Source organism: Sarcophilus harrisii, chromosome 1 (assembly GCF_902635505.1).
Source record: "Sarcophilus harrisii chromosome 1, mSarHar1.11, whole genome shotgun sequence".
Classification (NCBI taxonomy): domain Eukaryota; kingdom Metazoa; phylum Chordata; class Mammalia; order Dasyuromorphia; family Dasyuridae; genus Sarcophilus; species Sarcophilus harrisii.
In genome coordinates this window covers 454,575,186-454,863,543 of record NC_045426.1, presented here as the reverse complement: position 1 = coordinate 454,863,543, position 288,358 = coordinate 454,575,186, and the positions used below count along the sequence as shown (strand labels likewise).

Sequence of the window (288,358 nt, the reverse complement as noted above, 5' to 3'; positions counted from 1 at the left end):
GTTAAGTAATCTCATTCAATTTTAAATTGAATTGAAAATCAGTCTCTCAGAAATTGGCCCCCCTCTCAGGGCCAAAGATCAAAGCAAACCCTAATATATCTAGGGCTACATGCCAGATATCTTTGCAGAAGTCCGAAACAGGATTATGCCCTGCTAAGATTTTTGCCCATCTTTGAATATATTCTCTTCTCAGAGCCCATAAATCCCTTTTGCCACCCAGATTTTGGGTTTGCAAATTCTTTTGCATTGGACCTGCAACTCTGACCAGAGAGTATCTCCTCCCCAATTCTTGCACCTCTTCACTATGACTAACCTCATCATTTGCACCTCATTTGAAGGAAGGAAGGAAGGAAAGTAGGAAGGAAGGAAAGAAGGAAGAAAAGAAGAAAGGAATGAAGATAAAGAGTTATTATGATGCCAGGGATACCCAAGACTCAAAGCCAGGAGAAGAGATAAATTACAAAATATTTGTAAGTAAAGCCTCAAAGAAAATTCCAGCTAGGCTACAAGATCAATTAGAGTTCCTAGAAGAAAGTAAATAGTAATTGTATTTTTTTTTAAGAGTTAAAAATGGAGGCAACAAAGTCATGCAGGAAACAGAGATCATTCCTGAAGAGAGGAAGATTTGTCCTCAGATATTTACTAGTTATATGACCCTGGACAAATCACTTAATCCAAATTGCCTCTAAAAACAAAAAAAGATAAAAATTAAATGAGAATGCTGAAAAGAAAGAATTTGAAAAAGAAATGAGAGCTCAGAGGAAAAAGAATTAGGACAAGAGTCACAAAACCTTGCTTAAGTAAAGAACTCCTTAAAAATTAGAATGGATTGAATTGAAATTAATGACTTCATGAGAAAACAAAAAATATTAAAAATAAAGTCAAAAGATTGAATAAAATAAAGAAAATATAGGATAAGAAGAAAGCTTTAGAAAAACTTCAGTGCTCATATAAATTTATATGAGCTGAGTTGTAATGGGCTAAGGTTTGAGTTGATGCACTGAGGTCCCAAGCACGTGAGGCTAAATAGTAATTGGACTATACTCTATTAATATACATGCTTGGATAAAGAATGGCCCCTGCCCACTCTCTGTGAAAGTCCTGATGTGTTGTATAGGAAATGACAATTTTGGTGGGTGGAGGCAGAGAGACAGGAAGAGAGGCGGGGAGAGATTGGGCCTGGGTTTTATGCTCGTAGCTGCTCGTCCTGTGGATGCTGGTCTAGCTAGCTTCTTGACTCAGCTGCACACATTGCTATTGCCCATTCTCTTCCACCTCCAATCTTTCTTCACTGAGAATAAAGATTGACGATTTTCCCCTAACCTGAATTCCTGACTCCGGCTGATTTTAAAATATGCGGTCATCACACTGAGTGAAGTGAGCAGAACCAGGAGAATGATTTGTACTATGATGTCTATATTTTTAAAATGAACACTTCTGAAAGATTTAAAAACTTTGATCAATACAGTAATCAACCATGATTTCAAAGATTGCTTGATGAAGAATGTTGTCTGTCTTATGACAGAAAAGTGATGGACTAATATGAAGAATGAGAGACACTTTTGGACATGGCCAATGTGAAAATTTGAGGCTAAGTAACTTGTCCATGGTCACATAGCTGGGAAGTGTTAAGTGTCTGAGGCTGGATTTTAACTCAGATACTCCTGACTCCAGGGCTGATGTTTTATCCCCTGAGCCATCTAATTGCCCCTATGCTTATTTCTTATAAGAGTTTTTTTTTTTTTTATTTCTTTCTCTCCTTCCTTTTGTGAGAGGGAGGTAGAAAAAAAGGAAGAAATAAATACTTGATAAGTTAAAAAAAAAAGAAACAGTGATGTAAAAAAGTAGGAAGGAATAAGAAAAAGTAGGAAGGATAAAAGGAAGGAAGGACAAAAAGAAGGAAAAAGAAAAGAAAGAGAAAGAAAGAGAGTAAAAGAAAGAATGAAGTGATTTCTCAAAACCTGGTATAGTGTTTTTAAATTGCTGTCATTTCTTTGTCCTTTACTCTCCTTTTCAACTTGGCTGAGAGCCTGTAAGGCCTTTTTATCCTGAATCAACCAGACAATTACACTCACACACTTGAAATTCACTCACGCGTGCTTCAATAGTTTGTTTTGTTTTTTATGATGGATAACTTACATGTTAGTACTAAGCTTGGTATTCAAGGGCATACAAGGTCACTGACTCAAATTCCAATTACATTCCAAATCCATCAGCAAAACCTTTTGGTGGTACTCACTTACGGTTGTGACGAAGTTAACTTAAATGTCTGTTTGAAAAAATGGCCTTATCTTTGTTCAAAATAGTTCATCCTTTGTAAGATGCATAGTCCTTTCAAGAATATCATTTCTAAACCAAACTTCAACAACAATACTGTATGATGATCAATTCTGAATGACGTGGCCCTCTTCAGCAATGAGATGAACCAAATCAGTTCCAATAGAGCAGTAATGAACTGAACCAGCTACACCCAGGGAAAGAACTCTGGGGAATGAGTGTGAACCTCTACATAGCATTTCCAATCCCTCTGTTTTTGTTTGCTTGCATTTTTGATTTCCTTCATAGGTTAAGTGTACAATATCTCAAAGTCTGATTCTTCTTGTACAGCAAAATAACTATATGGACATGAATACATATATTATATTTAACATATACTTTAAGATATTTAACATGTATCTTTCTATCTGTCATCTGGGGGAGGGAGGAGAAGGAAGGAGGGGAAAAATTGGAACAAAAGGGTTTGCAATTGTCAATGCTGAAAAATTACCCATGCATATATCTTGTAAAGAAAAAGCTATAATAAAAAAAAGGAAAAAAAAGATAAAAAATAAATAAAGTAGTGGTAATCAAAGCCATTTGGTACTGGCTGAGAAACAGAGTAGTTGATTGGTGACATAGGTTCACAAGATACAATAATCAATGACTCTAGTAATCAAGTGTTTGATAAATTCAAAGTTCCCCAGATTCTGATATAAGAACTCAGTATTTGACAAAAGGTGCTGAGAAAATTGGAAAATAGTATGGCAGAAACTAGGTATTGACCCACACCTAATACCCTATACTAAGATTAGGTCAAAATCGGTTCATGATTTAGATATAAAGAATGATGCTATAAGCAAATTAGAAGAACAAAAGATAGTCTGCCTCTCAGATCTGTGGAGAAGGAAAGAATTTGTGGCCAAAGAAGAACTAGAATACATTATGAAATGCATAATGAATTTGCAAAATGCAAATTTAATATAATCAAAATTATCAAATTAAAAAGGTTTTATACAAACAAAATGCAGACAGGATTTAAAGGGAAGCCGTAAACTGTGCAAAATTTTTATGGCCAAGGGTACTGATAAAAGTCTCATTTCTAAAATATATAAAGAGTTGACTCAAATTTATAAGAATACAAGCTATTCTCCAATTGATAAATGATCAAAAGATATGAACAAATAATTTTCAGATGAAGAAATTAAAACCATTTCAAGTCATATGAAAAAAATGCTCTAAATCACTATTGATCAGAGAAATGCAAATTAAGACAACTGTGAGGTACCATTACATAAGACAACTGTGAGGTACCATTACATACTGCTCAGATGGGCCAAGATGACAGGAAAAGATAATGATGAATGTTGGAGGAGTTGTGGGAAAACTGGTACACTAATGCATTGTTGGTGGAGTTGTGAACTGATTCAACCATTCTGCAGAGCAATATAGAACTATGCCCAAAGAACTATCATACTCTTTGATCCAGCAGCATCTCTACTAGGCCTGAATTTCAAAGAAATCATAAAAAAGGGAAAAATTTGTCCAAAAATGTTTGTAGGAGCCCTTTTTGCAGTGGCAAGTAACTAGAGACTAAATAGATGCTCATCAGTTGGAGAATCGTTGAATAAATTATGGTATATGAATGTTCTAGAATATTATTATTCTATAAGAAACAATAAGCAGGATGATTTCAGAGAGACCTGGAGAGACTTATATGAACTGATGCTGAGTGAAATAAGTAGAACCAGGAGAACATCATACACAGCAACATCAAGATTATATGATGATCATTTCTGATGGACTTAGCTGTTTTCAACAGCAAGGTAATTCAGGTCAATTCCAATGGTCTTGTGATGGAAAGAACCATCTGTACTCTGAGAGAGGACTGTGGGAACTGAGTGTGGATCACAACATAGTATTTTCACTTTTTTATTGTTGTTTGCTTGTTTTCTTTCTCATTTTTTCCATTTTTGATCTGATTTTTCTTGTGCAACATGATAATTGTAGAAATATGTATAGAAGAATTGCACATTTAACATATATTAAATTACTTGTTGTCTAGGGAAAAGGGGGAAGGGAGGGAGAAAAAAATGTGGAACACAAGATTTTGCAAGGATCAAGTTGAAAGCTATGCATGTTTTGAAAATAAAAAGCTTAAAAAAGGCCAAACCAACCAAACAAAAACCTCAAAAAACAAACAAAAAAATTTCTCCTTGATCTGGGGATTTTGAAATTTGGCAATAATATTTCTATGTGTTTTCCACAAAGGATCTCTTTGTAGTGATGATCTGTGGGATTTTTTTCTATTCTAATTTCCCCTCATGTTCTATTACTCCAGAACAATTTTCTTGGATTATTTCTTGCATTATTGTGTCAAGATTCTTTTTTTTTTCAGTCACAGCTTTTAGCAGGACAGTTATTCTTATATTTTCTCTTCTTGATCTGTTCTCCAGATCTGTCATTTTTCTTATAAGATGTTTCACATTCTGTTCTATTTTTTCATTCTTTAGAATTTGTTTTGTTATTTCTTGGTCTCTTCACTGGCTTTTACTTGTCTAATTCTAATTTTCAAAGAGTTATTTTCACTTTGAGACTCTATATCCCCTTTTCTAGTTGTTTTAACTTTTTTTTTCATAATGTTGTTTTTCTTGAATGTTTTTTTAAAAATTTTTCCTCAATACCTCTCATTTAATTTTTAAATTCTTTTTTGAGTTCTTCTATACATTCTTTCTGAACAGGGAGCCATTTCACATTACTCTTTGGGGTAGAAGCTCTTTTTACTTCAGTGTCCTTCTCTGAAGATGAACTCTTATCTTCCCTGTTCCCATAATAAGTTTCTGTTGTAAGGTTCTTTCTTCTTTGCTGGTTCATTTTTTTTTAAAAAATAAGAAGTATTATTGTAAGAACCTCTAATCATGGCATGGGGAATGATGCCTCAAGCTTCATTTCATCTCTCCTAGCTGAGACATTCTTAGCCAAATTGTACATTTACAAATTCAGGAAAAATTATCAAATTAATAATGTCCTTCTTCCTTTATGCTACTATTCACCATCCTTGTGATTTCTTAAGTAAAAATACTCGAATGGCCACCATTTTCTTTATCTGTAATCTCCCCCATCAGAAAGTAAAGTCCTTGGAGGTAGTGGTTATCTCATTTCTGTAGTTGACTGGCAAATAGCAAAACACTTAAAAATGATTTTGCTTTCATTCATTCATTCAAGGTGCTTTTTTTTCTCACAATAATTACCCTCTGCTGTAAAGTAGGGAACAGTTAGGTGGATAATGCATCAAGTTTGGAGTCAGGAAGACATCTTTCTGAATTCAAATTGAGTTTCAGACACTTACTATCTGTGTTTTTAAAAAGTTATTTAACCCTATTACCCTCAGTTTCCTCATTTGTAAAATGACCTAGAGAAGGAAATGGCAAACCACTTTAGCATCTTTGCTAGGAAAACCCCAAATAAGGTAAAAAAGAGTCAGCTATGATTGAACAATAACAAGCTGTGAGTAGAGAAAATACTATTATCCCTATTTTATAATTGAGAAAACTGATTCTATACTTGTATATACACTAAAAGATTATGTTCCTCCAGAGGGCAAATGTTAACTCTGGGTACTATGCTACATCTTTAGTGCTATATACAAGGGCATGTTGGAACTAGTTCTAACTATATTGAAAAGCAGAGTATTAAATTTTCAATGTGAGCAGTTACAGCTTGGCAAAATACTATGAATCAGGACTTTATTAATTGTTTTATTGATTGTCTAGATTTAAAACGATGGACCAAATGTTATTGCAGATTATACTTAAAAGTATGTCATACTATTTGGAAGCTAGTTGTTAAACATTTGCCAGTATGTATCCACTGTTTTCATCATATCAAAGCTTATGGGCCCTCATTGTGTGCTTATCATTTTTGGCCAATAGACCAATTAATTTTTAATATTTACTAAGCAGCCCTGAAAGGGCTTTGCAAACTCTCAAAAAAGAAGGACTAATTCTATCTTGATACCCCCAAACCTCCACTTTTGGTATCTACCTGTCATCTAGTTTCAAGAAGCTGGAGCTTGTGCAGCAGACACCTCCAGTGAAACCCTCTCCATAGACAGGCTAACTCCAGTTGAGAGTAACCAAAAAGTCTCAAGCCATTTGTGAATTAGGGGAATGTCTACCTTAAGCATGTGAAAATTTCTCCTGGTAGAACAGGCAGATAAGAACAATTTTTTTCCAATAGCCATGAAGGCTGCTGAAGCAGGAGCTTAGTCAGACATCAAAGATGCTAAAGTCATCCCCTGCATTCTGGGCCATTGCCAGTCATCCTGACTTTTGTCTTGCTATTGGACTTCAATGATTAGAAGAGAGAGTGAGACTGACAACTATGTGCAACTCTGCCTCATTTGAACCCAATTCATGTGCAAGTTAAGACATCACCCAGTGGTGTCATTGGTCCTCATCAAAATGAAGGATAAGTAACAACAGCATTTATTAAAATGGAAAACTAAAAATAGTAGCTAAAAACATTTCCTGCTTCCCCCTAACTTGGGGCACAATTGCTAACGTACACAATATCCATGGGAAGAGTGGTTATATTACGTAGAAGATATGAGTAGTGAGTATATACAGAGGGTATTTATAGAGAGAATAATGGCAATTAAGACTCATGTATAGAAGACACTTTGACCAAGATTTATACGACCTGGAAATTTTTTTTTCTCTTCTTGTGGAATCTTCATGAAGTTTCTTTTTAGGTGTAGAAGCTCTGCTGGAAATGTTACCCACCTGGATTCTCAGGATCTATCTCTCTTCAGTCTTTGAGTCATGATTGCACTCTAATACTCTTTTGAGTAAATAATCAGCTCTCATCTTGCTGCCATTGGCAGCTTGTATTGTATTGTATGGCAATGGCAATAAAAAATAATATAATATATTATTTAATAATAAATAAAAGTAAAAGTTAAATTTTTTTTAAAAAGCTAGGTGACACAGTATGTAGACTTCCAGGTTTGGAGTCAGGAAGACTCATCTTTCTGAGTTAAAACTTGATCTCAGACACTTACTAACTGTGTGACGTTAGGTAAGTCCCTTAACCCTGTTTGCTACCATTTCCTCATGTATATAATGAGCTGGAAAAGGAAATGACAAACTACTCCAGTATCATTGTCAAGGAAATCCCAAATGGGGTCATGAAGATCTCAACATGACTGAAATGATTGGACAACAAAATCTCAACAAGCTCTGATCCATATGGAAACCAATAGAAAACATTTCTTGATTGAAGCATCCAAACATAGGTATTAAAGTAACTTCTGAAAAAAACTTTTTATCAATTTAGATGTCTATGATGACTCTATCATATGCTAAGGATCTGATATAAAACAGCAGACCAGTTTGGAACTTGGAGGCTTTGAGCATTTGGTAGCTTAGTGGTAACCTCCAGCCAAGGTTTTGAGAAAGAATCACTTAGGGAATGGAAAAGAATAGTCATGGTTTTTGCTTCCACAATATCCTTAACTGGAGAAAGATGTTGAAATTTCTAAACGTTCTAGGCTGTAACCTTTGTATTGACCTCTAACTACATTTCCATGACAGCATCAGCATGCAGCAGTGTCTGCACTGGGAACTATAGAATAGACTCATATCTGATAAGGAAAGGATAATTCAGGACTCTACAAGGAGCCTAGAAGAAAAACTATATAGTATGCCTATGATGAATTTCATGAAAGGGAGAAAAGAACCTCTTGCAATCAAGAGTTGTGATTTATCACTTTGTCATGTATGTTTTTTAAGTTTAATCCCACTTTTCCCTAAATCATGTAAGTACCAGTGGAAATGTGTCATGACTTGGTGGTAGTAGAGACAATGTTCTATATTAGTTATACTATCATGGTAATGCCATTTCTAAAAGCTAATTAAAATTAGATGACTAACTGATATCAACTTATAATCATAAGGAAAGCATTTTGTTGGAAGGCTGTGAGCTATAGCATTTGAAAAAAACAACCTCTTCAATTCCTCCTCTTCAAATCCTCTGAGAGGTGAAGAAGCAGTCTTTCTCTGGGAATCTGGGAATCTGACCTAGTCTAAGTGAGGGTTGGGGGAATAAGTCCAGAGACTGTGCTACACTAGAAAAAATGGAAAGGAATTTGGCAGAATTAGATTTATACCAATACCTTTTACCATATGCAACAATAATGAATGAAAAAAGAATTTGCTACATATTGAACAATATGATAAGTATTGTGAATGAAGTATAAAAACAAAGACAGTGCCTGTCCTCAAGGAGCAATACATATAGGGGCAAGTTGTCAAGGGAAAGATATTTTAGTCTGGAAAGTTATAGGGTTGAGGAGTAGAGTCATAGCAGATTAAATTAACATATTTTTTAGGAGCAATGAAAAAGTCGATTTTATTATGGTTCAAAAACTCAAAAAGTATGTGTGTGTGATAAGAGACATGATCTTTATCTTCATAAAAGGTAGTGATGTCCAAAAGAATTAATTGGAATTCCAATTAATTAATTCCATTCTTTGACAAGAGGAAGAATTCTAACTTGCAGAAGTTACAAAAGTGAAGGCAGATTTGAACTGTTAAGAAGAAGACACTATTAAATAATTTGAGCTATCCTAAGGTTATAAGATCCCCATCAAGAGAGCTTTTAAAGCAGAAACTAGTTAACTACTTCCCATCCATAAAATGATTTGCTCTTCATGTAGAAGTTAGCCTACTTTCTTTCCAAATCTAAAATTCTATGAAAATAGAAGTGAGAAGCTCCTTCCTTTAACAGAGGAGAACATATGCTCAGAGAGGTTAAGAATTGCCCAAATTCATAAATAGTACAGCCAGGAAGCAAATCCAATTCTTTTAATTCTACATCTCCTGGTCTTTCCATTATATCCCCATTACTGTTGTTCAAATTACGTAAAATCCCTGAAATATTCACATATAATGCCAAAATTCTACTCCCTGGAAGCAAACTCAGAATAGTATTGTGACCCATTTTATAAAGTCTGACTGATATACTAATAAAAAATGCTGAAATCATGAACCAACCAGTCCGGAAAAACCTTTTATATTGTCACTATTATTGTACTAAAGATAGAGAATGTACATGTGATTTCTTTGGTATATGAAACTCCACTGGAGATTTTCTTATCAGTGATACTGGAGTGCTTTGTCATTTCCTTATCCAGCTCATTTTATAAAGGAGGAAACTGAGGCAAAGAGAATTAAGGGACTTGCCCAGAATCACACATCTAGTAAGTGGCCGAGACCAGATTTGAACTCAGGAAGATGAATCTTCGTGGCTCCAGACCTAGCTCTCTATCCACTGTGCCACCTAAGGATAGTGTTAAACAATTGTTTAGAACACAGGTATTAAACATGCAGGCTACAGGTTGATACTCAAGAGCAGTCACAATACTTCAAAGCATCTGAGCCAAATCAAAATGTAATTGGAAAGTAGTTAACAAAACAAATATAAATGTAAAGGTATTCTAGGTCAATATCCCATCTGTAATGATCTATGTATGGTTTCTATTTGAGTTTGATTCCATTGGCCAAGAGTTTTGAGAAGATAAGTCACATTGCCACTTGAAGACAGTTACCATATCTCATTTCATTCCTTGCAAAAAGGGACTGCTCAATACCTTTTTGTTGAATGAATGTTTGGGGTTTTTTCCTCACAAGTTTTCTAGGGAAGAATTTCTTGGAGGCAAGAACTGTTTCACTGTTACCTTCGGATCCCAAGCTCCTGTTCATTGTGCATTGTAAAATCAAAGCAGGTCTTGGGCTGAGGTTTTCATGGTTTTTGAGGCTGGATCTATAATCATCATACTCTGCTGCCTTTGGATTTTACAAATCCTCATAAAAGTATCTCATATTCAGTGGTCAGCCAAGTAAAACCTGTGTTTAGATGTTTTTGTTTATAAACAACTTTGAAGCATGGCTTAAACATTGGAACTGATCAAAGAAAGAAAAGAGTCATTTTAAAGACTATAAACTAGTTCCATCAAACACAAGAGCTAGTGCTTCTTTTCATCAAGGAAGTCTGTCTCATATGTCATTTTACCTAAATTTTTTTCTATTCTCTAGAAAAGCAAATATATTAAGAGCATACAATCCATTAGGGGGTTATTCTCTGCTTTAGATATAATCCCATCAACAGCAGACTGGAAGAGAAGGCATATAATGTTCTCTTTGAATTATTTTTTTTGCAACCTGAGATTCAAGTTCAAGTTTCTTGGCATACCACTGGGCATTGAATCTGAATTAATTATTGTGTCCAATTTCCTTCATTTGGCCCCTAAGACAGGTACAAGCAAGCCAGCCACGGTTAGTTACTGTAGAGATTGTATCAAGGAAAGTGGAGAAGGCTACAATTTCTAGCTGACCTTAACTTTCTGACCAAAAGACAGAGAAGGGTAGAGACAAGTACACATAAACAGGAAATTGTTAGGCACATTTAATACCATGCTGAAGTTTGGTTGAAGCTTTCTTGGCAAGGATTAAAACATTTCCCAATGAAGTCTACTTTCATGATTGAAAGAACTTTGAATCTCAGTGCAGCAGGAGTTAGGTAGATATGCTTCATAATGGGGAACAGAGGCCCCTCCGTTTATGATGGGGAAGGTAGGCCTCAGGCCAGGTTTTGTGTGTGTGCTCATCAGGTTGCCTCCCGTTCTGCTGTTAAAAAAAAAAAAAAAAAAAAAAAAAAAAAAGGTTCTTTGTGACAGATGTGCGATTCATCACCCACAACAAATGACTCATTGAAACCGGGACTGTATCTGACCTTTCTTTGGCTCCAGATACTTCAGAAACTTAAGGACTTGGATACCATAACCCCAAATATTTGGATTCCTTTATTCATCCCATCCTATGTATTCTGAGAACTTTGAGCTTAATCACAGGTTGGTATTTGTTTCTGTTCTGATTGCACAAAAACTCAATCAAGAAACATTTATTCAGAGTTTATTCAGAGATAGAGTGCAGGGCCTGGAATCAAGAAGATACATCTTCTTGAGTTCAAATCTGATCTCACATACTTAACTAGATGTATGATCCAAAGTACTTACTTAACTCATTTGTAAAATGAGATAGAGAAGAAAATGACAAACCATTCTAATATTTTTGTCAAGAAAACCCAAAGAGGGTCATGAAGAGTTGGACATGACTGAGACAACTGAACAACACGGGCTAGGTACAATGATAGGTATTTGGTATTCAAAAATGATAGTGAAATAATTCTTGCCTATTATCCCATTTGTTTCTGGTGAGAAAAACATGACATATAATACCTGCCCTCAAGGACCTTATAATCTAATGGGATACCTTTACAAATCCCAGCCAGGTTTAGATCCTGTATGCGTTTCCTATCTTGTATTCTAACCTAAACTTTAGTAATGACCTATAACTACTGTTCCAATTAGCTCTGAGGCTGTTCATCAGAATGGTTTACAAGAATGTTAATTAGACATTTTGTATTTCACCCTAGCTCTTCACTATCCAGATAACTTTTGATGCTTCAATTAGTAAAGCCAAGCCTGAATTAATCCTCTTGTCACTATCATTCAGGAAACAGATAAATTCTCTCTTTTCTTTACAAGCTTATTCCCTCAATTTTTTCTTACTTTATTGCTATAATTAACTGCAATGCAGAGTAAAACATGGTGTCATAAGAAGCAAAAGTCAATATCATGAAGATTTGGAGGTGGAAGAGATCATATAAAGTTTAGAGATCACTTTGTTTTATTTTTTAAAACATATTTCCATATTAGTCAAATAAAATCCAATCAAAACAAAAGGGAAAAAACATGAGAAAGAAAAAACAAACCAAAAAATGAATATATTATGCTTCAATCTGCATTCAGTTTCCATAGTTCTTTGTCTGAATGCAGATGGCATTTTCTATCCTAAGTGTATTGGAATTAGTCAGGAAGACCCGAGTTCAAATATAGTCTTGGACATTCACTAACTGTGTGAACTTGGACAAGTCACTTAATCCCAACTGCCTCAAAAGAAAAAAAAAGCTAAGTCTATTGGAACTATCTTGGATCAGTGTATTGTGAGAAGAGCTAAAGTCTGCTATAGTTGGTCACCACACTGGAAAGATCACTTTAAAGACAGACCTCTCTCTCTCTTTTTCAATCTGCTAGTCACGAAGTGGCTCTTCTGCTGACACTTGGAATTTTTGTGAGAAGAAGGAGGTGAACTACACACCTGTCAGACTGGCTAAGATGACAGGAAAAAATTATGATGATTGTTGGAGGGGATGTGGGAAAACTGGGACATTGATTCATTGTTGGTGGAGTTGTGAACGAATCCAACCATTTTGGAGAGTAGTTTGGATCTATGCTCAAAAAGTTATCAAACTGTGCATACCCTTTGATCCAGCAGTGTTACTACTGGGATTATATCCCAAAGAGATTATAAAGAAGGGAAAGGGACCTGTATGTGCACGAATGTTTGTGGCAGCCCTTTTTGTAGTGGCTAGAAACTGGAAACTGAATGGATGTCCATCAGTTGGAGAATGGCTGAATAAATTGTGGTATATGAAAATTATGGAATATTACTGTTCTGTAAGAAATGACCAACAGGATGATTTCAGAAAGGCCTGGAGAGACTTACACGAACTGATGCTGAGTGAAATGAGCAGGACCAGGAGATCATTATATACTTCTACAACAATACTAGATGATGACCAGTTCTGATGGATCAGGCCATCCTCAGCAACGAGATCAACCAAATCATTTCTAATGGAGCAGTAATGAACTGAACTAGCTATACCCAGAAAAAGAACTCTGGGAGATGACTAAAAACCATTACATTGAATTCCCAATCCCTATAGTTATGCACACCTGCATTTTTGATTTCCTTCACAAGCTAATTGTACAATAATTCAGAGTCTGATTCTTTTTGTACAGCAAAATAATGTTTTGGTCATGTATACTTATTGTGTATCTAAGTTATATTTTAATATATTTTAACATCCACTGGTCATCCTGACATTTAGGGGAGGGGGTGGGGGGGTAAGAGGTGAAAAATTGGAACAAGAGGTTTGGCAATTGTTAATGCTGTAAAGTTACCTATGTATATATCCTGTAAATAAAAGGCTATTAAATTAAAAAAAAAAAAAAAAAGAGAAGAAGGAGGTTAACCTATCCCCTAACTCTGATACTAATGGCAACCTCTCAATCATGGTAGTTCCAGCATGTGCTTGTCTTGGTTGAACCTTAATCTGAATCTCAAGGTATGGCATACTTTTTGACTATTTTCTAGGAACTTCTGACCACCTTACAACATCGTAAGTCTGGCTTCAAAACTGGGAAAATCTATTCTGGGGCTGATCTTCAGTCACCTATGCTAAAGGAAAGAAGCATAAATCAAAAGAATCAACTTAGCTGTTTAATATATTCTTTTTTATTAATTGATTGGTAGTTATTGAACCTTTGTTTCTGTATTTGATTCCCTCAGGCATATAAGCAATAGAGGAATAACCTGGTCAAAAGATATGGATAGAGAGGCAGCTAGGTGGTGAAGTAGATAGAGCCAGCCCTAAAGTCAGGAGGACCTGAGTTCAAATCTGACCTCAGACACTTAACACATCCTGGTTGTGTGACCCTGAGCAAGTCACTTAACCCCAAATGCCTCAGCAAAAAGCAAAAAAAAGGATAGTTTAGTTCCTTGCATAATTAAACACAAATACAGAAATTTAGATTGCTTTAAAACTCTACCAACAGTGCATCTATATGTCTTTCTTCCTAGAGACCTTCCAAACTCAAGCTTTCCATCTTTTGTCATCTTTGCAACTGGTTTATTGTGAGGTAAAGTGACTTTAATTTGCATAATTTTGTGCATGTTTTTTGTTTAGCTTGCAAATCTTTTGAAAACATCTTCTATCATTTCGCTGCTTCTCTATTGAAGAATGCCTCCTGATATCTACATAAAACAATTCCTGATTTATTTCAAATATCAGATGCAAGTTGATGTAATTTGATGCTACTATTTCCTCCAAACTTCCATTAAAATAATCATTTATTTGATTTGTGCAAAAGCTTTAAAATTTCATGTAGTTAAACTGAACTTTTATGATCTACATTCCTTATTTACAATAATTTTTACTACACTATTTTCCCCTTGGAATTGGAAGGGGGGAAGAGTGATAGAAGAAGTGAAGGAGAAGCAGTGTAGTATGTAATAGTAGACAGAGACTTGTTCTGGAAAACATTTAGTCTTGGGTTCAAGTTCCACTTCCCACACATATTGCTGTTTGATCCTGGATAAACCACTTAACCTTTAAGCAACTGAGACTCTCAGTGACAGAAAAGATGCTGAATTGCCTTAGAAGGCAGAAGGTCCTAATACCAGAGAAATTATGGATTGTACTCTGCTGCTAGAGAAAGGTGGCAGGTAATAAAAATTTAAAAAGGAAAAGACGCAGAAGAGTGTCAATCAAGCATGAACAATGAATAGAAGAACACAGAAGAAGCTTCAGAAGGAGAAATGAACAAGGAGAAATGAAACTAAAACACTGAATTTATTGAATGCTTTAAGGAAAAAAGGGACAAGCTCAAAGTTGTCATGTCGAATACTCTTTTTCTGTTCTTTGTATGTAGAAATACTCCTGTTTGCTGGTGTTTCTCAAGTTCAGAATATTTTTTTAAAAAAATTTTAAGGAAGAATTCTCCTCCTTCCTCCTCTCATCTTCTAGCTGTTCCTTCAGTTGTCTGTCAGATGCACCAGGAATCCCAAAGATGAAGCCTGCCCTGAATCTGAGTACTTCTGGTGTTGTTTTGACCCCATCCTGATCTAGACCAGACCAGGATAGAAGAACAGCTCCAATCTGTAGTGTAAATCTTTTAGACCAGACATAATATTGAAATTCTTGACTCTCCCCAGTTCTTAAAGATGAATTCTAGTTGAGGGTGAGGAATGGACAGTGTCTGGGCAAAAAATCTTGGAGGCCTAGGGTTATCTAAAGCCAATATGTGATGCTGGGTCATCCACTTTTCCCTTAGACATTGTCCTTATTCCATATATGCTAATTTTTATAATTATTACCTCTACCTCTGCTATTAAAAAAGCTCCTTTTATGGAGAGATTATTTATATTTGTGTCCTCTACCTAATATAGTGCCTAAAATATGGTAGATACTTAAAAATGCTTATGGATTAACTGAACAGATACCAAAGGTCACTCAGAGCTCCATGATTCTATGTGATGTATTTCCTAGGCAGAATCCCATCAAATAAATAGTTTTTCATTATTCTTCATTCTGCAGTCCAATGTGCTATGTAGGGAGCACTAGCAAACTAAGGTGTAGGTGCTATAATGCACAGACACGATGGGAGGGTTCCCTTTTTTGTACTTACCCACATACTTTCACCTGTCATGGCACCTTCTGGACTGGTTTATTCCTTCTAGCCAAACCAAATATATAACTGACACAGACACTCTCACTTGAACACTTCCCTGTGCTGAATCTATTGCAAAAGGCATATTCTCTCGCTTTCTTTTTTTTTTTTTTTTTCATGTTCAAATCACTAATTAATCACCAGTCCTGAATCTACTTCCTGATGGCCTAGTATTCCAGGTGGAATTGCAACCCCTTCCCAATAACAACAGCTGGTGGCAAAAAGAAGTCTGGGACAGCCATATCTCTTTATCTTTCCCCCACTCTAAAGCCACACAATGATTCAAGTTTCTGACAATGTGAATTTTCAGTGTGACATGGCAATCAAAAAAGCTAACAAACTGGAAGTCCCAATATCCAGAATTAGGAAGTGATAGTCCCACTGTTCTCCTCCTGCTCAGAACACAATTGGAATCCTGTATTCTCTTGTGGGCATCACATTTTTAGAAGAGATATCATCAAGTTGGAGTGCATCCAGAGGAAGGAAATCAGGTGAGGGAGAGGACTGAGAGCATGTCCAAAAAGAAAATGATCAATTCGAGGAACTGTGAATTTTTGATCTGAGGAAGTGAAGGTTGGGGGGAGAAAGGATAGGCATGATTACCATGTTCAGATATTTGAAAGAATGAACTTAGAGATTCTGAAGCTGTATATTTAGAAAGATGTCACAGTCAGGCTCTTCTCTAGGGTTAATGGGAATCTGTATGTAGATAAAATGGGAAAAGCAGAATTAGCTTACCAAACAAAGCTTAAATAATTTTGAAATAATAAAGGAAAACAGGATGCTTAGAATTTTGTGTCTGGCTTTATCTCCAGTGTCCTGATCTTCCAAAAAGACATCTTTAGCTTAGCCATGTTGCATTGAGGGAATATGAAGACTAAGAGTTATATTCAGATTAAGTAAGAGTAAGTCTTCCTCTTTTGCTTCTACAGTTAATAGACCTAAATGGCACTTCTTAGCCTTGTGGAAAATAGAGAGAGAGCTCTGGACATTTCTCTGACGCTACTATTTTTGTTGCAACAGTGCATGGGGAAAGGGAAGCAGTGTAGTAATTATCCAAGGAAGTTTTGGGGAATGGTATGATATGGTGGAAAGAGCATTAAACTCTGGGCACAAAGGAACTGGGTTTGAGTTTCTCTTCAGATATTTTCTTCTTGTGTGATGTTGGACTAGTCACTTAATCCTGATATCCCATCACCAGTCTCAGTTTTGTAATTAGTGAAATGACAGGAAAGGGATTTAGAGCTCTGCTCTGTGTATGACCCATTCTTCACTTATCCCCTAATGGATCTTACCTCTTTCTCCTGCCCTCTTCCCTTCCAAGTCTTATGGTCATAAAAAGAGGTTTTTCCACTTATTCATAGTATAAAGTGGAGAATAAAAATCTTTGGCTTCTACAATCATGATCCTAAAAACCTAGCTTTGCAAATTAACTGAGATTAAAACCATGAGAAGATTAAAGCTCAGACAAGTGCTTTCTTTCAAAGAAAACGACAAATTAAAGCTTCATGAAATTGTTAGGAAGAAAAGAGTACCATTTGAAAAGGCAATAAAATCCTCCCCCTGTCCTGGCTGACACCTGGGCTTTGTTGCTGTGGTATGGCCGCCTCAGTGTCTCTGGTTCAGTGTCATTTTATTTTCAGATGGAGAGGTAATTTGCTGGTATTTGGTTGCAGTTAAGGAACAGAAGCAAAACTGCTCACGAAAGAGGCAGGGTGAGGTGGGGTGGGGGAAGAAGGGGGGGGAGCATTGACGCATTTTCTTTTCAAGTTAACCACAAATATCCTTTACTGTACAAAGCCTTCCTGCCTAAAACTCTTTCCCACTGCTTTCAGTTTCTGCTGCTTCTGCTTTGTGAAATAAATCTTAAAGGTCAGTGAGGGATTGTTGGTTTCTCCTCATTTGTGCTTTGGGCCACTGGATTTCGTTCTCCCAAAGCACCTGGAAAGTGGATTTCAGTGAGATGTCAGGAAAAGGGTGTTGGAGTTGTGGTTATTTTGGATTTGGAGGATCTGAATTCAAATTTTTACTCTGATGGTGGCTACAATGTTTTATTTTGTTGAAACTCATTTTTCTTAGCTGCCAAGGGAAGAGATTTGGACCTGATATCTTGGATAACTTATTGAACTTAGAGTTAGAAAGAATCTCAAAAATCACTTCGTTCTTGTTTGCCCAACAGAAGAAAGTGAAACAGGTAGTGAGCAATGACAGCGAAGATAAGAGTTAGGACTCAAAACCAGATCTTCCAACTCCAAGTGCAGCTCCCTCTCTTTCTTTCTTTGTTTCTTCCTTCCCTTTATCCCTTCCTTCTCTCTATCCCTTCCTTCCTTCCTTTCTTTCCTCCTTCCCTCCCTCCTTCCTTCCTTTCTTTCTTCCCTTCCTCTTTCCTTTCTTCCTTTCTTCCCTCCCTCCTTCCTTCCCTCCCTCTTTCCTTCCTTCCTTTTAAATTAAAGCTTTTTATTTTCAAAGCACATGCATCAATAATTTTCAACACTAACCTTTGCAAAACCTTGTGTTCCAAATTGTTTTCCCTCCCTTCTTCCCATCCCCTCACCTATATGGCAAGCAATCCAATATATGTTAATTATGTGCAATTCCTTTATACATATTTTCACAATTATCAATGAAACTTTTTCTACTGCACCAAGATATCCCTCAGGGTTCCTGACAGCACTAGATTCTGATATATGTGTTTCCCATATAATCTTGAGAAACCATTTTAGGGCCAAAGGACATAGGGAACTCTGGTACTCCCTTTTCCCCTTGCTTTGGACTCAATCATGTAGTTGGACCGGGTAGAATCCTGATCCTCTGCTTTAATGAAGGGGGTTACATTGCCTTTTCTTTTGCTAACAGAATGACTTAAACAGAATTCAATAATGATATAATTACTGTTATAATCTGTACTAAGGCTGATGTTAACTATAGCATTTCAGAGCATAAAATAGTTTGCCAGTTAGGTATTTTACATTTTATCCCAATTCTTCATTGTCCAAACAATTTATGGCATATGTCTGATGTAAAATGACTAGGTCTGACATAATCCTCTTGTCAGTGGCCATTCTCCGCAGGGATACTATGAGGTCATTGTTGGGGGATTTCCTTCTCTGCCACCATTCAGTTCTGGCTTCATGAGAGCTATAGATCTCTCCTACTCACAAGGTTAACCAGACCTTTGCAAATAATTCTAACAGTATTTTGCCCACTAAGAAAGCTCTTTTAGTGTAATAAACCCATTTTTTGCCACAAACTGCATCATTTGGGTTTGAGAATTCTTTTGCAAAGCCTGCAACCGTCCAGGGGACCCCATTACTATCAGGGGATCTCTTAACCCTCATTTCTTACATCTCAACAGTAGCACCCACATTTCAATTGCTTTTGTTCCCTACACAGCACATAGAAGTGCAGAGTGAAGAATAATGAAAGGCTATTTGATGGGATTTTGCCTTTTCTGCTTTTTTTTTTCCTAAGTGGGTGATTGAGCATAATCTCGCACAAAGAGTCAGATGTGACTGAAGAGGAACAATAATGTTCGGGGTAAGGATGATATACGTGGGCCTTTTCTTTTCATCAAAAGAAAAAATAGAAAAGGCAGCCATCGACTCAGGAACAAAGTCACCTACTTATTAATTCACTACTCCTGGAATGGTGGTGAGATGGGGAAAGAGCATACATAACCCTCACATGGTCTGGTTTACTAGACACAAGCCCAATTTGCCACACAGTAAAATGAAGAGTTTAAGGTAAAAGATGTCTCTTGGCTTCTGCTGATGTGTATATGGGGGTAGGCAGTGAGGAAAGAGAGAATAAAGGGCTATGGAGTACTTGCTTCATTATACCAAAATAACATCTCCCCAATTAGGGAAATAATCCGACAGCTTTCCAAAGTAAAGGCAACATAATTGTGAAACAGGAACTAGCAACTCACATGAGTAAACCAGGAACAGTACAGTATCCTTCCCTATACCTATGGATCCCCTATCCCAATGAAGGTATTCTTATCTGAATATTGTATTCCTGGGCAATAGCAGCAACTGGTTTTGCAGAATTCAAAGTCTGCTGTGTTATATGCTTGCGGTACATTCAGGTGAGCCCATTTCCTTAGAGAGAGCTAAAAAACAAACAAACAAATGCAACCATTAATAATAATCTAAGGTCAAATCATGAGGAGGCTTAGCTGGGAAACAGGTCATCTACGAATAAGAATGCCCAGTGCTCTCATGTGATGATATGACATCACAGGAAGCAAGAATTAGGATTGGAAGGTAAAGCTTTTGTCAGACCATTGATTACTTCATAAGCATCCCATCTATTATGGCACCAAACCACTAAGCTTGGTGCCTTAAGGGATATAAAACAAACCAAAAAAAAAAAAATAACAAAAAAACAAACCAACAAACTGTAAGATATGGTTCCCTCCCCTGGGAAAGTTTATAACTTGAATATTGAATTAAACATCCACATATAAAAAGATTTATTTAAAAAAATATTTGTTCAGTCATTTCAATTGTGTCCAACTCTTTGTGATCCCATTTGGGATTTTCTTGGCAAAGATACTGTATAGTTTACCATCTCCTTCTCTGGCTCATTTTACTGAGGCAGATAGGAATAAATTATTTGCCCAGGTCACACAGCTAATAAGTGTCTGAGGCCAGATTTGAACTCGGGTTTTCTTGATTTCAGATCCAGTATTCTGACTCTTGCACTCCAGCTGCTCTCAACATGCTGAAGTATCTGGTATATCTAAAGCTGCCAAGGAATACTAGAAAAATTGTCAGTCTCATTTCTCAAGGACAGACTCTAATAAAGAAAATGCACAATATGATACAAAATACTCTAAGGCAATACCAAATGATTAGTACGATTCTGAATTCAGAAGTAGAAAGTACCTTAGGCCAAGACGGTTAGGCAATATTTCAGGAAAGAGCTGAGGCTTGAGCTGGATGTTGATAGATGAATAGTATCTATCAAGACATTCCAGGGGAAGAGCGTTCCAGATGAAGGGAATGGCTTGTGTAAAGGTAGGGGTGTAAAATAGCTGACATATAAGCATGTAAGGTATTTTCAAGGCACAATGAGTAAGTGGGTCAGTTTTGTTGAAACAGGTTTGTGTAGGAGAGCAATGAACAATGATGTTGGAAAAGTGAATTAGGGCAAGATTGACTGCTACATTAAACTTGAATTTTTATTCTGTAACTAATGGGGAAACTGAAGGTCTCAAAATAAGGGATTGCCATCATCAAGTACATGTATTTCAGGCAAAAGTGTGGAAGAATTTTGGTTTGCATTTGTGGATGGAGTAACTACACAGATGAGATTACACATTCATCTAAGTACTTGTGAAAATTGGCAAAAGTGTGCTAGGTGAATTGGAGGGTGGAAAAAGGCAAGAAGACCATGACCATAGTCCAGGCATTTAGTTCAATTCAACAAATATTTGTTAAATGACTATTGTCTGCAAAGCATTTTATTAGTTTCTAAAAGGACACAAGAATTGAATGAACCTTGACCTATTCCCTCATGGAGATTGCAGTATAATCAAAGGTCTGAAAAAGGATACAAAGTAAAGGATAAATTGGAGGGACATTAAGAAAGAAGAATAAATGGGATTTATCAGTTAATTGGATGTGGTGGGGACTGCATGAGTCAAGAATAAGAATTCAGATTTTAAGATTAGGTGGCTTGAAAAAACTAGTTTCTTTCAGGTCAACAAATTAATAACCATCTACTAAGCGCCTAAAATGTTGGGGGTATAAAGAAAAGAGAAAATAGTTACTGCCCTGGAGGGGCTTGCAGTTTAATGGGAATGGGGAATGACATGCAAACAACGAAATACAAACCAGGCTATAAAGGATAAACTGGAGATAATCTCAGAGCAATTGGAGGCAGTAAAATAGGAAGACCAGGAAAGACTTCTTGCAGAAAGTGGGATTTTAGTTGATATTTTAAGGAATCCAGGGAAGTTTAGAGGCTTAGAGGATCAGAAAGAGAAAGATGGTAGTTCAATTTTAGTTAACCTGACTTTGAAGTGATGGTAAAACAGTTATGTTCATCAGGCAGAGCTATTCTATTTATGGAATAGCTACTGGTTCAGGATGCTATGAGTGATTAAAAGGGTCCCATGACCTTTGATGGAGGGAAGGACTCAGAAGGTATTGCTAAAGATGTGGCCATTGATGACCTTGTGATACAGAGTCATTATCATCCAGTCTCTTGGGGTACCCTTTGCCCAAGATCTCGGGCAGCTTGTCTGCACAGATATAAGATGCATAAGATCTTCTCAGGTCAGTAAAATGGCTCCTTGCACATCAGCTCTCCTCTCAGATATCTCTTTAACTGTAACAACTGACTCAGAGATGGTCTTTCTCCACACTGTCATGCTACACTTTGGAGACAATGTAATTCCCATATTCTCTTTGAACCATACATTGTTAGAGGAGCAACCTGCTAGTGGCTGATGGATGTTATGGGAGCCACCTGCCAGCGGCTGCTGGGGATCCAACTCAGACCAGCAGAATGGATCCCTTCCTGTGAGAGGATGATGAGGATGATACAAGGACACTGAAGGCAGTTGCGTTCTCTGACCTCTCTCCTCTTCCCTCTTGCCTCCAATTTATTTTATTCCCAATCCACAAGAAACATCTGTGTCAGTAAAGGCTGATTTGCAATTCCTTTAGGGGTGTTGTGATTCACAGCTGTGGGGGCTTTGGGAGAACAGACCTACCCCATCACACTTATTGTACTTAACTATACACAAGAAAGGAGATTTTGTGATTATATGCTTTGCTGCGGCTCCAGCACTAGACAGACCTTCTCTCTACAATGATCAGAATACCTGCTTTACTTTTGCACCGGTGAGTCTCTTTTTCCCTATTGGCTGCTGTCTGTACCAGAAGACCAGCTGACTTGGTCCTTACAATGGTGATAGAAATCCCATTCAGGCTGGCTCTATGCTAGTTCTTTCTTTTGCCTTTACGCTGCTTCTATTTAGCTGACCTATCCTGTGATCCCAATCCTCTGTGTGGATCTGACTATTTCCATCAGCATTGCCTCTGGTACCCTCCTTCTGCCCCATGGACTTAGGAAAATAAACCCAGCAGAGACTTCAGTGGCCCACACTGGAGAGAAGAGTTACTGGACAAACTCTGGGCTCTCATAATTGTGGGTTCTGTCCTAGGGTGCACTACGTGGGTGGCTTGCACATAATAAACCCTCCCCCAGGCATGTGACATATTGCTCACACAGGAGGAGGTCCAGAGAATCTCGTGGTACTGTGGCCTCTCACTTTCTGCGTTCCCCTGTTCTCACCTTCCCCACATTAGGCCATGTATAACATGCTTGCTAACCACCACCTCGCCACACTCTCAGAATACATAGCAACCTCCAATCTCTCAACACCATACACATCAGTGCTCTGGATACTTCCTGTAATTTTAATTAAATGCCTTTAAATGCCCTTGTGAAATCATAATATTCTCCTTCCATCCCTCCACCCCTTTACAGTGATCCCTATAATGGCCAGAGATGGGGAAGAAGTCCTGTGGAAAGGGAAACACGTAGAAATTGACCTTTCCTAATAATGAGTCATCCAATGCAAGATGACCTCTTCCTCTCTATCCATGATAAAGGCTACCCTTGCAGATCTTTTACAAAAATCCAAAGTAGGAATTGTGAAGACCAGTTAACAACATAGTAGGAAGATCCATCTAATACTCCTGCAGTCTGTTGAACCTCGGTCATGAAATGAGGGAGACTAGGGGACTCTGAGGAAGCTTTCACAGACACCTTCACAGGATAAGCCAAGTGACTACCTCTTACATTCTTTCACTCAGCTCTCCTATAATCCCTAACAATTTATAGAGAATGTGGCAAGGAATTAATGTTACTTCCACTGTCCTACAATTACTTCTTTATGGGGTACTAGCTCATATTTAGAGATTCATCCTCATTTAAGAAACAGATGTGATTATTCTCATTTTGAAGAGAGGAAAACTAAAACTCTGGGAAGTTATGACTTATTGAGAATCTGTCAGTTGGTAAACCTCTGAATTAGGGTTATTAGAATAGATAGAACCATCACTTAGAATTGATGGGGTGATGAAAATGGATAACTGAATGAAGGCAAGAGTACTCATTCCTTATTTTGTTTCTGTTTTCTACACCACGGAGAATAATGTTAGGGTTAAAAAAAAACAGATGAAAATGGTTCAAAAAGTGTTAAAACTCAAGATAAGTAGGAGATAATAAGAAGGCACCCCACTTCCCTTGATCAGTTCAAGCTACCAGGTCAATAAGACCTGTATATCTCAGGATATTGAAAGAATGGTTGTAGATGATTATTGAGTCATTGTTAAATGATCTCTGAAAGATTGTGGAGAATGAAAGAGGTGCTGCTGAAATAGAAAAAGCCAAATATTTTCATTTTTAAGATGGAGAGTTGTGTCTTCAAGCAAAATTTTATAGGCCAGATTGATTTTTATTCTTGGAAAACTTTTAGAATATTTCATTAAAAAGATGATTTGTGAATATCTAGAAAAGGAAGCAGTGATAATATGACTTTGACAAAAACAGGACATAAACAAATCTCATTTCTTTTTTTTTTTTAAAAGGTTACTAGACTGGTTGATTTGTTCTTGTTGTTTAGTCATTTCAATTTCAACCCTTCATGACCTCATTTGAGTTTTTCTTGGCAAAAATATCGGAATGGTTTGCCATTTCTTCCCTTGCTCATTTTACAGATAAAAGAAACTGGGGCAAGTGAATTGCTCAGGATCACACAGCTAGTAAGTGTCTGAAGTCAAATTTGAACTCAGGAAGGTGAATCTTCCTGGCTTCAAGTCTGGTGCTCTATCTACTCTGCCATCTAGCTGCCCTTATCAACTTGAAAGTATGACTCTAGTGAAGTGCTCTAAGGATTTTCTCTAAGGATCTAAGGATCCACATTGTTTAACATTTTAATCAATTCCTTGAATAAAACCATAGATGGCATGCTTATCATATCATTGATGGCAGAAAGGTGGGAGAAAGGCCTGTCATGTTGGATGATATCACTGTACCAAATTTAATAAAACTAAATTTAACATGGGTAATGTAAAGTTTTATACTTGATTTTAAAAGCCAATTTTACAAGTACAAAGTGGAGGTGGACAGAAAGAGATATTTAGTGGTGGTTTGATAGGTATAGTATCTAAAAAGAAACAGTAGCTCTGTTCTACTCTGCTCCGATCAGACAACATCTGAAATATTGTGTTCAATTCTAGCTCCACATTATATAAGGGACAATGTCTGTTAAGATAAAGGGAGTGAAGGGCTCTCAAACATGACATACAAGGATGAGCTGAAAAATTTGTTACTGATTTTTCAGTAGTCAATCATGTCCAACTCTTGTGATTCCATTTGTAGTTTTCTTGCCATTGCCTTCTCCAGCTCATTTTACAGATGAGGGAACTGAAGCAACATAGTAATGACTCCAAAGGTTCCATTAATTTACTTTAGGAACTCCTGAAATAACCATTCTTATTATTGGTTTCTCCAATTACAAAGGATAGAATTATCTTTTTTTTTTCTTTGCTGAGGCAATTAGGGTTAAATGTCCTGCCCAGAGTCATATGGCTAGGGAGTATTAAGTGTCTGGGGCTGAATTTGAACTCAGGTCCAACTGATTTCAGGCCTGGTGCTCTACCCACTGTGCCATCTAAAGGATAGAATTATCAACAACTACCTTGCTTTGTATGGTAAGAGAGAGAGTCAAAAAACAGAGAGACAGAGAGACAAATAGAGAGTCAGAGAGAGAGAGAGAGAGAGAGAGAGAGAGAGAGAGAGAGAGAGAGAGAGAGAGAAAGAAAATGAGTGAGAATGAACTCCAGTAAGTGTCTGGATAACTGGAATCTCTTATCGGTGTCACATCATATTACTGGGCTATGATTAAACTCTGTTCCTTTACTCTTCACCCATATGTTCCTTTTATGCAGGTGATCTATAAAATACTCTGATGATAATATCACTTCTGTTTTTATTTATATTCATCCCGATACTTTTCCCTTCTAATAATATTGACACAAATAATTATCATTTATATAACACCTATTATTTGCCAGGCCCTGTGCTAATAAGTGCCTTACAAATATTATTTCATTTGATGTTCACAACAAATCTATTAGATCAGTTCTATTAATATCGTTACCTTGCCTTTGAGGAAACTGTTTAACTGAGTTGCCCAAAATCACGCAGATAGTAAGTATCTAAGGTAGGATTTAACTCCAGACTTTCATGATTCTAGACCCAGCACTATGGTCAATGGCACCTAGATGCCTCGCATTCCTAAGTTTCCTCACTTGATGATACCTTGATATAATATTACTAGCCATTCTGTCCCTTTTGAATAAGATATACTTTTTCCAGAGCTATATTCCACTTATGGGTCCTATGCCATCAATCCTCTGCAACACCTATGAAGTCAAATTTGCTTTGTGTTAGGATCTGTCAACCAGCAGTTACCGATTAAATGCCTACCGGATGCCAGACACAGTGCTAGGCCCTGGGGCTAAAAGACAGAGAAGAAATAGTTCCTGCCCTTGAGGAGTTTACATTCATTCAATTGGCAAAAGCAAGATGTACATATATAAGTAAACAAGAGATATATATATATATATATATATATATATATATATATATATATATATATTGGATAGAGACATTAACAGAGGAATCATATTTCACATAGAAAGTTGGCACTTAGCTGAATTTTGAGGGAAATTAGGCATTCTAAGAGGTAGAAGTATGAGGGAGCACCTGCCCATTATGGAAGGATAGTCTGAACAAAGGCATATAGATAAAAAATAGAGTATCAGGTATGAAAAACAACAATAAGAAGGTCAGGAAAGTGCAGGAAAGGGAGCAACATATAAATAAGGATGGAAAAATAGATTGGAACCTGGTTGTGAACAGTTTAGAGAGCAAAGTTTTTATTTTAAAGGAATAGGGAAACTGGTTATTTATTGATCACAGGATTCTCATAATTTTTAGAAAATCACTAGTCAACTGTATGGAAAATGGATGTAAAAAGGAAAGGATTTCTGGAAGGGAGACTAATATTAGGAAGTTGTGGAATAATCCAGAGAAGTAATGAAGGCCTGAGTTGGGATAGTGTTTATGTGTGTACAGGGGAGATTGATGCTAGAAATAGTGTGTAAGTAAAATTAATGAGAATTGGCAATTGATTGGGTGGGTTGGGTGAGAGTGACAAGTTGAGGATACCTTTGAGGCTGTGAATCTGGATTGTGGTTATCCTTGACAACAACAAAAAAAGAGATTTCTGATTCACTTTGTTATACTTTTGAGTGCATGAACATCTGAGTTCATAGATTTTATTGCTGGTTCCTGAATTGTATTTTGTTTTCTGAATAGTGCTGATGAGGAGAAGGGAGAGCTCTAGGTTTTCGATTCTTGCCCGTCTCTTCAGTCTTCAAGTTTTTTTGGATCTCTTGGGTTCCTTTGAGCTCCACAGCTGCACTGGGGGCTTCTGGCTTCTAGCTTTGAGAGAGAAGGTGGACAATGTCAACCCCATTTTAGATTTCGAAAATGAGAATAAGATTCCGAGAAGAATGAGCTAGCAGTTTCTATAACGTCCCTATCCTCAGCTTGCTACCCTAGAGAAATTGGGGAGTTTCTCCTTTGGTGAGATCTGAAACTCTTTCTTGACTGAAGCCTTCCCTAACCCCTCTTAATTCCAGTGATCTCCCTCTTTTAATTACTTTCTAATCATCCTATATATAGCTTCTGTTGTTTGCATGTTGTCTACTCCAGTAAATTCTGAGCTCCTGTCTTTTGCTTCTTATATACTCTGAACTTAGTACAATTGGCACATTATGGTGCTTAACAAATGTTTACTGATTGATTACCATTAATGAATTATGATTAGAAATTTAGTTTGAACCTGAAAACCATACATATCCCCTAGATTAGTAATTTTAAGGGAGTAGATGAATATAATTCTAACCCAGTATCCTTCTCTCTCTGATAGGAGATGAACAGTCAAACTTCCAGCCGCAACCTCTTTCACCCCTCTTGGAATGAATTAAAGTCTCCCTTGGAGAAAATTAGGGGGAAAAGCTAGAGATGTTTATTCTGCCTCCCATTCTCATACTACATATGAAGAACAGCCTTGCTATATACACATAAACAATTTTCTTCCTCTTCTTTTTATGTTCAAATCCTTTATGGTTAGATTTAGAAGATTCCAGGAAAATATATTTTTGCCAGTTCTTTAACTGTGTATATCCTTTCAGAAAACTATTGTTCAGTGAGTAACCTGAACAAAAAGACATGGAACAAAGAAATATTTGTAAAAGCATCATTTTATAACTTTGTGCATCTGATTTTTTTCCAGGATGCTCATCACATAAAAGGGCATATTTATAAGCTGTATTGCTAGGATTAATTAATTTTCCTAAATATCAACTACCAATTTTGTCTTACCTTTGGCAGAAAAAGGCTCACTTTGTACTTTTTTCTGACTTATGTTTTTGAACATTCCTTTTATGCTTTAATTTATGGATCCATGAGGACAAAGAAATTAAAAAAATATTACCTATATTTTTTCTATATTACCCCAGGTGTTTGGCATTTAAAGCACTTCACAATCTAACTTCAACTTAATTTTTGCAGATTGATTTCCCATTATTCCCTCTCATGTACTTTGTGTTCCAACTAAACTGATCTACTGAGTGTTCCCACTACCTAATAATCCAGTTTTCATTTATATGGCTTTGAGCAAACTGTCCTTCAGATCTGGAATGCTCTCAATCTATATTTCTGCCTCTTGAAATCTTTAGTTTTTTAAAGGGCTCTACTGAACTGCCATTTCCTATACAATTCTGACTCTCCCAAAAGTTAGTTCTATCCACCTTAAATTATTTCTGTCTTCATTTTGATTTACCTTGCCTGTGTAACACCAGTGGGTGGTTTTAGATCACTGGGAAGGCACTCTATTATAAACTATTTCTTCCCACTGACAAGGGCAAAATAGATTATATCTATCTCTACCTTGCTCCTCTTCTGTTTTTACTTTGGAGGCTGATGATTTTATTAGCCACATCCGGTTACAACAGCTAGCTTATTTTTAGTCTAAGGACAATATAATGACCTTCAACTTCTGAACTCCATTATTTTCTGATTTAGGGATTTACATCAGATGAAAAATTATTAGTACAATCATGATAGCTCTGAGCCCCCAGTAAAAACTAATATTCAGATAGAATTTTGAGTCTTTCTTAATTTAAATTTTTTGTGTATCACACACAACACATCTCTGTGTTGAAACAAAGTCAGGGTAAAGGAAATACATAGATATAAGAAGCAAGCAGAATGAAGTATCTCTTCCTAGATAGGGATGGGATAAGAGAAGATTGAGGAGATGACTAGAGAATGAGCAGGCATTTTTTTTGAGACATCCTTAGTCCTTAAAATCTTTAAGACAGTTAGTTGAAGTGGACAGAGTGCTGGGTCTAGAATCAGGAAGGTTTATTTACCAGCTGTGTAGCTCTAGGCAAGTCATAAAAACAGCTAATAGCAGTCCCTGTCTCTCAGAAGTATTGTGCTGATCAAATGAGATAATTGTAAGGTATCCAGCATATGGCAGGCATTATGCAAATATTAGTTATTTATTTAAAATTAGTCATTTATTTAATATTAGATTATTATTGAAAAAGTGAACGCAATGAGCTGCTTTGATCTCAGTCTTCTGGCTAGAGATGCACCTAAGGACCTAATGGCCATTACCTTTTCTTATCAAAATTCAGCTTCCCTCTCCAATTTCTTTTTATTTGTTGCCACTGGTCTATCATTTCTTCCCAGCTAGTTTATTCTGGCCTGGGGCATCTCCCCACAATCATTGCTGTTGTTGCTGCTGCTGTTCAGCTTTGGTAATCTCCGATAATTTTCTCCGTCTATTCTCTTCTAGACTTTGTGTGTCTGGGGTGGGGGGAGGGATTCATTCATCTGTTTTTCAGTTTAAAGACCTTGATAAGCCAAATTGCTCTCAAGAATATTAAAGAGCTCTTGTTCCTCTTGACTTCAAACCCTAGAATGCCAGTCAGTTTTAAACTCAACTATTAACTGCACTATCCATATTTATGCATATGTGTGTCTGTTACAAGTACAGTATAATTTTTTGAGGGCAGGGACTCTTTACTATTCTTTGTATTTGTATTTTACTCTTTTTTATTCTTGTGTCTAGTATAGTGTCTGGCATGTAGTAAATTCTCAACAAATGTTTGTTAAATGAATGAATAAATATATACATAAGTGTGTTTCTATATACATGTACACACATAAACATATTACCTATTTGTATGCATAATCCATATACATATTGTTATATTCTATGTAACATCCTAAATAATATTGTTTGCAATATCATATAACACATTATAATCAAATTCTGCTGTGATACTATGAATCTCATTGTAAACTGACTAGACGCCCTGACAAAATGGCACTAGAATTAATTTCTGACTCCCTATTCTTGTTTCAATGGCTGCTTCCCCAGTGGTTGTGACGCCATTCTTCATATCTATGCTATTTTGGAACTCACTGCCTAGTAATGTGACATTAAATAAGATTTGCCAAGAATGTAATGAAACTTTAGAGGATAATCGAGTAAACTAAACCACCCTGTTCAATTTGCAGCTGAGCACAATAAGGCCTAAAAAGTGGAAATGGATTACCCACAGCCACATAGGTAGCAGTTATCAAAGCTGAGATTCAAACTTAGCTCTGTTAACTCCAAATTGAGTGAATTTTTTTTTCATATAACTCCCCTATTCGATTTACTAGATTAAAAAAAATTTTCCTTAAAGACAAAAAGAGAAACTGATTCTAGGGAATCATTTTTTTAAATCTATGTGTAACTGGGAATTATTTAATGAAATAAATAAAAATGATTTTTAAAAAAGATAGTCCTTGCTCTCACAAGCAAAAATTTACTTTCAAATAGGGAGTGTGAGTCAGGCTAGATGTGATAAAGTTTCACAGATCAGAAGTAGAGGCTTCCAGAGTTTCAGTCAGATGTCCTATTAAAAGTCTGAACACTTCAAGAGATTAGCATGAAGATGGACAGGAAACAATATGAAGCTTTTGAACCTGAAAATCTTGATCTATTAAATGGAAAGGATAATAGCATTTTCTATGACATAATGAATGGAAAAATACATTACAAGTCTTAATGAGTTCTATAAATGTGAGCTTTATTTTCAAAAATAAAGGAACAAAGAGGCAAATATATACATAGATAAAAATTAAGAATCTATCAAAAAAACTTCCCAAGTTTTTTGGGGAGAAATCTTCATTCAGTCCTATTCTTTGCATCTTCTACATTTAGAGCAATTATATCGTTTTGTTATTTTTCAGTCATTTTTCAATCATGTCTAATTCTTTGTGATCCTATTTGGGACTTTCTTGCAAAGATACTGGAGTAATTTGCCATTTCCTTCTCCAAACTCATTTTATAGACAAGGAAACTCAGGCAAAAAGAATGAAATGACTTGCCTAGGGTCACATAGTTAGTAAGTGGCTGAGGGCAGATTTGAATTTAGATCTTCCTAACTTCAGGCCTGGTGCTTTATCCACTGTGCTACGAAGTTGCCTTTTATGTATTGCTCCAAAATGAAATATAGCAGTACAACTATGATCCTACACAGGAAGAATTTCAGTCTTTTCAAATTCTCTCAGAAAAACATGTCTGTAATAGTATGTGTAGGGGGTTTGATTGTTTTTGTGTCATGAACTCTTTTGGAAGCCTGGTGAAGCCTGTGGAACCCTTCTCAGAATATTTTTAAGTGCATAAAATAAAATACACAGGTTTATAAAGATTATGCTAAAAGTAACCTTTTTTTCCCATTTAAGTTCATACATCCCCTGAAAACTATCCACAGCCCCAAAGTTAAGAATCCTTATTGTATAGACATAAAGGTAGAGATTTAGGCTTGAACTAAATTGCTTTTGTTATTGTTGCTGCTGCTGTTCATATTCTGTGTCTATCACCCAGCTCCTTTCCCTGGGCTCTGTCTGGTTTATTGGATGGGGAACTTGCCTGTCAATGGTATCTACTTTCTCCTTTTCTCTAGTTGATGTCCTTGGACGTGACCTCTTGACTTACCCAATTTTCCTGGTTTTATAGATTTCTCTGAACTTGATCTCGGGGCTACCTTATTTATGTTACCTTCAATTCTTCTCTCTAGTCTCACTATTACTCTGTTCTTCCTCTAGCCCTACCCTGCAATTGTCTGATGCAACAAAATGAGAAATAAAATTGGGAATAGTTAATTTCAGGCCTTGAAAGGCCTTAATCATCAAATTAAGATAAAATTGAGCTAATTTTGCTCCGATTATGAAGACATGAAAATGGCCTAACATTCAACGATTCTTTTTAGTATCTAACACGACGTTTTGTGTTTAGTTGGTTTTCTTTAAATGTTGAATGAGCAAATGAACAAATTCTAATGAGCATTTGCTTACAATTGACCTTAAAACTACTATTGCTATTACTACTATTATTCCCCTTATTCCCCTTCCTTTCTTGATCATCTTCAATTTATCTTTGAAGCTTGTTTGGATTATTTCTTGTCTCCCCTCATTAGAACTTGTGTTTTCAAGGAGCAGGGAATCTTTTTTATCTTTTATTGTAAACTCAGCACTTAGCACAATGTCTGGCACATGTTGAGTCCTGTCCAACACTTTGTGACCCCATTATGGGATTTTCTTGGAAAAGATACTGGAGTGGTTTGCTATTTCCTCCTCTGGTGGATCAAATCAAACAGATGTTAAATAACTTGGCCAATGTCATATTTGAACTCAGTACTTCCTGACTCTCGGCCCAGTGCTCTATCCACTGAGCCACCTAGCTGCCTCCTCTATACTTGGCACATTGTATGTGTTTAATAAATGTTTATTGACTAATTGGTGATAACATCATCATGAGTATTGCCAGTAATAACAATACCTTCATACATTACAAAGTGTTATAAAAATTAATTTTTCACCATTGTTACAATATAAATTGCTTGAAATCAGAAAGTTTCACTTTTACCTTTGAATTCTGAGGGCTCATTTCAGCACCTTAGCTATAGGATCAGGATTTTAGTATAGGGAATTCACAGGTGAGAAAATTCACTCTCTTGCTGTAGAAAAGTTCAATACCTTCCCGGAAATTTAGAAAGTTTGAGTTGTGAATTGTTCAGTATGTGTTAGAGATGAAATTTTGGCATTGAATGTGGTAGGTGATTAATAAATACTTGTTGATTAATTCAATAGATGTCCCCTAAGGTCCCTCTCAGCTCTAGGATTTATGTTCTAAGTCATAGGGGTCTTCAAACTTTTTAAATAGGGGGCCAGTTCACTGTCCCCCAGACTGTTGGAGGGCCGGACTATCTAAAAACAAAAACTTTGTTTTGTGGACCTTTAAATAAAGAAACTTCATAGCCCTGGGTAAGGGGGATAATCATCCTCAGCTGCTGCATCTGGCCCATGGGCTGTAGTTTGAGGACCCCTAAGATATCTATGCACCACAGTGGCATTTTATGGAATGAAAACATATGCATTGTTAAACAACATTATTAAAACACATCCCTCCCTGTGATTTCCAACACATGATATGACCTTGCTTACTCCTCTCAGGCCCAGTTTTGCCAAGTGGTCAGAACATTTATGAATTAATGCCTTGAGAGTCAAGCATTAATTTGTTCATGCGTAATCTTACTGAGGAAAAAATTCCTTCACACCCATATGGCGTAAAGGGAATACTTGTACATTCCAGGTCCCAACCCCTGCCATGTTGTGGAAAAGGTGTTAGTCATTTATCACGTCACATACCAGATCTTAATCACAGCCTTCTATGCTACACCATGGTGCCCTGGTAGTCATTATTAGTGGGCTGATTGGCAAAACGGATTTAAGAAAGACTGTGTTTCCCCTCCCTTCTGCCAAGAAATACAACATTCTGCATACCAGAGCCAGAAAAGCTTGTTTTAAAGGAACAATAAGAAACGTGATATACATATAGTGTCCCAAAAATTGTATGCAGTTTTAACTTTCAATAGTCTAAATATAAATTTGTATTTATTAAATTAATAGATTCAGTAATAATATAATAATAGTTATTATTATTATTAGACACACTTGTTCCAATAAACATACATTCATATTTAAATGCATACATAATATTTATTTATTGGAATAGACCTGTGATTATAAGAGTACAAGGATATCCTAGTGAGGGAACTACCTCTACCAATGCAGATCAGTATCAAATTTTATATTTAGAGTTTTCGAGTTGCCTAGGCCATTGACTTGCTCAGGGCTACAAAATCAGTATATATCAAAGGGTGGACTTGAAGTGAGGTTTTTTGGCAAGACTAGCTCTCTATCCACTTTTTTATGCTGCCTCAGTGTCATGGGTATATGTGTATGTGAGTTCAGTACAGAAAAACTCAGTCCAGGAGAGTAATTTTCAGTCCTTACAGCTATCCAGAATCTTGCCCTTTCAAGGTCAAAGGCAATGCATGGCTGTATTGAGAATGATAAGTGAACACACCAAAGAGATAGCTGAAAGAAGGGTAGATAAAGAGGAAGGAAAGCAAAATGACAAATGGGGTAAGTAGAGAAAAGCATGCATACTGGTGGACGTTTTTGTTAGACCACAGCTTTAAAAATACCTATCTGTAAGGTTGTGAGGGTCAATCAGCCTCTGAAAACGGAGAACTTTCTTGTTCATTGTGAAAACAGAAGAAGAAATCTCCAGTTGTTCTTTTTCAAATCACATAATCCTGCTACTATAGGACCCACGTAAAGGAAGGAATGAGTTTCGTTTTTTCATTTTTGTCTTTATTCTTTACTCTTACTCTGATCCTTTCTCTTGGCTACCTTTTTCTTTCTCCTTTTCTACCTTCTTTGCTAGTCCACTGAAAATCACTATCAGCAAAATATTTATTGAGCACCACTTATCATAGAATAATGGGTGTTGGAATTCAAAATGACCTTAAAGGTAGCTGAGTTTGCCTTCTCATTTTGCATGTGAGGAACCAGAGGCTCAGAGAGCTGAATAACTTGCCTAAAGCCTCATTTGTTATGGGAGCAAGAGTTGGGTTTTTGAACCCATGTTCCTTGTTTCTAAATCCAGCACTCTCATAGCTACACAGTGCCAGACCCCCTCAAATGTTCCTTAAAAAACAGTCTGTACATGGTGGTTCGCAAAACTGTGACCAAAAAGTGGTGTGCTGGGAACCAAAAATGGTATTCTGGGAACTGACAGAGAATGGCTCCCACAAATGTCCCTGGTGATGGAAGAACTGATGTTTCTCCTGTTGCTGATGATATCTTGTGTTTATGGTTAGTGAATTGTCTTATCTGCCACATTGGAATGCTAAAGCCACTCTGTTCTCTCCTCTGGGATCAGGATACTGCTTCTGGACCCAGGATAGAGATATGAACTACCCTTGTCTCCCCTCTATTCCAGGCTCCAGGGGGAGAAAGCCAGGAAAAATAAACTCATAAAGAGTTGAATTTAAATCCAACCTCATCTACTTTCTAGCTGTGTGACCCTGAGCAAGTCACTTAAGAAATATTAGTCTCAATTCCTTTGGCTGTAAATTGGAAATAACATTAGCACCTATTACTCAGGGTTGTTAGGATCAAATGAGATAGCATTTGTAAAATGTATCGTGTAGTACCTGGTACACTGTAGGGGCTATATAAATTTATTCCTTTCCTTATAAAAAGTTTTTTTTTATTGAAGCTTTTTATTTTCAAAACATATGCAAGGAAAACCAAAAGTTTTTAAAGAATCTACACTTTGTAAGCTAAGACAACATGTACACACATGAAAGTATAAAAGTAAATATGTGGGAAATATGAAAAATAAATACAAAGTATTTTGTGGGGGGAGATCCAAGAAGCTGGGAAGGGGGAAATTGGGGAAAGCCCCAGGTTGAAGTAGTTTTGAGTTGAGTTTTGAGGGAAAGAAAGGATTATAAAAGACAGAGGAGAGGAAGCTGTGAGACAGGAGATGGAATTGCATGTGTTGAGAAAAGCAAGAAAGCCATTCTGGGGTGGGAGGGACCAAAGAACATACAATGGGTAGTAATATGTGAAACTGTAAGATGTGACCAGGTTATGACAGGTTTCAAGTGCCAAACAAAAGAATTTACATTTTATTGTCAGAGTAAGAGAGAGGCAGTGAAGTTTAGTGAATGGGGAGTGACATGGCAGAGGTGGATTTTAGGAATATCAAATTTTCAATTCTATGAAGGATGGATTGGAGAGAAAAGTAACGGTAGTCTAGGAGATTTAAGTAGGATGAAATTGTACTACTTCTAGGGGAGTGATATGTGGGTCTGAACAAGGGAATAGAATGAGTAGACAGAAGAAAACAGAAGCAAAAGATATTATGGAAATGTTATAGCAACTGACTCAAGCATTTATTATGCATCTTCTATATCCTGGGCACTTTGCTAAGTGCTAGGGATATAAAGGAAGGCCAAAGAAAAAACCAAAAATAAAAACCACAATAAAGACAGTCCCTGCTCTCAAAGAGCTCACAGTCTAATAGAGACAACATGTAAACTACTATGTGCAAATAAGACACAGGCATAAATATGTGGAGTGACAGAGAGTGAGAAGTCAAGGACAACATTGAGGTTGCAAGTCTGGGTGACTAATGAGTTTTGTTTGGATATGTTAAGTTTGAGGTGGCCATGGGACATATAATTCAAAGTGTCTGATGGGGTGGAGGTTATATTTATTAAGTATATACTATGTGCCAGGCATTGTGCTAGGGCTTTTATAAATATTATCTCATAGGCAGTTGTTGACATAGAACGGTGACTCAGGGAGCTGATAAGGTCAACAAGAGGCAGAGAGTGCAGCGAGAGAGAGAAGAGCTCCCAGAATAGGATTTAGAGATTACATCCTCATTTAGGGAATGGGAGATGAGTGATGATCCAGCAAAGGAGGCTGGAGAGAAAAAGCCAGCCAGATAAGACACAAACCAAGCAACAGTAGTGCCACCCATTAAAACCCACAGGGAAGAGAATAGTAAAGAAGAAAGGGAATTCCAACATGTGAAATGCTGCAGAGAAGAAAAGGATTCTATCGTTCAAAGGGCCATGGGCCATATCACACAGCCACTAGATAGGAAAATGACTAAGAGAGGTAAGAGCAATTTTTCTTCCCTCTCTCCCTGCTGAGTGAGCTCCTGCATTTCCTTGAAGTACTGGGCAGTTGAAGCAGAGAAAAGGAATAAAACTTAGTCAGAGAGATGCTGTTTCTACACCCAAGGACCACCAACTTTCTCTCTGTCCCATTTTTAGTTAAACAAGCTACTCATCTATAGCTATAATTTCAATAATATTGAGTAAGAATACATTTTTGCCTCTCCAGATGCTGTGGAGATTGCTGCCGATTTGGTAATTACAGTTTTGTAAAAAGCCATGAATGCCCCAGAAGTATGAGGTTAATAATGAGGTAGCTTTTTTGGTTATTGCTACATTTATACATAAGCTTTAGTTAAAGAGAAGACAGATTGTTGTTCAGTCGTGTCCCACTCTTTGTGACCACATTTGAGGTTTTCTTGGCAAAGGTAATAGAATGGTTTGCCATTTTCTTCTCCAGATCATTTTACAGATGATTAAAATGAGGTAAACAAGATTAAGTGGTTTGTCCAGGATCACATAGCTAATAAGCTTCTGAGGTTAAATTTGAACTCGGGTTTCTCTCACTCTAAGCCTAACAATCTGTACCACTGTACCACCTAGTTGCCTGTTAGAGAACAGATAATCATACTAATTAGGAAATACAATGTACTGAAAAACAAACAAGACATATTTAGCCATCTTCTTGGTTAGGACAAATAAAATATGCCTTAGGCGAATAATAATAGTAATAGCTGATATATTTGTGATCTTTTACTGTTATAAAGGGTTTTCTCAGTATATCCTCACAACAATCCTAAAATTTAATTTTCCACTACTTTACAGATGAAGAAATTGGAATTTATAGAAGCTAGATGACTTGTCCAAAGTCATACTGCTAGTAAGTAGTGAAGCTTGGTCTGACTTTAAGTACTTTGCTTTTTTTTTTTTTTTTTTTTTTAATAGCATTGATGGTTTTAGAAAAATATGTTTGGATTGAATGTGGATCACAATACAGTATTTTCATCTTTTTTGTTTCTGGGTTTTTCTTGCTTTTTTCTCATTTTTTTCCTCTTTGATTTTATTTTTCTTGTGAAATTTGAAAAATATGGAAATATGTTAGGAGACTTGCACATGTTTAACTTGCACAAGTATTGGATTACTTGCTGTCTAGGGGAGGGCATGCAAGGAAGGAAGGGAGAAAAATTGAAACAAAAGGTTTTGCAAAGGTGAATATTGAAAACTATATTTTCTTGTATTTTGAAAATAAAAGCATATTATTAAAATATAAAAAAGAAAAATATGGTTGGCTTAATTTTTATACAATATGCTTTAATGGGGATGGATTAGCTAATAGAAAAATGAGTGGTTTCTGGTCAACTGGGATGGTACATCCAGTCTCATGCTATTTTACCATATATAACAATTAAAAAGATTAAATAGGATATAGAATTCAGAAATGAAGCTCAAAAGATTATATCCTTGCCTAACTTCTAAGACATATGCAGACTGAGGTCAACTATAACCACTCTAAGAAAGCAATACAAAGATTCATTAAATGTAATCAGCTTTCAAAATAACCAGCTCCCCCCCATAAGTTTCCTTTTTCCTTTGTTTCATATTTGGCACTAACTCTGTCCACATGATATGTGATCACATAAACAGGGGTAAGTGACCACACAGATAGTAAATACCTGAAGATGGATTTGAACTCAGAGATCTCTCACTTCAGGCCTGGCATTCTATCCACTGTACCACCTGCTTGCCTATTATAATATAAATAACCACACTAATTAAGAAGCATAATACAGTGTGAAATAAAATAAAACAAACAAACAAAAAACGGACCAAGATGTATTTACTAATCTTTTTGATTAGGGCAAATCAAGTGTACCTTAGGTTGTAACTACAGAAGAGGACTCCTCTTTGTTCCCTTTAGCAAAACTTAAATAAAAACAGATTGCTTGAAAATCTATTGTGTAAATCCCTCAACTTCTCTGAGCCTCAGTTTCTTCATCTATAAAATGTGAGTGTTCTATTATATGACCCCTGATATCTATGAAAACTACAACCTAAAATTTTAAGTTTCAAATATGGGCAGATAAAACTATAAAATGTCAGGTGGCACCAGTCTGTTATTGGATCTTGAGTGGTGACTTTTCTTATCTTAAGAACACATAGAACTCCTTTTTTGCCTTACTCAAGGTCCAAGTCACATGAGAGAATGTGTTGGCTAAAGAATTTTCCAAAAGTCAACTCCAATTATCCTTGCTGGCAACCTTCAGTCTTCTGAGAAGGGGCAAGACTGTGGCTGCAAGGGGAGCGTGCTCAAGTAATACACATAGTTTTGGAATTTTCATATCTCAGTTATTGTTGGTGACCAAATTTGCCTAAATAAAATCACAATCTTTTTCTTGGAGAGGGGGAGAGAGAGAGAGAGAGACAGACAGACAGACAGAGACAGAGACAGAGACACAGAGAGAGAGACAGAGGAGGAGAGGAAAGAAAATGAGAGGAGAAACAGAAAGACGGAGAAAAGAAGAGCCAAGGAGGGGAGAGAAAGGAAAGAGAGAAAGAGTAGAAAAGGATAAAGAGAGGAAAGAAGAAGAGAGGAGAGACAGATAGAGAAGAGCCATGGAGAGGAGAGACAGATATGGGGGGAGAGAGGGAGAGAGAATCAGGATAAGTTAAGAGCAACAGCAATAAACAAGGCAACAGTCAAGGTCAAACACTCTGTTCTCTGACTGGGTAAAAAGAACATGATCATTCTTCTGGCAAATACAAGTCAAAGTAAAGGAAAGTAATCAGGGAAGAAGTCAACTAGACTTAAAATGAAATATATGGGCAGTTCATCAAGTCCATTGACATCTGAAAATCCAGTGTTTATATAAGGTTGCTTGGAAGAAAGTCCACATCAATTAGGATTGGTCTTGTGCTGAGTGTCTTGATGAAAGTATAATAACTAGCTGGCTTTGGATTGGTGTGACATTCTCTTTTCATTCATTTCATAAGAGCTAGAAGCCTATTAGATCTTGTTTACTTCAATCAAACAACAAAGACTATACCATTATATTTTAATCACAGTGTCAAATCATTCCTTTATTGTTGTTTTCAGGGCTGATTGACTCTACATAGAAAGCTCTTTTCTCATCTGCTGATGTTTAGCCAATGCATGCAAATACATTTTTTCCTTTTTTTCTTCCTTTTTTTTCAGGGAAGGAAAGGAGAAAGTCTGGCTCTATGATTTCAATGAAATAAAATTGGGAAGTAAAATTACCCATAAGGAAGTTCACTCTGATTAAGAGGAAATTCCTTCTATCAATATAGGTTAGCACCTGACATCAAGGTTGAATCTTAGAGCAGTATCACCAAACTTTTACTTGCCCATTTCCATCAATAAAAGTGTTTTGAATAAATATCCCTGTTCAGTGTATATTTCCTTATTTATAAGTAAAATACATGTATGAATGTACTAATAATTAGGGCAAATAGGTAGCACAGCAGACAGTGTGATGGACTTGGAGCTAAGAAGATGTGAATTCAAATACTGTCTCAAGTACTTACTAGCTGTATGACCCTGGGCCAATCACTTAATCCCTGTCTGATTCAATTTCCTCAATTGTAAAATGGGGATAATAATATTTCACCTGTCCTACAAGGTTGTGAGTCTCAAATGAGCTAATATTTTAAAACACTTAGCATTGTGCCTAGCATAAGTAGGCATTATATGTTTGTTCTCAACCTCCTCTTAAAATTAAGTACATAACAAAACAAATACAAGAGAAGAAATTTTAAAAAGATGATCTAGAGATGAAATATTTGTCTCTAGAGACAATAAGAAACTGCTAGAATTATTAAGTAGGGGGTCATGTCTGTATTTTAGGAAAATCACTTTGGATGGAATGGAGAAGGGAAAAGCATTTTCCAAGATCCCTTTTAGGATTTTCTTGGCAGAAACACTGAAGTGGTTTGCCATTTCCTTTCTCTACCTCATTTTGCAAAGGAGGAAACTGAGGTAAACAGTGTTAAGTTAAGCCCAGGATCACACAGTTAAGTCTCTGGGACCAGATTTGAATTCAGGAAGATGAGTCTTCCTGACTCCAGATCTGGCACTCTATCCACTGCACCACTTATTTATTCAGGAGACTAATAAAGAGGTAATTATGGTAGTTTCAAGTGAGATATGATAGAGATCTGAAAGAGGGTAATGGATGTATGATCGGTGGGGAAGGGTAACAGATGTGAGGGAGGTGGAGGTAAAATAGACAAGCTTTGGCAACTGATTGGAAATATGGATATGGGGGAGGAGTCCTACCCAGTTTCAATACAAAAATATTTAAGTAGCCTCATTGGTGGAAAAGTTACCTCCAATGCTGTCAGTCAACCCATCTGACCAGTCCCTGACCATCCTGTGAGATTCTAACCCATATCCTCCTAGAAATTGCCTGCTGGGGATCCATTCCACATGTCAGATAATGTTGACACTGTACATTTTATCCTGACATCCCAAGGTATAAGAATGAATATATCTTTCCCTTTCCTCTTCCCCACCTCTTGTCTCACCATCAACTTATCTTTAAGCTTATTTCCATTTTCCACACCCCTGGTATCTGTAATACTCATTTTCAGGTTTTTTTTTTTAAATAATACTAATACTAAAAAGAAGGATTTTTGTTTCCAAGAGAAGTTTAGAGATATTAAAGGAACTTTGAAATTTCCTACAGTAAATCCAGCTTATTCTTCTCCTTCACTTAATTCTAGATCCAACCCATTGTCCATTGCCACTATTGATCCTGGTATTCTGAGTTAGGCCCAAGTCAGGCTCAGAATTAGGTGCTCACAGAATATGAAAATGCAATAAAAAGTTCACATAAGTGAGATAATTTAAAAAAAAAAAAGGTAATTTAGACAACTGTTCCTCCCTTCTACCTTTACATTTACCACAGCAATTCACCATCTTAGTCAGAAGGCGTTCCTGTGGGATTGACAATTTCATTAAAACTTGCTGATTTTTGCTATTGTTCAGACATTTTTTTCAGTCCTGTCTGACTTTTTGTGATCCCAGTTGGGGTTTTCTTGGCAAAGATATTAGAGTGGTTTATTATTTCTTTCTCCAGCTCATTTTACAGATGAAAAAACTGAGGCAAATGGGGTTAAGGAACTTTTCTAGGGTCACCCAGCTAGGAAGTGTCTGAGACCAGACTTGAACTTAAGAAGATTCGAGTCTTCCTAACTCTATCTATTGTGCCACCTAGCTGCCCCAACTCAATTTCCTCATCTGTAAAAGAAAAGTTTGTGCTAGGTGGTGTCTGAGTTCCCATTCAACTCTAAATTTATGATCTTATGATGCTCAGAACCTGCTAAATATAGAATGGAAATAATCCCTACTTATAAGGAAAGACAAGTACATAGATACCCAAAATATATCCAACTAAAAAAAACAGAATACATGCAAATTAAGACAAGTTAATTAGGAGAAAGGGTACAAACATTTGAGAGGATTAGGAAAAACCATGTGGCAGGGGATCCTTGAGCTGTAAATGAAGGGAAGAGCTGGGTCCTTTGAAGTAGAACTGAGAAGAGAGGACATTTTATGCAGAGGTTATGGTTAGTGCAAAGACAGAATGCCATGTGTGAAAATCAAAAAGAAATTAAGTAATATATTATTTGTTCCCAATTGAATATAAAGTTTCAATATGATCACAGAGTACATATAAGAAAGTATTGTATCATAAGTATGGAAAAATAGATTGAGACAAGGTGATGAAGAGATTTAAAGCTAATCAGGTATGTTTATATTGAATACCAGAGGGAGCTACTAGATTCTATTGACAAACTGACTTATTATCAGAAACCAGGAGAATATTGTCAATATAGTTGACTCATATTTGAACAAAATATTTGGCAAAGTCTCTTATGCTGTTTTTGTGGATAAGAGACCTATGGGCTAGACAATAGGATCAAAGATTAAGAATTTGAAGAGAATTTTATAGACTGTTAAATGCAACCTCTGATTTATAGAAGAAGGAATTGAGGCACATAGAGGCTAAGTTACTTACCTAGACTCACACAACTAGTAAGTGTCTGAGGAAGGATTTGAATCCAGATGTTCCATATGTAAAGTCCAGTGCCCTATTCAGTATAGCATTCTGTTGTTAAGTAGACTGGAAGTATCTGAAAAACTGGACCCAAAGAATAGTCATCAGTGGTTTGATGTCAAGTTAGAAAGATTTGTGTAATAGAATTCTGCCCAGAGTTTTTGATTTTGTTATGATTAACATTTTTGTTAATAATTTAGATAAAAGCAAAATGATATGCTTATTAAATCTGCAAATGATCCAAAGCTAGAAGAGATAGCTACCAAGTTGGAAAACAAAATGATACAAAAAGGTCTTGAAATGCTGGAACATTAGACCAAATTTAATTAGATATGATCATATGAGAGAAATATAAAGTATTATATTAAGATACAGGAAGTTAACTTCATAATACATAGTGGTTTGTCTAAGAAAGACCTGGGGATTTTCAAGGACTCAATTATGAGTCAAAGGTGTGATATGACAACTAATTAAAACAAAACAACACAACAACAATTTGTACACAACTGTAAATTGTATAACTATTTTCAGATTACTTTGCCTATCTTCCCTAGAACTCCCCCTTCCCCAACTGTTTTGCTTGCACCAAAAAATGCTAAAATAACTTCCTATCCTCCTATCCTTTTAGGAAACTTCCTTTTTCTCCTCTCTTTTCACTTTCATCCCTATAAGAAGTGGTCAAAGGGAAGAATGCTGAATATATTCTCCCTGACTTAAATCTTGTGAGGTCATTAAAAGTCTGGACTAAGGTTAAGTAATTCTCCAGTGGTTCTCATCAACATCCATGGGCTTGAGACATTATGATTTTCAACATCATCAACCAGATCATCTAAAACAATCAGTGGAATACATTTTGCTTTCAACTGTCAGGGCTTTTCATGCAGAGAGAAGCTGATAGAACCATTGCCAGAAACTTGATGGAGCTGAACAAAGAAACCAGTGGGTGGGTGTGCACAAGAGAGGAAGAGTTCTGCCTGAGTGGCAAGCAAACACTAGAAAGATTAATTTTACAAGCTCACCTTTTAGATCAGATAAAAGGCAGCTTGACTTTTTAAAGACAATATTCATTTTTATCAGTTTAATAAACAGCTCTTAGCAACATCGATGCTAATCTTTAATGGGCAGAAACAAAAATGCTTTATTAACTGTTAAATCTAAATTGTTTATTAATATTATTCAGATTTTACTATTTAAATTGGACAAGATCTTTTATTAAGTCATTTGAAAATGGAGTTCTTTGCAATGTGGCAGAATGAACCAGTTTATAAAATAACTCTTAAGCTCAGACCTAGTTGGTTTTATCTAAATTGAAACTTCCTGAAACAGCAAATTAATAAGGACAGTCTGCTCTGGACCCTGAAGAGAAACAGATTCCTTAAACAAGATCAATCAGTGAACAAATATTTATTAAATATTTGCTTTGTGCCAAGTTACTGAGCTGGATATTCAAGTACAAAGAATGAATTAACTCATACAGCCAAATAACTTAGCTAGTCTATCAAACAGATATGGAAGAGTTAAGAGTTATTCCTTCAATGTTATCTATGATGTTCTAACAGACATGTAATACTTTCCATTCCAGTGACATATCACAAGTTTTCACTGAATGCTTACTTTAGGCAAGGCTCTATGCTGGGTATCGGGCTGAGAACATGGAAGAAAGCAGAAAGATATAAAATGTAGGCTTTGTGAGCAGCCAGTTATCAAAATGCATGGATGGCCTTGTGATGGATGGTACTGTGTGTAGAAGTGTTTGTGATGAAAAGAAAGATATTACTATCTAAAAATGTTGCTCAAATTTATTCTAGATAAATACATAAATGGGGAGATGGGGATCTTATTTATGGATTTTAGCGTTTATTTTAAATGGCAGAAGAGATAGAGTGTTGGATTTACAATCGGGAAAACCCAGAGCTCAAATCCTGCCTCTTATTAGCCTTATTAGCTATATTAGTCTGGGCTAATCATAATTTCTCTGTACCTTAGTTTCTTCATCTGTAAAATAGGGACAACAACAAGTCCTACTTTACAAATTGTTTTGTGGACTAAATGTGATAATTTTTGTTTTGTTGAATTGTGATCCCATTTGGGCTTTTCTTGGCAGATACCAGAGTAGTTTGCCATTTCCTTCTCCAGTTCATTTTATAGATGTGGAACTGAAGTAAACAGTTAAGTGATTTATTCAGTGTAACACAGCTAGTTAGTATATAAGACCAGATTTAACTCCTTAAAGAGGAGTGTTCCTGACTCTAGGTTCTGTACTTTATTCATTGTGCCATATTAATTTTTAAAAAACCCCTTTGCAAACATTAAAGCCTATACAGAAACTAGATGTTGTTATTCTAGCTAACCCACTGAATTTCTGGGTACCCTATATTTGAGTCATTTAACCTTTCTATCCATTGTTTGTAAAATAGAGGAAATAAAAACTCCACAGTGATGGCACTAGACAATTCTCAAGGGACCTCAAGAAATCCTCTTATCTCTGCTTTCTAGTTAGAGTCAGGGATGTGGATGCTTGATGTTATATTTTCACTTTCAGTCCTGAGAGTCAGAAGTATGGTGAAAGGACAATAAATTGCTTGTGACCTGGGTTCAAGTCTTGTTGCTGATACATACTCTATGTATGATCCTGGGCAAATCATATAATTTGTCAATGCTCTAAGCAATTTTCTAACATTGTTGATTGCTCTGACTCGTAAATCTTGAATTTAAGAAAGTGTTGAACTGAATTGGTAAATGGAGTTTCCTCACCTAGGAATTCCTTATAGGAATGAAATTAGTCTTAGTTTCTATTCTCTATTCCAGAAGGAGGCTAGATACTGGCTTTAACAACTTTCCCTTTATTGACCAGTAGCATACAAAATGAAGTTTTGTTCAGACCTGTCACTTCACTGGTGTAGGGAATACTCAGTGAAGAAACTCCCACTAATAACATCAATCAGCAAGTTAGAAAATTAGATTGTTAGGGCAGCTAGGTGGCACAGTGGATAGAACACCAGTCTTAGTCAAGAGGATCTTGAGTTCAAATTCAGCCTCAAACATTTATTAGCTGTGTGACACTGAGCAAGTCACATAGTTCCAATTGCCTCCCCAACCCCTACAAAAAGAAAGTAAAAAAGGACATTAGAGAAAGTAAAAAAAAATCTGGGGGAACAGAGATTAGATGACTTATCCATGGTCACTTAGCCTATCTGTATCCATCAGAGGAAGCACTTAACGTTAGGTTTTTCTGATGTGCTTCTTCTAAGCCTGATCTTCCCATGTATGATTCCAAGCTGTCTCTCAGTACTTATTCACAATATTTTAATGGATAGAAATGTAAATACTTTGAATAACGTTTTTAGTTTTCATTTTTAAAACAATGTACTTTGCCATAGTTGGTTGGTCAGTTGTTGTCCTTCAATTTTGAAGAGGCCAAAATGACAACACTATGTTAGTGTTGAGTTGCAGTGTGTCCAACTGGCTGATCAGATCAATATGGGCTCGGAGTGCTCTGCCACAGTCATACACAAATAGTCCATAAGAACATTTGGGATATCTTTTCAAATTTTGCACATCTTGTGTTTCTTTGGGGCTAGAACTTTTTTGAATGATGATCTAATTTCAAAAAGCTCAACATTTTTTTCCTTGTGTCTTCTAAATGCTTTGGGGATACAAAGATACCTAAAACATGATTACTGCTTCCAAGAACCTAGTGGATTTGTTTCAAATCTTTAAACTATTATTTAATGCTAATTTCTAGGGGCAATATCATCACTATTAGACTTTATTTTGTCCCTTTCCTAAAGTTCTACTCTAATGATGCAACCAAAAATGAAGTTGACCTTGAGTTCTTGAAGGCTATGTCAGTAAGAAGAAGGTCTTTGGGTATATGGGATGTCTTTGAGTATGTGCCCAGATATTCTCTATGTGTCTTACTATTCGAGGAACATTATGGTTTTGTATAGAAAGGCTTAAAATCAGAAAGTTGAGCACCAAATGATGAATTTTTAAAAATTATAGTTATTGGTATCTACTAGGATCAGAAGAGTTGTATTCTTTTTGGTGGAGAGAGTACCCACATTGATGAGAACACAGATTCTTGAAGTATTTAAATTCTACTACCTTCTTTTTTTTTTTTTTTTTTTTTGAAAGCCTGATTTTTTTTTGAAAACCATGATTTTGACTCCAATAATGTGCTGAGCTTTAATGGCAAAAAAAGAGATGAGATTCCCTCTCAATACTTGACCTTTGAAGCAGTATCCCATAAATGGGAGAAGGAAATATTTATAATTGGAGTCATTTGTTCATTTCTGTCCTTTCTCTTTCCACTGAGATCTCTGAAATAGTTCTATTAATCAACCCACTAAATAATCCACAAGCATGTATTAAGCACTAACTAAACTAAACTGAGGTATACAAAGAAAATGTCCTCATCTTCAAGGAGTTTACATTCTAGTGGAAGAAACAACAGCTACATAAATAGGTACATATTCAATGAGAGTCCATTAAGTTCAACAAACATTTACTAAATTGTCTATTAGTATGTATGTAACACTGTCCTAGGTGCTGTAGATACAAAAGTAAAGATCAAAATAATCTCTTCTAATATATTTATATAACAGCTGGCATAGCTATCATATGAAGTTTTTCAGTGTTTTGTATGCATTTTTCATCCAATACTCACAACTCTGAACAAAAAGTACTATACGTATTAATATCTTTTTTTAATTGATAAGGAAAGAAATTCAAGTAGATTAATTGACCTGCACAATTAATAAGTTTCAGAATCAGAATTGGAACATGAGGAAAGGAGAGCCCTGAAATATGGATAAAATATGTTAAATCTGTGAAAACAATTATTTTCCATTCTTATTGCTTTAAATAAGAAGAATCTTAAATAGGAAGAATCTGCCTATTTGCAATTCTTTCTCCCAGTGTTTCATATCTGTGAGATCAAATATCTGAGCCTCTCTGGCTATGGTGAAGTAACATGAAAGAATAAATCATGAGCCCTAAGCAGGCTGAGGAACTGAACTCCATTTGGTAGGAATTGTGGTGAAAAGACTATGAACCAAGTACTTCTTGGGGAGAGAAGGAGTTGACAGATACTAAACTGGGATAGCCTAAATTGGGTGACAAAGAAAGAGAGATTGCTGAGTGATGGTGATAAAAGGAGAGTTTGAAAGTGGCAATGGGGAGCAAGGAATATTCCAATTGCTCCACCTAGACCAATGAGTTATGAGTAAGGAGGATAGCCAGGGATGTATTGTCATCTGGAGGAAACCAGGTCTTAATAAGGGCCAGAAGATGGATGGAGTAACAAAGGAAAGAGTTTAAAATGAAAACAAGTTGGTTAATTTTTGAGCAGAGAAATTCAGAGGTCACACATGGTAAAAAGGATGGATAAATCTGGAGGGGGCATTTTGAGGGGATTATTGAAAAGAGGGGAATATGTGGAGGTACAGAATGGGGTTTGTGCTTCAGATATCTGGCATCAGAAGTCACTGGAATGAGGAGAGTGGGAGGAGGTAGAAGTATGTTATAACAATGGAAGAATGAGTCTAACCAAAGAATCTGTGATTAGAGAGAGTCTGTTAAGGGAGACAGGCTATCAGATTATTTGAGGTCCTTCCTGGATATCCAAACTTGTGGCAAATGGTAAGGTTTTGCCCCACGATACCCCAACTCACAGGCAATAACTAAATTGGAGAAATAGATTCAAGAGGGAGAAGGTAGAAGGTAACAGTGAGAAGAAGGAGTAGTTGGAGGAATGGACTCTGGAGAACTAGAGATGGTCCTAGGATAAAGACTAGATCCTAAGAGAGCTCACTTTTGGAAAAGTCTTGGAAGGAAAACAGAGGTCAGGGGCTGGATTCCAGGTTGATGTGGGATTCTCTGTGAAGGCAACTCACAGATTTCCTGGACATGTCCTGGAGGGAAGACAAAGGGGATTGGGGTAGCCAGATACTACACTGACTGGAATATCAATAAGGTCTGGAGGGAAAAAGAAGGTAGGGTGTGTGGCCAATTGCCAAGTAACTATAGGGTTCATAAGGTTACCTGGAAGAGCCTGCATGGGAGGCAGGAGTCAGAGGAGTCCTGGAGGAGATCATTTTCCAAATACTGTTATAATGGAAAGTGTACTTGTTTTAGAACCAAGCACACTTGAGTCTCAACCTAATAGTACCTTGTATAGACTTGAGCAAGTCATTGGGACAAGATGTCTTCTGAGGTCCATTATATCTCAAGGAATTCCTAAGACCATATGAATGTTTTTGAGATTGTTTCTTGTTACTTTACTATTTGTCTTGATTAAATATTACATTATTTAAATCCGTATACATTGCTTGGTCTGTTAATATGATGCAAATTGAATTCACTAGATCAGTTAGCAAGAAACATAGTAAAGATTGGGAGAGATAATTTCACTAGAATAGATTAATAATAACAAAACATTTATAGAGACTTCAAGGTTTATATCTGGCCATTTAAAAACCTCCCACAGTGAACCCTAATTTGTATGAATCTAGAGAAGAATAGTATAAAGGACTGCATGTTGTACTACTATTTCTAATCCAAGAAAGGTTTCAATAGTGTACACTTAATGAAAAGTTTAAACAAGTGTTTTTTGTTGTTGTTGTTTGCTTTTTAGCATTTTTTTTTCATTTTATCTGGAAAGGTAAAAGGGTGTAGCTTTCCCATGGGAAAGCTCAAAACCTAGTAAAACTAGCAAAAAACAGGTTCTTTCTCCCTGGCAGGGTGTGTGTGATTGGATATGAATTAGCCACCAATATTCCAATCAATAACATGAATCATGATGAGTCCCCTGTTGCAAGCTTCTCACTTTCTTCTCCAAAAAATTTAGATGAGAACTCTATAAAAACCCAACAAATTTTATAAATTGAGATGCCCCATTTCCTCTGGGCCCCCACCTAAGTGTGCCTAATTCCATCTAAGGCTCCAATGAGCTTAAACGGTTTTCTCCATTCTTCCTGATTGCCCATCATAATGTAAATATGTCTTCCCAATAAATCTGGCTTGCCTTACTGTGCTGTGTTCTGTATTTTTCATTTTACTGAATTACTGGATTGCCAAACTTTCCCAAGTCTTCATTAAGAAAAACTTCTATGACAGAGTAGATCATAGGAAAGAAGTCTAAGGAAGTAGCAGGTATAAAGAAGCTGGACCCTTGCAGCTCCAGTTGATATGCCTTCATGGTATATTCATTTTTTTGTTTGAAATATTTATAGAACATCAGACACCACCATATCAAATACTAACACATTACAAAGCCAATTACAAGTGTTTTTTGAATAGTTCCGGCCAGGTTCCAAACCGTTGGGATTTATCAAGATCCTTAAAAGACTAAAAGACAATTTGAAAAAGCAAGCATGATTATTTTAGGAAACCTTATTTTATGAGGGCTTAAGGTGATGCTTTTCTTCCTCCATTGGGTCCCATGACAATCCCAGTATTCAGGGTAATCATCCTATTTTTGATTCCTTAATTGCTGTATAACCTTTTATATAAGTAATATACCCTTGCCCCTTGTCTCTCTTAAAAATATGCTTCAATGGATTATTTTATCTAAAGAGTGTGTCCCTGAAAGTTTAGATTCTCTTAAAACTTGAATTTCAATAGATTTAACCCATGTCCTAAACATTCAAAGAAACTAGGATAGTAAATACAAAGGGTTTTTCCAAATTAGAAATTAAAAGCCTTGGTGTCCAGAGTTTTCTGAATGAAGACTATTCATAATTTGTGATTATTTGCATACCATGGATACTCACTAGTTGACTCGAGATCCATTCAGGCTTTACTTGAAGGTCAAGGTTACACAAAGGCTTACATTGCAAGATCTAAAAAAAGAGTTGTGACATATAGACTTTAATTATGCTATAGCAGAAACAAAAAACACCTCTGTGAATGACTTGAACCTTGTATTTCTTGCATCAGCAATCATTTATTATTCTAACCTTTCAAAGCCAATTATTTTCTAGACTTTTCAAAGAACTTTCATTTATCCTTACAGAAAAATGGACCTACTAGAGTACAGATCACAGTTTCTCTTTAAAATGCCATTATTACTGCTTAAAAATGAGTTATACTAGAATGGATTTTGTGTGTTTTATTTTGAGAGGAAAAAAAATTGATGAGTTCACAAATGTATATATATGGTGGCTCACATGGGAACAAATACTAGCCATATAGATCTTTCTGATTCTACAAGCATGTTTACATTTCTATTAAGCCTAAGTAGTTTGGTTTGGAAACATGCCTAGTTTTAGATTTATTTTTTCAAGGCTGATGTAGGCTTGCTGAACCCAATTCTCACATCTTTTACTAAAGGAAAACTCCAGCTCTGGTGTCACTAATGCTTAATTATAATTTCTCTCACACTGCCTGTTCATCCACTAGTGAACACTTTGCAGCTTTACCACCTGGTTACTGTTGTTATGCTCCCTCTTTGTAGCTTGATCAAACATTAAAATCAAATTAATGCAGACAAGTGGAAAATCAGAAGTGAATGGTATTTGTTACCTTTCTCAAATATAAAACGTTCAGAATAAAAGTCACCAGTGGATTTAACCTTGAAGAATGCTGATTTGGAGGAAATAGACAGTAAGCTTGCTAGTGTTCAAATCAAACTCCTGTTAAACTTTTCAGAAAAATTTCCTGGGACATAAATTATTGTCCTAAGGCTTAGATCAGTAACCAGAGTTGAAATTTGACATTTCCCAGGAGGGCTTATAAAATGGCTTCATTGTCTCCCTGTAGTCTCCTTTGAACATAAGATCTAGTGTGTATCTTTTCCCAGGACATTCCATTTCTTAATTCTCAGTTAGGCAAACAGAAACACCTCAGAACTTTGATTTTCAAAAAGAAAATAATGGTACCTCTAACTAGCATCTGTGTTGGGGAATCAGCCCATTCAATTTTCAGACAATTCTCATATGAATTTCTTCCTCATATTGAACTGAAATCAATTTTTTTCTGAACCCATTGGTAAATATTCCATCCACTGGAATCATAAAGCATTAATGTAATCTCTTTGAAATAATTTTAAAGATCCAATATTTAAGGGGTACAGTGATTGTCTCCAATGGGAAAGTGATAGTTCTTCTAGGTCTTACTGGATAGTTCCTCATGAGTCACTGTGAGAAAAATATTCATATCAATCAAGGTTTTATTAATTGTTTAATATATCTATAATATATGTATATATATACACATGTATGTATACATGTAGATATAATATCATTTAATTCTCATGACAACCCTGGGAGATAGATGACATCATTATCCCTATTTTACAGATGGGAAAACTGAGACTGGCAGGTTAAGTAACTTGCCCAGGGCCATGAAGCAATTGAGGCTGGATTTGAATTCAGGTCTCCCTGATTCTTAGTCCAGCACTCCACCCACTGAGGTACCTAACATGTGTACCTTCTGCTGGTCAACCTGATAGTGAGCCTCTCCATACTCAGGTTCTAACTGTTTCTGCTCAACAGCTATTTGAGGACAGTTATTTGAGACAGCTATTCCCTCCCTGCTCTGAAATGCCTACTAATCCAAGACTGCAATCCTCCCTTGTTCCTTTTTTTTTCTTCCCTACACCCCCAAACACACACAAGGAAAAAGAAATTAAACAAACTCCTATCTGTCATCTCCCTGCTCAGGTTCTTGTAAATACAATAAGTTTCTACGCAGCAATGCAGTGTTCTGGGCTTTTGAGACATTTATAAACAACATGTTAAGCATTAAGTAAATGTTAAGGCAAGATTTATTATAAAGGACATAATTGTGTTTTTCCTGAGTTATCAGCCTGGGGCGGAGTGCTCAGGGTAGGACAACCAATTTTTGGTGGCTATTCCCTTCAGTGGGCACACCCTGGTGAATTGGTGGGTGGCCTCTGAGCCATGTTTGTTTAAGTGGCTGTTTACTAAATCCCTTGCAGCATGTGAAAACATGGATAAGGGACTGGGGCAACTATTTACTTCTTTAATGCTTCCTCCTGGGAATTGCTATGTTTTCTATGGAGGGTTGCTGTTATTTGTTGTTGCTTTTCATTTTGTGGGGTAACATTGGGTCAGGAAACATTTTCTTAAAACTGAGTTGAAAATGAGTCAAAGCACGTTCAAAAATTATGGTTTAAAAACAAGCTGTCTTGGTTCATCATGTCCGAAAAGCCACAGATATATTGCTTATAGTTCAACTGACTAGGAATTGATGGCCATTCATTATAATTATGAGTAGCTTCTTTTAGAAGGTGGCTGTTAGTGTGAATTCAGACAGTTCTTTCAAATATTTATCTTTGGTACCTCAGTAAAGGGGTATTTGGGTCTCGTGAAGCTAATACATGACACTGCTGCAATATAGTTATCTTTGTTCAGTGGGGCAATGTGTATGACATAATGATGCTTCAGAGAAAATAAATCAGGAGATCACCAGGCTTAAATATGTTGGCTAACTTAATGGCATCATATCACTTATTTATGCTCTTTTTTCCCAACTATCTTCTTTTATTAATAAATTAATATGTCTAGGATCATTCACCCTGAATATCCAATTTCTTCTGATTTTGGAAATTAAGCAAGATATGTCCTGGTTATTACTGGGCACACTGGATGTTTGTAGGCTTAAGAGAGAAATAGTATAGTATAATAGATAATTAAAAGTAGAAAAACCTATTTTCAGGTCCTACTTACTAAGTGTGTGATTGCTAGCAAGTCATTCAACCCTGAAGTGCTTCAGTCAGCTCTCTAAGAATTTAATTTTATAAAGTTGCTGCTCTGTATTAGTGAAGGGACTTTCCATACTGGGAGATAGCCCATTTTGGTGAAATCAAAGATCTAGACCTGCACCTTGTCGTCCCATCAAAAAGCAAAACAAAACAACTATAAGTACTTGCCTATGGGAAAATTTGTTAAGAATTCCCAAACTTAATTAGAACAAAAGAGAAGGATAAGGTATACCTACCCTGATTCCTGTTAGAACAAGGGACCATGAGCCAGTATGTATTGCTGTTGCTTATACCTTCTTAGCCTGCTTTTTAATTTTTTTTTTTTATTTTTTGCTTTAGGGATTGATTTTAGCCAGCAGTTTTTGGACATGTGTTTATTAAATACATTTTATTTATTATTTCTTTGAACCCTTAGTCCACTGCATCAGATGTAGAACCATGGTCTGGGCAGCATTTATGTTAAATAGGATGAAACTTGCTTGGCTGCCATGGAATTTGAGTCACCAATAAGACTTAGTGAATGAATAGAGAATCAGTCTTGCAATCAACAAGACCTGAGTTCTAGTCTGGCCAGTGATACATGCTGGCTGTGTGGCTGAATACAAGCCACTTAAAATCTCAGGACCCAAGGCTATTCTCTAGAACAATCAATACAGAAATATGTTGGTCCAGGGATTCCATTCACTGGGAGCTTCTTTTACCATTAAAAATGTAGATCTGGCCTCAAATTAACCCGCAAGTAGGTCTTGTCGTCTCTTCTGCTACAAAACATTTTGTTTATTTTTCTGGTGATTAGGATGAGTCATCTACAACTAGTGAAAAAGGATCACATTCTAAGCAACCAAAAGTATCTCTGCCAGAGAAACTAATGCCTAGTTTTCCCCAAAATCTACTGGCTAATTGCCATCTTAGATATGCATGTTGCTTGTGAAGAAATAAATAGATAAGGAAGGTACATAGAGCTGGTCAGAGGAGATCAAAAAAGGGGTTTAAGATTGAAGAAGACCCCTATTGAAAGGATGGAGAGAAAGGATAAATTATGAAAATTTGCTTCAGTCCTGTGATTTCACTGATATTAGAAACACCCAGTAAAAGAAATTCTCTCTGTCAATGCAGATAAGCAAGCTTTCTTGAACACAAAAGTTAAATAATTTCTCAGGATTACCTCATCAGGATGTGACTGAGGTGGAACTTGATTTCAGGTCTTCCCGAGTCTCTCCAAAGTTTCTAATGATTTCTTAATTGTTAAATCCAATGATTTTTTTCCTCAATCCTTATTCTTCTTCACTTCTAATATAGTCTTTGACACTGTTGATCACTTTCTCCTTAATACTTTCTCTAGGTTTTGTGGACATCTCTATCTCTTGGTTCTCTTCCTACCTATCTGACAGCTCCTTCTCTACCTTCTTTGCTGAATCCTCCTCCAGATTATACCATACCCTCTAATTGTAGGTGTCCTTCAGGTTTCCATCCTGGCTCTTTTTCTCTTTTCCCTTTATAATACTTCACTTGGTGATCTCATCAATATCTGTGGATTTAATTACTATCTCTATGATGATGATTCTTAAATTTACTTCTTCTTCCCAAACAGTGCTGATTTTCAATCTCATATTTCCAGCCGCATTCCAGACATCCTAAATTAGATATCCAGTAGACATCTTAAACTCCATCTATTCAAAATGACTCATTATCTTTCCCACCAAGCCTTGCTATCTTTCTTATTACTTTACAGGCTATGGGGTATTCAAGAAGGACTAACACCTCTGGTGTTAGAAGTTGTGGAGGCCTTTTCAGGGCTGCTTATTCACCTTTGGTGTCTACACTGGCACTCAATTCTCACTTGTGACTCCAAGAAGCTGTAGTATGTACAGTGGCCATAACCAGGTACATTGTCTTGGCAGAAAATCAGTTTGAGGGTAATCAATGGTTCTCAAATTTGTCAGTGAGTTAGAAGGGTGAAGACTTCTCCTGGAGAAATGGGTGAATGAGAACCATTTATTCCAATGACCTTGAAGGCAGCAGAAACAGACATTATGGAGCACTCAGAGTTTGGTTAGACACCAAGGTCATTCACTGCATTCTGGGCTTCAGTGGTTGTCTAGACTTTTGTCTTTGGACTTCTATGACCCTGGAGGAGAGAACATGGCTGATAACTTTGTAAACTCTACTTCCCTCAAATCTACTTCACACACAATACAAGGCGGCACCCATGATGTCATTAATTCTCTTCAAAAAGGAAGGACGAAACAATAAGTTTAGAGTGTGGAATTTTAGTTGAGACTTAAAGGAAACCAGGAAGGTTAGTAGTTGAACCAGAAGAAGGAGAGCATCCCGACTTAGGGTATAGCCAGAGAAAATATCTGAAGCATCCTTTCAGTCCCTCAGGCTTGAGACTTCCTCACTATCTCTCCTCATATCTGATCTGTTGCCAAGGCCTGTGGATTTCATCTTTGCAACATCTCTTGAATATGTCCCTTTATTTTATCTGCCATTTCTAACACTCAGATGCCAACCTCTCATCACCTCATGTCTGGATTATTGCAATAGCTTTCTGGTGGGTCTGGCTGTCTCAAATCTTCCTTCATCCAATCCATCCTCCATTTAGCCACTAAAATTATTTTCCTAAAGCATATATCCAATCATGTCACATGTCCCTCAATTAATAAGCTCCTGTGCTTACAGGAACTTAATAAGCTCCTGTTGCTTCCAAGAGCAAATACAAAATGCTTTTTCATTCAAAACCCTTCATAACCTAGTCCTTTCCTACTTTTCCAGTCTTCTTACACCTTATTCCCCAGAACATGGTCTTTGTCCCAGTGATACCAGTCTCTTAACTATTCAACAAACAAGATACTCCATCCATCTGCTTCAGCTATTTTCTCTGGCTGTCCCCTAAGCTTGGAATGCTCTCCTTCCTCTGGTTTTATTACTAATTTCTCTGGTTTCCTTTAAGTCTCAACTAAAATTCCACTCTCTAAAGGAAACCTTCCTTATTAGTTCCTCATAATTCTAGCATCTCCCTCTGCTATTATTTATGATCTAAACTATATATGTTTCATTTCATATGAACTGCATATTGTCTCCCCCATTAGATTGTACCCTTCTTATGGGCTTACTATCTTTTGCCTCATCCTGTATCCTCAGTATTTAGTGCAATGCCTGGCAGATAATAGATTAATTGAATTAAATAAGAAAGTAGCAAAATAGGTATCAAAAGAAAAAGTAATATCATGTTAGGAAAAGAATACTGGAATTGGAATCAGATAACTTGGATTTAAGCCAATAGTTTTGCTACCTCAGATATGTGACCTTAATCAAGTCACTTTACCTTAAGAAAAATGTTAGGATTTAAACTAGAATCTCTGTAAAATATGCTTTAATTCTGATATCCTATGATTCTAAATTTGAACAAAAATGGTAAAAGCTCTGTTTCCCTTTTTTTGAGACTTCCAGAACACTACTTTTGACATCATAACTATCATTAGTCAGTTGAAATTTAACTATCTCTTTTTTAATCACAAAGAATTCTGTTTATGTATATTTTCTGTGCAATCTGAAGTTTAAGAAAGGAAAAATACTGGATTTTTGTGAAAAAAATTTTAACTTATAATTCACATACCAGAACAAGTAGTTGATACTATTGTAAAACTTTGCTATGTAAGACATCTAATTGTAAATTCCTGCTCTAATCCAATTCTTCTTCTCACCCTATGTACCATCTCTAGGAGGCCATGTATGCCTTGAGACCAACCCCATAAATGTTCCATGAGATATTAAATCATCTCAAGGCAGGGAAAGGGGGGAAAGGTTTGTCATTACCCCAATTAAGTGTCTATTACTTAGAGACTACATTAGAATTATAGAATCTCAACTTTGGAAAGAATGGGTTTTTCTTTATAACATCCCTAACAGATGGTTATCAAGTCCCTGCTTAATCATTTCCAATAATGGCACTCAGTTCCTGTAGGGCAGCCTATTCCATTTTTCACTAATTTGAACCCTTGTAAAATTCCTTTATGAGAAGATAGAATCTGTCTCCTGGAGTCCTCCACTGCCCTGTGACTCTGGGCTCTTGACTCTGCCCTTTGAAATTATAGAAAACAAAACAAATCTCTCTTTTATATGTTTGAAGCTTTTCATATGTCTGAAAAGAGCTACTTTGAACTGCCTACATCTTCTGTTGTCTAGGTTTAATATATCCAGTTGCTTCAATCCTCTTTCATGTCAATACATTCTATTATTTATCAATATATTTTATTATTTGTTAGTCAAGCACTGAACTCTTGTAGGTCAGGAACTCTAAGTCCTAGCTAGAGCTTGCTCTGACAATAATTTGTTTGGGAAAAGCTCATTGAACCTCACTATGTTCTTGTTCTTGTTCATACAATAAACTGTTCTAATGGTCCCTGGCAGGAGACAAATTTGGAAAGATTGACAGATGAGCTACCTACCAGAAAAACCACAATGATGAAGTAATTTAGAGAGTTGGCTAGTGAATCAATGTAGTATATTGGAAAGAAAGTTGGATTTGGGGATCAGATGGCATTAGTCTTAAGCCAGGCTCTGCTGCTAAGTTCTTGGGAGATTTGGGACAAGTTTCTTAACCTGTTAGCTTTGATTCGTAAAATAAGGGGTTTGGGGTGTACCACCACTTAACTAAGTTCTATCATTCTGTGAGTCAATGTATGACCCTGAGAAGTCCATTGTTTATGAGGTTCTTGGGAAGATTTTGAGTGAAAGGGTAACCATGAATGGGGGAGAAGGAAAGGGTGGTTGTTGGTGATTTATACTGTTATCTAAACATTAGTAGGAGTTGAAGCCCAATATCTTCTGGGTCTCCATGGGGCCTTCATGAAACCAAGAATTGAACTCTGTGACATCATAATATCCAGAGTATGGCTCTCTCTCTACTCATGAGAAAAGTGGGGTTTAGTAGGAGTTTCAGCTATTGGTAGACTACAGGTGTGACTCTACCAGAGGAAGTTCGAAGGCACTAGCCAGCCATGCCATCCTATGGGGTGAGTGATTTCTACTAAGTCCACAACAGAAACTACTGGCATTTAAAGGAAGAGGAGGAAAAAGAGTTAAACATTCAAATAATTCTATTAAGACTGAGCAACCATTAGAATCATAAGACTCTATTCAACTGGCAATCAAGATGTTTAAATATAACATAAAGTCTTCTGAGTAACTGGGGCAAAAGGGCAGGCCCATGAATCTACAAGGAACTATCTACATAAGCCTTTGGAAGGAGATACTCAACAACATGATTGAGTTGTCCCCCCCAAAGCAAGCCAATCAAATTCACTTTTGCCATTAAGCAAAATTTCCATTAGGCAGGAGGAGCCTTTCTGGTCAAAGAATGGAGAGATATGGTAAAATATAAAATTTTGGTTAGATAGTTATGCAAAAATTACATGTTACTCTAGGGGTCACATTTATATAGCATTTTTACGTTTACAAAGTACAATCTATGCATCACCTTACTTGATCCTCACAGAAGCCCTTTAAACCAGGTGTTATGATTATTCCCATTTACAGAGAATGAAACCGAGGCTCAGAGAAGTTAAATGATTTGCCCAGAGTTCTATAGTTAATAAGTCTCTGAGGTAAGTTTCAACCACAGGTCTTTCTGAGTATAAGTACAGTGCTTGAATATCTACAACAGGTTGTCTCTTTAATGCTGAAGTAGTTCTGTTTTGCTACTTTAATAGTCACTTTTCTCAGGAGGTGTGTGTGTGTGTGTGTGTGTGTGTGTGTGTGTGTGTGTATGTGTGTGTGGTGTGTGTTTTAAATAGGCCCTTCCCAGAACAGCTAGAAAGAATAAGATTGGGGGAGGAAAAGGAAAGAAAAAAAGTAAAGTAATTATTTAAATGAAATATAATATCATAAGGTAGCCCAAGAGACACAAAACAAAACATACAAGGTAGAAGAATAAACCTGAATGCATGTTAGCTACAAAGAATGGTTCTAAAGTTATTTAGAAATGACAAGGTTAAAAAGCAAAAGGTCACCCCTAGAAACTGTAGAAGAGAGGAACTTAATTGTTAGTTTATAAGTTAACAAGAACGGGCATTTAGCTGGAACTATCCAGAGTTTCTCCTTTAAGAAATTCCTGCCAATGAAATCATCACTCAGGATGCACACAATTCTGTTTTCTTACCCTGCCTTGGGGTTTTGGCTTCCAAAGTATTTGTTTTTTCCTGGAGTCTTGTGGCACTAAAAGGATCTGAGTGACGACAAAGGGCTGTTCTGTTTACCAAGCAGGGAGGGAATGCTTGGCCTGTGCCAGGTCCTGACTCATCTCTGTTTGGAATCCTTGAGGGTTAAGGTGGACAGCAGTTCTGATGTGCAAGGGCCCCCAGAGGAGGATTGTCAGTCTGCTCCATCACTCATAGATTAGCTCCAAGGATTACTTTTTATTGTAATGTTCCCTCACTGGAATACAGACAGCTCCCAACAAGCATTTGATAGGTAGAGATTACTTAGCCCTTGTGAACCCCAAGGGCAGACAAATATAGAAGAGAGAGTATGAAGGTGAGGGTGAGGGTGACGGCAAGAGAGAGTGAGTAAGTGAGAGACAAGGAGAAACAGAGAAATAGAGAGACAGAGACAGAGAGACACAGACAGAGAGAGAGAGAATAGGAGACAGAATGGGAGAGAGAAAGGGAAGAGGAGGAGAAGAGAGAGAAGGACAGAGGGAAGGAGGGAAACAGACACAGAGACAGAGAAAGAGACAGACACACTGGAAGAGAGAGATAGAGACAGAGATTGGATTTCCATCTTCAGGAGCAAATTTTTAAAAAGTCTCTGGCCTTAAGTATACTGTGAACAAATATATCAAGGTAATCAATCCAATATTCTCAAAACAAGCCTTCTATATCTAGAAGGCTTGACAAAAATAAGTGCACGTATATGTTAGCTTTATACTCTATATTCATCTGTCATTTGAGGAGAACACTATTTTCAGAACTCTCTCAATCTGTTTTTTCTCCATAGTCCTTGGAAATGGGAATATCATTCAAGAAACAAGCAAAAAACTTTTCACAATAATTTATTTTAAATATGATGATTGAAAATTGAACTGACCTCAGATCAGATTTTTTTTTTCAAAGACGAGATTCTTAAAACATCCTTGATGGAATGTTTTAACTCTCTTCTATTTATGTTTATGGACTATATAATTGTTTGTTTGTTGTTGTAAGCTCCTTCATTTACAGTCTCTTCATTTGAAGATGAGGCAACTGGGGTCTCTGGGGGAGGGGGATAGTAGCTTACCTGGGTGTCACAGATACCTAGATGCAGCAACAACCCAAATCCAAAGGAGTCAGCAATGCTTTCACTACCCCCCAGGGAGTAGTTGTGATGAAATGAATTTGTTGATTCACAATTGATCTAGTGTAATATTTTCAATCCCAAGGGAATTTAAATTTAAGATAAAGGCTTATCTTTATAGGCTATGATAGCGATAAAAAGCAAACATAGGTATTCTATGTAGGTCATAAGATCAAAGATTTATGAGCTAGAAGGAATTTGAGTTATTGGATTCAACCTCTTTGTTTAATACATTAGAAAACCAGAACACAAAAATGTTGAGCACCAGCTAGTTAGCTCTGTGACACAGTGAAGAGTCCCAGGCCTGGAGTTAGAAGAATTCATCTTCCTGAGTTCAAATTTAGCCTGATGTACTTATGTGTGACCCTAGGCAAGTCAGATCACTCTGCCTCAATTTCCTCAACTGTAAAATGAACAAATGTAAAATGAAAATAAAAAAAGAAGGAATTGGCATACCACAGATAAAAACAAATTATGATACTCAAATGCATCTTCAATCTTATCAATTTGGAAACCCTTTCCAATGATGCAATTTACAACCCAATTATGCTTATCCATCTTGTCCATCTTTTTCAATAAATTAATGATGAAGGGTTCACTCAACATATTGGAGGCCTTTCTTGATTTCTAATATTGTGAGAATACTAGCTGAACATGTTGGTTATCCCTCTTTTTTTTTTTTTTTTAATATGACAAATCTATCTTGTTTTCCTATCTTGTGATTCCTTGGTAATATCTTTTTTTTCCTGAGGCAATTGGGGTTAAGTGATTTGCCCAGAGTCACACAGCTAGGTATCTGAGGTCAAATTTGAACTTGGGTCCTCCTGACTTCAGGGCTGGTGCTCTATCCACTGTGCTGCTTAGCTGCCCCTTGGTAATATCTTTTACTGGTGTTTTTCCACAAAATTCTTCCTTGATTATGTGTTGTAGTCTGCTCACAACCACCTTGTGCCTCTCCACTGCCCTCTATGTGATATTCATTTTCCTGTATTCCTAGTCTCATTAACATTTGCTTTTGTGGGAATCTTAAAGTCATTAAAAGAGCCTCACAATTTTCTGGAGATGATCCAGCTTGGTCTTTTTGTTATGTTCACTTCTGAACCAAATTCATAATCTACCTATATTTTCAAGTTAACTAAATTCCAGAAATTCTGTAATTGGTAAACATAATTATAAAGCAAAAATAGCAAAAAGCAAACCCTATATCTAAGCAAAGAATTCATTCTTAGTGGAATGGACAGATTATTGATAGAAATTTCTTGCTGGCAGCTTCCTCATCAATACAATCATAGATTCACTCCAAACTTTACATACATTCATATGCTTTACATACATCATCTCATTTGAACCTCAACAACCGTATAAAGTAGGCATTATGTACTACAGAGGTGGTTACTTCTGCTTTACAGATGAAGAAATTGAGATTCAGGGAAATTAAATATTCATTGATAGGAGGAAGGGCAGCTAGATGGCACATTGGATAAAGTACCAACTCTGAAGTCAGGAGAACATGAGTTCAAATTTGGCCTTATTATACTTACTAGCAATTTGACTCTATGCAAGTCACTTAACACCAAATGTGCCACACACAATCAAATAGATAAATGATAGGAGGAATTTGAATGAATCTACCTAGTGTGACATTCTGCCTCTCAGTAGCTCTCTTTTGCCATAAATGTACAAAAGATAGTTCTTTATGAATTTTCAATTATTAAAGTTTTATTAAGTTAAGCATTATTGTGTCCATATACACATGTACATACATAAATATATATATACATAATATATGAATATGAATAATTATATGCTCACATTTTAACTAGGCAGGTGTGGGGCTATTACACATAGCAAGTGACCTACCCACATTACCTAACACCTCTTTTATGTTGCTTCCTTGACTAATTCTTTCCTGCCATGGTTTCTTCTTTATTTGAATTTCTATGTATCTTATGCATGGCTTTAGAAATGTTCCCTAGTATGATGCCATATAGAGAACCATAGCTTCATGTATTTTTAGGGCTAAAAATGATAAAAAGAAAACCTCTCCCTCATTCTAATGAAGTTCAAAAAGTTTAAATCTAAGTTCACTGTCAGAGCTCTTGGCAGAGCTGAGATTAGAACTCCTATTTGCTGGTCCTGGGTTCCTTCCATTTTGCCACATTGCTTTCTGAGACTTCTCAGAAGCTTTCTGATAAGGCTTTCCAAACTATTGGTTGCTTATATAAAGGGCATGGCAGTCTCTTCAAGTACATCTTGTTTCTATAACTAGTTTTTAAGCTACCACAAAACAGGTACTGTGTCTTCTGCTATTACCCACATTGCCTAACACAATCAGGTTTAACGAATGCTCATTGAATCAGAACAAGTGCAAGCTAGCATGAGCCCAAAGGTTAAAAGACCAAAGGAAACCAGGCTTTCTTTATTTATGGTACTAGTCATTTCAAGTTATCACAGAACCTCAGAGACAGAAAAAACTTCAGTGTTCATCCAATACAATCTGACCAGAAATTTTCTTGACAATATCTTTGTCAAGTGGTCATCCACTTGAGGACCTTCAGTGAAGGGGAACTCACTACTTTCTGAGATAACTCATTTCATTTCTGGCTGGTTCTTATTAATCATTGGTAAATTTCCCTTCCATTCATTGCTTTCAGTTCTGCTTTGCAGGGACAACCAAAAAAAATAAAACAAGACAAAACAAAACTCCCAAACAAAAAACCAAAACAAAACAAAACAAAAAACTAGTCCCTCTTGTATATCATAGCCTTTAAATATTTATGCTAGTCAGAAATATTAAACATTTCCATCTATTTCCTCGTATATATCATTGATTCAGGTGAATCTCTTGCAGGTTGATAGTTTTTTTTAAACCTACTATAAGGCTTTGTAATATATAGTGTATAATGTACACATTGCATGCAACAGAAGGTACTTCCATATGTTTTTGGTTTTCCAGACAGATCCTATTTGGAAAAAAAAATACAACATTTTTTCAAAGGTTGCCAAGAAGAACTCTCACTCATGGCACATAGTTTAAACACACTGTTGTAATATTTTTCAGCTTTAGCATTCATTTCAAAAGTTGTGTAATTAGTTGAGCAATTTCTTCACATCCTATGGTATTAAACTGTTGAAATGATTGCGAAAATGGACAAAGATGGGATTTATTTTCAGATTCTCTAGTTGAGGTTGAGAACTTTCAAATCCCTCTCTCCCTCAGGCTAAAGGAGTTTTTCAAAGTTTCCCTTCCACTGGGAAGAGGCAGATCTTATACAAAACAGCCGTGAAGAGGAAGAAAGGAAAAAAAAATGACAACATCCTTTCTCCCTTCCCTCCAAACTACCTTAGATGCCCTGAAGTTTTTCAGTCATAGTGACTCTAGTGAATTTCTAATTTATCATTTCTGCCCCCTGAGGCTCCATGATCCTAGCCACAAAAAGTCTCACCTTCTCATAGTTTTTCCCATCTCCACCCAAACGCTCACTCACTCATCCAGAGTTTGTGCAATGGAGCCCAAGTGACAAATGAAGCCTGTGAAGGCTGAAAAGAAGTGGAGAGCCTCAGACTAGTCCATATTATCCCAGGTGGAGTCACCAAGGGCAAAGCTGAAATTTTCCTGCTGACCCTTTTATGACTTATGAGTATCCCTACAAGAAATAAGCTAGCCTCTGATTAAAAGGAGCAAGTTCAGCCACAGATACAGGTGGGAAATAGGAAATGGGAAGTCTTTTCCCTATTTCCCAACATTCGGGATCTTTAAGGGGAACCCTTGACTACTTGGAATTCCATCAGATATGGATAGTACACTCATCCTACTGATTCTCTTCCTCTATTAAAATGATTATTCTCGGGCTTCTCTCAATATATGTTCTCCATTGATGACAAAGGGGCAGTATTAATGTTAGGAATGGCGGCCCTTCATTGGTAAGTCATCAGAGTAGGCACTTTATTGTTGCTGAATTGTTTCAGTCATGTCGAACAACACTTAAGTGCCCCATTTGGAGTTTTCTATACAAAGATAATGGAATGATTTGCCATTTCCTTCCCCAGCTCATTTTACAGATGAAGAAACTGAGTTCCTTCACACTTAACAGGGTTGTGACTTGTCCAGGGTCACATAGCTAGCAAGGCAGGTACAATACTATAATAGCACACACAACCCTACTCTTCTTTAATCATCTTCAGGACTGAGTGGTGAGGAAAAATATTTTTATTGTCTAATCTTTCCCTGTCCAAAGAGAAGCATCCCCCTAATGACACCATGGACAAAGGGTTTTTATTTTAAATTTAAATGAGATAAATTGTGGTCCACCAGATAGAATCATCCTCTAACCTGTAGGTAAGCAGGAGCTGAACAGAACAGGTTAGACATAGGAAAGTCATGAATCAAAGAGAAGTTTAACTGCAAAGTGAAGAATACAGCTTGCAATCAAGGATGCATGTCGAGAGCCCCATCTTCAGTGAGATGATCCATTTTAGGGTAGAAAGAGCTCAATATTTATACCTATTGACTACACAGAGCTTCATGACTAGAAACAATTCTGGAATTTTTCTGTGGCTAAGATCATCCTGAGGGTGAGTGAAAAGGTTTTATGCCAAGCTCAGGCCACAGATTGCTTACAGGGACCTAGCTCTGGAAAACAGGTATTTCTTTATATCTAAACATTTCTCCCTTTTGGCGAAAGAAAGGAAGTTTGAAAGAACCCTGCCCTTCTGGACAATAAAGGAGAACCAAGTATAAGTCAAAATTCCATGAGAGGCCAATTGAGGACAATGCTTACCCTCAAAAAATTTCTAGAAAGGGGTCTGCTTCTCTTGTTCTAAAAACAAGAGATTTCTAGATAATTCTGATAATAACATTTAGTACAATTTAGGAAATTTGCCTCTCCTATCTTAAAACTTCAGAGAATTTTAGTATATATAGCATTTTGCTATTTCTATCCTTATCTAAATCCTATACATGTATGGAGCATTCAACTATAAAATAAACTTTTCTGCCTTTTAAAATTATTAGATGCTTTTAAAAATTCACTTTTTTATCATTATAAATACAATTTATATGTAAAATACTTAATCCAGTTTTCAGAATTTATTACTAAAACATATTCAAAGCCCTGAATTTCCATGATAGTTAAGTTGTGGAAGGCAGTCAAATGCATCTATGTATATAGTTTTTAGAGAAAACAGTCTAATACTATTGCTTTTCTCAAAATTTACTATTCCATTTAACTAAAAACATTTAACATTATTTTGTCTTACTATGTTGACTATTTCTCCCTTAGGAGGATATCATCCCTATATTATAATTTGACCACAAATTCAGTTTAAAATTGTAAGATGTTCATTTTTGTATCCTATTATAGCAATTCAGAGATGTTCCAGTATGTTTATTATTTAATAGATTTAGTATTGTATTTGCAAAATTTCTCGATTATAGAAATTTGCTCTAAAAAGGAAGAGAGACATAATTATTACAATGTCCTGTATCATTACAGAGGAAAAAATTTCCTTGGCTTTGATTTCAGTTATGAGTCAGATATGACTAATCCATAGTCACAGAGTGTTAAAGGCAAGGTTCAGTATTAAACAGTGGAAAATATCTTTTTTCAGAAAGGAAATCGCACAATGGGGAAATAGAGTCAGGAGGATCCTACTTAGACTATGCCCCAGTTGTTCCTAAACTTTTCCCAGGCACAGACATCTCCCTTTAGCAGTTCCCAGTCTGCATCACATGCCATTTTCTACTACTGGCTTTATGACAATTTAGTCTCTGTCATCAAAATTCAAAATAATAATTCACAATCCCAAGAATTTTTACTTTTCATAGCAAAATTTCACTAACCACAACTTAAGTCCTGAATATCTCTCCTGATGTTTCCCTAACAGTTAACATTTCATTAATCCTTTACTTATAAATTAAAATTACCCATATTCTGGGATTTTAGACATATAGCAAATACCTGATAGTTGACTCATCATTAATATGTTAAAACAACATCTTTAAACCACTCTATACATTTTCATAATAGCCAAGAATTTTCAAATGAAAATTTATTACTATGTGTTATTATCTGCTTTATAACAAATTATAACTCATTAAATATTTTAACAATATTCAAATATCTATTTATTACATCTTTGAAAAGCCCAGTTCATTATAGCAGCATTCAGATTAAAAAATTGTTTTGTCTGACAGCATTTTTATAATAATAATTTCTCAAATTTCACAAAATAAGAGATTTTAGAAATACAATAATGACACAAATAATATCATATATTTAAAACACAAGACAAAACTTTAGATACACCAATTGCATTTCCAAATTATCCTGTATAGAAATCATTGATCTTTTTACCTTTGATATTTTATCAGGTATGGAGCAATTACATTTGATTAAATAAATAATAATAACATGATGCTTAGCTCATGTCTATCACTGTGTTAAGTAGTTTACAATCATTTTATTTTTTTGATCTTCACAACAATTCTGGCAGGTGTGCCTTTATTATTTTTCTCTTTATGGATCAGGAAACTGGACCAAACAGAGATAAGATAACTTGCCTAAGCTTACGCAGCTAATAGACTTCTGCAAGTAGAATGTAATTTAAATTTCTCATTTTTGCAGCATTTTTTCAATATCTATATTTGGGAAATGTGATCTAGTATGAGAGGATCTTTGACCTGGGGAAGTTACAGGAATCTCTTTGGTTTAAACAATTGCTAAAGAATGGTTAACAAAAAGTTACTATAAGACACAAATCATTTACCTATTTTTTTTTTTTCTTTCTTTACTCTGGAACTACTCCTAAACCAGCTATCTTCTTTAATTTCCCTAGCCATTAATTTTGCGATTTATTTTTAAAACTTTTAGAATTCTTATTTTTTCTTAAATTCTATAGAGTGGTATTCCACAATTTATTAAGATATTTCAGAAGTGAGTAAGTTTCTGCAATTACTCCAAGGTCCCAGGAATTCTCTTCTGCAGTCTTAAAATCATTACTTTCCAAATTCCTTAATCAGCTAAGATTTTTTTTAGCAGTTCTACAACTTTGATTATCTGACTTTATTTCTATAATTCCAATGCAACCAAAGCTGAAATGACAGAGGAAAGTGTCTTGCAGATCTGTTTTCTTTTTTCCCTTTTCTTAAAACCTAATCTGAGGAAAGCCTAAAGTGGAAACTAGTCTTGCTTACTGGGACAGTAGCTTCAAGTATGAAGAGTTCATTAATTTTTCCCAGTGTTCTAAACTCTCTGGCTAGAGCCCTTAGAATCTTTTTTCCTGGCTGGTTACATTTTAAATCTTTCAAGGTAACAGAATCTACATAGACATTTTATATGACAAAGACAAAATCTAGACAAAGCAACAAGATACAAACAGACACAAACAGTTCCTAACAAATTATGCAGTCATAATCCATAGTTGGGCATACACTTACCAGTTTAATAGAGGCATGCAGCTAACTAAATACTCTCTTACCCTATAGGGTATGTGGGGGGTGGGGAGGGAAGGAGGAGAGACTGAGACTAGAAAAGAGTAGAAAAAAATCTCCTGGTCTGAAGAAGTTGAGCCAAAAAGAGTAAGCAGGAACAGTTTATAAGGGGAACAGAGGGTGCAGATATCTTCACCAAAGAGACCAAAACAAAATGGAAACCTTAAACAAATCCAGTCACTGAAGGGCCCCAGAGTTTCCCCCCCAAAAAAAAAATTGTTAATTTCAACCAAAGCAGAAGCTCAGAGATTGGAGAAGGACCAAAGATAAGAGGACTCCTCATATTTAGGGGTAGTAGGTAGCAGTGTCTCAGGAGAAATAAATCTCTGGGAGTGCCTGATCCTTTCCTCCTGGTACCAGAGAGTCCAATGGTCCAATTCCCTTTCTAATCTCACTTCTGACACTACTTAATATCAACTGAATGAAAATGGCCTCTAGCCTGTGGGTGGCTGCAGCTGAACAGAGCGCTAAAAACAGGTGAATCAGGAATCAAATATAACTTTAAATCAAACTGAAGGAAAGGGTTTGCAAGCAAGGACATGTGTACCAGAACCCTGCCTTTAGTGGGAAGGGGGACCTGCTTTAGTGTAAGTGTATTTCAATACTTATATTTATGGCTACATAGTGAGCTGTAGCCCTGATAATGAGGGGTAACAACAACAGTGAGACAAGTTTGATTCCTAGCAAGGCTTCATGACCAGAAATAATTCTGGAATTTTGCTGTGGCTAAGATCATCCAAAAGATGAGCACAAAAGATTGTCGTTACGCCAAGTTCAGAGTACAGCTTGCTTGCTGGATCTTAGCTATGGAAAACAGAGTATCTCCTAATATGTTAACACATATTCACAACAAATTTATATTACCTCATCCAACCACCATTTCATAAACCAAAGGCCTTGATTACATAGTGACCATCCAAAGAGAAATGAACACTGGACACAGTTCAGTGGGCCACTAATTTGATGGTTAGAAAGGATGTATCCAAATTTTCCTTTCAAGTATTTTAATAATTATAGAATTATGGAACCTCAATATTAAAAAGAACCTCAAAGACTAAACCACAGACGAATAAGGATCTCCCAAGTACTATATCTGACAAATTGTAATAGCCTTTGAAGACTTCAGTAAAAGGGAGCTCAATGCTTCCTAAGGTAGCTACCTATTTACCTTTTGGTTAATTCTTATAATAGGACATTTTTACTCACGTAAAACCTAAATTTATCTCTGAAACTTTAATCCTTGTTTTTCATCTGTGGGTTCAAGCAAAAAAAAAAAAAGTCCTAATAATCTAATAAAATATTCAATATATGGTTACTAAACAAAGAAAAATACCATCCTAATAATCTAATAAAATATTCAATATATGGTTACTAAACAAAGAAAAATACCATCTCCCAAAATCAAACATGGTGGACTAATCAGAGAAGTAAATAATGTGTGTCAGTAGGTTGTAGCAAATTTCCAAAACTTTTAGATTCTATCAGTTTCCTAGGTAGATCAATCAAGTGGCAAGAAAGAAGAAAAACAGTTTGAAAACCTATGTGCTTCTTATGTATCACTATTATATTAAAAAACTTAGAGGAACGTACTCAGTGGATTAGATGGTGTCCACATGGAGGTTTTATAGGAAGATGGTTACAAGAGTTGAATGGGATGAAAAGGCATCAATTAATTGAATTATGCACTCAAAACAATTACTAAATATAAGAAGAAAAAAGTTCCTATTATGATTCCAGTTCCTATTGTTTCAGTCACGCTTCATTTCACTCCTTGGCTGACCAGAAACAACTCCCTGGAGTTGTCAGCTTTTTATGCCTAGAATTCCTGCCCTAGGGCCTAGCTATCCAGATTGGTGGTTGCCTCAATCTTACACTAAATCTAGTCCTTGATAGAACTATCCTCAGTCAACTCTTGACCAGCCTATTCATGGGCACCTCCCTCCTCCCATTACAATTTTCAAACCACAATCAAATCATCTCTATTATTGTTCCTGGAAATAATATGACAATTTCCCCCCATATGGCTCTAATCATCATTCTGCAACTTCCCAAACCAAAATATTCCTCTCTGGCTACCACTCCATGATTTGTGAGGCCTTCCCCTATGAGAATATAAACCCCTTGAAGTCAACATTGTCTTTGTTTTTGTACATATGTCCCTGGGATTAGTACAGTCCTTGACACACAGTAAGGAATTAATAAATGCTTTTGCATGCATTCATTCATTTTAAAATGTTCCTTTGTAACTGGTTTTCTGTATTATGCTAATTTTTAACATTCTCTCATATTGTAGTTTTCCTTTCAAAATGTATATTTTGAGTATAGGTTCATTGATTTTGTGAAAATAGATCTTGAGAAACAATATAACAAGGAGCAAACAAATTAAGTTTAAGGTACCTATGGAATATACAGTTCAAGGTATCCAAAAGGCATAGTTTAATGTAATATACTCAGGAGAGACCAGAGGGAGATATATTGAACTGCAAATCATTTGCAAAGAGATTTTAACAAGGGGTCACACTAAGTGAGACAAAGAGGAACCAGGACAAAGTCTTGGGAGGGAGATAACAATAGTTACTGTACATGAAATGCATGAAAAACCAGTAAAGAAAACTGACAAGTAGTTAGAACAAGCAGATGACAGCATCCCAAAACCCCATAGAGGAAAGTGAATCTAGGAGGTGAACAATGTGAAATGCTATAGAGAAGTTGAGAGAGACAAGGACTATGAAAAGACTTATCATATTCCTTCATTGAGAAATCACTGGTAACTTTGAAGAGAGTAGTTTCAGCTAAATGGTAGGGCAGGAGCCAAATAGCAGAGTTCTTATTTCCTACTTTCCTTGGATTATCTTGAAGATGAGCTGGTAAATGTTTAACAACCTATTTTCTGGTTTAAAAAAAATTACCCATGACATACTTTATATTTTTCCTATTACTTTTTCAAGTCTAGATATTTAACAAAATAATATTCAAGCCCTGATGGGTGGTTTCTGCCAGTGTCCAAGGTATAAATGTTCATGTTGAAAGTTTAGCAATAATTTAATAACCAATTCTCTGGAGGCAGCACACCCTTGGGATATCCCTGCAGATGGACTCATGCTCAACCTGACAAAGGTTCAGCAGATATTAATATAGATGAAACTACCTTCACCTTGACTTAATTTTGGGGGGAAGAAAGACCTAATAATTTACTGATATATAGGAAATAAAGCGACATATCTTCTACTCTTCCTGGTGAAGTTACAGTTAGTGTCATAAGCTCATAAACTCATAAAAGACCTTAGAGATCATACAGCCCACTTCATAATTTGTTTAAGATGAGGAAGCTGAGGTCAAAAGAAGCAAAATGACTCGTCTAAACAGGAAATAAAAAACTGAGATTCTAATCTTTGTCTTTTGACTTTAAATACAGTTCTTCCTCCATTAGATTATAATTACTTTCTAAATAGATAAAAAAAGTTTTACATGTAAGAATTGTTGGTTTGGAGATTGCATGATCTTAGCCTCATTTATAGTGGAAATAACATTGGATTTGGAGGAGGAAGGCCCTTGGGTTCAAATCTGAGCCCTGCCGCTTAAGACTGCCATGTTCTTATTTCATTGGACTTCAGGCTTGTCATCTGTAAAATGAAGTGCTTGAGCCAAATGCACTCTAAGGTTCCTTCCAGGTAGAAACCCTATAGTTTTCTTCAGGTGCCAAAATAAATGTTTTTCTTCTGACCTCCTAAGAATATATTTAACATATATCACTAAGTCAGACGGAAAATTTAAGTTTATTCTGTAAAAAAATTATTTCATAAGGCCTTACATATGAATCTTGAGGCTTTGGGGTGATATAAGAATCCTGCCCTTCTCCAAATTTGAGCTAGAATACTTATTTAGAGCAAATTGTATAGTTTTCCCAATATCAGGCCACTGAAGAAAATTCTGGTGAGCAGCCAAATGGTGAGATTTACAAACAACCTATTTCACCATGTAAAATTGAAAATGTACTTCAAATCAAGCTATTTTTCTGTTTCCCAGGTGATTTAACAATATTTCCAGGGGAAACAATTACAGATTTTTTCCACTGCCTTTTCCTAGCCTCTTAAAATCCTTCTAAGTGTTACTCTTTCCACCTCATCTTGCTATACTGAGACAGTCTAGTTTTCATGAGTGAAACCTTAGAAGATCTGGTTCTAAACCGGAGTTCTGTTATTTCAATCAGTGAACCAACAAATACGTACTAATCACCTATAATGTGCCAGGCACCATGCTAGGCATTGAGGCTATAAGATAGAAATGAAATAATTCAGAATCTCCCCTTTTATCAGAAAGACAACATATACAGACATACATAAAATATATTTTAAGTTAGTTTAAAAATGAAATGTTTTATCAGAAACTTAACACTGAATCAATGCAAACAACTAAATTTGTTTAGTAACTATATTTTAAATATTTTATAAAAATCTTTTTAGATTCCTTTATATTGCTCATATTTGTCAAACAATTGCATTATAATATTCAATTATATTTATACTACAATTTACTTAACTATTACCTTGTCACTATTTAGTTTGCTTCTAGTTATTTATCCTTTATTTTATAAAATCTTTTTTGCTATGAAAATCCTTTAATATATAACTCTTTAAAAATCTGATAATATTTTTTGTATATTCACATATAAAAGTAATTATTAAATCATTTTTAATTTTTATTAATTCTGCCAGAATACTTCTAAAAATTTTAATTTCACCAGTAATTGATGAATTCACATGTTTTTCTATATTCTTGCTGGCAGAGTTGTGTTGCTTTTAATTATTTTTGCCAGTTTAATGGATTCTAGATAGTTCCTCAAAGTTATGTCAATTTGATTTTCTAATTAATAGTAGAACACTGAATTTTAAGTTATTATTAGTAATTGATATTCCTTTTTTGAAAATTGTTCACATTCCCTGAAAAGTTAGGCAGTTTTTTTTATGTATTATTATAGGTATCAAATTTCAAGATCTTCTCTATTCTTTGAAGTGTTCCCCAATTTTAAATATCTTGAAAAGCAGACCCTGGATGCTTTTTAAATTGTGTGATCTCTATCACAGACTTTAATATGTGGACTTGGTAAAATCCAGATGTTATCCCTAACTTTATCTTCCTAAATATTATGTACACTTTTCATACAGCATCATTGATCAGGTCTGGGACACTAATTATAGTGATTTCACTATAAGTATTGAGGGGAATAATTAGTGAAATGTTGGCAGATCTGTTGTATTTCGTGATTATTTGTTAACTCCTTTTGATTTCACTTACGAGTAGTCCCAAAATGACCTGCACTAATTGGTTCTTTTGAAAAGCTTCCTGTAAACTTGTTTCTCCCTCTACGGCTTTGTGCTGTTTTGTCAGGCAAAATTGCTAGTAGATGACTTCTGAGTTCCTTATAGCTCTAGTGCTATCATCTTTAATCACTTCATTTTGAATGTTTTGCAAATGAGTTTGTACTCCAAATCAGGGTTGACCTGAGGTATCATTTTTTTTCTGCTTGGGGATGAGATTTGTATTTGTGAGTGAAAATGAGTTCTTGACCAATTTGGTTTTCTCATAGATCTATTTGATATCAGTTAAAATTCTTTAAAAATGGTAATAATAAATCAATATCTCAAGTTTTATCAATTTCCCACTTGCCAGTCAACAATTTACTTAAATAGGTCATGATGGAAATATTATAATGGCATGTAATGATTTTTCATATTCATTCTTTCTCCTGATCTGTACGTTAATCAAATGATAATGATTATACACAGGTAGCAAATTCTGAAATGATTCCTATATCAACATTCAGACATTGCTCAAAAAGTTATCAAACCGTGCATACCCTTTGATCCAGCAATGTTTCTACTGGGCTTATATCACAGAGATCTTAAAGGATGGAAAGGAAAGGAAATGTGCAAGGATGTTTGTGGCAGCCCTATTTGTAGTGGCAAGAAACTGGAAACTGAGTGGATTTCTATCAGTTGGAGAATGGCTGGATAAGTTTTGGTATTGTTATGGAATGTTATGGAATAATATTGTTCTATAAGAAATGATCAGCAGGATGATTGCAGAGAATTCTGGAGAGACTTACATGAACTGATGCTAAGTGAAATGAGCAAAACCAAGAGATCATTATACATAGCAACAACCTATATGAAGATCAATTCTGATGGATGTGACTCTTTTCAACAGTGAGATGATTGAGGCCAATTTTAATGATCTTGTAATGAAGAGAGCCATTTACACCCAGAAAGAGCTTGGTGGGAACTGAATGTAGATCACAATATAACATTCTCACTCTTTTGTTGATGTTCATTTGCATTTTGTTTTCTTATTCATTTTCTTTCCTTTTTGATTTGATCGTTCTTGTGCAGCAAAATAATTATATAAATATGTTTACATATATTGGACTTAACATATATTTTTAACATGTATAACATGCCATTTAGGGGAGGGGATGGGAGGAAGGAGAGGAAAATTTGGAACACAAGGTTTTGTGAGGGTCAAAGTTGAAACATTATCAGTGCATGTATTGAAAATAAAAAGCTTTAAAAGGGGGGGAAAATCAGACATTGCCCATCTGCTAAATGAATCCAATCCAACAAACATTTATTAAATATATACTATGTGCCAGACACTGTGCTAAAAGCTGAATTATACTAAGAAGAAAATTCCTGCTCTCAAAGAGTTTACAATTTAAAGGTGGAAATAACACACAAAAGGAAGAAGGAAAGTGAAAAGATCAGGACATCAAAGAGTGTCTGGCATGGAGCTCTGTTTGGGGGTACCTTGTTCTATGAAGTTTAAATAAGGCGGGGTAGCAGTCATAGAATGGAGTGATCTGAGTCCAGTTTTTGTCCTCTATAACGGAAGGTATTGGGAGGAGTTTGATACTTTATCATTCAGAGGGAAAGAGAGACTCAGGCAAGTGGATGTCAACAAAGGCTAGAGTTAGCAGCATAGTGGTGAGTTTAGAAGCAATGATCTTGTTCATTGGAATTGAAACTAGGAAGAGCAGTAAGGGCATAGTGGAGAGAGCTGAATATTAAGATATAGACAATGTCTTTTTTTGCTATAATATGCTGTGTTTACCATGTCTACTTTTTGGACTTTCTTTTTGAAGAAAGAGTAGAAAATATGCATAATTGCAGAGTTTGTGGTATAGTATAGCTGCTTACCTTAATGCAGCTAGGAACCATTTGTTTTGGTACTATGCATGTCAATCAGTGTAATCATGCACATGTATTCTAGACTAGAACTTGAAACTTTGAATTGTAGCCAAAGTCAGCAGCCTCTATACTGATGAGAGACCCAATCTGGATCTGAACCTCAACCACTAAAAACCTTGTTTCTGAATCTTTGCCTCCCTCTGAAGTCTTGTAGAAGATAACCTGGAAATCAACTGGCTTCTCCTACGTGTGTTTAGTTTTCAAAGTTTTTTTCCTCTTATTCTCTAGAATGTCTTCTATCTGCATGTTTCTCTCCCTCAAAGAGTCTCTAGAACCATAAATGTCTACCTCAAGAAACTCTAGTACCCATTACATTCATTTTGTAGAAATGTATCTTTCTGTTCACATCTTAGGCAATCAAGAGTCACTTCTTCTGCATATATAGCCATATGCAAAACACTCTAAATTTATACACATACTGAATAATGTGTTTGCATATACATTATGTATAATAAAACCTGGTTACATATGATATATTTGATGTATATAATGTAATATGATATATATGATTTGACTATTTGAAACATCTACCACATTCACCCCTAAATATTTTTTTTCTAAGTTAAATATCCTCAGTTTTCTCAACTCTTCCTTTTTGAGTTTTTTTTTTTTAAACATTATAACCTCTGTGGATTTTCTTCCATTTGTTAAAACCCTTTTAAAATGTGAAACTAAACATAAAATTGAAGGCAGTACTCTAGACTCAAGCTTCTTCAACTGTGATTCATGACACTATATGGGATTTTGTAACTCAATGTGGGGATTGTAAAATTATGATTTCTTATCAGTAAGTGTTTGATTTGTATACCTATTTTATATGCCTATATACCTGGGATCACACAAAAATTTCTTGAGTAAAGAGAGATCATGAGTGAAAAAAGTTTAAGAAGTCCTGATCTAAAATTTGGAACAATGTCCAAAGGACTATAAAACTGTGGGCAGAACCAAAAGAACAATGTACTCAATAACAACAAGATTTTGTGATAATCAACTGTGATGGACTTGGCTCTTGTTAACAATACAGTAATGCAAGGCAATTCCAACATATGGGATAAAAAATGCCAATCACATTCAGAGAGAGAACTATGAAGACTGAATATGAATCAAAGCATAGTGTTTTCACCCTTTTCCATTTGTCTATTTTTTTCTTTCTCATTTTTTTTCCTCCTTTGGTCTGATTTTTCTTCCTTAATACGACAAATATGGAAATATATTTAAAAGACATATTTAACTTGTTTTAAATTGCTTCCTATCTTGGTGAGGGGAGAGGTAAGGGAAGGAGAAACAAAAATTTGGAACACAGAGTCTTACAAGAATTAATTTTAAAAACTATCTTTAACATATTTGAAAAAATAAAATACTATTGAAAATTTAAAAATACTATTGAAAAAAAAAAGAAAGAAAAAGATTCCATACTTTACTTTATCTCCCAAGTGCAGGGTAAATTGGAACTATGACTTCCCTTGATGTGCTATAATAATTTCATTAATACAGACTTAGGTCACATTTTTAGCAACAAATACCATTTTTGTTTTTTTTTTTTTTTTTTTTTAGTGCATGTTTGATGCTTTGATGTTTTTTTTTTTTAACATTACCTGCTGTTAAGTCATTTCTCCTCTACCTTGAACTTGTATAATTAACTTTTTAAAAGTAAATACAATATTTTAGATCTGTTAAATTTTATCTAGTCAGTTTCAAACCATCATTCCATCCTTTTGAGACTTTATTAAATCTATATTCTGTCATCTAATACATAAGCTATTTCTCCTACATTTGTATCATCTGCCAACTTGAAGGTCCATATCTGTATCCAAATTGTTGATAAAAGTAGTAAACAAACCAAGGTTAACCTCCTGTGGCATGTCACCATTGAAGACCTTTTGCTTGATATCCATGAATATGTCAGCTCTTTTTAAGTACTATATATAGTTATATGAAAAACTAAACAATTATCTAGCTCACATTTCTCCATTTTGTCTTTAAGAATGTCATGAAAATCTTTGCTCAATCATACTGAAATCTTGATACACTGACTGTATCAGTAGCCTTCCTCTGCCCTTCCAGTCTAGTAATCCTATTTTTTAAGAAAGAAAATAAAATTAATTTGGCATGTCTTGCTCTTATTGAGCTTATGGTGGTTTCTAAGTGATTGCTACTTTCATTTCTAAATGCTCCCAAACCATCTGTTTAATAATTTTCACAGAATTTTGTCAAGTACTAATGGCAAGCTACCAGAATATGTTTTTCAGGAATTGCTATTGCTTCTCTTTAGAAACAAGGATAACATTTGCCACTTTCTAGTCTTTTGGTCCCTTCTCTATTCACCATAATTTTCAAAGACAGTGGTTTCATGATCACATTTTCCATTCCTATCAGTATTCTGAGATGAAATTTTTTATTCTTGGAGTCTAAACTCTTTTAAATTAGTTAATTATTTTCTTCCTGTTTCCTTACTAATCTTGGTCTTTAATTCCCTCATAAAATTGAGTTTTTTCTCTTCATTTGAAAATAATTTATTTTGATGGGATAAAAATAGAATTTAAATTCAAGTTAAATAGGTGTCCTTTCTTTTTGTTAATATTCTATGTGAAGTCGTAAAAAAAAATAAATAATCTCCCCCTAAAATGCAAACTAATAATAGCCATATGAAAGAATTCTCTAAATCTCTAAGAGAAGTGTGAATCAGAATGATTGAGATCCTAATATCCAGAAAATTGGTAAAGATGGCAAAATATGGGAATATTTAAGGTTAGAAAGATTTTGAATGAGTGAATGAAAAAAATTTATGTACAAAGCACAAATTAAAAATTAAGGCAGTCCCTGGTCTCAAGAAGCTCATATGAGGAGACAATAAATCTATAAGTTTCAACTGCAAATCAAATGGAAAAGTCTCATTCATTAGGATGTGGTGAAAAGATTTGCATACTAATGTATAGTTGATACAATTGTGTTTATTCCATGTTATTGGTCCGTGTTTATTGGTTTATTGGTACAACAATTTTGGAAAACAATTTGGAAAAATGCTAAGAAACTCACTAAGATGTCTATAACCTAGAAATCCCACTCACTGTTAGGCATATGGGAAGCTAGGTAGTGCAACAGATAGAATGTCAGGCTCATCTTTCTGAGTTCAAATCCAGCCTCAGACACTACCAATTATATGAGCAAAACACTTAACCTTGTTTGTGTTAGTTCCTCATCTGTAAAACAAGGTAGAGAATAAAATGGCAAACTACTCCACCATCTTTACCAAGAAACCCCAAATTGAGTCACAAAGAATCAGACATGATTGAAACCATTGAACAACAACAAATTAGGTGTATCCTGAGAAGATCAATGATTAAAGAAACCTCCCATGTACTCCAAAATATTTATAGCACAAAATATTTATAGTTGAAGAAATGGGGATATAGACATGGAACACTGCTATCTAATGTTGGTCTTTGCTATGGAGAGCATGTTCTTAAATGTCCATCTTGAAACCTAGATGTCATCTTTGATTTCTCCATTCTCTCTCACCCTTCGGATCCAATCTGTTGCTGAAGCCTGTTAATTTTATGTTTGTAAAATCTCTTGAATACATCCTTTTCTTTCCTGGAATGCTGCCACCTGATGTAAGTTTTGAGCACAAGTCTATATTATTGCAATAGTTTGCTCTCCCTCTAGTCTTTCCTTAGTCCAGTCTACCCTCCACTCAGCAGTCAAAGTGATCTTTTCAAAGCACAGATCTAACCATGTCACCCCCTACTCAATAAATTCTGAAAACTTTCTTTCCCCTCCTTTGTTTGTTGCTCAAAGCCTTTTATAACCCGCCCTCTTACATGCACTTTTTGAATCTTCTTACACCTATCTTCTCCCCATCCTTTACTCACATACTCTGTGATCCAGTGACTCTGGTTTCTCTGTTATTCTGTTAGTCCATTTCCTGACTCCAGTCATTTTCATTCTTTATTTTTAAAGATTTTTCTTCTTGCCGCCAAAGATTTTTCTTTAATCTAATATGCCCCTTCTCTGGATATTTTCAATGGTTATCCCCTTTGCCTAGAATGCTGTTTTCTCATCTCTGTTTCCTATCTTCCCAGCTTTCTTTAGATCTCAGCTAAAATTTTACTTTCTGAAAAAACCTTCTCCTGATCCCTCTTAATTCTACTGCATTCCCTCTATTGATTATTTCAAACTTATCCTTTATATATAATTGTTTGCTTGTTGTTTCCTCCATTAGATTGAGCTTCTCTAGAGCAGGGACTGTCTTTTGCCTTTTTATTACCAGCACTTAGCACAGTACTCGGCATACAGTAAGGACTTAATAAATGATCACTGATATACTGATTGAATCTCTTTATTTCTCTTATATTTTGCATCTATATTGGTTTGAATTTTTTATAACTAATTCATTATAATTGATCCCCTTTGCAAGCCTATGCCCTTTATTTTATGCATCTTAAACATTATAAATCCTGAATCCTGAATCCTAAAGTCCCATAGATGTCACTAAGATATCAAACATTTATTATACCAGTTCAAGTCAACAAGCACTTATTAAGAGGCAACTAGATGGCAAAATGAATAAGCGCATTGGCCCTGAAGTCAGAAGGACATTAGTTCGAATTCTGCCTCAGACACTTTAACACTTAACTAACTGTGTGACTCCAGACAAGTCACATAACTTTAATCACCTTGCCAAAAAAAAAAAAAAAAAAAAAAAAAAAAAAGAAGAAGAAGAAATCAAGCACTTATTAAGCATTTAATATGTGCTGTGTTAAGTGCTCAGGTTCCATAGAAAGGAAAAAACAAATAAAAAAAAAAGTCCCTGCCTCTCAAGAGACTAATTGGGGGGAGGAGATAGAGACAACCAAAAAAAAAAAAAAGCAACTTTGTACAAATATGTGTGTTTATATTTGTGTATATAGATGATAAATTGAACACAATCACAGAGGAAGAAAACCAGCATTAAAGAGGTTTGAGAGAGGTTTTTTTTATGTCAGAGTTTTAACTGGAACCTAAAGGAAGTAAGGAAGTCTAGAGGTAGAAATGAGGCTACAAAAAGAGAAGTCAATGACACACACACAAAAGATTAAGGATTCATCCTCTGTCTGGTTGGGCAGTCTCTTTTATACTTTCATAACAATATCCCCTCTTTCCCCCTCCCATTAAACAAAATAACTATCTCCCCAAGTGTGTTCCATCATGTTTTCAATGTTGTGTACGGTTCCATATAATTGTAGATCTTTCTTAACATGCATTTCCCCTTTCTATTCCAACAGGCTTACTTTGAATTAGATAAACTTTTCCACTGCCACATTGATAGATTCATAAAAATCTTAGAATTAGAGCTTAGCATAATGGAAAAAGTATTGGACTGAAAGTCAGAAACTTAGGGTTAAAATTGTAACTCTCACTCATTACTTGAGACTGAGTTTCCTCTTCTGGAAGAGTAGGGGGTTGGATTAAATTACCCCAAAGATATTTTCTAACTAAATCAATTATTTCTAAGGTCACGTATTGCTACCTATAAGTTCCCATACAAAAATTTTCCTTTAACAATCTTCCAAGCTAGAGGTCAACCAACATTTATTTAAACACCTCCAGTGAAGGAAAACTAGTTCCATTCCACCAAGTCTTGGTGATAACAACTCTGAAGTTATATTTACTTCTTTTTTTTGTATTCACCTTTCACTTTTACTTTATTATTCATATTCTAGGCATTTTAATACAGACATATAAGGTCTTATGTTTTGTCTCTGATGCTTTTCCCTGTTATTTTCTCTTTTGGTGTCCTCTCCACCATTGTTCTCCTTTCTATGTATTCCTTTTGTGAAATGAAGAGAATAGAGTCGCAGTTCAATCACTCTAAGATATCTTGGAGGATGTTAACTCATCTAATAAGAGCAATGGTTTTTTTCTGGAAACTGAGTTATATTTAAAGATTGTTATAGCTGTGTAGAAAAGGGGAAATTGAGTAAGAATGTCTGATAAGGAAGGTAGTAAATAGCAATAAAAGGAACTAGAGCCAAGAAATCAAGACATTTAGGAATTAGTCCCAGTAGAAATCAAGAGACAAGATTCATTACTGACAATGACTACTTTTGCATGCCCATGTTGCTTTGTGCTTCTTGGGTTCAAGGGCTGCTACTAACGAATGGCACTCCTGAATCTGTTGTAGTCATGAGGTCCAGACAGTTGTTCTCTATAACTTCTTGTTTTGATAGAGGCTTTCTTGAACTTCTTTCCTATCATTTTCATTTTCAAAATTCAATTTAAAACTCTTGATTAGATCAATGCATTTCTTACAAAAATTATTCCTGTTCTTTAAAAGATACCTTGGTAGATATCTATTGTTCTTGTATCATCAATTTTAGACCACATATCATATCCTTTTCTTTGATATCATTTGTTTGCTTCCCTTCACTTTCTTTCTCTCCCAGAATTATGGGTTTCAACTTTTAAAAAAATAAAAATGCCAGCTTTAATAGTGATTTTTTGGCCCCCACTGCTTAGGCCTCAGGTATGTTATATTTAACCCCTTTCCCAGAGTTTTCTAACATCTTTAAAGTGATTCAGAGTGAGTAGTCTCTTTCATTAACTCAAGTCCCCACCAATTGTTGTTCCAATTTTAGGGGTTCCCTAGAATACCAGTTTCATTTAACTATTTAATAGCCAGATTAATTTTTACAAAAGGAGTATTTACTTCAAAAGTTTACATTCTCTCCAAACCACTGAAGAGGTAGCAATAACCACTCAGATTATGGGGAAGAGAGGGATATTAGCTTCATAGCTTAACTCACTCCCTTTATAGCATAACACCACCAACTTCCAAGTATAAATCACACTCCTTCCTCCCTTCCCCACTGATTGAGTTCTGGCATCCTGACTTTGAAGGGATTTTTCTTCTGGGCTGGCAGTAACTAGTCTAGAATCCTGGCTCCAAGGTCACTGTGAGATTTCACTGACTGTGCCTAGAAGCTAGAAGGACAAATGAAACAGACTTGACTCAAGTACTAGGACCAAAAATGGCATGGAAGTTGGGGGAGGGAAAGTAGATCTTCTCTCCATACTCAGTCCAGTGCATGGTGCATAGTTATCCCTGAATACAGTTGAAAAAAAATTGCCCCATACTAGTAGTTTTAAAGAGGTAGCATCCAGTGGAAAGATGCTTCACTTACTTACGTAATAGGGGAATACAGAATGAATTCTCTCACAAGCAAGTCTCTGCTGACTCCCATATAGATGCCTCTGTCTTAGATTATCTATATATGCACACAACCTAGTTATACTTCTTTGCTTGAAAATTCATCAGTGTTTTACTCAGAACATCCAAGTCAGTAGAAATCCAGATTTCTTCTAGTTGTAACATTTGTTCCCATGTTAATGACAAAAATGGGGAGAAAGCAATGATTCATTTTGTTTGTTTTATTTTTGGTGAGGCAGTTGGGGTTAAGTGACTTGCCTAGGATCACAGAAGCATTAAGTGTCTGGGGCTGGATTTGAACTTAGGTTCTTCTCACTAAGAACAGTGCTGTATCCACTGCACCATATAGTTACCTCATTGCAATGATTTTGATGAGTCTTTGCAGGATGTCACACTTCAGATTGATAGATATATCAAGAGAGAGAGAGAGAGAGAGAGAGAGAGAGAGAGAGAGAGAGAGAGAGAGAGAGAGGAGAGAGAGAGAAAATTATTAAACACCACTGGTGATACAACTACAAAAAAATAAACAGTTTCTACCCTCAAGGAGTTTATATTCTAATGGCAGAAGGTAACCCAAACATAAAGAATCTAGAAAAATAAGGGTTGGGGAGCAAAGGGGACTTGATGATCTCCAAAGAGGTGTAAGTAAAGTAAAATATTATTAAGGCCCATCTTGAAACTGTGGTTCTTTCAGAGCAGTCACTTATTAGGACTTCAGGGTTTCAGAGTAGGAGTTTCTGCAGTATGGGATAGTGGTTAGAAAAGATACCCAGAGAGAGAAGGAAGTGAAGAAGATAGCACAGTATCTATTTCTTAGTTCTCCTTGCAGAAAGTCAAAAACCATTAATATGATTTCTTCCTCCTGAGATAATAAAATAATTCCTCTAATTGGCCAATGCTTTTGATTCCATCTTGTTATTCTTTGATATGTGTTCTTTGGCTCTATTTCTCAATTCCCACCCTAGAAATAACTTTTGTTTGAATGTTGATGACTTGCTTTGTTTTTGTGTCACATTCTTTGACTTCTCCACCTATTGACTCTGGTTTTAATTTTCCTGTATCCTCAGAATACATTTTCTCCTCCCCTGCTTCCTTCCCAGATTATTTCTTCCATGGTCTATGGCCTAAGTCTCCGTCATTGATTCTTTTCTCTATTTAGCCATCACTGAAGCAGCTAATCTAAATCTCCTTTGCTCTTTTTCAAGCTCCCTATGCTTTAACAAAGGATTTCTGCTGAGAAATTTATGACTATTCACTGGGAGCTCCTGTTTTTCCCATACTGCCCACTCCAAAATATCATCCCACATTCTCTTTTCCTTTTCTCCAATTTCTAAGAAGAATCGGCCCCTTCTTATCCAGTTGTGCTCTTGATCCTAATCCAAACATTCTTATCTCCCTAAAACATTTATTTTTTCCATTATTCCTTCTCTTTCTTGCCCATCTTCAACTTATCTACTGGCTCTTTTACCACTGTCTACAAATATGCCCAAGTTTTCTTCATCCTTAACAAACTTTCACTTGATCCTCCATTCCTTCAAGCTATCAATCTATTTCTTCTCCCTTTCAGAAATTCCTAAAAAATGTCATCCACATGTGTTGCCTCAACTTACTTAACCTCTTGCTCACTTGTTAACTCCTTGCAGTCTAGCTTCCCACTCTACTATTTGATAGAAACTATTTTCATGAATGACCTCTTAATTTCTAAATCTGTATTTATCCTTCTTGATCTCTCTAAATCCTTTGGAACTTTTAATCACTCTTTTCTTTTTATATCCTCTTTTTTCCCTTTAGTCTCTCTGACATTGTTCTCCCCTGATTCTCTTCTTACCTATCTGATGATTTCTTATTAGTACCCTTTGATGAATCACCATCATGTTCCTGCCCCATAAGTGGTTGTACCCCAAAGCTCACTTCTCTCCCCATTTTTGATGACCTCATAAACTCCCATGGTTGAAATATCATTTTTCTGAAGATTACTTCTAAGTCTATATATCACCTGTGTCATTTCTGTCATCGCCAGCTGTGTCAGCTATCTGACCGATACCAACACCAAAATATTTTGTTAGCACTTCAAACTCAACATATCTGAAACTCAAGATCTTTCCCCCAACTTGTCCTTTTTTGAAATTTTTCTACTTCTACTGAAAACATTATCACTATTCTGGATTCCCTGGAGTAAATGAGTTTCAGTGACAGAAATAATAAAAGTAGGACAGAAGTTAAGTGAAACTTTGATTTTGGATATGTTTAGTTTGATATATTGATAGGATGTGTTTTAGATTTCAGTTTTGAACATGTTTAGTTTGGTATATTGGTAAGATGTGTAGTTAGAGATGTTAGGCCATTTTATGAAGGAGTTGTTTTCAGAGACAACAGGTAAAACCATGGCAGTAAATCAATCAATAAATCAATCTTAAGTGTCTGCTATGTGACAGGCAGGGACTATGATAAGCATCCAGGATACAGAGAGGAAAAAGACAGCCTCTGCTCTAGAGGAGTTCATAATCTAATGAATTTAATGAGATTGAGAAGGGAGGAAAGTACAGAGAGAAAAAAGAGGAGAATCAATGACTAAATCTTTTTTGAAAAAACTACTTTTAAGATGTTCAGAAGAGGATGAATACTCAGCAAATAAGATAAAGAGTGATTCTAGAGAGGTATGAAGAAAAACAGAAGAGTGTGGTGTTTTTGAAGCAAGCTTGGAATAATTAGTGAATGAATGAATGCGTGAAAAACATATTAAGATGTAATGTTCTGGATAGCTTTCTGAAGGTCCTCCGAACTAAGCCTTGGTCTCAGCAGAACATAATCACTTCGAGACTAGTCAGGAATAAAGTTCAAAGTCTTTTTGTCTCCTTCAGTCTCCCAATCTGCGCCAGCAGAATCAGCCAGTCAGCAGTCTGCACATCTCAGTCTCTGATTTTGGTCTGACTCTGACCTCTTAAATACTATTACAATTACATCAATTCATCATACTGAGTATAAGCCAATCATTCTGTCACTAGGGAACCATTATCTCATCAATTCCACTGAGTTAATTTCTTATTGTAAGATTACATCAATCATACTGAATCTTAAGTATACCTTTTCAGAGTACCTGCCCTCTACATTAAGTCCTACTTTGTGCCCAACACTGGGAACACAAATACAAAATCAAGACAATCCTCAAGAAGTTTTGCATTCTAGTGGAGAAGCCAATTTATATAAAGCAGCTGTGGACATGAAAGGGTGTTTTGGTTTGGGAAGTCACAGGAATGGAAATGAAACTAGAGAAGAGTTGATTTCTTTCTCACTTTCTAGAATCAATGGAAGGACTAATTTGAGTAAGACTCCAGAGCTCAAAAGTGGGTCCTGGGGAGAGAGTGAAGGAGAAAGATGTGCATATGGTGGCTGTGGAGATGGCAAAGTCCAATAGCTTGGAGTATGGATAGAATGTGAAACATGGCCTGGGACTGGCGGTCTCGCTGTATAGGTGTCAAGTTTTGCAGAGTCAAATTAATAATGTCAAGTATCATATAGATATCAAGGAGAATGAAGACTGAGAAAAAAGCATTGTATTTGGCAATAAGGAGGTCTTGGCAATAAGTTACATGGGTAACCTTAAGGAAGAAGTAGGTAGCGAGGAAGAAGGAACATTGGGTAAAGATTTCCCCTTAATTGTCAAAGGCATGTTAAAAAAAAAAAGTCTTTATCCAATATTCTACTTCCTCACCATCCATTTTTACTTCCACTCCTTACAATCTTGTTTCTGCCACCATTTCTCTACTCAAATTGGAGGACAACTGGATGGAGAAGGATAAATTTCTATTTTTTTTTAATAAAAATTGACGAGATGAGTATATTTGTATAGAGAAAGAAACATTTAAAATGCATAAAAGAAAATGACTGATAGAACAAAGTTTTGGATAAAATGGAAAAAGATGGGATCAATGACACAATTGGAGGGATTATCCTTGACAAAGAAAGAGAACTTTTCTTTGGTAATTCCTTTGCTTTTATGATTTTTTTTATTCCTCCTCTCCCTTCCCCTTCTTCTTCTTCCTCCTCCTCCTCTTCTTTCTTCCCCTCTTCCTCCTCCTCTGTTTTTTTTTTCCAACCTGGGCCTATTTGCCTCTATTTAGGTACTTACACATACAGAGGCTTACACACCCACACATACACACACACCCACACACCCACACCCACACCCACACACACACACACACACACACACACACACACACACGGTGTTCAGAAGGATTAGTACATCTGATGTAAGTCCTTTTCAAAACTGCTCAACCACCTTTGGTAGTCACTTGATTCAACCAACTCTCACCTAGGACTTCAAGAAGCTGTAGCATGTACAACCGCCACACCCCAGGAAATTATCTCAGTAAGTGGGTTAAACCAGATTGAGGATAACTGACAGACTTCAGACCTATTGATGAGTTAGGGGAACATCTATCTATCTATCTTATCTGTCTGTCTGCCTGTTTTATCTATCTGTCTGTCTTATCTATCTATCTGTATTCCTTTCTCATGTCATTATTTGGTCATATCCAGCTCTTTATGACTCCATTTGGGGTTTTCTTGGCAAAAACACTGGAATGATTTGACATTTTCTTCTCCAGATCATTTTACAGATAAGGAACTGAGGCAAAAAGGGTGAAGTGACTTCCAAAGTAACACAGCTAATTGTCTGTGGCCAAATTTGAACTCAATAAGATTAATCCAGACCTGGCACTTTATCCTCTGTACACCTAGTGGACCATATGCCTAACAATGAGTGGAATTTCTGGGTTATAGACATCTAAAGTCATTTTTTTTAACCATTCATTTCCTCCATATTGCTTTCCAAAATAGTTGAATTAGCAAATATGGATCACAAACAATTACCAAATCAACTGTATGTTAGTGTGCCATCTTTTCACTACACTTTGAGGACTATGAAACCTTTGCATTTGATTTGTACTTGAAATTGTTATTTTAATAGCTTAAAAGGAACTTCTTTTTTTTTTTTTTAACTAAAGCTTTTTATTTTTAAAACATATGTATGGATACTTTTTCAACATTGACCCTTGGAAAACCTTGTGTTCCAAATTCCTCCCCTCCCCTAGATGGCAAATAATCCAATATATGTTAAGCATGGTAAAAAATATGTTAAATCCAACATATGTATACATACTTATACAATTATCTTTCTGCACAAGAAAAATCAGATCAAAAAATGAAAAAAAAAGGAAAGAAAACAAAATGCAAGCAAACAACAACAAAAAGAGTGAAAATGCTGTTATAATCCACACTTGGTTCCCACAGTCCTCTCTCTGGCTCTCTTCATCTCATTGTTGAAAAGAGCCATGAAGGAATTTCTTAATAGGTATACATACACACACACCTATTTGGAAATCTCTTTCCCTCACAAGTCTCCCACCTTAGGGTCTTTTCTCTCCTTGTCACCATGTGATCCAAGGGAAGTAGCAAAATCTGTAATACTGACATCTTTCTGGTAACAAACCCGCAGCTATATTTCCCAAAAGACTACTCTTCAAGGAGGAGAGCTTCAGGGGAGCAGTTATATTGTAGGAACAGCTATATTGATGGCAATTAATAAATGCTGCTGGATTTGATTGATGGTAAGGAATGAAGTGGAGGGGATGAGATTCTTATGACTTAATTCTTTTTTTTTTAATTTAATTTTATTTATTTTTTTATTTAATAGCCTTTTATTTACAGGATATATGCATGGGTAACTTTACAGCATTAACAATTGCCAAACCTCTTGTTCCAATTTTTCACCTCTTACCCCCCACCCCCTCCCCCAGGGCAGGATGACCAGTAGATGTTAAGTACATTAAAATATAAATTAGATACACAATAAGTATACATGACCAAAACGTTATTCTGCTGTACAAAAAGAATCAGACTCTGAAATATTGTACAATTAGCTTGTGAAGGAAATAAAAAATGCAGGTAGGCATAAATATAGGGATTGGGAATTCAATGTAATGGTTTTTAGTCATCTCCCAGAGTTCTTTCTCTGGGCATAGCTGGTTCAGTTCATTACTGCTCCATTGGAAATGATTTGGTTGATCTCGTTGCTGAGGATGGCCTGGTCCATCAGAACTGGTCATCATATAGTATTGTTGTTGAAGTATATAATGATCTCCTGGTCCTGCTCATTTATGACAATTCTTGCAGACAGCAGCAAAATATCATCCTGTTGGTAGATTGTGTGGGACATGACAAAACTGGTGGATTCTCTATTCTCTTTGTCCTGGAGAATGAGTAACACAAATGAGCAAGCCAGGATGTTGGGGATTTCAGGGATAGTGGTAGCATGGTCTAGCAAATACTTGGTTTTTAGTTTGAAGTTCTAGATTTAAATCCAATCTCTGCTATTTACTACCTCTGTGATCTTGGGCAAATCTTGGGTCTAAGATTCCTCATCTGCAAAATGAAATGTTTGGAAAAGATGTTTTATGATCCTGTGAATCTGATACAGACCATAGTATAGAACAATGATTACTTTTCCTTTGAGCCAACAAGAATTCCCCAAGATGTTTCAGTGAACGAGTTCAATCCTGTCCAACTCCTCCCAAAATTCTGTCTGTAGTAGTTGGCCTAAAACTTACCTCCAGAGGTCATAAATCAAGAGTGCTGCAAGTAGGTGTTGCCTGCTGATTCACCTAGGCAACAAACTGGGACCTTCCTTCTTTTGCTTGATCCTCCTGGTATGGCAAACACATGGCTCCTTATTCCCCATTTCTATCAGCAGCTGAGTAGAGATTAACCTCATGGCAAGCTAGCAAACATGTCAGGGTGTGGGTACCAGTGACTTAGCACTCCAATTGGTTCCACCTCATCTTTCACTATTGTTTCTAAAGTTTCCTGACTTTAAAATTTGATCCCTAAAGCAAAAGTTTCAAAGCTTTTTCTTTTCAGCATATTCTTTTGGAAGCAATTTCATTCATCATGTGCCCAGGGAAACTACCTTTTGCATGGGTCCACAAGTATTTTAGGAGCTATTGGACTGATATAATCTAATGTCACCTTCACATTTTACAGATGGGGTAGAGTGACTTGTTTAAGGTGGCCTAGCCAATTCATAGAAAAGTTCCTGATCACAAATCTTTGTTTTTTCCATCATATAACTTACAAGTTATTATACTCTCTAATTTTGGAGGAAGCTGTACTAGTTTTTTTTTTTTTTTAGGAAACTCATTTGTTCTCAATTTAACACTTACTCCTCTCTCCTCCCAATAGAGCCCTCCTTTGTGACAAAATAGAATTAAACAAATCAGCTTATTGTATATATCTGACAATGTACACATTATTCCATACCTATGGTTCAAGATCTCTCTAACAAAAAAAGAAGAGGCATTCTTGTCACCAATTCTATGAAATTACTATTGGTTACTAAAGTCCTGTGTCTTTCTTTCATTTATATTATTAATAATGAGTAACATGACTTTCATATTCTTTTTATCATTTTATTTGAAGTGACTAAGTGAAATAGTGAATATAATAAAGGGTTTGGAGTCAGAATGGTTCATCTTCCTAAGTTCAAATCTGACCTCAGATATTTACTAACTGTGTAACTCTGGGCAAAACTTATTGCTATTTGCCTCCATTTCTTCATCATAAAATGAGCTGGGGAAGGAAATAATGCACTCCATTATTTTTGCCAAAAAAAAAAAAAATCCAACAACAAACAACAAGCAGGGTCATAAAGACATAACTGAAAAAAAAAAACAAGAAATCTGAATTTCAAGGCAGTTCATACAGGTGAAAAGTATCTTTGTAGGGAAGGTACCATTAACTATCAAGTCACTTTTAAAAATAGAAGCAACAGGAACTGCTCAGAAACAGGTGTTAAGGGGAAGCCACATACAGTGACAACAGATGCAACAAGGAATGGTAGATAAAAGTCTGCTTCTTCAGTGGCACGGTATTGTTTGATGAATGGGGTGTGGATGTGTAATTTAGAAAATATTAAGTATCTGCTTATGCAGAGTTTGATGAAATAATATATGAACATACTTTTTATTGACAAAAATAAATTGATAAGCATTATTTTTTTCTATATGCCAGATATGTATGGCTAGATTCTAGGGATATATATATATATATACATGTATGAATATATACATATACATGCATATATTTATATATGAAACAAGTTATTTGGGAGGAAGCACCTAGAGAGACCAAGACTTGTGGGACTTGTGGGACTTGAGCCGAGCATGGAAACAATGAGATTCCAAGAGGTAGAGATGGGGAAGAAGTACATCCTAGGTCGGGAATATAGCCAACCCAAAACTACCTAGATGGAAAATGAAGTGCTATATGTGAAAAACAGCTAGTAGAAGACTGTGATTAGAAGGCAATGTTATGACAAGGATAATAATATCTAGGGTTGGACAGCTAAGCTGAGAACAGATTGTGGAAGAATGTAAAGGCCAAACAGAAGTTTATATTTGATTCTAAAGGCAATGAGCTAGAAAGTGACTATTACCGAGTACTAATGGTGGAAGGTCTTAGGATGACTCCATACATACAAGGATTATTTGAAGGGATTATGGATGTTTGGCCTGAAGAAATGGGGACATGATAACTATCTCCAAGTTGTCATGTGGAAGAGAGCTAATAATTTCTCCTCAGCCTAAGAGGGCAGAACCAGGATGGACTAGTTGAAGTTGCAAAGAAGCAGATTCAGCTCACACTTATTTTTATTTTTTAAGTAATATTTTCCCATAGTTACATGTTAAAATAATTATTTTAACTTTTTAAAAAAGTTTTGGTTCCAGATTCTATCCCTCCCTTTCTTTCTCTGCTCCCTCTCTGAGATAGTAAGCAATTTGACAAAGGTTATAGGTGTGCAATCATGTAAAAAATTTTCATGTTAGTTATTTTGTGCAAGAAGACTCAAGTGAAAAAAGACAAGGTAAAAAATAGCATACTTCTATCTTTTGGGGGCAATACCAATTCTTTCTCTGGAGGCAAATAGTGTACTTCTCTATGAGTCCTTTGAGATTGCCTTGGATCACTGCATTGCTAAGAATATTAGTTCTTATTTACATAACATTTTAAGATTAACAAAGCATATTTCATACATTATTTTATTTGGTTTTTATAACACCCTCTTAGGATTAACTGACTCTTCTTTCTTCAAATTAATATAGTCAAATGAACAAATAAATACCCATATTTATAAAGATAGCTTTATTTTCTAATTTCTTTGATGAAAGGGAATACTTTTTGAAAATGAAAACTATATAAGAGTTGAATGGAATATTTTGGAATATAGTGGGCTCTCTTTCACAAACGGTTCTCAAGAAAAGGGAAGATGACTCCTTTTGGGGTATTATAACTGAGTTTCTTGTTTAGTTATAGAAAGAATTGAACAGTTCTGTGGTTTTCTATGAGCATTTTTGTTCTGGGAGCTGTTTATTCATTTTTTTAATATCTCATATGCATGAGAAACAGTGTGACACAATAAATAGCACATTGGACTTAGGATCAGAAGATCTAGGTTCAAATTAGTTTTTAAAAAAATCACAGGTCTTTAATATGTGAGAAAACATCTTCTGACATAAAGGACTATGTGAATGCTTCATTTCTCTATGTGGTAGCAAGAATTTTTTCATAGTGGAGTAGGGGAATTCCATGGATGGCAGGCTTCTTTTGACAAATTAAACGAACTGAATTAGAATGGTCAAATGAATTCTAATCTCTAAGTTAAAATTACATATGCATTCTCTTAACCTTACTTGCTTTCCCTTCCTTCATCTCCCTATCTTCCCAGAGAGAAAAACATCTCTGATCTTATCAGCAGAGTAGACATGATGATCTCAGAAGAATCCCATAATAAAAGGAAAAATGGACAAGTGAAAGGTGATACAGAGAACCTTTAGAAGTTGACTCTGAGTAAGCTTTCCTTACATGTTAGTTAACATGGAGAATCCAGAAACGAATTTTTACATTTGGTTTTTTAAAATTCAGGTTAATATGAATCAAAGCAAATTTCAGAAAGTGCTAAGAGTATTATACAGTTTTTATTGGGTTTTTAGGGGAAGGATGTGAACTTTGGTTCATATAATTTGTTTACCACAAAAACAGTTCATCCAACAGCTGGAGGGAATTCACATAAGATTGCCTCTAGACACACCTATGTTTGCTAACATTTGTTTTAGCTACACTAAGGGAATTTTCCAAATCTAAGCCCCCTTAGAGTGGCTGTCAGTGAGGTAGGTTTTCCCCTGACTTTTATTTCCTATCCTTTCCCAGTTCTAATAAGTTTAGAGGTCTTGGTCCAACCTAAGGCTGATTAAAAAAAAAATTAAAATGTTCAAATGGGGTATTTTAAAATCTAAAACAAAACAAAACAAACAAACAACAACAAAAAGCCAGAAATTCAGAAATGCATCAAGCCTTGATGGTGTCCTTTCCCCATTTTTCTCTTTTCTGTTACCCTTTAATTAATATAAAGAGTCATAAATACAGCTGCTATGATATTGGGAACAGAAATACAGAGGTGATAGACTTATTACAAATTTGTTATAGTATTAAAAAAAAAAACACTCATATCCTACTGATTCTTCTGCAACTCATCACAGAACTCTCTTAAAACAAATAATTACAGGAAAGCCAAGCAAATCAACTCATTGCTCATATATGAAAATGTATGTCTCAATCTGTATTTCTAATCCACTGTGTTTTTTGCCCCATAGCTGGAAGGAAATGTTTTACAAAGTCTTGCGAAGTCATAGACTCATTACTAAAAAAATACCACACCCTAGAGGCCAAGCTTGGAATAAGCAACAAAAGAATTGCCTGACGGAGTACAATCTGCATTAAACCGAGTCAGGAGGACACTAGTTAGACTAGGTTTGCCACTAATGAGCTCAATGACTTTGGGCAGTGATTTCACCATTCAATCTGGGACTCACTCCTAGAAGGGAGCAGTGATAATAAGCATATGAAGGATAAGATCATGGGATCATGCAGCTGAAACTGAAAGGAAATTTAGAGGCCCTCTTGGAAATCTCTTTTTCAGAGAAGGAAAATGAGACCCAAAGTAATTAAATTAGATGGCTTTCCCAAGATCACAGGGGCAGTGGAAGAAGCAGGATTTTAAACTAGGCTCCAGAGATACTGCTATTTTGATTTTGTAATTCTTGGAAATTTGGTCTCTAAATTCTGTTTTATATCATAACATAAGGTACCTAGCCATCCTAGTACATAGAGAACTGGACCTAGAGTCAGGAAGACCTGAGTTCAAATGCATTGTAAGGCATTTACTAGCTATGTGACCCTAGGCAAATCACTTCATTCTGCCTCAGTGTCCTTTTCTATAAAATGAGCTAGAGAAAGAAATGGCAAACTACTCCAGTACATTTTCCAAGAAAATGCAAAAATGGAATCACCAAAAGTTGGACTGAAACAACCGAGCAAAATAGCAAAGCATAGTTTAATGGAAATATTAGGTTCTCATATTGCTTCTGTGATTTATAAATTTTAAATGGAAAGGGACAACTGGAATAATCTTGTCCAATTCTCACCTTATTATAAATGAGGAAATTGAGGTCCAGAAAATACAAGTGATTTTGCCCAAGGCTATACAACTAGCAATGTAGCTAAATTTCCTGAGGCTCAGTTTATACTTATCATAAAATGAGGAAAAGATCGCTTAATTCTCAGGGTTATTTGATGAAATTCAACATCTATGACAATATAAACTGTAAAGTGCTAAATAAATGTAAGGTGTTATTATTAAATGAAAAATACTTTGAATCTGTTAAGTAACACAATTCCTGTTTTGTTTTACATAATTTGAATCAGAATTTGTAGCAGTGATCTATGATGGAAAGAGCACTGGCCTGGGAGGTAGGAGTTCTGAGTTCTAAGCCTGGTTCTGTCACAATCCATCCTCTGAATTTGGGTATTACACTATGTTACTCTGATCCTCACAATTTCCTCACTTGTAAAATTCAATTAAATATAATCACTGAATGCTTAAATTAATATAATATATTAATGTTCACTATGCTAGGACCTGGGGATATGGAGATAAGATTTAAAAAATAGTACTTCTCCTCCAGGAGCTTCTATTCTCCTGGGACAAACATGGACTTAGAGAAATATATATAAAATGTACATTGAATAAATAAAAAATATTTGGGGGAGGGTTGGGAAAGACCACTGATATAAGAATTGGGAAAAGTAGTCTATAGGGAATAGTCTCTAAGCCACTGATGAAGAAGCTAGAGATTCTATGAGGAAGAAAGGACAACATTATGGGCATGTAGGGTATACTATGCAAAAGTATGGAGGGGAAATGAACTGTGGTGCATGAGGAACATCAAGTAGAACAATATGGATAAACTATAGAATGTCTGAGGAGGACTAATTGTGGAATCAATTTGGAAAAAATAAGTTGGAAGCAGATTGTAAAGGATATTAAAGGCCTGAGGAATTCAAATTTCATTTCTGAGACAATTGGCAGCTATCAAAACTTCTTGAGCAAGGAAGCAACAAGGTCAGACCTGCAATTTAAGATATCAATATGGCAGGCGTGTAGAGAATGGATTGGACAGGATTAAGCCAGGGACACAAATTCAGAGGTTGTGGTAATAACTCAGGTGAAAGACGATGAAGGCCTGACTTATGATCACAGATGTGTGAATGGAAAGGAGACAGATAGAAAAGTGATTGGTGAAGATAAAATTAACAGGGCTCTGGAATAACTTCCTTCCCAGTTGTAATAGTTTATGATTTTATTTTTTAAAGAATGTTTTATTTTTAACCAAAAATCCTGGTACTTCTGTAAACAAAAATTTAAAATCACTCCATAATGTTCCATAATGTCTTGTAAGACTTTAGTGTTACAGAAATAGTGTTACAGAAATAACTATGAAACAAAACTATTTGGGGACAGAGATGGGTGTTTGTGCATGGTGTGGGGTGGGAGAAGCAGTGCACTCAAGTAAAATTCAGCATCCATATGAAATCAAACATAGTAAAGGCTTAATAAATGTTTATCAAATTTAATGGAATGAAACTGAATTGAAGGATGTTTTATAGTCAGAAAAATTGAAAACAAATCTCAAAGATTTAGAATAAGTTTATTTGTGACCACCAGAGGGCAGTAAGATTATATAAAATAGTCAAATCTGCACTGTTCCAGGTCTAAATCTAAGATTAATTTTTTAAAACAATTTTGATCATGATATTGAGTTATAATTTAGATGGGATACATTAAGAAGTAGAGCTCTACTGAATAAGAGAAAGATGTTTGGAGAGAAACAAAAACTAGCTTCTAACCTCTGAAAAATCTCAAAACATGGGTATTTGCAAGGAAGGCACTCTCTCCTTTTTCTTGGGTCTTTCCCTTCCTATTTCCTTCTCTTAGTGACCCAGCTCAAAATTATTTCTCCTTTCATTGACCCCTAAAAACATAATGATGATACCACTCATTAAACCATCTATATGTTACCTTATATGTCTAAGTATTTTTAAAATACATATGTTGTCTTCCCAACTAAATTATAAAATATAAATTATATCTGTGTAATACAGATTGGAGTAGTTAAGTAGCACGGTGGATAGAGTGCCAGGTCTGGATACTAACTAGCTGTGTGATTCTGGACAAGTCACTTAATCTGTTTGCCTCTGTATCCCCATCTGCAAAATGATAAGGAGATGGCAAATCATTCCAGTGTCTTTGTCAAGAAAACCCCAAATGCAGAAAGAAGCTGAACTTAACTAAATAACAACAAATGCAATACAGATTAGAGAAGAAAATAAATTGAAGCCAGTCAGGAAACAGCTATAGTAGCAGTCCAGGCAAAAGGTTCGAATTCAGGGTGGGATTGTGAATATGGATAAAAGACAGATTGAGGAGAGCTGGAAAAAAAACTTCAACCAAATAAGTTATTTTTTAAATAACAGGAAGTGGGGGTCCTCATAAGGAGGGGACATTGCTCCCTATGCTTCTCCGTTCCCCTTTCTCAATGCATAACCCTCGAAGAAGATTCTGTTGGACTTGATTCACTGGCATGAGGGGATTTCAATATCCTGTTCTTCACCATACTGCTCATCCCCTCCCTGGGCCTGAAAGTTCCTTTGCTCTGTGACACAATCATTAGTGAGTTGTAATATATTTCTTGGCTGGGTCCTAGAGAGGATCTTTATAAAATCAGATCACTTGAAAGTTGTCCTTGTCTTTTAAAGATTTCCTCTCCCAGTTTCAATGATTTTGGAATGAAGAGAGCCATCTAACCCAGAGAGAGGGCTATGGGAACTGAGTGTGGATCACAACACAGCATTTTCAGCCTTTTTGTTGTTGTTTGCTTGCATTTCTAATTTTTTTTTCCTTTTTGATTGTTCTTGTGCAGAAAGATAATTGTATGAATATGTATGCATATATTGGATTTAACATATCTTATTATCATGTTTAACGTATATTGGATTACCTGCCATCTAGGGTAAGGGTAGGAAGAAGGGGGGGGGGGCGCGGATTGGAATGCAAGGTTTTGTAAGGGTTAATTCATGCATATGTTTGGAAAATGAAAAAACTTTAATTTTTAAAAATTTAAGATTTCCTCTCTCAATTCTCTTCAAATCACTTGATATGCTTAAATATCTCTGGCAGACTAAAGGATTTCAGGCAGAGACTTCATGACCACTTGCCTGGGGTGTTGTATAAAAGATTCTCCTGTTCAGTTATATATCATACCAGAAGACTTGAGAGGTCCCTACTATATTTATATTATATCAGAAGACTTGGGAAGTCCCTACTAACTGTGAAGTTCTGAGGTTTTATGAAACTAATATCATGGCATTCCATTACTTAATACCACCTAATTTCATTATGAGGCTTGGAATTAAAAGATGTGGAAATTCTCAGAGGAGCTTAAGCTTATGAAAAGTGAATTTTTTCAATAAGTGAATAGAAAAAAATCATTTAAGTGCTTATTATACTCAAACTAAAGAGAATCCAAATGTAAAAATGAGATAGTCCCTGCTTTCAAGAAATTTATATTCCAACAGAGTGAGAAAAATAGAAAAGTGATGATGATTATGAATGATAATTTCATTTTTTCCTCCAGTTCAGTTCTGAACTCTTTTCTTTGTCTACAGCAGTACTTGTCTAAAATATATATATATATATATATATATATATATATATATATATATATATATGCTGATAGACTAACTCAAAGGACTATCTATTGAACTGTTTGTCATTGTTGTAGTAATATACAATTCTCCATCTATTTGGTTCTTTTTGTTTGGATTGTTACATTGATTTCCTTTGAATGTTCATTAAAGAGATTCCATCATTCTTGGGGGCTTGATATAATTAACACAGAGACAAATTAGACCATCTAGAGGGATTCCCCCATCTACATGGAATGCCACTTCCATTTGGATATCCACTATGACACTAGTGAATGTTTTATGAAACTAATATCATGGTATTCCATTACTTACCTATTACATAATGTCATTATAAGGCTTGGAATTAAAAGATTCGGAATGTTCATAAAATATCTGTTTTATGCTTCCCTTGATATTGATAATCAAATGATTGCTGAACAAATTTATCTCTGTAGTTGCATCTATTAAGCAATCTTATATTATCTTAAATTATGCACTGGAAAAATTTTATTGGAAGAAAGCCTTTAAGACTTATGTTTTCGTTCTACTAAACCAAATACTTAAAAAAACACAAACAAACAAAAAACATAGAACACTCTTGTCTTCTCTACACTTTTCAAGCATTTGTATGAGAATGTGACCTCCTGTAAAAATTATTCCCTAAAGTAGACTTATTCCTTCTTATATTTCATCAAGGAATCTTATTTTCATAAGGATTTTTATAAAGATGAGAAAGTAGGTATATAAATAGGTAATTAATTATGTTCTCTCACCACATTTTGGTAAAAAAAAAATCTAGCATGCTTTTTTCTTCCTAGTGGTTCATTAGATTTCCCTTTTTCAAAAATGCTGAAAATCTGTCTTTCAGAGCATTCAAATTTGTGACACCTCTAGTTTTAGATTTTTTCTTCAACACTTCTGGGTATGCTTTGTCTGATTAAACAATTCTTCCAGTCTTTTTTATTAGTACTACTTCTACTCCCTCATATGCCATATGACCATAATGAATGAAGGTATTAGAATCTAGCTATGGTGAATGTAAATTTCATTTGCACCAAATGATGTTTGGTAAATTGTTGACAGATTTGTTTCATATTTGTCTGTTTATTTAATTTCATCTATAAACGCCCTTATGAGCCAGTGTAGATGGGTCTTAAGTTAAATTTTATGCAGATTTATTTTCCCCTCCATTGATTTTCTGATTTGTGAGGCAAGACTACATCTTTCACCCACAGTGTTTTGCAAATAGCTTTATGTTCAAAGCCAATCAATAAGCATTTATTAAGCATTTTCTGTGCTTCCCAAGTTATTAAGTGCCCAGCATACAAAGGAAGGCAAAACTAGCCCCAGCTTTGCCCTTGGTGGCCATGCAAGCCTGCTTAGTAAGAAGAGGAAGTTTTTGTTGATTAAAGAAATTTGCTTCTTTGTTGTAATGAAATAGAGTTCACAGAAAGTCCAGGATAATGGCCAATACTTCAGTAGAAAGAAATAGAGTTCAAATTTAGCATGCTCTTCTCAGCATCACAGGCTTCAATCTGTGCCCAGATATATAGAAACAGGTTAGTTTGAAGAGATGGAAATCACTAACCATTGTGGAGGTGAGTGCACTTGCAAAGTGGTATGTGCCAGAAGCTGGGGAAACAAATGCAAAAGCAAGATAGTTCCTGCTTCAAGGGATTTAATTTCTACTATCATTATTCTAATGATATTGGTTTTATTCAAAGTCATAATATTAGAATATAGTAGAGTTGGGATTCTAACCCAGTCCTCTGATTCCCAACTCGGTTTTTCGTTTTTGTTTTGTTTCTCTCCCGGTTTCTGTAATCAGAGTTTCAATAATCCATGTTATGAAAAAAGAATAATATTTTTAAAAATATTATAAGTAATCATTATTATCACTTTAACCACTAGTATTATAAATGTGAGTCCTCGTCTAAAAAGTGAGTTGACATACTGAAGCACCTCAATCATATCAGTAGTGACATTCTCACTGGAACTAAAATATCAATAGTGAACATTCTCATTGGAAATAAAATTAGACATTTAGAAGATACAGTTCAATGGGAGAATGCTACCTTGGGTTCCTCTTGGGGAGACAAATAAAAAACTCATCTCATACCTTGATATATACTCTTTGATCCAATGACAATGGTCTCCTTGCTGTCCCATGAACAAGATATTCCATCTCTTGACTCTGAACATTTTCTCTGGCCTGGAATACTCTCCTTTTCCCATTTCAACTCCTGACCTCCCTGGCTTCCTTTAAGTCCTCACCTTCTATAAGAATACTTTCCCAATCCCTTTTAATTTTTAATTCTTTCCTCTTTTTAATGATTTCATATTTAGCTAATCTATAACTCACTTTTGTATTTATCTGTTTGCACATTAGATTTAAAGCTCCTCCATTAGTCTAAAAGCATTTTGCCTCACACTTTGCAGAGAGCCCAGCACATAGTGGGTCCTTAATAAATGTATGTTTGGTTGGCTCCTTGATTGCCTCTTCCTTCCCCTTAAGTTCCCACCTGGAGGAGCTTAGTGGAAAGTATCACCATAAAGAACAATAGATGTTGGACATATTTTCTTGCCATCAGCTAAGAAATGAAGCATTTCCCTCTCTCAGGTTTAGTTGACCCAAGCAGACTGTTCCCAATCACCCAGGCCTGAAAATTCTGAGTCATTTTTTACTCCTACCCATCTCCCACATCCAATTAGTCAACAAATCTTTTCAGTTCGACTTCCCCAGTACCTTCTTCCGGTGTCTGCTTTCCTCCTCCCACGACTACCATTCTGATCTACTCCCTCATTACCACTGGCTTAGAGAAAACAGCCTCTAAAATGTTTCTTCAACCTTAGTGTTTTTCTTCCTCTAATTCACTAATAGGTTTATCTCCATTACTTGGGGCTTTGATCATATCACTCCCTGGCTCACAATATTTCCTCTACCAACTTGTTGCCAAGCCAGTGGCTATCTGAGCTCATTATCCTCCCACCACAAAACTTCCAGAGTCTAACCTTCAACTGTCCTCCCAGCTTTGTCTTATACTTTGCACGACAATGGATCTCAGTGATTCTCAAACTCTTAAAAATTATTAAGGCTGTTCTCCCAAGAGCTTTTATCTGAGTTATAGTTATTGATTTTACCATATTCCAAATTAAAACATCTTATTATGAAAATAATTTTGACCTCAAGGATCCCCTGAAAGGGTTCAGTTCCTAGACCATACATTGATAATTGCTAATGTATCTTATCTTCTGGGCAGATTACTTGTTTTCTGGACAATTCATTGATCCCATAGCTCTTTTTGTCTGGAATTTCCCTCTCCCCTAACTCTGCATGCTAAAAACCTACCCATTCTTTGAGACCTAATTCCAATGCTACCTCCTTTCTAAAAAGCCTTCCCTGATTCCACCCATGTAACACTCAGAAGTGATCTCACCCAAATCTGAACCTTCATAAGATAGGGTATGAGTAATAGAGTCAACTAAGTTGTTCAGTGGATAAGACTGTTAGGTCTAGAAGCAGGAAAATCTTGAGTTCCAAGCTAGCCATTATGCAGTAAATGTGTAACCCTGAGAAAATCACTCCTATCTACTTCAGTTTTCTCATTTGCAAAATAAGGACTGAACAGCTAGGTGGGACAGTGGATGGATTATTGAGTCAGAAAGACTGGTCTTCATGAATTTAAATCTGCCCTCTGACACTTATCTGTGTGATCCTGAGCAAGTCACTTAAACCCTGTTTATGCCTCATCTGTGAAATGAGCTGGGGAAGGAAAGGGCAAAAAACCATTTCAAAGGAAAACCTAAGTAGGATCTTGAAGAGTTGGACATCACTGAAAAAGACTAAATAACAACAAAAATGAGGATAAATATAGCATCTTACCCATAGGATTGTTTTGAGGATCAAATGACAATAATTGTTATGTATTTTAGCACAGGTCTAGCACATATTAAGTTATATAATTTTTTTTATTCAAGTCAGAGAAATTGCCTCTTGAAATAACCAGTTACTTACTATCACATATTCACAAAATGCACTGGAAAAATTAAAATTAAGTAAAAATTTAAAAATCAGACCGAGCATTTGTCAACCAAATAGGATCACGTGGTTAAAAGTTTCTCCTTTCCTTATATTATTTTAGCCACTGATAAGAATATCTTGTAGCTTCCTTGTAGGAGGGAATAGCACATAGTTTTTATTGCCTAGTCTAACCCTATAATGTCATTAGTCCAGGAAAGGAGTCTTTACAGCTTCATCTGCCATTCTTTAAGAATACAATTCAGTTCTTCAAATTAAGCCCAAGAATACCTATCTTCAGAGAATCAAAGGACAAATAAATGTAGTATGGTTTTACACAGATGTATATGAATATATATGTGTACGATTATAGACATATATGTATATGTATATATGTGTATATGTATATATAAATATATCTGGGTTTATTTGTAGTCGCCTGTGAGAGGAGAAAAGGGAAAAAAAGAATAAAGCAAAAAGTGAACAATAAAGGATAAAAAGAAACCAAAACAAGATAGACAGCTTTGAACACAATATATAGTATTTATTATATAGGCTTTCTTGAAATGGAAATTTATTGTTTTAATTTTGAATACTTTTATGTTCTGTATACATGACAGTTTTTTTTTTCTTTTTCTCTTTTGTACTTGTTTAAATTAAGAAAATATTTTTAAAAATTTTAAAAAGGAAAAATTTAAGCCCAGAGAAGACCTTTCTTTGTACAAGCTTTAATGAAAGGGTATAATATAACTTTCTCATCTGGGAAGTAGAGAGTGATATAAGGAGGTGATCTTGAATGGTGTGATATGTTGCAGGTGGCTTTCCTTGATAAGGAAAAAGACAAAATGAGAAAGACTACAGATCTAAGAATAAGGGAACTAAGCAAGTTGTTATCATAAATGAAAAAAAAAATTATATCCTTTGATTTAGGGCCTCCCCCCAAAGACAAGGCAAAGATGTGTCTTTTCTAAATTGGGTTCATTTAGCATGTGAAAAATTGCTTTTCCCCACAATAGTATTTTATTTTTCTGAATATATGTAAAGATAGTTTTCAGAATTCATTTTTGCAAGATTTTGTGTTCCAAATTTTTCTCCCTCCTTGTTTTAACTCCCCCCTCTCCAAGATAGCAAGCAATCTGATATAAGTTAAATGTGTGCAATTCTTTCAAACATATTTCCATATTTGTCATGTTGTACCAGAAAAATCAGACCATAAGGGGAAAAAATGCAAGAAAGAAAAAACTAAAAACAAAAAAGTTGAAAATAGTATGCTTCAATCTATATTCAGTCTCCACAGTTCTCTCTGGATGCGGATGGCATTTTCCATCCCAAGTATATATTGGAATTGTCTTGGATGACTGTATTGCTGAGAAGAGCCAAGTTCATCACAGTTGATCATCACAAAATCTTGCTGTTACTATGTACAATGTTCTCCTGGTTCTGCTCACTTCACTCAGCATCAGTTCATGTAAGTCTGTCCGGGCTTTTCTGAAATCACCCTGCTCTTCATTTCTTATAGAACAATAATATTTGATTACATTCATATACCATAACTTATTCAGCCATTCCCCAATTGATGGGCATCCACTCAATGATAAATTGCTTTTTAACAGAAGAAGCTTGGTATAGTTTCTTTATTCTCAGTGGTTGAGTCCATATCTGACAGATACCTTGCTATCAGATTATTTAAAATCCATTTGATTTATTTGGTTTTTATTTATAATAATAAAATCTGATATTTACATAGTGCTCCACAATTTCCAGAATGGTTAGTTCATCTGACTCTCACTATGACTTTATGCGTTAAGTATGTATAATTTCCATTTTAAAGGCAAGGATATTGAGGCTTAAAGAGATCAAATCATTTCTCCAAAGTAACTCAACTCCTTTTGACTAGTGCTCCATGTTTCCATTCCTCCATTACCTCTCTAGTAAATGTGGGAGTAGAAGTGAGGGAGACACTAACCAGTGAGAATTCAGTTCTTAGAAGATGTGCAATACAGCTTGCCTGTTATGGTGGAAGTTTGGTGACCTTATTTCTGGGCCTGAGTATTGGAGGGAGCTCTTTCCATCATTTCACACTAGTCTCGCTGCCTTTTTTCCCAACTGCTTATATCAGTTCTTGCCTTTTTGGTTACTAAGGAAGAGAGTTCTGTTCATTTATATCTTTTCTACACATATTCAATTTCCTAGTCATTTGAAGGACCAGAATATAAGAATACTTTGTAGATGGTACTCTACAATAGATGAATACTAGAGATAATATAAGAAAAAAATTTATTTCAAAGTAAAATTACAATATCTACTTATAATTGTTATATTTAAAGTATTTTTGCATAGATGGGAAAATTATGGTAAAATTATTTTTTAAATTTTGTGAGTAGATGTAATTGATGCAAACTCTCCAAATAATTAAAATATTTAATTACCACCCAGTAAGCAAATAGAAAAAATAGTCAGGATATCTGCTCATGCTCTGATATGAGTAAAGAGCCTCTTCAATTATATACATGTCCAGAAATAAGTTTACCAAGCCTTCTGGTATATAACTTTCCAATGACTTGTTAGTTTCCTATTAATATAATGACACTCTGAAACAGTTTAATCTGCCCTTCTGGTTTTCTGAGCCAATACAGATGGTAGACAGAGAGGGGTGATGGCAGATACTATATTGTAAACAAGACTTTTAAGGTGAGATAGATAATAATAATCATCATCACAATAATAATAACTTACATGTATATAGAACTTTAAGGGTTTCACGTGAATCCTCATTTGATCCTCCCGACAACTCTGAGGGGTAGATCCTATTGTTTTCATCATTTGACAGATAAAGAATTTGGGATTTGCCATGGGTCAGAGGGTCACATAGCTAAGGAAATATCTGCAGCTGGATTTGAACTCAGGTTTTCCTTCCTTCAAGTCTAGTACTCTATCCTATGTACCACCTAACAACTTTAAAAGGACACAATGGCAGCCTTAGTTATGCCTTTCCGATGATCATTTTTTTGTGTCCAACCTGTGAAATGAAGGAATGTTTTATGGCTGTGAGCATCTGAATACATTTAAATCACTGGGATTGGTGCTATGTACTTCATCAGCTCATCTAACAATCTCTAACGCTGATTCATGTATGCAATCTGATAAAGCACACAGAGATAGAAGTATTCTTGTCATACTATTCCTGGGTATTGATAATTGTGAGAGAGTTTGACATTTGTATTTCTTTCAATGATCTCTGTTCTTTACTAATAAGCAAAAAAAGAAAACTGAATTTAACCTTGATATCATCTTTTCAATTTTCACAAACCATTACAGTACATTAGATATTTTTATTTAAAATAAATGGCAACTAAAAGTTATTTAGGTGACTACCATGAGTATTGCCTTCTACTTTAAAAAGATCTTTTATAAAATACTTTCCTTAATTAAATAGAAATTATAATAATAGCTGGCATTAATACACTGCGATATATATATATATATATATATATATATATATATATTCTCTCATTTAATTCCCAAAACAACCTTTGTGAGACAGTTTATGGATAAATAAACTGAAACTCAAAGGTTAACAAACCTGCTTTAAGGTTAAGTGTCTGAGAGAGGATTTGAACTTAGGTCTTCCTGACTCCAAGACCAGCTATACTAATAATTCTCTTAGGATTACATCATTTGCAGGATGATGACTATATTTTCACTGGAATATATAAGAATATATGCACATAGTTCTACATTATTTATATCTACATGCACATTTATATAATTTTTATGAGAAGAATCCTTACACATTGAGGGCATCTTTGTGAAAGTGAAGCCTTCACAAGTGATATCTCACAAAAAAATACAGCTTTACCACCCACCACATATCTAATTTAAAATGAAGACAATGCAAGAACATAGTACATTTATTTTTTGTTTACTTTAAAATGCATTTGATTTAGAAGAACAAAACATTACCTGAATAACTCTTCCCCAATAAGTTGTCTTTCATGAATATGTCAAAATTATACAAAATGCCTGGGAAAATGTAGCTTTTTAAGGCATTCTCCTGATTAGTTTTTTCTGTTTCCTTTTGCACCACTCTCATTTCTCTTCCCAATTTGTCCTCTATCTCTCTCACTTTATTTTCAAAATCCCTTTTGAGCTTTTCCATGGCTTGAGATCAATTCTTATTTTTCTCTAGAGGCTTTGGATATAGGAGCTTTGACTTTGTTATCATCATCTGAATATGTGCTTGATCTTCCTTGTGGCCATATTAATTTTTTATGGTCAGAAACTTTTTCTGTTGTCTATTCATTTTCTCAGCCTATTAATTGGCTTTTACCTCTTTGTTAAAGCAGAGCTTTGTTTCCAGAGTGGTAGGTATAATGTTCCAGGCTTCAGGGGTTTTATGCAGCTGCTTTCAGAGATCCTTCCAGAGCCTGTAAGTTTTCAGCTCTTCCAAAGTGGTATGATGTAAGGAGATTTATGTTTGATTAACCACAAGCAATCTTTTCTGCCTGGAATGATGAGGAAAGTCCCTACTCCACTATGGCTTTAAGTTCTGGTGTGCTAAAGCAACAGAGTCCTTCCTCAACTGTATAACTCTGTTATCCCTTAGTCTGTGGACTGAGGCCTCCTGGAAAAGCATAGAATAACTTGTGCGGTAAGACTCTGTTCATTAATATCAAAGGAAGCATTAAAAAAAAGGGGAGATGTATACTTGCCAAAGGTATTTATCACTCTCAGCAATGAGATCCAATCCAGAGTACGAGTTTGAAGTAGGTGAGTTTTTTGAAATACTCCTATTTATGAATTAGCTTGTGTTGATTGCCTTAAACACTGGAACATTGCAGACACTCCTAAATAAAGATTCACAATTATGATGAAGTATTTGGCTTAACTCTTTATTCAGGAAAAACTTAAGTGGATGAAGCTTGACAATTGTAGGGGCTATGACACAAAGTTGGATAGACATCCTATAGAAACTCATCCATCAGTATATATCTCGCACAGATATTGCAAATGGATGTGAGTGGGTTTAGAACTGAACAAAAAAATAAACTACAATGCCTTTGGAAAATAGCAGTTATTGAAAAGAATATAAGCTTTCCCGACTCAAAGGCATGTATTCATTTCAATAACTATTTTGTCAAGTGGTGTCATATAGCTGTTAAGTCATAGGACCTCAGGACATTACATTTGCCAAAGAACTGAAATTAAGAGTAGCCCTACAGACCATGGAGATGTACATAATGAGCATCAGTGGGCTCCAACATATTATTTAAAAAATTATGAAGATGTCACCAAAAAAAATGTTTTGGTGAAAATGGTCAAGTGCTGAAAGCAATGAATGAATAGTACTTGTATGCTGTGATATCTACATGGTGTTAAGAGGGAAAACAAATAAGAAAATCTCTGAAACATTGCATAGAATTAATGTTCTGAACTTGGGTTTAATAGTTAAGCATGGATTGGAGGGAATGCCTATATCAGTGCGAATTTAGGAGCATTCATATATTGAAGTAAATGTATTTATTTATTGCATGCTGTTTAAATTGTAAAGTCTTTAGAAACAGAAATTGTATTTTCTCCTACCTTTGTAATGTTACAGGCCCCACCATAGTTCAATGTCCCTAACCAGAGTGTAATATTTTTCATGATTTTAATATACAACTGATTTCAGGAACACCATGACAATAATAGTTGAATTCAGTGGTACCCAAAATAATAGTTTTACCCTAAAGCAGAATTTAGGAATCCTTAAACAGATCTTAATTGACTTCTTTAAAAGAATAAAGATGATTTTCTGGGGTTTGCAAACAAGCAGTTAAGTATAAACCTGAATTTCTAAAGCAGACAAATTAAAGGATGGCTATTTCCTCTGTGAGACAAGGCTCAGTGGAAGGATTACTGAGTCTAAGTCAGGAAGACCTAAGTTCAAATGTGGCCTCAGAACTTATTGTATGATCCTGAGCAAGTCACTTAATACTTGTTTGCCTCAGTTTCCTCATCTGTAAAATGAACTGGAGAGGGAAATGGCAAATCACTTTAGTTTTTTTGCCAAGTATTGGTATGCTATAGTTCATGGGGTCATAAAGAATAGAAGAGTACCAAACAAACAATTATTGTAGAAAAAAATAAAAGAAAAATGGGTCAAGGGAAGGATTCATCACAGAATCCTTCAAATAACCAACTCCCTTAGTGTATTTTTAAAAATAGGATTTATAAAAACTGAATGCAAAAACAGACACTCATTTGTTTGCAATGGAAAGAGTGGTTGATTTTGAATCAGAGAACTTTTGGCTGTGTCATCTACTGGTATATGACCTGAGGCAAATCACTTAAACTCTTTGAATCTCAGTTTGGTAATTAAGGGATTGAATTAGATTACCCATAAGATCTCTACAAGCTCCAAATGCATGATCCTATCTGTTGGAAACAGCATCTTCTGCTTTTGTTATCTTCTTACCAAAAGAGAGGAAAAACCAACTGATGCCTCCTGATGGCCTTGGTACTCTGACAACTGAACAGATTCCCTGCACCCTTTGCAGCCAGATTCCATCAGCAGAAGGTATCATTCAGGAGTAGCAGGAGAACTTTTCATAATATAATTTTGGCTTCCATTTGGAACATAAAATTTAAAGCTGCAAGGAACCTCAGAGATTAGATATCTGGTCCAATGCACTTATTTTCCAGATAAGGAAACTGAAACCCTGATATGTGAAATGATTTGACCAAGATCCTTCTGTGTGTGTGGTGGTAGCAGAGTGAGGTCTGAGTTTGTTTTCTATTTCCAAATCCTGTGTACCTGCAGAATCTATTTAAGTGTTTTGAAAAGAGGTTAAATGTATATTTTAAAATAAAAAACCCCTACTTTTCAAATATAAACAATATAAAATCCAGCATATTTTGATGTTTGAACCAATGGAGAAAATCTGACCAACTCTATAACTATTAGCAGCAGAACTGTGTAAAACAATGGTTTGAACATTCATGAACACTAGAAATGATATACAGTTTGGTGTCATTGGGTGTCCTATAATAGCAACCATTATGGCCTTGCATATTTTATTCAGACTTTCTTAGGTTTTCCAGAGGGATAACCAATTGGCTGCTAGGGTAACAAATGAAAAGTAACCTGATTCCACTGACCTGCTTAACCCTGCACAGGAAGGATGGAAAAGAGCAGCCATTTGTTCTGAAACTGAGCGACAGGTATGGAAAGTCTTTCTTCCATCATCTTTGTCCCACATTTCTTTGGCACAGTTATTTCCATACCAGCATAAAATCCAGCAACACTTGACGGACTGGATTACCGGTTTAAGGTCCTCCATCAGTATTTAGGAACAGGTACTGTGGGTCTCTGTTGACACCTTAGCATGTTTGTCTTTGCAATTTGTTTACCTGAGTGTATATGCAATTCTGGAAAAATTAAATGGCTGCAGAGAAAATAGAGATAATACTGTTCAATGGTAAGGTAATTAATTTTTTTTAAGCAAAAAAATTAGCAGTTTTTATCTGATCTTAGCTGTGAGGTGCAATGTTATTTAAATGTGAGAATTTTGTTCATTAGAAAAGATGGAGACAGATGAAACCAAATGTGACTTTCTGTCCTGGGAAAGACTCCAAGAGTGAGGGGTCTTGGTTCTTCCAAGAATAACTACATAAAGGGAAAAGTTAATTTAGTTTTTTTAAAGAGAACTAGAAATGTTTTATTCATTATTTCTTCCCTCCCCCAACCTTTTTTTTTTCTTTTAAGTTGTGAAAGGAATCTGTCAAGAGAAACTGGGTTTGAGCCTTTTTATATTTCAGATAGATTGAAGAAATGGATTCTCTTGCTTTGTAAGAAAACTTTTGGTTTCTCCTTAAAGAAACATTAGGAGGGTTTGTTATCATCATTAGGGCCTTTGAAGTGACAACTCTTTTACTATCCAGGACTTAAAAATTATGATTTAAGCAGAAGCAGCTAACTCTCAGGGCACTCTGCCTTTTTCCAATTATACTACCCTCTAGAGACAGACTGGTGTGATCTGGTTTGGAAGGGAGCGTTAACATCAACAATTATATCATCAAGGCATAGAATTCATTAATAGCATGGCAACACAGATGGCAAATTATTTAAAAGAAGACCTTAAGTATTTCAAAGTGGCTTTTATGTATGTTTCAGTGAAACAATTGTGTTCCATTACAGGAAGAGGTGATTTTGCATTACGACATTTTATTTTGGCTAGATGGCTTCTAGATAACTGATGATGAATAAATGATAAAGGCTTTAATTTTGCATTGGATTGCTAGGATTAGACCAACCAAAAAGAAAGAATTCATGAAAAATACATTTTACTTATGGAATTAAAAATGAGTATGATTACATTTTTAGTTCAACAGACATCTATCCTGGTATGGTTTTTGTGGATTCTTTCAATTATGATTGAATAGTACCTATGTCCTCACAGAGATGATATTCCTCTCTCCTATAACTTAATGAAACAACTATAGCATTCTAATGTATTACTCCATTGAATCTGAAACAAAATGTAATCTAAATCAATAATAGATGAAGAGTCTGGTTTCCAGTGCAGCACCAAGGAGACAGAAGACAGGAGATAGTTGACTTTATTCAACTCATAAGACAGCCCTTTATTTTTTTTAATATGTCTTTCTTTAGAGATAACTCATTGCTTATCAATATTCCCTCTCAGTTGTATTCCTCCATGGAGAACTAATCTGAATAAAAAGAAATACATTTTAGGAACCAGAGCAAAAAAAAAACCCTGAGATATGAGCAGCAAAAAGAATTTCTAATGACTCTAAGATAATTCAGGTTTTCATCCAGTCTGCAGGTCAATAAGCATTTATTAAGTGACTACTATACACCAAGCATTTGCCACTCACTGGTGATCTAAAAAAAGACAAAAGGCACTCCTGTTCTCAAAGTGCTCACATTCTAATGGAGGAGACAACATACAAACAGCTATATACAAACAAACCATATCCAAGACAAGTTGGAAATAATCAACAGAGGAAAGGGACTAGAATTAAGAAAGGCTTCCAATTGAAGGTAGGATGTATTAAGTAGGTCTTGAAAAGGATGCTTGGAAGCCAAGAGAAACAATGAAGAGGGAGAGCAATCCCAGAATGGAGGATAACTAGGAAAAAATGCCCAGGAAATGGAGTATATTATTTAAAGAACAACAAGGAAGCCAGTGTCAATTAGATCAAAAAGTACCATGGGGAAGGAGGAGTAAGGAATAAAGAGGATATAGGGATAGGGAGGCAGATTATGTTTTATATTTGATTTTGGAGGTGTTAAGGAGCCACTGCAGTTTATTGAATAGGAGAGAAGGGATGACATGGTCTGATTTACACTTAAAGAAGATCACTTTGACAGCTGAATAACAGATGGAAAGATACTTTAATGGCCCTCTGAGTTCATTGGTGTAGTTACTCTGTCCACTGACACAGACTGAAATACCTCCATATCTACTTGTTCTTTGTGATTCTTGTCCATGTTTTTCCATAAATTTTCCAAAAAGATTTCCTGTAGAGGAGCTATCCAATGTACCAATCTGTCATTTTATATATATATATATATATATATATATATATATATATATATATATATGGAACTCAGGATTACTGTTAGAAATAAACACTATAAAACAGCAATTAATTTCTAAGATGGTTTTAAAATGAAGAAAAAGCTTTAGGAATTGAAGAAAAAAAAGGAACTAGCTGCTTAGTGTATCTCTCTGAAGATGAAAATGTACACATATCAATAGCATATTAATTAGAATATTAGTAGCTCAGCATTATCAATATAATTAAATAGTATCTGAGAAATTAGAACAGCCCTACTTTCTGAGTCAATAGGATTAGTGTACCATAAATAAAGAGTCAGTGTGTATTTATGTAGCGAAGGACATTTCCAGCCAGGACAGATATAGAGGCACTCCTCTGCCACATCAATGGTTCAAAGCCCCAAGTAAAAGGAGGGTCAAGCTAAGGAATAGAAAGAAACCAAGAAACTCTTATGTGCTATTCTCTATGATTATTCCATATTCTAGGAGGGGATGGGAAGGTAATCAGATTCTATTAATCAGTGTTCAGTTAACTAATGCTCTTGTTATCTAGTAGCCACTTGGCTTGCAAAAACCAGGTAGACCAGAGAGAGTCATGTAGATCCTATGATATTTTCATCGCTTTTCAGCCACAAAGAGAAGAATAGAACTGTCTGATTATTTCTTTAGTCTCTTACCTGATTCTATGACCTATGGCCCACTCTTGATTAATTTTTGTGGAGCATATTCAGGAATTCATCCCTTTTTTCCTTCATTCAGCTGACTCTGAATTATCAATAGTAGGGCCAAGATAGGAAGGATGTGTATGGAAAGACTTATATATGACCATATTAAAAATAATTTTAGGATTTCTGATTATTTTCTGATACCATTCCTCTATCATTCAATAATTGATAAAAAAAATTTCCTTCTTAATTCTAAACTGATTCAAATAATGCTTTTTTGATTTTTGCTACAGAATGGTTTGTATAGCATCTTATTTTGGATCAACAAAATAGAATCCTGAAAAAAAAATAGTGTAGGGGTGAGTGATGGGATAGTTTCAGTCAACTCATCCTCACAATAATCTAAGCTCAGGATTTAAGCCTGGAATATGGAGCACAAACCAACATAATAGTTGCAAAATACAAGATGGGTGAAACCAGACTAATAGCAATTTATATAAAAGACATTCAAATATAAAAGAGATAATATGGTTTTTAGTCCTTGGTACTAACTTAGCACCATGTGATCTTGTTGGAATCATTTAATCTTCTCTGAGACTAAGCTTTCTAAAGTATACAAAGTAGAAAATACTATTTTTTCCTCAATAGTATTTTATTTTTCCTAATTCAGATAAATAGTTTTCGATGTTTATTTTTGTAAAACTTTGTGTTTCAAATTTTTTCCCTCCCTCTCTCATCTCCCCTCTCCTTAAGATAGCAAGCAAACTGATAAAGGTTATACTTGTACAATCCTATTAAATATATTTTCATATTTGTCATGTTGTGCAAAAAAAAAAAAAGACCAAAAGAAAAAAAAAGAGAAACAAATAAACAAAAAAGGCAAAAATACTATGCTTTGATTTACATTCAGTCTACATAGTTCTCTCTCTCTGAAAGTGGATGGCATTTATCAAGTCTGCTGGAATTGTCTTAAATCAATGTATTGTTAAGAAGGGCTAAGTCTATCATAGATGATCATCACATAAACTTACTCAGCATCAGTTCACGTAAATCTTTCCAGACTTCTGGAACCAGCCTGCTCATCATTTCTTATAGAACAATAATAATTCATTATATAATTTATTCAGACATTCCCTATTGATGGACATCCATTCAAGGAAAATAATATTTGAACTACAGATCCCATAAGATGGTTTAAAAAAACTTTAAAAAATGTAATGTGACATATAATTATATAATATCTATAATACCATTAGTAAATATTAGGAGATTAATCAATCAGAAACTTATTTCAAGTCAATATTGTGATAAATTCTTTTAAAAAGCTAACAATTTTTGAATGCATTGAGATAAGGCATTCAAATTAAGGTTAGAACCACTCAATCTGGTGTATGGTCAGACCATATCTAGAGTATTGTATTAGTTCAGGGTGCCACATTTTAAGAAAAACATTGATAAATTGGAATACCTCAAAATGAGGTCCAGAAACTGTCATTCTTATAAGAAACAATTCTGTCACTAGATATATAACCTTAGACAAAGTGGACGCCTCCTCTGAGACTTGGTTTCCTCATCTGAAAAATTTAGGATTTGACTTGGATGATCTCTAAGGTCCCTTTCAGGGCAGTAGATAGTGTAATAGGCCTGGACTCAGGAAGAATCTTACTATTGAGTTCAAATCTAGCCTCAGACACATAGTAACTGTGTGATCCTGGACAAATCACTTAATCCTGTTTGCTTCAGTTTCTTCATTTGTAAAAAATGGTCTAGGTTTTTTTTTTGCACAACATGACAAATATGAAAATATATTTAATAGGATTGTACAAAAAGAAGGAAATGGCAAACTACTTCAATATCTTTGCCAAAGAAATCCCAAATGGGATCACAAAGCATCAAACATGACTAAAATGACTGAACAATACACATTCTGATAATACTTCAAATATTTGAATATAGTTCTCATATCAAATAATCCCTAATTATTTCTACTCTAGGTTAAATTCACAGAAAGCAAGTTAGAGTTGAAAGGCATCTTGTTATTGTTGTGCAGTCATGTCAGATGCTTTGTGGTCTCATATGGAATTTTTTTGACAAATAACTGCAATAGTTAACTGGATATAGTTTGCCATTTCCTTCTCCACTCATTTTACAAATGAGGAAACTGAGGCACACAGGATTAAGTGACTTGCCCAGAATCACAGTTAATGTCTGAGGCCTGGTTGAAAAATAGTAAACACCTAAAAAATGTGAAAATAGTAGGCTTCAACATACATTCTCTCTGGAGGTAGATGACATTTTCCATCCCAGATCTGTTGAAATTATCTTGAATCATTGTAGTACTGAGAAGAGCTAAGCTATCACAATTAATCATCATATAATCTTGTTGTTACTGTGTACAATGTTTTCCTGGTTCAACTCATTTCACTCCAGCATCCGTTCATTAAGTTTCCCAGGTTCAGGAAGATGAGTTTTCCTGACTTTACTCTCTCCACTGTTTATCTAGCTGCCCCATTATCAGAGTAATGGAACTTAAAAGATGAACTAGACGGTAGAGATCATTGTGTTCAACTTCATTTTACAGATGAGGAAGAAGAGATCTAATATCATGTTCAAAGGACTAGTTATGTTCATTATTACTCCAAAAGGCAAAACTAGCACCATGAACCACCAATTCCTTAAACATCTACTAGTTGCAAAATATTTTGATTGAAGAGCTTAGAAAACTGGCACAGTTTCTTGCCTAATGGAGCTTACAATCTAATAGATTTTTGTTTAAATATAATAAAGAAGTTGCCTGAAATTATATTTATCCAGCAGTGGAATGAAATATCTTGATGAGCTCCCTGTCACTGGAAGTCTCTCGGAGTCAGGATGACTACCCCCCCCAAACAAGGCTGTTGTAGAGGGGACCCCTGACCTCTGAGGGACCCTTCCGTCTCTAAGTTTTGTGATTCTGTATTCCCTAGGACTAGAACCTCATTGTAAAGAACAGGAAAACGGAGGCAGAAAGAAAAGAAGTTAAACAGCTTATCCTGAGCTCACAAGGGGAGTCCTGAAGACATGGAGGCATGGTAACATTGCTGTGGCTGTAATTAGCCATGGTGTCCAGTGGCTTGGGGGAGTCCCAATATTTACATATCCTTAAGATACTGAAACACATAATATAGCAGAAAGAGCTCGGGAACTGAAATCAAAGAATCTGAGATTGAATCTTAGCTCCACTCCATTAATTCCTACTTGGTAGCAATGGGTAAAATCACAAATTCTCTGAGACTCAGTTTGTAATGCTGTTCAAACATTTTTTTCAATTGTGCCCAATTCTTCATGACCCCTCCCTCCGAGAGTGGTTTGCCATTTCCTTTTCCTATTCATTTTAAAGCTGAGGAAACCAAGGCAACAAGGTTAAGTGATTTGTGTGGGGGTCAAACATCTAGGAAACATCTGAGGTTGAATTTTGAACTCAGTTCTTCCTCACTCTAGGCCCAGCACTCTACCCACTGAGCCTTATTTTACTCATCTGTAAAATGAAGGGAGGTAGACTAAATCTGAGTTTCTTAACCGAGGTCCATGAACTTAATTTAAAAAAAATTTTGGTACTATAAAACAATATAATTAGTTGGGGCAGCTAGGTGGTGCAGTGGATAGAGCACCAGCTCTGAAGTCAGGGAGAAAAAAAATAATATAATTGGTTTCCTTTGTGAGCCTATTTTATATATTTAAAAACATTCTTCTGAGAAAGGAACCATACATAGGCTTCAGCAGACTGCCATGAATAAGAAAAAGATAAAGAGTCCCAGGATTAGAAAACCTGAGATCTCTTCCAGTTTTAAATCCTTAATTCAGAAGTCTTCTTTCCTGGATCCACAGAGAAATCCTTGGTTTTCCATTGCAGGATCTCAGATGCCCCAAGAAGACTATTGCCTGCACACCAGGGAACTCCATAACTCCAGCATCTGCTGGAGCTGCTGGGGTTCATTAAGGATAGAGTTGTTGATACTAAAACCCCATATGTAGTGGAAAGAACCTTTTTTTTTTTTTTCCAAGGGACCTGTGTCTGAATCTTAGCTCTGCTAATTCCTACTTATGTGGCATTGGACAAAATTATGTAAACTGTCTGAGATGCAGTTTACTGGAGAGCCCTGGGAACTGCAGTGGGAACAGGGATAGAGGGTGAGAATGGGAACATGGGCATCCCTTTTTTGTTCCTAAGACAGCATGGTGCAGCCAGTAAGAGCGCTGGACTTGCAGTTCAAGAAACCTGGCTTTGAATCCTGCCTCAAATGACCCGGAGAACATCTTGGGGGCTCAGTTTCCTCATTTGTAAAATGGAAGGGTTTGGACTTGATAGCTTCCCCTCCAGTTCCCAGGAGAATGGAATAACAGCTCTGGTGCCCCCCATCCCAGAGCTCTGAGAAAAGGATGGACCCAAGGCTCCTCCAGCCAACAGGAAGGGGGTGGCTCTCAAAGGTGCAACTGAGATGGCAACCTCCAACATACCTAAGACAGTGTCGCATGTTTGTGTTCAAATCCTCCCAAGAAGTTGGTAGAAAGGGCACTTTCTCATGGCTAGAATCCCCAGATAGCCAAGGTTTCCCCCTTCCTCTACCCTGTTTCCCCAGGGATCACAAGCATCAAGCACCCTACCAGACACCCAAAGTCAAAGTTGCACAGCAAGGTTGTCAGCACCTCCCCTGCCAGGATCTGGTCCCACCTGATATCTGTAAGCCCAGAAAAGCTGTTCTGGTACGCCCCCCCAGGGCTCCACTTCCATTCTCCTCCCTGTGCCCTCTAAGGTCATTCTTCTCTGTCACTTCTTCACCCTGGCAGAGCTGGCTTAGAGTAGCATCAGGAAGCAGTAGGTTCAAATCCTACCTCAGAAAGTTACTATTGTGTGACCTCTGAGGCAATCACTTCTCTGGCCCTCAGCTTCCTCATCTATAAAATGGAGAAGGGAGTGGGGAGATGGACTCAGCTTGAAATTCCATGTGCAACTTGGGCAAGTATTGTAATTGTAATCCATGCATGGAACAAGGGGGCAAAAGCTTGCCCTCAGTAGGGAGGGGGCAGAAAAAAATTTTGGATAAGATTTGGAAGGAGACAGAAATTCATGGTATCCCCAGGATAAATCACAAAGGGGGCAGGATATAAAGGGCAGTGCAAAGTGGTGAAGAAGTTCACTGCTAACTTGTCATTTCTATTTTAACTAACTTCTAGTTAGCTCTTTCATTTTATACTGCGGATTACTTTAAGTGCTATCCTATTAAATATATGAATTAAATATTCACCTTCTAAATTCAGCAATCTGGGGCAAAGCTTCAGTCACCTTAATGTAGTTATGGCTATGGTCTTGAGATTACAAACCTCTAGAAAAAATCTGACCTGGCTCCCTAGTGGGTCTCTACTCAAGGATATTTTCTCTCCTTTCTATCTAAGGAAGCATAGATTTTTTGAAGTGATCCCTTTATTAATGACACCTCTAAAGCCACAGACAAAATAAGGTAGAGGATTAATTAATACCTGATTAATTTGGAGTTGTCTCAATGTCCCGTAAAAAAATTTGGAACAACAACAAGCACAAATCTACTTTTACCTAATTTATTAAGAATGACTTTTTATAATCTGTGCTCACTGGACCTTTATTTGCATATATGCCATCTCTTACTTTACCTATATGCAGTCTCAGGCTGATGAAACTTGCAGAGCCACATGTTTCATTTAATGCACTGTTTCAAGGTTCCCGCCAGCCTTTTTGGCCGACTGCTTTGCAGCTGGCACACAAAATCCATTCCAAGGGATTTTGCAAAGGGATTTTAAAAAACCAAACATCCCTGTTCAGAACATAGAACCCGGTGTGTGTAACTCTTGTGGTTATTTTTTCTCCGGTTTTGCAGTCTGGGCAATACACAAGTCAGATGGCTGACCAAAGACAGCGGACTTTGTCGACATCTGGAGAAGCTTTATATGAAATTCTTGGTCTACAGAAGGGGGCATCACAAGAAGAAATTAAGAAAACCTACAGGTACAGATGAGATGCAGTGATGGCATTTCCTGTGGGGCTAGTGACTCCTATTTTGTGATTGATTTGGTGCCACTGATGAAAGAAAATGCATCTCCAGCCAATACCAGATCTTTTGAATTTAGGACCTCATAACGTATCTGTTCTAAGACATTTGGCAATGTAGGTCTTGGAGATTGAACATAAACTCCTTAAGAATAGGATCGTTGATTTCATTTTATTAATATTTGCATCCTTAGGATCTAGTAGAATGCCTGCTGCTCTGGGTATTTAATGAAGTACTCCTTGATTGATTGATTGATTGATCCAGAACTGGCCTCACGGTGGAATTCTGTTATAATCTCAAGTTTAGAGGACAAGGATAATAATATAGGTATCTTAAGTTTTCAGTATAACAATGAGACAGAAAGACTATATGGTATGCTGGGGAATCATGATTTGACCAGTTGCATATGGCAGAGGAAGGCACAGAACGTATAGAAGGCCTTGTTTGACAATGTGAGCTGAGAACAAAATATTCCAGAATAAAAGTAGTTTTTAGGAAGAAGTTTGTTAAGTCACCCAACAGAGAGGAGAGCTGAAACAGGTGGCTTGTTGACCCCAAATCAAGTTGCATATTATATAGCATATATACCATAAAGGAGAAAAGAAAGTAGCTGATTGGTTAAAACATAATAAGTTTTCCAAATAAGGCACTTAGGTTGATTAAACTTGACATAAGTTCATTTAAAATGTACTTCTCAGAAAACCAAAATTTAGTGAACTTTCTCAATATCAATCTTTGGATTTGTTGAACTTTTCTGTGGTAATTATGAACTGGGGTCCCAGTTAAGCATTAAATTAGTCTAATTATCTAAGCAATACATATATGGTTTCTTGGCATGCAAAGTTAGAGTCAAACAATGAAATAGTTAACAATCTTTCCTGTAATTCAGTACTTAAATAATTTAATCTAAGAATTGGTAACTAATAATTTTTACCTATATCTTATAGCAGAGCTCTCCTTAAGCTTTAAAAACTCTATCTTCTCACACCTGCCTGGTTTTCTTGTTAGTTCTATCCTAAGCAAAGAATGCAATATTCTGTGCTTAGGAGGTCCAGGGCTCAATTCTATATGAGGAAGAAGCAATGGAATCAGAGTCAGAAGACCCAAGTTCAAGGTCCCTTTGTGTGACTCTTGTGAATTGTGTGAACTGGGACAAGCCCTTCCTCTATAAAGTGGAGGGTTCACTCTCATGTTCTTTCTAGTACCAACATTTTATTTTTCTCTTAAATACTTATTAGAAAGGTTATTTTCAAATTAAGCAATGCATGGTTATTACTAAATGTTGTAAAGCATTTTTAAACATTTTCAGTTTTTTTGTTCTTTAAATGAACTTGATGATGTCTAAGGTACCTAACAATTCTGTGATTCTTTCTTCCAGTCAGAAACTTACACTTTCTCTACACCTCTCATGTTGGCAGTTACTGATTTATTTACCAAGTAACAATTCAGTATTTGATTCACATTAATTACCTTATACTAATTTTAAATTTATTTTCTTCAGTTTATTTAAAAGGAGGAACCTAAAGTAAATAACAAAGAATCTAGCCTGTTTAGCTAAAGGAGATCTAGGAAGCTTCATTTCTGAGGGGAAAAGTTTGTCTACTGTTAAAAAAAATTCTTGCATTATGGTTCTGCTGACCTGCTGTGTGGGCATAAGCAAGGAACTTAGCCCATTTATATCTTGCTTTCTTTTCTCCACTTCTAAGAAAGAAGGATCATAGTGCAATAGTTGGAATGGACCTAAAAAAGCCATCTGTTCTGGCCCCATTTTATAGCAGAGAAAACTGAAACAAACAAGAAAGTTAAATGAGTTACTGAAGGCTGCACAGAGAGTGAGTTGTAGAATTAGACTTGGAACCCAGGACCTTCTGACTCTCAAACCAGTATTCTTTCCACTACACCATATTGCCTTAAATAGGAAATTCTGCCTTCCAGGCTATTTTTATACATCTTAAAAGGAAGGAACAATCTGTTGATTTGGTCTGACCAATTCAAAGGAGAAAAAAAACAAACAAAAAACTTTTATCTTAGCCAAAAGGCCAAAACCCAATGAATTAGGCTGTAACTATATGGGATAAATGACTCAAACAAGAAACCAAACATATAATACACTTTAGAAACTCCTTCCAAAGAAGCTCTGGCCTAAATTGCATGTTTCAGTTTTTTTTAATGGTGCAAACTGAGATTTCCACTGTGATATGGAAGTGCCAATTTGGTTATAGAAAATTCTGTTATGACAGCAATGATGGTCCAAATGACAAGGGATTTTCATCTCCTGTTCCACGTAGGTGTCTAATGTAGACAAAACTTTTGTCTCTGTGTTTTGCTACATTTTTCCAAAGCAAATATTCCCTTAATTTGCAGGAAGAGGGGAACAGAGAGGGAAGTATTGTTACCTCTTTGATATGGATCTCTTATCTTGACTCATTAAAAATGACTCCCAAATCCCTGATTTTGCCCACCCTTCTATATCAACAAATCACTCCTACCCAAAGGAGCAACATTATGTAGGTAACAATGCTTCAACAACAGCCCCCATCTTGCTTCAAACAGCAAACACTTCTATCAAATGATAATCTATCTTGTTCAAGTGAATGTGACTTATAATAGCTTTTCTTACTGTTTTTTAATCAAAAAATTATGGGTCATTTCCTAATTAAGGTTCTAATTGTGCTGGGTTGTTTACAAGTTTTATTAATTATAATATAAAGCCTTTTCATGTAATTCACATCTTGCTATTAATTTTGTTTTAATATCACACAAATATTATTTTTTCCACTGATTGGGATAATAGTATGCTGCCAAAGGCATTCACATCTGCCTAAGTGACACATTTGTATTCTATCAGGTATTCATAATGTATGAGGGGGTTGAAAATCCACTGAGAATATCAGTCTTACATTCAGGGATCTGGATTAAAGCAGTTGCAATATAGTAAAATTAAATGCCAGGCAAATAGAATAAAACTGCCAACTGTTTGATCCATAGATTATCCCTTACAACTCTGTTTGGGCTTCTGAAAGTAGAAAATGGAGAAGTAGAAGAAATTCAAAAGGAGATTCAGATTTCTAACTGAAAGAAGTTTGTTGTTGTAGAAAGGATCCATATATTGGATGTTCCTGTCCAAATCTAAATTCTACAATTCTTTATATCTCATAATCCCTCTTTGGTATACTTTTAAGATAAAGTTTTATAGGAAGTCTGAAATGTTTTTTAGGTAATATCATATGTGTTTTATTCTCTGAAAGATTGTTATGTCCCTGAATCCAAATATTCTAGTTTTCCCTGCTTTAAGAGATTTTTTCCATAGGTCTTTTACTTTTCCCTCAACTTCTAAAGGTCTTTCTCCATAAACTGTTTTCAGAGAGCTAGAAAATGGCTTGTCTATTCTTTCTTCAGGAAATTTACCTACCTAGAGAACAATGTCCCTGCCCTTTATTTTAGGGAGCTAGCCGATCTACTCAAGAATTCTTACAGGCTCATAGAATTGGAGGGAAAAGTAATCTTAGATGTTATCAGTTTACAGATGATGAAACTGAAGAACAGAAATCCCAAGATCACATAGCTAGTAAAGCTGATCTAGAATTCAAACTCAAACCCTCCTATTGTCATAGAATCTTCTAGGGGAGTAAAAATCTCTTCTGTTCCACCTCATCTAAAACAAGATTAAATTGATGAATCATCTAATGCACATGGATCTCTTCCCTTCCCCCAGATGGCTTAGCTTATAGAGATGAACACATCAAGTTTGTAATGTGTCAGTTTGGGGCATTATTCTAAAGGTCTGCCTGCTTGCTCTCCACAGGAGAGAACAAAGAGATAATAAAAAGAATGAGAGAATGTTTTTAAAGAGCTCTGAGCCTTTATATGGATGAAAGGCACAAGACAGCTATCAGATAATGAAAGGATTTGTATAATATTACCATGATCTCTTGTGGTTTTGCAACATTGCAAATGCAGTAAAGCTGCATTTGTACTCAATATCATGTGCCTTCTGATGGTTGGGTAGTTCATAGTCTAGAAGACTTAATTATGAAATAAATTCCTCATCTATATTTCCAAGACTCTTAAGCCCATTGTTAATATGATCCCCAATATCTCATTATTAGCATCATCTCATTTAATCTTCTTAACAGTGGAATTAGTTGGAAGCAGATGCTTAGTGGATGTGATATATGGGGACACAAAAATTCCTTTAAGTCTCTCTGATTGAAATTCTTCACTTGACACTTGACAGTTTGAGACTTTACCAAGTAGCAATTCATTTGGGTTAATAATCCTTAATGTACAAATATTTCATAAGACAAACACCCCTGAGAGAATGAAGGCCCACTAGTCATTCACACTTTTTACTTGGTTTAACTAGATTGTTCTTCTATAATTATTGAGTTAAGATTTATGGTTCAGATCTTTTGATTGGTGAGACAATAGAAGAGAGAAAAGTTATGTTGGCGCCTGGGATACCCTGAAGGAGAGGAAAAGGCTAGAAGATAGTATGTTAAAATGAGAGACTTTGAGCACACCAGGTGTCCAGGAGGTTGGGGGACAGAAAGCACAGTGGATGAGAAAAGAACAAGAAAAGGGAAGTGGGAAAGCACCAAAGATAATTTTACTTATTTCTCAATTTTGTTTAGCCCCTTTCTCTGTCATATTGAGACAAAAATTAAAGCACCAAAGAATTATGACTTGATTGCTTCTAATTTGCAACTTGCCTTTGAACTAATCACATAGTGAATAGACAGTACAATGCATACAAAGTTTGGAATTCATTTGGATTAATATTCAAACATATGACTTGATTCAGCATAAAAAGTTGATCTGATTCCACATATTCCTTAGTAACCTGAATTCAGTAAATATTCTTGGCCAAGGTAGTATCAGCTAGCAGGTCTTTAGGCAATATATGGATCACCGGACACTTTGGCTGCATTTAATTAAATGGTTATTATACTTGTTAAATGACAGGACATATGGAGAGGAATGCTGTGCTTTCATTCTAAAGTTAGTAAGTTGTTAATATATACCACCTGCTGCTACCTAATTATAGCCGAAGCTGGTTAGGCAGATCTGAATACCTAGCAGTCACTAGGTTTGTCCTAGTTTCTCCAAGAAAGAATCCGAGTACCTAGCAATCACTAGATTTGTCCTAGTTTCTCTAAGAATATCACAATTTCAAAGCAAAAAATCTTGTTTCCAATCTCTTGCTGGGTTGTATATAGTGATAGGGCAACGATGATACCCCTTTGCTACTGTTTAGTCCAAGACAACTCAGGATATTGTGTGAATGGCAAGAGAAACTGCATCATTTTTCAAGAATCTGGGATTTCATCTGTATAGGTATCTTATCTATCTTTCCCTGCCCCTCCTCCCTCTCAGTTTCTTTTGCATGTAAGACCACAGTTCTTAAGCAGGAAAAGTCCTCACAAACAATCTAATCCAATTCTCTCATTATACAAATAGGACAAGTAAGGCTCAAGGAGCCATGCCTCCTTGAGCCTTACTTGTCCTATTTGGTGTCAGAGGCAGGATTTTAACCCAGATCTGACACTAAAAGTAACAAGGCTTTTTCCCCTTTTGACACATGGCTTCCTATATCACTCTAGGCTTATTGTTCCTTAGGAAATATTGAATAAGGGGGTTAAGGGAAGATCTTTTATTTCATTTCAACTTGAGATAAAAGGTAATAGTTATGTCTTATGACATAATGACATAATGTTATGACCTTGATAATAACATAATATTAGGGAGGACCTTTGATGTTGGTCCTGGGTAAGCTGAGATAAGCCTGCCTGCTGCTCTTCCCATAGAAAGGATGGTTGCAGTGCTACTTGACTTTAAGCCCTTTTACCTCATGAGGTTTCATCTATAAAATAGAGGGATTCAATTAGGTCAGCATAGGATAGTAAATAGAAAAATGGATTTAGAAACAGAAGACCAGGGTTCAAATTCTGCTTCTACTACCAGGAGAATCTTGAAGTAAGTCACTTTCCTTTCCTGGATCCTAGTTTCCTCATTTTTTGTTTGTTTGGGTTTTTTTATTATTATTATTATAATATAACTTTTTATCGACAGAGCCCATGCCAGGGTAATTTTTTTACAACATTATCCCTTGCATTCACTTCTGTTCCGATTTTTCCCCTCCCACCCTCCACCCCCTCCCCTAGATGCCAAGCAGCCCTATATATGTTGAATGTCGTTGTATATCCTAGATACGATATATGTGTGCAGAACCGAACAGTTCTCTTGTTGCACAGGGAGAATTGGATTCGGAAGGTAGAAATAACCTGGGAAGAAAAACAAAAATGCAGTTTACATTCATTTCCCAGTGTTTTTTCTTTGGCTGTAGCTGCTTCTGTCCATCATTGATCAGTTGAAACTGAATTAGGTCTCTTTGTCAAAGAAATCCACTTCCATCAGAATACATCCTCATACAGTATCATTGTTGACATATATAATGAACTCCTGGTTCTGCTCATTTCACTCAGCATCAGTTCATGTCAGTCTCACCAATTCTCTCTTCTATTCATCCTGCTGGTCATTTCTTAAAGAACAATAATATTCCATAACATTCATATACCACAATTTACCCAACCATTCTCCAATTGATGGGCATCCATTCATTTTCCAGCTTCTAGCCACTACAAAGAGGGCTAGCACATACAGGTCCCTTTCCCTTCTTTAGTATCTCCTTGGGGTATAAGCCCAGTAGTAGCACTGCTGGGTCAAAGGGTATACACAGTTTGATAACTTTTTGGGCATAATTCCAGATTGCTCTCCAGAATGGTTGGATTCGTAGTTTCCTCATTTGTAAAGCTCCTTTCCTGTTCTAAATCTTGGCTTTTTCCTGTCTGGTATCAGGATATAGAAAAGGTGTATAAGAGAGTGACATCTAGGTTACCTTGCTTATGAGGCCAATTTTTTTCCATTAAAAAAAATTTGTTTAATTGTGATTTATTTTTATTGTTTTTAATTTTTAATAGTTTTTATTTTTCCAAGTTCAAGAAAATTGAACTTGAATAAATTGGAAAAACAAATTGGAAAAATTCACCTTTGCAAAATCTTGTGTTCCAAATTTTTCTCCTTCACCCTTCCCCCCTCCCCTAGATACTAAGCAATTTGATAGAGGTTAACCTTCTAAGGATATTTCCATATTCATCATGCTGAGCAAGAAAAATCAGATCAATAGGGAAAAAAATTCATGAGAAAGAAAAAACAAAGAAAGATCTCCCCCCCCCCAAAAAAAAATGGTGAAAATACTATTTGGCTTTCTTTTTTGATCTAAAGCAGGAAGTGTAGTTTTCTAAGGTTTCAAATTTATTTCATCACTCTTTACTGTTTCATGTTGAATTTTCTGGAAACAACAAAACAAAACTTCTCTGAAGTGCCTCCAAACCCCGCAAAGTGAAGAAAATTCTGCTTCCACCCTGAGCAGGAAGAAATTCAATTACCACAATACCTTCCCTCCCCTGCCCCCAAATAAATGTAGTCTGAGGTGTTTTTATCCATATTTATCAGTCATTACAGGTAAAGACAGATATCCAGTGGGAGAAGGGTAAATATTTGCAAGATCAAATGATGACTCAAACTCAGAGATTAATTTTAATTAATCCTTTATCAAGCACTAATTTGTTTCCTGAATCTTAAATATTCCTATTAAGGAAGGAAGGATGGTACGACATGCTCATTCCTGTTGAGTTCAAGTCCTTGATCCTGTCAATGCCTTTCTCATCCCTTTCTATCAGTTAAGCACAATTATGGTTTATAGCATATATATATATATATATATATATATCTCATTATAAGATTATAGCATATATAAATTCAATGATTTTTTATTTATTCATTCAAATTATATTTATTTAACCCCTACTATGTCTGTCTCACACACACACACACACACACATATCCCTCAATAAACTTCAGTCGTTCCCTATTACCTTCAAGATCAAAAATAAAATTCTATTTTTGGTTTTTAAAGCTCCTTGCAACCTATCTTTTCTCTAACTTTTCCAGGTTCCTTATACTTTACTTTCTTCCACAATTCACTGGTCTTCTTGCAATTTCCCAAACACACATGTCTTCTGATTCTAATACTGGCTATTCCTATTTTCTAGAATACTCCTCTTCCTCCCCTCTGCCTCTTGGTTTTTTTTCCCTAAGATTTAATTCAAACTCTACTCTTTCCAAAAAGACCTTTCCCATTTTCCCACATTGTCCATGACTAGTATGTTTCCTGTGAGACTATCTTCTAACTGCCACATATGTATCTTGTATACATGTCAAAGGTTCCCTCTTACCAGAGTTTTGCTGTTAGGGGCTGGATGATCACTTGTCCTTGACTTTGTAGGAAAGATTCTATCTGGACCAGATAGGCTTTGAAGTCTTAATGAAGATTCTATAATTCTGACTCAAAGTTCAGAAGTCCAAGTTGGGCAAGACTAGGATATACTCACATTGTAAAGGCATGGGTCAAGTTCAAATCACTCTCACACACACACACACACACACACACACACACACACACACACGCACACTACCACCACCACCACCACCAACAACAACAACAAATGGATCAGAATCCTAGAAACAATGTTTAAGGATCCCCAGAGTGAGGAACTTGAGTCTACAAAATAGCATCCTGGGTATGTGACTGTCACTTCTCTAGAGGATTTTAAGCATCCTTCTGTGTCTGGAAGAATAGAGGCTGACAGATGTGGGTTACTCTATGTATAAAACAGAATTCTCTACTTGTTGGTTATAGAAGTTATACATGTTCTAATCAATTAATAATTGAATTAAGATCTTTAGAAACAGAATTGGAATTGAATCTATTAGGTTATTTTAAAAAACCTTATATTTGATTTGTAGCATTTTGAAGCAAAATTTTAGTCAAAATATACATCGTATCAAAGGGGCATGCCTTCTTAGACTTTTTGACAGCTAGGTGATACAGTGAATAGAATGCTTGACTACCAGTCCAGAAAACTTTTAACAGCTAGATGATACAGTGAATAGAATGCTTGACTACCAGTCCAGAAAACCTGAGTTCAAATCCTGCTTCAGACATTTATTAGCTGTGTGACTGAACAAATCTTTTAACTTCTTAGCCTGAGTTTCTTCATATTTAAAAGAGGAATAATAATAAATGGCACATATTTCCAGATTTGTTGTGAGGATAAAAAATGATATTTGTAGAGTGCTTTGCAGACCATATATTATATAAATGCTATTTATTATATCACTATAATTGTCATTGTTATTGTGTTATTGTGACTGTAAGCTCAGTTCATAATCTTAAAACCAAATGGTCATGATATTTTTGACATTAAGTATTGTTATATTCATATTTTGAAAGAATGGGGCTATGGATATTCCTTTCTTTGGTATATATTGTGGCTTCTCCATGTTTCATGAGTTGCCACAATTAAAAAAAAATTTAATGCACAGCCAACCAATCCTCTGGTGGTAAAGCTCTCTCTACACTTAGCTAGACTGGTCCTACAGATACAGAATCTGCCACCAGCCCCATCCTTGAAACATTTCACTTTTGTTAAAACATACCAGATCTTGAATTCAGATGGCATAGCACCTGAGAACCCAGAAACACCTCCACACTACAGTAAAATAGCAGAATGGGGCCAAATGCTGTCTCCTTAATCACACAGAATGACACTTGATATGCATCACTTTATTCCTGAATGAAGCTTTATAGCTGGACAAATCCCCAGTGATACAGATTTTAAGAGCAGCTAAAAGGCTTTGTTAAAGGATAGCTATGGTAGATCAGTGTCACAACTCATAAATCCTAATCATCCTCATGAACAAAAGAGATAAAAAAGACTTTGCTTAGTTTTAGAGAGGCAATGAGGAGACAGTAAAAGGAGCCCAATTTCAGCTCGATACCAGGCACAAATTCCCTATCAATTAGACTTTGGATATATTCTATCTGAAAATGGAATAGGTCATCTTGTGAGATAAAAAGGACCCCACTACTCAAAATGGGAAAACAAAATATGAACATACTATAGAGAGGATTCATTTATAAGGTGTGGAAAAAGGTAGACCAGGCAACCTCTTCATGGTCTTTCCAACTCTAGGATTCCATCCCCATTGAATTAAAATTATGTTTCTAATATTAAATATAGCATTCATTATATTTCTACAAATAAATAATCTTCATTGGTTTGGGGAGTTTTACGACATATTTTTTTGTTACGTAATTAGTTATATTTTATTGAAATATTAATGGGAATTTTAATGAAGTATATCATGCATTTTGCTTCTATAAATAAATGTACATTTTTTCAGGGAACTTCATAGCTTCCTCTTATAATTCTATGGGAATAGCTTAATAAAACCTAGGATAGGACATTCCCAAAGGGGTAGTTGGTGACTACTGGTAAAAACTAATTGAAATCAACCTCCATCACTGGCATTTAAGATTTTCAAAATGTGGAGTTGATTTTGTCTACACAAAGTCCTACTTCAAAAGATCTTGACATGAGTTGGTTCTGGCTTCTCAAAAGTTGTATATATAGAGTATAAGGTTTGGCAGAATTCATCAGACTGATGTTTTTAAACACAGTCCTGGCAGCAGCTTGTGTCTATTTTTGAGGCAGCTAAGTGACACAGTGGATAGAGTCTTGGATTTAACTTTCCTTAGCCTCAGTTTCCTCAAGTGTATAATGGCCAAGATGTTGTGAGGATAAAATGAGATACTGTTTGCAAAGTGCTTTGCAAATCTTAGAATACATGTAAATGCTAGCTATTATTAAAGTAATTCCTGTCTTAAGGCCCATTAATATGTGACTTCCTTTCTGCAGATAAAATCCCTGGCCCTTGTAAAAAGCAAAACAGATTTGTTGGTAGAAAAATTTCAATTCTCAGTCATTTCCCCTTTGGAGATTCAAGAGGAAATTCCCTTTTGGGACTCCCCAAGTGAAAATCTTCAAGTGTGGAATCAGCTTCCAACTTTGAGAGAGAAAATGGAGTGACTAATCCTACTTGAACTTGCTAAAGGAAAGATTCTGGGAAGACATGAAAGGAGCTTGAAGTCTCCATCATGTCCCTATTTCCAACTTGCTACTCTAGAGACTTTGGGGAGTTTTCCTTGGTGGGATCAAGGACAATCTCTCTTGGTTAAGATGAGTAATCTTGTCCCCAATGGGAGAACTTCTTCATTTTGTATTGTCTGGTGTATAATTTCTATGCATATGTTCCCTGATTTCTTGTTTTGCTACGATTTGAGTAAATGGGCTTCTTTGCTATATGTGTTCATAGAGGAATTGGTATTTGGTTAGCTTGGAATCATCCTACCTTCCATTCAAAATGACAAAGAAATTAAAAGTTAGTTGGAAATCAGTCATATTTCATAGATGAAAAACATTTGAGAAAGCAGATAGAAATACTGCTAGCCAATAATCCTTGTCTCTGAGAACAGAGTGGTGCTCTCCAGGGCCAGCCTCCACTTTTCCTTTCCTGGCAGGAATATGTCTCCATTGGAGAAAACTGGAAAGGATATGGGGTAGGGAGAAAAGAACAGAGATGCTTATTCTTCCTCCCTTTAAGGCACACATGTGGTCTTCTTACCTATATGTGAGGCACTCTTTTTTCATACATTATTATAATTGTTAATACTTTCTAAAGATAAGCATAGGTGAGATACTCATAATCAGGAAGTATCTGTTGACTAATTCCTTGATTATGGCAAACAAATACAAGTACAAATACAAACAAATACAAAATGTTCCTCAGTCCTAGGTGACTCTCTTTTGATTTATGGTGACAGTTACAAAATGGCAGAAAAGTGGGCAAAAAAAGGTGATAAGAATCACTATTCCTGGCAATCTATGAGCATTAACTTAGCTGTTGGTTCTTTTTAAGTGTGAGATCATTGCCCAGTGGACATAACATTAGAGGAATTGAGTCACATGAATGCTGACATTCTTGCTGTAAGAAGACAATGAAAGCTATAGCTAAATGGAAATATGGCTCTTAAATTTTTCTTAGAGAGGCAAATCAAGGAGTTTGTGGAGTTGGTTTTATCCAAAGGCATTAAGAAACATCCCTTCTGGTCAATTGTAAAAGACTTAGTTATGCTGATCAAGACAATGATGCAAGACAATTCCTAAGGATCCATGATGAAAAATGATAGCCATCTTCAAAGAGAAAATTGATGAACTCTAAATGCAGATTAAAACATACTTTTAAATTTCTTCATTTTTCTTGGGAGTTTTTTTCTGTGTGTTTTTATTTTTGGGCAACATGACTAATATGGAAGTATGTTTTACATGACTTCACATGTATAATTGATATCAAATTGCTTGCCTTCTCAAAGGAGGGGAGAGGGGCAGGATGAAAGAAGAGAATTTGGAACCAATTTTTAAAAAATGAATGTTAACAATCTTTTGCATTTAATTGAGAAATATTTAACAAAATAAATATAAATATGGTGGAAAAAAGAAGCATCTTTCATGGGATACTTGGTTGCCTTACACTGTAAAGGAGGAATTGGTATTTGGTTAGCTTGTATATATTTGTAAAAAAGACCACCTTGAAAATAATTGTGGCTATTACACCAACATCTGTTGCACAGACTAAGAAGGTAGAGAAATTCTGCAGGGAACTCAATAAAAATATTTAAATTAAATCAATCAATGCACTTAAATGTTTGATGATTTCAATATAGATGTGAATATTTCACTGAGAGTACAATGAAAGATCTGCTGAAAATCATAATTCAAAGAGAGGAAATAAGGAATCCCAAATGCTTATAAACTAAGCAGAAATCTTATATTTATTATGAATACTTTCTTTGAGAAGAGAGTTTGGAGTCAATGGATATGATAAATATTGTACAAAATCACAAATAAAAATGAAAATGATTATATTTGAAGAAATTAAAAATGTCTACTTATGAATGTGAGATAATTTCTGACAGCTGTTTGTATAGATTGTAGTCAGATTATAGATTTGTTAAAGCAAAATCAATGCCAAATGATAAGACTAAAAATGAGAATATATACTATCTATAAGGCAACTTCAACTTGTTCTATTTAAACAAGTTGTAGATGCTCCTACCCAAAAGGAAGTCAATAAAAAAGACACATTGATTTGGAATAGTCCCAATTCCTAAGGAAGTTAACTAATGTAAGTCAATTCCTACAGTAAGACTAAAAGTGCCTAGAAATTGCTCATCAGTCAATCAACAAATATCTTTAAAGTGCCTAATAATGTGCTAGAAACTTGATCTCCTTGCTAAGTGGAAAGATATAGCAATTAAGAGTAATAGTACCTTTGAATACAAACTCATTTGTAAAATCCCATGAAGAAAAGTGGTAAAAGAATATGAGAAGCATCATCACCTTATAAAAAAGTATGATGTGGCATGGAAGGGAAATTTTATAGAAAGCTTGGTGAAATTTTGGTCAATTAAGCCAACTATCACAAAGATTTTTAAGGATAAAATACAAAGTAAAACAATGAGGAGACAAAAAAATGAAAAAAATCTGCAAAAATTTTACAATAATTTTTCTCATAAATGACAATTGAAATAAAATATTTAGTCCCTAACATTTCAGTGTTATATAAAGAAGGAGAAGATATTCAAAAAGAAAGAAAGAAAAAAGGAAAGAAAGAAAGGAAAGAAAAGAAAAGAAAAGAAATGAGCACAGCTGAACTAGGTCAAGTAAATAAAAACAAAAGTCTGTACTAGAGATAATGCAATTTTGAAGGTTTCAAGGAAATGATTCTCAAGAAATCTGAAAGGAGGGAAAATATAAGAGATTTATAATAAAACCTTCAACCTTATTATTAACCAAAAGAAAAGGAACCAAGGAAATATTATCACCCATCATTTACCTACTTTCCTAGTTTTACAACATGTTAAAAAGATCAGTAAATGTACTTATTAAGGTCATTCTTGATGAATGGGAATAATTGGGATTTTTTTCAAATGGCATTCAATAGCATTACAGACACACAAATGACCAAAAGCTTTGAAAAATATATGATCCCACTCTAGTTATCATTAATTATTAAAAAGCATTTGCTTAGAAGGAACAAAGTGCCTTAAGGCCTGTGCTCCAACAAGGTATTTCTTATACACACATTAAAATAATTTATGATTCACTGGAAGTTGTAGCAACAAGGATAAGTTTGATGACCCTTTGATTATAAATAACAAAGCAAAAAATAGAATTTTTTTTTCTAGCCTAAGAGATGTTTAGTACAGGGTCCATATCATAGTGAGATTCTTGATAGATGGTTAAGATTCTCATTCTCTCTCATTCTCTCTCTCTCTCTCTCTCTCTCTCTCTCTCTCTCTCTCTCTCTCTCTCTCTCTTTTTGGTGAGGCAATTAGAATTAAGTGACTTGCCCAGGGTCACAAAGCTAATAAGTGTTAAGTGTCTGAGGTTACATTTGAACTTAGATGCTTCTGACTTGAGGGCTGGTGCTCTATCCACTACTGTCCCCTAGTTTCTCATTTTTATAGACGAGATGGTACTAATTTATCAAAGGTTGGAATAATACATACATAGCCTGCTAAGAGACTTTATAATCACTCAAAGGAGTTTAGCCTATCTACACTTGAAAAACTCATTGGATGTAGAATGCCTACCATCCAAAAATCAATATTCTTCAAGGGATATTGAATGGCTACTGTAATATAGGGTTTTGACCATGGAATATCATTGACTTGAGCCAAATGACAGAGAAGAGCCTTTTCAACCTCCTTGGAGAACTACAGATAACCCCTAGTGGGAATAAAATATAACAGACCTAGCCCTAAGGAAGTAGAGACAGAATCAAATTATGTTATACTGTGATTCACTGAATACCAGTGTCTAAAGATTCAAAACTGAAGATCATCCAAAAGGAAGTAAAAAAGTACATGCTGATGAGCATTAGTAAACTACAAAATATTACTCACTAAAAAACTGCTTAGAAAAAAAAAAAAAAGACTAAAAAAATTCCATAAGGAATATATCTATTCAGACAAGGAGTTGTACCAATCATGTAGCATAATCAAGGTTAGCCCATGTGCTCTAATGCAGTGTCAAGACTTCTAGAAGAATGCCTCTAGCATACTGGGTGAACCCTTTCTGGAAGATTTACAGAAGGACATAGCAAGAGTCATTAAAGTTGAGAAAGGGGGCATGAATTATAAGTCTCATCATTTGAAATCACAAGACAGCCAAGCATCAAAGTACAATTTGTTTTTGAAAATGGTGATTACATTGGATATTATTATATGGTAATCTACATTTTTAAACAAAGCAACTTTTTAAGAGGATTATATAGATTTCTGGGAAAATGGAGATATAAAATTAATGGAATTAAGAAGTGTCATCTTCATTGCCACTAGGGGTCAGTAGTTGATACTAAATACAGCTGGAAAAAAGATAAATTAATCTTTTTCAAAAGACAGAATTGTTTCTGTTGTGCAAATTTAACTCATCTGACTGAAATCATAAATATATAGATACCCAATATCTAGAGAAGATATTAATCATCACTGGGCATGATACTGTTGAAGGATTCTACTTGCAAATGTGATGAAATAAGTGGGCAGTATGGATCTCATGGAGTATATTTTACATGCTCCATGATGATTCTCAATTTACAGATTATGTGGCAAATGCTAATAGGAAAATATTTTTCATGTAATATCATAATCAAGATGTGGTTCCAATCAGATTTTAGAAGAAGGCAGTTTACTAGTCTAAGACTCATTAAGAATTCTTCCCTTTTTAGTACTTTTCCCAGGTCCCTATCTCTACTCAGGACTTGACTGGGATCCTTGTGATTTTCAGATATATTTGGAATTTAAACTGATAAAATGTTAACTCCCTGAGGGCAGAGATTTTTTTCTTTGGTATCTCCAAATTATTGAAAATAAGTAGTTGTTTTAAAAATATTTCTTGAATTGGCATGTCTATTTTAACTCTGATATCCTTCTGATATCAAAAGAGTTTCTATTACTCTAGAAAAGAGGGTAGTATAGCAAGATATGAAAAAAATGCGTATTCATTGGTCGGGAAATAGTTGAAAAAATGATGACATATGAATGTAATGGAATGTGTTCAGTAAGAAATGATACCTGTATTCTAAAGAATACAGAAAGGCAAAAGAAGAGTTGTATGACTCAAGGTGAAATAAGTGAAATGTGTACAACTAAGAATAATCAATGTTAATATTTACTGCATTATAAATATTGTCCTTCAGTCATTTTCAGTTGTGTCTGACTATTCACAATCCCATTGGGGTTTTCTTAGAAAAGATACTGGAGTGTTTTAGTATTTTCTTCTCCAGGTCACTTTTCAGATGAAGAAACTGAGGCAAACTGGCTTAAGTAATTTGCCCAAGGTCACACAGCTACTAAATGTCTGAAGCTGTTTTTGAATTCAGGTCTTCTTGACTCCAAGCTTGGCATTCTATCTACCTGTACCACCTAGCTGTTCATTATAAATGTAAATATCATTATTAAGAGGAAGAACTCTGAGTGACTTAAAAAATAAAAAAAGGTGGCCCTAGAGAACAGCAATGAAATATTGCTTCTTCATGAGAAATGAGAATAGAGAGGTAGAGAACAAACTATGCTATATACAATATTCATTAAATCAAGTGAGAAGTAGTTTTCTATCATAGTGATCAAGCAAAAACTAAAGATAGTTTCATAGAGAGAAGAGGAAAGAATTTGTTTTGTATTGGGCTATGAGTTTGACCTTAGCAATATCCCTTGATATCTTGTTGAGAGCTCCATGTGAGAATGAGACCAAAGGTCAGGTTGCTTTAGCCAATAGTTTGCTATTCCTTTTATGGCAGATTAGGAGAATCCCAGGATCAGATTTCTATCCTCTGTAGCCTGACCTTTCTGTACTGTGTGGTGTTTTTACATCTTTGTATGGAGTTGCTAGTTAAAACATTTTGTAAAATCCAATTCCTTTTTGTAGTTAAGCAAAGGGAAAGTAGGGGGCATTGATGCTAAGAACAAGGCATGATCTAGTGGCAGCAACAGAGAGATGCAAAAGAGTTTAACCCTAAGAGTTTTATGGGGTACAGTGGTTAAAGGTTATAAGATTATCATTGAATAAAGAGATCATAAAATTAGAACTGGAGATTATATAGTACAATCCCCTTACCTTAATAATTATAATGACACAACACCATTAGTAATAAATATTTAGAGAGTTTAAGTTTAAAAAGTAGTTTTTATAGATTATCTCATTTGATCCTCACAATAGTGCTATGAAGTAGAGATTATAACTATAATAATCCTCAGTTTTACAGATCAATAAACTGAGACTCAGAAAGATTAAGTGAAAGATTCATGGTTAGCCAATTAGTATCAGTTTACCAGAGAGGTAATCTAGTTTATTCAAGATCAGAGATAATAAGTATGAGAGTTAGAAGATTGAATTTTGGAATAACAAACTATAAAGGTAAGAGAAGGAGTAGACCAGAACTCCTCCCAGTGCAATTGGAATTAGATCCAGGTCTGATTATAGTTTGGCTGGTATTTTTTCCCCCAGTTTGGGCTAACCATTTCCTTATAAGCTCCCTTCCCAGGCCTTCTATCTTCATCACCACTGATGTTATTAAGTGTTTACTCTGTGTAGAGGTTGGAATTATGAAAAAAGCTAGAAAACCTGCTCTTGAGGAGTCTTTGGTATAGTTGGGAAGACAGGCCACATGGGCAAAAGTAAATAATAACCCAAGATAGACTACATTAATGCTAGGTTAGTAGGATGGACAATACTTGATAAAGGAGTTCAGGGGAAGTGATCAATGCAGTTTGGATAGGAAGGGGAATTTTCATAAGAGAGTGGTAAAAAATGGAAGTTTTCACCCCAGCTCTGTCACTAGCTGATCTATGTGGGCAAGTCATGTCACCTCTGTTGTATTCCCAATTTTCTCTTCATATTATGCTCCTGGGTTATTTTTTTTTTCACTCTTATAATTATCTTACTTATCTGAGTAAATGTTGTATATTATCAGTGGTCTCAAGTTCCTGCAGGGTAGGGCAGGATTTTTTTTTTTTACTTCTGTTTTTGTATACCTAATACTTAGTACTTGAAGATGCTGGAAAAAATGCTATTTGAATACAGTTATCTCTTTCATATCACCCTCTCCCTCAGTCTTCCACACACACCCCAAAAAGACATGTGAAATTTTTGCCCTTCCCTTTGTGCCAGAGAAGTCTGAATTATTATGGTGCTAAGAGATTAAAATATGTTGATATTATATAATACTATCTTATGTAAATTTCTTAGTTTCTAAACTTTATTTTTGTTGTTCACTGATCTTCACATATTGTCTGTAGCATCTTGCAAAACTCCTCAAAAATTCCCATTTAATTTCTTTTGGAATTGGCTGAAACCACCCATGGGGAAAGTTGCAATAGGGAAGAAATAACTGTAAATAAATAAGTCTCTTGGGCTTCTTCCAAACTCTCAGTCTTGACGATTTTTAATGGTAGAACTTCAATTTACTCTTGAAAGAGTAAAACCTTTATAAGCTGCAAAGGAGAGGAGTAATAGTGAGCAAAGACTAAACATTGGATTTTCTCATGGGTTAGGAGGTATTTTCTACCAAACTACCTCCTGTTTACTCAAGGCCCAGAGTTAGTCTTATAATTACCTCACATTAAAGCTTTCCTATGTTCTGTTTTATCCCTAAAATGAAGGCAATATGGATCTATACTAAATAGAAAAGAATAGAAAGAGATGTCCAGGGTCCCCTTCTCTTCCCTCACTTTCCTTTAAGGCAATGTGTATTTTTAGCGACAGTTTTCTATTGAGGAATTCAGAGGAGTTCCCAAATGACTAAACTGTACTGTGGGAAAAACTGGTTCTTTAAATAGGTTGTCCCTACTCTGTACTCCATCCCTAATCCCAAGAATAAATTGCAAGATAGAATATTAGAGACAGTAATCATAGTAGCAGAAAAATCACTGATTTGGATTCATCAGATAGGGATTCAAAAGCCAGTTCCCTTATTAGCTTTGTGATATTGGACAAGTCACCTCAAAAGTAGTGGGAGGGAGTCAGATTAAATCTCTAAGCATCCTTCACAGTCCAATCCTAGGCCCTTATTATCTGTAAAATGAAAGGATTGAATTGGATGGTCCCTAAGGTTCCCTTCCTATTCTATTAATTTATATTAATTTATAAACTGATTTCACTAGTTGTTGAAGGGAAGCTCATCTTTTGGTGGTAGCAAAGAATTGGAAAATGAGTTGATGCCCATCAATTGGGGAATGGCTAAACATGATGATAATGAAATATTTTTGTTCTATAAAAGTTATGAACAAGCTGACTTTACACGAACTGATGTTAAGCAAAACAAGCAGAACCAGAAATATATTGTATACAGTAACAGCAAGAATATATGATGATTAGCAACAAAAGAAAGACTTGGTTCTTCTCAGTGGTTCAGTGATCCAAAACAATCCCAATAGACTTGGGACAGAAAATGCCATCTGCATCCAGAAAAAAGAACTATGGAGAATGAATATAAATCAATACGTGCTATGTTCACTTTTTTTTTAATCTTTCCCATGGTTTTTTTCCCCTTTTGTACTGATTTTTTTTCTCACAACATGATTCATAAATCAATGTGTATTAAAAATGATTTAAAAAAAAATTTAATATGAAGGGAAGCTCATTCCACTCAGAAGACATTTACTGAATGCCTATTGTATGTATTCCACCATCCCAAGCAGAGAGAAGTGTGAGTTAGTAACCAGCTCACATGCATAGATACAAAATTATGACAATTACAGTCATTAATGGTATGGCTCTGAGTTGTTTTTTCTTCATACTGGCCTTGACATAAAATACAAGATTACTAGGATTTTATTAAATTATCAGATTATAGTGATACAATGAAAATATAATTTAATATTCTGATTTTGTCAGGAGTAAAGACTAGACACCAGTATATATATATATTTTATATATATATATATATATATATATATATATATATATATATATATATACACATACACATTTTGATTCATCACTATTAAGCATTTTATGGTACAGGTCTTTTTCTTTTGGGGGAGAGGTGGGTTTTTTTTTGACAGTTATTGGAGTGGTTTACTATTTCTTTCTTCAGCTCATTTTACAAATGAGGAACTGAGATAAATAGTTAAGTGACTTGCCTAGGACCGCATTTCTAGTATGTGTCTAAGGTTGAATTTGAACTCATTTAGATGAGTTCCTAATTAAAAGTCCACCTAACTACCTTTCATTGATGTAAGAATTTGTTTAAATGATTTAACTTGTCTTTGTATCTTCATTACTTAGTACGGTATCTGGCTTTTAAATATTTGTTGACTGATTGACCAATGAATGAATGAATGGAATAAGGAGTACCAGACACTGATTTTAATCAACTGATTATGTGTGATCAGAAGCACAGAGGGAATGTGTTGGTCTCCAGGTGATGGTCTCCATTCTTACCATCTTCCTCACTATCCACCACAGAATCAAATGGAAGATAAATGAAGGTCTCTCACAAGGACAAGAATATAAATGGATGAGACTGTAAATAACACAGGATTTGTATATTCTAATAGAAACATAGAAGTAGTTATGAAATGCATAAAGAAAAAGGAACTAGGTGGGGAGCCTTGAGTAATATTATGATTCTAGCTCCTTCTCTTATAATGGGGGTGATGTCCCAGCAACTTCATATTCTGGAGATTGACTGCTAAGCCCAAGGATGGATGTAAGTGAATTATTTTCCCCAAACCTCTAATATTGGGAATTAACCACTAGATTCCTTTGCTCAATATTCCAAACATTGTTGCTAGTTCTTCCATGCTTTTTCATGTTTCCCGAAGGCACAGGTGAACCTGGAATGCCACATTCATCTACTTCAGCCTACTGTTAGCATTACCTGTTAAGTATCACAAACACTGATTTACAGGCCAGTGCCTCCAACTTGGCAATCAATACCTTGCTTTCAATATCTCTCAGTTACTTTGTTGCCTTTACATATTAGTAATATCTTGATGGTCCTTCAGTGTTAAATATTACAAACCCCAGTCTTTCAGTTATATACAACAGGGGTAATCTCCAGAGAGGCAGACTGGAATAATGGATAGAGAGCTGATCTTGGAGCCATGAAGCCCTGGGTTCAAGTCCTGACTCTGATACATATTGGCTGTATGACTCCTGGACAAGACCTTAACTTCTCCATGAAACTCTACCACTCATGTGGTAGAGAAGGCATTATATATTGCAATAGGAGTGACTTTAGCAGCTGCCAGGGTGCTTATTGGTATAATGGATAGAATACTAGTCCTAGAGTCAAGAGGACCCAAATTCAAATTTAGCCACAGATACTTATTACTAACTGTGTGACTCTGAACAAGTCACTTAACCCTATTTGCTGGACCTGAGTTTGAATTCAGCCATAGACACTTACTAACTGTGTGACTCTGGACAAGTCACTTAACTCTATTTGCCTCAGTTTCCTCATCTGTAAAATGAGCTGGAGAAGGAAATGGCAAACCATTCTAGTATCCTAATCAAGAAAACACAACTAAAACTGAGTAACAATTGATAGAGGAAGTTTCTCATTTAGGAATTCAATTTAACAATTAAATCAAAAGTCCAGCCTTGGCAGCAGCTACCATGTTCCTTTCTCGCTGCTTCCTGGAATCACAGAGGCCATAACCAGTCGGATAGACATTCTGACTGAGCTCCCTAATAGGTTCTCCACACAAGGCCCTGAAACTTCAGACCTTGGAAGGTCAGAGAGGGATTTTCCTGAGACAGTAGCAGAGTAACTTTGAGTAAGAGAGGAACTTTTAGTTTTTTTGTTGTTTTTAATTTTTTATAAATTGCTAATTTTCAAAATATATGCAAAAGTAGTTTTTAGCATTCACCCTTGCAAAACTTCATGTTTTAAGTTTTTTTTTTCTCTCTCTCCCTCTCACCCCTCTCCCCAGACAGCAAATAATCCAGTAAGTTAAATGTGCAATTCTTTTATACGTATTTCCACAATTATCATGCTGCACAAGAAAAATCTGATCAAAAAGGGAAAAAATAAGAAAGAAAGAAAAAAGCAAGCTAATAGCAACAAAAGAGATGCAAATACTATGTTGTGATCCACCCTCAATCCCCATAGTCTTCTCTCTGGGTGCAGATGGTTCTCTCACAAATCCATTGGAAGTGGCCTGAAGTTGATCACAAAACTTTTCCGTTGCTGTGTAAAATGATCTCCTGGTTCTACTCACTTCATTTAGCATCATTTCATGTAAATCTCTCCAGGCTTCTCTGAAATCATCCTACTGATTGTTTCTTACAGAACAATAATATTCCATAACATTCATATTCTATAACTTGTTGAGCCATTCCAACTGATGGGCATCCACTGAGTTTCCATTTCCTTGCCACTACAAAAAGAATGCTAGAAACATGTTTATACATGTGGATCCTTTTCCCTTTTTTATAATTTTTTGGGGATACAGCCCCAATAGAAACACTGCTGGATCAAAGAAAATGCACAGTTTGATACCCCTTGGGCATAGTTTCAAATTGCTGAGAGAAATTTTGATAAAAATCAAGAGTTTTAGCAGAAAATAACAAGCTTTTTGAAGCAACCAAATAGAAATAAAGAAAGGTCCTCATGACATATGAGCAGAAATGGGGACTTTATTTAGGGAGGAAGATGTAGGAATTGTCAAAGAACCTCATAAAATAGCATAAAGAAGCACAGTTCAGAGTTGAGTCAGTGAGAATAGAAATATGAATTCAGAAAACTATCACTCTTAACAGTTGTCCATAGCACAAAATAGTTACAATGGTGCCTTCAATACAATATTGAGCTCCACATCACTAATTACTACACATAAACTCACAGTATCTCTGAATTTTGGAAGGAGAAATAAGAATAATAGTATGTAGTAAAGGCAGATAAGATGCCAGTTTTAGCCAGCCCAGATCAGTGCAGTAGTTAAGGTCATAAACACTTAAAATCTGGAAGTAAAAAATTGTCTTTAGTCTCAGCATTTTTCCGCTGCTGATTTGACAAGGGAACCTGTTGAAAAAGGAATTATCAGGGCCAGCTAGGTGATGCAGTAGATAACCATTCCTGAAGTCAGGAGGGCCTGAGTTTAAATGTGATCTCAGACACTAAACACTTCCTAGCTGTGACCCTGGACAAGTCCCTTAACCCCAATTGCCTCAAGAAAAAGAAAAAAAAGGATCTCTAACACTTAATGGCAATTTGTCTGTTTGGAGTTTGACTCAAAAAACATTTTTTCTCACTAAATATATCCACTTATTTTCCATCTTCGCAGAATAGGTACAGATATGATGATCTAGGCAACTCTCATTGTCCCCTCCTCACATACCCTGCCCCCCCCCAGTAATTCTCTAAGACTTTAAGTTACAGATTGGCATTGGTGAAGTGAGTTTCCACATCAGGAACTCCTCATACAAAGGAAACTGTTGACCTGAATTTTAAAAAAATAAAGAGAACAGGGATCTTCAACATGGATTTCTGTTAGAATGATTTTCTATGAGAAAATTTTTAGAAGGTCCCAAAGTCAGAATGTTAGCCAAGTTTCAGAATGCTAATCAGTTCCTCTACTCCAATTCTTTATTTAGAAGAACATAAGAAAAAAAATTGAATTTTCTTTGCATTTTGAGCTGGTAGAAATCCAAACTGTTTAAAAGTGAAGGAAAGACAATGCTCTATTAGATTTTGGAATTACATGTCAGCCTATAGCAGAGGCATAAGAAGGAAAGGTATATATACATCAAGAACTTGGATAAGGATTCATATTCTTTTCAGGAACAGGCCCTATGCCTTGTATTTGTCTTGTTTGTTCTATAGATCCCTAAAACTGATTATATAGAAATACTACCATTAATATACCAGAAGTGGCCAGTTCGATAAGGCAACTAATGTTTTAAGGAAAATAATCAAGGAAGGTGGAAACGCTGATTAATTTATTTTAATGTTCATGAGACAGGTTTACTCTGGGAAATAATGTCTTCTAGAATTTACATTTCTAAGAAAGAAAAGAAAAAACCACAACCTGGATTTAAAGTTTTTAAAGATCACCTAATACTTTTATTAGGAGGTAGTGGAGAAGGGGGTTTTAAATTAAAACTGATGTTTATCTGCCTTAAAATCCTTACTTTGAAAGGCTACAATACCAATCCCTTCCAGTTCTTGGGCAGATAAATAAGGAAGTATGGTGTCTAATGCTGCTTTTCAAGAATGGTTTTCTTTATTTTAGCCCATCTATTGAAAAAATATAGTAACAATAACAATATTGTATTTAAAGCATTACTGATTTTAGATAATGCCTCAGGTCACTGAACTATACTTGATGTATTGTGTCAGAATGTAAGTATTCAAATTTGCTGGGATGTAGATAAAGCTATCTTTAACCTATATGTGAAGATTTAAAGAAAGAGAAGACAGTTTGGTTTATACTATTAAACTATTTTAAATGACAAAAGCAATATTTCCTTTATATTATCAGTATAATAATTATATATGTATAATATAATTATACATATAATTATATAATCAGTATAATAATTATCATCTTTAAGTATAATATTTTGTCATTTAAATTTTTTAATGTTATTACTTTTGTAATAAGCTTGAATCAGAAATGTGTATATATATATATGTTATATATATTTAATCCTTTGATGATGTTGCATAAATAAAAAAGCTTTTAAAATGTATTTTTAAAAAATTTTAGTGCATATTTCCATTTGGCTGAAACCAGTTATAAAAATATTATACATATATATGTTATATATATTATAAGGATCAAATAAGATAATATATAAAGCATTTTTTACATTATGTTTTTATAGCTTTTTATATTACATATGCTTATGTATTTGAAAAGCACAAAACTGAATAATGCAGCTTTCCAATAGGATTCGTTATTAGCACTAATCAAGACCTAGAGGACAATCATAAAAGAGATACTTATTTAGATCTGGGTTGAACTAAATGGGTCTTGAAGTGCCTTCTAATTCTGTAATTCTGAGTATAATTAATGCTCTGCAAGTGCAGTATGACAAGCTACTAATAGCATATGGGTTGCTGCTTGGTTCCAAGGGGCAACAATGTATTCAGGATTAAGTGGTCAAATGTCATTAATTACATTTGCTCCCTTGGACTTACTTTACTTCCATGTAATGTACACATTATTTTACATTATAGTTATCTGTGTCTATGTCATTTCCATGCTAAACTGTAAGCTCCATGAAGGCAGGGACTTTGTCTTTTCTAAACTTTGCATTTCTCCTTATTCCTAGCACAGGTTATGCTCATAGTAGATGCCTAAAAAATGTTTGTTGTATTGAACAGAATAGAATTGGAGTAATTAAGGACACAGGGATAATTGGATCCAATATGTGTTTTTCAAAGAATTATAATCAATTCAAATGCAGGAAAATCACTGCAAGATTCTACAAATTCAGTTTCAACAGAAATTGATTGAGTAGCTTGCCATGAGCACAACAGCAGTGCTCTCAAGAGTGGAAAGGTAAAAGGAAGCCCTATTGCTCACCCCAGCTGTTTGCCAGCTGGAAAGCATTTTTCATCATGAGTAAAGTAGAAGATTGTTTTATAGTGTAACCAAAATGATGCATTTCAAGCAATAGGCCCCCTCAACCAGCCCTGTTCATTCTGTGTTTTGCATTTATAAATAAATATGCTATCTTTGATTTTATTCACATTTATAAATTTTAAGAACAAAAAATCATAGGATTGTGCCTCATGTTGAATATCAGGAACCAGTACGGTACCAGTGACCGTGCTGCCAGTAAAAGAAAAGGAGAAATAAAAGTCACTCATTTGACCTTCTTGAGAAAGCATCTGAATTCATAGGAAAACAAGAATCTGGAGATCTGCTAATCTGTAGAAGTGATTGCAGAATAAAAGGTGATATTTTTGTTTATCCTGACTGTGACATCAGGGAGATAATTGCATGATATGGAAGTAGACTGGGTTTAAGTGACAGAAAGCAGTGCAAAATCACCAGTCTCACTTTCTCCTCCAGAGACATATAGGTCCAGTGACAAGATGGTAGGAGGTTGGGCAAAAGTCTAGGGATCAGAAGCAGAGACCCTAGTTTGATAGATGTATTTTCTCCTCAAATTAACTAATGGTTGAATCATCTGTCTGTATGATATTGTTGGGATGCCACTTCATTTCAGGTAACATCCTCCAATATAAACCTAACTTCAGCTGTGCTGGATAAATAGCAGAAGGATCTTTTGTTAGGCTGCTGCTTAATCTTTTAGAAAATACTTTCATGAAGGGGAGCATATGGGAAGATAGCAAGAGAAATGTGCTCTCAACCATCCTTAGAACTTAGGAGACCCTGAGCATCAGGGGAGAAGTCATTGTATAGGGAGTGAGAAGAGAGAGCCAAATGACTTGAATTTTATCCCTCACTTCTTTAATCCCCTATAAATCTGATATCTCTTCTTGCTAAGACAGCTGGCTAGGTAGTGGATAGTCAGCCTTAAATATTAGCTTTGTGACTGGAAATTTCCTCTCTTGTAAAATCAGGATGATAACTAACTACCTTACAAAATTTATTTGTTAGGATGCTAGACACAGAGTAAGCCCTTAATTAATACTTGTTCTCTTTGACCTCTGTCCCTGTAATACAGAGAATCATGGATATAGAGCTGGAAGGGACACTGAGGTCCAAGAAAGGTTGAGTGACTGGTTTAGAAGTTTTTAGGAAGAGTATGAACCCAAGGGGGGGGGTCTAGGTTTAAAGGTAACATTCTGGACATGTATCATGCTGCCTTCCCAAGGCTTTTTGTGGTACAAAACAGGATTAATAACTCCTGCCTCAGAGAATCATTAACTCCTTCCTTTTAAGAGAAAAATCTTGGTAAAGTGATAAAGCATTAGAATTAGGAATCAGCAAAACTTAAGTGAAAATTTCATCTTAAACACTTCTTAGACATGTAATACTGGGAAAGACTGTAGAATAGTAGAAAGAATGCTGACAGGGGATAATAAGGTGATGCAATGGAAGGAGCACCCTTCCTGGCATCAAGAGGATCTGAGTTCAAATTTCACCTCAAATATTTACTAGATATGTGACTTTGGGCAGTCAGCCCGAATGCTTCTCCCCATACCTTCCCTATTAAAAACAACAACAAAAAAGACAGGATCTGAGTTCAAATTTCATCTCTTGTCACTTATCTATATGACTTTAGGCAAGTCCACTCTCTGGGCCTCAGTTTTCCAGTATGTAAAGTGAGGGGTTGGACTAAATGACCTTCTAAAATGGCTTCTAGCTCTATGATTATTCAGTTATTTAAATTCTCTCAGCTCTGTTTCCTTCTTTGTAAAATGGGAATAATAATAGCACCTTCCTTAAAAGATTGCTATGAGATTCAAATTAGATAATATATAAAATATTTTATAAACAATATATCAATAGTAGTACTGTATTGTCTTGACTATATAGTTATCTACAGATTTGGAACACATTGTTTAAATAAATTTATTTTTCTTAATAAAATGGGTTCCCCAATTACATATTTAAACAATTAATTACATTTAAAAAAAAGTTTTGAGTTCTAAGTTCTATCCCTTCCTTCTTTCCTTACTCCTTTCCCCTTTCTTGACATGGCAAGCAATCTAATATAGGTTGTAGATGTGTTAATTATGTAAAACATTTCCATTAAATAAACCATTTACGACTTGATTTGTCAAATAGAACCTTTACTTCTTTCTTTTTTCATTTTTAAGAAAATTGGCTCTGAAACACCATCCGGATAAGAACCCTGATAATCCAGAGGCTGCTGAAAAGTTTAAAGAGATCAACAATGCTCACACTATATTGACAGATTTGACAAAGAGAAATATTTATGATAAGTATGGGTCCCTGGGACTCTATGTGGCAGAACAGTTTGGAGAGGAAAATGTTAACACTTACTTCATGCTATCCAGCTGGTGGGCAAAGGTGAGATTAACTATTTCTTTTCTTTGAAGAGTTTTCCTGAAAAATCTTGGATGTGTACTGTTTTTTTGATTTCTAAATCTTTTTGCTTAACTATGTTGTCATTCAAGTTTCAAAAACGTACATAGGTATCACTTTCCTGAAAAGGTGCTATTTAAAGAATTTTCCTTTCTGCTTTAATTGATCAAACAATTAAAATACACAGCATGTCTTGTAACACTTCAAGATATTAATTATATTTGAAGTTGGAGCTTTGGGTTAATTCAGACTCCCCCTTCCCCTCCAGTAATGACTAAATAAAAAGTGAATCATTGCTCAAAGGCAAAAAAAAATTTCCATTTGTGTGACAACTGCTTAATAAATTATTTTAGAACAAATTTAGCTGTGTACTTTGCTATATATAGCACAGGCTACAGAAACAACAATAATCAAAGAGATGGTATGTGGTAATTGTGTCATATACGTTCACCTTGAGCCCTCTTTGAGAGTGGGAGAAAGTAAGTGAAGGAAAGGTGAGAATTAAGAAGTAGAGAAAAACAGGGAAGTGAAAGATATTTATGTGTGTAGAGTGAGAACTAAAATGACAGGTAGATTATAGTAGGAGGAGGGGGAATCTGCATTTTAAGAACCTTATGTCATTAGGACCTACTTGTATACACAGCCACCAAGTTTGATTTCCAAAGTATTCTTAATATAAGTATAATGGTTGCTTTGGGTCATTATATATACTTGTGTATGTACATGGTTCTCTATCTAGGTATAGACTAAAGTCATGATAGGTATATTTATATATAGGCTTAACTATCAAGTCCTTGATGGCTTTTATCCACAGGAATAGAGTCTAATTGATATGAGTCTTAACAAATTTCACAATATGGATGTTGTTCCCATTCCTATCTTCATCTACAAATCTTGCACAAATGAAAATGAGCAAATGAATAAAAGGCTAATTTAAAGAAATTCAAACAGCCCTCAATTTTAGGAATGCATAAGTATAGTTCTTTATAGTTCTTGAAGTAAAGGAATTGTTTCATTTTGGTCTTTATATCTCCAGTACTTAGCATATTGCCTGGCATATAAGCAGGGACTTTAAACTCCCACTAAACTGAATATTTTTACACCCCAGGAAGGGCTATAACTCTAAGCACCAGAAAGGCAGTATAACATAGTAGAAGGAACAAAATATAGAGTATCAAAACACCTGTTCTCTTACGTTTATTAGTTATATGACTGTAGGCAAGGTATGGTCCATGAACATTTAGGAAATCTATTTTTTCCTCTATAAAAGGGAAGGGATAGTAATAATATCCACAATACTTAGTGTATGAGATTGCTATGAGACAATAATGAGATAATTGTAAAATGCTTCACAAATCTCCAAGTGTTATATAAATGTCAGTTATTATGCCTTTCCCAATGCTTCTGGATCTCAGACCCCTTACTGTCTTAGTTGGAGAATACCTGGAACCCTCCCCTTCTGCTGCAAGTGAAACCTGTTGAGTCCCAATAAGAAGATACAGTTTGAAGATGAGAGGATAGGTTAGTATACACATATGGAATTGCATCAGAGGGACATATACTGTATATTCTTAACATCTGTTATCAGACCTTTAAATTCATTTCTACATAGCAATAATTTTATAAAGTTTCACATAGAATAATGTTTAAAAAATCTGTACTATTCTGGTTCTATTAAATTATAATTTAAATGAATTTGTAGAGAGTAATAATAAAAACATTTATTTGGATCTTTAAAGTGTTTGAAAGGCATTACATACATTATTTCATTACCAAAATACTCATCTTAATATTTTTTCTTGTGAATGGAAACATGCCAAACAACTTGATTTATAAATGAACACTTGAAACACAACTGTTTTGTAAATTAGGGACTGGCTATATAGTTTAATGAAGAAAATGGGTTAATTTCGCTGCTTAATCTAATGAGATCGAGACTGGGGCCATTCAGTATGCTTTCATTTTCCTTCTCTGCCTCAAGATGTTGTTTCTTTGTCTTTCCCTTCTTCCTTTCTGCCTCAGAAAGAGGCAAGGCTAATCTGTATTCCTGATCCCATTCTCTCAAGATTGCTATGGGAACTTTTCCATCATGTTTCCCTCCCTTGCATCTTTAATTATTTTCTTTCCTCTTAATTGTTTTTCCTCAGTCTAAAAACATAGGAATACAGATTTAGAGATGGAAGTCTAACCCCAACCTCTGAGGTCATTAAATCCAATCCCCTCATTATTTGAGAGTCAGGAAAGTGATATATACTCAAGTCTCACAGATAAGTTGGCAGAAAAGGGATTTGAATCCAACTGATGTCTCTGTAAAGAACACTTTTCCTAATGCATCAAGAAGGCATTTTTAAAATAAACAAAGACTTGTTTATGCTCAAGCAATTAATATGTATAGCAAATAGGATAAGAACGCAAGTTTTTACAGACTCCAGTTCTCTTGCCTCAAGACCATACCATCCTTCTACACACTTGATGGCAAATAGGTTATCTTTTGTATTTCAGTGAGTACATGTCTGATGCATTCTAAAAGATTCATTAAATATTTAAAACCTAATCTGATATCTGTAATATCTCTTCTAAGGTATCACAAAAGTTAGGTAAGTGTGGCCTTTCACTAAAAGGGGAAAAATAAATTTTGCACTGCTGTAAAACAGTGTTGTGGAATACTATTAAAATTGTTGCTGTTCTTATTGTGTTTATTTGCAAGGGACCTTAGAGGCCAATCTTCCTAGCTTGGGTCTGAACAGAAATCTACAGCATCCTTGGCAAATAGGCATCCGGCTTCTGCTTGAAAGACCTCCAGTGATGAGGAATTGAATGTTTTCTAAGGCAGATCATTTCATTTTGGGGTAGTCCTAATTTTCCCCCATAAACCTATTGTTGTCAGTTCTGCATTACATACAAGTTTATTCTCTTTTCACATGACAGTTCTTCACCACTGTGTTCATTCTACCTCTTTTCTTTCTTTAGAAAAGGGAATCTTGACAACCCCTTTCCATACTTCAAAGACTCTAGGGCTAGGGGAGGGAAGAGAGGCTTATAAAATCAGAAAAACCAATTGTCAATAAAGATGGTTCAATTGTAGAATGTATCATCATTTAGGAAAGATTCCCAAAGTAGTAATTATAATAAAACTAAGACAACAGATCAGAGCTATAGTGGATAAGCTTGTCTCAGTTTTTTCAGCTGTAAAGTGGGAATAATCATAACATCTGCTTTCTAGGATTGTTGTGAGGATCAATCAAAATAACATTTGTAAAGTGCTATTTTTATAGTGTCTTTAAAGATAATATTCAGTAAATGTTTTTCCCTCTCCCATTTCTTCTCTTCTCTGTCCTCTCCTTGCCCCACTTCCTTTCAGCCCTTTGGAGTCAGGAAATTCTTATTTCAAGTCCAATACTAATGAAAACATATTACTTGGGGCTTGGGTGTAAGGGAAAGAGTCATAATCTATTGGCATTTCAGCCAACTCTCCAACAATCACAGGAATTCTCTGTTTGCATGGAGAAGAAGTTTGAATAGTAAGAGTTCCCAATACAGGTGTAATCACAAGTCTAGAACAAAAAAAGGAAAAATATTAAGTAATCCTAAGGTTTTAGGATGGACTGTTTGACTCATTTTAGCCTATGGTTTTTTGTAATGACTAAGACATACTTAAAATTTTTTTTAAATGGGCTTTTTGATTTTCTCTATGATTACATTGCTAAAAATTCAAATTGACTTATGACAAAACAAACCTAGAAATTATATAAATAAAATTATTTTTAAAAAAACCCTTTTTATCCAAATAAAATCAGATTTAAATGATTGAAGAGAAATATTCATTGTTCATGGGTTGGCAGGACCAATATAAAAAAATGACAATTTAACCTAAATTAATTTATATATTCAATGCTATACAATTTACCAAAAAAATTTACTGAATTAGGAAAAATAATAATGGCATTCATTTGAAAGAATAGAAATCAAGAATATCAAAGGAACTAATGAAAAAATGTAAGGGAAAGAGGCTTAGCAGTACCAGAATTATATTATAGGGCAGTAAATAACAAAACTTTTTGGTAGTGACTAAGAAACAAAAAAGTAGACCAGTGGAACAAAGCAGATGTACATTTTATAGCAGCAAGTAAATACAAAAACTTGTATTTGGCAAGTGTAAAGGCTTAAGATTTTGGGATAAAAATGCATTATTTGGTTAAAAAAATTGTTGGGAAAACGTTGCTTTTTAATGCTCTCCAATGCCTAGTCTGTTCCTTAGGGTGGACACTTAATATTTTTTTCCAAAGTAACAAAATTGTTGTTCTCCTCTTTCCTAACATACTTTCCTAACCCAGATAGTAAGAGAAGCTGCAGACATTTATTCTAAAAACAATGTAATCGATTCCATGTTCTTCACATTTTCTTGTAATCTCTTTCTTTGATCATGTCCCCTCAAGTGTCTTATCTTAAAAGGAAGAAATTATCTGTGTATCAATGAATAAGTGTAAAATGAGGCAGAATGTGATAAGTAAGGGCAAAGGAGATATTCACACTAAATTATTTTATGTTTTAAAGGAAATCTGAGATCATTTTCAGCTGGAAATGAAAGGTTTTGAGGTCCAGAAAGGCTTCTTGTAGTAGTTGGAACCTGAGCTGGACCCTGAAGGCACAGAAACATTTTTAGTAGGTAGAGCTCAAGGTCCAGTCATAGGGGGAATAGCCTGTGTGAAAATTATAGTGGAAGACATGTACATATGAGCAAATGAACTACAGATGTTTACTAACACATTTCTAAGGAGATTCAGATATCTCAGTTCAGAGGTATTAGAATAATGATAATTATATAATAAGAAATACATGTTTGCAGAGGATATTAGTATTTATGATTTCTTTTGCTGGGTGAAAGGGCAGGGCTGAAGTGGTATGGAAGGTGAGTGGTCTGAGACAATAAACATGATATATAAACTGTGAATATATTAATATCTGGAACTTTTCCCCAGCTCAAGAGGAGTCTGGCATCAGAGTGAGTATATGCTGAATTTGGAATCTCAAGATGAGTTAAGCTGACTCTGCAGCTTACTACTCATGTAACTTTGAGAGTCACATAACTTTTCTGGGTCTCAGTTTTATCATCTGTACAATGAAGAATTTAGACTCAATGGTATCTGAAGTCCCTTCTACTTTGAAATCCATGATGGGCAAGTCATTTGATCTTAGTCTGTTTTCTTATCTGTAAAATGCAAAGAATAATTATAGTACATTTGGATAACATATAAAGGACTTTGCAGACCTTAAAATGCTCTACAGGATGTCTCAAGTTTTTGTGGCATCCTGTGTAAATGCTAACTACTACAGTTATTTCATTCACATTGTGACTTTTCCCATTGTGGTTTCACTATATCACAGGTAAGCATGAAAAATTAAATGGGAATTTTGGGGGAGTTTTGTGGAAGCCAAAGTTGAAACTTAAAAGATGAGCAGATGATACAGAGAAAGTTTAGAAACTCAGAAATACATAAAATGTATGTACAGTATTCTAATATCAATATATTTTATCTTTTAATACCTTAATAATTCAGACTTCTTCTCTGACATGAAGGGAGGCCAAAAATTATATGCGGATTTTCCAGATTGAAGGGGATCTCAACGTGGGAGCAATAATTGTGACTAGTCACTTAACCTGTGTCTGCTCCAGTTTCCTCCACTGTAAAATGGATAAATAGAAGAAATATAATAAATAATAAATAAATAATATGTAAGGGTTTTGGGGAAGATGAGATGAAAGAATATTTATAAAGGACTTAACACACTATCTTTCCCATAGTAGGTGCTACATCGATGATTATTATCTCATTTTTCTTATTTATAAAGTCAAGGGATTGAACTAGATGACTTCTGAGTTCTGAGTTTCTATTCTAAATCTATTTCTTATGACCCTGTGGCTCTCGTCAGCGATCTTTTGGGGAATTTTTCCTTCTATCTTTTTTTCTTATTAGACCCTGTTTGTGGTCTTTGGCATTTTGACGGGCTGCTACTTTTGCTGCTGCCTCTGCTGCTGTTGCAACTGCTGCTGTGGACGCTGTCGGCCCAAGTCCCCAAGGGGAGGAGAAGGAGATGTCTATGTGTCCCCGGAGGACCTGGAGGAGCAGATCAGGAGTGACATGGAAAAAGGTACCATAATCCTTGATGGAAGTGTTTCCAGTTTGGGGTTCTGTCTAAGTCCCTGCCATGGAAAATAGTAAGTGTTGTAAAAGTATTAGGGCATCTGTCTAGATCTCAGAAGCCAAACCATGTGGGACCTCATGGAATCCCAGATTTATCACTTCCTTTTGAATAAAATGTAGGAAGTGTGCTCTCAGGTGGCAAGGGGTGGGGGGGAAGGGAGATGATCCTTTAGTCAGTCAGTCATTAAACATTTATTGTCTCCTTTGTGCTAGGCTTGAGTAACTAGGTGCACAGTGGATAGGAAGAGGGGTGAGAGAGGGAGGATAGACATTGCTTTGAAATTCCTCAAGGAAAACCATTTCAAACTTTAGCAGTACAAAATAGATAATGAAGTTCTCTATATCACGTAGACACCATGCTTTTTCTCTACTGTATTCTTTACAATCTGGTGTTCAGGAGATGAAGACTCTAGAAGAATATATTGAGAGAGGAGAGAGAGAGAGAGAGAGAGAGAGAGAGAGAGAGAGAGAGAGAGAGAGAGGAGGCTCAGAGAGCTTATTTCCTAGGGTAACTAGCCCATGAGAGGGCAAGATTTCTTAGAAGCTGGACTCCTCCCCAGGACCTCTCTCAATCTGGATCCACACTTCTGGAGCTAGTCCAGCACTAAATTAGAATAATTTATATTATATAAATGTATATAATATATATAATAAATATATATTTAACTTTAAATTGCTTTATTAACCACCTCTCCCTGCATGTATCAATAAAACCTGATCATTCAGGCTTATCCCAGTTAGATTTTGCAGTGTCAAAGCATTCAAATTTAGGTAGGATTTCAAAAAACTCAAGCTAAGAAAACCTGACATATCCCAGATAATCCCCATTGAATAAACAACACAAGCTTAGTTTTTCATCACCCCTGCTTTTCTTAAAATTACAATATTGCTGTAATTAGGACTTTTATCCTTGCAGTAAGAATAGAGATCATTGGACTTAGAGTCAGGAAAACCTAAGTCCAAATCCAGTCTTAGACACTAAACCAGCTGTGTGATCCTGAGCAAGTCACTTAATACTATTTGACTCATTTTCCTTAGATGTAAAATGAGCTACAGAAGGAAATAGCAAACCACTCTAGTATTTTTGCTAAGAAAATCCCCAATGGGGTCAGAGAATTGGACACTATTAAATAACAACAACCACAAAACAAATCATAGCTTAGAATTGGGAGCACTTGGCAGTATGGATCCAATGCATCAGTGCTTTCTGAGGGCCTGAGCTTAAGGTCTCATTTTTAAAGATTTTGGTGGAGAAACAGACCAACTTCCATCTGTGTCACTTGTTGGGGTTAGCTCATTAATGTACTCAAATCGATCTCAAAATTATCAATAAAACTTCAAAATTCCATCTATAAATTTTTCAATATCTTTTGATGTTCTGTTGCCTTGGAACTGAGGAGGTCTTGATTTTGTCTGGAATTCACGTATTACAGGATCAGATCCTTGACAAGTAATATCTAAAAGGCTTCTGTTGATTCAGTACATAATACCAGGATGTGAATTTTGACCAATATATATATTAAAATTTGTAAATTATGTTTCTTTGATTTCGGGGGAGGTTTATACATGGCTTCCAGGTTCCCCTTATTTTCTGCTTCTGCTCCTTTATACTGGCTAATTATAACCTTATTATACTTAAGTGGAAGGAAGCAAGCATATAATTTTAACATACCCTTCCTAACTCAATTTCTTCAATTGTAATATGGGGACAATAACAGTACTACTTGAAGGCTATTATGAGGATCAAATGATCATTTTTTAAATGCAGAGTACAGTGCTTGGCATATAGTGGGACTTCATAAATGTTTGCTTCCTCCCTTTCTTTTTTTCCTTCTTTCTTTTATTCTTTTCCTTCTTTCCCTTCATTCCTTTCTTCTCTTTATCCTTCTTTTCTTTCCTTCCTTCTTTCATTTTTTTCTCCATTCCTTCCCTCTTTCCCTTCTTTCCTTTCCTCCTTCCCTCTATCTTCCCTTCCTTCTTTCTTCCCTACTCCTTTCCTTTTCTTCCTTCTTCCCTCCCTCTTTTCCTCCCTCCCGTCCTTCATTTCTTCCTCCCCTCTTCCTTTCCTTTCTTGCTTCTTTCCAAGATGATTACTTCATGACCTAAAATATGTCCCAACATAAGAAATACCTGAGTCAGCACTCTCAGGCCAATTGCCTATCTGGCTCCATAGTCAGCCTTTGATTCATATTTAAGGATAGTTTCTAGAAGAATAAGGTGGTTGCCATCTACTAGTAAACCCCACCTTAAACTCCCCTCTAGTAGTTAGGATAATAAAGTCAATGAATCTAACTTGCATATTGTAAATGATATAGTACAGAATTCTCTGAAAAGCCAACTTCTTTCCCTTTGTTCAATTTCTTCTTGTTGTAGTTTGTTTGTTTTTTAAATTTCCACCAGGTTATTGAATGGCCCCTGCTGTAAGTGTCCTGTGGCAGATTTCTTCCTGGAACAGGTATTCATAGCAGGAGCCAAATTCATTGCAGGTTTCCTGCCTCCAGGGTGACTGGAAAGACTAGTCATTAATTAATCTGTGTACCCCTCACTGTTCTCCGACCTAGCACAACTATGCTCACAATTTTGTTTCAGAGGTCAGATTGTAGACTGAAAAGCAACCAGGTCCCATTTGTCTTTTGTTATTTTTGCCCATAAGGAAAAGATCATTCGCTTTTCTAAGTATTTTAAAATGGACATTTTATTGACAATATCTAAGTTATATAGTGTGAATGACTTTTATTTTATCTTTAGTTAATATTTGTCCCTCTTGTCTACTAGAGACAATCCATTTAGGTGAGATATTAATGATGAATAGAATAGATTAAAAAATGAACTCATTAGGAAGTGCTTGTGGGCACATACCAGTAATCCTGGTTACTAAGGAGCCTGAGATTCGTGGATCACAGGAGCTCAGGAGTTCTAAAATGTAGTGGAGTTTAACATCCACTGATTATCTGCACTAAGTCCAATACTAATAAGGAGAGCTTCTGGTTATGAAGGGTCAGCAGGCTGCCTCAAGGAGGAAATATTCACGAATCAGAGAACATCTATAAGGGACAACCAAGGTGGCAAAGGGCCCTGCAGAGAAGGGTTATCATATAAAGAGAGAGTGTAAGAAAAGAAGAGGGTTAATATATAAAAGTCTTAGATTTACTTCCTTTGGTCCTACAGACCAAAACCAAAAATAGTGAATAAATATTACAAAGAGGCAATTAAAAAAAAAATCTTAATGTTAGGAAAACCTAAAAAAGTTGAACTTTCTTCAAGTAAAACTGGAAGGATTAATAGTTTCTTCTTCACTAGAATACTGAAAACAGAAGGTGGATGATCACACTGTTAAACAGTTTCAGTCATATCCAACTATTCATAACCTCATTTGGGGTTTTCTTGGCAAAGATGTTGGATTGGTTGTCCATCTCCTCATTTTACAGATGAGGAAACTGAGGCAAACAGAGTTAAGTGACTTGCTCAGGATCACATTATAGAAATAGTATCAGATGAATCCTGCCAGACGGCATTTAGGAGACTGTGAAAAGGGACAATCAGGACTGCAACTTTCATGTTACTTGTGATTGGTGATAAGTAGAATAGATTAATTAAAAAATAAACCCATTAGAAAGTTCTTCGGGGCACACATCCTGTAGTCTTGGTTACTAAGGAGCCTGAGATTCTTGGATCACAGGAGCTCAGTAGTTCTTAGTTGGAGTGGAGCTAAAGTCCATTGGGTATCTGCAACTAATAAGGTGAGTCCTTGATTGCTTAAGGCCAGCAGGCTGCCTAGGGAGGAACAAACAAATTGACTGTTTGGAAAACAGCACATTAAAGCTTCACTACCAAACAGTAGTTCAGTAGAGGCGGTGGTTACACCTATGAATGGCTACTGATTTTCCAGCCTCATGAGATAGGGAGCAATATTCTTACTCCTTCCCCTCAAAAAAGTTGACATTCTGACATTGAGAACTTTACATTAGTAACTCTGAAAGGAAAGGGGGGAAAAAGGCAGGAAACATGAATTTCCTATTTAGTATTCCTTTTCATTTCATTTTGGGCTAAACATAGACTCTCAAGCATTGGCAGGGATTTAGATGGCATATAGTCTAAACTCTCACCAAGTACAGAAGTTTCTTCTACAGTACATCTGTCTAGTCAATCAGCTCCTACATATATATTCTGAGATCATATATTTAGTGATGAAAGGGACTTTTGAGATCACCTACTCAATCAGCAAGCATTTATTAAGTAACTAGTATATGTGCCAAGCTAGTGTGTACTAGACAAAGTGCATATAAAGACAGAAACAAGTACCCTTTACATAATATATGGACAAAACTGAGGCCTAAAAAGTTGATGTGAACTTTCCAAGTTCCTGCAGGTAATAAGTGGCAGGGCTAGTGCCTCCAAACCTAGCAGTTTCTCCACTGCATGATTTTGGTGGCTGTAATTGTTTTTTCTTTTTTTTTTGTTTAAATGACATCTAGATGGTCATTTGGAGATTATGAATAGAGAGATTTCTCCAGATGGGCTATTATTTGAAATTTATTACTTTAAATTCATTTCTTTTTCTCCCTTCAAACTACTCCTTTATAATATACATTAGGTGAGGATGTTACAAGAACAGAATAATCAATGTCTATTACCAGAGAAAAGAGACTTCCACCAGAATACAGAGTGTTCCTAAGGGAGGTCTGGAATGCTTTTATGTGATTTATCTGGCTCATTACTTCAAATGAAACCTGGGATTTTGTCTTGAGTACATATAACAACCACAAATCACACTTTGCTTATGCTGTGGAAATGTTACCTGCCTGTAATGACCATGGATAATTTCATTTCTCTGCTTTGCAATAATTTTGAAAAAAAAACAACCAGTGTATATACATTTGTGTGTGTGTGTGTGTTCTGCTTATCTGTTATTCAGAACTCCAATCTACAAAAGTAAAGTCCAAAAAGGATAAGTTCTTGTCTCCCCATGCCATACAAGGCTGAATAGGAGCTAACTATAGATATGTGCTTCTAATTTGAATTCTGATGTTTGACATCTCCTTGCTAAAGATATGATGGAATATACTATAATACAGACTTTTCAATCCATACAAATCAATGTTTAGATATCAAATTCTATTTTTCCTCCATTGACTTACATAAAACAACTGGAAATATTTTCCAGTTTCCTTAAGACTTCTAATTTCAATTGATTTACAATTTTTTTTTTCTGAAGGGAAAGAAGACTTTTACTACTTGTTGTTATTCAGTTTTATCTGATTCTTTGTGATTTCAGTTGGGATTTTCTTGGCAAAGATACTGGAGTGGTTTGCCATTCGTTTTTCCAGTTCACTTTACAGATGAGGCAGGGTTAAGTGACTTGCCAAGGGTCACACATCCACTGTGTCACCTAGCAGATAATGTAATGATCTCTTTACAAAAGTACCTTCAGGTGTTTCCTGTAGTTTCTTTAAATACCTTAGTGAGTCTGGTCAGTAGGGGAGACTGGCTAGTAATTTTAGGATTCATAAGCAGTCCTGAGAGCTGATTCTACTTAAGCTTCCACATTTATTGTAACAGAAAGAGTGCTGGAATGGGAATCAGGAGTCCTGTGTCTGTGCTACCAGCCTGCATGCATTTTTGTGATTAGATTTTGTGGGGAAGACTATGGCAGAGTCCCAGGACTAAGCTTCTAGCTTCACACAGTGAGGAACTCCTTCCAGCAAACACACATTATATCCTTTACCTTGGCCGGCCATGTTGAAATCATGCTGTTGAATAGAAAGGGACCAAAGAATAATAAGTGGATGATTTAGAGATGATCCACCCCCATTACTGAAGGAAAGTAGATTGAGATAAGTGTTTTGCCAATAGTCACTCAACTAGAAGAGTCTGAGAAGGAATTTGAATCTAGGTTATCCTGGATACAATAGATATACAAAGAAGGACTTTGGTTTAGGGAGCAGTCATCTTGTACCCTGCCATCATAAAAATGAATCTTGTTGACTCAGAATCAATGGAATACATCTTAAAACATTGTTAAAGTGGGGATAAACTTCTCCACAGGCTTGGTATGAGACTCAAGAGATCCTGTATGTAAAGCAATTTGCAAACCTCAAAAGCAACCTGAGCTATTATTAGCATTTTTCCTCCTTTTTATCCTTGAATCTCCAACATACAGAACTATCCTTTTCACATAGTAGGTATTTAATAAATGTAGAATTGAATTGAACTTCCAAAGGGGAAAGGATCAGACTGCAAAAATGCTCAAAGTTCAATAAAATACTGGTTTTTTTTGGAGTCACCATCCTCCCCTCTCTACTCCCTCTCTCCCTACTTTTTAGATATGGTCTCTAATGGAGAAGCAGTTGTAGTGTGACCTTGTACCCAAGATGTCAGCTGCAGCAGTTACTCACTCTTGCTTTTCCCCCTGGAAAGAACCCAACCTGAGGTCATGCCGTATGGTGTGTAATTAGACTCCTGCTCTTGGCCAAGATAACTAAGTTCTCTCTCTATTTTATATTTGAGGCTCACCATGACATTTTAGTGCTCTGAAAATAAGGTAGGAGTCTGAACTTGTCCCCCCATTAACTCAGAATTCAAAGAAAGTAATGATTTTTAAGCTTAAGAGGAAGCATTTCCCAAAACACTGGAAAAAAGATCTGAAGATCTGTCTTCTTACTGTTGATCATAGTTCAAATGTGCTATATACCCCTGGCTTACTGGGAGAGCAGTGCATATTCAAAGATGGAAGCTACCTTGGCTAGAAAATCCTTTTCCATTCCCATTCTGCCAATTATTCCCTTTCTATTGTCATATCCATATCTATCCAAAATTTTCACACTTTAGGAAAGTTTTGGCAAAAATCCCAACATTATTAGCATTATAGAACCAATCATAGGTCATAAATGAGAGGATTTAGAGCTAGAATTTTAGGAACTTCAAAGATCGTGTAGTCCAACCTTTCATTCTGTAGAAACAAAAACTGATGCCCATAGAAACAAAATTATTTCTCCAAGGTCATATACCTGGGAAATTTGAAAATCAGAATTAAAATTCAGATCCAAATCTAGTGTTCTTTTCCTTATACCTCTCCAGAGTCCTCTATTATTTGCCCCTGGAAACTAAATTAAGAGGACAAAGAGTTATTCAATTTCAAGTAATTATAAAAAGAAAAAACTGAGAACTAATAAAATGACAAAATCAGAACTCCAGTCTGGGTTCTTGAAGGCTCAAATGGGTCAGAAATGGAAAGAACCTCACATTGGTTTTCAGCTGTTCGGGGAATATCTGAGGACTTAACAGCTCATGAAAATCTAGTAAAAGCTATGTTGAGCAAACTGATTCACTGCTCCCACACTAGTGTCTTAGCCACATTAGCTGACATTCTCACAAAGACAAAGGTGATCAGCAGCAGAAGTCAAGAGGGCTTGGTGGGTCACTTATTCATTATGGTCTTCCCAACTTTGCAGGAAAAACTTCCCCAAAAGATTCCAGTTTTATAGAGCACAAAGAAACCTATCTCTGTCTCTTTAAGTCTTTATCAATACTTCCAGGGGTCCCCAAACTTTTTAAATAGGGGGCCAGTTCACTGTCCCTCAGACCGTTGGGGGGCCGGACTATAGTAAAAACAAAAACTTTGTTTTGTGGGCCTTTAAATAAAGAAACTTCATAGCCCTGGGTGAGGGGGATAATCGTCCTCAGCTGCTGCATCTGGCTCGCAGGCCGTAGTTTGAGGATCCCTGCAACTGTTACAACCATCATTCACTCCAATCAATGAAGTACCTGAGAGCAGGATTATAGATCTAGAAGTCCAAGGTGTACCTTACCTCATTTTACAAATAAAGAAACTTATTTGTTTCCTTAGGAAAGGGTAAGTGATCTTTCCAAGGTCACACAGCAATCACGGGACAGGATTTGACTCCGGGTCTTCTGATTCCAAAGCTAGTATGCTTTCCATTGTACCAAGTTGAAGGGGAGAGGGAAAAAAATCTGGGTGCTAGAAGACATAGGGTTGGAATATCAAGAGAGGGTAGAGAAGTTTTTAAAAAAAGGGTGTTTGTGTGACCACAAAGATAAATTTCAAGTCTTTTAACACTTTGGTCTAGGGCTAATCCCTTATATCCATTGGCCTTGTAGTTGTAACTACTAAGAATTATTTCTTTTGTGGTTCTTGCTGCTTCCTCCTCTTATTGTTGCATGAAGAGGAGAGAACTGTTAACAATATTACCACTGACATTCAGCAAGACATAAATTGAACAAAATCCTTGCCAGCAAAGAAAAACCAATCATTTAAAAAATGTTATCATTTTAATTCCCCATTCAATTATATGTTAAAAAAAAACAATTTTAATAGTTTTTTAAAGTTCTGAGTTCCAAATTTTATTCCTCCCTCCTCCTTGAAATATTATATAAGTGCAATCATGTAAAACATTTCCATTTTGTACAAGACTCCTCAAACAAAAAAAGAATAAAAGAAAGTGAAAAACAGCTTCAATCTCTATTCAATCAATAACAGTTCTTTCTCTGGAGCTGATGATATGCTTCATTATGAGTCCTTTGGGATTTTCATGGATCATTGTATTGCTAAAAATAGCTAAGTCGTTCTATTCTTCAAAGCACAATATTGCTATTACTGTGCACCTTTGCATCAGTTCATTTAAGTCTTTGCAGGTTTTTCTGGAATCATACTGCTTATCATTTCTTATATTTCTTATATTCCACTACAATCATATACCACAGCTTATTTAACCATTTCCCAATGGATGGGCATCTCTTTGATTTCTAATTCTTAGCCACCACAAAAAGAGCTGCTATAAGTATTTTTGTACAAAAAGGCCTTTCCCCTGCCTTTTTGATGTCTTTAGGATATAGACCAGACTTAAGAGTAGTATTGCTGGATCACAGGGTATGTACAGTTTGCCTTTCAGGCATAGAAAAAAAAAACAGTTATTACAATTGTTTGGTACATTGTTTACATGAAGATAGAGACAGTGTGCATAAGCACAAGTTGGGGGAGCTTCACAAAGAGTCCGACACAACTAAACAACTCTATGTCACCTCTCAGGTTAGCCATGCTCACTCCTCCCTCTTTCCCCAGATTTAGCATTCTCCTCTTGTCCTCAAGCCCAACCATGCCCCAGTTAAAAAGATAGAGCTGCATAAATATGAGGCTCTCCCTAAAGAGGGAACTAGACTCTGGGAAGTAAACAGCTGGAATAATAATTCCAAGGAATAACCCTCAGTTGAGAAATCATACAGTAAAGTTTGGGATAATAATTGTTAATCTTGTCTGGTTAAACCTATAGTCCTCAAAATGATGTTTTCAATTGCATAAAATAAAATGTAAAGGAAAATAAAGAAAAGCAATTTTAAGTAAAATATGTTTACTGAACTAAAAAATATTCATGGATCTCAAGTTAAGAATCCTCAGTTAAGGGGGAAAAGAAATAAATACAGGGTGATTGCTGATTCCTCATTTAAGGGTACTGAGTCAGTTATTGTTGATTAATAATACAGAAGTGGGCTGTCTTCTCAAGCAATCTACACAGGATGTGACAGGGCTTCCCAAGACTTGTCAAACCTGATGACTAATATCAACTTCTGGTGAGTCACACTTGATGATATTGCCAGAAGAAATCTAGAAAACACAGTTAGGGATTATGAAATCTAAGGCAAAAAGACTGAAGGCTTTAGGGACACAGGTGGTATTTTCATCACAGCTGCTATTCAAAAACAAATGTTTCAAAAGTCAAAGGCAGATTTGAGAAGCAGTTGGTTGAGAAAATGGCATCCTAGAACGTAATTTGGATTTTTGGACCAGGAACTAAAATATATATACATGGCAGATTTTTGGCAAGGATAGAGTATACTTAATAAGGGCAGGTAAAATTGTGTTTGTCCTACAGTTTCACAAATCTAATCAAAAAGGCCTTAAACGGAGAATAATATCTGCACATCAACCACGTGCAGCCATCATGGAGAGTGGCCAAAAGGTTGGAAGAAGAGCAAGAGGGATAAAACTCTACCCCAAGTGAGAATGCCGATGACTGAGGCGAAATTCTTTAGTAAATTGTGTTAAGAATCTAAAAAGATAATATGTATAGCTCAGGACAAATTTCCTTCCAAACTTGATTCTACTCAGTGACTTTTTGCTGTTTCTTGAAGAGGACACTCCATATCTAGACCCCAATCGTTTTCTTTGACTTATCAGCCCCCCATTCCTGATTTGTTCTTCCTACTCATCTCTGCCTCCTGACTTCCCCAGCTCTCCTCAAGATTCAGCTCATACTTTTTAGGAAGAAGTTTTTCTCAGTTCTCCTCTCCCACCCCACCCCATTGTTAGTACCTTTCCTCAAGAATTCCTCAATTTATCCTACAGATCTTGTATGTGCAGGATTATTTGCATGTTGTCTCTGTCATTACAATGGGAGGTCTTTAAGGGCAGATACTATTTCTGCCTTTCTTTATATTTCCAGGGTTTAGTAAAATATCTGGCACATTGTAAGTTCTTAATTGAAGCTAGCGAGTCATTTTTCTATGAATCTCAGTTTTCTCATCAGTAAAATGAAAGGGTGACATGGGGAGTAGACTATATAGCCATTTCTAAAATTCTGTGAGCTTTAACATTAGAGAATGAGAACACCAGGAAAACGTAGAGTTGTATAGTTGAACAAATTGTTAGTAAATAATGTCTTTCCCATCGGAAGTCAACAAATAGAAGAAAATCCAGAATGCATTTTAGATAGATGGATAGACAGTGTAAAATATATATGAAATAAATAAATAATATAATATTATATATATAATGTGTTGTGGACTCTTCATGACCTCTTTTTTGAGATTTTCTTAGCAAAGAAACTAGGATGGATTGCCATTTTCTTCTGCTTATTTTACAGTGAGGAAATTTAAGAGAAACAGGATTAAGTGATTTGTCCAGTCACACAGCTAGTAAATGTCAGATTTGGATTCAGATTTTCCTGACTCCAGTCCCATTGCACCTCCCAGCTGCCCCTATATATAATGTCCATGTGTCTGTGTGTGTATATATTTGCATATGTACGTGTTATATATTACATATGTTTTTATATGTGTCTATACATATATATGTGCCTGTATAGATCTAATGATATATCTAGTTGATTTTTCTTGAAGTGCATCTATCATTTGTTCTTAAAAGACAATATAATGAAGAGGATGTTATTTTGTTTCTTTCAGAGGCAGACTTCCCCATCACTCTTCAGCCTACCAGTGCAAATGAGAAAACCCAACTAATCAGAGAATCCCGCAGCTATACTACAGACTCCTAGATGACCAGCAAGCTCAAGTTCATGGATCCTTCTGGAAATAGCAGCAATGCGCCTGGCAAGTGGAGGGATACCTGAAGGAAAGAGCCCCAATGATGTTGCAAAACCCCAGGAATCCCTTTCCCATTTACACTTTATTTTGAGGTTAGGCACAGGTGGTTGCAATGTAATTTTCTGAGCAAGCAGACTCTCTTTGAGTAGACTTTCTAATGAAAGAGATTCGATTAGACAAATTAAGATCTGCAGAACGTACCTTGTGTTCCCCCCTCACTTTTCCCCTCTCCCCAGATACTATAGGGGCCCAGCAGATTTTAAGGACCAATGTGCCTTCATGGGCTGGTCCCAATACTAAAAATGGGAATCAGTGATGGGAGCATCTCTCTTTTCCTCTAATAACTAAAAGAAGTCACAAGAACAGTCACTGATGTTTTAAAAAAAGAAACAAACACCCCACACACACATATTTAGGGGAGAATTTAAGAAACATTTATCAACAGGGAGAATTTTCCCATGACCCCTTGTAGCCAGAGAGATTTCCCAACTCACTCCTAGTGGGTTTGTGTTGCATTGTGTTAACAATATCATCACTGCAGATTGTTGGCGGGTGGGGAACGATTTATGCTCATACATACATGCTGGCTTTCACTGACTTTCCAGCAGCAGAAGAATATTAGGAAAAGGTTAAAGGGCACTTCACAAAGCATCCTCTTAAAATTATAATTTGAAAGTTATAAATCACCATTCAAAAAATTGGGATTTGCAAAACATTTCTTTGCTGCTAGATTTCTCCTCTCTTTCCTTCCTCATTCCTTCAATTATTTTGCTACATTAGACCTTACAATGAGCTGAGGCAATTATTTTGAGCCATGACTCAAAATTTGCTGTAAAGTCATTACCTGCTACTGGCCATGTTGCAGGGGCTTTGCATCTTAGATTAGCTGGATTAGAAATAAGACAGACATGCCAGAAACACTAACTTTCAGGCCTTAAATTTCACAGACCTCTTTTTTTGGAACTGGTTTCATTCTGAAGAAAAAAAAGCTCAGCTATATACATTAGATGAGGGAGGTGAAATTTGGTCCATTTTCTGATTCAATAACTTCATTCATATTTCAGTAAAAGAGGAAGGACAGAAATAATGAGTAGGGGACAAAAATATCTCAAAAATTGTACAGGAATAAAAATGTATCATTTTTAAAAAGTTTCATTCTTTTTCCTCTCAAAAAAAATTGTTCCTTTAAACATTAAATATCTCTCTTGCTATCATTATTTCCCAATGGAACTACATTCAATTGCTAAATACATATTGTTATATTTCTAGGCTCATAAGGTTCTGGAAAATGTTTCAGTTTAGGTAAGGTATATAATATAAAAAGCCTTTGAGCTTGGGAATCAAAAGATCTCTACCCACTTGCAGGATCAAGTGAGGATTTGATCATAGATAAGATAGAAATAGCTCACTTTTATATGTGCTTTGCAATTTGCAAAGTAATGTTAATAATTATCCTGTTAGGTAGGCAAGGCAAACAGGAGGGTTTACCATTATAAATATGAAAAACTGGCCCTACTAAGCTAATTGACTTATGTAAGGTCAATAGTTACTAAGTGGCCAAGCCAAAATTCAAATCCAAATATTCACAGTCCTCTGTCTTTCCATCAGAATGCACTGCCCCTCTGGTGTCTGAGAAAATTAATGGTCTTACCTCATTTTTTCCAAGTCAAGATGCTTTTTCCCTCACTTAATAGTATTTGTTTTTTCCAGTGACATGAAAAGATAGTTTTTAACATTCATTTTTATAAGATTTTGAGTTTCAAAATTTTTGTATCTCTCCCTCTCTTCCTTCCCCAAAATGGCAAACAATCTGATGTAGGTTGTACAATTATATGAAATATATTTCCACATTAGTCAGAAAGATGAGAATCAGAACAAAAGAGAAAATTAGTGGTCTTATCTAAGCAAAGCGTATCATTTTATAAATGTAATGAGATTTTATAAACACATACTTCTTGTGTAACATGAAATCTACCTGGAAAAATACAAAAATCTCTTAAAAGCACATTATACCCTTGAATTATACTGCTTTCACAGCTCCAGCAAGTCCATCAGAGGTACAATTCATTGCTGACCTTCCAAGTAAATAAGTGGCTAGTTCTTCCTGTTGTTGGCTCACAAGACTATATGCTGTCTAATCCACCTGTCATTTCAGCTACTCACAGCCCTCCCACTTAATCTCTAGGGAAAGAATAAAGACTAGTTAGCAATTTGGTTACATGTTGCCCCCTGCTGGGAAATGTAACTCAAGCTCTTGCATTTCCAACCTCATCTGGGTATCTTTGCTGTAGACAGATCCTTCTCTCTATCTGGGCACAGAGTAGGAAGATGGAATAGTAGAAGGAGAGGAAAATTGTGGCCCATAAATTACGATGTAAAGGTGGTCATACTTCCAAGAATGAGGTAGATCATGATTTCTACTTACTGGTTTTAGTCATTTTTTTAGTTGTGACCGACTCTCCCTGCCGCCATTTGGGGTTTTCTTGGCAAAGATACTACAGTGGTTTGCCATTTCCTTCTCCAGTTCATTTTGCAGGCAAGGAGCCAGAAATAAATAGGATTAATTGACTTGCCTAGGGTCAACAGCCTCATTTCAGAGGCCAAATTTGAAATCAGGAAGATTTCTGACTCTAGGCCCAAGTTGCTCTAGCTTCCACTTAACAGTTTATTTCTGGTGTGCAATGAAGTCAGTCAGTCAAACATTAAACATCTGGGATATCCCAGGCATTATACTAAGTGCTAGGGATACAAAGAAAGGTAAAAGACAAATCCTCCCCTCAAGAAACTCACAATCTAATAGACAAGATTTTGTATTGTCTACATAATAGACAATATACAATTATGTACAAACAAATAATGTACATAATAATCAACAGAAGACTGGCACCAGAATTGAGAAGGCTCAGGAAAGGCCACCTGTCAAAAAAAAATTTTTTTTTCTAGATGGAACTTTAAGGAAGCCAGGGAAGTTTGAAAGCAGAGAAGGAAAAATATCCCATGCATGCAAAACGGCCAGTGAAAATGGCCAGATAACAGAACTAGCTTGCATATAGTCGATTTCAATAAATGTGCAGTTGAATGAACGCATTGTAGACTCCACAAAGATAATCTGGAGCTTCCCTTCTCACCCTATGACGTGTCTGCCTGTATTTTTGAAGTTTACAATCACAGGAAAGGGGTCCCTGCTGAAAGTATAAACAATTTAACAAAATATAATTACAGAAAGTATGTGTGCTAACCATTAAATAATCCCTTTGGCCCTAGCTCTGTTAAAAAACAAAACAAAACAAAAAAAAACCTTTAAGTGTTCTCTATAATTGGCTCATAATATCTTTTGCTCTGGAAATACAAGGACAAATAGTCTTAACATAGAATGTTTTTTGTTTTTGTTTTTTTTTTTTTTGCCTAAGTCTTAATTGGTGTTTTGAGAAACAAACTAAGACAAAACTCAAAGAAAATCTTTTTAAAAATAATTAACATTTAACATAATTATTTTAGCTTAAGGTAATAAAACTCTAAATCCTGAATAGTACAAATGCTAAAATGAAATTTAAAATTTTTAAAGGTATTTAATGTGGCCTGAACTTAAAGTTAATTTAAGTGGTAATGATCGCCTTGCCTTGTTGGCCCACATATAAACTGATTTAAAGGAAACTTGACTTAATGGAAGTAGTATCAGACTAGAGTATGAAAAGGATTCTCACTGTGACTCTGTTGATAACAACTTTTTGGTCTAAGTCACACCCATACATTTTATTTGTCACAAAGGTGACAAGAAGGATACTGAAATAAATGGTATCTTGGGTCCCTCCCAACTCTAAAATTGTGTCATATTCTCAGGCTGACAGATTATTAAAATATAGTCTAGGAGATTCCTCTGTATTTCTTCTTAGATTCCACCTCTAAAAGAGGGGAAAAAACACACACACACACACATGTTCTTCTGAAGTTCTATTGCCTTATGAAACTAGTCTAATTCTGGAAGGCTTTAGTAGACTTATACAGAAGTAGGCAAGAAGGTAAGGTACTATGTAAAACTTAAATCATTGTTTAAATGTAAATTAATCTGATTTTAATTTCCTAACTTTGAAGATGGAATAGTAACTCTTTTTCTTTCCTGTAGATTCTGCAGGTCTAGCTGGGAATTCTGCTAGGGTGGAGGTGGGATGAAGAAATTCTCCCAGCCACACTGTCAGCTGAGGGATAAAGACTTTGCCTGCAGAAGTGTGGTGGTGATGGTGATGGTTTTGTAGTTTGGGGGAGGGAGACTGTAACAAGGATGCCAGTTCAGCTGAACGTTGTAGTGTTAAATACCCGATTTAAACATTTTTCAAATTTTTTCATCTCATCAAATGTTGTTGAAGGCCTTCTGAATGTTTTAAATATACTTGAATATCTAAAGTTCATTGTTATTGATAAATGCTGCTAATAAAGACTGCCTCTGTGTAAGAACTCCAGTTTCTTTCTCTGTCTTTGTATATTCCACTAAGTCCACTCAGGGAATAATCAAGCAGTCAAATGGCCAGTCTTTGGGGCAACAGACCGATTTCCATGCTTGGCTGTGTACTAAGCTGTTCATTTGCTTGAACTATTGGATGAAGTCAAAGAGAGTTATTCATTATCACATATGAGTAACGCTCAAATAACACCCTTGGATTGTGACATTTAATAACTACTAATTAGTGGTGAGGATGATGATGACAGTGTGAGAAGCCTATTTCCCTCCAGCTTACTGTCAACTTATTTATCTTAGATTAGATGATGAAATCAGAAAAGTAGATGTCTATTTCCCCACAATTTGCCATGAATCCTTGTTTTCTCTCTTTACACCTACAAATGGTATTTCAGTAAATCCATGATTTAATTAATATTTAAGCTACTAATTCAGATAACAATACTGTCACACTTTCTCATGCTGTATGATTTTTATCCACATTTTCTCATAACTTCTCCATAAAAAATTTATTCAATGTACTAGAAAGTTAACCTTTTTGGAGGGTGAGGAGCAGTATCCAGTTCAGATTGTCCATCCGTTATCTTTCCTTCTTCCTATATGACTTGTCTTTTTGAGGCATTCTTGTTCAAGGGTACCGAATTTATTGTCAGAGGACTAATATCTTATCTCCCAAAGAAGAGGATATAAGCCCATGAATGGAAGAATAAAGTGGTATTGATTATAATAATTATGAATCTTAAAAATAACTACTATTTTTGGTTAAAAAGGTAAAAGGTCATAGAGGAGCCTGGCTTTCCCACTGTTCAAAAGACACTACAGCATTATATGCAATGGAGATGAACTAGAATCTTTTCCAATAAAAGATGAAGAAAGCAAGGATGTTCATTATCACCACTACTATTTCATATTGTAATAGAAATGTGAATTATAGCAATAAGACAAGAAAAAGAAACTGAAAGAATGAGCATAGGCAAAGACAAAATAAAAGTATTGCTTTCTGCAGATGAAATGATTGTTTACTTAAGAAAACCCTAGAGAGTCAACTAAAAATTAATTGAAACGATTATTTTTATCCTGCAACTCTGCTGAAATTATCTATATAAATCATCAGTACTAATGCATATTAGCAACAAAACTCAGCAGGAAGAGATGGAGAAATTACATTTAAAATAATTGATAATGTAAAAAACACTTTGGAATCTTCTCATTATGACACACAAGAAATATATGAATATAACCATAAAACAGTTTATGTTTTATGTAAAAGCTGATCTAAATAATTGGATGGGTAGACTAAGCCAACATAATAAAATTATTACCAAAATTAGTTTACTTATTCAGTACCGTATCAATTAAAATACCAAAGGATTACTTTATAGAATTAGAAAATAAAACACTACTAAAATCTAGAAGAACAAAAGATTAAGAATCTAAAAAAGGAAGAAACAGGCCCAGCAGAATTAAGTCTCAAACTATATTATAAAGCAGTGGTCATCAAAATTTTATATTGGTTAAAAAGCAGATGGGTCTATAGAATAGATTAGTAATACACTATATAGAAGCAAATAAATTGGCCTTTATTTTTTTGCTTCCTATTCCTTTAGTTTAGTTTCAAAGATAAGATCTGCTTAGCTTTCTGACTGATTACAACTCTGGATGGATAGGCATATCTAACTTTTGACTACAATGTACTTTCCAAAGTGAATCCACTGTCTTTGATCCTAACTAAATTAGAGCTTTGTGATTCAAACTCTTTCTTTTTGGAACTTAACCTTGAAGATATACCTGGTCTTATTTTTCATCACTTACTCACTGCTATATCTAAAGACATCAACTACTGGGTCAGGACTCCACATTCAGCAAAAACTGCTGGAAAAACTGGAAAAAAGTCTGGCTTAAATTTGGTATAGACCAACATTCAAACATATACCAAGATTAATTCCAAATGGATATATGACAAATATAAAAGGTCACATCATAAAAAAAATAAGAGGAGCAAAAAAATTTCCTTTCAGACCCATGATTATGGAAAGAGTTTTTGATCAAAGCATAACAACCCAGAAGATAAAATGAACAATTTTGATTATAACAAAATAGACATCTTTTTCACAAACAAATCCAATAAAATAAAATGAAAAGGGAAGAATTAAACTTGGTATTAAGACAGGTCTGACTCAAGCTGAAACCCTCTTAGATAAATTGGAATGAAATTAAATCCTCAAAGGTCATCCACAGAATAAATATTTAGCAACAGCATAGAAAAGATATTTAATAGAGATGCCCCACGATTAAGGTTGATACGACTCCCTTCCCCTTGTCTCCATATAGAAAGACAATTGGTCAATACAATATTTGGGAAGATCTATCAAGTCTGAAAGGGCTGATCTCCATGTGTATGGACCTTTTGGCCTTGATGGACCAGGAAGTCACTTCAACATGAGCAAGGGCTACCAGAAAATTATATGAAGTAAAGCTTGAAACTAAAACAATTTTAAACAAATAAGGGTTTGATAATAGCTTATCTTCTTTCAGGAAGAAAAAACTGGCTTAATCCATTTTGAGGAGGACTAGAGGAACTTTTGTAGATTTATCACAACACAGGGGTGAGGGAAGCGGGGGTAATCCTTGCAATAAGTTTCTCTGTTAAAGATCTCATTTCCAAGATATAAGAACCATTCCCAAGTTGCCTCAAAAAGAGAGAAAACAAATGCTTGCTATTTGAAAAAGGAAATAAAATGAGAAATAAACTAGGAGAAAAAAATAAAGAAAAAGGGCACCAGATGTTCAAGATATTAAAAAAAAAACCCAATAATAACTATGAACTTAGACTGATGATACAAATAAACAAGAAGACATGATGCCCAAGAGGTAAGCACAAAATAAGAGAGTAATTTTTCTAAAAGTATAAGCAAAATTTCAGGGAGTAAAATGTTCTGTGGACACAAGGAATAAAAAATAAGGAATAATGCAAAATGTAAATTACATTTTAAGTAGATACTCTGTAAGAAACAATTGGATAAAACAAAGGTAGAAAGCCTTATCTAAGTAGTAGACTCTCCAAAAAATAGAATAAAGCAAACGGATCCTGGGGACAACAAAAAATATAAGCACAAAAGTCAATAGACTGAGAGAAATTGAAAATGTAAAGTATCTATTAACAAGTTGCCCCTAGCTTGATATGGAAAATGAGTTGAAGAGAGAAAATCTAAGAATCATTAGGCTCTCCAAAAATGACAACCAAACAACAACAAAAACTGTAGCATATATATTTCAAAATAATCAGAGAAGAAAAATGTTCTGGTCTATTAGAATTAGAGGACAAAGTGAAAATCCATTGATCACTTCCTGAGAAAAATTTCAAATTAAAAGTAGACAGGAATATTGTAGCCCAAATCTAAAACTTCCATGTCAAAGACAAAAATACTGCAAAGCATCCAGAAAAATTCAAGTACCAAGGAACCAGTACCACAGTCAAGGTCACATAAGACTTAACACTAAATGCTATAAAGAAGATTAAATCTTGAACTATAATATTCTACAAAAGGCAAAAGATAAAGCTTTATATAACCAAGAATAACTTATCCTGCAAGATTGGATACGATTTTAGAGTGGAAAAATTGACTTGTAATAAAGGACTTTAAGCATCCTTATGAAAAGGCCAGAGCTGAATAAAAACCTTGAAATGAGATCAATAGGATTATGAGAAACCTATTGTGGTATAAATACATTTGATCAATTGGCTAGAACTAAATAGCAAATAGAAGTGGAGAGGGGAAGAAAGGAGGAGGGAAATAGGAAGCACAAGGATAGTCATTTCACTGCATCTTAATTGACTAAGTGTAAGGATCCTTTAAATGGGCAGCCACAGTGCAGCAGGAGATTTGAGTGGCCCGGGAGTAATCTCTGTGGGTGTAGGACTGCCCCTTGGGTGGGATCCTGTCCATATCGAGATAGCTTCTTAATGGGAGATGGCTCCCTCTCTGATTGGCTGTGTGTGACCTCACAGACCCTCTATAAGCCCACTGCAGGCAGCAAGTCCTGCTCTTTATCCTGGGGTAGCCGAGCCCAGTGGATGGATAGCCAAGAGAGGTAAGGAGCTTGATAGTGAACACGTGGGACTTCGGACCAGGTGTTCACTAGGCAGTTAACAAATCAGGGCATTATGTGAGTAGGTACAACAAAGGCTTTAAGTTTACATGTGGCTGGCTGTTCTTGAGCACGCTAAACTACAATTCAAGAAATCATGGTCAGAGGCCTCTGAAGACCTCGGAAGAGGTGAGCTGGTAAAATTAGTTGGCACTGCATAGGTCAGTGGCCAGAGGTACTCTGAGGGCCTAGGAATCAAGAGAGACTGGTAATGGTAACTGCTATGAGAGCAAGTTACAACTAACAATATAGAAGTCTCCCAATTACCATGTAGCCTAATATTATAAAGTTTTAAAATTCTATGCAAGATGTAAAGCAGATGGACTCATTCACTACTGTAACAAGGACTTGATGTCCTTGCACTGAAATTTTGTCTAAAACTAGAGCTTTATTTTAATTATATAATGTGGTGTGGAGCTCTCTCCTTATTGGAAGAGTTCAGGGATAGGATAGAGTTACCAAGATTAGAGAGCAATCTCTCCAATCTTATTAAAGCTTCCTTTGAGTTACTGTGTCTCTTCAGACTTGGGGGGGAGATTCGGTTGATAGAAAATAATTTCTTTGTGGGTAAGATTTAGGACACTCTTGGTTGTGCTGAGGGAGCTTGCTTCCAATGAGCATCTTCATTTTGTATTTTCTGATATGTATTCTATGTGCATACTTCCTCCAATTTCTTCACTGCTATGATTTGGAGAGATGTGTTGCTTGGCTAATTGCTATGAGTGTTCATTGTGGAAGTGGTACTTGGCTAGAAAGGGGTCAAGTTTGGGATGAGAAGTTGGGGATCCCAGCTTCCCCCAATAATGAAAGTGATCAGAAGTTAGACTGAACCCTAAAACTTTGCTCCTTTAGACAAATAATATTTAAGGGAGTAGATAGATATAATTCTAGCCTGGTACTTGGCTATTATATAATAATATAATTTATGATATAAATGTCATATATTTATACATGATATATTCATGTATATTTATATATAAATGTGATATATATATTTATGATATAATTTATTATATAATTCTAGTCTGAAACTTGGCTATGATATAATGATATAATTTATGATATAAATGTCATATATTTATACATGATATAAATATATCATGTATATTTATATATAAATGTGATATACATATATTTATGATATAATTTATTATATAACTCTAGCCTGAAACTTGGCTATGATATATAATTTATGATATAAATATGCCATATATTTATTCATGATATAAATATATCATGTATATTTATATATAAATGTGATATACATATATTTATGATATAATTTATTATGTAATTCTAGCCTGGTACTCCCTTTGATTGAGGAAAGCAGGCGACCAGTTTCAGCCTTCCACCTCCTTCCCCTCCTGGAAGGAATGAGATATTCTCCCTTGAAGGGTGGGGAGGAAGAAGAAGAGGCTAGAGATGTCCATTTTGTCTCCCTTAGAGCCATATAATGACATTCCCATTGCAACATGGGGGGGGGGGGGACAGCCCCAGCCATAATAGTCCTTTAGTAAGAAAAAAAATCTGCTTGTTCCAATGCTTTTAAGTTCAGTGCTATTTAACATAAATGGGAATTTACCATAAGTGAAAGCAGTTTCCTAACTGTAAAAGTATCTGGTCTCTTCTCCTTGTTTCTTGCCCTTGAACAAGGAACATTTTCTTTTCAGATAATAAAGCATACACCTGGCATTTCAAGTACTCTCCTTTCCTTTCCTACCTTGGATTATCCCCCTTTCTTTCTTATGAAATGTTTTACTTTTTAATCTTAAATTGTTGCAAAATGCTTCTAATGGCTTGTGGGCTCCATGCAGGCCTAAAAGGTTATGAAAATCCTATATCTGTACACCAGGAATCTGAATTTGCTAATTAGCAGATCTCTTAGCATGCTAATAAAGTCCTATTTTCAGTTTGATTTTCTTTCTTTAGTCCAGTCAATAGGTACACCTCTCCAAAGAGGTTGCGGAAAAATTATCCCACAATGAAGTGATTAGATTCTACTAGTGAGGGAAATGACAAATTTATCTTCACAATCCAAAAATCTTCAAGGATCAGAGGAATTAAGAAAAACGTTTTTTGTTTTGTGTTAAGTAAAGAAAGAAAAGGAAAGGGGAAAAGGAACACTAGGAAAATGTGAGAAAGAAAAAACTTGCCCTCAAAAAAATGAGGTGTGTGAGAAATATATGAAAACATGGAAGAGAATTTATAACAATTATGAGGAAATAAAGAAATTACTAGAAGATACTTCACCCTATTATGTGCCAACTCAACTGTCATTTAAATGGATGGAAATTTAGAAAAATGCAAAACACTCAGGTTAATATAATAATTAATAAAAAATTTAGACAAGATAATCTCAAAAAATTAAATTATTTTAATATTATAACCCAATATAATTATATATTTATGTATACATACATACACACAGTATATGCTTAATATTAAACTGTTTGCAAGAATAGGAAAAGAAGGGATATTATTAATCAGGGAGAAACAAAATAAAGAAAACTTTAGCTCAATATCATTAATGAATATCAGTGCAAAAAACAGTAAAATATTAGCAAAAAACCCTGAAAAAACATCTTAAAATATAATAAAATACAATTTGGTTGGATTTATATGATAGAGAATATAAGGTTGGTTGAATATTTTTTAAAGTATAAATATAATAGGCAATAAATTAATAACAAAGACAGGAATTACATGAATCAATAGATACTAAAGAGGTTTTTGTCAAACTAGAAATCCTGTTTAAAAAGCACATAACTTAAATGCATCTGAAAAAATGGACCTTTCCTTACTATAATTACTATAATTATAATCTATCTAAAATGAAGCACTAGCATTTTCTGTGGGGAATGGTAGAGGCCTTTCCAACAAGGATAAAAAGCAAGATAAAAAATATAAATTGAGGGAATAAATACAGGCAAAGAAGAAATAATAAGTTTGTTTCTTGCCCTTGAACAAGGAACATTTTGTGGACACAAGGAATAAAAAATAAGGAATAATGCAAGTTGTTAGAAACAAACTTATTGTTCTTGTAGATGATGTGATAGTCTATTTAGAGAATCTTAGATTTAACTAAAATTAATGTAAACAATTAAGAGCCTCAAATAGCAATACACAAAATAAACCCACATAAATCTTAATCTTTTTATATTATCAATTAAATCTGGTAAGAAGAGGAAGAAACAATATTATCACATGGAATATATAAAATATTGGGGAGAACAGTCAATAAGGCATATTGACTATAGGAATTATGTCAAGTTGACTATAGTCAACTTGACTTAATATTGACTATAGGAATTATAAGGAATTATGTAAGTTTAAAAAACATACTTATAAAAACAGACCTAAATAATTGGAGAAATATTAATTGCTTATGGTTGGATTGTAACAATTTAATGGCAATAATATGACAATAATAAATAAATGTATTAAATACACTACTAATCAGTTTATCAAAGGTTATTTTACAAAGCTAAAAAAAAAAATAACAAAATTCAAGACTTAAAAGAAATAATGTAAAAAATTGAAAAGGAAGGTTAAAAAAAAAGGAAGCTTTTATATGATTATAGCAGTACCAGATGTCAAACTATATACCACAAAATAGGAAAATCATCAAAAAAGCAGTTGACATTGTTTTAAAAAAAAAAATTGATCTGTGGAACAAATAAAGTGAAAAAACATAGCATAAATCAATACACCCTAACTAAGAGCTCATTGTTGAATAAAAACTATTGCAAAAACTCTAAAAACAGTTGAAATTAGACTTAGACCAATATTCCAAACAATACTACACAATAAGTTCCAAATGGATCCACAACCCAGATTATTAAAAAGGTATATCATAAACAAATTAGGAGATGTAAGGTCAACTGAAGGTTTGGGAAAGAGGAGAAACTAGTAATGTTTTTAGGCAGTGGAAAGCAGCCAGGAAATACTGAAAATAAGAAAAAGTGAAGATAAAGTCATAGAGAAGATTTTTTTTTTTTTTTTTTTTTAATGAGACCACAGACATGAGGCCTTGGCAAGTAAGGCAATTTTTTCTTCTCGGATTGGACCAAAATAGCCAAGGAATAACATAGTGAATTATGTGGAGAGGTTTCAAGGGGAGGAATCAGGGAGAGCTCATGACAAGTGGCTTTCATTTTGTCAGGAGATGTTTCCGTCTAAAAAGGAGGGGAAGGGGATGTGATGGGAAGGATTTACGAGTTCTCTTTTTTAGTTTAGTTTAGAATAGCCATTTCAGGGAGTGTGATAGTCCATCAAGGAAGAAAAAACTTATTGCTCCATAGCAAGGAAGACCAAATTTAGCTTATATAATATAAAACTGAAGTGGAGCCAGTCTGTACAGAAGAATGTGACTTTTAGCCTCCTTGGCAGCCAATGGTGGAGGGTGTGGGTAATTCAAGGTTGGGATTTGGCAAGGCATGAATGAACGGGATGGAATATCAGAGTAAAAGATTCAAAGGTCAAATTCAGTGACCTAGTCAACTATGAGTCAGAACAATGGCAGGAAGAAAATGATGCTAAAGCAAAAAACCAAAATGGTGAAGGGTCTGGAGTCTATGACATACATAGGAAGATCAGTTGCAGTTTAGTGATGTTTTGTCTGGAAAAGAGAAGCCTGATTTACCAATTCTGCTTTAAAATTCGAAGACAATGTTAATTAGGATCAATTTACAGAAAAATGGAAAATTTTAAATTAGACAAGATTTTTAAAAAACCTATTTTTAAATATGTGCATTTTAAACACATGGAAGATTTCATTCTAAATTCAGAATTTAATAATTGCTCCCCCCCCCCCCAAAAAAAAAAAGGTTTCAGGAAAAGAAATTTAGCCTTAACATAAAATTCATGTCACTTATTACAAAATTAAGATAAAGTGCATAAAGTAGAAAAACTCAGAAATAGTATTCATAAATGTATATATCATGTGAACCATTGCCAAGATTGTTTGTTAGTAGTAAACACAGTTTATGCTTTAATATACTACGTTTTAAAATTACTTTAGTCAAAATAAATTCAAGCATGGATTGATTATATTTGAGGACCCAAAAACCTTTAAGTGAAGCAAATGGGTTTTGAAGAAGAGACAATTGGATCAGTCTTTGGTCTGAAAGGGCAAAATTAGGGATAATAGGGAGAAGGGGCAAAGAGGTTAAGTTTAGGTTGACTGCCACTGAAACAAAACCACCAAAAACACTGTTAACTAGTGCTCTCCCCAGGAGGGATGGGCTGCTCCACTTGATTTAGGGGACCCGGTCTGAGTCTACAGATTTGGAGTCTATTGTACAAGATACTGATTGGGCCAAACAGAATCCAAGGTTGTCTGCTGCGCAAATGTTTACAAAACGCCTACTATGTACCAGGCTTTGTAATGACCTTTGCGCATTGCTGTTAGTATGGTTTTGGGTCATTATGTGGTGTGTGTGTTTTAATTGTTCTCTGGTTAAAAACAGAAGCAAAAAAGTAGATTCTCCGATTTTACAATCCATTCCTCCCTCCCACCCTATTCCATAGAAATAATTAAAATTTCAAAAATTCGAGCCAGGTAGGAGTCGAACCTACAATCTTCTGATCCGTAGTCAGACGCGTTATCCATTGCGCCACTGGCCCTCCGCAAATCGGGCGGGGGAGGGTGTCTACACAAAGGCTAGAAGGGCGCGCCAGCGCCCTATTTACCCATAGATTTGTCGCGTGGGTGGGGCGTGCAGGTGTGCCAAGCGCCGCCATTGCCGCGGGGGGCTGAGGTGTAGGACTGGAGCGAGGACCAGGGTAAGAACTTTTAGCGTGTTCCCTCGGACCTTAGCTTAGGTCGGTCTTTTGAATCCAATGAGCAGGTAAGTAGTTGGGTATGCGCAGGCGCGAAAAAAATTTCCTTCTGCACACAAGGAACTTGTCAACCCCCGCTGTTAGCTGTTGAATCTCACGGGGGCGCATGCACGAACCGTGTCCCTTCGATAGCTCAGCTGGTAGAGCGGAGGACTGTAGTGTGAAACACGTGTTAGACATCCTTAGGTCGCTGGTTCGACTCCGGCTCGAAGGAGACCAATTTTTGGTTTTTTGTGTAAGCCCCTTCGACACCATTGCAAGCGTAGACTTCGTATACGAAATAAAAGTAAAAGATTTCTTTCCTTTCTTGACTTACAATTTTCAACTTAGATATTCTTCAAACTAACTGTATTTATATACTTCCCCCGCAAAATAAAAGCACCCTGAAGGCAGGAAGATTTTCCGGTTTGTAGGTCAGTCAAGTCTTGGGTGCGCTTCCTACCCCTCTCCCCTTTTGTTTCCGGGGGATGGAGCAGGGGAAAATGAATGATTGATCGTTCAAAACATTAATTTATAAAAGGATGATTAGGACCACCTCTCCAACGCCTGAGGCAGAGAGACAAAAGAGACAGCATAGAAAAGGCGCTACGAAAAGCGGATAAAAATAGGGAGAGGCAGGGACAGAAAGACAGAAAGGAGAGTGGGCAAGTGACAGAGAGAAGAACAGCAACGAAACAAACCTAGAAACAGAAAGAAGCTGAGAGATCCGAGGAAAGGAGATAGAAAAGGGGACACAGAAAACGCACATACACGTCCACCCCCGGAAAAGAGCCAGAGATAGGAGGAGGCATGGAACAGAATAAAGAAACAAAAGGCAAAGATTGAGAGAAAAGACAGAAGAAAAAGGCAGAAAGAGAGGAGACAGAGATAGAAACTGGGAGAGACCAGGAGAGGGGAGAGACAAAGAAGAAATAGAAGATACAAGAAAGGGAAGGGAAAAAAAAAAGAATGATCAGAGAGAAAGAGGCAATGATAGGGAAAAAGAGGTAGGGACAGATAAAAAGGAGGAAAAGGGACAAACACAAGACGGAGAGAGTGAAAAATGAGAGGCAGAAATAGACAAAAGGCACAAAGACAGCGAAAAGAATAGAGAAACAGAAGACGGCAATGCAGAAGAAAGACAAAAGAGGCAGGAGAAGGGAGAAAGAAAAGGAAGGATAAAAAGAGAAGGAAGAAGACAAACGGGAAACGAAGAGCAAAAAAAAAAGCAGAGCTGAAGAGTCAAAAGATAAAAGTAGATCAAAAAGTCAGACACGGTGAGAAAAGAGAGATAGAAAGACAGGAAATCATGGAGAGGAGAGAAGAGACAGGTGTCGGGGACTGGAGAGAAAGTACAACCCTTAAACCCGATGTGGATACTGGGGCCCACAAGCAGCCCTTTTAAAATTCAATCCATTTCCTTAAAACCCTCGAGTTGGAAAACCACACCCTCCAGAACAAGAGCCTTTTCCAAATTAAAAGGCCCTTCCCTTTCCAGCCGCCGTCCTCACGGTCCCAAATTTTAGTCGGTGAGCAACTGGACCTAGCCTAAGGGAAGTTTGTGCAAAGTTACTCCGGGTCCTTTGTTATCTTCAGGGAGGTGGAAGAGGAAAAGAGCCCCAAGCAGTGGAGGGAGGAGAGAGAAACAGGAGCCGCTTTTTCTCTCCCGGAACATAAGGGGGGTACAACTAGACTAACGGGAGAAAGCGAGGAGCTGCTTTATAGAGCCATCCTGGGCCTATGTTTGCAGCTTCCTTCGATAGCTCAGCTGGTAGAGCGGAGGACTGTAGAGGTGCGCGCTCCTTGGCGATCCTTAGGTCGCTGGTTCGATTCCGGCTCGAAGGAAAGGCTTGAGACTTTTTTGCTTTCCACTTTTTTTTTTTTTTTTTTTTAAGTTTGATGAGACCCAGTTTCACAGAGAAAAGAAAAAGGACGTGTACTTTAGCGACGGAAGTCTGCCAATTCAAGCAGTTGTTCGTGCTCCCTAGGGGACGTGCTAAAAAGCACTCCTCCAGTAGGGGAATTAGCTCAAATGGTAGAGCGCTCGCTTAGCATGCGAGAGGTAGCGGGATCGATGCCCGCATTCTCCAGCTTCCTTTTTTTGACTTTTAATAAACTTCCCCGATTTTTCAGCGGTACAGACAATACCGCTTTATTTTGTGTTTCAAAAACTTTACACTTTACATTGTCCCTACTTCTTTGTGGCAAGATAAATTCAAGGTACTTATAAATTTAATTAACATTTATTAAGTACCTACTCTGTGCCAGGCATTGTGCTAAGCACTGAAGATAGAAAAAGGCAAAAGACAGTCCCCTGCCCTCAGTCTATTGGGGGAGAAGGCGTACAAATAAATATATACAAAACAATTCAAGCACAGAATAAATAGGAAATAATTAACGGAGCGGGAGGAAGGTAGTATCTAATGGCAACTGGTGGCCAGTGATAGGAAACATTTCCAGGTGACTGCAAACACACTTCCCTAACCCTCCCTCCTCAGTAGCTCAGGCTCCTTTTTTGTGTTTGTGTTTGTGTTTGTGTTTGTGCTTGTGCTTGTGCTTGTGCTTGTGCTTGTGCTTGTGCTTGTGCTTGTGCTTGTGCTTGTGCTTGTGCTTGTGCTTGTGCTTGTGCTTGTGTTTGTGCTTGTGTTTGTGCTTGTGTCTGTGGTTTGTGGTTTGTGGTTTGTGTCTGTGGTTTGTGGTTTGTGTCTGTGGTTTGTGGTTTGTGTCTGTGGTTTGTGTTTGTGGTTTGTGGTTTGTGTTTGTTTTTGGTGACCAGTGGCTGGTCTTGGAGGCCCAGGTGGCCCTGCGTTGGAGTCCTACCATCCCAAAGCCAAGTGATTTTCTAGTAACTAAGTGACTTTCCACTCAGCACAATCTCTGGCCCTAATAAATATTTATTGAGTGAATTAAATTAATAAGAGGAAGGGATGGATGGGGAAATTTAAAAAATAAAATCTGTGATTCAAGGGCTATTGAAGTAAAAAATAACTGAATATAGTTTTACATTTTACTTTCTCTAAAAGAAATACTCTGCCTCTTCTCATTACTTGGCCGCTTGGGCCTGACTCCTCATCAGTGAAGGAGTGGGATGAAACAATACCCCCGAGTTTCTTTCCAACCCTAGACCCAAAACTCGTATGAAAATTTAAAGAATTAAAATATATACTTCAATTCTAAATCGGGGTCAGTTAAGAGAAAGAAAATAAGGAAGAAAGGAGAGAAAGAAGACAGACCCATCAGGGAGAAAACATGTAACTCCCAGAAGTAGACCTAAGTGACAAAAGTATGGTGAGAAAGATTGATTGTATATGAAGCCAAAAGAGGCATCACTGCGAATTCTATTCAGGATCCTTTCACCCCCTTCTCACCCCTCCCCGCCCCATGGTTGGTGATCTCATCAGCTCCCATAGATTCATATGTCATCTCTATGTAAATGATTTTCAAATCTATTTTTCCTGCCCCAGTCACTCTGCTGACCTCCATCCAATCTTGCATCTCCAAATACCTTTCAGGCATCTCAAACCTGGATGTCTATCAGGCGACTGAAATACAATTTGTCCAAAAATGATCTTTCTCTCTAAAGCGTCTCAAAACCTAGGAGTCACCCTTTACTCTATCTCTCGGCGCCCTTCCATCACTATCCCATCCAGTCTTCGGCCTAGGGAGCCATTTCAATTCTGCAGCATCTTCTTCTCTCCCCTGACACAGCCACCTCTCTGGGAAAGGCCTTTATCACCTCATATCTGGATTGCAACAATACCCACCGAAAATCTGTGGCCTCCAGTCTGATCCCATTCCAATCCATCCTCAGTTCAGCCACTAAAGAGATTTTCCTAAAATGCAAAGTCGGAATATGCACTTCTTACCCTATCGGTCCCAATAAACTCCAGTGGTTTCCTGTTGCCTCCACCCCTGTCCCTTCCTACCTTTCAAGTCTTCTTAGACACACTCCAACTCTGCAATCCAGTGATACTGACTGGGTTGGTCCAAGAACAAGACACCATTCCTAGGCTGTGGTCATTTTCTCGGCCTAGAAAGCTCTGATGCAGACTAGGGACTTAGCCTGTTTTTTAAAAACCGGTTCCGGTAAGCTTTCCCCAACCCCTCAGAATCCTCCTTTTAAATACTTCCTATTTATCTTCTAAGTAGCTCGTTTAGTAAGGGTTTGTTTGTTTATTATCTCCCCTACTAGACTGTAAACTCCCTGAAGGAAGGGATCGTCTCGTCTTTCTATTGCAATATCCCCAGGGCTTAGCTCAGTGCCTAGTACCTAATAGGCTACTTCCTGTTTGTGGAATTGATTTTAGAATCTCAGTTTGGCTATTTATTATCTGTGTGATCTTGGAAAATTTCATTTAACCTCTCCCAGTTATTATTTTATTAAGAATTCATTTTTTAAAAGTGTTTATTAGTTTATTATTATTATTATTATGAATAAGAAAGGCCAGTGAAAGTGAATTAGTTATATAATATGTAAATTGGGTTGTTGAAATACAAGCAATTTACCCAGAACCAGAGGTAAATCCCAAATAAATTTGTGCTGATTTGCTACAAGGGCAGAAGGAGAACTCAGATAGGATGAGGAAAAGGGATTTTGTGGTCAGGACAAATAGATAGAGGGGGAATAGGTAAAGTAGTCACAAACTTAAATTTTTAGTAAATTGCTTTAGTAAAACTGTTCAGGGAGGAAGGTTTGTAAAGTAAGACATTGTTTTTGGATGGAATGATCTGCTAGGAAAACAAACACTATAACAATAGGATTTTGGGAAACAACAGAACCAAAGGAAATGGACTTTAGTATGGATGGACATACATTGACCCTGCTTTGATGATAAAGTAAAAGAATTTTATTAATTAAGTGATTAATCATGGAATGGGCATTGCCTCATTTAAACAGAGACCTGGGAAAGATCTTAGCTTTAAAAGGCCAAGGTCTCCCACCCTATTCAGAGTCATCTCTAGTCATCCTGATCTATATTTGGGGACCCAAACAACTCTGGAGGAGAAAGTGAGGCAGATGACTTTGCACAATTCTACCTCCCATAAATCCAATTCACTGGCAAGTTTTGTCATTACCTCTCTAAAGTCATGGTCTCTTCAAGAACAAAGGGGCAAAGAACAACAGGCCATGAGAGCCCTGGGTCTGGAATCAGAAAGATCTAAGTTCAAATGCAGTCATGATGAGGTGTGGGAATAAGGGGGAGAAATCCCCTCTGCTTGGAGCTGCAGGTCCAAAATGTGAAAGAATTCCACAAACCCCGAAATCTGTGGCAAAAGGAAGTTTTATTGTTCATTAAGAGGGAATTCTCTTAATGGGTAAATTCTTAATGAAGAGAATTGCAAAGAGTATGTAAACAGAAACCTATTTGAGCAAGTCTTGGCAGTGGGGGGCTGGGGAAGCTGGAGCCAGTTTGAGCTGATTATCAGAACAAGATTTCCAATAGAATGAAATCATTTTGAAGGCTTCAGCACCCCCAAAAGATCAATGGAGGATGATTTGAACAAGATCTCCAATTGAATGACATTGCTTAATTTGGAAGAGGCTTGTCTGGGAAAGTATGTTTTTTCTCAGTCTTTTTGGAGTCTGCAGTCCGGAATCTAGTTTCATTCCTGTCAGTCAGATCATCTAAGAACCAGGTCTAACTCTTTTAGGTACAGAATCTTTTTTGCTATTTAGCCTGCCAGCTAAGGGCACCCAATCTCATAGGATGTTCCCTTTCTCCCACTAGGGAACTTGTCTTTTCCATCATTAATTATTAAAATCCCTTTCCTTACTAGCTATAATGTTGAGGTTCAGAAGGAGACCCCAAAAGATTGGGGTCACAAGCCAGTGTTTCAAGATATCTCAAAAAAAATTTGCAGGCTTGAACCCAATTCCAAGTCCAGGGACAAAGTTTATTGTAATTGTGTTGCCAATTGAAGCAGGCTAAATTCCAAAAGGATTTAGCAAAGAACCAGGATCAAGAAGATAAATTTAGAGGAAAAGGACAGAGAAAACTGGTTCTTCAAGTCACTGATATGCTAATTTTATGGCCCAAAGGTAAAATTGAGTAGTAGTCTGATATGCACTTCACCATTTGTCTCAGAAACCCTGTTATCACATTCCAACAAATTGATATCTGGCAGCCAGGGTTATCTGTGGAACTACAGCACTGTCAAGACCCGGTAGCCACTGCCACATTTCCCCAAGCAGCTGCATCCCATCAATATGCTCTCCCAATTTTATTTCATATTATCCCTCTTATGTCTATTGTATCTCTTCATTTTGTCTGTAATCTCTTCTCCTAAATAAAAGTACCTTTTGCCAAAGAGAATGGCCATTGTAAATTCTCCACATTACCAAAGCCCAGCATTTGGTGCCTACAATTTCATCACTATGCTAATTTTTTTCCCAACTAGCCAGGGACTATACTTTGTTTTACAACTAAGTGTTTTACAACTAAGTGTTTTACAACTAAGTGTTTTACAACTAAGATCTCTTTTGATTCCCAACAACAACTCTTCCTATATTTATTTAACATAACATTGTCACTGCTATATAATTGTAAAAGTGGGTAAAACTGGGTCTGGATTCAGGAAGAGGAGGTAAAATTTGGCCACAGGCACTTATTAGCATCTAATTTTGGATAAGCCACTTAATCTTGGTTTGTTTCAATTATCTCATCTACAAAATAGGACTAGTCTTGTGGTACAATCTTCAGGAAGGATATAGCAATAACCCTAAGGCCACTTGGCCCTGGGAGTGACTGTATTTCTTCCCCTAGGTTATCCTGCCCCAGGAAACTCTATATGACCAGGATGCTTTAGAAAACAACCTGTTGCTCAATGATAACAGAGTTTCTGAGACTAATGAGCAACAATAATGAGGTGCTTAAAGTTGACATACGTGCAGAATAAAATTGGGTACCCGCCACTTGATCTAGTGACATTTCAGGCCTAAAAATATACTTCCTAAAGGTTCCGCATGAGCTGTGCCCAGAAAACTATGGGTAGTGCATCTGTGCAGTCAGAACCAGACCACCCCTCAACTCCATCTCTAAGCCATAAAATTAGCATATCAGTGACATTGATGAGAAAATACAGCAGTAATCCTGAAACCCCCAGACCTTGGGAGTGTTATTGTTCTAACAATCTGTTTGTCAATGATTCTAAAGTTTCCTGGCTTTAAGAATACTATAGTATAGTCCTAGAAACTTTGCTAACTGCCAGATAACAATATGTTGGTCAGTGATAACAGGGTTTCTGAGGTGCAGACCAGACTACTCCTCAGTTCAACCTCTGGGCCATAAAATTAGCATATTAGTGACAAGAAGAACCAGATCTCTGTCTTTTCCTATAAATTTGTGTTCTTGCCCCTGATTCTTTGCTAAATCCTTTTGGAATTTAGCCTGCTTCATTTGGTGTTAGAATTACTATAAATTTTGCCCCTTGACTTGGAGATGGGTTCAAGCCTGCAAATTCTTTTGAAATACCTCAAGACACCAATTTGGAACCCCAACATTTGGGGGGTCCCCTTGAACTCCAACATTAATAATAGCACTTTTCAGAGTTGAGTGAAACAGGGAAACTGAGGACTTCTCAGAATAATGATCTTGGGTAGTATAAACTCAGCATTAAGGATCTGTTTAATTATTAAGGCCTTGGGAGAAGAACAAAGATGAAAATAACTGAGTTAATCCCTTTTGACCTTTGTTCAACTGCTTAAAGAAATAAAAAACCTGACCAACCGTTTAATGGCCCAGACATATATAAGAAGTCTCTAAAATGGTTATCTCTTATCTGTTGATTGAGAAAAGCCTCAAGTACAATAAACCAAGTCTCCTTAGTTACTAACTCAGTAATTTAAAAACTTTTAACCCCTCTTGCTTAATTGATTACTTCTCAGTAAAATAGACCAAATCTCCTTAGTTACTAGCTCCTTATTTAAAAAACCTTTAAGCCCTCTTGCTTAATTGATTATTAACTTTGAAGCAAAACAGACCCCTTTTTCTTAATAACATTTTGAAACATTTATTGCTTAACCCAAGATCCTGGTACCAAAAAAGCCAACCTGTATTCCAAAGACAAGGAATAAAAATTGAGTTTGCCAATGATTTTAACAGAAGATGGGTGGGGGAATAGTTTATGTAAACTTTGACTATATAACTATGTTCCTTACTGTAAAACTGGATTTCCTGCTTCAGATTTTCTGGTGAGGAGACTGCGCCACCTCTTTTCGAGAATCAAAATAAAGAAACTTTTCTGTGGTACCTGGAGAAGGCTTTGAGTAGTCAATTTTGAGTTAGGATCTTTGCATCCCAAACAGGGTTGTTGTAAGGATGGAGTGAGATAATAATTGCTAAGCATTTAGCACAGTGCCTGGAACATAGTTGTTTTTTGCCCTTTGTTCTAGAAGAGGATCATGGCATCTGGGAGATGATGCCATGACATGCAAATGAATTGTATTTAAGTGAAAGGTTTGGGCAAGGTCAGCTTGGGGTTCAACCCACTTTCTCCTCTGGAGTCATCTATATCCAATGGCCAGACAGAGATCAGGATGACTAAAGATGACCTTGGATGCAATGGGAGACCTCTGCCTTTTTAAGCAATGGTCTTCAATAGGTCTTAGTTTGACTTAGGCCATACTCATTCAGTGATTATGACTAGGCAGCAAGTGAGGCAAAGAATCTCTTCTTTCACCTAGTCAAAAAAAAAAAATCTAAATGAATAAATAAATAAATTTGGGAGGGGAAGGCCCTCAGAGTTTCTGGCCTGATTGCTGCTTAACATTCAATCTGAGTCCATCAGGACCCAAACAATGATTTGGCACACAGTATTATTATTATTTATGGAATAGACTTTATTCAATTTCACAAAATGGCATAGAAAGGACCCAAAGTCATAGGGTAGTTTAAAATTATGACAATGATTTTTCTAGTAATGGTATCATCTTCTCTAAGGAATTATATATACTATATGACTCATAGTATCAGTGATTGATCAATCAATAAACATTTACTAAACACCTATTATGTGGCAACACTGCTACAAGTTAATGGAAATACAAAGAAAGGCAAAAAATAGCTCCTACTTTCAAGGAATTTGAGATCCAATGAGGGGAAGACAATACATTAAAAAAACTGAAAAGGAACACAGAAGCTGGTATTTAGTAAGGTCCCCTGACCTTAGGGGGCTTCTGTTCCAACAATAAGTCAGTGATTCTAAATTTTCTGGCTTTGGAATCTATGATCTTGAGGCCCTTTGATCTAAGAATGCTATTGTTCTATCAATACTTATAAAAAGTCCTCTGGCCTAGGAATATAATAATGTTTCTTCACTTAGACTTTAGGGAAGATATAGTAGTGATCCTGAAATTATTGTTCTAACAATCTATTAATGATTTCAAGTCTTTTGACCTTAGAATAGTCCTACAAACATTACTGTCTGTTGGTTAGTGATAACCATATTATTGAAACCACTCCTTGGTTTTCCCCCAGGCCATAAAATTAGCATATCTATAATATGAAGAACTAGATAAATGTGTCTCTTTGCTTCTGTTTCTTTGTGAAATTCTCTTGGAATTTAGACTGCTTCAAATGGAGTCAATAATTACCATATTTATGAATGTTAAGGAATATTATTGTTCTGTAAGAAATGACCAGCAGGATGAATACAGAGAAGCTTGGAAAAACTTACATGAACTGATGCTAAGTGAAATGAGCAGAACCAGGAGATCATTATACTTCAACAACAATACTGTATGACTATGTATTCTGATGGAAGGGGATTTCTTTGACAAAGAGAAGACCTCTAACTCAGTTCCAATTGATCAATGATGGACAGAAGCAGCTACACCCAGAGAAGGAACACTGGGAAATGAATGTAAACTGTTTGCATTTTTGTTTTTCTTCTTGGGTTATTTTTACCTTCTGAATCCAATTCTTCCTGTGCAAGGAAGGATTTCGGTTCTCGACACATATATTGTATCTAAGATATACATAACATATTTAATATTTAAAGGAGTGCTTGCCATCATCTGGGGGAGGGGGTGGAAGGAGGGAGGGGAAAAGTCAGAACAGAAGTGAGTGCAAGGGATAATGTTGTAAAAAATTACCCAGGCATATGTTCTGTCAATAAAAAGTTATAATAATTTTTTAAAAATTGAAAAAAAAAAAAACAATTACTATAACCTTTGCCACTTGACTTGGAAATGTGTTCAAGCCTGCAAATTCTTTTGAGACACTTCATGACACTGGTCTGTGACCCCAACTTTTGGGGTTCCTTTTCAACCTCAACACCACCTCAAACTCATGCTAGACACATGAATCTGGGCAGAAATCTAGCTTTTCTACATATTAGAGCACAAGCTCCAACCTGCATCATCCTGGAATTATTTATACCATCACTTCTCAAAGTGTGATCTGGGAATCCCTGAGACTCTTTGGGGAAGTCTGTGAGGTCAAAATTTTTCACAATGATACTAAGATGTTTTAATTTCTAATATGAAAACTACCCATAGATTATAACCAACATAAACAAAAAACTCTATGGAGGATTGTTAGTAATTTTTGAGTGTAAAGGGAGTCCTGATGAAGAGGTGTGAGAAAGTGGCAACATCAGAGAGACTCTAAGGCTAGTCAACCTTGGGAGTGCCACAAACAATGCTGGCCAATAGCAGTAACTTATTATTGATTCTGTTAGTCGGTAAATTGTAGAATTCAATGATGAGAACTACCCCACCCCTACCATTCCTCAATTGTACCTTTAAACTATAATATTAGCATGTCAATATAAACAGATCTTGGAGGGGGGAAGGGTGGTCTTAGGTTAGAAATCTCAAATCCCTCTGGGAGGGGCGCCATCCTCCCGTTCATAGGAGCATGAACCCTTAAGTTTCCCAGAAGTGTCAATAGCCAAAATATGAGACTGTTCTCCATTTTTCACTTTAATTCTGTGGTCTTTTTCCTCTGCTGCAGTTTGTTTCCTATTATTAAAGACTCCAACAGCTGTTTCTAACAGCTGAGTGGGAGAAGTTTGAGGGCCTAAAACTGGCTTCTGCAGCTTCCTCCGTATATCTGGGGCAGATTGTTTAATATTAACATCTCCCCATGAAAGATCAAGGAGGGCATTATTAGCCTTAGACCCTTCAATAAACTGGGTGGGGTCCTCAGAGTGATGTCCAGGTTTGCTCCCAGTGTCTCTCCCTGAGAGTGCTGCTTCTCTCAGAGGGCAGAGGTTAGAATCAGTATCCTGAGGAGGAGTAAAAGGGATCCCACTCCTTATATCAGAAGAATTGAGGAATGGGGGCTGGGAAATCTCAGGATCTAGTTCAGATGAGGGGGATAGAGTTAAAAAAATATTGTCAGACATAAGGTCCTGTCTTTGGTAAGGAGGTGGTTTTGAAAGGGGTTCAGAGGGATCCTGTGTCCCTAGAGGAGTGAAAAGGAGAGTTATTTAAAAGATTAGTATCTAATTTTGATTTTCCTCCAACAAATTTAAGCAGTATCCTGCAGTGCTGTTTTAATTTAAGCTTTTTAGTTTTAAAATCTTTTAAACTGAATTTGTGTCCGCCCTCAATCCCAAAAACAAAGGGGAGAGATTATCAAAGGACTCCATGGAACTCAGCAGGATTGGGGAGTAAGCCTGGGAAGAACTGCTGCTACCCACTGCTTCCCCAGTTGTAAACTAATTCAGGAAAAAAGTTACAAACAGTGCTCTTTAGAGTGAGAGAAGAACACTTTATTCATCGATTCTCACGAGAAGCAGATGTATTCAAAAATAAGACAAAATGTTATACTGATAGCTTGGTTTTTTACCCCTCCCTTCAAGGTTTAGACTGGTCAGCTTTTCAGTCAGGATTGGTTATATAATTGGTTGAATTTACTATCCCGAATAGCAGTTAGTTTGGATTACAATCAAAGTTACAATTGGTTGGATTCACCATTCTAATAGAAATTAGGTTGGTTTACACTGATTATAGCTGATTTGGATGGGATTAACCCTAAACCCATGTTTGTTACTAATTTAGTTGTCTAACCAGTTCCTTAAATCACAGATGATTGGAGATATCTTAACAAGCTATTTCACCTCCACCTTCTCCCTTTTATCTTGTTCTAATAATATCTGTGGAAACCCTACTTCTCATACTCCTCACAGAGAATAAGCAGAGAAGTGATACCAATCAAGGCCTAAGTGAGCAGACTGGTAGTGAAATTAGTAATGATGAGCCTATCCTGAGAGGGGCATCTTGTGTGGAGTTGAAACCATGGCTTTGAATACACTTTAGACACCTTAGTTTCTTCATGGAAAATGAAGAGGTTGGACTCAGTGATCTCCCAGATCCCCTCCAGCTTCCAGTCTGTGATCCTACAAGTCTTTCAAAGGCCCAACTCAACTAGCTGGGCAGTTACTTTCTTGCCCTTGCTTATTGATAAATAAAAGAAGAATCTTTTGGTAGCTAGATTGCACAGTGAATAGAGTGCTGGATCTGGAGTCAGGAAGACTTGTCTTGGTGAGTTCAAATCTGGCTTCGGCCAGTTACTAGCTGTGTGATCCTGAGCATGACATGTAACCTTTTTTTTTTTTTTTAATTAATTAATATTATTTTTTTGACATGTAACCTTTTTGCCTCAGTTTCTCATCTGGGCTAAAGAAGGAAAAGGGAAAATATTCCATCTTTGCCTAAAAAGACCAGAATGGGGCACAATTGAAACTCAGCAACAACATCTCAAATGGTGACCAGAGCAAATGAACTAGAAGCAGTAAGAAGTAAGGCTGGATAGAAATTGGGGGTAAAAAGAGGACATGGCAGAGTCCTTCTGGCCCTTAAAACCAAGCAACAGAGTCAATGTAAGAATCTTTTGGGTTTAGACCCTTAAACCTCTTCTTTTGTTCCTTTATTGAGTGATTTTGATGAGGTCTTGAATGATGTTTTAAACAGAAAAACTTAATAACTCATCCCTGAAGCAAGCAGGGAGAAGGTGCTGATAGAAATCATTTTCGTTTTATGGTCCCAACCTTTGGGGAGGTGGTCCAATCTGAAATCCAAGTGATGTCAAACTTCTGCGACCTACCCTCTGTAGAGGTCTCAAGCAGTCTTCCCTTGCCATGCCCTAACAGAAATCCCAGTCATGTCCCTGAGATTAAAATTTTCCCATAAACTGTACTTATGGGCCATCCCATGGCAGCTGCCTTCCTATGGGTTAGTTGGCCAAGACACTTTCCCTTTCCCCTTCCCCTGTGCAACATGGTCTCTCTCCTAATTTCACTATGCTTCCCTACCCTTACAGTTTACTCATTTAGGGTGCTAAGTCCCTTTCAGGATTTAGTCTCCTCTCTACTCTCTCCCTCTGTCCTGGGCAATTGCGAATTCCACTGAGGAACTTGTCTTTCAGACGCTCTCCCACTTTATTTCATATTTACCATTCCCTGTGTCTATTTGTGTCCCTTCATGATGTCTGTACCCTCTTCCCTAAATAAACCTGCCTTTTGCCAAAGAGAATGGCCACTATGAATTCTTCACATGACTGGACCCCAACTCGGGGTGCCTCCCATCATCTGGTGTCTCCATCACCCACATCATTTGCTGCCAAACCCCACATCACAGATAACATCAACGTGACTGAACGTTGGCCTGAAGCCAGTGAAGAAAATTTATGGCCTATTACTCTCCCGGGGGATGAGTGGGGGAAGGGGGAAGTGCCTGCTATTTCAAGAGTTGGCTGCCCAAGGCCAGGATTAGAAATGCCAGTCAACTAGAGAGAGGGCATCTTGGGGGAGGGGAGGCTCCCATTTACTAAGTTAATTGGCTGGCCATTTTGGAGGGAATCACAGTTTTTGGCAGGTACTCCTACTGCTATAGATAGCTTTTACTGAGATGATAAATGTTCAGACTCACATTAAGGACAGCTTACTGTAGCCCTCAGGTGCCTTCTTTGACCCAAACCCATATCACTTTTCCTCTTTCCGTCTCCATTCCCAAAAGATACTATTTTCTCCACCAACATAGGTTGCAACTAACTCCTCTACTCTTTAGCAGAAAGTCTTGGAGAATGGTTGTAGACAAAAATATCATCACCCTTTGGTCAACCTGATGATAATAACTAATATTTATACCATAGAGTAACTTTAAATTTGGCAATGTGTTTTAGGTTCAAGGTGTTCCAAAATTCTTAGTGCATTCCTAAATTACTATACCTCATATGAGCCCAAAATAACTCTACCATTATTATCCCCAAATTACAAATAAGGAAGCTGAGGCTGTATGAGCAACCTATAGAGAGACTACATCAGCTGACCTAGTTAGTTGTACAAAACAGGATATTGAGCCACTGAAATGATAAAAACTACCAGAACAAAAAGTGGGTGAAAGATAATTGCAAGCACGGAGTGCTTATGCTTCATAAGTTAATTAATATTAACTTCTCCTCTCCAGGGAAGTTTTCCACCATTTTTTAACATGGGATATATGAAGAGGGAGAAAGCACACAACAAGAAGGAACATACAATGGGTAAACTGGAAAGTTTGCACACTTTGTCCATGAGGCAATGAGGGAGGGCCTTTGCCCTTTGGGATAGGAAATAAAAGACACATTCTTGTGTCTGTAAGGGCACATCTGCTCAGGGGACTGTCTTTGGAAAGATTGCCTATTTTTTGCAAGAATCTTAAATAAATTGACTTACTTCATGCACTCCTGATCATTTTTGTTGCTATAGCATGTTTCTAACAGGCCCGGTCTCACATAGATTGTAAGTTTCTGAGACAGGATTTGAATTCAGGTTTATATTGACTCCTACTTCTATACTCCATCTATATTGCCCCTAGCTGCCTAAATAAACAAACATTCAAATATCTTCAAATGCATCAAAATCTATGATTCTATTGGAAGCATATGATAACTTTTTTGCTTCAGGAGATAACTTCATGGGTAGCTGTGGAAAAGTCATTATGGTGGTCACCCTCAGTCAATCTGTTACCAGTCCTATATTTGGAAGTCTTTCCAGCCTCAGTCAGGCTTGCAGGTTCTTATGTTCTATTCCTATAGCCTTCAAGAACCCAGGCTCATTCATCTGCACACCAGGACCCCAAAGCAGGAGGTTAAGTTCAAGTTCTCTCCAGAGAACAACAGTAAGTGGGGGGACCCCAACAATATGAAGAATTGTCTCTGAGTTTTGTGATTTCCCTTCCCCCCCCAATTCTGAAATAGATTTTGATTTAGTCTAATTTCAACTCAAATTTTAGTTTAAAGTTGAGAAGGCTCCAATCATTTCATACTATGGCTCTTTCCTGGGTCAGCTATTGTTCATTTTTAGTATATGGATTGGCTCAAGTAATATGGAATGCTTATATTTTAAATTTCCCAGGACTTCTTTAGAACTCTTTCTCCTGAACTGAACATTATTAACAATAAATTTGCAGATGGAGCAATTATCAAGTGAAAGAAAGCTTTCAGCCAGAGTTTTGGCAAACTTTCTAATGAAATACCATGATGTGGCTCCTGGATTTATTAAAGATGGGAGAATTTCCCTCTTTTTTCTTTTACTTGTTTATTTTTGGAGCCTTGGACCTGGAATCAAGAAGGACCTGGACCTCCAAAGTGGCTTTTAGAAATTTCTATCATTCCTCTCAACATCTGTGCTGAAGCAAAATAATTGTCTTTTAATTTTTAATTATACATTAATAATTTAATTCTTTACTTCTTTTAATTACCCAACTAAAGCAATTCATTCAATTCATGCAATTCATTCATTCAAGCAATTCAATAATATCATTCATATTATGTTTGACACATAGTGTCAAAGACAATATATTAGATACCTCTTTAAAAGATGTAGGCTTTATAACTTCATTTACTAGTTAGGTGATCCTGGGCAAGTGATTTTAACTGCTCTGTGCTTCAGGTTTCTCATCTATAAAATGTTTGTGGGTGGGTAAAGTTGTAGAGTCGAATTTTATGGCCTCTAAGGTACCTTGCAGCTCTAAATCTATGATGGTGAAAATGATAACCTTCATAAGGAAAAATTTTTTCCCTGTAATACCTACCACAGGACCTGTGCTACATAGTAGGTGCTTAATAAAAGTGAATAATTGAATGTCTTTATTCAGACTTCACAAACATTATATATGTATTTTATTTGTTAAATTATCTTAATTATTATTAATTTATCTTATTTATTGTTATTATTATTAAATTATCTTAATTATTATTAAATTATGCTATGGTCCCTCAGAATATAAGCTCCTTGAGGGGAGATTGTCTTGTTTATCTTCTGTCAGCTCCAACACCAAGTATGATGCCTGCCACAAAATAGGCTTTTGGTAAATGCCTATTGAATGGATGGAGGGATGGATAGCTGGATGGCTGTGTTACATGTAGTGTACTGTTAATTTGAATTATTTTGCACTGGTTGACATCTCTTGGAAGATTAAGACTACATCTTCTCTGGAGGGTGTCTAACATGCCATCTTTGGCATTGCACACCATATATAATGAATATGGCTCATTAACTGCCTTATTTGGGTAATTAGAAGAATTGTCCAAAAAACTAGACCTTTACTGTGCTGCAACATAGGTGTTCAAAACAACAATAGAAATTTCCAGAGGCCACTTCTTATAGTTAATATGTGTTATTACTTCAATGCTAGCAGTCTTAAATCAACAAATAAGGATAAAGGGAAGGCCATTGGCCATCCTGGGTTATCAGTTATTAAGCGAATGCAGGCTTATTTTAGTAAATGCACCTCCTGATAAATTCCTTTGGCTCATTTTATTTTTAGAGCCGAGGAGAAAGGCAGTGATAAACTGGTCACTGTTATCCACAGACACAAACTTTTTTTCTCCCTTTTCTTTCATGGGTGGTTCTGAGTCTGAAGTTTTAGCTGAAATGTTTACTGCTTATACAATTGTTTTGCAAAATGCTAGCAAATACCAGCACAGATGGCTTTGACCTGAGAGTAGACATTGCTTGTCAGAAGTAATCTGGGAAATAGTCATTTTAAAAATAACCCTAAAAGAAGTGTCTAGTTCAAAGGATTGTATGTGTCTCAAAAACAGCTATCAACACAGGGAGGGCTGGAAGCTGAGATATTTTTGGGTTACTTTCAATTTAGGAGAACTGTACTCCCATTATTACTGACCAATAACACCGAAACCTCTTGCCAGCAGTACAGCAAGGAGAAAATAACCTTCTTCTTAGCTTACATGCATGCCAGTTGGAAACTTACTGCCAACCTCAAACCCTGTGACAGCAAGTTCCAAGGGACTGTCCAGGACCTTTTTTTTTTTTTCCTTTTGATTGTCGTTTTGTCATCTTGAATATTTTAAAAATAAATGGTCCATCTTGGCCCTTTTCAACAATGAGATGATTCAGGCCAATTCCAATAGATCTGTGATGGAGAGAACCATCTGCATCTAGAAAGAGGATTATAGGGACTGAATGTGGATCACAACATAGTATTTTTATCTTTTTTGTTGTTGTTTCTTTACCTTTTTTCTCATTTTCCCCCTTTTTTGATCTAATTATTTTGGGGGAGAGCAGCAGGATAAATGTGGAAATATGTTTAGAAGAATCGCACATGTTTAACCTATATTGTATTACTTGTTGTTTAGGAGAGGGGAGAAAGAGAGAAAAATTTGGAACACAAGGTTTTGCAAGGGTGAAAGATGAAAACTATCTTTCCCTGTATTTTGAAAATAAAAAGCTATTATCAAAATAAAAAAGGTCCATTAACTAGAGTTTAGTGATTTTTTTACTTTATAGAGATTTTTCTTGGGTTGCCATCTGATATGAGAATTTTGTAATCACTTGAAAGCTAAAGAGCATAATGAGTATGTAAACATCTATAATAAAGCAGGCTGTCTTAGATGACCACAATTATGAAACTATAATGATTCTTTTCTTTTTTTTTTTTTTTTCTTGTTAAATTCTCCTCCCTCAGGGGAAAAAAAAAAAAGTATTATTATGTGCCATTTGACCACTCTCTTACTTCATTTTGGAAAGGGAGACACATCAAACAGTGTTTATTGTACTACTCCAGGAAGGTCAACTATTCAGTCATTCAACAAGTAGTCACAAACCACTCATTTCATTACTAGGCAGTGCCTCATACTTGCTTTTGTTGGGGACAACTGTCAGCTTCTCTTTCCCTTCTCTTCCAGTCTGTCACTCTCCTTCCTGCCTCCTCCCTTCTTCAGCAGGCCAGGAATGTTGGTCTCTGTGATCCATCACCTGTCTGAATCCATCCCCTGTCACTGGCATATATGGACAAGCCGGCCTGACAACATGTGATGAAGGGCTGCTAAAAACAGCCTCAGCCCCCACTCTGAATCAGCCTGGCTTGAAACAATGTCCTCTCGCCAAAGAAACCTAAAGGACACTTGAGCACATAACCCTTGGAATTCTGTCAAGGAAATCGGCTCTTAGATTTACCCCTCCATCCATTTGGATCACCCTTTCGCTGACACCGCATGCCCCAGGACCGGCGAGGAGATGAGTACATCTCTAAATTACAAGTCTTTTTCCAAGGAACAGCAGACGATGGACACCCTGGAGAAGCAGCTTATCTGTCCCATCTGTTTGGAGATGTTCACAAAACCTGTGGTGATTCTTCCATGTCAGCACAACCTGTGTAGAAAGTGCGCCAGCGACATTTTCCAGGTAGGTTTGTTTGCTTCTTCAGGGAGGAGGGTATGTGAAGTAGAAGAAACAGCCCAGAAGTGAGCTCTTCCATTGGAGGCGAGATCCTGCTGGGAATTTCACACAGCTGAATTTGTTCTGGGGCAGGAGAGCAAGTTTGTCCATTTTTGTTATTAGTGTTTTCTGTTTTGTAACCCCCTTTGCCACTTCTAGATGGAGTATTGTTTCAAAAACCAAGAGCCAGCACCCCTTAGAAAGGAGGAAAATAAATCCATCTTTCAGAGTTTTAAGTGAATTATCTACCACATAGAGCACTTCTCATTGGGGGAATTACCTAAGTGCTTTGAGCTCTTTTAGTAGTTAGGCTTTTTGTTCTTTATGATAAAGTTGAGTTTCCCTTTGGGATTTTTGGATATGAATATCTTAGGTTGGGAAGCCCAAGCCCTCTGGCCAGTTTATAGTCCTACTCCCTCCCAAGTCATATAACAGCTCTGCCTCTGTTCTGTGGTCCCTGGGACATAATAAGCACCAAATCAGTACTGTTTGACTTAATATTTGTAACCAAATTGACAAGTCTTTGTGAAGAGAAACAAAGATTTAGGTAGAAATACACATAGGTTTGTGATGTAAACTTAAACATCATTTAAATAATGAAGTAAGGAAATAAACTTTGATGCCAGAAATAATTCCATAGTTTGGATTAATATTGGTTCTTTTATATGTTAGAGGGTCCCTGAGGTACTATTATGTACTAGAACTTTAAGTTGAGGTTGTTTGAGCAATTTATAAAGTGGAAATTTAGGCTTGGGAGGACTGAAAAATTATCTGCGTCATAATTGAATTTTTTTTTTTGTTGGGCAAGAACAGGCCTCAAATCCATACTTGCCAACGAGAGGAGGCACTACAGTTGCATCAGGTGGTCGATTCAGGTGCCCTTCCTGCAGGCATGAAGTGGTTCTGGACAGACATGGGGTATATGGACTTCAGAGGAACTTGCTGGTAGAGAACATCATTGACATATACAAGCAGGAGTCCACCAGGTAACAGTCCAATGCATCATTTCTTTTTATCCAAAGATTATTCTGTGGGTGGGCAGGAAGATGGTACAGTGGACAGAGCACTGGTCCTGGAATTTGGGAAATCTGAGTTCAAATATTGGCCTCGGATATTTATTTAGTAGCTATGTGATTCTGGGTCAGACAATCTTCTATTTATCTCAGTTCCTCATTCGTAAAATGAAGACAAACTGGAGAATTAGATGGAAGACCCCTCCAGTATCTTTGTCAAGAAAATCCCCGAGTCACATAATCGGGCACAACTGAACAGCAATATCAACACTCTACATGCTGATAGGATACAGCCCTCTGCTTTACCAACTCAAAAAGATATGTAATCGATGGCACAGACTGAAACTTTGGATTTACAAGCACCAAGATCAATTTCTGGGTCTCAGAGAAATCTCTATGGTCTTGTTTTGCCTTCAACAATGATAAACCCTTGGATAATCAGAATTTGACTCATGTTCAAGTACTAGTTTGTATGCAAGTGCAAAATACATTGACTATAGGACAGATATTGTTTAAACTGACCAAAAAATCATAAAACATCAGACTCAAACCCAAGCCCATGATCTGTCCTCTCCAGTAGACTAGTCCAGAAGGCCAGACTTCTTCCATTCTCAGAGGACTGTTCTCATAGGACCCATAGGTTGAGTCACTTCCACAAGAATGAAGCACTTGGAATGGTTAAAGTCCTGCTTTTTCCCCTAGGCCCTGAGTGTCCACATGATTTTTAGTACTTCCCATGAAGGGAAGAGTCCTAGTTTGATTCTCCACATGTAACTTTGATCCTAGTTGTTCCTTAGATTTGTCTCTTGCTTGAGATAAAAACCTCTCTGCTTAGTCCAGCAACTTGGTGTTCTCCAGAAACTCTTTTATTTCTATGAAGTCTGGCCCAAAAATGATGCCTTGTCTAGGAACTTCTCTTCTTTGTTCAGGAGACTTTGGTCCCAGAATTCCTGTTAGTCCGGGAAGTCCTCAATTGCTCCATTCCTGACCCTCTCCTGCTACTGGCTCTAGTTTCAGAAGCTCCAGGTTTGACCCAGAAACCCTTCCCCACTCTATCACTGCCTCTGTCTGCTGTCATGATTAGGGCTATCTGGTTCCCTACTTTCTTTTAACTACCCAATTCCCTAAAGGACTTCCCTTTAAAGGAAATGGAACCTGTAGATCCTTAATCAACTTCTTTCTAGCCATCTGAGTTCTGATTCTCTCCATACTTCTCTCCCTAGCCCTCTAGACTAATTTTTAAAGGCTTAAATGTGTGATTGTGTATGTCTTAATAAGTTGATCCTTAAAGTGCTCTTAATATAGCCAGGTAAATTGGAACATTTTCCAGGAGACATTGATAACAATGTGAGAACAAAAACTCCCTTAACCTTGAGAAAGCGTTATTACCTTACAAAGAAGTCACAAAAATAAATTTCTTAAAAATATTTTCCCATGTTAGCCTTATCTGGTGAGAGTGGGTACTGCTCTGAAAAGAATAAAGGAAGTTAGTGAACATATAGAATCTCCATTATTTTTCTGAAAGTATTTCAGAGATATCTCATCTAACCTGAATAAAAATTCATGCTACAACTTATTCAACAAGTGGCCATCTAATCTTCTATTTATTTATTTTTAAATTTTCATTTAGTATTTCATTTTTCCCCAATGACATGTAAAAAAAATTTTAATCTATTTTTTTAAATTCCAAATTCCCTGTTTTCCTGCCTTCCCCCCTCTTTGAGAAAACAAGTAATTTGATTTAGGTTATATATGTGTAGTTATGCAAAACATTTCCATATTAAACATGTTGCAAAAGAAAATAGACCAAAAAATCCCCCAAGAATATAAAGTTTTAAAAGTATGCTTTTACCTTAATTCAGACTCTATCAATTTTTTTCCTCTGAGTCTAGATAGCATTTTTTTCATAGATCTTAGCTAAGTCATTCACTGTTGATCATCTTACAATATTGGCTGGTTACAGTGTTTTCCTGAGTCTACTCATTTCACTTTGCATTAGTTCAAATAAGTCTTTCCAGGTTTTTCTAAGAGCATCCTACTCATCATTTCCTATAGCCCAGTAGTAGCCCATCACAATCATATACCACAACTTATTCAGTCATTACCTATTTGATGGGCATCCTCACAATTTTCAATTTTTTGTCACCAGAAAAGAGCTGCTAAAAATATTTTTGTACATATGGGTCCATTTAGTCTTTTAGAGGAAAGGAAAAAAAGGAATAAAAGTCACCAAGTAACAATAGCTAATATTTATTTGGTACTTATCATGTGCTGGTAAATGGTAAGTGCTTTACAACAAACCTAAGAGGTAGGTACTATTATTATCCCTATCTTACAGGTGAGAAAACTGAGGCAAACAGATTAAGGAACTTCTCCAGGGTCATATAGCCAGTTGATATCTGAGGATGGATTTGAACTCAGGCATTTCCAACTTCAGGCCCAGTGATATCTGAGGTGGGGGTAGGAGAGCAGGGCTGGGTAGGGGACAATTTAATTTCTCCTAATTATGAGTTACCTCATTAAAGTTGTAGTCATCTAAAATCTCAAGATCTTTTTTTCTTAGGACCTTTAGCCTACTCTGGCTCCTCCATGCTCTACTTTTTCTTTCTTTGTTTCTTTTCTTTTTTTTTTTTTAAGTTGACTTTTGGAACCCAACTATAGAACTTGCTTTATCCCTATGAAATTCCACTTAATTTGATCGATCTCACTTCTCATCCTATGGGTTATCTATTTGGCCCCAAGCTTTGCAAAACTTGACATTGATGCTATTGTGTTGCTTGAGAATGAATTGACTTATTAATTATACTCTGTTTTGGAGGAAAATACTAAAGAATTATAAACTCCTTCACTATAGGAAACTTCAGTTTTCATCTTAATGATCTGTATCCTTAGGACAGTTCATGCCACAAAGGAAGCACATAATTAATGTTGATGGAATTGAATTAAAAAGTGTCATATACTTGGGGCCTTTCAGCCCTCACTCTTAAGATTTTGAACTAACAGAAGCAGGTGCCATTATTTTAAAAAGCAGTAAAGATTAGTGTAGAAGAGATATTTTCAAATCATCTCCTCTTTCCATCTTCAAATATATAGAGATAGAAGGGAGAACAGAGATAATTCACTCCAATTCCTCCATTTTACAAATAAGGAAACTGAGGCCTGAAGAACCTAAATGACATGCCTGAGGTCATACTGCTAGTAAATGGCAAAGCCATGTTTCTAACCCAGATCCAGTGAATTTTCCATTGAAATTTCATATATAAATATGCCTATATACATATACTATATATAAATATACAAATATATATGTATGTATTCTATGCACTTTTATTCATATATAAACATACATAAACATAACTTGTCATTCTATTTCTTTATATATACATACATATATACACACATAAACATGACTGGACGTTCTATTTCCTTATACATATATATTAATATAAATATAAGTGTTACATATGTATATGTTTCTCTATATAAGCATTAAATATATATAACTTCTTAGTTTCCTCATTTTTAGAATAGGGAGAACAAGACCAGTGCTAACTGGTTCATTGTGAAAGAAGTGCTTTGTGAACCTTAAAGTATTAAAGTGCAAGTTGTTATTATCACTTAGTTCAGTTTGATTGAACCAACATTTACTGAGTTCTTACTTATTCCGTATGTATGACTCTAGACAAGTAACTGAATTTTAGTTGTAGATCCACACTGGTAAAAGAAATTTAGTCTCCAGAGTTAACTCCTCCAGTGAAGTCACAGACCTGTCAAAAGAGAGCAGTGTTTTTAATGTAAAAACTTGTAAAAGACTTACCCCATGCATTAAGGAATTAAGTGACTTATCCAGGGTCACACAGCCAGAGACAGGACCTGAGCATTAAGTAATTTTGAAGACCTGGGACAAAATTATTTGCTCATTATTGTTCTTAGATAATATGGCCAGGGGAGGCAAGGTTATTAATAATTAAATAGGCATTAATTACAACCTTGACATGTACTCAGTGGACTAATAAACATTTATTAAGCACCTGCTTTGTGTCAGACCCTGTGCCAAGCATTGAGGATACAATAAAAGACAAGATAGCCCCTCTCTCAAGGAGCTTATAATTTAATGGGACAAAACAGCACACAAATGGAAGCTGAAAAGCAGGGGCTGACAGGAAGGTACCTAGAGAAGGAGGCAATGATGACGAGATTCAGAGCAGTATAGCTGGATGGGAAATTAGTCTGGTTCTGAAACTGTTTTGCTTTTGAAATTCTGGTCCCCTTTTGACCTGGCATTTAAGAGATCCATCTTTGGGGTTAGAAGAAATCCTCATCTTTAATGCTAGCTAGTCCTTGGAATTTGACACTTTAAAAAATAATTTTAAGTGTCAATTAAGATAATTAATATTATCTGATTATCTACATGGTTAAGGAAAAGGTAAGAAATTCATGAGACTAAAACATTAATGTGTAAGGGTGATGTTTCATCTTAGCTAAGCAGTTCTACTAGAAAAGGCCAAGAATAACAATTTGGAGGAAAATAAATTGTGAAAGGGGAATGAAGGAACCTTTTACATTGAGGTCGGTGAATTATATATTTGTTTACTGAGTTCTTTTTATCATTTTGTTTTCAAAGAGTTGCTTTTGAGGTATCTTTATAGAGTAGCTTCTAGGGGTCCTCAAACTACGGCCCCATGGGCCTGATGCGGCAGCTGAGGACAATTATCCCCCTCACCCAGGGCTATGAAGTCTCTTTATTTAAAGGCCCACAAAACAAAGTTTTTGATTTTACTATAGTCCAGCCCTCCAACAGTCTGAGGGACAGTGAACTGGTCCCCTATTTAAAAAGTTTGAGGACCCCTGGTAGCAAGACCCAAAATTACTCTCTATGCTGATGATTGATAACGAATGACTCTCATGAATTGCAGAAAAGCAGGCTAACTCAACCAGCACCCTCTGAGCCTTTGAATGGTACTGGTAGGACCCTAGAATATACATAAATAATAAAGTTAGTCCATCTCCTTCATTTTGAAGACATAACAGAACCTGGGAGTTATGGCCCAAGGTCTTAACAGGTAAGTCACAGAAAAAGGATTTCATCCAAAGTCCTTTGCCCCAAAACTTATACTCTTCCTACCATACAGTACTGCCTCTGTGGGTTAAAATGGACCTGCTCAGGAAACACCTTAGATGATATACCCTGGTGCTAGGTTAGCATCACAGGGGCCCTTCAAGGCTGGGTCAGTTCTGGGCTCCTCCAAAAGTCCAGGTGCAAGCAGCTCTTCCCAGGACATAAGAATAGCTCCAAACTATGCATAGAACTCTTTACAGATTAGGAGCCAGTCCCAAATAAACCTATGGGTGGGCCTAGAGAATCATGGAATAGGGCAAAGTGATCTTTTGGACTAGCAACATAACACTTCAATAGCTGGGGACTTCCATCTTCCTGACAACATGTGAGTGTGGCTAAGACTATTACAGTCTCCATTCTGGGGTCAAACTACCCTGGGCCATCACATTTGTACAATGCTACTTTATTTGTTTTATTTAAACATATCATCAAAAAAAGTATTTACTAAGCATTTAATTCTAAGGAGATGGTATTATTTGAAAAGACAAAATCTGCTATATGGTGCCATATCACCAAGGTCAACTAAAAACAGTAATAAGGGGAAAAGTTTTCATTGTACCTTCCTAAATTAAATTAAATAGGGCAAATTGCACATAAAAATATAGCTACTTATATTTATTATCAAAATGCTGGAAATTTTGCAAGAAATGCATTGATGTAACATAGTAGAGACAGTGTCAGACTTTGGAGTGATTTCAGAAGAGAAGTAGATTTGAATCTTCTTTTGGCTAATTTGTTATTTGATCATAGAATAGTTAATGTTTCTGAAATTCAAGCTTCCTCATCTGTAAAATGAGGATAATGATAATAATAGTTGCTCCCTTCATGAGTATGTGAAGTTCTAATGAAGTGATGTATGTAAAAGTACTTTATAAATGTCAGGAGAGGAAAAGGAAAGAAAAGAAAATCCCAGAGGGCAGTTATTAATTACTGATTGAGCTAAACAGACAACTGGGGTTCAGTGAGAAAAGCACTGAATTTATTGTTGTGGAATTTGAATTGAAGTTCTGATGCTGATATCTGGGTAACTTTGATCAAATCACTTTAATTCTCTGAACCTCCATTTACTCATCTGAAAAATGGGTCATGGATAGAGTCAGGAGGATCTGCATTCAAATCCAGCCTTGGACTCTTAACACTTCCTAGTTGTGTGAGACCTTGGGCAAGTCACTTACCCCAAATTGCCTCAGCAAAAAAAAAAAGGTATGATAAGGATTGAATGACGTAGAGTAGGTAAATCTGTTTATAGACCTTCAAGTGATCTATTGTAAGCTATTATCTAAATGTCAGCAATTAATATCATCGCTGCATCTAGATCTTAAGATTGTAAAGCAAAGTATAAGCATTTATTAAGTGCCTACTATGTGTCAGGCATTGTGCTAAACACTTTACGAGCATTATTTCAACAACTTTGTGAGAGTATTTTCCCCATTTTACACATGGGGAAACTGAGGCATACAAAGGCTAAATGGTTTTCCCAGAGTCACACAGCTAGCAAGTGTTGATTTGAATTCAGGTCTTCCTGAATTCAGTCCCATTATTCTATCCACTGAACCTCTAGCTTTCCAAGCTCTTCCAAGTAAATGTTCTTTGGAGATCAATGGCTCACAGGAGCATTGCCTCATTTATTTGACCTTTCTTCTGTTTCAATCATTTCCCCACCTTTGGCAGTTACTTTCTTAGGGAAGGAAAAGAGAGGGTCAGGAAGTAGATAAAGATAATAAGAACATGCTACTTTATGCTGTTGCCTAAAGGTGAATGTGCCCATCTCTCTTAGGTTTAATTTCAAGGTTACTTATAGGTAGTTCCATCCCATGTCCTTCTTGCTGCTTTTGCCTTTGCCTTTGAACAGCCAGTAGAAGGACTGCTTTGAAAGCCAAATGAAGACAACTCACAGAAATTGTCATGCTTATCTCTACTTTGGGGAATCCCTTTTTTTGGGATTTTGGTTTGGAAGTGCTTGACAAGCATTTAATCAGGAAATTCTAAGCTTTTTTCTGTATTTATATTCCTATAATTTCATATGGGAATCAGTAACAACAGCAACAACAAAATAATAATAATGAGATTCAGTAGGTCAGTGAATAAAGTGCCTGGTCTGGAGCCAAGAAGACCTGACACTCACTATGTGACCCTAGACAAGTCACTTATCCCCTATTTGCCTAAATCCAATGGAGAAAGAAAAGGCAAAGCACTCTGCCTAGAAAATCCCATATAGGGTCAAAAAAAATTGGACATGACTGAATAACAACAAGCCATAATAATAGTAATTTGTCTTCATTGGAATTCTGTGGTTACAAATATCACCTATTTGAGCTTCACAACATCTTCTGAGAAGTAAGTAGTGTTCCATTTTATAGATGAAATAACTGAGACTCAAAGACTTAGTACTCCTAGGCAGTTTCCTGAATCTGTAAGTCAAAGAAAAGTGGCTCTTCTGTAGGGACAGAAAGGCTTCTTCACAGGAACCCCTTATACTAATGGAATTCAAACAAAAAGGAGAAGAGAAGAGAATAGGAGAGGAAGAGGAGAAAAAAGAGAAGAAATAGAAGAGAGGAGAAAGAAGAAAATAGAGGAGGGAAGAGGAGAAAAGAGAGAATAGAAGAAATGAGAGAGATGAGAGAAGAGGAGAAAAGAGAGAAAAGAAGAGAAGAAAGGAGAGAGATGAGAATAGAGGAGAGAGCAGAAAATAGAGGAGAGGAGAAATAATTATAGAAGTAATTATAGAGGTGTAATGCTCATTGATCCTTTTCCACTTGGGCTCCTAGTCTTTTAGTTATTACATTGTTGTTGAGTGTCTTCATCAGGAAGCAGAGTCATAACATATAAATTCATTACCTGCCATCTTACTCTGATACTTCCAAAAGCCAGGAGGCAGCTAAGTGGCATGTTGGATAGAATTCTGAAACTGGAAGCAGGAAGACCTGAGTTCAGATCCAGCTTCAGCTTCTTAAGTGATGCTGGGAAAGTCACCTCTGTCTACCTTAGTTTCCTCAATTGTATATTGGGGCTAATATGAGCACCTAAATCCCGGGGTTATTGGGAATGTTCAAATGAGATAATATTTGTAAAACACTTAGCATAATACCTTGCACATAGTAGTTGCTTAATAAATGCTTATTCCCTTCCACCCAAAGATCCACAATTTTACTTGCAGCCATATTCCCCTCCATAGCACCAGATTATAAGCCCTCCATTCTTGACTAGATCCATCATCATCTGGTAGCCGATCTCCTGGTGATGAACCTCTCCAGACTTAGTTGGACAAGTCATTTGATGACAAACACACAGGTCATTACTAAGCCCTTCCTTCAAGCCTTTCCAGATTTGGAATTTGTCTTTTGTTGTCATGGGCTTGGAAGCCCAAGGTCACTGTACCTTAATGAAATAGCACAGTAGGACTTCAATCAAAAAAAGTGTCTGTCTGCCAGCAATCTTAGGAAAACCTTTGTTTCTAAAATTGTTGGCTAAACTGAAGTCTGGGGCTGATAAGGATGATGGTGTTAATTGGCATTAATATGGCACTTAGCAATTTCCAAGACTTTTTACATAGGACCATAGATTATCTCATTAAATCCTCACAGCCTCCCTGTGAGGTACATGTTTTTGTTATTCTCTCTTTACTGATAAAGAAATCAGTCAAGATAGATTATCCCAGGTCGCTCAGCTAAGAAAGTGCCTGAAAAGAGGCAAGAGACTGGGGATCAGGAAAGGTTCCATTTTTATTAATGCAATAACTAACTGTGATTCCAGAGAACTGAAGAGAAAAAGTAGGCTCCCCACCTCTTGCCATAGAGGTGATAAATTAAAAGACACACAGTTTTGGACGTGGACAATAATAGAATTGGCTTCACTTAACTATATGGATTATGATAATTTTCTTTTGCTTTTTTTTTTTTTTTTTTTTGGTTCATTGGGAGGAGGAAGTGAGAGGAAAAAAGAATAAATAAAATTTTAAAAAAACTACTTAAGAAACAAGGAATCAAAACTCACAATGCTGACTTTGCTAAATCCTCTTAATTTTTAGTGCCTTCTCTCTGTTAATTATTTTCCATTTATCCTGTATATGACTTTTAAAATATATGTTTATTTATTGTTTTTTGCCTCTTTTTGTATCCTCAGCACTTAGAACAGGGTTTGCATATATTATGAACTTAATAAATCTTTATTAATTTGTTGACTTCTTTCTTATTAATTATTTCCCATTTATCCTGTATATGACTTTTAATATATATATGTGTATATATATATGTTGTCTTTTGCCTCTTTTTATATCCTCAGCACTTAGAAGAGGATTTGCATATATTAGGAACTTAAATCTTTATTAATTTATTGACTTCTTTTTCTTAGCACTTTCCACAATAAGGTAAGTAATTCTGGAAGGAAATCAGTGGGAAAGTGCTCTGCAACTATAAAAAGGACTCTAGAATATTCCTGAGTTTGGTAGTATAGATGGATAGAGCACTGACCTTGGAAGTAGGAAGGCCTGAGTTCAAATTCTACTTCAGACACTTACTAATTATGATTCGGGGGAAAATTAGTCTCTCGTTTCCTAAAGTGTACATTGGAGATAACCATAACATCTACTGTAATGCTCAAGTGAGATAATATTTGTAAAGCATTTGGCACCTAGAAGATACAATACTAATGACAAGTCTAAGAAATATGCAGACAGGTGGGGCTAACCTATCCGCATTGTCCCGATTTATCCCCGGCAAAGTGGAAATCGAGAGCATATTTATTTTGAATGTTTCTTTCACAGGCCAGAAAGGAAGTCAGAGCAGCCCATGTGTGAAGAGCATGAAGATGAACGAATCAACATTTACTGTCTGAACTGTGAAGTACCTACCTGCTCCATGTGCAAAGTCTTTGGGGCTCACAAAGACTGTCAGGTGGCTCCCCTTACGCATGTTTTCCAGAGGCAGAAAGTAAGTGAGGACATCCTTGGTTCCATCTCATCTCTACCCATTGTAACTTCACCTTGTACCTTCTACTGCCCACTAGTGCAGGTCAGGAGGACCATGAAAGAAAGCAGGTTCAGGAAGCTGGGCAGGTGTGGGCTTTGCTATGGGCCAAGTTTCCTGAGGGCTGCTTGAGATAGCTTGATGTAGTTACCCAGGCTAGGAAGTTTCTAGGAACTAATTGCTTCACAGCTGGGAAAACCAAGCTCTCCTTCAGGGCAAACAATGAGGAAAGAAAAATAAAAAAGAGGTATTTCTGCTCTCCTCCAGGTGTGTGTGTTATTTCAGCCACAGGGAAAGATGCTTTCCCTTCTTCAAAAGGCTCTTTGGTGTAGCAGCACAAAGACTTGGGTTCAGATTCTGGCTCTACTGCTTACTATCTGGGAATTGGGTTGATGTCTCAGGCCCTCACTAGCTTGATTTCTGAAATGATGAGAGGCTAGAAAAAATGAATGAATGAAAAAGTATTAACTAAAGAACTGCTGTTTAATCTATCACTGTGCTAAATTCTGGTGATACAAAGGGAAAAAATACAAGACAATTTCTTCTCTCCAGAAATTCACATTTGGGGAAGACAATACATAATATCAGCTATGGTGGTTATTCTTCATCCTCAAAGAGGACCAAAATGTTATCATTATGTCGAATTTCAGTGTGTCTGACTGTGGTTGCTCAGACCAATACGAGTTCAGAATGCCCTACCACAGATTAGACACAAATAGTCCCTATGGACATGTGGGCTGGCTTCTTTAGCTTTGCACATCCCTCACGGGTCTTCTGAGCTAACTCATTTCTGCTGTGCTCATAAAGCACAGCACTTTCTCTGTTGAGGGCACGCCATGGAGGGCGGTCCTGTGTCTCCCATGTCATACAATCAATTCTCAAGTTCTTGAGAAAGATCTCAAGAGTATCCGTGCATCAGTTTTCCTGACCACTTTGTGAGTACTTGCCTTATGTGAATTCTCCATAAAGTAGTCTTTTTGGTAAGTGTTCATTTGGCATTTGAACAAGGTGGCCAGCCCAAGAATTGTGCTCTCTTCAGTAGAGTTGAAAGGCTTGGAACTGTAGTTCAAGAAAGGCCCTCAATATCCTGCCAGGTGATCTTCAGAATCTCCCTAAGACAATTCAAATGGAAGCAATTCAGTTTCCTGACATGGCGCAGGTATACATACCGTCCAGGTTTCATAGCAGACAATACTCAGCTGTAGGGCAAGTGGAAAGACCCAGAGCCTGAAGCCTATGAAGTGAGCTTTTACGTTGGGTGTATAGTAGATCAGATAACAGTCCCTAAGGGTCTAGAAGTAGCTCTGGCCCCTCAGTCTTTCCTCATTGGGTATGAGGGTACGGTAGGTACCAGGTATGAGTCCAGGTGCTGGTTCCCATAGAACAATATGAGTTTCATATGAGACACTGAATCCCAAACTTGCCTCTTTAATAAACTCAGCAGGTCCTCTGTAATTTAGAGCAGAGCTGTCAAATACGAAGCCCGTAGGAAACATTCTCTGAGACACCAGAAACATTAAAATGTAATTGGGAAATACATAATATGATAAAAATATAATAGAAAGAACATATATATATATATAATCTCAGTATGCAGTATTCTAAGCTGATATGCAGGCTTCAGAGATCCTTATGCACAATTTAGTAGCCAGTGATTCTTATTTGGGTATGATACCACTGGTTTAGCATCTCAGTGAGTTGCCCAGAGCATTGGGAAGTTTAAGGATTTATCAGTAGACTTGGTCATTTGCCCACACGTTGTCTATGGTCATTGACTCATATATGTGTCAGAGGCAAGTTTTTTTTGACTCCAAGGTTAGTCCATTAGGAATGTTGCCCCTTTCGTGACTAATCATGGAATCATGGAATTTGGGGCTGGAGGGGTTCCCTCATAGGATAGATAAGAAAACTGAGACCCAGGTTAACCCAAGGTTTACCCAAGGTGGTTTGTATAAAATAAGAGTGCTGGATTTGGAGTCTGAGGACTTGGGGGACTCTTGGAAAAGTCATTTTGTCTTGGTGGGTCTCAGTTTCCTTATTTGTAAAATGAAGGTGTTGGATTAAGATGACCTCTGACATTCTCCTTAGCTTTAGATCTATGATTTTATCAATCCATTAATGGTAGAGACAAGACCAGAACCTGTGAATTCTGACCTGCTCTTGGGAATCCAGTCCTGAGAAATGAGATACAACAAATGCTGTATAAATATAGCTAGTGCTAAAACTAGATTTTTATTCTATCTCTGAAGCATGGCTTTCTTATATACCAGGTCAGAAAGGAAAACAGAATTTGAAAGACAAAGCTATTTCAGAACCAGACTAACAGCACTACACAAACCTATTTCAGGAGTAACACCACAGTTTCAAATTGGTAATTTATGCCTAAATCATTATGAATTTTTTTTTAAAAACAACTTTTTTCCTGAGTTCTATTGCCCAACAACTGAACTAGGTAAATAAGTCAGTATTTTTAGAATTGTAGATAAAGTTTAGTCAACAAGTATTTTTTGCCTACTATATGCCAAGAACTGCTAAGCATGGGTAAACAAAGGCAAAAAAAAAAAAAAAAAAAAAAAAAAAAAAAAAAAAAAAAAAAAAAAAAAAAAAAAAAAAAAATTCCTGCCCTCAAGGAATTTACAATCTAATAGAGAAAACAACATCAGGTAACTATGTACAGACAACCTACATATAGGATAAGTAGGAAGTGATCAAAAAGAGGGAAGGCACTGGAAATAAGAAGTCTATGGAGAGGTTCCCTGCAAAAGGTGGGATTTCTAGCAGAGATTTAAAGGAAACCAAGAGGCAGAGATGAGGGGGGAGAGAATTCCAGGCCTGGGGGACAGTTAGGGAAAATGCTAGTTAGAAGATGGAGAATCATTTAGTCTCATTTTATAGGGTAGGAAACTGAAAATCACTTGCTAAGAGTCACCCAGGCATCATGAAAAATGAGATTTAATTCATCCCAAATCCGGCCTTTTCTTCTGACTCCACTCCCCAGGATTCTACTATTGCATATTAACTCTTTAATGATCTCAGCAACTCCTCTGGGATTTATTGTCTCAGAGAGGTACTTGGTGCTCTGAGAGGTAACACAGCTTGTATGGGTCAGAGGCAAGACTCACATTCAGGTCTTTGTGTATCCATGTATTTGGCATTTATTCGCTGTACCACACCTCACAGATATTTTCTTGTCCCTTTCCTTTCTAAAAGTGTGACTTTTGTTAGCTTCACAATTGTATATTGTACAGTGATCCCTTCCACATTACTAGGGTTAGGAGTACAGTTGGAAAATCTCCATTAAATTTTTTGGCCCTCCCTTTGTACCACAGAAGTCTGAATTTTTTATTTTCTTTTATGGGGTGTTTATAATGCCTTATTGTAAAATTTGGGTTAAGTATTTGATCATAGGCTCTGTCATCTGTTGGCCTTTGTATATCATCTGTGGCTTCTGTAAAACTGCCCCCCCACCCGAATTTTTATTTAATTTCTTATATAGACCTGTGAAAGTTGCAATGTGGAAGATACTACTGTATAAAAATAACCATCATTAGGATTTGATTTCCTCAGGAGCATGAATGTTCTTTACTCTTGTTCAGGGCTCCCTCCTTGTGATCAGGCAATCCCCACTGATGATGTGTCTGCCTAGACTTGGACCATCAGTCAGAAAATGGTTAACTAGACCATGGGAAGATTTGGCCATGTCCTTATTCATACCTTTCTCTAACCAACTGATCTCGATCGCAAAATATTTCTCAGTATGTTCTAACCAGACCACTGACTTCATGAGTAGGAATATAAAAGAATCCTCTTTACTACTCACTCTAAAAAATGGTCTCATCCTGGAAGATTAAAAATAACTAGGCTATATGAGTAATTATGAAAGACAGATTGCTTATAATTGAACAATGGAGATAGAGATTGCCTCCTGATTAAATTTCTTTTCTCCCTCCCTCTATCTCTCTCTGTCCTTCCTCTCTCCCTCCTTCCCTCTTTCCCTCCTTTCTTCTTTCCTACTTCCTTCCTTCCTTTCTTCCCTCCTTCTTTCCTTCCTTCCCTCCTTCCCTCTTTTCTTCTTTCCTTCTTCCCTTCTTTCCTCCCTCTCTTCATTCCTTCTTTCCCTCCCTCTCTCCCCTCTTTCTTAACATCCTTCCCTCCTTCTCTTCCTTCCTTCCTTCTTCCCTTCTTTCTCTTTCTCTTTATTCCTTCCTTCCCTTCCTCCCTTTCTTTCCCCTTTCTTTACTTCCCTCCCTTCTTCCTTCCTCCTTCCTTCCTTCCTTCCTTCCTTCCTTCCTTCCTTCCTTCCTTCCTTCCTTCCTTCCTCCCTCCCTCCCTCCCTCTCTCCCTCCCTCCCCCCCTCTCTCCCTCCCTCCCTCCCTCCCTCCTTTTTTTATTCCCTTCCTCCCTCCTTCCCTCCTTGGAACAACCGAGTGATGAAATGGAATCAGGAAGACTCACCTTCATGAGTTAAAATCTGGTCTCATTAGTAACATTATGGTCTAATCACTTAACTGTGTTTGCCTCAGTTTCCTCATCTGTTAAAACAAATTGGAGAAGAAAATGGCAAAACACTCCAGTATTTGCCAAGAAAACCCAAAATGGTATCACTAGAGTCAGACCCAACTGAACAGCTACTTCCTGATTCCAGGCCGGTGCTCTATCCACCAGGCCATCTAAATACTTGCAGCAAATAGGAGGAGGAGCTATCCATCTTCAGGAAGCTCCTATGGAACCTTTTTTACTCTCCTTAGGGATAGAAAGCAAGCCATACTGATGCACTTGTGTGTGCATCTAGCATCTCTATGCCAGGCTCCTGTTTCACGCCCCACCTGAACATCAAGCATGGGATAGGGGTCAGTGACATTATACTGGAATCAATCACTGTTGTCTCTCTCCCCAGACGGAGCTCAGTGATGGTATTGCAGTCCTTGTGGGAAGCAATGACCGAGTCCAAGGAATAATCAGTCAGCTGGAAGAGACTTGCAGAACTGTAGAGGTAAGTCTTGAGATTCCCTGCCTTTGTCCACAACCAGCATGGGAAACTTCCAAGGTGAGGTTGGCTGCTCAGCAACCCTGCTTGCTATCTGATGATGGACACTTTTCTCAAACCCCCTACCTCCACCTCCTTTTCCTCCTTCCACATTTCTGAAAGATGTACCAAATGGGGAGAGAAGAAAGGATTAGTCAGTTCTCTGGGATAACTTGAGAGGCAAAATTCGCTATGTTTCCTGCAACTGTTGTTTGTGCTCAATATTTGGTGTTTTTTGGTCAGCCTAAATGGAGAAATTAGATGGGAGGGAATAATTTTCAACAGAACACAATAGATGACTGAATTGAGTATACAAATAGTCAGGTGGAAGAAACACTGGATTTGGGATTCTAATTCTCAACTGTGATTTGTTAGAGTATGTTAAATAAGGTCTCTTGTGCTTCAATTCCTTTTCTGTAAAATGGGATCATAATCTTTACACTGCTTACACCACAGAGTTATTGTAGGAAAGATTTTTGCAAACTGTAATGCACTAGACAAATATAAGTTGTTATTATTATTATTATTATTATAGAAGATTGTTTTCTTCTTATTTAGTGGAGTTGAGGTAGAAATAGTCCTGGGATAAGTTATTATGCTGTTATTATTCTCTTATATTTATTTATTCTGCATTCTATTGCAGATAGATAAAATGACTTTTTGTGGTTGAAAAATGTATTAAGATGTAAATACATCTTCAGTGGGCTCACTGAGAGCATATATATTCAGTATAATTCTAGTAGCAAATAGGATGATGGGAATGCTATGTGCCTCTTTATGTTCCCACATAATTTTGATTTCTTCTTTGAGGTCTATTTATGTATTTTAACGGCTTTTCCCTCCATTCTGGCAAAAGGCTGCATTTTATACATGTACATATATTAAATTTAAAAAATTATGCATCAGTGTTACATTCATGTAATTTTGGACAGCATTTTAAAACACTCCAGTTCCAGTATAGTCTATTGTGTGAATTTGCAAGATATTTGAGGTTTGTAACTATAATATGGGACTTTGACATCTCAGTCCATGAAAGAGAGTGAATTTCTAACGCATAATTCTAGCCACCAGATCATGAGTTCATGTTTTAGTAGATATCTGGTTAGGCATGAAATTTTTTCCACCTGTAGTGATGTGCTGTGAAATTTTGGCTTCTATAAACAAACCTCACTCCTCCTTCTCCTTTTATTCCTCCTCCTCCTATTCCTTTTCCTTTTCTCCTTCTCCACTATTTCCTTCTCTTCTTCTTCTTCCTTCTCCCATTCTTCTTCTCTCTTCTCCTCTTTCTAGCTCCCACCTTTTCATCTTACTTCCTCTCTTTTTCTCTCTTCTACTCTCTTCTCCCTCTTCCATTTCCTTTCTTTCTCCCCTCCCCTCTCTTTTCCTCTTTCTCTCCTTCATCTTTGATAATGAGAACTCCAGAAAATTAAAACTGAAAATTTTAACTGTATTTAAAGATTAATAATTAATGCTTTACAAAATCCCTTCATATTTGAAACTCTGTTATATGAGCCTAAACAATATACTCTGAGTCTGAATAATTTGTATGGAAATGAGAAGAGGAAACATTCTTCCCCTTTCTTTACTTCTCCCTTTCTTTTCCCCTCTTCCTCTCCCTTCTTCCTCCTCATTATCTTTTGGGAATGATAATTCCTGAAAAATTAAGACAATGCATAGTCAATGGGCTCACTGAGAGCATATTCAATATAATTCTAGTAATGGATAGGATATAGGAATGTTATGTGCCTCATTATATTCCTACATGATTTTGACTTCTTTGAGGTCTGTTTAAGTATTTTGAAGGCTCTTCCATTCTTCCATTCCATTAAAAGATTTTAAAAGTTAGATTAATAGTTTTCAGAATCACTGGATATTTGAAAGTGTCTAGTATAGGCTTAAGCAATATACTCTGATCCTGGACAATTTGACTATGGAAAGAAGAAGAGGGGACATTCTGTTTGACTCAGCCCAGAAGCCATGTCTTTTGTAGGCAATCTGACTGTTTTGCTCACATTTCTGGAAGCTCTTAGTAAAAGAAATACTTGGAAAGTTCATTGCTTTTCAGAACCAATTGTAAATTATGTTATTATTTGGATACTTGAAGGGAAGATTGTAGGGGAGTGGAGCACACTGAAAAGAATGTTGAATTTCAGAGGTTGAATCTGGAATCATAGACCCTGCCTTCAAATGTCAAACCTACCACTTACCTATATGGTCTTGAACAAATCACCTAACCTCTCCAGGTCTCAGTTTTTTCATCTGTCTAATGAGTTTGAAATAGATGCAGTGCTATGCTTGAAGCCAGTTCTCACAGACTCCCAAGAGGCAATCATTAAAATTTCAATGTGAACATTTATACCTTGGAAATCTGTAAACACTATAAATCAGGTCTTGATTTATTGTTTTGTTGATTGCTTGGATTTTAAAACTGATGGAGAAAATGTTAATAATGCACATTAAACTTAAAAATGTGTCCTGAATCCTTTTCTCTTTCTCTTTTTTCAAAATAGTTGTTAATCATTTCTCAGCACATGCTCTACTAGGTAGCTTTTAAGGTCCTATCCAACTTGAACCTGTATCGTATAAATGTAAAAATATGGAATTTAAAAATAAATTTTATAGTAGATATTTTTGCCTTAATCTTGTTTTAGAGAATAGGATCAGGGCCAAAGTATTCAAATCAAAGGATATTGATCTAAAGTTCTAAGTTGGAAGATCTGAGGCTATCTAGTCCAATTCCCTTAATTTTTAGAATAAGGAAACTCAAGTCCAGGCAGTTATAATGACTTGCCTGAGTTTTGATTCTTAAATTGATTGAATTACTACTTGGGTTACAAACATTTTATTTCATTGTCCATACATCATGGAGAATTAATTCTTTCTATTGCCTCCATTCCTGTTCTTATAGTGATCTAAAGTCAATTGGGATTCAAATAATTTCCTTACTTACTTGAATGAAGACCAAATGGAAATTTGTAATTTTTGTACAAAGCTAGAAGAAAAGTCTCAAAGTCTATAGCAGACTCCAGATCACAGGAAATATGAGTTGGCACTTTAGTAATATAATTTAAAGATAAAAATAGTACTGAGAGAATGTAAATTTCCTAGGGATTAGGGGCTGTCTTTTTTTTTTTGCATTTATATTTCTAGTGCCAGCACTGTCTGATACATAGTTCAGTCATTTTTCAGTCACATCTAACTCTCTGTGACCTCATTTGACATTTTGTTGGCAAAGCTACTGGAGTGGTTTACCATTTCCTTCTCTAGCTTCTTTTATAGATGCAGAATTAAGGAAACAGGGTTAAGTGCCTTGCCTAGAGTCACCCAGCTAGTAAGTGGCTGAGGTCAGATTTTGACCTCAGGAAGCTGAGTCTTCTATTCACTGAATCACCTAGTTGCCTCTGATAAGTTAATAATATTTAATTTATATTTTAATTTTGTAATTTAATAATTATAAGTATATAATTTAATAATTTAATTTATAATTTAATTATTTAATAAATGCTTATTGGTTGGAAAGAATAATAGTGCAATATATAATTAGGTATAAACCATATAGGTTTGATTGATTTATTTAATTGATCAAGATTTAATTGAAGCATTCCTTTTAGGGCACTGTCCTTTAAATATGCCATACTATAGTGTTATCCTCAATACATTGAAAGTATTAAAGGAAGTTCCCTAACACAGTAACCCCCAACTCAAATAGAAAGGGGGTCTACTAGTCTGTACATAAGAACCTCTGAGGAATATAATGATTTAGTTTTAAAATGTAATTTATTTTGTTAACTATTTCCTAATACCATAAGCAAATTAGGAGAGCAGGGAATAGTTTACCTGTCAGATCTATTGAGAAGGGAAGACTTTGTAATCAGACAGAAGATGGAGAGCATTATGAAATGCAAAATGGATCATTTTTATTCCATTTAATTAAAAAGGTAATGTACAAACAAAGCCAATGCAACCAAGGTTAGAAAGGAAACAGAAAGCTGGGAAATAATTTTTATAGGCAGTATTTCTGATAAAAGCTTCATTTCTAAAATATATAGAGAACTGAGTCAAATGTATAAAAATACAAGTCATTTCCCAATTGATAAATGGTCAAAGGATATGAACAGGAAGTTTTCAGGTGAAATTAAAGTTATCTATAGTCAAATAAAAATATGCTCTAAATCACTATTGAGTAGAAAGATGAAAATTGAAACAATTCTGAGGTATATCTGAGGTATACTCATATCTATTAGATTGACTAATATGACAGAAAAAGGAAAATGATAAATATTGGAAAGGATGTGAGAAAATTGGGACACTAATGTATTATTGGTAGAATTGTGAACTGATCCAATTATTCTGGAGAGTAATTTGGAACTCTGCCCAAAGGCTATAAAACTGTGCATGCCCTTTGATCCAGCAATACCACTACTGGCTCTGCATCCCAAAGAAATCACAAAAAAGGAAAAAGGACCGACATACAAAAAATATTTATAAGCTCTCTTTGGCGAATCAAGGGGATGCCCATCATTCCCTTCAGGGAATGGCTGAACAAATTATGGTATATGAATACTATGGAAAAATATTGTTCCATAAAAAATGAACATGAACTTTTGCTGAGTGAAGTGAGCAGAACCAGAAGGACATTGCACACAGGAAAGCAACATTGTGCTCTTTCATAGACTTTGCTTTTCTCAGCAATACAATGATCTAAAACAATTCCAAAAGACTGATAATGGAAAATGCTATCCATATTCAGAGAAAGAGCTATGGAGTCTGAATGCATATTGAAGAATACTATTTTCAATTTTTTTGCTTTATCTTTCTCAGTTTTTCCCTTTTGTGCCGATTCTTTTTTTTTTTTTTTTTTTAACAGTATGACTAATGTGGGAATATGTTTAATAGGAGTATATATGTATAACCTCTATCAGATTGTTTACCACATTAGGGAGTGAAGGAGAGAAAAATGGAAATTAAAATCTTATAAAATTAATATTGAAAGCTATATTTACATGTAATTAGAAAAAAATAAAATACTAGTAAGTGGAAAAAATTTTTTAAAGTATAATTTAAAAATTAAGTGAATATTTTCCAATTATACTTTAATCTGATTTGGGCCACTCTGAGGAATGTCAGGGGTTGCATATGGCCATTGGCCATTTATTTGATGCCTTTGGTTTAGCATATTGAATGCCTTGCTTCTATAAAAGATTTACAGAAGGAAATAGAAAAGAATTTTATAAGATGGGAAGGCATGAAGGAATTTTAAAAAGCCAGCACTAATGGATAAATTGCAGATCCAAATATGAAAAGACATGAGAAGTCTAGAGGAGAATAATCAAAATAGTGAAATTTGGGGAAATATAGCTTTTCTAGAAAAGGATAAGAAAACTGACTTAGGTTAGGTCAGAAATACGAGGAAGACTGAGGGGAACTGGGAAAAAAAGACAGTTTTCTAGCTAATGAAAAAAAAAGTCATAAGAGGGATAGAGAACAGTTAGTTATTTTCTGTTCCAGGGAAGAACAAGTTTGAGTTTTGTTCAGGAATTTAGATTAACTAGAATGAAAACTTTCTTATGGTGAAATTGGGAATAATGGATGGAGTTGAGAAAGAGGCCGATTTTGTTTGGAAAGACTCCTTAATAATTAGGGCTGTGCAAAAATGGGCTGTCTTGTGGGATTTCCTGTCACTGAAGGACCTCAAGTTCAGTAACTACTTGCCAAGGATTTTGTAAGAGATAATTCTTGTTCGGTATAATGTGTACTTGGTGACCTCCAGGACTCTTCCAGTTCTGAGATTCTATGCCAATAATAAATTACTTCAGCAGAGCAATCTATTCATGTAATAGTGTTATCAGAATTTACTAAGAATTTTAAAAAAATTACAAAGAATCTAAGATATACTGTAACCTATTTAACATGTATAGGACTGCTTGCCATCTGGGGGAGGGGGTGGAGGGAGGGAGGGGAAAAATCGGAACAGAAGTGAGTGCAAGGGATAATGTTGTAAAAAATTACCCTGGCATGGGTTCTGTCAATAAAAAGTTATTTTAAAAAAGATAAGAAAAAATTACAAAGAATATAGAACTCCTTCTTTGAAGGTTTTAAAGACTATTCTTCCTAGAGTTTAAAATGATTTGCCTAGAGTCAGGAGAGGGATTGAGTGATGGCTAAGGATACTTCATCACTCTCTGATCTCCCAAGAGTACGACATTGGGGAATTGTGGGAGATGAACCTCTGTCAACTGTCATCCTTGTTAACTGGACTGAACTGGCCTCTAACCTGTGGATGGCTGGAGCCGAACAGAACAGGAGAGTCAGGATTCAAACAGAGGCTTAATTTCAAAGTGAGGGAAATGGCTTGCAAGCAAGAAGGAGATCTAGACACATGTAGCAGTCCCGTTGGGCAGGGGAACAGGAGCCAACAGGGCCGAATCTTGATTTATATATTTGTGATTGGATAATTAAGCTGTCTTCTGTAGCAACAGAAGGGAGAAACAATAGCAACAGAGAAGGTTAGCGCAAGGGACTTTTGGTATGGCAAGCCTAGAGCACAGCTTGCTTGCTTAACTCTGGAAAACAGGGTGTCTCCTAGTATTTTGACATTCTCAAGGTGACTTTTTGGGGGGATAAAGTTTGGGGATTGTAGGTGGATAATCCTACACAGGAGTCAATCCCTTTAGTTATCAGGCCATGAATATTGGGACTAAATCCCATCTGAGCATATGAACTTAAGAAAGTTTCATATCTCCTGATCTATCTTTTCTTTATTCAGAGGCCAAAGTTGCACTGTGGGCAGTGGTATTGTGATTTCCATTCTCTGTCTCTCTCCACCTACTTGGGAGCACTTCTTTAAGATGTACCTGGCTTCTTTATGGTGTGGGGGTGTCAATAAACATTTATTAAGCACCTACCATATGCCCTGGGGTCATACATATACAAAAAAGAAGAGGAAAAAATAATTGCCTTCAAGGAACTCAAAATCTAATAGGGGAGACAACCAAAATACAAATATGTACAAACAAGCTACATAAAGGATAAACAGGAAATAATTAAGAGAGGGAAAATCTAAAATAAGAGACCTTTGGAAAGGTTTCCTGTAGAAGATGGCATTTTAATTGGTACTTAAAGGAAGCCAGAAGGCAGAGGTGAGAAGAGAAAGCATAAAAGAGGTGGGGATGTTGTTATTGCAAATTTCTCTTCTCTGATTGGCCGAGCATCCCTTAGGGATGGGAAAAAGAGAATCCTCTAGTGCAGGGTGGATACATTTCTCAGCTAAAGTCTTCTGGTCTTATTTCTTTGGACCTTGATCTAACCATTCTCTGGAGATCATTAGTTGCACTTGTCTAATTATGGCACTGATTAATGTTATTCTGGGTTGTCCTTGTGAGGTGGGCTTGGCAGGGGAAACTGTCCAGAGAAAATCACACCATAGTTTCTCCTCCCCCATAAGCACAAAATTATTATGAGACTAAAATAAGATGAAAAGTAATAAGGAAAACATTGGTAGGAAAATTTTTCCTTAAGGAATAGAGACTGAAGCTGTGATTTCATCTGTCTAGGAAACCCCCACTTCTAGTGCTAATCAGTACCTTTGTTGCAATTCTAAATCTTAGAGAGTTGTCTCAAGCAGTTGACCCTTGCTAAGGGTCACTTTACCGGTATGTAACAGGTAATACTTGAATTCATGATTTCCTGGCCCAAAGGCTAGTTCTCTATTGATTATACCACACTGATTTTTCTACTGTGGGAAAGTTTATGAGTGGATTGTATGTATGTGTGTGGGTATTCACTGGGGAATTTTGGGTACCAGCTAAAGGAGCCACCTCTTTCTCCTAGGACCCTCCTTTGGTCCTTCCAACCTCAAATTCAGGGCCCCAGACTATCAAACCTCTACACTACCATAAGCCATACGGAGATGTTTCATTGAAAAAAGAAGTGATCCTAGTCATTTAGTTAGAGGAGTATGGGTAACCAATAGGTATCCTGCATGCTCCACTGACATCACACTATGTCAAGAGTTCTGGTCGACACCTCTGAGAAAGTTGGGTACACTTGCCTGTGAAGGAATCATGACACTACATCAACAGTAGTCATGTAAATAGGTTGGCATGGATGGGGTATAGTGTGTTTTATTGGAGGGGATACATATTTTTAAATATCAAAGTGTAGAATGTCATGTAGAAAAACTTTGGTTTAAAAAAATCACTTTTTAAATGTTTTAGCCATGTAAGGAAATTGATTCTCAAAACAAAAGTTACTCTGCATGAATGAATATACATTTTTACTATAAGAGTTAATACAAGAACAGATTTTTTCATGTAAGTCAAAGAATACATTTTTTTCTATTATCTTACTATGTTTAAAAATGGTTAATGTGGTTCATAAACCACAGCAAGTAGATAGAGCAGTGGTCCTGAAGTCATAAAGATCTAAGTTCAATTCAAGCCTTAGACACTTACTAGCTATGTGACTCTGGATAAGTCATTTAACCTTTGTTTCCCTCAGTTTTCTCATCTGTAAAATGGGGATAATAGCAGCACCAACCTCCCAGAGTTGTTGTTAGAATCAAATGAAATAATATTTATAAAGTGCTTCACAAATCTTAAGGTGCTATATAAATGCTAGCTATAATTATTATTATAAAACTAGCACTAAAGACAATTTCCCAGAAATGGATTCCAGAAATATTTAGAGCTATGACAGAATTATTAGAATTTCTTAAAAAGCTGTCATTTTTTTCAGAGATAAGATAAGCTTCTCATCAAATATTTGTGATTCAACTTGTAAACAGCTTCTTTTCAATATTCAAGAGAAACAAATATATTTGGTTTATTTATATACTTCCCTTTGGGAGGAATAATATTAATAGTCCAACTCCCTTCTGTTGCCTTTTATACCTACTGTCATAGGATGAATTGAAGTCTGTGTTGAAATACTATCCTAAGGAAAAATCAGGTTTTCTAGGGATGAGGAGCCTCAAGTGTGGTGAGGCAATCCTACCTGTGATCCATCCTATGCTTGACTCCAGTCTGGGCTCTAAGTCATCTTAACCCAATGGATACAAAATCACTCCATTGTTCCTTGGAGATTTAGATCATGATTGCCTCACTTTATAATGGCCTAGCAATTTCTTGATCAAAGAAACTAGTAATAGAGGACATATAAGACATTCTGGGACTGACTTGGGATTCCTGGACTAAAGGTTTTCTGGACCAATTTAGAGGACCACTAAATGTCCTAGTGGATAGAATACTGCAGTTGGTGTCAGGAAAAACTGAATTAAAATCCTGCTTCAAATCCTTACTAAAGGTATGACCTTAAAGAAGTCATTTCACAATGCCAGAGTTTCTCTAACTGCACAATGGGAATAATTAGAACCTATTTTACAGTATTGTTGCATGTGTCAAGCAATAGGTTTTGCAAACTTTCAAGTACTATATAAATATTAGGTAGTAGTAATTGGAGGCATTGCCATCTGACCTCAGGCAGATTAGTGTTGACCCCAAACTCAGAACACCTGTAAGAATGTAGAAAATTAGATAGTGATTCTATTCATTGGTTTCAGCTCCAGATGGAGCATGATACTTAGATTCATGTGGCTATCAGATATAACAATACGAACTACTAGATATTGGGCTTATATATGTGGAATAAAGTCTTGGTATCTAGTATGTTGGTATTTATTTATCTTTTTTCCTAAAGAGAACTGATGTTTTATAGGTCTGCTCTGTAATCAATATCTTGTTTAGATTATTTCCTTTTAGCCTCACAACAAATCTGCTATTCAACAACAATACTATATGATGACCAGTTCTGATGGACCAGGCCATCCTCAGCAATGAGATCAACCAAATCATTTCCAATGGAGCAGTAATGAACCGAACCAGCTATGCCCAGAGAAAGAACTCTGGGAGATGACTAAAAACCATTACATTGAATTCCCAATCCCTATATTTATGCCCACCTGCATTTTTGATTTCCTTCACAAGCTAATTGTACAATATTTCAGAGTCTGATTCTTTTTGTACAGCAAAATAACGTTTTGGTCATGTATACTTATTGTGTATCTAATTTATATTTTAATATATTTAACATCTACTGCCATCCTGCCATCTAGGGAGGGTGGGGGTAAGAGGTGAAAAATTGGAACAAGAGGTTTGGCAATTGTTAATGCTGTAAAGTTACCCATGCATATATCCTGTAAATAAAAGGCTATTAAATAAAAAAAAAAAGAAAAGAAAAAGAAAAAAAAAACCAAACAAATCTGCTAGATTGATATTGTAGGTATCCTTTTTTAGCATATTGAAGATTTTGTTTTTTATAGCTTTAGAACCTCTGACATTTTAAAAATTTCTGGAGCCTCTCCTGCATTGTACCCGGTTTCACTGGGAACATATGAATAGGACATTCACATTTTTTGTAATATGATTTATATAGGTAGGCTTTTGAAATATAGAATCAAGGAATACATAGTCTCTCACAGACTCTGCCACAGTGGATAGAATGTCAGGCTTAGAGTTAGGAAGATCTAGTTCAAATCCAATTTTAGGCATTTCCTAGCTGAATAATCCAGGGCAAATCACTTAAGCTGTGTCTGCTTCAGTTTCCTCATCTATAAAATAAAGATCACAATAGCATCCAACTCTTAGAGTTGTTGTAAGGATCAAATAAGGTAATATTTATTTCTTTTAAAGCTTTTAATAATGTCTGGCATTTTAAAAATATTTATTTCTTCCCTTCCTCCTTCTTCCAAATCTCTGGAAAAGGAAAAGCTATGTGTAGAAATCTGGAATTCTTGGTGGGATTTGGAAATCAGCTTATTTCCCTTTAGTGAATTTGTAGTATATTAACAGTTTTGGCAAGATCCTGAAAGTTGTTTTTTTTTTTTCCCCCAGCAGTTGACATGTAACTGCTCAGTATTTCAGAGTTCAGGAGAAATATTCTAGGGATCCAGAATCTAATTAGTAAACCACTTTCAATAATACATGAAGAAAAGTCACCAAACATAATCTCCAAAGTCCCTTCCTACTCTAAAATATTGTGGCCTATGACCTATATTACCTCCCAGCCCACACAGAACCCCCAAGTGACATTTGTACTTCTTGGAAGTCAACTGTCAACAGTCTAAAATAGTTTAGTTTTTTTTCACACTTACTAACCAGTCAGTCACTCCTATATTGACAACAAGGCCAAATGAACAATTTCAGTGACCTGGAAGTGGCATTGTTCTAAAATAAATCTAATCTCAGCAGTCTTTTCTTTCTTTACTTCCTTTTTTCCCCCAGGGGATGCTATGGGGTCAGTGGGAAGAACAGAGAGAGAGTAGATGCCTCTATTTACCTATTCTGTTGAGATATAGAATGAGATAATGTGGATAGACTTCCTATTAAAACCTAAGTGGTAGAAATTTTAAAAAAAAGATTATGAACCCAATTTTGATATTCTAACAAAACAGTTTTAAGTAAAACCCTTTTTGCAAGGTTAATAAGCCACTGTAGCTGACATTTCTCTTAGGTTCCCTAAGTTTATTGCTTTTGTTGTCTAAAGAAGCTAACTTAGTGGGGCTCAGTGAAAGGAAATGGATTTGTATTATAAATGAAGATACATATTCAAGTAATTTACCCATTGACTAAATCTGTGTTCTTTGTTACCCAGAGCTTTCTAGAATTAAAACCTGATAGCTGCATGATGCTAAGAACAACTGTGTGGAGATCTAGGGTGAAGGAAAATGAGATAGATATGGGTGGGTCTTGTTTAATTGCAGCTGCTCAGTTGTGAGTGAATTATTTGAATCCTTTTCAACTCTATTTTGGTTAATGATGCATCTGTCCCTTATGTGGTCATAGCAACAGAGACAATTTTCTTAGGTCTTAACTATGGTTTCTCCCCATTCTCAAGTCTTGTCTTCTCAGCTGTGAAAGTGATCTTCCATAACCTCAAATATGTCCATCTCTCTCTCCCTGTCTCTGCTGTCTGTCTCTCTCTGTATCTATCTCTCTCTTTCTCTCTGTGTCTTCTCAGTTATCAAAGTGATCTTCAAAAAGTGCAAATCTGTTCATCTCTCTCTCCCTTTCTGTATCTATCTGTATCTCTCTCTGTCTCTCTGTCTCTCTGTCTCTCTCTCTCTCTCTCTCTCTCTCTGTCTCTCTTTATTTCTCGCTCTGTCTCTCTCTTTCTTACACACACACACATATATATATACATGCACACAGATACATCTTATTAACTCAATAAACTTCAGTGACTCCCCATCACCTACAAGATTAAATAGAAAATCTTCTGTTTGCCATTCAAAGCCCTTCCTAACCTGCCGCCTCTCCCACCTTTCATCCTTCTAAATCTTACATCCCTGTGAGCCAGTGACACTGGCCTCTTTGAACTTTCTCAAAAAAGACACTGTTTCCCAACCCTCTATATTTTCATTAGCTCTTCTCCATGTGCAGAATTCTATCTTTATCTCTGCCTACTGACTTCCCTTACTTCCTTCAGGTCCCAGAAGTTTACATCTTCTGGGAAGACTTTCCAGATCTCATTTAATTATTATATCTTTCCTTTGTTGATTATTTTCAATTTATATTGAAATCTTGTTCATACATAATTGTTTGGAAATTGTCTCCCTATTATATTGAGATCCTTAAGAACAGGGGATATTTTAATGGCTTTCTTTATATCACTTATGCTTATCAAAGTGCCTGGTACATAATAGGAGCTTAATGTTTATTGGGTGATTGAAAATAGCCCTGAACCAGTACCTTGAACTCTTTAGAACTGAAAGGAGTGATATTTAAAAAAAAAAAAAAAAAAAAAAAAAAAAAAGGATGGTATAATAGAAAAAATATGTTTCCTCTAAAAGCCCCTCATCCTCCATAGCAACCAGCAGGGGAGAGGTATTCATTGTCTCTCCTCGAGGAGAGAGAACAACTTACATCACTCAACCATGGCAGAAACACAGGTATCATAAACATCTCATACTTTCTGTGAGTCATTGCACTATTCTCAATATTGGTTGATAAAAGATGAGCCCTGTTTTCAGCCAATGACCACTTCATACTAACTGGACATCTCAGTTGAATTCCTTTCATTTTTCTCAACAACCCCTCATTAGCCAAAGCCACTGGGTCTCCTCCCTGGGGTCTCCTTCAGTCTGGTACCAATTTCCTGTCTTTGTCTGACCAATTTGCCCAATCTCCCAATGTACTCCATTAATTTGCTTAACCTATTCATTGTTTCACTTACTGTGCTTCATATCACCACCTGACTTTTTCTGATCTTTCTTGGATTCATCTTTTTGGCTTTTGCTTCCTAATCTTATTGATCTTCTTGAATCTGGTAAGTCTTCTTAAATGCCCCCAAACCTCTTTGTTTCTCTTGTAAATGGGAAGTAGAATCTGAACCAGTACCTGGGCTTAAAGCTTATTCTTCAAAATTTCCAATATTTCTCCTAAGTTTTGTCAAATTTTTCCTCCTCTATTCAACCTTTGATTTACTTCATAGTCCAAACCTATCTAAGTCATCTGTAAGGTTTTTCTTTCCTTTTTCTTTATTTGGTTTAAATTCTTTTTTCTGCCATAGAAATTGAAGCACAAATAGGGAGGTAATAATCCCAGTTTACCCTCAACATATCTCATCTGGATATTATGTTTATTTCTAGACTGTACAGTGAAAGAAGGGCATTGATAAGTATCCAGAGGAGGGCAGCCAGGATAGTTGTCATTAAGCATTTATTAAGCACTTCATATATACCAGGCATTATTTTAACTACTGAGTAGTAAAGGGACTTAAGTTCATGCCATATTAACTTAAGTTGAAGAAAATGGAGGTGTTTTTTCAGGAGAAAAGAAAACTGGAGGACAGAAGATGGAATAGGACATGAGAGCTGTGCTCAGATATCCAAAAAAAACCAGGAATTAGACTTATTTTATTTGAACAGAACTGAGGGCAATAAGTAGAATTTATAAAGAAAAAAAATATTTGCTTGATCTCCAGAAAAAACTCAGAGCTGTTCCAAAATGGAATGAGTTTCCTTGAGAGATAGAGCTTCCCCCTCCTTAGTGTTCAAGCAGAGCTGGGACAACCACTCATCAGATATTTTGTACTTTTATTGCCTTTATTGTATAGGTTGGATTAGATGGCTCTTGCTCAGCTCTCAAATTCTAAGATTCTTTAGCTTTTTATCAGAGGATTTTAGTTTCAATCCCAGCTCTGCAATTTACTAATTGCATGATCTTGGACAAATAATTGATCCTCTGCAAGGCTTAGTTTCCTCCTTTATAAAATAAAATCTAGGATCTGTTAATATCAGAGAGTCTGGTTCTCTCTGGTTTGTTCAAAGAGCACTAGTCCTCTAGTTAGAAGACTCTATTCATTCATTTATTTAGTATCCACTATGTACTGGGTGTGGTCCTGGTACCTGGGAATCAAAACTGGTGTACTATCCACTGCACCATCTAGCTGCCCTATAAATATTTTTGTACATATAGGTCCTTTTCCTTTTTCTTTGATCTCTTTGGGGTATAGGCCTAGTAGTATTGGTAGGTCAAAAGATATATACCATTTTACAGCACTTTGGATATATTTTCAAATTGTTCTATAGAATGGCTGGACCAGTTCACTACCAAGAGTTCACTAGTGTACCTTTATCCCATTCCCTCCAATATTTGTCATTTTTGATTGTGAGTTAGTATTTAGAGTCTTATAATTTGCCTTTTTTAAAAAAAAACCAATACTGGTTTAGAGAATTTTTTCCACATGACTATAGATAGTTTTGATATCTTCTTCTGAAAACTGCCTATTCTCCCAATTTTTTTTAAAGATTAGAAAATTGTGGCCCATAGAGTCTAAGTTATTTGTAAAAGGTCAGGTTTGAAGCTTCTGGCATAAAATCCAATGTGCCTTCTAATATATCTCCCTACATATGGTGTTTTGAAGTTTAGAAAAGGCTCTGTCTTCTGCAATAAACCTAAGAAAAGGGTAAAGCTAAAGTATAGCACCTGAAACATTGGTTTCTGAGAAAACATTCTGATCAGAGATTTAATTTTTTACTTTGCATGCAGATGTCTTGGCCTTCTAGAGACACAATCAGCTCATAGCTCGCTGTTGTTTGACTATACATAATTAAAGGTCTCCCTGCCCCTCAGATAATTAATTTTGGGCAATGCTCTAGAACTTTTATTTCTTAACAGGCAGCAATATGTTCATTTCTGACAGGAACTTTGCAGACAACTTTTGTTTAGCTCTTCCAGGACATTGAAAGCCAGCAGGGAAAAATGGCCTGGCTGCACAGTATAAAGGTCAGGTTGAGATCTGAGGCCTTTCAGCTGAATCAGTCTGGAGGCCGACACCAAGGGGAACAGTGATAGAGTGTTTTCCTCTCTTACTTTTGCAGTGTAGGACAAAATTTAAAAACATAGTTCCATAGACTGAAGAAGAATAGGTGAAATATTAAAGAGAAAATTAATAGGTAGAAAATAATCTTATGGTCTCATTTAACAATTTAAAAATAATAGCTTTTTGTTTTCAAAATATATATATATATATAGTTTTCAACATTCATCCTTGCAAAACCTTGTGTTCCAAATTTTTCTCCCCCCTTTCCCTCTACCCTTTCCCTTAGACAAGTAATCCAATGTATGTTAAACATATGCAATTCTTCTATACATATTTCCACATTTATCATGTTGCACATGAAAAGTCAGATCAAAAAGAAAAAAAAAGAAGACTCATTTAACAGCTTTAAAAGACAATGTATATCCTTTCAAAAGAATTGTGTTTGTGTGTGTGTGTGTGTGTGTGTGTGTGTGTGTGTGTGTGGTCTTGGGTTCAAAGAACTTTTCACTCAAATGAAAAGTCTGTTAAGAACAAAGAGAATTTTTTTTTGGGGGGGGGGCCAAGAAGTTGTTGCAGAGTAGAGATAAAGCTGGTTGCTATCAAGAGTTTGCAGACAGCAAGGTGCCTTTGATGCATGCTAACTATAGATATTTCCATGATGCAAAAGCTTACATTCCTTTCTGATTATATTTTTCAGGTTACTATAAAATCAACACTGACAGCATTTTAGGTAACATTTATAAAGGTGTTTTGTAGTACTAACTGGCAAACCAATCACTACTGATAACTTTGTCCTTTCCCCTGACTAATTTCCTCTTTGGTAGCACATACCTGCTGAACGTTGTTCTTTAGAGAAGAAATGAACAAGTCAGGAAAAGAGTCAGTTCTAAATTCACTAACTCATAGTACTTGGTTGAACCTCTATCTTTAAATGAAAAGTTAAAAGGATACTTCCAGTTAAAGCTATTCCACATTGCACCCATCTCCATAGGGAATATGCAGACCTTTTTTTCCCTGTGATGTCTCATATTATCTCATATTGGAAATTAATATTCAGTATACCTTGCAACATAAGCTGGCTTCTAAGAATTCATTGGAAGTGACTGGCTTGGAAACTCAAATGAAGAATCATCATTTCCTTATTTTAGAAACAAGTTTGCTTCCTCTTATTCTGTCTAGCATATACATCTACTGAATTTATGCAATATTTATTCAGCAAAATAAAAAAAAGAAAGAAAAAATAAACAAAAAACAAAGACATTTAAGGAGGGTGGTTATAGGTTTTTTGATATGGATAAGTCAGGACCTATAAACATTTATGCATCCTGGTCCTCTAAAAGATAAAGGCATCATTTCAAATCATCCTGAAAACAAATAAGAAGACACTTCCATCTTCATTCCACCATACTTTAAGCATGATAGAGATTTTTAAAAAATAGATAATGATTGCTTTATTAGTAGTTATCCAAAGAGCAACAATAAAAACTCCCAATATTTTCAATTAATCAACTAGAAAGTAAGTATATATTATGTCCAGTGAAAGCGCTTTGTGTCAGGGATACCTAAGATATCTAGAAAGGCTATATTAGAAATAATCAATAGAGAAAAAGCTTTAAAATTAAGAGGGACAAAGAAGGGTTTCCTGTAGAAGGTGAGATTTTATCTGGGACTTGAAGGAAACCAGAAAGCAGAATGGGAGAGCTCTACACATGGGAGACAAGAAATAAAAAGACCATTGTCACTGGATCTTACACAAGTAAGATGTAAGAAGACCAGAAATGATCTTCTTACTAGTAAAATAATAAACAAGGATTCTGAAGAGCTTTGAATGTCAATGAAAGAGAGAGAATGTCAAGAGAGACAAATAGGAGCCATTGAAATTGATTAAATGAAAAGAGTTACATAGTCAGATTGACACTTTAGGGAGACCAGTTTGACGGTGGAGTGATAGATGGAGTGGAGTGGAGGAGAGACTTGAGTCAGGGAAATCAGCCAGCAGGTTATTGCAGCAGTCCAAGAGTTAGATGATGAAGACCTCTACCAAGGTGGTAGCAGTGTCAGAGGAGTATAAGGACATATCTGAAAGATGTTATAAAGATAGAAACTACAGGACTTGGTAAATGATTGCATATGACAGAGGAGTGAGGAAAAGTGAGGAATTGAGGAGGATGCTGAAGTTTAAAGCTCAGGGGACTTGGGGGATGGTTTAACCTCAACAATAATTGAGAAGAGAGAAAGCAGGGAGGATATGGAAAATAATGTTAATGAGTCCAGTTTGGGTCCCATTGATTTTAAGATATCTGTGGGACATCTGGTTTAAAATGTCTAGTAGGTAGTTGGATATGGGAAACAAAAGATGGCAAAGAGAGGATAGGACTGGACAAATAGACCTGAGAATTATCTCCACAAGGATGATAGTTGAATTCAAGGGACTTAATAAGACGAATGAAATGATTTAGAGAACAGAAGAGGGTCTAGGGTAGAATTTTGGGAGACATCCACTATTGCGGGCATGACCTAGATAAAATTCCAGCAACCAAGATTGAGGGCATGTCACAGAAGAGGAAAAGCAGAAGTTTTAGTGTTACTAAAACCTAGAGAGAAGAGAGTATCAAGAAAAGGGTGATGGATAGTGTATCAAAGGATACAGAGAAGTTAAGAAAAAAAGGACTGAGGAAATAGTTGACAATTATGAAGTCATCGACCACTTTGGAAAGAGGAGTTTCAGCTGAATGATGAGATCTGAAGCCAGACTATAAAGAATTAAGAAAACAGTCAAAGGAAGGGAAATGGAGGCATCAATATTAGACACATTTCTCAATGAGTCACAAAAGGAGGAGAAATACAGTGTAATAGCTAGCAGAGAGATGAATAGATCAGTGAGGATTTTTTGAATGGTGGAGACATGAATCTGGTTTTAATAGGTAGCAGTGTAGTAGGGAAGCAGCCAGCAGACAGGAAGAAAAGATAAATGAGAAAGGGAGGTTGATAAAAAGGGCATTTATTAGAGGAGCTGAAATGGAATGGGATCACTTGTGCATGGAGAGGGATTTGTTTTAGCAACAAGAAGGCTACCTCTTCATATTATACCGGAAAAAAGGAAATGATAGTGACAGAAAGGATACTCTTAATTTCAGATCACGTAATTTGATAAAAGATGAAAAACTAAATCTGTAAAATACAAAAGGTCATCACCAAAAACCTGTATGTTCCCAAGTAGAGGGAAAGTCAATTATTTTTTAAGAAGAATTTCTCCAAAAACCCTTTTAGATAATCACAAAAATAGGTGGCACTTTACCAGCCTATTATGAGCAAGGGAGAAGTAAAGAGGCCATTATCACCATTTTTATTCAATATTGTACAAGAAATGCTAGCCATAACAATAAGAGAAGAAAAAGAAATTGAAGGAATTAGAATAAGCAGTGAGGAAAAAATTATCATCATTTGCAGATGATATGATGGCATACTTAAAGAATCCTAGAGAATCAACTAAAAAATTAGTTGAAATAATAAACAACCTTAGCAAATTTCCAGAATATAAAATAAGCCCACACAAATTATCAGCATTTCTACAAATTACCAACAAAGTCCAGCAGGAAGAGATAGAAAGGGATATACATTTAAAATAACACTAGACAATATAAAATATTTGGGAGTCTACGTGCTAAGACAAACCCAGGGTCCAGGGTAGAATTTTGGGAGACATCCATTGTTGTGGGCATGACCTAGATAAAATGAATACAATTACAAAACAGTTTTCAGGCTAATAAAGTCAGATCTGACCAATTAGAAAAATGTTAATTGCTCATGAGTAGGCAGAGCCAATATAATAAAATCACAATTCTTCTTAAATTAAGTTACTTATTCAGTATCTCAAGCTATCAAAAATTATTTTATAGAGCTAGAAAAAATAACAAAAGGTAAAGAATTATCAAGAGAATCAATGAAAAACTGTAAAGGAAGATGGTCTAGCAATAGCAAATCTCAAACTATTATAAAGTAGTAATCATTTTTTAAAAATCTGTTAGTGGCTAAAAAACAGAATGGTGGCTCAATGGAATAGATTAAATGTACAGTATCTATTCTACCATAGTGGTACCATAGTAAACATCTGTAGTAATCTAGTGTTTAACAAACCCAAAGATCCAAGTTTTGGGAATAAGAATTAACATTTGACAAAAATTGCTGGGAAGATTGAAAAACAGTTTGGCAAAAATGAGGTAAAGACCAACATCTCATACCATTTACCAAGACAAAGTCAAAATGAATACATGGTTTTGACATAAAGGATGTTATCATAAGCAAATTAAGGGACCTGGAAATTTTTGCCTGTCAGATCTATGGAAGGATTTATGACCAAACAAGAGATTGAGAATATTATAAGATATAAAAGGGACAATTTTAATAACATTAAATTAAAAAGGATTTTCACAAATTAATGCAGCCAAGTAGAAAGTAGGAAATGAGGAAAACAATTTTTATACCAAGTGTCTCTAATAAAAGCTTCATTTCTTAAACATATAGAGAATTGAGTCAGCATAAGAATATGTCATTTCCCAATTGACAAATGGTCAGAGCATATAAATAGGCAGTTTTCAGATAAAGAAATCAAAGCTATCAAAAGTGCTATTTTAAAAAATGCTCTAAATCACTATTAGGCAAATAAATACTAAGTAAAACAACTTTGAGGTATCATCTTACACCTACAGTTTGGCTGACATGACAGAAAAAGAAAATGAGAAATGTTGGAAGGAATGTGGAAAAATTGGGATATAAATGCATTGTTGGTGGACTGTGAACAGCTCCAATCATTCTAGAAAGCATTTTGGAACAAAACCCACAGAACCATAAAACTGCATAGTTTTTGACCTAGCAATATTACCACTGGGTCTGTATTCCAAAAAAAGCAAAGAAGAAGGAAAGGGATTTATGTGTACAATAGTATTTATAATAACTCATTTTGTGATGGCAAAAAATTGGAATAAACAATAATAAACATTATTGTTATTGGGATAAACATCAGTTAGGGAAAGGCTGAACAAGTTATGGTATATGATCTTGATGAAATAATACTGTGCTTAAAAGTGATGAGCAGGATGATTTCAGAAAAACCTGAGAAGATATAAATGTATTTATGCAGATGAAGTATGCAGAACATCATTCCCAGTAACAGCAATATTATATGATGATCAACTGTGAATTACTTAACTGTTCTGAGTATTATAATGATCTAAGTTCTTGAAAAATGCTTTCTATTTCCAGAGACTGATGAAGTCTGAATGCAGATTGAAGAAACTACTTTTTTGCTTTCTTTCTTTCTTTTTCTTTTATTTTTGGTTTTGTGTTTTGTTTCACAAAATGGCCAATATGAAAATGTTTTACATGACTTTTTGCATATGTTTAATCAATATCAATTTGCTTGCCTTTTCAATGTGGAGGGAATTTGGAACTTGAAATTTTTTAAAACCAGTGTTAAAATGTTTTTACATGTAATTGAAGGGAAAAACAAGACGTGGTGTTATATTCCAAGTTGGAGTGAGGATGATTCATGGCAGTAAGATTCTCCATACCAGTACCCATTATTGGGTCTACTGACTCTCTTTTATTAGGAATATGCTAGCTGTGGCCAAAGAAACTCGAGGTCTCTGGAAAGGTAAAGACTGCCTGCCCAGACAGAAAAAAAGTTCCAAGTCCACCTTTCTTGAGCTCATTCTCTTTGATGTGTGACCCTGGCCCTCAGTTCCTCCAAAGCTTCAAATGACGAGGGATTCTGGGTATGAATCTGGCATTAAGGTTGAATGATGTAGTTGTGTTTGTACTCAGTTTCTGATTAAAGGAAGACCAAACTGCACTTTTCCTAAAGGACTTGTTTTCAAATCAGCTTTAATGTTTATGACTTCACAAATTTAGGAAAGTGGTAGGTTCGTAGCCATTTGGGAGATGTTTTGTCATTATGCATAATTTTTCTATAATTTTGCTTTATCTGTTAGTTTATCATTTCTTTGATGAATAAAACAACTGTAGGCAATAACTAAGAAAAAATAGATGCTCTTTAAAACTTTTCTAATTTGAGTTAACTCAATTCACAGGAATGTTGCAGAAGACAGAAACAGGAACTATGTGAAAAATTTGATTATCTCTATGGCATCCTGGAGGAAAGAAAGAATGAGATGACACAGATCATTACAAGGAGTCAAGAGGAAAAACTGGAGCGTGTCCGGGCACTGATTAAAAAGTATGCAGATCATCTGGAGACAGTATCTAAGTTGGTTGAATCAGGAATTCAATTCATGGATGAGCCAGAAATGGCAGTCTTCTTACAGGTATGGTCCAATGTGGTCAAAGAATCTAAAGACATTTACCAAGCAGACAGGTCAGATAGAAAAAGTTATTTGTTGTAGTCAGAGGGTAGGAAAATATCTCTCCCTCACAGTGTATTTTCTATATTTATGTCAGTCTTATTATATTGAACAATTTTGACCAGAACAAAATATTATTTCATTCTGTGCCTGGTTCTTAATCTGATTATGTTACTCAATAAAATGTATTTAAAAGGTCATAGTGTTTAAATGCAAAAAAAAAAAAAGAGATTGTGATTTCAATTTGATCAGAAGTATTATGCTTTGATATTCTAAGAGGTGGAGAGAATTAAAGTTCTGAATATAAAATATCTTTGACAAAAAGAAAGAATTAAACAGTCTTTTCTTGCTTTTACAGAATGCCAAAACACTGTTACAAAAGTAAGTAACTTTTTCATTTGATGAAGAGTTCAAGTTTTCTATTTTTACCCAAGACCAACTAACCAAACAGTGATTGCAACTGCCACATTGTCTTGATTTCAGAATTTCTGAAGCATCCAAGGCATTTCAGATGGAGAAAATAGAACAAGGCTATGAAAACATGGACCATTTTACAGTCAACCTCAATCGAGAAGAAAAGATAATAAGAGAAATTGACTTTTACAAAGGTATATCACCCAGGTGACCAAAAATGGCTGTCTTAAACTGCAGGTGTGTGCAAGCTGCTGGAGGTTGGGGTGTAAAGGGTCACACTCCAGTATTGCTGCCAAAATAGAACCTGACAACTTTACAGGGACCATAATTGAAAATGAAGCTTCATTTCACAGCAGAATCATGCAGCTTGTTGACAAGGGTTATTCTGACTTTGTCCATCACAGGGACTCTTACACCATGATGACTTTGTTGTCCAGTGCCTCTGATGACGACAGCAGTTTTAAAACGTCATCCATGATCACATAAAATGTCACTCGGTGCTAGTTTGAGAACCAATGAGAAAAGAGAAGGCATCTGGTTGGGAAATTGTAGAGTGTTTGTTTAATTAAATACTGACAATTCACAAATCAGAGTGTCAGGTTGTATTGGGAGGGAGGTGAGAAAGGATGGGATAAGCTAAGAGTCTAGGTCTCCCATAATAAAATGAAGCAGTCATGATACATAATCTATTGCAATATGCTTAGGGAAGGAGAGGTCCTACAATTACAGATCTAGATTTACAAATAAAAAAACCAAAGGTCACACAGGAAGTAACCATTAGGTCCTTTGACTTGGGGACAATCAGTTGCCATTATACCATGATGGGTAACATAATCCATACCATATATGAACATTACACTTGTATTTTTAGAGCTAAATCTCTTATTAGAGAATTTCCTTAACTACCAAACTGATGGTTCACCAGCCTTGGAAAATATTAGAGGGAGAAAGAGGGAGATGTCTTTCTACTCGGAGTGTGCTGGTAAATGTTTAACAATCAGACTTTCAAAAATGCATGACATAATTTTAAGTTTAATCTGCATTATTAACATTTTCTCCATCATTTTCTTAAGTCTAAAAAAATCAAAAGAAATCTCTTTTTAGGACTAAATCTCTTTCTTCAGCAGTTAAGAGAAGAGATGATGTTCTCTTTGGAACTACTTGTTCCAAACAAACTGAATGTTGAGATGCCTTGGGGGAGTTAAAGAATGAATAAGGATTAGTTTAGGGACAGTGGACTAGTTTAGAGATTGTGCTGATAGAGATTACAAATGTTTATGTAGGATAGAAATGAAAAGAAAAAAGAAGAGAGAGGTACTCATTGTCAAGTTAAATGGTTATGTTTGTCTTGTCCACACAAAATACAAAGTTATAGGGTACAGCATTGAGTATACTTAGGAATTTTCCTAGGTACCATATAGCTCTGAGTTCACCAATCTTGAAAAATATTAGAGGGAGGTAGAGGGTGATGTCTTTCTTACTCCCAGGTATGTTGTTAAATATTTAATAAGCAGCCTTTTAAAAAAAAACTTGACAAAATTTAAAGTTTAATCTGCATTATTAACATTTTCTCCATCATTTTCTTAAATCTAGAAAATTAAGAAAACAATAAATCAAGACATGATTTATAGTATTTACTGATTGTCAAGGGATAAATGCTCATACTGAAAATTTAATAATTGGTTTTCCCAAGGTGTTGAACTGGTTCCAGTTATCTCTGATTCTACTTTATGGCTAAGAGAATTTTCTTATTTGTATTTTTTTCAATGGTATTATTTGTATAAGTCCCGCAATTGTATTTTTGTACAGAACTTTGAAAGAAGAAAACTCCCCTTTTCAGTGCAGTCACATCTGCTTTGGCTTAGAGAGGGACCTGGAGCATTGAGATGTTGAGATATTAGTTGTTAGAGGTGGACCTTAAACTCGGGCTTTTCTGATTTGAAAGGTGATTGGGTTCACTACCATACACCATCTCTTTAGTCTCTTATACTGCCTTTGATTCAGAGATGGCCTGGAATATTTTTATAAGTGGGTACAGTTTTTTTGCAGGGCTGCTAAGTGGCACAGTGGATAAAGTACTAGGATGTAGTCAGGTAAACCTGAGTTCAAATTGTAAAAGTTTGGACATTTACTTGCTGTGTGACCCCTGGCAAGTTAATTCACCCCATTGGTCTCTGTTTCCTCAAATGAGCTAGAGAAGGAAATGGCAAATTACTCCAAATACCTTCTAATAAAAACCCAAAAGGAGTCACAAAGAATTCATTGCATCCAATTAGATGCAACTGAAATGAATGAACAGCAACCAAACAGTCTATTTACTCCACAGAAATAAAGTGAAATGAGATCTAACTTTTCCTGGGTATAAGTTGAAAGAACAAACACAAAGCTTGGATAGTCTGGGCGACAAATGTTTGCATCTTATAGAGTCTCCATAAAGAGAGTATGGAGCACAAGGGTCAGATGTTGTCCTAGACACCAGATTTCCTGTATCTCCTGAAGTAGAAGGGAATTTGAAATGTAGGGAGCTTTAAAGCCTGCCTACTCATTGAGAGAAGTAGCCAGACTCTATTCAGGTATTTTCCAGATCAGATTTGTTCCAGTTTAGCTCAGTGTTAAAGATCTGAATTTATAAAACAGATAAACTAAGGAGCAATTATCCATGTTACTAAAATATTCTTATTTTATGAAAGAATTCATTTAAACAGTCGCTCCTCTCGTATTTTTCCTGCTTAAACATCATTAGATTCTTTACTGAGGGGATTAGAAAGGTGAGTCAGAGAGGAAGTGAGCAGCTGTAGGGGGCTCTAGACCTACACAAATACACGTGAACATTGAGAGATTGGACCAGCTCAAACAGAGAAAAACAACAACCAGGAAATCTGAATTTAGAGCCTTAAAAAACAATAGTTATATTAAAAAACTTAACAAATTATAAAACTGTCTTCAAAAACAAGGTAACTTCTAGTTAGCTTTGAGAGTTAACCCTAAGATAAAGATTTTTTTTAAAAACCCAACATATTTTAATAGAATAGAAAAACCTTGGAAATGAGGGGATAGATCTGAAGTCATGGGGCCTGGTTTTGAATTCCACACCTTTCTGTGTGACTCTGGATAAATAACTTTTTGGGGTCTTTTCAGTTTCCTCATTGTTAATACCTAAGATTAACATAGTGCTTTAAGGTTTACAGAGAGTTTTGTATATGTTATCTATTTCATCCTCACAACAATTCTGGGAGGTAGTTATAGATACTAAATTACCCCCCATTTACAAATGGGGAAACTAAGGCACAGAGAGATTAAGTGACTTTCTTAAGTTCATAACTGGTATCTGAGGTGGGATTTGAACTTAAGTTTTCCTCATTCCAAGTCCTATATTCTATCTACTGTACTATCCAATGAGAAGTTTAGATTAGATGACTATAAGATTCTCTCTATCTATACCATCTTTGGCCTATGACGTAAATATTTAAAACTTGCTGTTTGTAAGCTCAGCATAAGTTATAATTATTACTATTTAGTAATAATAAAAACAAATAAAATTCATTGTTTTAAAATTACTGAATCTATTATTTCTTGGTACTTGGATGGAATAGATCCCAATTGCTAATTTGTTTTGCATATTTACTTTTAAAAGAATGGTAAAAGAAATACAGTACAAATAATAGCCAGCATATCTATAGTGCTCTAAAATTTGCAAAGCACTTTATATATATTATCTTATTTGATTCTTGCAAGAACCCTGTGAGGTAGATGCTATTATTATCCCCAATTTACAGATGAGGCAATTGAGGCTCAGAGGTGGTTGATTGATTTGCCCAGGGTCACATAATAAGTATTTAAGACAGACTCCCAATTCTAATGCTCTGTCCACTTTGCCACTCTGCCCACTGTACCACCTATGTTTGCCTGTATTTTACTTGGTAGTTATATTCATGAAGATGGCATTTTTAATGATTAAAAAATAGCTTTCTTTACATATCAGAGGAGGAGGAGGAGGAGGAAGTGGCTGAAGAAGCATTGGAAGATGTCTGTACAGAATCATCAGGGGAAGAAGAAACTCCTGAGATAATATCCCCACTCTCTCCACCTAATGCTGAGCACCAGTCCATACCTGAAGCACTTCCTGTTGCATCTGTGGAAGTACCACCTACCCCACCAGCTGCTGCAGAGGATCCTGTAACTCAGGTAAGCTTCTGCCAGAGTTCTCCTCACCGTGGGACAATAAGGATGGATCATTATTGAGCAATATGAGCAGTTTATTCTGACTCAAAGCAAAATGAGTAGCAGGTATTCCTACACAGTCCAAGGAAGAAAAGCTTTCAGGATGTTACATTGTCAGCAAAGAAAGCTCTCAGCATGAATCATGAAAGAATTTTTAGCTGTCATTTGATTAAGAGAATTTCTTCCTCTTTATAAGCTCAGTATTTCCGCAAGGAATTTCCTCAAATCCACTTAGTACGTTTTCTGAGTCAAGAGTCATTTTGCCTATAAGCTATAATTTGTAAGTGCCTGAAAATATAAAAATCATGGAAAATTGGTACCAAGAGATTCATGTCTATATTATGTTCATTAGTGAAAATATAGAAATTCGCTTTATAGTCAAGACAGGAATTAAGAGAATCATTATTATTTGAGAACTTCAATTTTTAATTCAACCAGCAAAAAAGAAATTATATAAGCCATACTAATTTATTTCTTTTTGATTGACTCTGAAATATAATCTCATCTCTTGTCCTTTTTCAATTATGCAACAAATGAAATCTGGTTTCCTCTGTACCTATTTGTTTTGTTAGCTGGATTATTTAAATATTTTCTTAGGAAGAGCAGGCTACTGCTGTGGCCTATTGTTGTCTTCTACATGTTTCATGGATGTCAAGTGTCTAGATTTCACACTTAGTATGTTCCTAGTAGTACTGACGTCATGATACACACAGTGGATAAGATTTTTACTTGATAAATTGATAGACATTATGCAGACATCAAGGGAGGAGGCTCCTGTGGGCCCTCTCTTTGCCTATCATAGATAACTGAAATTATTCACATCAACCAAAATTATCAAAGGAACACAAGATAGAGTTGTTAAAAATTATCCCAGCTGGGCATGGGGGCATACCTCTGTAATTCCTGCTTCTGGAGACTCTGAGGGTGGAGGATTGTTTGAAATCAGGAGTTCTGAGCTACAGTAGGATCAAAGTTGATTGGATATCTGCACTAAATGCAAAATCATGAGCCCCTAGGAGTAGGGGGCCACCAGGCTGCTCTAGAAGGATTAACCCAGTCCAGGTCAGAAAAGGAACAGGTCAAAACCCCTAAAATGCTTACTTAGTGGGCTTGAGTGGTTGCTACTTTTCAGCCTAGATGCCATAGAGAGAAACAGAAAAAGAAATTAAAAGAAGAATTAATCCAATACTAATTTGTCAGCTTAAGCAAGACATCATTTTAAAAAATTACTTATAGTTTTAAGGAGAGAAGCATTTCACTCATGGGCACAGAGTCTTAGTGCTATGAATAAGCTCTTCTCTGAGTTAGAACAAGTCTGAATTTTTTAATGATTTTTTTGAGAATACAGAAAAATATGTTTGGAAGGGAGATAGCTTGTTGAAGGCTTACAATATTGGGAGATAAGTGAAGACATATAAAACGGAAGCAGTGTTTTGTTTGAACATTCATAGCAAAAATGTGATATATTAATATATACCTGATTACAATTAATTTGAGTCATTGTTCTGCCTAGAAGCATTGAGCTTTCCAATGGAAAAGACGATTTTTGTCATACTCCTAGGCTGTACTGTCAGCCTATCCATAACCCTTTGCAATAATGCCAAGCTTTTTAAAAGTTTAGACTAAGTCAATCAGCAATTAAGTGTTTTTTATATGTCAGGCACTGGGCTAAATGCCAGAAATATAAAGAAAGGCAAAAACAGTCCCTGCTCCCAGTCTAGTAGAACAGACAACATGCAAACTATGGACATACAAGATATATACAAAATAACTTGGTCATCTTCCTCTGAGACAGCAGGGCCTGGGGGAGAACTGAGGTGTGGGTGATAGCAGCAGGTCTCTCAATTTCAGCTCCCCTAGCTCAGCAGGTATCACCCAGGCCTGGACCCCATCTCCAGATGAAATAAAGCACACTGCCTTATACATACCACCTAGACTAGGCTAAGCTTGAATTTTGTCCTTGTCTCCCCCTCCAGGAGGAGAGGCCCCTTAGCTCTAACAGAAGCATGACTAGGTAAAACAGGTCAAGCTTCCACAAGGTGATTGACTAAATCTTTTGTCCATAGGAAAACAGAAAGCTCTGTTCATAATTCTTTGGAAGCTCTTTATGTCCATAGAAAAATAGTGTGTGAAACTGCATTTCTTCTTTTTATTAATATAACCCATTCTCAGTTTTAGAGAGGAAGGGTTGAAAGCATTTTTTTGAAAAACATGGAAAATGCAAAAACAGACAAAAACACACCTTCGTTTTGGCTGACAGGTTTAACTTTCTCTCCCAGTGCTCGGCACATACTTAATAAATTCCTTTTCTCAATTCATTCCTTCATTTGTACTGAATAAAACAGGGAGTGTCACGGATTCTGGGTCTCATGTCTTCTCTCAGCTCCTCCCCACCCTTCAGTAGATTTTGTTCAGAAGCAATTGAATAAAACATACACAAGTGGCAAGAGAGAAAAAGAGAAAGGAGGGGTTCAGTCAATTAGCTCTGGAATAATTGAAATTTCAGAATCCAAGGCATAGGAGCATAAGGCAAGGAATCACAGATTTTCTGGGTGACTCTTTTGGGAGAAGGGGAAAGAATAAAGAAAATCTGAAACAAATTCATCAAATCAGCTCATAATGAGAACCTGCCAGCCAGAATAATTAAAGCCCATTGCTTTTTTTTTTTTTTTTTTTTTTTTTTTTTACTTTCACTTTGTTTGTCCCAATGAAGGGGGAGGTGGTGCCAAGTGGTGCTCAGCAGACTCCACAGTCTGAAACTCAAGTACCGTCAACAGCATCGGAAACCCTGGATCCCTTGTTTTATCCTAGTTGGTATAAGGCCCCCAAACGACAAGACACCAACCCAACTCCCACCCAAGTGAGTGAAGGTTCGGGTCAAGTAGGGCCTTCAGTTTCTGTGGATGCCAGTGGGCAGAAGGCAGAAGAAGCAGAAACCACCCCGGCATCCACTGAGAGGGCTGCAGTGAGTGGTAAGGAAAGTAGTACAGCGGCAGCTACTTCTCAGGTCAGTGTCCACCCCCATTGTGTCTGAATGCCTTTATGCATCCATCACTCCCAGCAGAGTATCATAGGACAAGCAAAAGGCTTTCAAAATGGAGCAACAGCTACAAATAAAACTAATTGCAAAGTTGCATTTAAAAGTACCTTTCATTCTGATCTGGCCCCCTTACCACCGGTTTCGCAATGGGGGATGTATGAAGACTCAGGCCCACTGGCCAGCAGTTAAAGCTGCAGCGAGGAGCCGCCATGTCTGTAGCAATCAGTTGGTTTTCCAAGTTGCCCATGTGGAATGGCCACTTGTCCTTGCATGGCCTTTTCCGTGTCCTCCCAGAGCTTTCTAAGCTTAACCACTGGCTTTTGTGTCATTCACAGCAAGGCCTAAGAAAGCATGATTAATTGAAATTTAATTCTGCACTGGAAATAACTCCTCTGATTCATGACTTCTGGTAGTGTTTCAGCTATGCAAGACAAAGATAGTTTCAACTTAATTATACCTGTGCTTTCCTGGGCATAGATTCCTGATAGGAGCTGAGAATGATGGTCCAGTATGTACTTTGCCCCCTTTTCTTAAAGAGATACTCTATGTTCCTAAAGAGTTGTGAAAATTTTGTTGTTGTGTAATGAGTGTTGGAAACCCATGTCATGGATTGGATGCTTGCATGGCGATGGTGTTTCACAGAAGATACCCACCTATCTTCTTCTGTGGTAGGAATGCTGAGGGAGATTCGACTCTCATCGGCATTCTTGCCCTGGGGTGTGGGTTTTGGTGTTGCACTGATAAAGGAAGGGTTTCACAAAGAAAAGGTATCTCAGCCTATGAAAAACAGACAGAATCTTTTCCAAATAGCAAGAATTGGTGTAAGGAAGAGGCATGTTGCAGGCTGGGTGAGGTAAGCTATTGAAAGTTTCAAGAGGAAAATAACTAAGTGTTGTATTAAGAGTCAAAAACAAGCAAAAAAACAATTTTAAGAAATAAGTTATTAGTGAATATTTGCTACGTGGATTTTTTGGTTTTTTTTTTGAAAAAATTTTCTGTAGTGGCTATATGTAAGTATTGAGAGCAAGCTCTTCATTTTGGTGAATGTAAAGAGAGTAAAAAGGACCTGTTTTCTGAAAGGAATAGAGGAATTCATAATATTAAATACATAGTAATTACTCAATAAATCCTTATTAATTAAAGGTAAAAAGTTGGTTCTGAATAAAAATTAAAGTCCAACTTCTAGACTAGGGGTACTTAACCTTGGATCTGTGAACTTGCCTTAAATTTTTTTAAAACAATATTTTGACAATTGTATTTCAATGTCATTCATTTCTTTTGTAATCTCATATAATTAACTTTATGCATTTAAAAACATTATTCTACGAAGAAATCCCTAAGCTTCACCAGCCTGCCAAAGGCGACTATGGTATAAAAAAGGTTAAAATCTCTTACTCCAGACAATGTTGAAAACTAAAGTTATTTCTGATCATAACAGTGAAGCATTCTTCTTATTTCCTCACAGGAGTTAGCACTCTGCCTATCACTTTTGGCTTTTGTTATCATACTTCACTACATCTGGAGTCAGATTCATACTTGATTTTTATCTTGATGGGTAGGATATATTTTATTTATCATTGACTAACATTATCAGTATTTCTCTCCATAATGTTCCCCTTCCAGATACTCATAGGTTTGTTTCACCCCATGCCTGGAACCTGAATTGTCTTAAGAGAATCATGCTGTCAGATCATATTTGCTGTCTAAATTTCCCTACTACTCAAGCTCTTCCATCCCCTCTCCGAGGAAAAATGCTCCATTATCTAATCTTGCATGGTGGAAATCTCCTTTCTTCCTGGAAAAGGGGGAGGTCTGACTCAGAACAATGACTCGATGGGTAATTATTCAGCAATCCAGTATAGTTAATCTAATCAAATGATGTAAAAGTTTTAGGAAGCCTGATTCCACACAAAATAATCTCTTGAGGCATGACAAAGTACTCACTGACCTAAAGTACTAGTTTTAGTAATGATTATAGTTCTTTCCTACATTACAATCTAAATTTTTCTGGATTAAATTTTGAGGGTTTATCTCCCCATCCCTCCATCTCTCTAATGAGAAGACTCTGCACAACAATGATACTATAAATTTGAACTTGAGTGGAGGGACTTACTTCCCATCCACATATTGTTTGGATGTATCTGAGCTGGTTGGCAGCAGGTACCTATGGAGAAGTACCTCAACAATTATGACCATGAGCAAAAAAGCATTTTTATTTAAAAGTAGGGGATTATTGAATAAATGGCTATCTTCCAGCCAAAGGAAACCAGGAGAAAAATCAAGGAATCAAGAATAGCTCCTAAATAATGTTTGTAAATTATTTTCCAGCTTTAATCCTTTTAACAAGCTTTTTAAAATTTAATTCATTATTGAAGGCTTCTTTTGGTGCCGGTATATTTCTATTTTACCTTCTCTTTAAGGTGATTGTTATCATATTAATAAATACTATTTTAAAAATCTAAGCCTGACAGCCTTGTAAGTAACTGACCCTACTGAGCCTGCTTCTCAGCTCCATGGGCCTGTGTCTCCAAAGGCCTTCAGGGTGACTGGCAATATGCAGTCCCAGCTATTTCTGGTTCGTTGACTTTTCCTTTGGTTGACATTTGGCTGGTCTGGGAGCTCCCCATCACAGAATTCAATTTCTTTCATCTCATTAGTTTTTCTGTTGTCTGTCTTCCAATGGCAGTGCCTGCTTGTCAGCCCCCTTTCAGTATTGGATCCATCAAACTGTAAGGGATGGTAGGATGGTAGAGATGGCAGCTCTCTCTCCTCCTAGTGGTACCCTAGTAAATGAAGTAATTGTAGTGATACCCTAAATCTTTTTGACTCTGTCTTGTTAGCAACTTTTCAAGTCTGGGATATAGTGACTTGTTTCATAATCTCTTCTTAATGATAAGTACAATTTGAATTTGTATAGCTTTACAAAGTGCTTTACAAATATTCTCATTTGATTTTTACAACTGGAGGAGGTAGGTACTATTTTTGTCCCATTTTACAGAAGAAGAAACTCAGGCAGACAGAGGTTAGTTAGATGATTCTTGATGCCAATCTTGTGCTCTATCATCACTCTGCTGCCTCCTTTTCTAACCATTCATCAAATAGAAAACAATGGGAACCACATTGACTGTGAGCTTAGTGGGGTTAATGAGGAGGAAAAAAGGATTCTATTTTACAGCTTCCTTATGGATCTGAATGATTGGCTAAGAGTTCAGCCTGTGTTCTGAGTGTCAAGGGAGTTGGCGCCACCATAATTTTTGCCAAATGTGTCTGAGGCTGCAGAGGGAATGTTGAGCTTTGCGGCTGCCCATTCATTCATCCCATTTCATATCTGCTAAAATTCATTGTCTGTTCATAGGAATTGCAGTAGGAGAATTGAAAGGTAAAGAAGACAGAGGAAAATGCATGTTCTTTATAGTTGAAAACCTAGTACTATTTACATTGTGCAGGAAAGAGCTTTTTGGGGAGGGGAATAGGAGTAGGGTGGGAAGAAAAAGCTTAAGTGCGAATGATAAAGTAACTTGGAACAATTTTCCATTGGCCCAGATCCATAAAACCCAAATGAATCAGTGTTAAGCAGTCACTCAACCAATATGGAAAATGCAGGTAGGCATCAATTTTTAGAGATGATTGACTATTTGTCAATTAATTTGATGACTGAGGCATCCCACAATTTAATTGGAGTTTTTTCCCCATCTAGCTCTTCAGATGCTGAAATCCCAATATAATAATAATAATAATAATAGTAATCTTTTTTTTTTCAGACCAGGATCCAATCAGTCTCTAGGTACCTCAAAATTTAACGCTAAACTATTCCTGTAATTTGAAAGCTGGTGGGTGCCCCCTAATTCAGTATATTGAGGATTAAAAACAAAATTTCTATTTACCTTTTTATAGACCTGCCTTTTTCTCCTTTTTTGACTCTTTACTCCTTTCTTTTTGTCCAGTTAAACATATTTCCTAACATGTCTTCTAATATGTCATATTTCTTTTGTCATCTTCTTTGGTTGGGTCCTCTCATGTAACTGAGTGATGTCTCTCCCTTAGCTAAGAGCCTCTATTTCTGCTGGAAACTTTATTCAGTGACTTATTTCAAGCTCTGTCCCTTATATGCCAGCCTACCAGACAATGAGCACTTTTTCCCCCTTAGGAATTTCCTCATATTTATTCACTTGGTGAAATCCCATCATGGTTTTCCTACATCAAAATGCTATCTTTTCTAATGCAATCCCTGTATCCAAGCTATAAAAAGCACCTGCCTTTTTAAATTCCTTTGTGTAGAAAACTAGATAAAAAGATTTATTTGATTCTACTGAGCTTGCAACTGATGAGGGAGAAAAGCCCCCAAATCTCTGGTTTCTCTATCATAAGTGAAATATATTTGTGTTTTACCAAAGGCACATTAATATTTAGCTTCCTCTGTTCTACAGAAAAAGAATATATCACAGGAAAGTTTAAATTCAGTTTGGGGTTAGCCTTTAAAACTTGGGGCATAATCTAGGGGGTAAGAGGTAAAAAATTGGAACAAGAGGTTTGCCAATTGTTAATGCTGTAAAAGTTACCCATGCATATATCCTGTAAATAAAAGGCTATTAAATTTAAAAAAACAAAACAAAACAAAACAAAACAACAACAACAACAAAAAAAAAAACAAACTTGGGGCATATTGAAATGAATAAATGTTATTGGTTACTTGTCTTTAGGACATATTCTGAAATTCATTGCTTTGAATTTCTGAAATTGCCTGATCTCAGTTTCCTCATGTGTAAAATGAAATGCTTAGACTAGTTTGTCTTCCTACTAATTTCAATTGACTGTGATTCTGTGAATAGCCACTTACACTGGCTAGGTAGTACAGACCCTGCACTTCTTTCATTTCTCCTGAAATAGTGTGGAAGGAGGACAAAAAGTCCATTCCTTAATGTCTTTGTTTGATAAAGGAGTATTAAATTTATGAATTCTTGGAGAGTTGACCTTAAAATTTCCACTTACCTAGATAATAGCAGTTGTTTGCTGTGTCAGTTGAAAAAGATTTGGATGGAAATAACAATTTTATGTACTTACTGATTAAAAAAACCAACCAAACAAACCTGAAATACTACATCTTTTACTAGACCAGGCAGAAAAGCTGTGGAGAAAGGAGCTCATTAGAATTGGGAATAGGAGGAAGAGATGAGATGTCAAAGGACTTGCTAAAATAGCTAAAAGAAACCCAACCAAAAACATTCGAAAGATTCATGTTTGCTGCCCTTGGAAAGCAAAGTCTTTGAGGCTACATTTTCAACTGGCTGTGGGTCTCTGGGCAAATCAATCACTTAATTCTTCAGCCCTCCTGGCAACTGTCTAAGACTATTTTTGCAGAGAAGATACTGAGATGTACCAGTGGAGGGAGATCCTCACTGGGAGCTCCCTAACACCAATGCAATCATAGATCCAGTCCTTAGCCCTAATATAATACCTCTGGTTTATTGAATTTCTTCGGGAGGTCTTCTTAGAGGGTAGCCTTATATTATTTCATTCTATCCACTTTTAGAAATACTACCAATTCATTTTTTAAAAAAATGGTCCTTCCACCTGCATCTAAATCTCAAATTACACCGATTTCTGGTTTTGTTTCTTTAAACCCTGCAAATGCCAATGGACAGTGAATGATGCTTAGAGGGTATAGGGGCTTTTCAATGTGATCTTTAGGGGCATTTATATTTTTTCTGAAATGGAAAGAAGTAATAGTGGCCTTCTGCTCCCTGGAAACTGCTTGTTGATCTAACATTGGGGATTTTTGTTAGCCCTCTTTAATGGATCCTTATATTGGATCAATGGATCATTTGACTTCTTGTTCTTTAAAAGAATATAGAGAGCATGATAGCAAGACCACTGGATGGGGTCTCTAGTCCTTATTTGCCATGAATTGCCATATGACATTGGGAAGATTACTTAGCCTCTCTCTGCTTCATTTTCCTCAGCTGAAAAATAAAGCAGCTGTATTAGATCACAGAATTTTAGGACTGAAAGGAACTTGGTGGATTCAGCCCCCTCATTTTACAGATAAGAGAACTTCAACCCAAAGAGGTAAGGTGACTTTTCAAAGGTCTCACAATGGAATGGCAGCTGAGCTCTCAAGGAAGCAAAACAAATATTTCTATGGAGATTCTTTCCTATTCATGGCAGCTGCTGGATTAATCTAGCAGCTGTTCTGACCAAATCCCATGTGGACATGGTTTTCTCACAGTGCAGCTATTAACAAGAAGTGAAGATGTGCCATTCAAAGATTAATTTAGGAAAGATAGCTGTACCTACCAAAAAGATCTGCAGTCAGCCTTTTTTGTCAGTTGACAACTTAATCATCAGTAGAACAACAGGTGGTCAAGATAACATAATTCACTGGAAGTTGGATTTGCAGGAACAAGAACAAAAATCCCTCAATTTTTAAAGGTCTTAGTTTAAGTACTTCTGTGTCCATATTGTGTATCACATTTATTTAGGCTGAAAGTGGTTAAAAATATAATTTATCCAAATTATATCCATAACAAAGACGGGTAACCTTTGGTGGAGACAAAACAAAATTATGTCTCTGATTTTGTCTGGTAATGTTTTATTGTGGAAGATTGATGAATTAGATCATGGGTAAAGGTACTAAGAGTAACATTGCTAATGATGCTTTGCCTGTGAAGCAAGATGGCTCTTCTCCCTCCCACCCAACTTTTCCACCCATGTCTTGGCCCACACTCTTACCTATATACAAAATGCCTTTCCTTCCTTTTTTTTGTCTTTTGATTTTCTGTCCTTCCTCTGAAGTTAGTCTTAATTCTAATGGGAGTTCTTTCATCTTCTTTTGCACTCCTGAGAGAGGAAGAATACATCTTGTTACCTCCAAGTATGTTTCTCATCTTAAGTATCTTAATTAAATTTTCGTTTCCTAAACATTCACTAATTCCTTCATAGAGGTCTATCTAGTCTTGGTATTTACAAAACATTTGGCATTGTAGTAATCCTACAAACAGGTGTTTAGACAAGGAGGCCTTATTTTAAGCTGATGTAAGGCCAATTGGAAAAAAATAAAATGCTCCCACCTTGCCTCAGTTATGCTCTCCATAATGGCCTTATCAAATGAATTTATTATCAGAGCTTTCTTATCACCAGCTACAAAATAAACCTTTATTATAGTTGGCATTCAATTAATCTGAATATTTATTCAATGAATGGATGACTTTTCATTAGTGACTTAATGGAAGATCAGTGCTCATCTCTTTTTTTTTTCACTGTGTCTACCATTTATAGTATTGAAAAAAAAATCTCATGAGGCTATTTGAGTTAGCCAGTGAGCATTATGAAATACTTACTATATGCCAGTCCCTGGGCCTAGTAATAGAGACCCAAAAAAGGCAAAGATATGTTTCCTACATTCAAGGAGTTCACATTATAATTAAGATTTCAATGTTTTAAAAATTGCACATATAAGACATATACCAAAGGCATGATTATGGAAAAGGTCAGGAAAGTCCTCCCACAGAAGGTGAGAGTTGAGTTGAGTTTTGAAGAAAGCCAGAAGATGGAGGAGAAGAAGGAGAACTAGCCTAGATGGCCAGGGAAATGGCAAGGAGTGAAGAGAATAGCATGTCATCATGTGCCAGAAATAATATAGAGGCCATTGTCACACCACTAAAGTTGGGGTCCCAGTTGATTGACTCCTGGGTATAGGGGAAGATGTATTGAAATTCTGTAAGTGGGTCTTGAGGGCAGGCTATTTTGTTTTTCCCTAAAGACTATACAGATCCTAGTTGAATGTTGAATTAATATGAAGATTTTGAAGATAATGTAGGAAGCCTTCACATTTCTTCTTCCATTAGCACCCAAGATTCCTTGAAGTTGTAACATCAATATACCTTCTGTTCTGTCACCCATGTAGCCCTTAACTAGAAATACCTCTAGGTAAAAGGGAACCATTGTAGTAGAGACTACAACCTGAAAATGACTGAATAGATTTTCCACATCAATTGACTCCATGAGGTCACATGATATAAAAAGAGAGCACTAGATTTGGAATTAAGATAATCTGTATTTAAATCATAGCTTTGCTAATTACTAGCTATATGGCTTGGATAAATTGTTTAACTTCCCTGGGCCTCATCAGGGAATTGCATTAGATTGTCCTTATGGATTCCTGTCAGATCTAAAACTATTGGGGATCCTAGGCGCAGGAATTTGGTTTAGTTCAATTGTTTTATGAATGGATATCTCCAAGAATCTCTATCAGTTTAAGTTTTCATATTATCTCTCTACCCTGATTCATCTTCATTTTGTACATGGTTTTTATTGGAATGATCTTGTCTCCTGTTTGGACAAGATCTTAATTACTACTATTAGCTTAGTCTCTGTAAATTCTGTAAGAAGGTCTGTAATTTATGCTCATTGCTCCCATGTAGGTAGGAGATTTGTATTGACTATTGATTCAACCTGATGGGAAACCAAGAATTGGTAGGCATTAATAATCTAAATGCCTAAGAAAATGATTCCATATACCATTTCTAGCACATATATCCTAAATTGCCCAACCTCTGTTTTACCCCATTTTACTTGGTGAATTTTTAATGGATTAACAAAGTCATGCATAGTTTAAAAATAACTTTACACATTGATATTTTAATGTATTTATGGCTTTATCTATGTGGACATTTCCCACCCTATCCCTCACCCTTACCCCCACCAATCAAGCTCTCAACCTACATGCCCTCTAAAGCCTTTGTAATTCTTGTCCATATCTTCCCATAAATTTCTAAGAGGACTGATCAATATATCTGAGCTCTCCTATTAGATCTTTAGGGCTCTAGATATTTCATGGATACCAACATAACACTGGCTAACTGTGTTTCAGTTTTATAAGTGCTTCTACCCTAGTTTATTTCCTTTTCCAGTAGAATGTGTCCTTAATGCTGTCTTTATATCACTTTTTGTATGCAAGTCATAGGAACATTAAGGTATAGCATGCTTATATTTACCATGTGTCTTTATATTATTCTTTAGGTCATTTGCCATTTAGATTTCATTGAAAACTAATAGAAATTCTTTGGAGAGCATCAATGTGGAGAATCTTAATTTTAAAAACACAGATGCTTTCAGAACATACATAGTGAGTGTAACAATGGAAAGAACAACAACAATAAAAACCAATGCTTGAATTCTATGTTATTATAACAATGAAGTTAGATCATAGAGAATAAATAAGAATTATACTTCCTTTCCTTCCCTGGCAAGTAAGGATTGTTGTTCTTTGTTCTTGAAAAGGACCATGACATCAGGGAGAGGATGCCATGACATGCAAATGAATTTGATTTAAGTTGGGGAGGACTATGCAAGGCCACCTGCCTCAGTTTCTCCTCTAGAGGCCAGATGAGTCCACTGGCCAGATATAGATCAGGATGACTGGAGATGGCCCTAGATACAATGGGAGATCTTGGCCTTTCTAAGCTAAGGTCTTCAACAGGTCAGTTTGACTGAGGGCTACACCCATTCAGTGATTAAGGCTAGGTAGAAACCAAAGCAAAAAATCTCCTCTTTTGTCTAGACCAAATAAAATCTATAGAACATCTCTTATGCTCTCAGACTTGCTTTGTGTGTTGGTTAGTTTTGCTGAATTGCTTCCTTCTCTTTTACTTTTTTATTCTTTTTTTAAAATATAGGGATTACTTAGTAAGGGAATAGGGAAGGAATATTCAGAAATAAAAGTGATATAAAAACAAAAGATATCAATTAAAATCATAAAAGATATGATGGAGAACTTTAGCAGTTAAAAATAAAAAGATATCAAAGCCTTAATAGGAACCAAAGGCCTCTTTCCTCATACCTAGCAAACAGATAAGTTTCTTAAACTTAAAATAAGTTTAAGATATTATGGAATTTCCCTTACTGTTTTCCTTTAGTCACCTACTTTTATGATGAAGATTAAATAAGTTTTCCATTTATAGAGCTGATAAACAGAGCAATCCATAAAATTTCAGCTGGTCATAGAAAGCAGTTGAATTATCTTTCCCTCAGGTGTTACATATAGAGAATAAAACTATTTTCATTCAAATGGCCCTTGGGATGGAAACAACCTTCCCTATTTCATGATCAAAGGTAAACTCCAGATACCTCTAGAGACCTAGAAGTAAGAGATGTCAAAGGCTGGAGGTGCAACCACTCATATTTCCTGAGCCGGTTTAATTTCAAAGTTATTATGGAGCATTAAAAAAAAATAAGAGGGAACAGAGAGCATGGTGTTATTCTAGTGCCTGATTTCCCATGAGTATGAATGCTTCCTATGTTCTTTGAAACGGTATATTTAATTTTCCAAAACAAATAGAAATGAATGAGAATTAAACTGTGTTCTCTCAATTTAATTGAGGGATTCAGGATGTCAAATTATTTTCAAACATAAATCTCGACCACAGAGAGAGCACATTGTGTTTCACAAATTAAGTCTTACCAAGCTTATAAATCATTACTTCCCTTATGCTGGGAGATGTGCTAGAATTCTATTATGACAAAAATAAAGGGACAACAGATCCATGCTCTACTGGCCTGCCACGTTCTCAATTTCACATTTAACAGAACAGGAAGTTGTGGATGGTAAGAATGCAAAAAGGCAAGTATCTTTGTATTTTAGCTCACAATTTCACTAAACAATGTGCATGACCAGGTTAGCTCTAAATAGGAAAATAATGAGACCACTGCAGCTAATGTGATTCATTTGTGTCTTAAGGTTACATATTTTTGGTTCCTTTTACCTCTGGGGAAGTCATATTCTAATACTTGTTGATTCTTGAGTTTTACTAAGAAGCCAAAAGGCCAATGAAAAGTATCACAGCAGACCACAGTTCACAAAGTCAGCCAGAAGCCTAAATAAATATAATAATAATAGGAAAGCAAGTGTAGCCAGCCCCTTAAACAGGAAGGAAAAAAAATCAGTTCTACAAAAATGTTATACAGGTTCTGGATTAATTTCTCCTAACAAATTACATTTTTAGCTCTCCCATACCAAGAGAACCATAAACCAGAGGTATTTATGGTATTGTAATTAAATAGCTAATGTTAGTCTTGCTTCCCATGTTTCCAAATTTTTTATTAGTTTGCTTTTAACCTGTGCTACTTATTAAAGGTGGGTATGCTGTAGATATTACTGTTGGAACTCATGAAATCTCAGTAAGGCAGCTAAGTAGCTCAGTAGATAGAAAATTAAGCCTGGAGTTGGGGAGAACTGAATTCAAATCTTGCCTGAGATACTGTGTGACTCTAAGTCACTGAACCTTTGCCTCAGTCTCCCTAACTATAAAATAGGAATAATAATAGTACCAGTTGCTGTGAAGAGCCAATGATCTATTTGTAAACCACACTGTATTATCCAGTGTGTTCATAAAACTTAAAAAATGATTAACATGGAGTTGAAGAAAAGAGATGAATGTGCTGACTTTACTTGGCTTGATAAGTCTGTAATAAAATCATAATGACTCCTACGATCCAGTTGATTTAAATACCTGGTCCAACATCAGAAACCTTGAAACAACAAAGCTCAGCCTCTAGTAATTATAGAGAGTCTTTTAAAGGGTAGCAAGAGAAGTTCTTTAAGAGAGAGACTGTTTAGATTTATAATATATTTGGATCCTCAGGACCAAGTCAGTCAATTAGTCAACAAATCTTTATTCAGTATTTAACTATGTGTCAGGCAGTGTGCTCTGGGCATAGTAAGTGCTTGTTGGATTATATTAGATTGTAAGAATTTGTCTACCTGTGATGCATTGGTCTATAAGTGATTTTGCTTCTGAGAACTAGTCCTGTTTACTTTTTACATGTTTTGGGTTTTCTGCTACTTGGCGGGGGAGAATGATATTCCTTAAAGGGAAAGAGGTACCTTGGTTTTCCCAGGATTATAGTTTGTATTTTCCCTTCAAATTCACAGTGGCCACATGTGTTATTCTTTAGAATAGTAGGGACCAGTCACAAATCTGGGCAGGCAAAAGGCCTGTGCTCAGGCCCCATTAGGGTTTGGGCTGTTAGCCTATATTCATATATTTCATAGGATGGTTACCATTACACTAGAAAAATCAATGAATGGGGCAGTGGATAAACTGTAGACCCTGGAGTCAGGAAGATTCATCTTCTTAAGTTCCAATCTGTCCTCAGATACTTGTTAGCTATGTGACCCTGGACAATTGTTTAACCCCTATTCGCATCTGTTTCTCATCTGTAAAATAAATTGAAGTTGGAAATGGCAAACCGTTCCAGCATCTTTGCCAAGAAAACCCCAAATTTGGTAATTTAGATTCAGATATGACTGAGAAGACTGAACAATAAAAGTAGAGCTTCCATTTACGGGATTATATAAAGCATGCCATGGACAATGACATTTTATCCTACTTGGGGCAAAACAATGTTGAATTCATGGCTATAGCTATGTGTGATAATGTGGTGCTTCTATTTCTCCATTCACCCATTCCCATAGCCCTGATGATTTCCAATACCAGTTACTCTAATTTCATCTCAGAGAGGTGGTCATTATATACCATTTTGGAGCACTTTTCATCCGACCAGGGCAAAAATATCACCTGCTTAAGCTTCTTCATGGCTCTTGAAAGAAATGATGGACAGTAGTAAACTCATATAATTAAGGAATTCCCAAAGGCTATATGATGAGTTAGAAAACCATAAATTAACCTCTATGTCAAATTATTAAAAATTTGTTGTATCAGCATTTTCTAATTATATTTTAAAATCTGATTTATAATGTACTATGCATTATATTATATATACATATACACTATAGAATAGTATATATTATATATATATATATATACTGGCATAGAAAAACACATCTGGCATAGAAAAGAAAAAGCATTAGATTTGGGGTAATTAAACTTGGACTAAAATCCAGATTCTGCTATTGGTAATAATACCTCAAGTGACCATTAGGAAATTAATTAATTTCTCTGGGCTTTACTTTCTTCATCTACATGTGGAATAGAGCTACATGGCTAGGGAAATACAGCTAGTGTCAAAGGAGGGATCTGAAGCCCAGCTTTTTAAAATTTCAATTCAGAGCTCCATCTACTACTCCCTGCAGCTTCAAACCCTGGATCTGGCATGAGAAAACTTGACTTCAAGTCCAGGCTATTATTTACTTGCTGCGTGACCTTAAGAAAGTTGTTTTCTGTTTCTGAGCCTTAGACTTCTTATCTGAAAAAAGATTAGATTTGCATTTCTTTGCATTAAACTTCTTTGCATTAAAAAAATATTTTATTTATTTTTCTTCATTTTTTCCAAGCATATCCTTCCTCTTCCCCTAAGAAGAGAGCCATACCTTGTAACAAAGAATAAAGAGGAAAGGAAGGGAAAGGAAAGAAGGAAGGAAGGAAGGAAGGAAGGAAGGAAGGAAGGAAGGAAGGAAGGAAGGAAGGAAGGAAGGAAGGAAGAAAGAAAGAAAGAAAGAAAGAAAGAAAGAAAGAAAGAAAGAAAGGAAGGAAGGAAGGAAGGAAGGAAGGAAGGAAGGAAGGAAGGAAGGAAGGAAGGAAAGGAAGATAGAAAAGGAAATAAGGAAAGAAGAAAGGAGAAAGAAAAAAGGGACTGAAGGAGGAAAAAAGAAAGATTAAAAAAAAGAAGGAAGGAAGGAAGGAAAGAAGAAAAGGAGGAAGGAAAGAAATAAAGAAGGAAGAAAAGAAACAAAGAAAAGGAAGAAAGGAAAAAATAAAGAAAATGTGGGGACAAGGATTTAGGAATGGGCATTTCAGTAAAATTAATCAACAGAGCCCTTGATGACATCCAAGGTCACTTCCTTCCTGGACATTTTATGATCTCAGAAGAAATAGTATCCTCTTGATATAATTGGCTTATCAGTAAACTGTTTCCCTTTGGGGGCTTGTTAGGTGAATGGCTGTGTTGATTTGTTTTTCTCCATTCATAGGACCGGTATTTTCACAGTGGGATGTCCCATTCCTAACATGCTTCGGTTACTTAGCTGCCGTGCCTGAGCTTGCTCCTGGGTGACAAACATGGCCATCAGAACTCTCTGACATCGTTGCCAGGACCCAGCTCCTCCACTTGGAGATGAGTCACAGACTGCCTCTCATCCACTGAGTTTCCCACTGTGCTCTCTAGTTGCATTTTTTTCCTCTGTTCTGGAATTCGTGATCCAATACTCAGGAATGTTAAGTGGGGGACCAGGCCACTGACCAGGCTTTCTGTCTTTCTTTCAAGAGATCTAAAAATGTCCAGACATTCCTATTTGCACCTGTTTTCAGCATTTGATTTTATGAGTAACAGTGTGATATACAATAGAAGGAGCCCTGTGTTAAGAATCCCAGAAAATCTAGGTCCTTGCCTTGACTCTACCAAGCCACTAATTTTGTGTAGTTTTCTGTGAGTGATTTTACTTCTCTAGGTCTCCATTTCTTATTTGTAAACTAAGGATGCTAAACTAGATCATCCAACAAAGTCTCTGCTGGTTATAAAATTCAGCTTAAAAAAAAACCCAGAGTGGGTAATGTTTTGACTAACAGTGGATTTTTCCATTTTAGTTCAATTAGGTTTCATTGTTGTTCATTCATTTCAGTCACAATCAATTCTTTATCACCCCATTTGGGGTTTTCTTGCCATTTCCTTCTCCAGCTCATTTTACAGATGAGGAAACTGAGATAAACAGTTATATGACTTTCCCAGTGTCACACAGCTTTAAGTGTCTGAAATTGTATTTGAACTCATGAAGATAAATCATCCTGTTTCCATGTCCATTGCTCTATCCATTGCACCAGCTAGTTGCCCCCATTTTGTGAAGAAAATGTTTTATTTAACTGAGTTAGATAGACTCATTATCCATTCTGGGTTACCAAATGTTATTTGAAACAGAGTGCCAGATCCACAAGTTATAGCAATTGATCAGTCAAACAAACATATTTAAGTAGCTAATATATGGTTCTCACAAAGTTACTGTTTTGGGGAAAATATCTCCCTTTTGAGCTCATGCGCTAGGTTATTGCTGCCAAGTAAATCTACCACAACACTGAAATTCTAGACATAGAAACCTAGGCTTTATTATTCTCAAGCACATATTCAGGAAGTAGAAAAATAAACCTCAACCATAGATTGGTTTTCATTTACCAGAAGAAATTATTTCAAAGGTTTTTTTTAAAATATAGGCCATAACAATAGGTTACATAAACCTAGTCAAACAGATTGATTATCTCATGCTTCCTTTGACTAAAGTTGAAGAAATTAAATTGATCAGAATCATGATTTCATGTATCTCTGAAGGAAATAGACAGTGATAAACATACTTTATATATAAACTAAGTCACATTACAGATTAAACTATCTTTAGAAGGTTTAAAAGGGGGTGATTAAGAGGAAAAGATATACATGGCACAAAGATAACCAGAAGTCTTGGACCTAGAAAAATCTCAATCATAAAGAGTGAGCTAAATCACGTTGGGAAGCTCAGAACTCTCCTTTACCTTCTTATCTGAGGAACATAAAAAAAAGGTCTTCATTTAATATTTTCATTCCATAAGTCAAGTTTTGGTCAGGTGAGGTCAAATGTTAATACTAATAGGAAACAAGCTTCAGTTAGCTAAAATGAAGGAATAGTATAATAAAATCAAATAAAAGAAAAAAAATTTTAAAATTCCATCATAACATATCCCATGCAGATTATTGCAGCAGCATCTTTCCTAATCAGCACCAATGGAAGTGATTAGCACATAGAAATTGCTTAATGGATATTTATTGGTTGGCCCGATTGATAGATTGATTGATAGATTGTCAGTCCCTGAGGATTAATTGTTGGGCACAAAGACAAAAGTGAACAGTTGCTTCTCTCTAGAAACTCACATTTTAGCCAAGGAGATGACAATGTACACATATACACACATATGGCAGGTAGGTGTTATAGTGACAGAATGCCAAATCTGGAATAAGGAGGACCTGAGTTCAAATTTGACTGTAGATTCTTACTACTTGTGTGATTTCAGACCAGAAATGTCATCTCTGTTTGCCTTAGTTTTCTTGTATAAAAATGGGACTAATTATAGCACCTACCTCCCAGGGTCATTGTGGAGATTAAATGAAATAATAATTGCAAAGAGTTTAGCAGGAATATACTAAGCACTATCTATATGTTACTTATTATTATATTTATTACTTATTATTATCATTACATGATATAAATAGATAAAAATAGAGAGTAAATATAAGTCAAATCTTATTTCTATATTTCAGTCTCTTCCTTGCACTCCTATTTCTGCTACTATACATAGTTTAGGCCCTTATCACCTATAGCCTACATTATTGCAATAGTCTCCTAGTTGATACCCCTGCCTTAAATCTTTTCTCTCTATAATCCATGCTATAAGAGATGGCAAATTGCTTCCCCTCAAGTGAAAATCGAACCAGCTCAATCTTCTGCTAGTGGTTGGTGACCTTGAACCTGAAAGATCAATCAAATTTTAACATCTCTGTTAACAGATGGGAGGAGGCACTATACTTCAGCTGCAGTAGAAGGGAAAAGATGGTCAAGCACTTGGCAAACATCAAAATAGCATATAAACATTAGCTATTAGCTGAGGCCCTTATCATCTCTGGTCTAGACTATGGCAATGGCCTCCTACTTCTCTGGCCTGCTTCAAGGTTCTTCTCTCTTTGGTCCTCCACTCAACTGTCAAAGCAATATCCCTAAAACATAGTTCTCAGCAGACACCTCTGCTCAATAAGCTTCTGTAGCTCCCTGTTTTCTCTGAGATACATACTGCTTGATTTGGAATTGTCTTAAAGTTGGACCACAAAATCTACACTTATTACTATAATTCAGTCAAGTTAGCCTACTTGTTGTCCCTCACACGATAAACTATCTCCTGTCCCAATTTTTTGACCGCATTATTGAAATAAAAAAATTAGAAAAAGGAGAGGATATGGGGAAAGAAAGGAAATGAGATACTGAGTTGAATTTTTAGTAGCTGCAGATAAGACTTGAGTCAGGGATGGGGGCATCTGCTATCTGAGGACCAACCTAGCTATTGAAGAAGTTTGTTATCAAAAAGTTTGTCAACTAATCAGTGCCTACTGCAGATCATGTATCTGGGATACGAAAGCAGAAATAAAGAATTTCCTGTTCTTAAAGTGCTCAAGGTGTAAGTGGAGACAATATACACACAATTAGAATATACAAAATAATTTAAAATATTGACAAAGTAATGGAGGGTTGCAAACCTAGCATCAGGAAGATTTGAATTCAAGGGCAGTCTCAAATACTTGCCAGCTATGTGATGATAGACAACTCATTTAACTGCTGCCTCGTTTGCAAAATGGGGTTAATATTAGCAATTGTCTCCCAGAATTGTAAGGATAAAACTAAATAATATTTGAAAAGCATTTTGCAAAATTCTAAGGGGATTTATGGGCAGCTAGGTGATACAGTGGATAGAACACTGGGTCTTCTTCCCGAGTTCTAATCTGGCCACAAATGCTATTAGCTGTGTGACCCTGGGCAAGTCACATAATTCTGTTTACTTCAGTTTTCTCATGTATAAAATGAGCTGGAAAAGGAAATAGCAAACCGCTCCAGTATCTGCTGAAAATGGGTAAAAAATGGGTACCCCCATTTTTCAGTCACAATCAGTTTTTTATCACCCCATTTGGGATTTTCTTGCCATTTCCTTCTCCAGCTCATTTTTACGGATGAGGAAACTGAGATAAACAGTTATACGATTTTCCCAGTGTCACACAGCTAATAAGTGTCTGAAATTGCATTTGAACTCATGAAGATAAATCATCCTGTTTCCATGTGATTCTTCTCTCTTTGGTAAATGGGTAAAAAAAAAAAGAATCAGACATGATTGAAAAATGACAACAGTAACAACAATAAAGTGATATATAGATGCTATTATAATTAAAAGCAACAATAAAATAAATGCAAGGTAATTTTTAATGGCAATTCAAATTGAACAGCAGAAAAGAGGAATTAGGAAAGGCCTCGTGTAGGAGGGGATTTGAGAGGAATGAGGAATTCTAATAATTTGAGGAGATGAGAGGAAGAATACATTCTGGTCATAGAGGACAGCCTGTTCAATGGTATCAAAGTAAGGAGATAGATTGTCATGTCTGTGCAACAACAAGAAAGCCAGTCTGGTAGGACTTAACAGTATAAGAACTGAGAGTAAAATATAATGAGATAAAGGTAGATTGAAGCTAGTTTGTGAACGGGTTTGAATGTCAAGCAGAGAAGTTTGTATTTGATCCTGGAGGTAACAGAACGAGTAGAGTTCATTGAGTTCATGAGAAGAATGTTTCTTGGCCAAAGCACCCCATTGGTTCATTAAGACCACCTATTAAAGCCTGTAGGAATCTGCATTTGTGAATGATCCATACAAATGAAATATTTTGGAAAATTAAAATAATAGCTTACTCTTCCAACCTTCCCAGCTGACACAGTTGTATTTTATTAGAGCCCTTCAGTGCCTTTATCAAAAAGATAAAGCTGGACCTGGGATTCCATTGGTAAAAGAAACTCCTGGGTCAGGAGACTTCCTCTACTGAAGCAGGTGGATACCTTCTTAATTGCTTAGAACCCTGGGATTCAATGACTCTTCTTAAGGGTCACGTAGCTATTATGTGCCCAAGGTGGGATTTCAATCTAGGCTTTTCTGGTTTTAGTATCCGTTTTCTGTATACTATTCTATGCCATCTCTAACCTTAATCCAAAGAAATAACTAATGGCAGAATTTCAGCTATAATGTCAACATAAATCCAACCTGACTTCTTGCACTTTGTGATTTACTTGTGTGAGTATAGCATGGCTCATGTCTGGGCTCATCTTGGGAGACAGAATGTCAGTACTGATGCTAATTGAGCCATCAGGTCAGTCAGTTAAGCTCATGATTTTCCTAGTTCCACTCTGAGCAAAAGATAAGAAAAATAAAGGAAATGCACAGAGGTCCTCCATGGGAACACCAAACAACTAACCAGTCTTTCATTGGAATATAAATCAACATTCTCTAGTACAATCTTCTATGACAGGAATATTTTAATTAACACAAGATGCTCAAGTCAGATACTGCAAATGGAATTCCAAGAGTGATTTCCTAATCACAAGTGAGTCAGGCTGTTGTCATTTTGATGATAAGAGTAATAAGAATGTTTATGTTGAGTGAGGGTGAGATTTGATATATAATTGATGTGGGAACAACTTTTTTTCAGGTTAAAAGAACAATTCCTGATAGGAATGGAATACTTTGTGTAATTTCTGGAACAGTACCTTACAATAGATAGAAATATCTATTCCCTTACTTAAAGACCTAGTGTTTTCTTTCTCCTCAAATTTCTCATGGAATTTTAGTTAAATGTCTCATTTTTTATTCTTTCAATCTATCATGTGTTATAAATATCTGTATGTGCCTAATGCCTTTAATTAAATCATAAGCTCCTTGAGGGTGGGTACTGTGTCTTGTTCCATCTCTATTATCTATACTCAACACACTCTATATATTCTCCCATGTATACATTCTCTGATTTCTCTTTTGCTATGCTTTAGATAAATAGATAAATTTGCTATGTGTATTTATTATGGAACTGGTATTAGATGGGAAAACCTTGGTATAAAGCTTGGAGTGCCCTTTCCATCCAGAAATGGCAAATAGACCAAAAATTATTGAAACTTGATCATATTCCCTAGATGAATAATATTTAAGAGAACACATAGATATACTTCTAGTTCAATTCTCCCATCTCTCTGAGGAGAAGAGAGAATGGATTTTGGCCTCCACCTCCTGCTTCCCCTCCTAGTGGTAAAGAAAGTCTCCCTTGGAGAAGGGTGTGGGGAGAAGAGGCTAGAGTTAGTTGTCTGCTCTGCTTTTCTTCAAGCCACACTCAAGAACAGGTCTTGCTATATGTGGGCCTACTACTACAACATTCATTTTGACATTTGAGTTTCGCCTCCTGCCCAAAACTTGTACTTTATTCCACCTGTGAAATGGGGTTTAATAAACTCCCAGAAGGAACCTTCGGATTTAAGTTCAAAGCTTGAAAGTGAAGATCTGATTCTCAAGTTTTTATTTTTGTTTTAATTTCTAAAGAGTCAGTGAATCTGTAGTGAATGTAGTCACCACCAGCTGCAAAAAAGAATGGAAGTAAATACTTAAATAATGGAACTTAAATAATGAAATAATCAAGTCACAGGCAATGATCTAAAGAAAGTTTTACAACATTTCTGCCAAGTAACATGGAAAGCAGGGGGGCTGTCCAAGAGCCCAATAAAAGGTGATGAATGTACCAGACTTGCTGTTCTAGCTTTCAGTGGATTAAAAAGCTGTTTCATTTATCACCTTTCTTCCTTATACCCAATCTCAATTAAGTCCATGTTATATGTGTTTTACTGAAGTAGTAAGGTTCTTTTACAATATAAAAATTACCTCTGTGAACAAGGAGACTTTCAGACAGGAGGGAGTGGAAGGCAGTAGGAGAAAGGAGCAATGTTGAAAAATGGTTTGGAAAGGGGAATGGATAATTGATACCTGAAAAGGAAAAAGAATTGCTTGAAAGGAATCTTTTTTCAAATAACCTGAATTGTATTATCTCACTTTTAGAATTATATCCCTGTGCCTGGTATAATTTCCAGCACACAGTAGTTGCTTAACAAACATAGCTGCTTAGCAAATACCTATCAATAAAACTTTGCTACTGTTTTTAGATGCAACAAATGCTTTATTTTCAAAATTCCAAGTTTATAAATATTTTCAGATTAGAAAATTCATGTCAGGAATATATGTGTTCAAATTTGTTTCTTATTCTTGACTGAACTATTTCTACTTAGTTTGTTGAAGGGACTTCAGATGTGTTGGTGTTGGGTTTTGGATTACAGAAAAGGAATGGAGTATAAGCTCCTTGAGAGCAGAGACTGTCTAACCCTAACCCTCCCTAACCCAAGCAGAACAAAGTATAAAATTCAGAAATAACCAATGTCTGATACCTACTGTTCATTTTCTCATAGGTCCCAAACTAAACTCTACAATAATATACCCTTAGTAGTAGAAATAATAAACAATAAGTGATCTATTTGTCTTCCTGAAGTTTGCAACAGACCCAGCTCCTCAGCTTAAGAAGATCGGGAAAATCCAAAAGCACTTTGCTAATAGCCAGCAATATGGACAGGGGAGGAGGAGGGAAAGGCAATTGTGTGTGTGTGTGTGTGTGTGTGTGTGTGTGTGTGTGTGTGTGTGTGTGTGTCTGATTTGATTTGCAAGGAAAAAAGAAGTTTCTAATAAGTCTTTATTTTAAGTAATATTTTTTGACTCTCCATAGATCTATACAGAAGCCCATCTTGGAGAAAACCTTGATTATACTCAGAAACAGAGTACAACTGGGCAGATAATAATGGGAATAGGCTTAGGGAATGGAATCCCTGAATTATGGAATTTTTTCTATAAAGATAAGCAAAACAAATACTATTTTCTCAAATTTACTTTGTTACAATGAAGTATACCTAAGTAGTGTCCTGAATGGTAAAAAGGAGGTCCTGAGGATCAGTTTATTTTGCAAATTTAAAATATTAAGAAAGGGGAGACTCACTCACATTTGTACTTTTATTTCTGATTGGATCAAAGAGGCTTTAAACTAGTCTTATGGACACAGGACAAGTTTTCAGCTGTAGGCCCCAGAATGATCTGTCTGTCATTTACTTCAATGTGCTTCTCCATGATATTTCTCTCTCCCCAGATTTCTGAGAGAACTAAATAAAAATAATCATCAAAAATTTTAGATGTATGAAATGATAAATAGGAACATTTTAAGGCCAAATATTAAGAACTAAGGACATTGAAATATTAGAGTTTTGGCATCTAGTACAGAGACAAGTTTTTTTTAAAACAGTGCTTTTTTCACAAAAATTCTGTGAAAAGTGATCAAGTATCATTGTCCTCATTTTACAGCAAATAATGAGCCAGGGTCCCACAATTAGGATCAGAGCAAAAACTAAAAGCCAGGTCTCCTGTGCATGTTTGATTTTCTTCCCATCTTAAATGTTTCCTGGTTCAAAGAGAAGCTCAAGGGTAATAGTTTTCTCCTCTCCCACACTCAAGACTCTATTCTTCCATTTTGGGTTCTCCGAGAAGTTCTTTCCTCCAATATTCTCACATTAATTTATTCCAGAATAACTTCCATAGAAATTCTTTCTAGTCAGGAGCTTCCTAGGGAAAAAAGAGGTTACAAATTTGACCTTGTTACAGTGTAGACAGAATTCAGTTTATATTCAGAAAAGATTAGTTGAATTACTATTTCACATCATTTGGTCTTGCCTGTAAGAGGAATGGAGCAGCTAGGTAGTAGAGTAAATAGAGTACCAGGCCTGGAGTCAGGAAAACTAATCTTTCTAAGTTCAAATCTCACCTGAGACACTTATGAGCCATATGACCCTGGGCAAATCACTGAACCCTGTTTGCCTCAGTTTTCTCAATCTGTAAAAAAGCTGAAGAAGAAAATGGCATATCACTCCATTCTCTCTGCCAAGAAAATCCCAAATGGGGTCATAAAGAGCAAACATAACTGAACAATCACAAATCAGATGAATGACAGTGAGGCAATTTTAGTAAAGATATTAGAGTAGAGTGGAATGTGAATAATAATAATCATAGATGACAGATACTGTATTAGCTAGTATTTATATAGCGCTTTTTAAGGCTTAAAAAATGCTTTACATATGTTATATCACTGGATCCTCACAACAACCCAATGAAATAAGTGTTATTATTAAATTCATTTTACAGATGAGAAATTTGAGGTTAGTGATTTGCCCAAGACTACACAATTAGCAATCTGAGACTGGAGTTGAACTCAGGACTTCGGTAGTCTAAGTTCAGCATGCTATCCATTGTGCTCAACCTTCCTTTCCTTTATGCTTTCCTTTATATTCAGAATTGCCTAGAGTAGAGATGCTAAAAAGATGAAGTAAATTATTGAGAACCCTACAGCCAGTTTGGATCATGGGTGGGACTTCAGGCCAGGTCTTATCCATTGACTTGGAGATGAATTATCTTTTTCCTCTATTGTGTTGCCTCATATATATATATATATATATATATATATATATATATATGTGTGTGTGTGTGTGTGTGTGTGTGTGTGTGTGTGTGTATGCTTATATATATATACATATATATTTAAACCCATATACATACATACACATGTGTATATAATATAATTATATGTAGATAACATGTGAATATATGCAATATATTTATATATACATACATATACTGTTGAGTACATCAGACATTATGCTCAACAAACATACGTGTGTTTATGTATTTTGTTGTTGTTTAGTCATTTTTGTCATGTTCAACTCTCTGTGACCACTTTTGAGGTTTTCTTGGTAAAAATACATGAGTGGTTTGCCATTCCTTCTCCAGCTCATTTTATACCTGAGGAAACTGAGGTAAGCAGGATTAAGTGATTTGCTCAGGGTCACACAGAGAGTAAATATCTGAGGCCAGATTTGAACTCAGGAAGATGAGTCTTCTTTACTCCAGACCTGACACTCTATATATCTATATAAATGTACATATACATGTGTATATAGATGTATGTGTATACACACAGATATACATATAGATATATTGCTTTAAAGTAGCAAATTGTTTGCAAAGAGCATTGAATTTAGGGTATAAGAACTTGGGGTAGAATTTCAATCCTGCCATTTGATAATTGTAATTTGGGGGAAATGACTTAAGTTTCCTGTTACTCTGTTTCTTTATTTGTCAGAAGAGGGCAATTGGGCCAGGTGAACTTTATGGTCCATTACAACTTAAAGTCTTGTGTATGATCTTATATCCTAAAAAAAGTCGAGTGAAAAGAAGTGATTTGTACTTTATAGGCACAGAATTCATGGGACTGTCAGAAACAGAAGATTAATTGAACAGTGAGTTCTAAGGAGTAGATTGAGATATACAAATATATATATATATATATATATATATATATATATATATATATATATATATATAAATTCACAACAACTCGGTAACATGCTTTTTAAGCCCAATGCTCCTCAGTGGTATGTTGATTAGTAGGATCTTCCTGGGGCCTTCCTCATTTATGATCAAAAAGTAACTTTATTATTAGGAAGACTCTTGCTTAATAAATTCTTGAACATGTGGAACCTTCTCTGCACACCATCCAAAAGTATTTGTTTAGACTAGAGCATCTAATAAAGAGCATGCCAAACTTTCCCATTTCGTTCCAATCCATTTTAAAAGAAAATAATGACATATTCAACAAAGGGGTTTTGCATGTATAAGTGTTGCAGCTTCTTGGCTGGGGCATTACAATTGTTGAATGCATGTATTTATTTCATTCATTGTTTGGCTACTATCTCATTCTGAATTAATAGAACTTTCAGCTTTCAGTAATCTAGAATGTAAGATTTTAAAATGCTGTTATCCCTCACTCCCTGTTCCCTCTTTATTTCTGGTTTCTACAAGAAGAATTGTTTGTGTTTATTAATATAGCTTTGAATTCAAGGAGATAATCAACTTTAATATAATGAAAATTTCTTATAAAAATCTTCCATTATATTCAATAATACTTTTTTAAAAATCTAAAAAAATAGCAAAACTCCTATGTGATCTCTAAAAATTTCAATGAAAACCTTATTCCCTAGAAAATATCACCAAGTTTAATTATACTTGATTACTACAAATTAGCTTATAGTGATCATAAACTTGAAAATAAAACCTTGTGAATGTCAGATTATCTTTAAACTTTTCTATTTTCCATGACCTGTTAAAAATCAACCCTGAGTTTTTGAAAGACATCTAGTCTTGATTTTAACACATGGGGAAAAGTATGTACCTAGCCACCTGAGAGTCTGGAGTATTCATCATTGCTAAGGTTGCTTAATTCTGTTATGTTTTCTTAGTTAAAACTCCTATTAATTGCAGACTGACCTGTAAAAATCCAGTGTGATCAGTAAGACCTGTGGAACTGATGTTTCTTTAAAACAAATGAGAGAAAAAAAGCATCCTGGACTCCTTCCATAAGTCTCAAGACATTCCCTCCCCTGCTTGCAGTAACTGGTGCTGTGTTACTGCTGGCCCTTCTTTGGCTTATAAACATATTAACTTTTACAGACCAAATTAGTTGGGCCCCTCTTCTGAGCATTTCATAGATTTTTGTCATTTTAATAATAAAAAATTGTCATCATTATTATTATTACATTCTATATAATTATTGATGTCTTCTAGATAACCTTTATTTAAAAGAAAAAAACTGGACCAACTTAAATAGGTCCTGTCTCTCCTTCTTCCTTCTATACATATTTTCTTCTTTTACAGGTCAGGATTGACTCTTCTGCCCCCCAGGGACAAGTGGAAGGTGCTTCAGGAAGCAGTGATGGAGCTGAAAATGAACCAGCTCGCCATGTCTTCTCTTTTTCCTGGTTAAACTCCTTGAGTGAATGATGTTCATTCCAGCTGCTACCTCTATGTCTGCTTGACTAAGGAGCAAACACAGAGGCAGCAGGTGACCTAGATGAAATAAATATGAAGTAGTGAATGAATGGGACCTCTCAATGAGTTTTTTTGCAAAAAGCTTTGATTCCATGTTAATTACCTGACTAGAATGGGGAATAAGGGGAATGGGGAGAAGAATACTTTGGAGAACTTGCTGCAACAAGGAGAAAATGAAATGATCTTGTTATAATGTGGTATAAGGATACCTTATAAAGATGTGTGTGTGTGTTTGTGTGTGTCTGTGTGCCTGTGTGTGCATGCATGCACATGTAACCAGAATCTTCAATGGGAAAAAGAAGCAAAACTTGTTATTTTGTTATAATCATAATATGTGGTATTGTAACTTTTTCTTTCTAATGATGTCATTGGTCAATGAACATGTATTTTGTGTTTAAATTAACAAGTGATTGATTTAGCAATTTATTTCCAAAATGCAAATATCATTGACCAAAGCTATGAAATGCTTACTTAAAAAATCTTCTTTTTTAGTGCTAGATACATATTTTTGCTTCCTTATCTTTGCAGAATGTCCACTGAATTAAGAACATTTTTAATAGCCCAAAAGAATATAGGGTTGAGATATATATATCCAGGGGCTAGCATACCTCTTTCAGCATTATTCCAGTCTCAGGTTTAGATATTCAGATAATCTATTCCTTAGGTAAAGGAGACCTTTTAGAAGAAACTTTACTTTCTTACATAACTACATAGGAGCCAAGGTAATATATGGTAATAAAAAGCTGCATGGATTTAAACATACTTTTCAAGTCACATTTTGTTTGACACACCATAATGACTCCTTTGGAGCATGGCTGTAATTCTACTATGTATGAAATATTAAATAAATGTGAATTTTTTAAAAAAACTTATAGTCTTATAATGGCTTATTCATGCTGTATCCCTCTGTTTTATGAAGTCATTAAGCAGATGTATTTACAAGAAAAAGGAGAATATGCTTCTTCACATAAACAAAAATTAGCTTTTAACCATTACGAAGCCAATCTTTTTTTCATTTTTGTTAGTTATTCAATTTTGAAGTGTACCCAGGCAGATTAATTAATTGTGAAACTAAATTCTTTGGAAATATTCCATCTTAGAATGAAGAGAAGTGGTTTATGTTCCTGTGAACTAGGATGATAAAACTTGGAATATTTATGAAAATGGAAACATTTTGGAGTTTTAGAAGCTAAAGTCCTTACATAAACTATTTCACCCAAAAATAATTTCAGCAAGTGTCAATTTACATATTACTTTCTTTAATAGCTTTGGGTAGCATCATGTTGCCAGTTTTCTAATACTAGGAATAAATACGATTTTATTTAGCACCTTCGAAAAAGAGATCACTTTAGGCTAAGAAATCTTGATGAAACAGAGATGAATATACTTTTTTGTTTTGCTAAATTAAACCATGTTATTTTACAGTGATTTTTGGAGATGTACATTTTTTTTTATTTCCCTCTTTCTTCATCTCACTCCCCACACACACTCTTCTTTTTCTCTCTCACCCCCACACAAAACTATCTTAAATATAATAGGCGGTAGGTTTTAAAAGCATTGTCATTATGAACCAGTTTTTCATCTCAGCTGCATTTCATAGAACCATGGACTGCAAGAGCTAGAAAACATCTTCAAAATCTAAAAGAAACTGAGGACCCTATATTTATCCTAAGGCCATTGTAGACACTGTCTTAAACTCCTCCATTTTCTATAGAAATGAAAAATCAGGAACAATTTTCTCTCTGTTTTCTTTGTGATAAAGAGTTGGGTGGGGAAGAAAGGGAAAAACTCTTTTCTTCATGTGTAAAAACGCAAGAGAAAATATAGGTGAATACAGCTAGCCAATGCCCTTTGCATTATTGTAGAAGCCCCTTCTAGTCAATGTATTTTGTATAGAAATGAAAACTCAGGAACATTTTTTCCTTGGTTTTCTTTATGATAAATAAAATGGGGTATGGAAGTAAGGGAGAAACTCTTTACTTCGTGTGTAAAAACACAAGAGAAAATATAGATGAACCCATCATGACCTTTGCAGCTTTTATTAAAAATATAAATATTCAACATTCTTTTACACAACCAAATTGACTGAGGGCTGGAAAGATGTTTTATTAGACAATGTTTACAAGGAAAAAAATGATTCAGAAGAACTTACAGGGTTTCCCCGACCAACCACCCTTAACCCAAGGAGAAAAGCTTTCTCCTTGACTTTAGAACACAGCAAGCTTAAGTAGGTGACTTTCCTCTACTCCTTCAAAACATTTCCTCAAAGTTCTACACCTGTGCTAACCATATCACTACAACAACTTGGAGATGGGAAATAAAATTACAAAGTACAATTTTCTTGTTACTGCACTGAAATACACTTCGTGCATGCTAATTAAGGGATATAGGCTCTCTCAGTGTACATCCTCTATGTTTCAAGCTATATAAAAATAAACAAATGATATCAGAGCAGCACTATGGTACAGAATACTGTATTTTTTTTTCTTTTTTTTGTGCTAAATGCAAAATCTCTTTGGCAAAACGGGGTGTCTCACTTTCCAATAATCTCCATCAATTTCCTGTTGCTGTGAGCTTGCTGAGCTAACTGTTCGGCCCGGGCCATTTCTAGGACTTCTCGGAGGAGGTGGAAAGTCAGATCTAGAGAGATGGGAGGTTCTTCCGATCGCTTCTCTCTCTCCATCGCCTCCCGCTGCTCTCCGTAGGTACTCTCAGCTCCTCCCTCCCCTAGACCTGCCTGACTGTCTAGGGAACGCTGGGGGAGTTGCAGGTGTTGGAGCCTTTGGACGGCCCCCCGGAAAAAGTTGGAGACGGAGACCTCGGGGGAGAAGGGGCTACTAGGGTTGCTTCCAGGGGAGGAGGAGGAGGAAGAGGACGAGGACAAGGAGGAGAGGGAAGCAGCGGGGCTCTTGTTGAGGTTGCCCAGGCGCAGGAAGTATTCTTCTCCCATGCGGAGCAGAAGAGGCAGGGGCTGCTGCTGATTCGGCGGCGGCGGCGGCGGCTGGAAGAAGTCCAGGGGCTGAGCTGCGGACCCCATGGACGAAGCGGAACCCTTGCTGATGAGAGCTCTGCATTCTTGGCAAGGCAAGAGCGTAACCAGCAGGATCCCAGTAGACACAAGAAGCTGGAGCTTCATGGTCTAGGACCTGATCTGCAGCACAAAGGGTGGGAGATAAGAGGGAAGAAAGGAATCAAAAAGGGGAGAGAGGAAATCAAGGGGGAAAAAAGAAAAAAAGAAGAGGAAAGGAAAGAAAAGAAAGAGATAAGGTATGGAGTTTAACTGAGCTGGGAGAAGGCACTCCATCTCCGCTTCAGTGACTTTCTACACACTTACACAACATAACATAACATAGCACAACTCAACGCTGCGCAAAGCAACACATCCAATTCCTTCATTAGCCATAGCTAGAAGCTGGGGATGGGCATCTCTAGATGGGCGCTGTCCTCGGTACTGAAGCTTTTATCCAACCAAATGCACCTGGACTCCAGTGGGCTCCAAACCTACTGAATTGTTTTTTTTTCTATGTCGGATGTCCGGAGGTGCGACCTCAGAGAGTTTTGCCCACTGTATATAACTCCCAAGACTGCAAACACTGAACACAACTGCTGGGCTGAGCGCGACCAAAGAGGCGCTATGTGCTCTGTTTTTCTGGGTGTAATATAAAGAGGGAACTTTTTGCTAAAAACTATGTAGTTTAGTAGCGGCAGACTCTCACTCTTCCTTCTCCTTTCCAAACTGATTTCTGTTTCATCCTCCCGGCCCTCAAACAGGGACTCCTTTGCTAAAAAGTGAGTGAAAAGAATTTGAGACATTTTGGTGATGAAAAACACCTTTTTGGTTTGTGGGTTATTGTTTTGGGGATGGTGTTCTTTGTCAGGTAGCAGGAACTATCAGAAATATAAAGATACACTCAGAGACATAACCTGCATAAACACAAGCACACACAAAGACACATTTCGATCAAAGGAGGGCTCACAGAGCACAGTAACATACCTAAAGCAGGGGAAAGTTTTTAGTGAATCTGAAATCGTGTTATCAGGTTTCTCCCTACCTTCAGAGTCGCTTCTGCAAATGAGCGGAGTAGCTCCGGGAGGGAGGAGACTGAAGCTTTTCAGGTGCTTCTTCTGTGTCTCTGAGACGTCTCTTCCCCGAACTTGGGATCAGATTTTCTTCTAATCAGGGCTTGGTTGCGGGATTTTTATAGCTTAGACCCTCTTATGGAATCACGCAGTACTTGCCTAATAAGCTGACGCTTTCTTGACAGCTAGATTGCGTGCTCGATCTGCTCCTGAATAAATCATAGGGTCCTTCCGAACAGCAATGGGCAAAGTTTTGCTATCATAACACAGAATCTCACATCCAATTATATCAACAGATATTTATCGCCTCCTTGGTGACGTCAACCATCCCTAAATTGGAAGAGCTGCTCATGACTTGCCCATTGACAAAAAAACTTGAATGAGATTTCCCAAGTGTGAAAAGATATTGACCTTTTACTATGAATGGCTAACCTGGGGATAGGAGAGCATTTGGAATGTTGGAAGATAAGAAAGGGTTGGGGAGGGTTAGCAATCAAACTACAATGTTCAGTCTTTATTCCCTCCCCCTTTCAGGATCTAAAAGTATTTCTTTGCTAATTTATAAACTCTCCACCTTTTTCAAACCTAAAGAGAAGAGCAGGAAGATAGATTTGCTGGGATATACAGCATCTGCTTCTGACATTCCTGATAGGCAGTTGAAAAATATTATATTATGGAGTCAAAACTTATAATTCACTCTAACCATAGCCTGAGAGATAAGTCAAAATTGGTGAAAAATGCCCAGAAGTAACCATATATTAAGTGACCTGCTAATGGATAGATATATTGATATATATAGAAAGAGTTTACAATTCCCTTGGAAATATACTGTTCCTGTAGACCTGAATTTGTAATGCCCATTTGTTACTAGATTCTTTGATCCTATCCAGTTACATAGGAACTAACTCAGTAAAAAAAATATGTATCTTTCTACTGAGAGTGTACATGTGGAGAGAGAGAGAGACAGAGACAGAGACAGAGACAGACAGAGACAGAGAGAGAGAGAGAGAGAGAGAGAGTCGTTTTGTCATTTTCAGTCATATGGGTATATATAAATATATGCCAAACAGGTGGACAAACATATCCATATAATTATCAACTTCCAATCTGTCATAATCCTTCAGTAAGACTAAAGGCAAGACATGGAGCTGTCTTTATAAGCAGAAGGTCACTTTCTATAAAAGCAGTTTGATCTTAAACATAGGGGCAATAGCCCACTTCTCATCAATTCCCAAATGATGGCAACTCAAAATTCCCCAAAGAAAAACGTTAGAGGAAAGTAAAGTTTTTCATTGACTCCTATTATTAGTTGTACTATGATTATCTGATGAAATAAGATTATGTGCCTCAACGATATCAAAGAAAAATATGTTCATGAAATTATAATTAATTTTGAACTTAATTTATGCTATTACATCTGTGGGTACTAGATATTGCTACTCAATCCACTGATTTCATCTCATTAAAAAATACAAGCATGGAAATTATCTTTAAGAATATTATTAAATGTTAAGCTTAAAATTCCAGACTGTGATGTCTGAAACAATTCACTTTATATATAATCCCTGGAGATATTTATCCAAGATTTCTATAATCCTCATTTGTTTTCTCCCTGAATCTTTCTTTCTAGTTGAAATAATAAACATTTTGTGTTTAACTCATCCTTCATATTTTATATATTCTAAGCTATAATTTTCAGAAAGAAAGAGAAGGGGAAAAGGAGAGAAAGGGAAGGGGGGATATGTTCCAGTCATTGTGCTAAGCACTGGAAATACAAAACCTCCCCAAAACTTAGACCATGCCTTCAAAGAAATTATATTTTAATGAGAGAGAGACACCAAGCAAAAAAAGTACATAAAGATATATATTTGTGTATGTGTATGTATGTATATTTTTATATTATATATAGTGCAAATGGAACATAATCTCAGAAGGAAGGCACTAGCAATGGAGAGAATGTGGATAACAGGAAAGGCCTTCTGCAGAAAGTGGGGTTTGATCTCAGGATTGAAAGAAGCCAGAGAAGCCAAGAGGCAAAAGTGAAGAGGGAACCCATTTCAGATATGTGGAACAAATGATGAAAAAGGCACAGAGTCAGTAGAGGAAGGAAGAAAGGAAGGAAGGAAGGAACAGGATATGATAAATAAAGGAAAAAAGGAGGGGAAGGAGGGAAGGAGGGAAAAAAGGAAAGAGAGAAGGGAGAATGAAAGAAAACCTGTGATTCCAAGGTCATTTGCCTGAATTTTTCTTCATTGATAATAATTATTCAAAACTCCATGCCTGTGTAAATTGGTGAGAACTTGGAAGAAGAGAGAGCCTTCTTTTCTGGCTTCTACTTTCAAGAGAGAAGACTTATGGTTCTGAATTCTCTTTAGGGAGAGGGGTCCTGAAGAGTAATTAGTCTTTACCAAAGAGGAGAATGTTATGCAAATGAGCTTTGAGCCTTAGGCTACAGAAAAACAGCAAGCAGAGGAAAGAAAGGGGAGGGAGAAGGAGGAAAAAATATGGACTTTTTTTACTCGAGAAGTTGGCCTGGGTGTCCCCAGTTGGAAGTTGGTTTCACCCAGAGCAATATGTTGAGGGGATTGTTTAAAATAGAATATTTGAGTTGTTAATAGATAGATTTTAATGGGAGATTGCTATGCAAAGGCAAAATTTTTATGTGTTTCCCATGTTGATAGGAAAGGTTTTGGAGTCCATTATACTGACTCTTTTTCAGTGTATGTTTTTGTTTTTAATGGGAGAAAGAGGCTTTATTGTTGTTTGTTTACATTGAAGAGCATTCCAACTTGTTTCCTTCACAGAATCACAGACTCTCTAAGTTAGAAGATGCCTTAGAGGTCATCTAGTCAAACCCATACTTGGTCGCGAATCCCTTATATATTACTAACAAGTGGTCGTGAAATCTTTGCTTGAGGACTTGAGATGAGAAGGAAATCTTTACCTGGGCAGATAACTCATTCCATTTTGGGAAAGTCTTGATTCTTAGGGAAATTATTCCTTACATAGAGTTAAAATATGCCTCTCAGAAACTTTATCCCAGTACTCTGGATTCTAATTTTTTCCCTAACCCCACTGTCAACTCTCAGCCTAGTGTCTCATCTGAGGGTAAAAAGTGGACTCAAAAAGTTAATTGAAAGCAGAAATTGAATGGACACAGAAAAAGTAAAGAGGCAAGTTCAAGAGCACTAATGAGGCTTGCTTGAGAACTTGTGGAGAAGGCTCTAACAGTATTAAGACAGAAATGCTACTTATCCAGTGAAGATTACATGTGTATATTGTTTCTATACAGTTCTTCTATTCTCTGTTGGATAGATGGGGGTGGAGGGAGGAATAGAGGAACAACAATAACAGAAAATAAAGACAAACCCCCCAAAAATATATCAGGATAATGGGTCCATCTATGGAGAGCTGCCCCAAACACACAGATATTTCTTCAATCTTACATCTCAGCTTCCTTTTTTTTGTCAGTCCTAAAAAGACTTTCTTTGCAAGCTGAGAGTGTTTCCTCTAGTATCAGATAATTCCCTTGGTTCTATAGAAAAGAGTTTTTAAAAGAGGGCACCAACAGAATTAGCTTTATTTGCTGGAGAATGCTGAAAAGGGAGGTGTATGAGAAAGGGAGGGCAAGACATATCCCTTTTTCCCACAGTACTTTTTGACACTGAAGCCTGTTGGGCCTTGCCTCAGCCAGGGTAAAGGTCCTGTTCCCACAAGCAACAAAAGTCAGAAAGTTGAATTTCTTATATCATAACCCTTGCCCACTCCACAGAGATCTTCTTTTAACTGTGAGGCACTCCTAAAGAAAAATATTCACTGTGAAGGCTGTCACATCTGGCTCCTGATTTGACTGCGAATCCCTAAGATAGGCATCTTACTTGAATCCAATCAGTCCAATAGCCTATTTTGTACTAGGCTCTAAGCTAGGTTCTGGGAATGCCAACTACAGAAATGAGAACGTTCCTGTCCTCAAGGAACTTACACTCTACTGAATCTGCTAATTGCCTTTAGAATTTTTGTTTTAAATATATCATCTAAACCAGACACATTACCATGTTGCTTTATCTTGATAAAGAGATCCTGTGATGAGGGAGGTGAGAGAAATCTTGAAACTGTTGTTGCACCTGTACATATATACACACAACTAGAGAGATAGCATAAATGTAGAGGTCTTGGTATATGAAATTGAAGAAACTCTCAAATCAACCAAATCCTTCGAGATAGAAATGACCAGAAAATCAAGAAAATGACTCTTGAAAATAACTACCAGGGAAGCAATTTGAATACTTTAAAGAGTCAACAGCACATTCCAGATAATCATGGATATAATCATAATAACTAACTTAATTTTTTTTCACATTCATTCATTTTACTTAATGTGGAACAATGTAGAAAATACATGAAAACATCAGAATAATCAAACCAAGAAAGAAATATTGGAAAAATTGATAATAGGCAGAATCTAGCTGATGTCTAAGGTCCCCATCAGTTTGCAATCTTATGCAATCTTTTTTGTTTTAACTATTTTTTGGCTATTCTAATTTTTTTTATTTTCAAAAAGATTTTCATAGTTTGTCTCTGTTTATATGGTACACTTGGCACAAATGAGTTTTTAAAATTAGCTAGTCATAGTATTTCTCAACCAGTTCACTTTCTATGTGTAGTGGCATAGAATTTAAATCAACCCAATTGATTACTAATATTATGACTAGTGGTTATGATCATTCTTTCATCATTATTTCATTTGCTTCCCAAACCACTACTAAATAAGTAATTAATACAAGTATCATCATATCCATTTTGCAGATTAGGAAACTAATACTCAGAGTTTAAGTGACTTATGGTCATTTGGTTTCTAAGTGACAGATGATTATGCAGTTTACTTCTACTTTAGTTCATAATTATGCTTCCTTTTAAGTGCTATTACTTGCAGGTTTTAATGAAAGGCAATTTGAAGGTACAACAGGCTGGCTATGAGAATTCATTAGGTGAATGAAATAATGAAATATCCAATCTTCTAAGTGAGATCCAAGTACCCTCTCTGCCAAGAAAAAAAGCCTAGAGTTCTTTTAATTTTTTAATAGTATTTTATTTTTTTCCAATTACATGTAAAGATAGTTTTCAACATTCATTTTTGTTAGATTTTGAGATCCAAATTTTTCAAGCAATCTGATACAAGTTACATGTGTACAATAATTTTGAATATCTTTCCATATGAGTCACGTTGTGAAAGAAAAATCAGAAAAGGGGAAAACTACAAGAAAAAAGTGAAAGTAATATGCTTTGATCTCCATTCAGTCTCTACAATTCTTTCTCTGAATGTAGATGGCATTTTCCAACACAAGTCCATTGGAATTGTCTTGGATCACTGTATTGCTAAGAGCTAAGTCTACCATAGCTGATTATTGCACAAGGTTGCTGTTTCTGGGTGCAATTCTCCCTTGTCCTGCTCACTTCATTCAGCATCAGTTCATGTAAGTCTTTGCAAATTTTCTGAAATCTGCATGTTTATCATTTCTTACAGAACAATAGTATTCCATTACATTCATATACCACAACTTAAGTTAGTTATTCCCCAATTGGTAGGCATTCCAACTGATTGCCACCACAAAAAGAACTGCTATAAACATTTTTGCACATATGGTTCCTCCTCCCACCCTTTTTAATGCTCTCTTTGGATTGCAGACCCAGTAGTATCACTGCTGGATCAAAGGATATGGAAAGTTTTGTAGCCCTTTGGGCATAGTTCCAAATTGTTCTCCAAAATGGTTGGAACAACAATGCATTAGTATTCCAGTTTTCTCACATTCCCTCCAACATTTGTTATTTTCTTTTCCTATCATATTAACCAGTCTGATAGGTGTGAGGTGGTATTTCAGATTTGTTTTAATTTGTATTTCTTAAATCAGTAGTAATTTAAGCTTAGACTTCTAAACTGGCCTCCTGGACATCTGTGATTCATATATAAAAGTAACTCCCTTATATCTTTATCAGATGATTGAAAGCTTCTCAAGAGTAACAGATAAATAAACATTCATGTCTAACTCATTAGGGATGCCATCATTTTTAAAAAAAAAAGGAATATCTTGACATGAATCATTTTTCCCAGGAGTGACAATTACTATTGTAAACTTATTAATGATATTTTATTGTTCAATTCCATCAGTCTCTTCTTGACAATATTTCAGGTTTTCTCAGGAAAGAGAATAAAGCATTTTGCCATTTTTTTCCTCCAGTTCATTTTACAAATGAGGAAATTTAAGCAAAGTTAGGTGACTTGTCCAGGGTCACACATCTAGTACATGTCTGAGGCCAGATTTGAAGTCAGGGAGGTGAGTCTTCCTGATTCCAGGCCTGACACTGTATTACTGGGCCACATATATGTTCTGTTAATGATATGCCTTAGTCTTTTTTAGTTATTTAAAATAAACCCAAATATATAGTAGCAAGACAATATTGGAAAATGGAACATGAAATAAAGAGACTCCACCTCAAGTGCCATTTGTGACATTCACTAACTGTATGATTCTAAAGAAATTTCTTTTTTTATTATATTATAGCTTTTTATTTACAAGATATATGCATGGGCAATTTTTCAGCAATGACAATTGCAAAACCTTTTGTTCCAACTTTCCCCCTCCTTCAGATAGCAGGTTGACCAATACATGTTAAATATGTTGAAGTATAAGTTAAATACAACATATGTATACATGTCCAAACAGTTATTTTGCTGTACAAAAAGAGTCAGACTTTGAAATATTGTACAATTAGCCTTTGAAGGAAATCAAAAATGCAGGCAGGCAAAAATAGAGGGATTGGGAATTCTATGTAGTGGTTCATAGTCATCTCCCGGAGTTCTTTCGCTGGGTGTAGCTGGTTCACTTCATTACTGCTCTATTAGAATTGATTTGGTTCATCTCATTGTTGAAGAGAGCCACATCCATCAGAATTGGTCATCATATAGTATTGTTGTTGGAGTATATAATGATCTCCTGGTCCTGCTCATTTCATTCAGCATCAGTTCATGCAAGTCTCTCCAGGCCTTTCTGAAATCATCCTGCTGGTCATTTTTTACCACAGTTTATTCAGTCATTCTCCAATTGATGGGCATCCATTCAGTTTCCAGTTTCTGGCCACTACAAACAGGGCTGCCACAAACATCCTTGCACATACAGGTCCCTTTCCCTTAGAGAAATTTCTTTCTTTTTTTTTTTAATTTTTCTAGCAGTCTTTTTCTTTTCTTTTTTTTTTTTTGAGTCTTTTTTTTATTATAATAACTTTTTATTGACAGAACCCATGCCAGGGCAATTTTTTACAACATTATCCCTTGTACTCACTTCTGTTCTGATTTTTCCCTTCTCTCCCTCCACCCCCTCCCCCAGATGGCAAGCAGTCCTATATATGTTAAATATATTGCAGTATATCCTAGACACAATGTATGTGTGCAGAACCAAACAGTTCTCTTGTTGCACAGGAAGAATTGGATTCAGAAGGCAGAAATTAACCCAGGAAGAAAAACAAAAATGCAAACAGTTTACATTCATTTCCCAGTGTTCTTTCTTTGGGTGTAGCTGCTTCTGTCCATAATTGATCAATTGAAATTGAGTTAGGTCTCTTTGTCGAAGAAATCCACTTCCATCAAAATACATCTTCATACAGTATCGTTGTTGACGTATATAATGATCTCCTGGTTCTGCTCATTTCACTTAGCATCAGTTCATGTAAGTCTTAGAGAAATTTCTTAATCCCATAGAGATTCAGTTTTCTCATTCCCTTCCCTGAAATTACCTTTTATTTACTTTCTCCTCTATTTTTTATATGTTTAGAGATCTATATATCCCCCCTCTTCATAGAACACAAAATCTGAAACATAGTGTTTCATGAATGCTTGGTTATTGGGTGATTATAAAAGGGAATGACATCTATAGAATCTATTCTCACAAGGTTGTTGTGAGGATCAAGTAGGATAATGTATGTGCTTTGTAAATTTTAAATAGCTATAGAACGGTTCGTTATTATTTTTTGGTCTGGTCCAGATGTGTGATTTCACTGTGATAAAGATGCACCTTATACTTTAAAGAAAACTAGGCACAATGGATACTGTGCTGGTTCTGGAGTCAAGAATACTTAAATTCAGATTTGGCTTCAGACACCAGCTGTGAGATCCTAAGCAAGTTGCTTAATTCTGGCCTCAGTTTCCTCAATTGTAAAATAGAGATAAAAATAGCACATCTTGAAGGGTTGCTTTGAGAATCAAATGAGATATTTGTAAAGCACTTAACACAAGTGCTTGGTCCATAGTAGGTACTTAATAAATGCTTATTTCTAGGTGGGAGAGCCAGATGGCAGTGGATAGAGTACCTGCCCTACAGTCATAAGGATGATCTAAGTTAAAATCTGGTCTCAGACACTTAACACTTACTAGCTGTGTGACCCTGGGCAAGTCATTTAACTTTGCTTCACTAAAAACTAATTAATTAATAAGTGCTTGTTTCCTTCCTTCTATCAAAACAGATCTGTAGCTTATAGTTTCAGAAAGTTGTTGGTAGGTGCTGAAGGGTTAAGTGACTTCTCTAAAGACAGCCAATATGAATCAAAGGTGGGACCTGAACCAGGTCATCTTGGTTCATTCTTTACTGCACTATTGCACTATGCTACTTCTTAATTATAATTCTATTGAACTCCCATCCACTTTAATATCTTTTTCATCATTTTTTATGGGCTAAGACAGTGATACAAATAGACCAGAGGAAAACAGCATTTTTCATTGGAAAGAGTTTTTTGAAGGACCAGATTTTCAAGGGTGTGAGATGAACACATCTGGAGATTTCTCTTTTCTGTGATCTGGGACCTTTTATTTAGTTTATGATCTCATCCACTTTAAACATGTTATTTCCTATTTATAAGATAGTCTGTATCATCTGAACTGATCACTGCTCACTGTCTCTGTGAGAGAAAGAAGGCACCCTTGTTTTATGAGAGAACAACTGCATTCAGAAAGGTAAGAGAATAAGCTCTACTTTCCCTAAAAACCAAAACAGGTTCTCAGGGTGCCTGACTACAATACAGACTGAAAAAAAAAGGGCCAGAGGAATATTTCCTGGACTAATGTTTCAGGAAGAGGAAGAGGAAATATTTAGGAAGATCTGAAGGCAAATAGCTCTGTGAATTCCAAATGAAAGACAGATCATATAATCAACTATTGGGGAAGAAGCAAAGCTCAAATCAAACATCCCCAGACTCAGGAAAATCTCTGGGCAATTTATTTGTTACTTTAACTAGAAGCACATTAGCCATTTCTATAATTTGATACTTATTTCTAAAGTGATTATCTTCCCCAAATGACTAACATTTCTCATAAGAAAACCATTCTCATTGGTAGACCATAGTCTGAATGGTAAGATATACAACTAGAATGTGGGATGGGCTATAAAGGGGAAGGGATGTCCTTTTAATTCTTTTTTGCAGGGCTAAATTTAATTCCATCCCACCACTTCTGAGTAGGTGAAAAAATGCTGCAGAATGCCTTCTGTTTTGTTTCTTCTGCTGTTATCCCCCTTTAAGAGAAGGGAAGAAAAAGAATAACTGAGGATGGGAAAATAGGAAGAAAGGAGATCAGCCTTCTGACTCCTTTCTTCCATTTCTGAAATTCTGTATGAAACTCTAAGAAAAGATCTTTTATACACACATACACTCAAAGTCTTTCACTATACCCCATGCTACTATCATGACTATCCTTGCAGGAACATTATAGAATCATCCCCTCCATGTCTTGTGGCAGTGGTAGTCACACAGGTTAGGGAAACTATAGCTCGGGATGTACAGTGGGTTTTAATTTAATTCAACAAATATTTATTAAGCACCTATTATGTGCCAGGCAGCTAGGTGATGCAGTGAATAGAGTGCCAGTCCTGGAGTCAGGAAGACTCATCTTCCTGAGTTCACTTACTAGCTGTGTGAGTCTGGGAAAGTCTCTTTACCCTGCTTGATTCAATTGCCTCATCTGTCAAATAATCTGGAGAAGGAAATGGCAAATCATTTCAGAATCTTTGGCAAGAAAACCTCAAGAAAATACAACTGAACAACAATAAAAACAACAAACATAACAGAAAGAGGGAAAAGAGTTAACATCTGGAAGGTACAGAAAAAGGTTCATAGAGAAGATGGTTCCTGATCTATGTCTTAAAGGAAACCAGAGACACCAAGAATGAAGGTGAAGGTGGAGTGTACCTCAGACATGGGGAACCATGTGCACAAAGGTAACAGATGAAATGTCAGGTATGGGAAACAGAAAGCAAGCAGGTCAGATATCACTAAGGAAAAGTAGACCCAGTCTATTTTAAATATGAGCTACGTGGTTGTTGGTAGTAATATTCAATATTGTACTCCTGGAGACCTTTCTTTTTACGATTGTCATTCATAAAGTGAAAGAAAGAGAACAGAGACAGAGCATTGTACATAGTAAACACCAAATAAATGTTAGTGGAATGGATAAATAGGCCCATGAGGAGTTCAACTTTAGAAGAAAAACATAGGTCCTCCTGCTTCTTCTATACAGTTTAAGACTTCCTATTTCCATGCCTTGATATGGAGTACCCCGTGCCTAAGAACCCCTCCCTCTCTTAGAATACCTTGGTTACTTTATTTTTTTTTTTTTTTGCTAAGGAAATTGGGGTCACACAGGATCACATAGCTAGGAAGTGTTAAGTGTCTGAGATCAGATTTGAACTCAAGTCCTCCTGACTTCAGGGCTGGTGCTCTATCCACTGTACCACCTAGCTGTCCCCACCCTTGGCTCTTGTCTTCTATTAAATAAAATCTTTTCTGATATTTTCCACTCAGTTTATAGAACTCCCTGCCCCCAATGATTTTGTATTTAAACGTTTATTATTTATTTTATGTTCTCTTCCCTCATGTAGTTTATGCTCTTTTGTCTGCATCCCCAACAATTATATAATTTTTGTTGTTCTTCAGTTATTTCAGTCAACTCTGTGACCCCATTTTGGATTTTCTTGGAAGAGATACTGCAGTAATTTGCCATTTCCTTCTCCAGCTCATTTTACAGATGAAGAAATTGAGGCAAATAAGATTAAGTGACTTGCCCAAGATCACACAGTTAAGTGTCTCAGGATATCTGAACTCAAGTATTTCTGACTTTAAGTCTACTGATGTATCCTTTGAACCATAAACTGCCCCGTACATACTTATTACCTGATAAATATTTGCTTGTTTAAATTTTAAAATAACACATTTTTGCATTGCTTTAGGATTTACAAAATGCTATTTTCATAGCAATCTTGAGAAATAGGCACTTCTAGTACTGTTCCCATTTTACAGATGAGGAAATGGAGACCTAGTAGGTCATTTTAGAAAGTTAGCTGCCTGGGGCTCAGAGTGATTAAATGATTTGCTTAAGGTTATCCAACTGGTAAATAAGACCTGGGCTATAGATTTTTCTAGACTTCAGAAAAGGAGAGTGAAAGAAAAGAATCTTACAAAATGTTGTGCCACAGTTCCCTAATTGTCCTGCCTCAGTTTCCCTGAATTATTCTGCCCCAGTTTCTCTGTATTGTTCTGCCTCAATCCCCCTGGTTACAATCTCCCTCTTCTGCTCATTAGAACTGAGATAATTAGGGCTGTGGACATCTGATATTCCAGAAGATAAGACTTCAGATTTCCCATCTCAGATACCTAATTGACATTGTCTATATCTCTAAGTTTTAGACTTCCTGGCTCTAGTTGGACACCTCCTAAGTCCTCCCAATTTGTAAGAATTTATGGTCCTCCCCCCAACCTGTCAGAACCGGATTGATGGTCCCTTTCTTGGAGATTTCCGCTCACCAGAGTTTTGACTCCACCTCCCATTTGTCTACCCGAACTTAGAGCCATATATATGTCATTGAGAACTCACATTTGCTACTGGATGCTTTGGACATCAGCCCTGGGGGTAACATGCCCCCAGCACAATCTCTCCCACTCAAATAAAATATTAAAAATTCTCTAATCTCTATCTTGTCTCAGTTTCTCTGGCATTACAAAAAGAAGAAATAGAAGAGATATAACAGCTATCTTCAAGTATTTTAAATTCTATCATGTAAAAAACAAAACAAAACAAACAAAAAAAAAACAACAGAATGAAATGCCATGGCTAGAAGTTTCATTTAATAATAATAATTATAGCTTATATTTGTATAGTGCTCATTATGTGCCAAGCACTGTGCTAAATGTTTTATAGTTATCATCTTATTTGATCCTCACAATAACCCTGGGAAGTAGGTGCTTTTATTATTCCCCATTTTGCAGATAAAGAAACTGAGGCAAATAGAAGTTAAATAACTTATCTAGTTAGTAAATATTTGAGGCCGGCCAGCCACATTTGAACTTATTTCTGAGTCCAGTTCACAGAGCTTTACTGTTGAATTTATTATATATTTAAAAAGAAAAAAAGAAACAAGCTCTGTTTAGCAGAGATTTAGTTTCACACACAATCCCTTTCTATTCTATTCATATGGAAATGCTCATTTTGGGGTGGGGATGGGATTTGTTAAGTTCAGAATTTTATTTTATTTTTATTTTTAAATAGTATTTTATTTTTCAAAATATATAGAAATATAGTTTTCAACATTTACCTTTCCAAAATTTTGTGTTCCAAATTTTTCTCCCTCTCTCTCCTGCTCCCACTCCTTGAGATATCAAAAAATCTAATAATGTTAAATATATGCAATCCTTCTAAATATATTTCCACATTTGTCAAGCTGCACAAAAAATTTAGATCAAAAGGAGAAAAATATGAAAAAAAGCAAACAAACAACATAAGTTCAGAATTTTAAAAAAGATTAAAGAAAATGTTTCTTAACTATTATAGGCTGTTTCTAGTGGTAGTGCTTCTCCTTCCTCCCCAGCAATTCAAACTGAAGTCAGATGTCCAATAGCATGTAGTAAAGAGAATTCCCCTTTAGGTCTATTAGAGGTCAGTTGACCTCCAGTGATCTTTCTTTTTCCTTTCCTAATTCATTCTCCACATGGCTGCCAAGAGAATCTTCCTAAGGCACCTACGATCTCACCCCCTACTTTTTATTATAAGTATAATCTGGATATATTAATCTCTTTCTTTCCTCCAGCCCAACCTACAATAGCCCAGTGGAATACAAACTCCCCCAGATTCCCCCAGCTGTTAGTGTTTGGTGACTTTTCAAATAAAATACAAACTTTGATTGATTCTCTTCTTTTAGATAAGCATTCCCTACCTTCAATTGTACTTGTCTGCATATGTATTTCTTCCTCTTTCTCCTTCACATAGTTTAATAGAATATAAACTCCTTGAGGGAAAGTACTGTTTGGCTTTTATCCAACAACCATACTGTGGGCCAGGCACTATGCTAAATTATGGGGGATTCAAAGATAAAAGTCTCTACTCTCAAGAAGGAATCTATATTCTAACATATACATATATGAAAATATATATTGTTCAATTGTGTCCAATTCTTTGTGACCCCCTTTATGACCAAAATGGTTTGATTTCTTTCTCCCAGCATTCTATCCACTGTGCCACCAAGGTGCCATCAAAAGTATATGTAGAATATGTACACAAATGAATCCAATTTAATTTTGGAAAGGATGACACTATTGGCTTATGGGGTGGAGAAGAGAATCAGCAAAGTCTTCATGAAGAAAGTCGGATTTAAATTGATTCTTGAAGAAAATAAAGGATTCCGTGAGACTAATTAATATGAGGAGAGAGTTCATTCCAGACATAGAGTACAATCCATGCAAAAGCATGGAGACTGGAGAAGGAATGCAATGTGTAATGAGGAACTAGTGGACCAATGTGACTGGGTCGTAAATTATACAGAGGGAAATAATGTGTAAGAAGAGTGGAAAAAGCTTGGAAAGAGAACTAATGGAAAACAGAAAGAGAAGACACTAGGGTTTATTGGGTCGGGTAATACTCAATTTCCAAGCACAGTGCTTTGCAGAGTAGGCAGTTAATTGATTATTGAATTGAATTAAATTCTCACCCAAAATTATGTATTTCTATAATTATATATTGTTTGTGACTCCCTCCCACTCCCCCAAGGAATAACATGGACTTTGCAGCCAGTGTCTTCCAGAGAATAGGCAACCAGTCTGGGGTAAATGATTCAGGGCATTAGAAAGGGGCTTGTCTGCTTTTTTGATAAATCTAGTTGAACAGACACAGCTGACCTTTAACTCATAAGGCATTGCATTTTCTATTCTGGGCTCTGGATAATGGATGGGGAGCAATAGGAGGATATGTGTAAGCTTTCACAGTCCTGAATGGCAATTCTGCAGTAACTAATAATCTTACAATTATTGGCAACAACAAAAGAATCCATCAGCTGAGCATCCTGGCAAATCATTTGTATTCATGGTCATCTCTCATGTCTGGAGACATTTCGCAAGGAGCCTGGCCTTGCTGTACATTTTCTTGGGTCCCTGGTTAGTGTGACAATGTGATTTTCTGCTGCTTCTGAGAAAAAATCATAGTTAATACTTTGAGTTTCTAGAGATAAAGGATTTAGAGTGTATTAATGCAAAAGTGTTTAAATCTGGAAGAGACCTTTGAAATGATCTAGGATCATAAATCTAGATCTGGGGCTTAGAGGACATCTAGTCTAGTCTAACTTCATTTTATAGATGAGCAAACAGAGGGTCAGAGTAAAAGCAGTGTGACTTATCCAAGTTCCCACAATTAGTGGCTGATTTAGGACTAGAACCCAGTTCTTATGAATCCTTTTGATTTTATGATATATTCCATAAATGCCATGAATCCACAGTGTCTCATCTCCTAGTAGATTTGAAGTTCTTTTAAGGTTTACTATTCTTATCTCTCACTGGATATAGGCAGGTATTTTGATCAGTGTAGATGGTCAATTAATACCATTGGATAGTGGATTGACATTAAGTGCATTTCTTTTCCCTTTCTGTCCCTACAAAATTAACTCTTTGAGACCAGGACTGTTTCATTTTTGTTTCTGTGCCCCCAGGATCTACCTCAACCCTTGAACAAAGAAGAAATTTGATAAATATTTATTGAATTAAGATGAATGGTATATATGTGAGGTAGTCTGTGTAAAATATTCCAAAGTGTTCTCTGAAGTTAGATGAGCCTTGGCAGGGTTTATTATGTGAAATCTCAAGGTTGGAATAAAGAGTATCTTTTTGATTTGCTATAATGGAACTCACAAAAGACTATTCTCCTTCCTCTGTATTTCAGTCTGTGATCTCATCAGCATTGTTCAGGATAATGGAACTGGTTTAACTATTTCAAACAGTGGAGACATGAACTTCTATTCATATTAAGCTAAATATAGATCTAAGTTTGAGCTCAGGCTTATTGGCCAACCTGTTTTATTTGTGATTTAATTCCTAATAGTTGTTAAGTTTTTCATGTATCAAATATATTCCTAGCAATAATAGCAATAAAGGAATTGAATTCTAATTCCTGGCAAATATACTAGCTGCCTCTGGGCAACTATTCTACTCTTGGGGAGTAGAGATGGCACATTTGACTTTTCCTTCCTTGAAAAAGAATTTTGGATAGCATGACTTGCATTGCATTGGATAGCATTGCATCACTAAAAGATATTCACTCAGGTGGTTTAGATCTTATATTAAGCATCAAGAATTACTAGCCCATCCTTCCCCATGTGGATGGATAGAGAGAAAAATAAATGTTGTCAATAAGCTGATCTTCTCATCGATGTTGGGGTAAATAGTTAACCTTTCTACTTGAACATTTCTGTTTAATTTCTTTTTTAATTAACAAGCATTTATTTTTCCCCTTTCCCTTTACTCCATATTCAAAAAAAGACAAAAACAAAACCCTTGTATTAAATATGCATTGTCAAGCAAAGAAAATTCCTACATTGGCCATGTTAAAATGTATTTCTCATTCTGCATTTTGAGTCTACCACCTGTCAGGAGATGGCATTCTTCATCATCTGTCTTCTGAAAGGTCATATCATTGATCAGAGTTCTTAAGTCTTTCAAAATTATTTATGTTTACAATGTTGTTATTGTATGAATTGTTCTCCTTGTCAGGAACATTTAAAGGTTGGTCCATTTTTACTTAGGATATACCTGTTATGACTGAAGTTCTGTCTAGTGAATGCCAATCTAAAAGCAATCTGAAAATTGGTAGATTACTGACTGTGTTGACTTTCCTATTCTTTGGATTTATTTATTTGGCTACTAAAAGGTATCCATGATCAAGAAACAGCAACAGAAAGACTAATAAACAA

General features: G+C 36.0%; 3 protein-coding genes and 4 non-coding genes across 16 annotated transcripts; 5 read left to right on the top strand and 2 right to left on the bottom strand.

Annotated features, from left to right (window-relative positions):
• The first annotated feature begins 58,555 nt into the window (after positions 1-58,555).
• Positions 58,556-163,960, top strand: DNAJC5B (DnaJ heat shock protein family (Hsp40) member C5 beta). Of its 8 annotated transcripts, none has more exons than XM_031946334.1 (7): positions 58,599-58,697; positions 92,724-92,812; positions 115,296-115,400; positions 118,221-118,348; positions 146,169-146,382; positions 152,373-152,547; positions 163,797-163,960. In XM_031946334.1, exons 3-7 carry the CDS (start codon positions 115,398-115,400, stop codon positions 163,886-163,888), a joined length of 612 nt encoding a protein of 203 aa, XP_031802194.1. In that variant the 5' UTR covers positions 58,599-58,697; positions 92,724-92,812; positions 115,296-115,397; the 3' UTR covers positions 163,889-163,960. The 8 variants fall into 8 exon arrangements, with proteins under 8 accessions (XP_003759777.1, XP_031802194.1, XP_031802199.1 ...); XM_031946339.1 differs by lacking the exon at positions 115,296-115,400 and adding an exon at positions 109,163-109,301; XM_031946336.1 differs by lacking the exon at positions 115,296-115,400 and adding an exon at positions 109,163-109,301 and having other exon boundaries at positions 92,724-92,845.
• A 14,131-nt stretch (positions 163,961-178,091) lies between these two features.
• TRNAR-ACG lies at positions 178,092-178,164 on the bottom strand. Its single transcript has one exon. It is a non-coding gene; the product is annotated as a tRNA-Arg (tRNA).
• Positions 178,165-178,502: 338 nt separating this feature from the next.
• TRNAY-GUA lies at positions 178,503-178,594 on the top strand. The gene is given in 2 exon segments: positions 178,503-178,539; positions 178,559-178,594. It is a non-coding gene; the product is annotated as a tRNA-Tyr (tRNA).
• Positions 178,595-180,112: 1,518 nt separating this feature from the next.
• Positions 180,113-180,204, top strand: TRNAY-GUA. Its single transcript is given in 2 exon segments — positions 180,113-180,149; positions 180,169-180,204. It is a non-coding gene; the product is annotated as a tRNA-Tyr (tRNA).
• A 172-nt stretch (positions 180,205-180,376) lies between these two features.
• On the top strand, positions 180,377-180,449 carry TRNAA-AGC. The gene has a single exon. It is a non-coding gene; the product is annotated as a tRNA-Ala (tRNA).
• A 16,045-nt stretch (positions 180,450-196,494) lies between these two features.
• TRIM55 (tripartite motif containing 55) lies at positions 196,495-268,692 on the top strand. 3 transcript variants are annotated; one of them, XM_031946333.1, is made up of 10 exons: positions 196,495-196,995; positions 197,842-198,014; positions 207,923-208,088; positions 213,022-213,117; positions 234,561-234,794; positions 235,189-235,211; positions 235,314-235,438; positions 239,227-239,429; positions 242,179-242,472; positions 243,971-244,223. In XM_031946333.1, the coding sequence occupies exons 1-10, from the start codon at positions 196,828-196,830 to the stop codon at positions 244,043-244,045; spliced, it is 1,557 nt and encodes a 518-aa protein (XP_031802193.1). In that variant the 5' UTR covers positions 196,495-196,827; the 3' UTR covers positions 244,046-244,223. The 3 variants fall into 3 exon arrangements, with proteins under 3 accessions (XP_031802193.1, XP_012396740.1, XP_031802192.1); XM_012541286.2 differs by lacking the exon at positions 243,971-244,223 and adding an exon at positions 267,840-268,692 and having other exon boundaries at positions 196,500-196,995; XM_031946332.1 differs by lacking the exons at positions 242,179-242,472; positions 243,971-244,223 and adding an exon at positions 267,840-268,692 and having other exon boundaries at positions 196,501-196,995.
• A 1,304-nt stretch (positions 268,693-269,996) lies between these two features.
• On the bottom strand, positions 269,997-272,362 carry CRH (corticotropin releasing hormone). The gene is made up of 2 exons (XM_003759728.4): positions 272,066-272,362; positions 269,997-271,164 (listed from the first exon to the last, which is right to left on the bottom strand). Exon 2 carries the CDS (start codon positions 271,147-271,149, stop codon positions 270,547-270,549), a length of 603 nt encoding a protein of 200 aa, XP_003759776.1. The 5' UTR covers positions 271,150-271,164; positions 272,066-272,362; the 3' UTR covers positions 269,997-270,546.
• Positions 272,363-288,358: the final 15,996 nt, after the last annotated feature.

Bases quoted from the DNA above. Each gene is read 5' to 3' on its own strand.
- DNAJC5B (XM_003759729.3), top strand. The intron at 118,349-146,168 runs GTACAGATGAGA...TTCATTTTTAAG, and splicing joins GAAATTAAGAAAACCTACAG to AAAATTGGCTCTGAAACACC. The intron at 152,548-163,796 runs GTACCATAATCC...TGTTTCTTTCAG, and splicing joins CAGGAGTGACATGGAAAAAG to AGGCAGACTTCCCCATCACT.
- TRIM55 (XM_012541286.2), top strand. From the start codon at position 196,828: ATGAGTACATCTCTAAATTACAAGTCTTTTTCCAAGGAACAGCAGACG. The intron at 196,996-197,841 runs GTAGGTTTGTTT...GGGCAAGAACAG, and splicing joins GCGCCAGCGACATTTTCCAG to GCCTCAAATCCATACTTGCC. The intron at 239,430-242,178 runs GTAAGCTTCTGC...GTCCCAATGAAG, and splicing joins CAGAGGATCCTGTAACTCAG to GGGGAGGTGGTGCCAAGTGG.
- CRH (XM_003759728.4), bottom strand. From the start codon at position 271,149: ATGAAGCTCCAGCTTCTTGTGTCTACTGGGATCCTGCTGGTTACGCTC.